The sequence below is a fragment of the Amblyraja radiata genome, chromosome 5, assembly GCF_010909765.2.
Source record: "Amblyraja radiata isolate CabotCenter1 chromosome 5, sAmbRad1.1.pri, whole genome shotgun sequence".
In the NCBI taxonomy this organism is placed as follows: Eukaryota; Metazoa; Chordata; class Chondrichthyes; order Rajiformes; family Rajidae; genus Amblyraja; species Amblyraja radiata.
Genome location: NC_045960.1, coordinates 42,035,501 through 42,246,596, shown reverse-complemented (window position 1 = coordinate 42,246,596; position 211,096 = coordinate 42,035,501). Strand labels below are relative to the sequence as shown.

General features: G+C 42.8%; 1 protein-coding gene across 4 annotated transcripts; it reads right to left on the bottom strand.

The window, feature by feature from the left end:
• Positions 1-46,560: 46,560 nt before the first annotated feature.
• On the bottom strand, positions 46,561-153,532 carry map3k7 (mitogen-activated protein kinase kinase kinase 7). 4 transcript variants are annotated; one of them, XM_033021070.1, is made up of 17 exons: positions 153,205-153,532; positions 118,243-118,353; positions 111,834-111,899; positions 110,207-110,252; positions 93,944-94,082; positions 92,301-92,425; positions 90,040-90,168; positions 83,221-83,351; positions 82,679-82,760; positions 81,274-81,425; positions 79,735-79,891; positions 78,899-78,979; positions 67,914-67,981; positions 65,790-65,904; positions 55,312-55,373; positions 54,384-54,499; positions 46,561-49,996 (listed from the first exon to the last, which is right to left on the bottom strand). In XM_033021070.1, exons 1-17 carry the CDS (start codon positions 153,280-153,282, stop codon positions 49,816-49,818), a joined length of 1,839 nt encoding a protein of 612 aa, XP_032876961.1. In that variant the 5' UTR covers positions 153,283-153,532; the 3' UTR covers positions 46,561-49,815. The 4 variants fall into 4 exon arrangements, with proteins under 4 accessions (XP_032876961.1, XP_032876963.1, XP_032876964.1 ...); XM_033021071.1 differs by having other exon boundaries at positions 49,746-49,996; positions 67,914-67,978; XM_033021072.1 differs by lacking the exon at positions 78,899-78,979 and having other exon boundaries at positions 46,867-49,996; positions 153,205-153,378.
• Between the last annotated feature and the right edge of the window lie 57,564 nt (positions 153,533-211,096).

The window sequence follows — 211,096 nt, the reverse complement described above, 5'->3', positions numbered from 1 at the left end:
GCGTGGAGAGCTGCGGTGGCGCGCTGCTGCGACCCGACTCCGGTGGATGGTGACACCGGGAGCTCGCGGGTCCCCGGTGGGAGACTGCTTTGCGGGGCAACGGCGACTTCTCCCGCCCGAATTGCGGGGTTGAGGATGACCTGGAGCGGGGCCTTACATCACCCCGCGCGGCTTTAAATGGCCGCGGACTTGCTAGCGCCCGGCGGTGGCTCCAACATCAAGACCCGGAGCAGGGCCTTACATCGCCCGGCGCGGCTTTAAATGGCCGTGGGACTTGCTAGTGCCCGCCGGGGGCTTTGACTTTGACCGGGAAAAGAATGGAGAGCAGGGGAGAGACATGACATGAGGAGATTCACTGTGATGGATGATTGTGTAAATTGTGTTGGTGTGTGTCTTGGCTCTTTTCTTGTATGACTGCAGAAACCAAATTTCGTTTGAACTTCATGTGAGGTTCAAACGACAAATAAACGGTATTGTATTGTATTGTATTGTATGTACAATATAGAAGCCAATTAACCTCCAAACCTGCACGTCTTTGGAATGTGGGAGGAAACTGGAGCACCCAGAGAAAACCCACGTGGTCACAGGGAGACCGTACAAACTCTGTACAGACAGCACCCATAGTCAGGATCAAACCTGGGTCTTTCACACTGTGAGGCGATAAGTCTACTGCTGAGCCACCCTTTATGGATTAATATTGCAGACAACTGTTTTCTCAAATAAGTAGACAACATTTGATTTGGAACTATCAAATGACCTTATGTTTTACTTCAGATTTTATTCTACAGTGGCATTATGAGAATGCTGTATAGACATAAACCATTTTGGAAAGAAACAAGTAGTCAGGTGTGCTAATGTAATGTTACTGTTAAATTGTTCTTGTGTTACAACCATTTTACCCGTGGTCAATTTAATAGTGAAGTATAATAGTTTCAGACTCGATGGCAGCCTCGCCAACAGTCTGTCGGTCGTTTTGTATTTTTTGTGTGTTTTAAAAGTATGTGTTAATGTTCTCTGGTTTGTTTTATAGTTGGGAGGGTGGGGGAGGGGATCTGGGGAAACTTTTTTCAATCTCTTACCTGGCTAGAGATGTGATTGTTTTCCAGATCATAACTCCAGTCACTCTGCGACCGAACATTGTGGAGCTGGCGGCCTTGCTTGAGACCGACTTTGAACCCCACCGCGGGGCCGTGGACTTACCATTGGAGCCTGCGATCCATTGCCTGGGATCGACGCTCCAGCCACGGCCTGCGGATTTCACCATCGAGGAACTTGCTGTCTCGGGTAGAGACTGATGTCGGGAAGCTCCAAAGTCGCAGAATGTTCGACTAGCCCCGACCCAGGGTCCGATCGCCCGGCGTGGGGAACTGAGACCCCCCCCCCGATGCGTGAGCTAAGATCGTCCCGTCAATGGAAGGCTCAAGGCCCCAGACCGTGGGAGAACAAAGAAGGGATTGAACTTTTTTTTTCACCTTCCGTCACAGTGAGGAATGTGAAGGAGTCACTGTGGTGGATGTTTAGGTTAAAATGTATTTTGTGTGCTTTAATGCTCTTTATTGATATGACTGTATGGCAAATCAAATTCCTCATATGCTGCAAAACATACATGGCTAATAAAGTATGATTATGATGATTATGATTATCTTTGGTGTTGCTGTTTATAGAAAAACAACGAGGATAGAGTTACCAACAAAACATTCTCAACTAATAATATAACACCAATCAAAGATGAAATTGAATAGTTCTTAAAAGTTCACATTGTTATATACTCTGCAGAATATGGTTCCTAAATAACAACAGTTAGTTTAATTTAGAGATACAGCGTGAAAATAGGCAATTCGGCCCACCATGCTGACCGACGATCACTTATACACTAGTTCTATTCTACACACTAGGGACAATTTACTGAATTGTATGGGAGGAAACCAGAGCACCCGGAGTAAACCCACGAGGTCACAGGGAGAAGGAGCGCCCTTTGTCAGGATCGAACCTTGGTCTCTACCGTTATGTCACTGTGCCGCCCACATCAAATTGAATTCAACATCGTAAAATAGTCCCATGTACCAAGATGGTGCCCATTCTTTTTTTTTAACTGATCTTGACCTTTGCAGCACATGAATGTTTTAATACAAAGGCCGCATTTACTCCTGCAAAATGATGACGCTCATCTAAACTTTGGTCAAGAATCCAACGAGAAAGAAATGATCTCCAAACAAACCACTCTGCTATTGATATTCCTGTCAGCCAGAATAGAAGAGATAGCCCATGAGTTAAGTATTTCCACAATTTACTGTCCAATTTGTGTCACTCTACCAGTTCCCTCTCAGAAACAGCGTCTTTGATGAAACCACTCCGTGATTTTGCTGAAATTATGCCATTTGAATAGGTAGCTTCTAATTGTTAATAACTGCCAAACCAACCAGTTGGCCCTGAGAATGAATACTTAAAAGTATTGGCGCTTCATTTGTGAATGTTGTGAACAATAATTGTAGTTTAGTTTCGTTTTTAGTTTAGAGCTACATCTCGGAAACAGGCCCTTTGACCCAGCGAGTCTGCACCGACCAGAGATCCCCACAGACTAACACTATCCTACACCCACTAGGGACAATTGTTACATTTACCTCATCAATTAACCCACAAACCTGCACTTCTTTGGAGTGTGGGAGGAAACCGAAGATCTCGGAGAAAACCGACGCAGGTCACGGAGAGAATGTACAAACGCCGTACAGACCAGGGCCCGTATTCGGGATCAAACTCGGGTCTCTGGTGCTGCAAGGCAGCAACTCTACTGCTGCGCCACAGTGCCACCAATGTAGAATTTTTTTAAATTACACTTTAATATTATGATGTACTGGACTAAGTGGTACCCGTTTGGGTCCCTGTCTCACGGGAGGCATGGTCCCCCAATGCAACCTGTTCCCTAATGCAAGATTCCACCACTCACCCGTTCCCCCAATGCAACCCGTACCCCCAACGCAATATTGCACCACTCATGCATAGCCACCAACTGCGCAGGCGCAACTCATTTCCCCTCATCCCCCAGCACTTTCCCCCTCTCCCCTTCATCCTCCCTCTTCTTTCCCCTCTCCAATCCCTCCATCGCCTCTCCTTTCCCCATACCCTCAGTCATTCCCTTCCTCCATAACTCCTCTCCCCTCCTACCCCTCTATCCCCCACTCCTCACCCCTATCCCCCCCACTATCGCATCTGACTTCTCCCACTCCCCTTCTCTCCCTCTATTCCCCCTCCTCCCCTCTCCTCACCTCCTCCACTTTCCCCCTCTCCACCCCTTCCTCTCTCTCAATCCCCCCCACTCTCCTTCCTCATCTCCCCAGGATCTTTTCCCTCTCCTCCTCCCCTCCCCCAATCCCTCCCTCACCTCTTCCTCCCTCTCCTTTCTCCTACCTTCAGTCACTCCCTCCCCCCACAAAAAGCAGCATCTGCAGTTCCTTCCTCCACAGGTCATTCATTGTTAGCTATGGTTTAGATCCCGTTGACTTAACGATTGGACCAGTTTGCTCTGTGAGTATGTGTGTGAGTTACTCAAACTCCATACAAACTGCTCGGCCACCCTGGAACCTGACTCTCCCTACCACCCTCTGCTCAATCCGGCTCAGCCGCCGTCTGAATTATCTGAATGGTGGCCAATTAGGAAAAGGGGAGATGCAACGAGACCTGGGTGTCATGGTACACCAGTCATTGAAAGTAGGCATGCAGGTGCAGCAGGCAGTGAAGTAAGCGAATGGTATGTTAGCATTCATAGCAAAAGGATTTGAGTATAGGAGCAGGGAGGTTCTACTGCAGTTGTACAGGGTCTTGGTGAGACCACACCTGGAGTATTGCGTACAGTTTTGGTCTCCTAATCTGAGGAAAGACATTCTTGCCATAGAGGGAGTACAGAGAAGGTTCACCAGACTGATTCCTGGGATGTCAGGACTTTCATATGAAGAAAGACTGGATAGACTCGGCTTGTACTCGCTAGAATTTCTTATAGAAACGTACAAAATTCTTAAGGGGTTGGACAGGCTAGATGCAGGAAGATTGTTCCCGATGTTGGGGAAGTCCAGAACAAGGGGTCACAGTTTAAGGATAAGGGGGAAATCATTTAGGACCGAGATGAGGAAAACATTTTTCACACAGAGAGTGGTGAATCTCTGGAATTCTCTGCCACAGAAGGTAGTTGAGGCCAGTTCATTGGCTATATTTAAGAGGGAGTTAGATGTGGTCCTTGTGGCTAAAGGGATCAGGGGGTATGGAGAGAAGGCAGGTACAGGATACTGAGTTGGATGATCAGCCATGATCATATTGAATGGCGGTGCAGGCTCGAAGGGCCGAATGGCCTACTCCTGCACCTATTTTCTATGTTTCTATGTCCCCGTCCTGTCCGACCTCCCGCTGCTGCTGCTTGGCCCATCCCCCCTATGCCTGCCCGCCCGCTCACTGCTGCTGTGGCTCGGCCCGTCCCCGCCTGCCCACCCGCCTACCTGCCTCGCTGCCTTTCATGGTGGGCTAGAGGGCCTGTTCATGTGCTGTACTTTCCTAAAAGTTATAAGCACATGGGGATTGTAAATGCCCAGTAAGCAAGACCAAGTGGCAGTGAAATTAAAATCGGGACTCATCAGATCCACTGATTGATATTTTCAGCAGTCCTGGTTCAATTTTCTGGAGATTTTTCAGAATCTGCTTTTAAAAAAAAAAATGATTCTTTATTATTCTCTTCTTCTCACTCTCAAAGTCAACTTGAAATAAAAATGAAAATATAACATTAATTAAATGGTTCCTGGCAAGAAAAATAGAAATTAAAAAGACATGCCTCTGTATTTATTCTGCTGTGTTTGTAGCATTATCATATCCAAAATAAGTGGAAAAATAATAATGTTTTGCCTTATTAAATAAAATGGAAGCTTGCTGTAAGCACAGTCTAATCTAAAAGAGCAGTTGAATTGTGCTATGGGAAATAATTTATTGTTATGAATATTTGTTTGATTTTCTTGACCCGAATTGTCCATCCCACACCATTTCCAACAAACATATGGGGTGGAAAATCTCCTTTATTTTGTCCAAGTTATACACACCAGTGTGAAGGTGGAAAATGTGCCTGAGGCTGCCAAAATGTCACGGAGGAAGCCAAGGCAGATCCTCAAGTTGATAAGTTAGCTACAGAGAAATATTCAGACAAAGAAGACTTGGCTACCCCTCAGTCCAAAAACCTAACAGGATAAAAAGCCAAACTCCCAAAGCTGCAGCCAGTGAAACTTTGTGGAATGTACTGTAAAGAGGAATTGGAGTCAACTGGAGTCAGAGAGGCAAAACAATTAGCAGTGCTGAAGGTAAGAGGCAATGTGCCCGGCACCCAAACTTTACAGAATTCACTGCGGAAAAGCTCCAAGCAACAAGAGGTGCATTTTGCTATCGTACAAATTGTAGAGTGATGCTGATATAGATGTAACAGCAAACACAGCAACATCTAAATGAAGGATTCCCATGGCACAGTCTCAGTGCATGAAGGAACGATTAGGATGAAACACAATCATCAAAGTAGTTCCAGGTTACAGTGACCATGGCTTTAGATAACCCCACGAGGGGATGGTGGGGATAATTAGGCAGGTGTGCTGACTACAGGACTATTTAATGTTTACTCCATCAAAATCAATGGGAAACATTTTGATTTGTGTGTGTATAGCGCATGACTAACAGTGATCGCATAAAGGAGTACTTGGTTCCAGTTCACATTGGGTGGGACAGGTGCAGCGTACATTCAGTCTATATATGAATCAAGTAGCCATGTTAGTAGGACCCAAGTTTGGCCGGTTAAGAGGCGCTTTCCATACAAGTGCTGCCTTCGCCCCTAAAGGCAGCTCTGTTTAAAATGCCAGCTCCAGATGTCCAGTGCTATTCAAATGCTAAATCCACCAATCCTTTTCGAGGCTCCTGAAAAAGCAGCTCATACATTTCACCGAGATAAATCTAACCCATTTGTGTACACAATGCATAGGTCTTCCACAAGCCTCCTGCACTCTGACTCATTGGACGGGACTTTAACATCACGGAGTCAGAAGGAAGCCTCCGACCGCCGGCCTGCTGACTTTAACATCGCAAAGCCGCGGTCTGCGGAGCTTCTAGCAGCAGGCGTGGAGCGGACGTTACCATCCCGGAGCCAGGGACCCCTTGCTGGGGATCACCAGAGAAGAGTTCCGACCGCTGGCGTGCCTGCGGCCTATAACATCGAGAAGCTGCGGTCTCCGGTAAGAAATTGTCCGATTCGGGCATTCCAAGCGGCGGATTGTGTTCCATCCGTCCCGACGTCAGAGCTTCAATCATCCTGACGAGAGGGCCTGTACGTCGGGCCGTCCGTAGCAGTGACTGCGGCGGGTTAAGGCCCCAAACAAAGGAGGAAGACTGACGGAACGTTATTGCCTTCCATCACGGTGATCACTGTGATGGGTGTTTATGTTAAGTTCTATCATGTGTTGTGTTCTTATAATTGTATGGCTGCATGGTAACTCAAATATCACTGTACCTTACTTGGTGCATGTGACAAAAAAAAAAAAAATTTAAAAAAAATGTGAATTTGAACTTGTCATCTGTAATTCGTCCAACAACAGTGGTGTTGTTGGCAAACTTGTGGATGGAGTTCGAACTGTGTCTGATAGGGGTAGAGCAGGGGCTGGGCATGCAGCCTTGCGGTGCTCCCGTATTGATGGTTATCGAGGAGAAAGTGTTGCTGCCAATTCGTACAGGTTGTGGTCTGTTGATGAGGAAGTCAAGGATCCAGTTGCAGAGGGATGCACAGAGACCCATTCCGTGAGCTTGGTAACCAGCTTTTTTTTGGGTCAAAAAATAATTTATTTAAATTCCAACATGATACAAAAACCAAAAAATACCCACCACCGTATTACAGAATCAGCAAACTATTCAGATATTAAATTACAAACAACTATGTTACAAATAACACCACCCTCTCCAACACTACCCGGGCGCAGATGTAACCCCAGTAACGGGGCAAACATCTGGCTCGGTAAAGCCCTCTGGCGCCGTGACTCGCGGATGACCAGCTTGGCTTCAGCAACATTTATTGGCTTCAGTAAAATTGTAAATTGTCCCTAGTCTGTGCAGGATAGTGCTGGTGTATGGGGTGATCACTAATCGGTGAGTCGAAGGGCCTGTTTCAACGCTGTATCTCAAGTCTAATAGTGATTTACTTACACTAAAATGTTACAGGTTGCTGTATTAAACTTACATCTGAGTTTCTGACAAAATGTTGGACTCTAACACTTCTTCTTCTTGCGTATGGCGAGCACAGCCTAAAGTTGTAGGACAACTTGTTCTATTTGATCTTATTTGATTGTGCATGCTGGGTTGATTGCATTCGTCGAAACAGGGCGGACCACGTGAAGGTTGCAATCTCCCACCCCACTCTAACACTCACTACCAAATATATCCTTAATTCCATGTCACCCTGCACCTTCTGTGTCTCAGACTTCATATGTGAACCAAAGTTTCATATTCTAACTTCCTGTCCAAGCCAAACAGCCATACAATTCCAGCTGGATACGAACGGCATTTTGGATCAGACTCTCAGTCCTTTGGCTTTTCAAATCACTCACAGACTCCAAATGAAGAAGTCATTTTTGGTTCTGGTGGACATTTTAATGCATTCCTGGGAGAGCAGAGACACATTTGTTTAAAATCTCTGCCAGTATTGGCTCATCAGTTCTTTGGCTGAGATTTCCTCTGACCGCAATTACTAAATAGTTTCATTCTGAATCACAGTCTCAGCAATCTAATTCCTTGACCATTCTGTAGTGATACCAAGTTGGCAGTCTTCACATCTAGTAACATGACTCATTTCAGCATTGCTGAAACATTATTTTCCAATTCTCGGCATCAACCCCTGTACCAATCCCTGCAATCTACAGCATTAAACACAAGGAGAAAAATCAGAGGAACCAAACTCACACGTTTATACTGATGCCATAATTCTTTTGGCAGAAGATGCAGTGAATTCTGTGAAACCTCAGCATTTTACCTACATGACTCAGAACCTCCTGGACTGAAATAATTGTGTCAAACCACAAATGTATCGCCTCTTACGGTGTCTAAACAATTTATAGTCGGAGCACATTTGATCTTATAATACAATTACTCAATTAATTGTTAGTCACTAAATAATTAGATATGTGCATAACTAACTTTTTAAAAAGACTTTTAGAGATACAGCGCACAAACAGATGCTTTGGCACCAGCCAGCAATCACCCCGTGCACTGGCATAAACTAGGGACAATTTTACAATTTTATCGAAGCCAATTAACCTACAAATCTGCAGGTCTTTGGAGTGTGGGAGGAAACCGGAACACCCAGAGAAAATCCATGCAGTCACAGGGAGAACGTACAAACATGGCATGCTGCTATTTTATTGCTCATTTAATATTTTAATTTTATAATAATATATTGTTATAATATAATATATTATAATAATATTTTAAATAATAATATTTTAGCTGCTCATTTATCTCCTACAGGTAACTGCAAATAAATATGTTCAGAAGGCTTTATTTGCTCTTCCTATACCCAAATTAATCCCAAATGATGTTGATTCCAATGTGCTGTTTGCCCACAAATCATGATCAAGCTGTCAAACTATCTAAATGTAATAACATTTGCTGAAAATTAAGATAAGGAAGCGTTTAAAAAGTGCCAGTGGTTCTGGTGCAGTACTGCTCCCTGTAGTTTGAAGCAGGAAATCCGGCAATCTATCTGCATTACAGGCACCACAGTGAGTTGGCTGCCGAGCATATCTCTTTCCCGAGCTCCTGCATTTCGATACTAAGCCAACAGAATTGAAGTGAATTGGTACACTTACCCATCTCCTATCTCTTCCATTTTCTCATTTTATGTTGAAAAACAAACCTTCTGAAGGAGGGTTGTACAATAAGAGAGAACAGCATTAACTGTAGGCCAGCATTAACTATAGGGGTGAAGAGGGATGGCTTTGAAGCAGATGCATCCATCATGGCCAGCCTTAAGGGGCTGTCCCACTGCGGCGACCTAATCTGCGAGTTTAGAAGAGTTTGCCCTCGACTCAAACTCGCAGCATGGTCGACACGTGGTCCTAGGAGGTTCTATGAGGTCACTGGAACTCTCCTTCATGCTCAAGGGAGGTTCCCGCATAGTCACGGCCTCAGCTAGGTCGCGGAAGATTTTTCAGCATGTTGAAAAGTTTTCTGTGAGTAAAAACTGGTCGGCATGGTTCTTTTGAACTCGCAGTGTAGTGGAGTGGGGTCGCTATGTAGTTACAGGCAGTCGAGGGCAGCCGTAGGCAAGCTCCTTCACTGAGCGGGCATTTTAATTGGCTCATTGGAGTTTTCAGGACCAAGGAAAACCGACCGGTAGGTTAAATGCCCGCTAAACTTTATTATACTTCATGACAGCGTCTCCACTCCTTCTCCCCCCTTTTCTCTCCTTCTCTCTCTCTCCCCCCCCCCCCCCCGTGCTCTCTAAAGGACTTACCGTAACTGTGCTAGCCGTCTTTTACCTTCCTCTTCATCGCGGGTATGAATTTCAGACAGCGCTCCCCCGCTTTCGCTAGCCCCTGCCTTTGCTGTGTCTGTGTCTGTGGTCGGTTGATCCAGCTCGTGGTTTTATCGCTGTCGGTCGATCCAGCTGGAGGTTTTTCAGGCGAGTGCCCTCGATCTTGAAGGTCAAAGACACTCTTCTGAACTCGTGGATTAGGTCGCCGCACTGGGACAGCCCCTTTAGGGCTCTCGTCCTTTGGGACAAGTTCCAGAGCGCAGGAACCCGTGAAGAGCTCCACACCAGTCTGCTCTGTTTGATTAGGCTATCCTTGATCAGACTTTGTTGGCTTTACCTTGCACTAAATGTTAGTCCCTTATGTACCTATACACTGTAAATGGACCGATTGTGATCGAGAAGGGTCTCGACCTGAAACGTCACCCATTCCTCTCTCCAGAGATGCTGCCTGTCCCGCTGAGTTACTCCAGTTTTTTGAGTCTATCTTCGATTGTAATCATGTATTGTCTTTCTGCTGACTGGTTAGCATGCAACAAAAGCTTTGCACTATACCTTGTTACACGAGACAATAAAGTAAACTGATATCCATGTTACAACTGTGCTGTAACATGGATGTGGAACATGGAGTGTGAGTACAGGGAGCTCTCTGTATCATGGCAGGAGCAGTCATAGAGTCATACAGTGTGGAAACAGGCCCTTCAGCCCAACTTGCCCACACCAACCAACATGCCCCATCTACACTAGTCCCACCTGCCTGCATTTGGCCCATATCCCTGTAAACCTGTCCTATGCATGTACCTATCTCATTATTTCTTCTACGTTGCAATAATCCCAGCCTCAACTACCTCCTCTGGCAGCTCATACCAAACACCCACCACCCTTTGTGTGGAAAAAGTTACCCCTCAGATCTTTCCCCTTCACTTAAACCCGGGGTCAGCAACCTGCGGCCCATAACCCGAAATCATCCGGCCCGCAAGAGTGTTTTTTTCCCGCTTAATTATCCAGCCCGCAGACTTCCAATATCTCCAGTACCTCCTGGGCCCGAGGCCGCGGTGCCCAGGCGCGGTGACGCAAGGAGGCTTGTGCGGCGGCTGCAATGTGAGCGCGATGAGCGCCAAGCTCTGGCTGTACCGCATCCTGCGCAAAGGCCGCCGGCACGGCCGTGCACCTTCTGTGTCTGTGCTTCACTGTCAGGATCGGTGTTGTCAATAGGCCGGAGACTAGCGAGTATGAGTGGCGGCCTCGAAGGGGCGGGATCCATGTGTTCTAGCCCCTATGCAGAACAAGGTTGCTGACCCCTGACTTGAACCAATGTCCTCTGGTTCTCGATTCCCCTACTCTGGGCAAGAGACTCTGCGTCTACCCAATCTACTCCTCTCATGATTTTATACACCTCTATAAGATCACCCCATCCACCTGCGCTCCAAGGAATAGAGTCCCAGTCTGCTCAACCTCACCCTATAGCTCAGGCCCTTGAGTCCAGGCAACATTCTTGTAAATCTTCTCTGTACCCATTCCAACCTTTCAGTGACCAGGACATAGGGTTTTTGTTTTTATGTTTTTAAAAAATATATATAAATTATGATGTTTTTATGTGATATACCATGATTTTATATGTATTTATATTTGATATGCAATGCATTTTTAATGTAATGTAGCCCCTTGTCTGGACCTTGAGTCCGTAATAAAGTTTATTATATTATTATAGGTTGCAATGCACAAGTACCATTGCCGATGGAATTTGACAACATCTGATATGAAGCTTGCAATGTAATGAGTGCTAAATGTAAAACGTCCTAGGAAGTAGTGGGTGAGTAGAGTAGAAAGCTCATGAGGTTGTGGTTAAATAACTGGGGAGTGAATGGAAACATGATATTTCCAGAAATGAGTTTGGTACAAGAGTGGATAATGTGAAAATAGGATTTGCCATCAGAAATATAGCGAAGTAATAAGCCAGATAATATATGTGAAGGGAAAAACAGAGTTAATGATTCATCAAACAACTTTTATTGTTGACTTCTTTATAAGGGAACTCGTGTCATCTCTGTCGCATGGAAACTGAAGGGACAACATTTTCCGCTTAGGTAACATACAGCCCAACACTATGAATATTGAATTTGCCAATGTTAAGTAACTGCAAAACCCTCTCTAGCTCCTTCTCCCTTCTTCTCCCCTCCCCTTCCTCCACCCCTTCCTCTAGCTTCACAATTTGGAATTTGTCAATCCTTTTGTCTCACGCATTCTGTCTTTTCAACTCTGACCTTGTCCACCATCTACCTATCAAAACACCTCTTCCTCACCTGTATCAAGCTTTGCCCTGCCCCTCCTCTCTTCCAGCCTTCTTTCCCCCCCCCCCCCCAACACGAAACATCACCGAATGATTTTCTACAGAGGTGCTGCCTGGCCCATTGAGTAATGAGAATTTGATGTCTATCTCTTGTCTTAACTTAATCTGAACACACCGTTATTCATATTCAAAATGAATCTTTGTACATTAAATACTTTTAAATCTATGTCTAGCTCTTACATACCATGAAAAAGTCAAAGGAACTGGAGGACAAAATATGCTCTCATCAGAGAGGTAGCAGAAAGGTGTTCTTTATTTGTGATTTATTTTGCTTTTATGGTCCCTGGAGGAAAAAAGATGAAATATTTTTAATAATAGGCAATGCCACAGATTAAAGAAAGGCATTTGTCAGCTAATTTTGAAATCTATTGCATTAAAAGCAGTATTTTTGTTCACATCCTAGTGAAAATACTTTTTCCATCAACAAAGGCATGATTTCTTAAAGGTAATTGCAAATGCTGGATTTGATCAATGAGGGTTGGAGGCAACTAAACCATCCTACCAACAACTAAAACTCAGTCCTGAACTGCTATCTACTTCATTAGTCAGATCAAACAATATTTGATCGGACTTTACTGGCTTTATCGTGCACAAAATATTATTCACGTTATTCCCTTTATCATTATTCATCAATATTTCCTATATCCTCAGCCATGTAATTAATGATAAAATCATTTTATTTACACAAAAGCTCATGTGTATATGGAACAAGCAGCCAGAGGAAGTAGTTGAGACAGGTATTATCACAACATTTAACATCATCACAACATAGGACAGGTTTAGGATATAGGTAAAATGCAGGCAGGTGGGATGAGGGTAGATGGGGCATGTTGGTCGGCATGGGTAAGTTGGGCTGGGAGGCCTGTTTTCAATCTGCATGACGATGTGTAAACACAGAACACATAAAAGCTAAAACTGAACATTATTTATCGAAGGCAACAACTCTCAATTGAGAGTGAGTAGTACAACAACTTATCAAGGTTATACCAATGCTATGGTCTGTTAAATATTCGGTTACATTTTTTTATACCCTATACACAACATTTCTAAAGGTGCATGTGTTTGCAATATGATTCAACAACATGTAAAAACAATAACCGAAAGTGTACAGCAGGAGATTTCTGAAGGACCTAATCATACAATGTTAGCTAACCACAAGTTATTTGTCTTTATCTAACCAACAAAGAGTTCAACTTTGTTTTTAAGAGAATGACAAGTAGTGACTAAGCTACTGTACATTCTTTTCTTGGGGACTATGTGTTGTCAACCACCATAACTAAGGTTGGCCAACAGAAAAACATATGGTCACTTTCTTCTGTAAGCAAAGATATTTTATTTTTACAGGACAGCAGTCAACCATTTTATTAAGGGCACATTGTCTTGACAAAACAAGCTTATTTTCTGTCAGATTAATTATGTTGAAATGACCTCTTACGACTTGATTGGTAGCTTATTTGGCATATTGCACACAACACCATGGCTTGTCAAGGTGGCATTTCAGAAGAATGGTGTCAAAAATGATGCACAAAATGTTGTATGGAAACAATTAACAGCACAATGACATTAGTGGGAGTTATATTGTTTTAGGATTGGATTAAAAACCCATGATAAACAAGTTGTGTGATTCACTTGCTGACTTGTAATGGAAAAAACGAGTTGTTCTTTAAATATCAACAGTGGTGACACTGAAATCCAAGGTGGGTGGTACTTATCTCGATACTAGCCCACCTTTTGGGTCAGAATAATAAGTTAGATGATTTCTTAATTTCTCATCATAATTTGTGTTTTTCTAGCCTCAAGCATTTGCTCTGTTTCTCAAACACGCATACATACCCACACACACTGTCTACGAGTTAAAAATAAACGTAGTCCCAGATTGAGATTTAGTTATGAAGATTTGGTATGTTAGTTGTCATTCATATTCCTTTGAAAATTGGCTCATTGACACAGGACACTTAGAGACTGAACTAGACTGCCATCAAGTTTAGGAAGGAACTGCAGATGCTGGCTTATGCTGAAGATATGGATGAAATGGCACATCAATGGTGCTGAAATGAAAATGTTTTCTTTCCATTGGGCTTATGAGATCATATTCCAACTGCCTTTTGAACACAAAACATTTTAGATGTGATAAAGGCTCATTTGAATGATAAAAATTCCCTCCTCAATTCTAAATTAGGATCCATCCCACAAGAAAAATCATAATTAGAAATCAGAATCAGATTTTATTCGGCAAGTATGTTTTGCAACGTATGAGGAATTTCTAAAGATAACCATATATAAGTTTTCTGTTGATTTGGTTGAACTATAAACAATGGGTCACTTTGGAAGTAATAGATGATGTAAAGGCAGACTGTTAAAATGAATCTTACCAGTTATATAACACTCATATTTCATAACAACCCAGGAAGTCACTCAGCTCATCAAGTCTATGCCAGCCCTCAAATGAATCCCATCAATCCCATTCCCCCACTGACATCCTGAGAATCTATTGTCTCTCTCATGCTCACTCCTTATCCAGGTACCCACTTACAACAGGCATAATGTACATAGGCAATTAGTCCAACAAATCTTTGAGGCGTAGCAGGAAACCAGAGCACATCGCAAAAACCCACTCTGTTCCAGGAGAATGTGCAAAGTCCACACAGATGGCACCAGCTGTTGAATCAAACCTTGATTGTAGGGTTATGAAGCAACTGCACTACCTGAGACAGCACCACCTTTCCCTTCAAGTTCATTTGGCTGGAAAAGGAAACCGATCTTCCCATCCAGCACATGGAAAAAAGGCAGTGCAGCTCTGGGGCAATAATGAACCAGTAATAAGCGTTTGCAAAGGTTGATGGCCAGAAAAAGATACCACTTGCCACTGACAAGTCCTACTTATAATCAACATCTGGGATAGCTTGCAAATTGCTTGTTTATGGGCAGCCCTTGAGGTTTTTTTTTTTCAGTTTCAACTGACAAAAATAATTACCTCCCCGCCCCCATTAAATTCCCCCAAAGGTCTATTGGAAAAAGTTTTTTTCCACATTTAAAATTCCATGTTGCAATAAATGACAATGAAGCCGAATTTAGTGTTTAGTTTCAAGATGACTCACTGGACAGGAGTGAGATAGGAGAGAATAACTTATTTTGCAAAAAAAATAATAATGTAAATGGAAAATGAGCAAAAAAACAGACATGTGCAATTATATGAAAGGGAATGAGGAATTTATTGAAGAAATTATGGAAAAAGTCTGAAATATTCTTTAATCATTGCAGTTGTTATCTGTGGTTAATGGCAAAAACCACCCATCCGATTTCAGAGCACCTACGCAAAGCATCACACGTAATATATTAAAAAATCCAATCTCAACTTCCGCAACGGTACAGATAGCATTAATCAAATCTAATATTGAAAAGTAAAGAAAGAATGGGGAAGAGAAAGATCATCGTGAAATAGCTTGAGCTACCCACCGTAGCTCAGGCCATGTTCCCACATGGCCACACATGCACCAGTGTTGCAGGACACATTTACCAGAGGTGTATGAAGATGACTTGAAACAATGGTGAGTACTAAAAAAAAATGTACTATCCTTGATGGAAATCGATGAGGCTGCAAGTGACTTGAATTATATGCAAGTTATTATTCAGTGACTTGAATAATTCTTGTTATTGTGATTTTGTCATCCTTGCAGAAACAGAAGCCTGATTTAAGTTTGTTAAGTGTTTAATAGTCCAGATTGGCCAATTTTGCTGAACATTATCAATCAAAGAGAACACACCCGTACCAAAGGATCCTTTAAAAAGAATTTTCAAACATTGTTAATTGGCCATCTAATGGAGAAAACATAAACTGAAATGTGTAAGAAATGAAAAAAAAGAAATGGATGATATAAAATCTGAATGCTGAGCTAATCAACATGGGTGCCTTTAATCTACATATAGATTGGGTTAATCAAATTAGAAATGGTGACATGCAAATTAATTCATGAGGTGTATTGGATTGGTTTCCTGAACCATTATCTTTTGGGGCAACTGGGGACGATGCTAGTTTGAGTCTGGTAATACGTAATGAAACAGATTTAGTAAATGGTCTCAGCATAAAAGATCCCCAAGGACCCCCACAGTATGACTGCATTTAGCATTCATTTTGGGAGTGAGAAAATTTGGTCTGAATCAACTATGTTAATTTTAAATAAAAGGTGTTACAAAGGAATGAGCATAGATTTGGTAAAAGTGGCCTGAGCAAATAAATTAGCAGGTAAAGGGGCTGTCCCACTGTGGCGATCTAATCTGCGAGTTTAGAAGAGTTTGGCATCGACTCAAACACGCAAAATGGTCGACACGTGGTCCTAGGAGGTCACTGTAACTCTCCTTTATGCTCGAGGGAAGTTCCCGCATACTCACGGCCTCAGTTTGGTCGAGGAAACTTTTTCAGCGAGTAAAAATTGGTAGGCATGGTTCTTTTAAACTCGTAGTGCAGTGGAGTGGGGTCGCTATGTAGTTATAGGCAGTCGAGGGCAGCCATAGGCAATCTCCTTCGCTGACCGGGCATTTTAATTGGCTCATTGGAGTTTTCAGGACCAAGGAAAACCGACCGATAATTTAAATGCCCGCTAAACTTTATTATAAGTTGTCTGGCTTCTTAATAGTGTCTCCACTCCTTCTCCCCCCCCTTCTCTCTCTCCTCCGCCCCCCCCTTCTCTCTCCCCTACGCCCCCCCCCCCCCCACGCTCTCTAAAGGACTTACCGTACACTGTGCAGCCGTCTTTTACCTTCCTGTTCATCACGGGGGTGAATTTCAGACAGCGCTCCCCCGCTTTCCCTGGCCCCTGCCTTTGCAATGTGTGCGTGCGCGCGCGCGTGCGTGTGCGGTCAGTCGATCCAGCTTGCGGTTTCATCGCTGACGGTCGGTCCAGCTCGAGGTTTTCCAGGCAAGTGCCCTCGCGCTTGAAGGCCGAAGACAGTCGCTGTCAGGTCGCGTCAGTGGGACAGGCCCTTAAGACAATAAACAGACATTGGAAGACTTTTAAAGAAATTATGCATGACTCAGCAAAAACTATTGTAATGGGGAGAAAAGATCGTGGGGTGTGGAGGGTGATGAACCAACTGTGGCTAACAAAGAGAAATGCAAATTTAGAAGGTCGTATGTGATAGAGTGATACAGTGTGGAAACAGCCGTTCAGCCCAACTTGCCCACACCGGCCAAAATGTCCCAGCTACGCTAGTCCCACCTGCCTGTGCTTGGTCCATATCCCTCCAAACCTGTCTATCCATGTACCTGTCTAACTGTTTCTTAAACAATGGGATAGTCCCAGCCTCAACTACCTCATCTGGCAGCTTGTTCCGCACACCCACCACCCTTTGTGTGAAAAAGTTACCCCTCAGATTCCTATTAAATCTTTTCCCCTTCACCTTGAACCTATGTCCTCTGATCCTCGATTCCCCTACTCTGAGCAAGACTCTGTGCATCTACCCGATTTATTTCTCTCATGATTTTGTACACCTCTACAAGGTCACCCCTCATCCTCCTGCGCTCCAAGGAAGAGATCCAGCCAACTCAACCTCTCTCACTAGTCCTGGCAACATCCTCATGATAGGAGCAGAATTAGGCCATTCGGCCCATCAAGCCTACTCCGCCATTCAATAATGGCTAATCTATTCAATAATGGCAGGAACAAGGTACTGATTGGGGATGTTCAGCCATGATCACATTGAATGGCGGTGCTGGCTCGAAGGGCCGAATGGCCTACTCCTGCACCTGTCTATTGTCTATCTCTCCTAACCCAATTCTCCTTCCTTCTCCACATAACCCCTGACAAAGTGTATTAAATTGAGAAGAAAACGTATAAGCTGCTAGGTCTGAAAAAGGGGATAGATTCAGAATTAACCAAATGACCAAGAAAATAACAAAGAGAAAATAAATTTGAAGGCAAACTGGCAGGAAATATAAAAACTGTCAAATGCATCTTTAAGTATATCAAAACGAAAGGAGGTCAGGAACATTGGTGCCTGCGATAACATGGGTAGAGAAATAGTGGGAACAAAGAAATGCCAGAGTTAAAAACATCTTTTGCAAATCTTTACAGAATAAAAATTGAACATCCCATTAATAGTAAAATATATGAAGCAGGAAATTATCTTATGAAATCTAAAGGGAATAGATAAGGTGAAAGAGTCTTTTACCTGTGTTAGGGGAAATTAAAAACCAGGGGAGATATGTTTAAGGTGAGAGGGACATGATTTAATATTAAACTGAGGGGCAACTTTTTTCCACTCAGAAGGTGATGGATATATGGAATGAGCTGCCAGAGGGGGCAGTTGAGGCAGATACTACAACAGCATTTAAAAGACACCTGGGCAAGTACCGGAATAGGAAACGGTTAGAAGGATATGGGCAAAATTATGGCAAGGGGGCTAACTTTGATGAGGCATCTTGGACAAGTCGGACATTTCCGTGTCGCATGACACTATATCACCAGCACCATCACTGGAGAATAACTATTGCGTACATTAATGGGGCTGGGGGTTTGCAAACGTTAATTCATGGGAGGGTGTTTTTAATCATGGGAAAGACAAGATGAGGAGCCACATAGTCTCAGAGTAAAGGGGTGCCGATGTAAGACTGTGATGAGGAAGAACTTTGGAATACAGATGCTGAAATCTTGTGTGCATAAAGTATTGGAGTAACTCAGCAGGTCAGGCAGCTTTTCTGGAGGTCATGGGTTGGCAACATTTTGGGTCAGGACCCTTCCATAGAATGATTGTAATGGGGGGGGGGGGGGGGGGGGGGGATAAAGCTGGACAAGGAGTGGGGGTGAGACAGAGCCGGACAAGTGGCATGTGGATATAGGTGAGGGTGGGAGCGAGGGTGATTGGTAGATGAGTGGACAAAAGCTAGAGATAGAAAAGACACAAAAAGGTGTCCAATAAGGAGAGCAGTGTGAAATGAGCAAGGGATGTAGGTATAATAAAAATGAACTGCAGATGCTGGTTTATATTATAGACACAAAATGCTGGAGTAACTCAGCGGGTCAGTTAGCATCTCTGGAAAAAATGGTTAGGTGGCATTATTGGTCTGGACCCTTCTTCAGACTGATTGTAGGGGGGAGGAATTGGAAGCAATTTTCTTGCCACCAGTTACTCCTCCTATAATCAGTCTGAAGGGCACCTTCCCCAAAATGTCACCTATCCATCTTCTCCAGATATGCCGCCTGACCCGCTGAGTTGTACAGAAAAGTGGGAAGAGGGTTCTTATCCAAAATTGGAAAATTCAATGTTCATATGGGGTTGGGTTGTAAGCTACCCAATTCCTTGTTACAGATAGAAAGCTGTGGAAGCTCAATCCTTGAATATATTCGGAGCTTAGATAAATAGATTTTTAATCAGTAGGGGAGAGAATGGGAAAATGGATTTATGAATTAATGATTTTATTGAATTGCAAAACAAACTTGAGAGACCAAATGGTATTTCCTTGTTCATATTTTTTATGATCTGAATCATTATTGTCTCTAAAGAATAAGGCGTCCTGGAGAACACAGAAATTATTCACAAGAAATGTCAGCATGAGACATTGCCATCTACTGGTTGCTAGTTGAATTAGTTTTCACCAATGCCCAAAAATTGCAAATTAGGATGAAAGAGAAGCATTGAATGGCCTGCAAATTATATTTTTCCCTTGAATTCAGATAATTTTATAAACGCATTGAATTATATATTCGTTAAAATTAGGATTTGTGGACCCCCATTTAAGGCTGCTTCTTTCGTTTCAGGATTGTCAATATATCTGGCATTTTGTGTAGGAAGGAACTGCAGATGCTGGTTTACACCAAAGATAGACATATTATGCCGGAGTAACTCAGCGGGTCAGGCAACATCTCTGGAAAAAGGGGTTTGAGTCAAAAAGAAGGGTTTCAACCCGAAACGTCACCTATTCATTTTCTCCAGACACTGCTTGATCCGTTGAGTTACTCCAGTATTTTGTGTCTATATCTGGCACTTTTCTCTGTTTCTTCCTTCACTATTTCAGTAAAAAGTTGTTCCTTGATCTGATAGAAAAACAACGGATTGCCAAAAGCATAAGATGCGTCTGTTATTGAGGACTAGCATTCAGGAACTTTTGTTGATACAAACACTTAAACTAAGCAAAAAATCATGAGGGCATATGTTTAAAAGGTAAACAATTATTCAGATTAGGGTTAAATGAATAAGTTTGGAACTGTGGCTGTAAATAGAGCCCTTTATAGTGATGTCTGATTTTTTTCTGGATTCATGGGAACCATAATAAAAAATTTAAAAAAATCTTCAGATGCTGGAAAATCTAACACAAAAACCAGAAATGCTGGGAACTTTCAGCAGGTCAGGCTGCATCTGAGAGAAGAGAAATAGAGTCAATGTTCCAGTCTGAAAACCTTTGTCAGAATTCAGTTTTGAGCTTTTTCTCCACTTTCAGTTATTTCATGTGTTAGAGCTAGTCTGTTGTACCAACATGCCATCTGCTTTAATGTACAATTGTTATCCTATTTTAGCCACATTATTTTGTTCTAACACTTACCCTTTGGTTCCTTTAAACTCTTAGCATCACACACTCGGCTCTGGTGTGAATATTTGCCAGTGGTACTTTTCAACTCAAACTTAGTGTGGCCAAGATGCCTGCTTCTCTACTGTGCGACTCTGTGCCCAACTCATCAGAAGGCAACAAAATACTAGTGTAACCACAGATACATACCCAGCTACACTCCGTTGCATAATAGACGGGCCCTAAAGTAATAGATTAATCATAATAAAAATCCATCAGCCTGAAATCTTAGGATGGAATTGAAATTTCTGTGGACTTCTCCTTGGTCCAAAAGTGATTTTATACTTTCTTTTAAGATATTGCAGCTCCAGTCAGTTTGCTGGAGGTGCTAATGCCTCCACTGAGTACTTACTTTGTCTGGTCTTCCAGCTGCCGGACTTCAATAACTTGCAATCACACTTTGGATTTCTACTGACGAGCCAAAGATCACATGAGAAGAGTCAGTGGTGGACCATTGCACTGAATCGAACAGAGTAGTTTGGAACACTGTATAGAACAGCAGGATAGTTTGTAACAAGCAGATACATTTATCAATAAGCTGTGTGTAGGTAACCAGATATCCATTCAGCTTCTTTCTAATGGTATCAGCTGACATAATATTCCCCCTTTCCTCAATGTAACATGAGTTTGTATGCTGTTAGGATCGATGGGGCTGATGGAATTTGTCATTTGAAAAACACAAAAGACTTTAGTTACAATGCAAATATCCTCGCCAGCTTGAAAACTGAGATTCCAGAAGCTTCAATTCAGTAATTATTCTGAGTTCAGTGTGCAAATGTTCCGTGATGTGGAACACTCAGCCACATACACCAGAAAGCTCCCTCATTTGAACAGCTCAGTCCTGAGTGTTAACTTTATCTCATACAAAAGCGGAGCACGATATTTAACTCCACTTCCTACAGCTAAACAGGAAAATAAAGTTAGAGTTTTCCTCTTTGATCAGATCACTATACGTCATGAAAAAAACTAGTCCGTACAAGAGTCAGGTATTGGCATATGTACTGAAAATGAAACAATAAAATTCTTAATTGCAGCAGCATAACAGTTCTGTAAACATAATACTCATACAATGCCCTCCATAATGTTTGGGACAAAAACCCATCATTTATTCATTTGCCTCTGTACTCCACAATTTGAGATTTGTAATAGAAAAAAATTACATGTGGCTAAAGTGCACAATGTCAAATTTTAATAAAAGCCATTTTTATACATTTTGGTTTCACCATGTAGAAATTACAGCAGTGTTTATACATAGTCCCCCCCCATTTCTGGGCACCATAATGTTTGGGACACAGCAATGTCATGTAAATGAAAGTAGTCATGGATGGTATTTTGTTGCATATCCTTTGCATGCAATGACTGCTTGAACTCTGCGATTCATGGACATCACCAGTTGCTGGGTGTCTTCTCTGGTGATGCTCTGCCAGACCTGTATTGCAGCCATCTTTAGCTTATGCTTGTTTTGGGGGCTAGTCCCCTTCAGTTTTCTCTTCAGCATATAAAAGTCATGCTCAATTGGGTTCAGATCGGGTGATTGACTTGGCCACTGAAAAATTGACCATTTTTTTAGCTTTGAAAAACTCCTTTGTTGCTTTAGCAGTATGTTTGGGATCATTGTCTAGTAGAATGAACCGTTGGTCAATGAGTTTTGAGGCATTTGTTTGAACTTGAGCAGATGGGATGTGTCTATACACTTCAGAATTCATTATGCTAACACCATCAACAGTTGTATCATCAATGAAGATAAGTGAGTCAGTACCTTCAACAGCCATACATACCCCACCACCGTGTTTCACAGATGAGGTGGCATGCTTTGGATCTTGGGCAGTTCCTCCTCTCCACCATATTTTGCTCTTGCCATCACTCCAATATAAGTTAATCTTCGTCTCATCTGTCCACAAGACCATTTTCCAGAACTATGGTTGCTCTTTTAAGTACTTCTTGGCAAACTAATCTGGCCATCTATTTTTGCGGCTAACCAGTGGTTTGCATATTGCAGTGTAGCCTCTGTATTTCTGTTCATGAGATCTTCTGCAGACAGTGGTCATTGACAAATCCATACCTGACTCCTGAAGTTCGTTTAAGAAGGAACTGTAGATGCTGGAAAATCGAAGGTAGACAAAAGTACTGGAGAAACTCAGCTGGTGCGTCAGCATCTATGGAGCAAAGGAACTAGGCAACGTTTCGGGCCGAAACCCTTCTTCAGACTTCAGACCTGACTCCTGAAGAGTGCTTTTGATCTGTCGGACAGGTGTTTGGGGATTTTCCTTTATTATAGAGAGAATTCTTCTGTCATCAGCTGTGGAGGTCTTCCTCGGCCTGCCAATCCCTTTGCGATTAGTAAGCTGACCAGCACTCTCTTTCTTCTTAATGATGTTGTAAGGCAGTTGATTTTGGTAAGCTTAAGCTTTTGCTGATGTCTTTAACAGTTGTATTCTTGTTTCTCAGTCTCATATTGGCTTTGATCGGCACAACTTTGGTACTCATGTTGATAAACAGCAATAAAAGTTTCCAAAAGTGATGGAAAGACTGGAGGAAAGACTAGGTGCTGAGAGCTCTTATACCTGCATTAAGGAGACAATTAAACACACCTGAGCAATTACAAACACCTGTGAAGCCATGTGCCCCAAACATTATGGTACCCTGAAATGGGGGGACCACCATGTATAAACACAGCTGTAATTTCTACATGGTGAAACCAAAATGTATACAAATGGCCTTTAATACAATCTGACAATGTGCAGTTCAACCACATGTGATTTTTCCTTTTACAAATCTCAAATTGTGGAGTACAGAGGCAAATAAATAAATGATGGATCTTTGTCCGAAAAATTATGGAGGGCACTGTCAAGAAAATAATTTTAAAACGATCAATAAATTAATAAAAACAATGTTAGCGGGGAAAAAAGACCAAAGTCCCTAGAGCAATCAAGAGAGTTTATAGTTGGTAGTGTTCAAGAGCCTGATGGTTGCTGGGAAGAAGTTAGATCAGTTTTCAGACTTCTATACATCTGCATACATTAAGGGAAGCCAACCTTTGTTTGTGTATCGTATCACTTCTAACAGAACAATAGATTTGGCAATGTGCCCTTTATAAAAGGGCATGTTCTCATTTGACCTACCAAAAACATCTGACATTCATAGAAGAGGGGGGAAAAAAAGAGACCAGAATAAAAGCTCAGTGGCAACTAATTTCAAAAGGAAGCTTTGTCTTCTCGTAAAGTAATTCTTAAAATTACCAGAACTTGCATATGCTTGCTCAGGTTTAATCTGTAATATTCACTTACCATAACTTTGCGACAACTATCTTGGAGAAGGCATTCAAACTTATGATCACAATCTAGCAACATAGTTGAAATTAGTTTACAGCGATCCCCTCACATTAACACTACCCTACACACACTAGGGACAATTTTACATTTATACCAAGCCAATTAACCTACAAACCTGTATGTCTTTAGAGTGTGGGAGGAAACCGAAGATCTCGGAGAAAACCCACACAGGTCACAGATCGTACAAACTCTGTACAGACAAGCAACCATAGTCAGGATCAAACCCGGATCTCTGGCGCTGTAAGGCAGTAGCTCTACCACTGTGCTGCCATGCCGCCCTTAGGTCAATAAATCTTGGAGATAAACTTTAATAACAAATAATATAAGAAATAGAGAATACTTGAGTTGCAATATAATTGTTTTTGCCAGCTAGATTTTTTGTCATTAAGAACAGACTGGTCGTGTGCAGCTTAATTTTATTCATGCTCTTTGTACATATGCATCAAGACTGGTTCAGAATTCTCATTACAGGCTTGATTTCACATCATTAAAGCTGATTTATGTTTCTATCCTGAAGCACATTTATTAAGTACTGTTGAATGCTAGACATCCAGAAATAACCCACATTCATTCTATTCTCTATTCATTCTTGGATTAGTGGATAAGTAGCCAAGCTCAGTGTCCTGAAAATACAGTCAAATTCACAATTAATGTTCAAACTGTTTGCATTATCATTTGAGTATGATGAATGCATCATAGGAATAACTTAACCTCAAAATAACTAATGATGGTCTAAACCTGAAATGCAACTTAGCTAAACTGGAATCAATACAATAAGATATATTTCATTTCAGACACCTTCAGTAAATTAACATTTTAGCTTATAGCTTCATGCATCTCTCTCCCTCAAAAACAGATGTCTTCATCAGACTCGTGCACGTAAACTGCAGGACAGCTTTCCCAAACCAAATTCTGGAAGATTATAATCCTTGATGTGCCTGACTAAATAATATCAATGCATAAGATGCTGGTCAGGCATCATCTCTGGATAGAAGGAATGGGTGACATTTCGGGTAGAGTCCCTTCTTCCGAATGAGCGTCAAGAGAGAGGGAGTTACAGAGATAAGGAAGTGGAAGAGATCAAGGAAAATGTATAGACCATTGTTAGTTAGAAGAAGATGACTACAAAGCAAACAGAGATAGAATGTAATCAGGGGTACAGTCAGACTGGCCAGAGAACTGGAAAGTGGGAGGGATGGAGAGGGAAAGCAAGGGTTACTTGAAGATAGAAAAGTCAATATTCATCCCGCTGGGGTGTAAGCTGCCCAAGCAAAATATGAGGTGCTGTTCCTCCAATTTGCACTGGGCCTCACTCTGACAAAGGAAGAGGCCCAGGACAGAAAGGTCAGTGTGGAAATGGGAGGGGGAGTTAGTGTTTAGCAATCGAGAGGTCAGGTAGGTTTAGGCGGACTGAGCGGATGTGTTCTGATGGTCAGGCAGCATCTCCGGAGAAAAGGAGAAAAGGAATAGGTGACATTTCAGGTCGAGACCCTTCTTAAGACCAATGCAGAATCTATCCCGCAAGCCTCTGCTAGGTAATAGAAAATCAAAACTATGAAGATGTATAAGAGTACTTTTTCAGTTATTACATAGAAACATAGAAAATAGGAGGCCATTCAGCCCTTCGAGCCAGCACCGCCATTCATTGTGATCATGGCTGATCATCCCCAATCAATAACCCATGCCCTCCTTCTCCCCATATCCCTTGATTCCACTAGCCCCTAGAGCTCTATCTAACTCTCTCTTAAATCCATCCAGTGATTTGGCTTCCACTGCCCTCTGTGGCAGGGAATTCCACAAATTCACAATTCTCTGGGTGAAAAAGTTTTTTCTCACCTCAGTCCTAAATGGCCTCCCCTTTATTCGAAGACTGTGGCACCTGGTTCTGGACTCGCCCAACATTGGGAACATTTTTCCTGCATCTAGCCTATGCAGTCCTATTATAATTTTATATGTTTCTATAAGATCCCCCTCATCCTTCTAAACTCCAGTGAATACAAGCCTAGTCTTTTCAATCTTTCCTCATATGACAGTCCCACCATCCCAGGGATCAATCTCGTGAACCTACGCTGCACTGCCGCAGTCACAAGGATGTCCTTCTGCAAATTAGGAGACCAAAACTGTACACAATACTCCAGATGTGGTCTTACCAGAGCCCAATACAACTACAGAAGAACATCTCTACTCCTATACTGAAATCATCTTGTTATGAAGGCCAACATTCCATTAGCTTTCTTCACTGCCTGCTGTACCTGCACGCCAACTTTCAGTGACCGGTGTACAAGGACACCCAGATCTCGCTGTACCTCCCCCTTACCTAACCTAACCCCATTGAGATAATAATCTGCCCCCTTGTTTTTGCCACCAAACATAACCTCACATTTATCTATATACACTGCATCTGCCACGCATCTGCCCACTCACTCAACCGGTCCATGTCACCCTGCAACCTCCTAACATCCTCTTCACAGTTCACACTGCCACCCAGATTTGTGTCATCCGCAAACTTGCTAGTGTTGCTCCTAATTCCCTCTTCCAAATCATTAATATATATGGTAAACAGTTGCGGCCCCAACACCGAGCCTTGCGGCACTCCACTCGACACTGCCTGCCATTCTGAAAAGAACCCGTTCACTCCTACTCTTCACTCCTATTGTGAAAGATTGACATAATTTTCTTTTGACATTTACATCTAAAGTGCAAGAGGGAAACAAATCACTTCACCTGCGAGTTTTCCCATTGTTCATCTTCCATACAAGCAGTAATTTTAATCGCATATACCAGAACCTTTTAAATATCCATTTGTCCATCTATCAAGCAGAAGTCTGGTTTAATTATGTAACATTCACCAATACATGCCACCTTTGGACCATTCTAATAATGATGCCTTATTGCAATTACCTATCTGTATGCTTTTTTGCAGAGAAAATTTAACAAAGATTTCTTTAAAGTGGTGCCATACAGATACTGCTCGGTTTTAAATAATATTATAAATAAAAAGGTACACCTTATAAATAACCTGGAGAGTCACGTCAGACCCTACTTTGAGACATTGATGGCTCAGCGTTGGCTCAACATGGCAGATGATTGGTGCTGCAATGTAAACAATATTTAAAAAGGGGCACTGACATCAGAGAATGTTTTTTCAGTTGATTATGGATGCAAGAATAGAGCCGTCAGTTGGCAATTCAATTAAAATGAAATGGAACAGGCTATGAATACGAGTCCCTTTTATACATTACTGAGAAACCTATCATGCATTGATGGTCTATTTGTAATTAGATTTGGTTCCATTAGCAACATTTTTGAAGTGCATTCCTCCTCATTCACATTAAGGTATTAAGACAAATCTCTTTTACCAGATTGTTAAAATGCCACCCTCAATATACAGTGTTTTTTTAGCAAATGGCTGTATATACCGTTGCAGGAGGAAAATATGCTAATGAGTAGAGTAATTAATAAGAAAGAGCAAAATAAAGACAATTGCAGCACTTGGTGGTAGGAAATATACTAAATTCCTTATGGAAGATCTGACAACCCCAACAGTGGCAGTGATGTAGAAATGAAACCTTAATTTCTAAGATTGCTGACTTTTAATCAAATTTATTAAATTCTTTCAACAGGTGTGTACAACGCCATGTGGTTAAGTCATATGTGTGATTAATGATTAGGAGTCATAAGTTCCATTCCCAGAAATAGTCTGAGTTTAAATTTAAGATTGAAAAGATAGTCAGTAATGATGCCCAGGTAGCCATTAGAGGTGCTCGTAGGTGTTCTGGGTTGACTGCGGTAGGTGTTCCAGGGCAGCGAGGTTGAGTAATGGCCGGAGGTGAAGGATAAAGGATTTACAGACCAAAATCATGGAGGCACCAGTGTGGACGAGTCGGTGGAATGGGGCACTGGAGGCCCCGAAGCAACCTAGCGCTCCATTAGATTGGGCGCCACACCGTGGCCAAGTGCATGAAACACCCATTGTCTACAGCGGCACTGAACAGCAGAGAAGCAGTAAAGGACATTGACATAACGCCTTGCCAGGATGACCCATGCAACTCTGACCCAGTGCTGCCACAAGGACAATAGGCCATTATGGCAAAGTTCAGACTCTTTTGAAACTTTAAAAAAGTCTCAAGTATGAAAAGTGTCATACTTGAAGGGTACAAAATGGCATCTAAAACATGGTGACGTTTGTGTACTGACCCAGTGTGGTCTACTATCTTACATTCTTGCACATTGTATGATAGTGTCTAATGTATAGTAGGATTGTCACCGAACTGTATGCAAATAAAAACTGTACTTAAGCATACGTGACAATAAAGTACCATTGAACGATTGAATACATTTGTAGGTGCCATTGATGTTTAAGTTAATTATTGTTAGTATATTATGGTATTTTGTATAGAGACTTCTCGCTGTATCTTTTTTGTATGCTTGTGGGTGGGATTTGATAAGTAAAAGGCGTGTTTACATCTGAGGAGGCTAGCGTAGCCACAGAGAGTGGGCAGTCAGTTTAGCAACAGTTTTGACATTTTCAAAAGTTGGACATTGGAAAGTTAAGAAATTTCCATTTCTAAAGAAGATAACTAGTTGGTTAGTAGAAATTGAAATCTGCCATGCATGCACATTGATTCCAGATCCACCATTTGATTTTTAAATAGCTTAGCAAGCCATTCATGTCAGGAGGCAATTAGGGATGTACGTAAATATTGGCCTTGCCAGATATATGCACACCCCGCCAACAAGTAAAAGTTTAGAAGTAGCAATAGAAAAGGAAATCAAAAGTAATGTGTAAGAAGGAACTGCAGATGCTGGTTTAAACCGAAGATAGACACAAAAAAGGGTCTCGACCTGAAACATCACTCTTTCTTTCACTCCGGAGATGCTGCTTGTCCCACTGAGTTACTCCAGCTTTTTGTGCCCATCTTCAAATCAAAAGTAATGTTGTTTATGTGGTTGAAATGGGATTTTAGTCGATACTTGACAGGTCGTGCACAAGTCTTTTTAGGACACGTCAACTAATGGTTGTAATAGAAAAAAACCCAGCAAATAGTAATAGTTTCTTGGATTAATAGAAAGTGATGCCCCTTAGATATCTCAACAGTCATTCACCTTATACATACATTATCAGGCTTCAAAGTCAATAAATGGTGCCAACATTTGCTTAAACCAAATTGAAGTCTTAAAGGTAATGACAAGGTGGACCTAATGTGTACACAAATAGGCTTGCAAGTTAAGGACGAGTGTAAATGAATTTCAATACAAGGAAATGTGTGCTCATAATTGGGAGGTGATTGAGTCCTTGAATAGCAAGGTACAAAGTGGAAAAGAGAAACCAAAAGGTGTGAATGTTATAATTTCACAGTGATAAGGCCGTATAAAAATGGGAAGGCATTGCTAAAATTAGATAAATACTGATTAGACATATTTGGAGTACTGTCAGCTGTTCTAAAAAGGAGATACAAGAGTCTGCAGATGCTAGAATGTTGAGCAAAAAATAAAATACAGGAGGAACTCAGCAAGTCAGGCAGCATGTGGGAAATGGACAGTCAACATTTCGGGTTGGGACCCTTCTTTATTCTGTCTGGCCTGCCTAATTCCTCCACCATTTTGCTTTTTGTTTTAGGACTTTAGGAAGAAAATATAGAAACATTTCAAAGAAAATCACGTGGACGAAACTGTCAGAAAAATTTGAGACAATTTTTCACTCAAGAGAAATACATCTCGGGGAAATCTGACTGCTTTCTGTAGGGTGGATGTGAAGAAAGTGTTTCAATTTCTGTGCCAGGTCAAGAAGACATTGGTAGCAAAATCAAAGAAATTAATAAACCACACACACATATTGGATAGGAATGATGAACCTCAAGCATGCTGTGAAGCACAACAAATCAAGGCTTGAATTACACCACAGTACCCTGCAATTTACTGAGATTCCAGCAGATTGGTGGGATTAATACTAGGAGCAACTGAAGAATAACAAAGAGAGGCCAAGCCAATATAGGGAAACATTCAATGTTTCATGGAAAGTCATCTGGTGTTGAATGTACTTGTACTTAGATTTTCGTTATGACTCAAGCAAAGAAAAATGTGCGCAAAATTCAAAGGGTTTTTTCTTCTAAATGCATATTTCGCAATCAAACAACGTTGAGCACCAATGTAAAAACGAAACTTCACTGTTAGTATCATGTGGCTTTCGCTTTATTATATAAAAGAAATCACTCGGGCGGATCTTTATCAGATGATTACCTTTTTTTAAATCATTTTCAGGGATTATGGTATTGATAAACCCATAAAAAGGTCATTCGTTGGTTGTTATGGTGCAATTACTTTCACTATGATCACTGATACCTAGCATCAATTTCGTGAAGATTGATAACTTCCTACTATTAAACCACAAAGTATTTTTCGATAAAATGAACTGCAACAATTACTAACCTTTCAATAGAACCAGCCTCTATTAACCACTAATGCAAGTTCACACAACAAAACAATTCATTAACAGTGAATTAGCAACCACAGGTTGTGAGTCAAATTCTATCATTACAAACTGTGAAACGTAATTTCTGACCAAGTATACAAAATAAACATATACAACATCCAACATAGAACGGTACAGCACAGGAACAAGGCCTCTGGTCCGCAAAGTCCTTGCCGAACACAATGGCAAGTTAAACTAACCTCCTCTGCCTGCACAAGATCCACACCCTTCCATTCTCAGCATATCCATGTGCCTATCCAAAATGTCACAATCGTATCTATATCAACCATCATCCCTGGCAGTGTGTTCCAAGCACCTACGACTCTCTGTATAAAAATAACTCCCCCCCCCCCCCCCTCATCACTTTTAAACTTTGCCCTTCTCACCTTAAAGCTATTCCCCCTAAACTTCGAAATTTCCATGGTAGAAAAATAGCTATTGACTGTTTACCTTATGTATCTCATAAATTGATATACCGGTACTTCCATCAGGCCTTAACACCAGAGAAAACTACACAGAAAACAATCAAAGTTTGTCCAATATATAGCTAATACTCTCTAATCCAGGCAGCGTTTGAGTAAACCTCTACTGCACCTCTCTGGTAAAAATTCGGGACTGTTATTAGGTATGTTGCAAAACTTACCTTCAGCGGTGCTGCAGTTCTGTCACTGTCCGTGTGCGCGACCTTGGCGCCTTTGAGATGGGGGCGGGTTTAAAATGCCGTTTCCTCCAGGCTGTTTAAATCGATGTTCATTAGCCCGTTTAATTGCTCAAGAAAAATCGCTGCGACTGCCGTTCTCTGCCCTTAATTTTAAGCTAAGTTAGATAATTTATTTGTTATAGTAAATTTAAAATCATCTTCTAAAGCCGTGAACGCCGACAACGGGACGGATCTCACGTAGGGGACAAGGCAAGGTAGGCTGTTTATTTTTACATTAAAAGTGCTTCTTAAGTTCCCTTTAATCAAAATTTTAAGTTGCGAGAAGGTGACGGAGCCCCTCCGAACCGGCAGTATTTTTCCTGCCGATATGGAGCTCAAAATCACTGCAACTGCAACGTTCCAAATGATCGCGTTCCAGAAAAACCCAACCGCAAGATGATTTAAATGGACATTAATTTGCAGGTATTAAACACTAAATTCCTTCCATTTGGCCTATAAATCCATGACAATGAGATTTAAAAATCATGTTATATTGTGAATTCATGTGTGTATGTTATTTGGACACTTAGGCTATTTAAAAATGTTGATCTTTTCTTAAGAAATGGATAGATGTTTAGATCTAGTAATTGAATTATGTAATTAGCTACAATTGGGTAGCTAACTAATTATATGCTTTAATTTAGGTTATCCAAGTAAGATTGTTTCATATTTGTTTCAGAATGCTTTAATCTATAATAACTGAACATTTCTTTCAGTTTTCTTAATTTTTAATAAAGTTATGGGCTTGTGACTGTCCTCGATCACAGCTTTTGTGTTAAGTCAATGGAAAAGCAATAGGGAACAAGATGCTAATTTCTGAGTATGAAAATGGCCTTAACATTTTTAATACTGAAGATATGAAAGTGAATTAGGTGTCAAATTAAACTTATTTTTATGCTTTATCTGATGGGATAAATTGCACTTGATTTTTTAAATCTCAAAATTTTGTAACATTGCTACTGTTATTAAAAATTAAGGCACGGAGTCAAAGGGTTATGGGGAGAAGGCAGGCACGGGGTACTGATTGGGGATGATCTGCCATGACCACAGTGAATGGCGGTGCTGGCGCGAGGGGCCGAATGGCCTACTACACCTATTGTCTTTTTAATTGGTATTCCTGGTCCAATCTAGCCTATGTGGAATGCCAATCCTGTACCAAGCCAGGTTCCTAAAACCTTCAGAAATATGATTTAATAAAAAATTAGACAGACTTATGCACATTGACCAAGCAATGTATCAATTTAAGTCAATAATAGTAAGATTAAACGAGAACTTACCAGTTTGAAGTTTGATCTTTATTTTATGAGGAGTTACGATAAGGGACTACGTGAAGAACCCCGTCCAGCCGCACGTGCGTCAATCTTCAAAGCGGCGGTGTGAAATCACAGATAATAGTGACTGAAGTATAATAGTAAGATGAGAGAAGCCTAGAACTACCAGATGAGATTCATGAGGGTTGGGAGCGGAGGGCACGTAGTCCCTCATCGTAACTCCTCATAAAATAAAGATCAAACTTCAAACTGGTAAGTTCTCGTTTAATCTTACTATTTTATGAGGAGTCACATGAGTGACTAATCCCGGCCTCTCACTGCATTGATTGACTCAATCATAATTAAAATAATCAATAATGCATCAACATTGCTTTAACCAATAAATGGTTTATCTAAACAAAACAACAATAGTAACCCCTCTATCCCAGGGGGAAACTATACAACTGAACTTAAAACAGAATCGGCAAAACCCCCCAGCCTTGTAATTGGCTTATGATAAAACCTTTGGAACATCAGTTCACTTGACCATCCTGCGGCCACGAGGATATGGTCTATAGGAACGTCCATCGCCCTGGCTGCTGAAGTTGCTGCCGCCCTGGTGGAATGAGATTTAAAATTATCAGTGTCAATCCCAGCGCTTACCAGAACCTGCATTAGCCACCTTGAGATAGTTTGCACCGACACTTTACTGTGCGTTTTTTTGTGGCTTATGAACAATGCTGACTCTGTTCCCCTCAAGGTTCAGGTAGCCTCAATATAATGGGACAAATATGACACTTCACACAGGCGGGAATCCTTGGGGTATGCCGAAAAGACAACCTTACACCCTGTCACACCAATTCTACTCTGCTTGAGCAGATCATAAACATAAAAAGTGATGGCATCTGCTGATACATCCATCCTGTCTAGCCGCAGCATATGTAATGTCTGCACACGTTGGGCTGAAACCAACGCCATAGCATGACCACCTTCATGGTGAGTTTGGCTATAGATAGTACTGTGACAGGAGCCCACTGACGAAGCAGCATAAGAACTTTGTTCACATTCCAGATAACCGAGTACCTGGGCTTGGGAGGATTGGAATTAAACACTCCCTTCATGAATCCAGAGACTAATGGGTGAGTCCCCACTGAATGTAATTATGACACCATGGGTAAATATGAGGACAGAGCACTTCTGGCTGTGTTAATCGCACTATAGCTTAACTTTTGATCGAAATAGAGAGTTGACAAAAACTCTAGCACATCTGGGATGCCTGCATTTTGATATGAAACATTCTGCCTTAAACAGAACACCTCCCACTTTCTTATCGAAGAGATGTACTGTTTTTGGGTACTATCCCTCCAGGCCGCAGTGATAACATTCACGGTGCGCTCAGATAGTCCTCTCCCCAGGTATGGTCTCCTTAGAATCTGCAAATCAATACGATCATGTAACGGATGCTGATCGCCAGTTACTGGATTCACCAGTAGATTTTTGTGTTTGGGAACAATCATGTTAGGCTCAGTAGCCATCTCCAGAACATGAGCATACCATGTCTGAGTAGGCCAGTCGGGTACCACCAATACTCCTGAAGCGGAGTCTTGCTTGATTTTTTGCAGGCATCGACTGACGAGGCAGAATGGGGGAAATACATATATAAACATTCCACCCCAGTGCCACGAGAACGCATCAACAGCTGCTGCCCCTGGATCTGGTTCCCATGAAACATATTTAGGCAACTGGTGGTTTAGTCTGGATGCAAACAAATCGATGTCTGGCATCCCAAATGTAGCAACAACATTTTCAAATATCTCATGGCTCAACATCCACTCTATGTTGTCATTGAATTGTCGTGACCTTGTGTCTGCGACTATGTTGAACCTCCCAGGCAAATGAATTGCTGAAATCCAAATGTTTCTGTCAATACACCAGCTCCAGATCCGATTAGCCATGCTATCACAAGCTTTCGACTTGACTCCACCCATATGATTCAGATACGCTACTGCTGTAGTGTTGTCAATTTGCATCTGCACACGTACATGACTTTTGGTAAGACAATAAGCTTTAAGCCCATAGAATGTTCCCAGCAGCTCTAAATAATTGATCCCTCGCAATTGCAGAAGGGATGCCTCATCATTATTCCATCTGCCTCCACAGCTGGAACCCATATCAGTAGCACCCCAACCTTGGCCACTGACATCAGTCTGTAAAACTATAGAAGGTGGATCAACCAATACCTTCCCTGAGCTAGTTGCAATATTCATAATCCACCATTGTATCTCAGAAATGGCTTCTGTTGGGAACTTCATAGGCCTATCAAAATGGCCTGCATGTGCTCTTAATACTTGTTCTTTTGCTCGTTACTGTATGCACGTAAATATATTTATTTATTGCTCATATTCTATGTTGCTCTTCTAGGGAGATGCTAACTGCATTTCATTGTCTCTGTACTGTGCACTGCACAATGACAATAAAGTTTGAATCTGAATATGAATCTGATACTGCAGAGGCCCAAACTGCACAGCTGGAAAAGCAGCCACGAGCTTACCAATCAACTTGGCCACTTGTCTAATTGCGGGTAGTTGTTCCTCAATAAGCTTGACACACTCTTCAATTAACTGCTGCCTTTTTTCACTTGGCAGTCACTAACATGTGATCTGAGTTAATGGTGAAGCCCAAGTAATCAATAACTTTAACTGGTGTTAATTTGGACTTACCTGGGTGGATAATGAGCCCCAACTGCTCAAAAGTGAATTTAACAGCTGACACAGATGATTCAGCTGCCTCCCGAGTGTTTCCTACAATAGAAATATCATCCAAATAGGCCATTACCACATGACCCTGAGTTCGGAGTAAGACAAGAATTGGTTTTAACAATTTGGTAAACAATCTCGGAGCTGAAGTTAGCCCATTAGGCAGTGCTTTGAACTGCCACTATTGACTCTTGCAGCTAAATTTCAAATATCTCCTATCAGCACAATGAACAGACACTGAGTAATAAGCATCCTTGAGATCTATGTTTGCCATATGGAAACCAGCTGTTTAGCAATAGAAAAAGTTTCCATTTTGAAATGTCTATACTGCACAAAAGGGTTGAGGCTCGTTAGGACCAGAATGATTCTACACCCCCCATCTTTTTTAGATCTAGGAAAGATACTTGACAAACTGATGGGATTGATGAACCGATTTCTCAATAACCCCTTTTTTGCACAATATCTCAAGCTCTGCCTGTATCTGTATATTCTCTTTGTGTGAAAACACGAGTGTCTGACATGGGACATGCTGAGTGGGCGGACACACAGTAGGGTAGAATTCAATCCGAAACCCCTCTATACTGCCCAGCACAAATAAATCTGATGCTATCTCTTGCCATTCTTTGAGAAACAAGTGTAACCTGCCCCCAACTTGAACATCTTCCCCACTTAACTTATTTCCTTGAGGAGCAAAGTCTCTTACCTGCACATTTGCTGACTGGGCTTGTTGCCCCCGGCCCCTCGTAGGGAAATTCATCTTTTAGTGCCTGTGGCAGGATACCAGGGTCGTGAGTTGGAGAATAAACGGCTCGTTCCCTCACCAGTCCCTGTGAGAGCACCCCGTCGATAGGGGATAAACCTCTTGCCCATTCGGCTACTTGATGGCACTTTGATGAGGCCCACAGTTTTAGCCTCTTCGTCCAGTTCCTTGACTTGCTTAGCGAGGTTCTCCCTGAACAATAGATTAGGCAACTGGACATTATTTGGTTTGCAGAGTGCTGCAAATTTCGGGTGTATGGCAGGACGTATGGCACTCTTTCTGAGGCCGTTCATTTCAAACTGTGCACTGCACAAAAGCCCCAGAACATCCTGGTGCACTTCAGTCATTTGCCCCTCTTCCAATGTTCTGGCAAACGCAGTGATACATGCTGCTAATAATTTGAGCACCCTCTGGAGCTTCAACTCTTGTGTTCTCACTGCAACCCCCATTTGGCCCCATATCACATGGTTGACCACTGGCACCTTTAACAACCCACAGTTGACCGGGGTCTCATACTTTCTCGCAGTATCATCCATAGTTAGCTCCTCGAGCTGATGGGAGAGCATATAATTGATTGTGGTTGCCAGTTCTTCCTCCAATGGCTCCCCTGCTTCTTTGGGCACTGCAAATTTAGCAGCCAGATTAGGCACAAAGACCTCTTGTCCTTCACCCTTATGGCTGTACACAGCCATTACCTTGGCATCAGCATCCTCCTGACCCGGCACACCCTCCTCCTCCATAAGGGGACGATTCTGCTTGATTGCTTGCTTTCTGCATCATTCCTGGAGCACAACCACCGACACAGAAAGCGGCCTCAAGAATAAGTTTTTCCACTTACCTTGAGTTTTAAACTTACCCGCTGGAGGAGCTCTGCTGCTCCAACCGGCCGCCTGCACAAATGAGTCTGACATAATGACGCACGTGCGGCTGGACGGGGTTCTTCACGTAGTCACTCACGTGACTCCGAAGTAAAATAGATCATGCAAAATCCTTCAATTGCTGGGAATAGACTCAAGTTAAAAATCTATTGAAACATAACTGACATACTTGCCCAAGGAGTAATTCCACAATCCATTGTCATTGCTGTCTTGCCTTCCACCAGAATGCTCAATCAGATGATGGAGCAAAATGCTCCATGCTTTCAGATTAAAAATACTGTTGTTATTCATTATTTACCATTAACTAGAAAGAAATCAATTGCGCTCAGTGTGGTGAACTTCAATGCTCAGTGGTTTGGAAATATTAATGGCCAAATACGAGCCTTGGATGACATGGCTGCCAAATTGACTTAAACAAGTAACAATACAGTACAGGAAAAGACCCTCTGGCCACCATATCGTGCCAACCATGACACCAATTTAAACTGCACATCTGCCTGCATATGATCTATAGCCATCAATGCCTGTCCATGTCTGTCTAATCTATATAATATTAAAACTGTGTGTGTGTGTGTTTCTGCCTGACTTGTGGGTGCCAGCCTTTGATTCGTTGCTACGCCAACACCAGACCCACAAACGCCCAGATTTTTTCCATTTCAGTAGAGATTTCACTTTTCATTCCAAGTATCCACTCCTGATTAAATTTCGTCGTGTTTATGTACACATTTTTAATAAAATCCTTCTCCCCTCCCCCCCCCCCCACTCACTCTGTCGCCTCCTGCTGGCCAGCGACCAGAACGGCTGCTGGCGCCCGCCTCTCGCCTCAAAGACGCCATTTAAAAACAGCCGCTCTGCTGAGTGCTGGAATCTTATGTTCGGGAACGGCTTGAGTTGGAGGACCACGTCTCCCGTGGGGGTTACGGGTAGGGAATGGCTGCGTTGGGGGAGCAGACCCAACGGGTCTGCACTTGGTCTAGTATATCAATAAAACTCTCTTGTCTGTTTCTATGTCTGCGTGTGAGGGGTGAGGGCTGTGCTTCTGAAATTACGCCAAAATGGTACACGATAGCACTACAATTTTTGGCCTACCTTACTCACCCCTAGTTATTCACATTTTCAACTTTACAAAACCTTACTTTGAGAAAAATCACTTGAAGTTGCAGTGGCAGTTACAGGTATGACGTTACTACGGTATCTCATTTACATAAACTGCCCGTCAGCAGTGCTCCACCCGACAATGACAATGGGATCTCATTTACATAAAATAAAAGGCAGCAGTGGGGGAGGGGACGAGGAGAGAATTATTGTTTCATGTTATTTGAACAGAGAGGGAGTTAGGGGGGTAGGGAGGGGAAATGGGTTATGGAGAGAGGGAGTGACAGAGTAGGGGAAAGGAGAGGGAGAGAGAGGGGAGGGAGGGAGTGGAGGAGGAGAGGGGAGAGAAGAGGGAGGGTGAAGGAGGGGGTGGGAGTGTTGGGGAATGAGGGGAAATGAGTCATGCCTGCGCAGTTGGGGTGAGTGGTGGAATATTGCGTTGGGAGAACGGGTTGCGTTGGGGGAACGGGTGTGGTGGAAACGGGTTGTGTTGAGGGGACGCGCGAGTGTTGGAATATTGCGTTGGGGCCCAACGAGTCCCACTTGGTCTAGCGCCTCTTAAAAGTTGCTATTGCAAATGCTACCACCACTTCCCCAGAGAGCGCATTCTGAGCACTCAGCACACTTTGTGTAAAAAAAAACTTTCCACAAGTCATCTTTAACCGTACCACATTACACATTAAAAGTTATGCCCTCTCGTATTTGAAATTTCCATATTGAGAAAAAGACCCTGATCATCTACTCTGTTTATGCCTCTAAATTGTATATACTTCTATTAGGTCACTCCTCAGCCTCCGTCACTCCAGAAAAAACAATCCAAGATTGTCCTAACTTTCAAATGTAAGTATCTAATCCAGCCAACATCCCAGTGAACTTCTGCACTCTCTCCAAAGTATCTACATTCTTCCTGTAATGCAGTGAGCTGAACTACACACAATACTCCGTGTGGCCCAACCAAAGTTTTGTACATGACTGCCTGACTTGTATACTCAGCATCATGACCAATGAAGGAAACAATACTTTATGCTTTCTTTGTGATTCTATCTACTTGCGTTGCGACTTTCAGGATGCACTTGCACCCCAAGATCCCTCTGTACATCAATCTGAAACTATGTGGTAAGAAAATAGACTTGATTTAACCACCCAGACTGCTCATGTCTGGGGTAAAGACAAACAATTGTGAGGACATCATTATGTTGACAGATTCTATCACGCTTGCTTCATCATTCGTTGAGATCATGATGAATCTTCCATCTAAAATTCACTTTCTTATCCTTACCCCCCCAATAAATATCAAACTTCAGCACATAAAGAGACAAAATTCAACGATAACCAGCCTGTGTCCCCAATAACTCAGCAGAAAATTATACAGCGTGGAAACAAGCCCTTCACCCAAATCATCCATGCCGATCAATATGCATCATCTAAGCTCATCCCATTGGCCCACGTTTGTCTCTCTAAACCGTTCCTATCCATGTACCTATCCAAGTGTCTTCTAAATGCTGTTATAGGACTTTCCTCAACTACCTCCTTTAGCAGCTCGTTCCATATATCCACCACCCTCTGAGTGAAAATGTTGCCCCTCAGGTTTGTATCAAATCTTTCCTCTCTCAGGTTAAACACGTCCTCTTGTTTTTGATTTTCTTACCTTGGATAAAAGACTCTGTGCACCCTATCTATAGCCCTCATGATTTTATACACTTCCCTAAGATTATCCCCCAGCCTCGGAATATCCTTTCCAATTATCTCTGTTCATTATCGTTTTATAACCTATACCTTCTGCTCTAATGCACTAAACTGCTGCTGGTAGTGAGCAGTGGTTCGAAAATAAACTGTCAGGATTTAGTTACTGAGACAGATTAAGGACATATGGATCCCCTATTGTGCCCAACATCAGAGACTGGCCTTTTTGGGCAATCACCTCTAGGATATCTACTTCAAAGACCTGAGGAATGTGGAAAGGATTTATCTTACTCTTTTAATGGGTTTTAAAGATATTTGATGATTAATTAAAAAATAATTCTGAACGTTTTAAATTATTTATAGACCAAGTGGGACCCGTTGGGCCTGTCACACGGGAGGCCTGGTCCCACAACACAACCCATTCCTCAATGCAATTCCACCACTCACCCATTCAACGCAAGCCGTTCCCCCAACGCAATATTCCACCACTCACTAGTTCCCCCATATTCCAGTACTTACCCATAGCTCCCAACTGTGCAGGGGCGTATTCCCCAGCACTGCCTCCCCTTCCTCTTGCTTCGAGGACTTGAAGGGCAAGAATGTAATTGTTCCCTCCCCCTCCTGTTCAACTAAGAACTTGCTAGAAGGACTGAGTGTTCCTCGATTGCAACTTTGTTGCAAGCTGAGCCAGCAAGGAATTGGATCCCAATAGCTGCTAATTTTTTCTTAAACTTGAATTTGTAAATTTTTAAATGTGTATAACTAGTGAAATATAACATCAATCTGAACGAAACTTGACACAAACGACCACAGGACAATGGTGCGTAATGCGAGTCAAAATTTGTTTTGCGCCTACATGTACCGTTTTTGAGTAGTTCCGGGATCACTCGAACAGACAGACACACACACACACACACATAGAAACAAACATGACGAGTTTTAGTAATATGTAATATATATATATATATATATATATATATTACATATTATTAAAACTCGTCATGTTTGTTTCTATGTGTGTGTGTGTGTGTGTCTGTCTGTTCGAGTGATCCCGGAACTACTCAAAAACGGTTATTGCATATATATATAGTCATAATTTTAAACTGCTTTGAAATGTCACTGCCTGGACATTGCTATGCAACTCACTGTTACGAAGGGTTAGTGAGATTGATCCTTTGCTCTGGTTCAAATGGAATTCATAGAAACATTGAAAGTAGGTGCAGAAGTAGGCCATTTGCCCTTCAAGCCAGCACCGCCATTTTATATGATCTTGGTTGATCATCCAGAATCAGTGCCCCGTTCCTGCTTTCTCCCCATATCCCTTGATTCTGTTAGTACCATGGACCACGTCTTTGGATGGGGGCATCCAAGATCTGACCCAATATTCGCCTATTAGCTTGGTGCAAAATTTTGCTTATTCTGAACGAGCACTTCGTGATGTTTTACTTTTTAGAGATGCCACATGAATACAAGTTGGCAGCTGTAGATTACCTTGAGGGGCTCGAAAGTTATTTCCAGATAAATCAATTTCCTGCAAAAATAATTAAGAACAAATTAATGGATTTTGTTCAGCAGTGGCATTAAGGAACTGATTGCATAATGCTTGCTTTAATCAATTGTCTCATTGAAGGATGTGTAGGAAGGAACTGCAGATGCTGGTTTAAACCAAAGATAGACACAAAAAGCTGGAGTAACAGCAGGACAGGCAGCATCTCTGGAGAGATGACTGAAGAAGGGTCTCGATCCGAAACGTCACCCATTCCTTCTCTTTGCCAGAGTTGCTGCCTGTCCTGCTGAGTTACTCCAGCTTTTTGTGTCTATCTCCTGGTGGCCAAAGTACATATTAGCTGCAGTTTTTGCATATTAAAAGTACCTGTTGGTTGAAATACTGATATTTCACTGGTAGATCTCTTGAGATGTTGCCATCAGTTTTAATGAGGCTTCCCAGCAATCAAGCTCATTTTACAACTGTAGCAGGGGCATCAACACAGGACAAAACAAGTTAAAACCAACTTCACTGCTTCTGAAACTTAGTCTTCTATTACTGAAAGGAGTGCAAATTGTTGACAGAACATATTAATGTAAGGTGCGTAAGAAGGAACCACAGCTGCTGGTTTACACCGATGATAGACATAAAATGCTGGAGTAACTCAGCAGGTCAGGCAGCATCTCTGGCAAAACGGAACACGTGAGGTTTCAGGTCGAGACCCTTCATCAGAGTTAGTACTGTAAAACCCCATCTGACCATTCTGAAATCCTGATGGTTTAATTTCTGGCTCACCAGATAACGCTTATCATATTCCCTGTCCATTCACCGAGGCCCAAGTTTCCTGTCCACTCACCTGGTTGTTGGATATTCTGTTTAAACTTACCAGTTTGACTGAAATGTGCAACATTTAAAAAAATGAATGAAAATATCATCCAATCGTCTGGAAAATCTGCCAGTTCAGCATCACCAAAGTCTCAAGTGGCCTCATTTGGCACCTTATCAAAGGCCTTCTAAAAATCTAAGTAAACTACATCCACTGACTCTCCTTTGTCCATCCTGCTTGTTACCATCTCAAAATAAAACTCCAATTGATTTGTCAGGCAAAATCTCCCTTAACAAAACCATACAGCCCATTTTATCATGTGCTTCCAAGTACTCCACAATCCCCTCCTTAATAATGTACCCTAAAATTATACCAACCACGACCACAGTTAAAATGCTGATGTATCTTACCTGGTGTATCTATTCCAAACAAAGATTTATTTTCCTTCATAAAATAGTAAAATAACAATTCAATAAATGGAAATTATAGCAGATCAATCGGTTCCAGGCTTTCATTGCTAGGTTTACACATGATCAAAGGAATAATTTGGCATACATCCATTTATCTCCTCTCCTTAATGTACTCTATTGTTTTCAATGGAAGACTGGAGCAACTTAACCTGTGGACATCTCTAAATACTTGGAACAGCTGCACACTCTAGTACAATATCTGTTTTCATTGTTGAATGTGTAGCATCACTGAGCATTCTCTAGAGTAGGACTGAACTTGATCATACCCCTTAGCATGATAAATTTCAATTCTACATTAGGGGCATACACGTTGACAATACTACCAGTGTATTATATAATTTTCCAGTCACAATTACATACCGACCAAACTTGTCAGAGATCACATTATGTGGCTCAAAGGAAATATTCTGGCTGATAAGGATTGAAACTCCTCTGGCTTTAGCCTGAAAGGAAGTGGAACCCCTGCCCCACCCAACCTGACAAGAGACGGCCATTGTCTGAGCAACGGATATGAGTTTCTTGCACAAAGGCTATTTCTGTTTTGAGTTGTTTAAGATGCGAAAAAAACCTTTCTTCTTTTAACAGGATGGTTTAAACCTTTGACATTCCAGCTTACTAGCTTTATGTGTCTATCCATGCATAATAAAGAAAAACGTTAAGTTGTAATGTAAATACAATGAACCAAATGACAGGCTGATAACGAAGCAACGGGTCAGTGCAGGTTGAAAATGACTAGTGTGTAATGATGTGTTTATATAAATTGCTAAAATGTTACTGGCAGTGACATAACCCCCCCCCTCACCCAAGAAAGCTGTTATAGAAAGAAGCAACAAGCTCTTCCAAACAAACATTTTACAAATCGAATCTTCATGTCTAACGTTAAACTATTTCTCCAGTATTATGTACTAAAAAATACATTTAAGCACCTCTATAATAACATTTTGGCTTATCCAAATAGCCACCCCCCCAAAAAAAAATATGGCTATGAAGACTGAATATCAATTTTGGAATAACTGAACAGAGCAAACACTGAACTGTGTCAACAGTGAACTAAACGGTTATATGTAACCGAAAACTCACATGGGTTAACATGTCCTTAAAAATATGATTGCAGCTTGAAAGTTACTTACTGGCCCATAAAAGCTTTTAAAGAGCCGAAGTTAGAACACAACAGCACGCAGATATAGGGCCAGGCCATATGTGGTAACAGCACACAAAAATCCAACTGGAAATCGTTTCTAATTTACAGTGTACATATAGTGATATTTGGCTGTAGCCATTTTGTATAAGTATCTTAGTAAATAAGCAGCACACCCAGATGAATAAGCACGTTCAGCCATGTAAACAAACCACATGTTAGCTGACATGCTGCACGTCGTGCCAATAGGTAGAGCTATACAGTATTACCTCTCATCCAGTGGGTTCAAAGTCCCTAAACAGGATCTTTATGAGGGTTTAGGTGACATAGGGAGGCTGTCGATGTATTTCTGCGCCTCCTCGGCTGAGTTTATCCACTTTCTGGCTCCACTGGACAACGTGAGATGGAGTCGAGCTGGATATAGCAGAGCAGGCTTTAGTCCCAGTTTGTAAAGTTCTGCCATGACGTCTCTGTACTCTGCCCGCTGGCTCTGATCTTCAGGGCTGTAATCCTCCACAATCCGAATTGGTTTGCCGCGAAATTCGAGTTTCCCTCTCCGCCGTGCCTCTCTGATGAAGAGATCCTTCGTCTGGTACCGATGCAGGCAGAGAATGACTGGCTGCGGTCTCTGGCCGGGGGCCGGTTTAGCGTTTAGGGAGTGATGGGCTCTGTCGACTTCTGGAGGGGATGTCAAAGTCTCGCTCCCGAAAACCTCTCGCAGCAAACTTGAGAAAAACTCAGTGGGCCGTCCGCTTTCAGTGGATTCCGGTAGACCGAGGATGCGTATGTTTTATCGCCGACTTCGGCCATCCAAGTCGGCCACTTTAGCCTTTAGCTTAGTATTGTCACCACTCAGAGTGGAACAAATGTTCTCAAGGTTGACGACTTGCTGGTTAAGGTCCTCTGCAGAAAGTTCCAGGGACAAGACACGTTGATCATGGTCCTCCACTGTAAGCTTAATTTGGTCTAGTTTTGAGTCGAGCCGACCAAACAAAGTTCTAAACTCGGTGGCTAGTGCCTCTCGTGTTGCTAGTGTTGCTCGAGCAGCGTGGTAATAGCCTCAAAGCTAACATCAGCATCCTCCTTTTTGCTCGACCTTGTACCCTTCGAAGCCATTTAGAGACGGTCACACTTACTTCGTTCTGGTGTAAAAGTTAGAGGGCGGAATGTTGTGAAAATGTCAAGTTTACCGGAACACTCGCTTAGTGCGTCTACTCCATCTACCTCTTAAACCGGAAGTCTAAATTTCAATTCTTACAAAAAAGTCACAACTTCAAAACAAAACACTTAATCTGACACAGCAGAATATTTTCAGGCAGTGGAAAAATAGCACCAGCATGAAGCTTTGCACTCTGGATCTGTTACAGTATTTTAAAATGAGCCATAAATGACTAAAATGGTTTATTGCAAAATCAGATTGAAAATTTATTATCTGAAATAGCTGGCAAACATTTCATATTTGGAGTCTTAATCACTGGATACATAATTTATTTTTTGCACTGAAAATGGTTCATTTAAATAATTTCTCCATGGTAACGAGGAAGTGAAAACTCCATATCACGAACAAACTGGAGGACTACTACAGATTGGAACAAAATAAAAAGTAGGAAAGGGTGAGTGCAAGTTTCAGAATGTGGCTCAAGAAAAGGACAAGCAACATATGCACATCCATGTATACAAAAATATCACAAAGCTGGAGAGTATGTAAGATGTAGCACATGACTGGAGCCAGAATAAGGTGTGCATGCCTTGGTGATAGGATAGAAAAACATACAGGGTATTTGGAGTCAAATGTAACATGTTTAACATTTCTTTATGACTTTGATCACACTCTTCCAGTGCAAAGCTGTAGCTAAAGTGCAAGTCCAAAATAAGTAGATTATTGGATTGTAGTTATGACCAATTTTTTTGGGCAATTTGTTGGAAAATGATCAACCACGTTGCACACTAACAAAAAAAAAAAAATCAGCTCAAATGCTCCATTAGTTCCAGAACAGAATTATCGATCAAGTATAATAATCTTGCATAAATTGATAATGAAATCTAATTTCTTGAAGTCTACTGTACCTGGGCAATGCTTGTAAGCTGTAGTGTGGAAGATAAAAGATACAGAACAACACTGGCTGAAATTTTCATTAAGGTTTAGTTCTTAAAGGGACAGAATTTCTTTGCTCCATTGCAAATCATAGAAATCATAGCAGTTTTTCAAGAAGCCATCCCATATGCTCCCAATGCTTAACAAGGTAATGTTCACAATTGACACATACCCTGCTTCATGTGAGAATTAGATTAATTAGAGGCTTTAAAAAAAATGTCTGAAAACTTTGTATTAACATAGCAACCCACATAATTCTCCTAGAATTTTGCAAACACTGGATTTAATTAATTTGGACATATCAACTCATCAGTGCTTGTTCTATTATTGGAGTCAGCCTAGAAATTTGACCATGCAGTGGGCTGTTTTAGGCACTATGCATCAAAGTACAGAACTAGAAAGTGCAATCTTAATATAAACCAGAAATGTGTCATTCACATATTGATAGAAGTCCTCCACGCAATACCTGAAGGAGGCAAGCCTCTTAATCACCTGTTTCATGTTGTGACCTTCTCTGCAGAGTAGGTTTGATGAGGTAGTTGGCTACATTCAATTAAACTAGGTCTACTTCTTGATTCAAGTGCTCCTTACTTACCCGAGCGGTGCTATGAAATAAGTAGTTGTCCAAGCATCCACTGTGCTTCATCAGCGAGTTGACTTTTGATCTTCACAGCTTGCCAGCTCAATGGAAATGAACCCAAGGCCCAATTTCAGCAGTGCATCAAGTCTCCTTATCTGTGTGCAGAGATGTCTAAAGAAAGCTACTTAATGTTGCTCAAATTACAGTCGGAGTCCTCATGTCAGTAGATTTGTGGTAAGTGTTGTGGGCATTCAGCAACTGGTAGTCAGTGAGACTAAATAATTTTTACCAATAGGGCTGCTAGTAATGGCAGAAAGCTTTGATGTTTTATCTATACAAAATAAAATGTACCAAATATTGAAAATTATTCAAGCAATCAATAATCAAGTTATTGGATGCACCAAAAATACAAATATCTACAGTATATACATCTATTTTGGTAAATTATTAAATTTGTTATCTCAGTCCTTTCAAATGGAGTATAGAGCTGAATTATGTAGGTTGCAATTATACCTAACACTGTAAGCTACTATGCAAAAGGCATAGCAAATTTTTATTCAGAATTCCTTAAACTTACTCAAGAAACATGGGAGACTTTTGTTGTTCAGAGATTTTTTTTGGCGGGTGGGCCTTTATTAATCTGATATGCAAGACTTCAGAATTTTGCAAAAGCCGGGGTATTGTGAATTAGTGAAGTAACATGATTCGTATTCTCTTTTATATCACTTAACAAACTTATCTCCTCATAATACTTTTAGACAAAAATATTTGAAGTGCTATTTGGACCCTTCTTTTAAAAAAGATGTAGTCCAATACTTGAAGCTGAAATTGGATCTTAGCTGTAAAAATAGTTTACCCTTAATTAAATCTAAGGCACAACATCAGATTTCTAAACTGACATTGAAGTAAGTGAAAAACTTCTAGACTTTATTTTTCTTTGTAAATGCTATTGCAGTCCTCCAAGGACTCACCTTTTAGATTCAATAACAGCATGTCTCAAAACACAACCCTCATCCCTAAATGCATACACAACCCACATTTCAAACAAAACCATTTTCTAAAGAAGTCCCTCTCACTTTGCCTCCCATATTCATTCCCCTCCCATATACCAATCTTATTTTTCTGGTAACATTATATTAATGTTGGTATACAGCTCTAGAAATGCCAACAGTCCATAACATAGTAACCTGAATTGGCATTCTTCATGTCAGAGCTTAGGCTGCGAGTTAGCAATCCAAATGTGGGAAGGCAGCATTGTTGATCAGAATCCCATTCGCACTCAATACCCACACACTCTATTTCTTCCTGCACAGGCTGCAGGAATATGATTTCTCTCCTTTGCCTCAGATCAAGAAGGCCAATTATAGCATCCCCAGTGCAACCCTGAACGTCAGGGAAATAAGACCAAAGGTTTCAGGTCTTTTCAGCATGGTACCATGCTATCCTGGATAATCTTTCCACAAATGAAGTGCTTTTAGTTTAAAAAGGTGGCAAGAATGTGTCTGTAAAAATAAACAACCAGGTGGAAGGATATACAAGGAGAAAAATCATCATTTCTAAAGACTCTGGGAAAGGACCTAATCCAGCAATTAAAAAGCATGCTAAAGTGTACATAAGTTAACACAAGATTGGTTATTGTTTTGGATTTTAACAGATGGCTGCAGAAATAGCCTAAAAACAGACTCCACTGTAATTCCGTTGAGGTATTTCAACTGTCTATGACAGTTGGTATCCCCCAATCAGTTGACCAATGAACATTACAATTTAACCTAAACCTCCTAGGAAAAAGAAGTTTAACCTACAAAAAAACATTCAAAATAAGCCACTCTTTCAAATAAATATATATGTATATACAGTTGTTGTTTTACAGAATCTGTTGGGTTTTTTTCATATAAAATCAGCAAACACTAATTTCTCGCATTAATGAAAATTTAGTGAGATATAGAAATAGAGAGAACCACAGACTTTTGTTTGTTCACAGCATATCGGAATAACTGAACTTGAGAAAACATCCTCATATTTTGATGCAGATATGTTTCTGCAGTCCTCAAAACAGTCCAATGGCTTAAAGTTTTATTCAACTGTTGAACAAGACAGCTGACTATAACTGAATGACTATACTTTCACTGGAGTGAATACGTTTAAACAAAAAGACATGAGCTCTCTTTTGATCCAAACAAGTAAAACAGACTGCTCAAAGGAGTTCTTATCCGATTGTTTTAATCCAGCTTATGTACATCCTTCAAAAAGGATACCATCTCTAACAAAAATACTTGCTTTGAAATTGTGGTTGCCTCTTCCAGAATTATTATGACCTATCTCCCATAAGAATGAGCAAATATCTGGCTGAGCAGTTAATCGCAAGATTCTGCTCAGGTTGAATTTACCAAAGCAACCAACATTTCACATATGTCACATTAATAAATCCTTTCTGGATCCTCTGCCAATGCTAATTTAGAGAATGTAAACAATTACAGTACTGTTAACTCCACCTGGCCCAGCTGCATGTCTCACAAGCTCATCCATGCTCCATGCTAAGAAAAAAATAAAGTGCAATTTGTCCATCTTGGTGTCTTCAATCAAGGTCCATTATGTTATGTGGACATACTTTCAAAGCTGATTATCAAAAGAAAATACCACTCTGCTAAAATTCAGAGGTATTATTTTGTGGAAGCTAATTATACCATAAAATAAAGCTTTAGAACAGCTTATTTAGAGCAATGCACAAATCTGTAATCATCTCATGGACGAATCTGTAATTCTGCTGCAGATAAATGTTAGAGCTTAACTTTGGAGTAGGATAAAATAAAAACATACAAGGATGGTTCTGTGATCCAGTATTCCCAGGAAACACATCACAGAAAATAAAAGATTATTGGTTTGAGTGCATTGTGAATACTGTTCCCTGTGTTCTGGATGAGCCGATTTGTTCTTAAATGACTTTTAGTTATTTCAGATTTATATCTCTAATATAACTGTTATGTCCAAGTTAATTTTCGATATATAATTATTTAAAATTTAAAACACAAGGCTGTTTAACACATACCATCCATGTCAGAAAAAAAAAGTTACTGCAGTGGCATCAGTATTGAAGATTCCTATCAAGTTGCTCCTTTGTAAAAACTTCTGGAATTTCTTTTTAAAAATAGTGTTTCTCCTTTGACAAACTGTGCAATATGAGTTTGGAATATGTATGCTCAATGCACTCTATTTGATTTCACATTACAGATGCCTCCGAGATTAATACTGCTGGATGGTATCCGAACTTTCCAAAACATCCAGCCATAGGATCTTTTTTTTTAATTAGCATAGAGCTGTGGACAGCTACCATTACTGCAGATCTGTCCCAATTAAAGAACATTATAGTTAATATACGGTGACCAAAGGAAAATACTGCTGGCCTCCAAGGCACATTAGCATCCAGCATTATGAGCAATAAAGTCCATAACATGCAAGAATGATCAGTGGGGCCTAACAATCAGTTTGTTTTGGTTTAGATATTCCCTTCCCTTCTTGTAACATCTGAACTGAATTGCAGTTTCTTACAAATAATTTATTGCCACAATTTTATCTAAAACATCTCATATCTAACTGGTGATTGATCTAAAATATGCATGGAATGAAATTAAATACTAACCTATTTAAAAAAAAAATCAACTAAAGACAACGTTTGTCTGATGTACAAGGCTGCAATGGAGATGCACAGAAATCCACTTCCAGAACACAACAGAGAGGCCCGAACACTGAATGAAATTATCCATAACAGGTCATCTCCCAAAAAAATCAGTCTTTGTGTGACTAAGCAATAGTCCCGGGCATGTAGCATAGGTACAAACGCCCACATATTCCATTGCCTCAGGACGTGCCCTGTCGCTTTTGTTGTTGGGCTCTTATGTATTCTAGCCGCTTCTTACATTCTTGATAGTACGTAGATAAACTTTTGTTTTCTTCCAAAAGCTTCTTATGTTCTTGAACCAGTCGGGAGGTATTCTGTTGATCTTTTTCGTCCTGGTCCAGTTCTGCTATTAATTCTTGCCTATAATTTAGAATCAATTTAAAAAAAAGTTACTAAACCTTGCGTGTGTCAACAACACAATACAAAATATGATTCTGAATAAATAAGAGGATGCAGATGAAATTTACTCAAAATAACAGCAGGGTGAAAGTTCTAAAGTTTAAGGTCTTAGCATCAGAGAGAGCAATCAGAATTGCAGGTAGACGCAGCAAAATATAGTAGTACCCACACAGGAGTGAGGCAAGGTCAATCTGATTTATTTGAATAGTATGAAAATCAAATATTTTCACTGTACCTCGGTACACATGACAGTCATAAACCTAAAGCACGGAGGTATTCAAAACCTATGACAAGAATTTCAAAATTGAGAAAAATTGAGAATTGGAATTTAATACAGAGAAATGTGAGATATTGCATTTTGGGAAGTCTAACGGACAGTGAATGGTATGGCTCTGGGGAGTGCTGTGGAGCAGAGGGATCTAGGAATGCAGGTGCATGGTTCCTTGAAGATGGAGTCGCAGGTATACCAGGTGGTCAAAAAGGCTTTTGACACACTTCGGGCGTCATCAGTCAGACTATTGAGTATGGAAGTTGGGAGGTCATGTTGTAGTTATACAAGACACTCGTGAGGCCCCAGAACAGAATATTGTGTTCAGTTCTGGGCTCCATGTTATAGGAAAGACGTTGTCAAGCTGGAAAGGGTACAGAGAAGATATACGAGGATGTTGCCAGGACTAGAGGGTCTGAGCTAAACGGAGAGGTTGAGTAGGCTGGGATTCTATTCCATGGAGCACATGAGGATGAGGGCAGTTTTTTAGATTTTTTGGAGTATGCCATATTTATGTTCTCTTTCTTATTTTCTTGGTCCTTATTTGGTTCATTCTGAATGTATCCCCCTTTTCAGACCTAACAGCTTATGTTTTCTTCTTCAATTTAATACAATTTATCTGGGGCTATGGGGAGAAGGAAGGAGAATTGGGTTAGGAGGATTGGGTTAGAGTAGACTTGATGGGCCGAATGGCCGAATTCTGCTCCTATCACAAGGTTGTTGCCAGGACGAGAGGGTGTGAGCTATGGGGAGAGGTTTAGTAGACTGGATCTCAATTCCTTGGAGCGCAGGAGGATGAGGGGTGAACTTAGAGGCGTACAAAATCATGAGAGGAACAGATTGGGTAAATGCACAGTCTCTTGCCCAGAGTAGGTGAATTGAGGACCAGAGGACATAGGTTGAAGGTGAAGGGGAAAAGATTTAGACAATAGACAATAGGTGCAGGAGTAGGCCATTCGGCACTTCAAACCAGCATCGCCATTCAATGTGATCATGGCTGATCATCCCCGGTCCTGCCTTCTCCCCATATCCCCTGACTCCACTATCTTTTAGAGCCCTATCTTGCTCTCTCTTGAAAGTATCCAGAGAACCGGCCTCTACCTCCCTCTGAGGCAGAGAATTCCACAGACTTGCAACTCTCTGTGTGAAAAAGTGTTTCCCCCTCTCCGTTCTAAATGGCTTACCCCTTATTCTTAAACTGTGGCTCATGGTTCTGGACTCCCCCAACCTCGGGAACATGTTTCCTGCCTCTAGCGTGTCCAAACCCTTGACAATCTTATATGTTTCAATAAGAACCCCCTCATCTATACAAGCCTAGCCGCTCCATTCTATCAACATATGACCGTCCCACCATCCGGGAATTAACCTGTAAACCTCCGTTGCACTCCCTCAATAGCAAGAATGTCCTTCCTCAAATTAGGGGACCAAAACTGCACACAATACTCCAGGTGTGGTCTCACTAGGGCCCTGTACAACTGCAGAAGGACCTCCTTACTCCAGTACTCAACTCCTCTTGTTATGAAGGCCAACATGCCATTCGCTTTCTTCACTGCTTGCTGTACCTGCATGCTTACCTTAATTGACTGATGAATAAGGACCTCCAAATCCCATTGTACTTCCCCTTTTCCCAACTTGACACCATTTAGATAATAATCTGCCTACCTGTTTTTTCCACCAAAGTGGTAACCTCACATTAAAGTGCATCTGCCATGCATCTGCCCACTCACCCAAGTCACCTTGCATTCTCATAGCATCCTCCTCACAGTTCACACTGCCACCCAGCTTTGTGTCATCTGCAGATTTGCTAAGGTTTATTGTTAATAAGAATCTGAGGGGTAACTTTCTCACACAAAGGGTGGTGGGTATGTGGAACAAGCTGCCAGATGAGGAAGTTGAGGCTGGGACTAACCTAACGTTTAAGAAACAGTAGTCCATATCCCTGGGGAAACAGCTGTGTGAGCAGCATCACTATAGGCGAGGTGAAGGCTTAAAGGACGGATGATGGTTTTCTTTTCAAAATTGCTATTTTTGGCATTGGTGAGAAGTCATGTACAGCTGAATTATAGAAACATAGAAAATAGGTGCAGGAGTAGGCCATTCGGCCCTTCGAGCCTGCACCGCCATTCAATATGATCATGGCTGATCATCCAACTCAGTATCCTGTACCTGCCTTCTCTCCATACCCCCTGATCCCTTTAGCCACAAGGGCCACATCTAACTCCCTCTTAAATAAAGCCAATGAACTGGCCTCAACTACCTTCTGTGGCAGAGAGTTCCAGAGATTCACCACTCTCTGTGTGAAAAATGTTTTTCTCATCTCGGTCCTAAAGGATTTCCCCTTTATCCTTAAACTGTGACCCCTTGTCCTGGACTTCCCCAACATCTGAAACAATCTTCCTGCATCTAGCCTGTTCAACCCCTTTAAGAATTTTGTAAGTTTCTATAAGATCCCCCCTCAATCTTCTATCTTTCAAGAACTCTGGAAATACAACCTGTGGATAATGGATATGCATTCAGAGTTCATGGAATAACACTAGGATGGATGTTCAATCTGGTATTTAAAATTGCAATCAAATTCTCTGTACAGATCTGGACGACGTCAAAATTTCTTAGTTTTGTCAAGCCTACAGCTGTGAGAATATTTCTCAGTGGATGGCTTGATTGTAATCACGTGTAGTCTTTCCGCTGACTGGATAGCAGGCAACAAAAAATATTTTCACTGTACCTCAGTACACGTGACAATAAACTAAACATGCATTTGAACCTACTAGATAATAGTGAGGATAGACACAAAATACTGGAGTAACTCAGCGGGACAGGCAGCATCTCTGAAAAGAAGCAATGGGTGACATTTTGGGTCGAGACAGGGGGGAGTGAGATACATAGATAAGGAGGTATGAAGATGTGAAAACATGGTAAAGGGAATGGAGATCGAGAAAAATGTGGAATAGATCATTTGCTAGCTAGGAGAAGTTAACACCAATGCAATCGGGGATAAAATGTAGTAGGAGACAGTAAGACTGGTTGGAGAACTGGGAAGGGATGGGGATAGAGAGAAAGCAAGGGTAACTTGAAGTTAGAGAAGTCAATGTTCATATCGCTGGGGTGTAAGCTGCCCAAGCAAAATAGGTGGTGCTGTTCTTCGAATTTGCACTGGGCCTCACTCTGATAATGGAGGAGGCCCATGACAGAAAGGTCAGTGTGGGAATGGGAGGGGGAGTTAAAATGTTTAGCAACCATGAGATCAGGGAGGTTAAGGCGGACTGAGCGAAGGTGTTCAGCTAAACAATTGCCGAGCCTGGGCTTGGTCTTGCCGATATATAGGAGTCCACCCCTGGATCAGCGGACACAGTAGATGAGGTTGGAGGAGTTGCAAGTGAACCTCTGCCTCACTGGAAAAGGCTGTCAGGGTCCTTGGACGGAGCCGAGAGTGGAGGCATAGGGACAGGTGTTGCATCTCTTGCGGTTGCAGGGGAAAGTACCTGGGGAAGGGGTGGTTTGGGTGGGAAGGAACGAGTTGACCAGAGAGTTTCAGAGGGAACGGTCTCTGCAAAAAGCAGTTGAGTTGGGAAGATGTAGCTAGTGGTGGGATCCCGTTGGAGGTGGTGAAAATGTTGGAGGATTATGTGCTGCATGCGACAGCTGATGGGGTGTAAAGTGAGGACTAGGGGACCCTGTCCCTGTTGACTGGGGGGGAGGGGGACAGAGCAAGAGCAGAGCTGCGGAATATAGAGAAGACCCTAGTGAGGGCCTCATTTATGATGGAATGATAATAGTGAGGCTTTGAAGGGTCAAGAAGCTTGCTCCCGTTTGGAATATTTAATCTCCCACTTGCTCTTGTTACTTGTACATTATGGTTTGTTTGCCATCTCCTTCTCATTGGCCTCAATGGTACCATTCCAAGATGAAAAGAATAAACTGATACACACATGTATTAGTAATTTTCCCACTCTCTTAGAGATGCTTTGTTATAATGCAGGATTTTCAGATCTTGCAACAATAAAAGTTGCATGTTTGTTAGATGCTATTTTAATTTAAACTCCACATACAAGAAAGGAAATGTAAATAACCATCACTTACTTTCTCTGTAGTAATAATGCTATTTCAGTTTGAACTTTCAGGTATTCCTGAGCCATTTTACAATGCTGCTCAAATACAGACATGGATTCTTTGGAGTTTGGGCATGGAGCTAGTGGCTGTGGAGAAATGCAAATGTCACAAATGAAATGGTCACAAAGCATACTTTTACAAGCTGATCTAAAAATCACTGTTGGAAAACTAATTGCGCAGCTGTATCAGGAAACAATGGACTTTCACGTATGTAGGGGAGTTATATTCAAAGCTCATGGTGGGAGAATGGATAAGAACAGGGTCAAACTTAATTACGTTTTCACTTTCTTAATACCACATGCAATTCTTAATGACATTAGTACACAGGCAAAGATGTTGAAAAGACACTAGGTCATATTGTGAAATGAGAAAGATAATCTCACGTATTTTGGAAGCTTGTTCCCACTGGATCCACAAATATATAATCCTGTTCCCAGTATCATGCATTTCCATTGAAACAAACACAATTGACTCGATTCCTTTCATCACTGATAATGCCTGACTATATGAGCACTTCCAGCGTTTTCTGTTCTTATTGCCAATATGATAACTGAAACAAATGCTAAAGGAATTTCCCTTTATCTTCAGTCACCTATAACTTAAAGTGATCATGGACCACTTACAGAGTGTAATGCTGTATATTCATGGAATTAGAACATTTATCTAACTGCAGTGGCTGTAGAGTTTCGATTTCAGTTTAAAGCAGCATCTGCAGTTCCTTCCTACACATTTATCTAACTGCATATTCACGGCATGAATTAGTGGAAATTATTTGCTTGAGAAAATCATTCTGAAAATGAGCACAAGCCACCCATATATTAAGCTTCACAATGAATTAGTGCTCAGAATTAAAAATAATCAACCAAAACTATTCGAGGTACCTACTGACAATTCTTACCTGTAACTGGTGATCCAGTGTAAGATATGCCATTGGGATAGAGTTATCAGAACCATTGGTATCTGGAAAATAATTGTCAAAGCATTAACTCAAATTATTAGGTTGCATATATTTTGTCGTGTTTATTTATGGGAACTGACTTCAAACCTTGTCAAAGTCCAGTTGTCTGAGGCAGCTGGTTGCTTAGTCTGGTGAAGAACATCATTTATAAAACAAGTTCAACAGACCAGCTGTTTGTTCAAGTGGATTTCTGCTATCAATAGCTCCTGAAAGGGAGAGTGTATTTTTCCTGATATTCTTTCTCAATTATTTTAGTTTGCCTTAGAACTTCATAATTGAGAAGAGAGGCACATATCACGGTGGTACAACAGGAGGTCACGATTCACAACCTTTGCAACGAGATGGGGAATCAAGATTTACTATCACGGAGATTTAAGGTGGCATTTCAGGAGTAATGATGAATTGTAGGGCAGGGAATGGGAATTTAAGTGAAGGTGATCAAAATATCGGGCCATCACCTTATACTCTGTACACCCACTCTAACTCGCCTTAGATCATAATTGTTCACATTGTTTCCTTTAAGCAGTTCATTACATTATGGACTTTAGAAAGAAAATAATTGAGAACATTTACAGTGTGTAAAAATATCTGTTAGCAACCTTTGATGATTTCTTAAATTATTTCCACATTTGGTTTGTGCCAGTTCTTTTTTAAACTGCCTCAATTCAATGCCACTTTTTTTGGTCTTATTAACTATCTTGGCCACAGTATGGAAGTCAAAGTTATGCTACATTATTATTAAGGAATTATTTGAATTGATTCCCACACAATTATCTTGGCGGTGCAATTCAATATTCTCTTCATTTTCTTAAACATATTCCAAAAGTCAAACATGGTCAACCAAGAACAAATGATGTAATCAGTATCTGAACTACAGAAACAAAGATCTACATTCACACAAGAACAAGGCGGCAGATTATTATCTGAATGGTGTCAGATTAGGAAAAGGAGAGGTGTAACAAGAACCTGGGCGTCCTTGTACATCGGTCATTGAAAGTAGGCATGCAGGTTATGCAGGCTTATATTCACTGGAATTTAGAATGCGAAGTGATCTTATGGAAACATATACAATTCTTAAGGGATTGGACAGGCTAGATGCAGGAAAAATGTTTCCGATGTTTGGGGAGTCCAGAACCAGGGGGTCACAGTTTAAGAATAAGGGGTAGGCCATTTAGGACTGAGATGAGGAAAAACCTTTTTACCCACAGTTGTGAATCTGTGGAATTCTCTGCCACAGAAGGAAGTGGAGGCCAATTCACTGGATGTATTCAAAAAAGAGTTAGATATAGCTCTCAGGGCTAACGGAATCAATGGATATGTGGAGAAAACAGGAACAGGGTACTAATAATAATAATAATAATAATAATAATAATAATATCTTTTATTGTCATTGCACGTCAGTGCAACGAGATTTAGTGTGATTTTGGATGATCAACCATGATCATATTGAATGGCAGTGCTGGCACGAAGGGCCGAATGGCCTGCTCCTGCACCTATTTTCTGTTTCTATGTTTCAGCTTCTGGATTGTATACAAATTATTATTTATATTTTTCATTCACTTTTCAGAACCTGGGTCTCGCATGAAAGATCAGTTCATAATAGTCCCAATAGTCTTTGGACTGAGAGTTTTGCTAGGCCATTAAAAAATCAAGTATCTTTGTGAATATGGAGTCTAATACAGGCAAGGCAAGGATGGCTGATTCCCACCCCAGCTGAAGGACAACAGTGGCGAACTGTTCGAATAATTCATTCTGTTTTGGTTATCATGGTTTTATTGAATGGCCTATGCCTGCTCCTAATTCACATGTATGCATCATCACTCATGGATAATATAGTTTTGTAAATGCCAAATTATTAAGAAAATTTAAATTTCACAGTTTCCATGGTGAGATGTGAACTTTGATTATTGGTCTTGTAATTTAATTGCTGCACCATTGTATCAACGGGGGCCTAATTAAACAAAAAACAAACTGGCACATAATTATTTAGCAGCATATCTATTACACTTCACAAAGATTTCCTCAAATGTTTTCTAAATTGAAACCAATTATGAAATTGAAATGGATAGATGAGAAAGACACAAATTGTTTAAGTAACTCTCCGGCACGGTGGCGCAGCGGTAGAGTTGCTTCTGGAGACTCGGGTTCGATCCTGACTACAGGTGCTGTCTGTACGGAGTATGTAGGTTCTCCGCATGACCTGCGTGGGGTTTCTCCGAGATCTTTGGTTTCCTCCCACACTCCAAAGACGTACAGGTTTGTAGGTTAATTGGCGTAAATGGTTAAATGTAACGATTGTCCTTAGTGGGTGTAGGATAGTGTTAGTCTGCGGGGATCTCTGGTTGGCGGAGACTCGGTGGGCCGAACAGCCTATTTCCGCGCTGCATCTCTAAAATAAACTAAACTCTGGGTGAAGCAACATCTCAGGTAAACATGGATAGGTGATGTTTTGGGTCGGGACTCTTCTTCAGACTGATTGTTTATAGGGGAGGAGAAAGCTGCAAGAGAGAAGGGGCAGGATTCAAGCCTGGCGAGCAATAGGTAGATACAAGTGAGGAGGGGGTTTGACAGAAACACAATGGGATAGCTGATGTTTTAAAAACCCAGCAGGCCCACTCGCAACTAGTTAACTGGTGTTTAATGATAAATCTTTCCAGTGCACATACAGCAGGGATTACTGCATCAGTTCTAGTTGCAATTATTAGTTTAATCAAGTAACCAGCTAAATCCTTCTGAAGTATCTCACCCTCCCACACATGATAGCCTTGCAGCTCAATTGGCAGTATCAATATCAAAATGTACTACAGATTCGAACTTTTGATTCAACTTCACAATCGTCAGAAATATATAATATATACTAAAGAACCTACAAAAACAATTAATCACGGACTACTGATACTCAGCTACTTGCAGTTTTTTTAAACTAGTCCAAAAGTAAAAGCAGTGCCATTGTGATATCATCAGCTCGTTAACTTCAAAAATGATTTCAGATTTGTGAACAATTTTAATTAAAAACTCACAAAAAACATCCACATCCAAGATCAGAGTATACCAGACCAAGTGCAGACCCGTTGGGTCTGTTCCCCCAACGTGTGGTTGCGGGGGGTGGCATGCGGCTTCACACACACTAACTACCACCCCCCCCCCCCACACGCAAACTATCCCCCTTGATATTATATTAATATTATTAATTTGCTCCTCCTTTTAACCCATAACCGCCTTATCCACTGACGCATAGCCCCCAACTCGCAGGCGCGTCTAGAGGGGGGGGGGGGGGTAGAGAGTGAGGACAGAGAGAGAATGGGGAGAGACGGAGAGTGAGGCAGAGACAGAAAGGCAAGAGAGAGGGGGGGGGGTGCAGGGGAGGAGGAGAGGGAGGATGAGTGAGGGTGGGGGAGGAGGGGAGCGAGAGATAGGAGAGAGAGAGGGGGGAAAGGGGGCTGAGAGGGGGGGAAGGGAAGGGGAGAGGTGGGGGGAAGGGAAGGGGAGAGGTGGGGGGAAGGGAAGGGGAGAGGAGAGGTGGGGAGAAAGGAGGAGGGTGGTGGAGGGAAGGGGGTAGAGCTTCTGACTCTAGAAACCCACATCTGGAATGAGCGCGCAGGGGATGGGAGGGGCAGGGCTTCATGAGCTGCGCCGACAGTGAGGAGAACGTCGTTCAGCGCGTGAACAACTGCAGAACAAAGAACCTATAGCTGAGCACAACTCTAGGATCTTTGCTGCAGAACATTCTCGTTCTTTCTGCGCCTTTTGAAGAACGGGGGTGGGGGTGGGTGGAGTAACGTACCTCGTGGAAAACTGCGCATGTGCGTTGACAGCAGCTGCATTAATCCAGAGCGGCGGGGGGGGGGGGGGGGGTTGTCAGGAGGCAGGTGGGCCTTGATTGGTGGGCATGTGGGCATTGTGACGTCAGCAGCTGGCAAGCGGTGATTTTTTTTTTTTTTAAGTGAGTTTTGCTATTAAACCTGGCTCGGACAAAACTCTGAACATTAATAACCCATAATCTGTTATTTGCACTTCATCAGTTTATTTATTCATGTGTTTTGTAGTCAATGCCTACTATGTTCTGTTGTGCTGAAGCAAAGCAAGAATTTCATTGTCCTGTCAGGGACACATGACAATAAACTCAATTGACTTGACTTGACTTGAACAATTTTATTCAAATCTGGGGAAATAATTGAGCAAATCGAGAGAGGAGTGGTTTTCTGAAATCATAAGTTAAATCCCTACCGAAATATGTAAAGATCTCCGCGTTTTTGCGCCTGGTTGCGAGGAATTTCAAAGGCAAAATGACGCCCACCCTCCCACACACACAGTTTTAAAAGTATACTAGACCAAGTGCAGACCCGTTGGGTCTGCTCCCCCAACGCAGCCGTTCCCTACTCGTAGCCCCCATGGGAGACGTGGTCCTCCAACTCAAGTGGCTCAGGAATCAGCAGTGCGGCTGTTTTTAAATGGCGTCTTTGAGGCGAGATGCGGGCGGCAGCAGCCGTTATGGTCGCTGGCCAGCAGGAGGCGACAAAATGAGTGAATATGGGGGGGGGGGGGGGGGAGAAGGATTTTATTAAAAACGTGTACATAAACATGACAGAATTTAATGAGGAGTGGATACTTGGAATGAAAAGTGAAATCTCTACCGAAATGGAAAAAAACTCGGCGTTTCTGGGTCTGACGTTGGCATAACGAATCAAAGGCTGGCAGCCACAAGTCAGAAACATACACAGCCAGCCAGCCAGAGAGTTTTAATATTACACTAGACTAAGTGGGACCCGTTGGGTCCCAGCATCACACGGGAGGGCTGGTCACCAACGCAATATTCTAGCTCTCCACCAATTCCAATACTGCTCGCCAGTGGGGGGGGCTGTCTGTTGCGCTAGTATGGATGTTGCGGGCTGAAGGTACTGGTTTCCAGAGGGCTAGTATAGACATTGTAGGCCGTATGGATGCTTGGGCAGGCATCCAACTGTTGCAACGATTTTAAAAGCCAAGCCAAGGCAAACAATTGGGCTACAGACACCCGACAACCAAAATTCATTTTGTGAACACAAACTTGTTAAAAAGGCGAGGCAAACAATAGGGCTGCAGACACCCGACAACCAAAATTCATTTTGTGAACACAAACTTGTTAAAAAAAGGCGAGGCAAACAATTGGGCAGCAGACACCCGACAACCAAAATTCAATTTGTGAACACAAACTTGTTAAAAAAGGCGAGGCAAACAATTGGGCTGTAGACACCCGACAACCAAAATTCATTTTGTGAACACAAACTTGTTAAAAAAAGGCGAGGCAAACAATTGGGCTGCAGACACCCGACAACCAAAATTCATTTTGTGAACACAAACTTGTTAAAAAGGGCTGCAGCCACTTTACAGGGGACTCACCGTGGAGTAGACGTGCGTTCAGTGTTATTCGCAGCTCAGAGAGCCGTGACCTTCTCGCTTCCTGGTCAGGCAGAGACTGAATGAGGCACGACACTTCCTGGTTTTATAGTCCCTCCCCCTGCCGCCAGCGGGGGCAGCAGAGAGAATGGGGAATTTTGTAAAAACGTTAATATCTCTCTCATTTTTCATCGACGGAAAAAGTCCTCCACATTCATACGGCGGAGGGGGGCTCTGAGCGAGGTGGCCAAAAATGACGGCCGTAGGTGGCGGCGTTCTCTCGGAAATCGCAGCACAGTCGGCCAAAAGCGGTCAAGATCAGAGATTTAGTAATATAGATATAGATAGATATATGATATGATGATAGATGAATGCAACTGCATAACACTGTACACTTGTTAAGTGTAGATGTATTGGCAGTAAAATGCCATGCCTTGATAATTTTCTTACTTTCTCATGCAGCATTTCTTTCTTAGTATTTGTACTGGAAACAATTTGACTGATTTATTTGTGTTCGCTCCAGATATTCTCTTGGATTCACTGTCACTCATTTAAAATGGAATGCAGTGCTCCTATTGCTAGTAAATAGCTAGTAATGTAGTAAGATGAATTAAGGTTGGAAACACAAAAATCCCTTGTTTTATAACATGAATATGACTGGAGTCATATTTTATGAATATAATTGTGAGTGTGTATGTTGAGTGAGACTGCCGCAGAGGTCCCGGGTTTCACTGGCTCCTTAACCCGCATAATTAATGGTTGATGGCAGATCCTGTGCGTTCCCCCATTTACAGAATCCCACTGACTGCCAGTGGGCAGAGTGGGGGTCACGGCCATAGTGGGACTTGGGCAGTGCCAGGCTGGGGGAAGGCCAAGGCATCTTCCACTGAGAGGAAAATACCTAACCCTAACTCGCCCCCCTTCCAGAACTGCCCACGGCTGGAGCTGGAGCCACTTTGGGACCGGCTGCGGGCTCCGTAAGTGTGGCCGCTCAGCGCGTCCACATTGGCCAGCATGCCCTTCTGGATCATCATGGTGATGATGGTGGGGAGCAGCACTGCCCTGCACGCCCTATCCCAAGTTACTTCACAGCAGTGCTATCAAACAAAAATTGTGGCATTAGAATACAGATGTATTCTTAACTAAATGGAACAGGGAAATATACAGCATACAAACAGGCCCTTGGGCCCACATCAGCACCGACCATAATGCCAATCTAATCTAATCCCACCTGCCTGCACATGGTCGATATCCCTCTATTCACTGCCTGTTGACATAACTACCTAAATGCCTCGTAAGCATGGAGGTTGTATCTGCTTTACCTTGCATGGCAGTGCGTCCAAGGCACCTACCACTGTAGAAAAACTTGTCACATAAATCTTATTTGATCTTTTCCCCTCTTACTTTAAACTATGTCCTCTGGTATTTTGCCCTGGGGAAAAAGAATCATACTAACTACTGTTTTCATACCTCTCATTGTCTCACACTTCTAGCAGGTTGCTCTCAGCCTTCAACACCCCAGAGAAAACCAACCCAAGATTGTCCAACCTCTCAAAGCTAATTAGCCACACAACACCCAGGTGAACCTCTTCTCTACTCTCTCCAAAACCTCCATATCCTTCCTGCATTGTGGTGACCAGAGTTGCACACAATATTCCAAATGCTCTAACCAAAGTTTTATACAAGGCTTACTGACTTTTACAAGCATCACCCTGAACAATGAAGGCAAGCATGTTATATTTCTTCTTTGCCACCCAATGTACTTGTGTTGCCATTTTTGGGAAGCTATGGGTTTGTACCCCAAGATATAACAGTATATCAGTGCCTCTGACGGTCCTGTATTCTTTCATTTGACTTCTCCAAAGCGCAATATGTCACACATTTCCGGATTAAACTCCATCTGTCATTTTCCCGCCCATATTTCCATCTGGTCTATAACCAGAAGGATTATTTGACAATCTTCCTCATATCCACAACTCAGCCAATGTGATCAGTCTGAAGAAGGGCCATGACCTGAAACATTGACTGTTCATTTCCTTCACAGATACCACCTGACCTGCTGAATTCTTCAGGCACTTCATGTTTTGAACAACTTTGACTATTCTCCAGCCTCTTGGACCCCTATCGGTGGCTAATCAGGTACAAAGATCTTCTTTCTTGCCTCTCAATAAACTAGGATAGATTTCACTAGCGGCTTATTCTCCATCATGTCTTTCAACCACCTTCTACTTGATATCAACGTAACCTGTAATATCAGTACACCACTCCCTCGTCTTGTTGTCCTACATATTTTTCTTGATGAATACCGATTTAAATTACATGATTAGTATCCCATTCACTTCTGGCATCAGTCACAAATTATCCTGGCGTGGTCCTACCCACTCCCCATTTATAGCCTTGTTTTTAAAATTACAAAAAACTTTGGAATTTTCTTGAATCCTATTTGTCAGGAATATTTCTCAAGCCCTTTTACCCCACCTGAGTCCCTGTTTAAGTTCTCTCCAGTTTCATTCATATTCTTCAAGGACACTGTCTGATTTCAGCTTCATGAGCCTTACATACTTCTTTTGTGTCTTTTATTTTACACCAACTTTGTGTCCTTTTTTACAAGCTTCCTTTTAGTTTTTGATTTTACAACATCTATCATCATTAAATTTACAACATCTATCATCATCCAGGGTTACTGAACTTTACCATCCTTCTCTTTATTCTACTTAGGAAGATGTTGGTCCTGAATTGTGACCAGCTGCCCTTTTAATGACTCACAACATCAAATATGGACTTATCCAATAACAGCTGCTCCCAATCTGTGCTCTTCACCCCTGCCTTTCATTAATTTAACACCATTTCCGAGTCCGCACTGACCAGCGATCCCTGCACATTAACACTATCCTACACACACTAGGGACAATTTATACATACAGCAAGCCAAATAACCTACATACCTGTACGTCTTTGGAGTGTGGGAGGAAACCGAAGATCTCGGAGAAAACCCACGCGGTCACAGGTAGAATGTACAAACTCCAAACGGACAGCACCCGTAGTTGGGATCAAACCCAGATCACCGGCGCTGCAAGCACTACAAGGCAGCAACTCTACCGCTGCACCACCGTACCGTCCTTGCGCCACCGTGGCTGCCTAGAATCTGTCTTATCCATATCCATGATTATCAGAAAATGTTTGAAGTAATTATCACTGTTCCGAAAATTGTGAAAATAAAGTCACTCACTTGCGCTATGGAGGTGAGTGAGTTTACAAAGGATTTTTGCCAAGCACATGCAAATCCTGCTTAGGTGCATGGAAATTTTATGCAGAAGATAATGAAAATTTAACTAACCTGCATTTATTAGAGAACGTATAATAGAGTGATTGAAGCACACTAGTAAAGTCAATAAAATCAAGACACATTTCTTAATGACTAGCTATTTTCACAATCAACACAAGAACAAAGGTACAGGTGGAAATGAGAGGGCACCATTTTCCATCGAGTATGTTGGGTACATGGAACAAGCTGACAGATGAAGTAATTGAGGCAAGTATAATTATAACATTCAACACATTTTTGAACAATGCATGGATCGGAAAGGTTAAGTGGGATATGGGCCAGGTGGGGGCACACAGACTAGCTTGAATGGTGCATCTTGGTTGGCATGGACAACTTGGACTGAAGGGCCTGTTTTGTACTGTATGACTATTTAATTCTTTGACCACCTCCCTCAAAATGAGAAAACAGAGGAAAGAAAGGTGGAAGGGATATGGAGGAAGGGGATAGGGAGAAATGCATGCACATTCAGGTGGGGCATTGGGAAGAGAGGGAGGAAAAAAAGGGAGGGGGAAGAGAGAGGTTGTTTGTCAGCAGAGGGATCTACGAGCTCAGGTATATAGTTCCTTTCAAGTGGCACCACACGTAGATAGGGCGATTTCCACGTTAATGACACATTTAGAGTATTGTATTCAGTTTTTGTCGCCACTCTATAGAAAGGATGTCGTTAAGCTGGAAAGACGAGGGTGAAGATTTACGGGAATGTTGCCAGGACTTGAGGGCCTTAGCAGTAGGGAGAGTCATGGAGTCATGGAAATAGGCTCTTCTGCCCCGCTTGCCTTTGCCAATCAAGCTGCCCCATCTACACCTATTCCCCCCACCAGCCCAAGTTTGGCTCATATCCCACTAAATCTTTCCTATCCGTGTACCTGTCCAAATGTATTTTAAATGTTGTTATAGTTTCTCTCTCAACTACCTCCTCCAACAGCTCTTCCATATACCTACCACTCTCTGTGAAAAAGTTGCTCCCCCAGATTCCTGTTAAATCATTACCCTTTCACCTTAAACTGTGGATGGCTTGATTGTAATTATGTATTTTCTTTTAATGACTGGATAGCATGCAACAAAAAGCTTTTCACTGTACCTTGGTAGATGTGACAGTAATAAATTAAACTAAACTGAAAATATGTCCTCTGGTTCTTAATTCCCCTCCTCTGGGTGAAAGTGTGCACCTACCCTATCTATTTCCCTCGTGATCTTATACACCTCTATAAGATCACCTTCCATCCTCCTAAGCTCCAAGGAACACAGTTGTAGCCTGCCCAAACTCTCCCTTTAGCTCAGCCCCTCAAGTCCTGGCATCGGGAGAGGTTGGGCAGGTTCGGACTTTATTTCTTTGGAAGGTTGAGAGGTAATCTTATAGACGTGTACAAGATCATGAGGGCAAATGGACAGAGTATTTTACCCAGAGTGGGAGACATTTGGACAGGTACATAGATAGGAAAGATTTAGAGGGATATGGGCCAAATGTTGGCAGTTGAGACTAATGTAGATGTGACATCTTGGTTGGCATGGGCAAATTGATCCAAAGGGTCTGTTTCCATGCTGTATGACTTTGTAGATAAGAATTTGCCTTTTGATTGCTCTTACTGAAGTGCATGATCTCACACTTTCCCACGTTAAACTCTAATTGCCAGTTGTTTGCCCGGCAACTCAATCAATCACTCAGGAGAATTCATTCCCATCAATTGAACTGTTTAAAACAAAAGCCATAACAAACCTGTTAATTCATCTGGTGTCCATGGATAGTTGCGAGTCGTTTTCTCAGAAGGAGTTCCCGTGGCAGTGATCATCCTCACACTCGGACTAGACGAACGGCTGCTATTTCTGCTGCCCTGAATATGTGAACAAAAGAAATCGGCTTAAAATGCTTTATGATAATTTTGTTTGAATGACTATTTTCTATAATTTTTACAGCATAAAATGGAGAAGCAATGACTGGCATCAGATAATCAAATTGTTACATTGACATATTGCCTTTCTTTAAATGATTGTCCAATAGAATTGAATTTGAATTGTTTTACAAACATGTTTTAGCTATTCCGAAAGATGCAGATAAAAATAAATTCTGAATTGATTAACTATTTTATTTAAAAACTACAATTAGTTTTGAATTCAAATATTTAAATTCACTCTGCCACAGATTACACAGGGACAAATAACAAATTGAGCAAAATAATAACACCGTTTACATTTCACAACTTTTCAGCAATTAATTCTAAGTAATTTTCTATATATTTGCGCTGAGAAAATTAATTTAAAATTATTTAAATTTAAACACGGCAAAAAGGCCGTAACTCAATATTCCTATTAAATGCTTTTTCCTCCTTTGGACAGACGATGGAGTGGAGGAAGGAAAAATGCAACAATTAACCACAATACCTCAATAATAAATAAATTTAGCAAGGTCTTTTGTTTCGAATAGCTATTGAGTGACCTCTGCTGGATGCAGATATGTCAGCAGCAGAGGACGACAACATTTGGTCTGGTTATTTTTGTCCAATACTAAATGTCTATTAACTCCTTGGAACACATGGATAATGCTCTAAGTAGATGTACAGCTTCATAGGAAAATGTGCAGAATCATGGAACACAATATTTAAATTGTGTTGAAATCTTGGCAGGTTTCTCAAATAAATTAAATCTAAATTCTTCAGTAAAGCAGTTAGTAATTTTGATAATGACTATTTACATATTGACCAATGACTAAGGCTGAATGGCCTCCTCCTGCACCTATTGTCTTTGTCATAAGTGCATCTTTTGCATGCGCAATGACTACTTTAAAAACAAAAAAATAATGGGATTGAAAAAAAAATTCTCGCTTTCCATGAACTTGAAATCCGTTTTTAATATTTATCAAAAATTTAAATTATTCGAGCAGTTTTCCAAGTAGTTTTGTGTTAGAAAAAAACAAGCGCAATATATAGGTATACATTGTGTCAACAAATATGTGGAGACAACTTTAAAAAGCACTGTTATAACAGATGTTGCGAAGGATATCATCTGATTCAATCTTTTTTTTTGCGTCTCTCTCCGCTACATTAGTTTATGACGTTTCCTGAAAGTCTAAACATGCATTTGCTATCGGAGAAGAAGAATCAAAGCACATTAAAAGTACAGAACAGTGTAAAGGTAAAACTGTAAAATAACAAATGAAACCAGCAGCATTTAAGTGAAAGCTAAATGTCAAAATAAATGCGTGGAAAAAACTAGACGAGGAATGATAAATGCAATATGGAAAAATAGAATTAAAATTTTAAATTGTTAAGTCTTCAAGGCTTGATTTAGAATAATGAAGGGTAGAACTGAAAACTCCAATGGGGGCAATGAGGAACTGGATTGATGAGAAACTGCCATTGGTCCATTGTCATACATCCTCCTCTGCTTAAAAAAACATTCACTATTTCTCTCCTGATGCCAAGATCTCCATCTCATGGTCCTACTGAATGAAAGTATGAAATATGAAGTATGGAAGTATAAAGTATTGGAGTATGAAAGCGGTAGGTCTTAATAATTTGATGCCAATCGAACTATTGAAAATGCAGATAATAACCAAGTTAACATTTTTCTACCGTGCTCCTTTTTAATACACAAAATAACATTTTTTAATCCATTATCTGACTTTTCAAAAAGTTCTTAATAGTTTAATGTAATTTAACAATTTTACTAGAAGGTAGACTCAAAATGCTGGAGTAACTCGGCGGGATAGGCAGCATCTCTGGAGAGAAGGAATGGGTGACATTTCGGGTCGAGACCCTTTTTCAGACTTAACAATTTTACTGTCTTGTTGGCATTAGAGATGCTGTTGGATGGACTTTTAAAAAAAAAAATGAACAAGCCTTACCTGATTAGATTCCGTTCCAACAATTGTCAAGTCTTGAATCGACCTGCGTCTTTGCTGTTCACTGCCTGCTGAGCAAAAAAAGATGATTATAGTCCCAACAGCAAAATAATACAAGCACAGCAGTTGCAGGTGGATTTCAGAATGTCTTCATAAAAAGAGAAAGAGAAAGAGTGAGAGGAGAGAGTGAGAGGAGAATTAGATATGAGAGAGAGAGAGAGAGAGAGAGAGAGAGAGAGAGAGAGAGAGAGAGAGAGAGAGAGAGAGAGAGAGAGAGAGAGAGAGAGAGAGAGAAAGAGAGAGAGAGAAAGAGAGAGAGAGAAAGAGAAAGAGAAAGCGGGAGAGAAGCAGCAGCTGCAATGATCTAACTAGGAACACACAGTCTCGTCAACATAACAAAAACTTAATCCAGTGACCACTCCTACCACATGAATAGCAACTTCAGTCTTTTGGTCATTTTCTGGTCACATGTTCCAAGAGACCATATGTAGGAGACGAGAGCTGATGACGGCAACTATTTAAGGACTCTTACGTGACGGTGTGCAAGAACAGGACTGCTGACCCTTGCTGTGTTAAGGTTTGCTTCTTAACGCTGCGATCTTCTCCCATAGCCTTCCGACCTTGTTATATTTTCCCACAGTGGAAAGGCGAGACCAATATAATTCTTCTGCAGATTGACTAGCAAATATTATCCAACAAAAATCCCCCAGTCTTTAAGCAGAATACTTCTATTCATGTTATATCCCTAAAAAAATGACGTCTTATCTTAACGTCAATTAATGGAACCAAATACCACATTTTTCTTGTAAATCAAGTAGCTGCAAACATCAAATGCAATTTCATGTTAATCTTGTGTAATTATTGTTTTTTAAAGAATCGATCATCTTATAAACAACCAATAGTTCTAACTGAAACTAAATCTTGCATGCCAGAGTATTTAATACAATTCATGGACTAAAACAAAAGCCACAAAGTTATTTCCATATGCTTGGTCAGGTCACAATAGCTTCTGAACGATAAGCAGGTGAAAGCAGGTGGCCAAAATACTAGACTCTCTCGTAGTATATGAATATCAGAAATCATCTCAGGACTTCAAGGTTTAAATTGATAAACAAACTTATCAAAGTGCCAGATGGGTGTCAACTTGGTTCACTAGAAGACTTTTTTTGGGAAGTTGTGAGTGAAGTTGAGACATGATCAACAAAGCCCTAAAGTTCTTGAATCCATCATGGATTTCAGCAAATTTATAAATGACTCAATGAGATTTAGAGGAGGGAGGTGCATTTAACATTTTTCCATGGTTTGAAATTCTGTATTTTAAATTTTTTTTTTTTTAAATCATACTGATTTAAAAAGGCACCATGCAATACAAAATAATGATATTTCGTATGAACACCAGTAACAGCGAACTCATAACCAAGGCATTAACACCTATCAGTAAAGTAAGCTGCTCATGTATAATAAATACTCAGCCATTCAGGCCAGCTAGAATTTGTACCCACACAAAATACATTGTACTCACTTCTACATCTTGAAGTATTAAAATGTTTTTCTCAATACTGACCACAGGCTGTGATGAATGGACCACAACCCAGTGTACAACATCATCCATTTCAAACTTATCATCAAACTCAGACAATTGGATCTCTTCTCATCCTTATGTAATTGGAACCTTGAAGTTCTCATCGGCAGACCACAATCAGTACAAATTGGCAACAACATTTCCTCCTCAATAACCATCAACGAAGGCACACCTTAAGGCAGCGTGCTCAGTTCTCTGCACTACTCTTTCTATATTCATGACCCACACCATCAAGGTAATGCTCGCATTTCACTCTAGCCTTGGGAAGAAGGTATAGAAATCTGAAGAACAGCTTCTTCCGAGCAATCATCAGGTTCTCGAAGACTGCACAACACAACCATAGCAACTATGATACGCTGTGGGGTTTGTTTTTGGTTGCACTGGGTTCTTTGAATTTGCACTATTATAGTCTATAGTCACCTTGTGTTATTAATATTTATTGATTATGTTATTATTGTATATTGAATTAATGGGCCATTTTAGCTGTAGCAAGTAAGAATTTCATTCTTCTGCTAATGGTACATATGTCAATCACATGTTGAAATATATTTAATTCTCTGCTATACTTTCAGTATAGTACTGGTGATCAGCTATTCTGGGAGTTGTCGTACAGCATGGAAACAGGCCCTTTGGCCCAACTCGTTAATACCGCCCATCTAAGCTGGTCCAATTTGTCTGTGTTTCACCCATATCCAATATAAAACTTTCCTACCCATGTACCTGTCCAAATGTTTTTAAATGCTTTTATTGCAACTGCCTCAACCACTTTCTCTGGCAGTAAAACGTGTGATGATGAGGCAATGGTATTTTGGTTCTCATTACAAATATATCCATTGGCAGTTAAAATGCTAATCAAATTTAGACACAGCTAACATGGTGATGAGAAGAACGGAAAAAAATACATAGCAACTAGATGTAAAAAGGAGAGTTGAAATTAGTTCACTCTCTCATCTTTATGGACAATATGTTCAATAAATAAAGAGATTGTGCCTTTCCCGTTTAATGTGACTGCATATTAATAGTATTGCATTTCAGATAATGTTGATATTATTTAATTCCTTACAGGTTTAAAAAGTGGTACTATTTCTACCTCTAAGCAGCACCATCACCACCATATCAAATAGACTCTATTAATGTAGGTCCCAAGGGCAGTAGGCTGATTGGGTAGTGGATGGAAGTTCTTCTGCAACATTTAAAAAGTATCCAGATCAGCACTAGGCATGGAAGGCGGCATGTGGTGGTAAATGGGATGAGCACAGATGGGCAGTTGATGGACAGCATGGACATAACTGGCCAATTGGCCCGTTTCCCTGCTTTACGATTTAAAATTTCAACCGCATATCTTTCATGCTATAGAGCACATATAAATATCTGCAATATACCTGTAACACTTCACACCCAATGATTTTCATTTTCAAGTATTATCATTATTCTTGCGTAGATTAAATATGTAAGCTGAATCCTGTAAATAGCAATGAGATAAATGACTAATGACTGGCATTTGCTAGTTGTGTTCATTTGCTTAACATATTAATATTGATTTGTAATTTAACATTTCTATCTACACTGCTTACAATGTTACGTGCTTTTGACTGAACAACAATGTGTGCATATGATTATCTACTCCACTGTTCAAACAAGTTATAAATATGAATATTATTAGTGGGCTACAGATTCCAAAAGAACAGTTATTCCATCCAGTGGATTTGTATGATGGTTGCCTTTTACACACTGATTTCAACAGAATGAATAATTTGTCCCCAGTTCCTTAAGAGATGGTTAGTCAGTTATTAAATGTCTTCTGCATTTCCACTGCTGTACCTTTTATTTTAGCCACCTTCCCAAGATATCACGGAGGCTTGACAGTACATTCCCTTTCCTATGCTGGCTTTCTATTTGAGTAGCAGAAAAGTTTAAACATTTTCACACTCTTCTTCATTATGTTCTCTTATTAATTAGTAATTAATCTTCCCAACAAAAAAATACAAAGGAAACAAACGTATATTTCATCAGTTTCCTTTTGGAAATAAACAACACGATCAATTTTTCTAATCCAAGGGATCTGTTCTGAATCAAGAGTACCGTGGAAGGTTCTAATTAGCCCATCCACAAATTTCTCAATTAATTATTTTAACATTATGAGATGGAGCTGGAATTGGTAATGCTTTAATATTTATTTTTCCTCTTAGTTTGATATCTTCATGATTCATAACGTTCCTCTCATTGTACCTAAATGACTGCAAACATTCTCAAAGGGCTGCATGACCTATTCATATCATATGCTAATATATTCAAGAGAATATATCTTCTACTATAGATTTACACTTGTGTAACACCGGTGAATTGCTGCAAGATAAACTTAAAGTCCAAGAGGTACATGGTTAAAAAAAGGCTACCAAAGGCTCATTGCAATCAATTAAATGTAACCAGTGTAGGCTAGTGCTAGGTGGAGATTTGCATTAGTATAAACAATAAATCATGTTGATATGTAGCCGCTTGGGTATCTCCCTTTCCACCATTGAGAATGGCTGCTTTAATCTATAGTACAATTATAACTTGGAGATGTCAGGGCTATTCCAATTATATATTCAGCAAATGTTTTAAAAGCAAAAACATAAATCTGAATACGGACACAAAAAGCTGGAGTAACAGCGGGATAAGCAGCATCTCTGGAGAGAAGGAATGAGCAACGTGTTGGGTCGAGACCCTTCTTCAGACTAGTCAGGGGAAAGGGAAACGAGAAATATAGACGATGATGTGGAGAGATAAAGAACTATGAATGAACTATATGCAAAAAAGTAATGATGATAAAGGTAACAGGCCAATGTTAGCTGTTTGTTGGGTGAAAATGAGAAGCCGGTGTGACTTAAGTGGGGGAGGGATGAAGAGAGAGGGAATGCCTCTCTCTCTCTCTCCATCTGTCTCAATGCGACTAGGGGAGGGGGGCAAGGGCTGGGCTGTGGGGTACCAGGGACCCCAGCAGTCATTTAGCTCATTGTACCAAATGTACTTTATTTTTCTTCATACTTCCCAGCGACACCCTATTCATTATGCCAAAGTATTTTGCAAAACCAAGCCCTTCAATTTTAGATTGCATACCATTGCGAGGGAGTTAGAACAGTACATCACTTGAAAGGGTAATCCACAGCATCTTTGAATAAATTACTCTCAACACTAAAAGTACATTATGTTCTTTGTAGGTAGATAGAAAAGGGAAATTAAAAACTGTAGCTATAGTACACATGCTAATAATTTTCTGAAAAGTGATCGCATCAATAAAATCCAATTACAATTGTATTCTGTAGATAATCAATTAAAAAATATCCATAGTCTACTCAGAAATATTAACTCATCAGTCTGGGTTTAAACATAGAAATCAAGTATGCGGAATCTGAGTAATATACCTAGACAGTGATCACTGTTCACACACAAAATAATTCTGTGTCCTCAAAGCCAGTATTGCACAATTATCTCAGTAATTAGTTAGCTTCACAAACAGGATGGTCATCTTTTTTTTTTGAAAGGCAGCATTTTGTTATACAAAAATTTAAACATAGGCACTTTATACGTTTGTCATATGTATCTTGCAAAATTTGTTAAAAAGCAAAAAACAAAACGTCTTTGGATAACTATAGAAATGCTATTGTAGTATTCAAGCCAGCTCAACCATTTAACATTTCTGTGAATACATATCTTGGTTTCTATGCAAAAAACCTCAACGTAATTCACAATATAGCACAAAAAGCACAAAAGATAAAACAAAAGTCATGCAATTAGAACAATCACACACACACACATAAAATAATTTGATTATTCAAGCAAGCAGAAGCAGAGGTAGTATCTCACTGGGCCTCTGGATCCTGGACATGTCCAGTGAAGCTGTAGTGTTGACTAGGAAACAAGCTCTGACAGAAAGCAAAGGCTCAATTATCAAATGTCAAAGAGCATAATTAAGGTGATGGAAAATACTTCTTGCTCCAGAATATCACAGAATAGAATAATTCATGGGATCAATACTTTAAAGTTAGAACTGACATACTTTGTTTGAATCAGATATTTCTTATTTTTAATGAGATCGGAGTGTCAATGCCAAGACCAGTATTTAATGCTCATTCATTCTGAGAAAGTAGTGGCGAGTCACCTTCTTGAATTACTTAAAGCATTCCAGGATTTACATCCAGCAACACTGAAGGAATGGTGATACATTTCCAATTGAGGATGATGTGATATTTGTTAGGACTTCTCCATGTGTAGGTTATCCCATAAACCAGCTACAGTCATCCTCATTAGTAGTAAAGACAATATGTTTGGGAGGTGGGTAGTTTTGAGCGGCATGGTATTGTAGCGGTAGAGCTACTGTCTTAGAGCGCCAGAGACCCAGGTTCAATGACTATGGGTGCTTGTCTGTATTGTCTTCCTTAGTGAAGATATTATCTGTATTGTCTCATTCGTAATAAGGTGGATGAATTGAATATGCAATTAGTAGTTAATGAATATGATATAGTTGGAATTACAGAGACATGGCTCCAGGGTGACCAAGGCTGGCAGCTAAACATGCAGGGGCATTCAATATTCAGGAAGGATAGACAGAAAGGAAGAGGAGGTGAGATGGCATTGTTGGTTAAAGAGGACATTAATGCAATAGTACAGAGAGAAATTAGCTTGCATGCTGTAGAATCGGTATGAAACATCTAATATTGTTAAGGGCTTGGACACACTAGAGGCAGGAAACATGTTCCCGATGTTGGGGGAGTACAGAACCAGGGGCCACAGTTTAAGAATAAGGAGTGGGCCATTTAGAACGGAGACAAGGAAACACTTTTTCTCACAGAGAGTGGTGAATCTGTGGAATTATCTGCCTCAGAGGGCGGTGGAGGCAGGTTCTCTGTATGCGTTCAAGAGAGAGCCAGATAGATCTCTTAAAAATAGCGGAGTCAGGGGGTATGGGGAAAAGGCAGGAACGGGTTACTGATTGGGGATGATCAGCCATGATCACATTGAATGGCTCGAGGGGCCAAATGGTCTACTCCTGCACCTATTGTCTATTGGTATGGGTAGAACTGCGAAATACCCAAGGGCGAGTTATATCCAGACCACCAAACAGTAGTAGGGAGGTTGGGGATGGCATCAAGCAGGAAATTAGGGATGCGTGTAGCAAAGGTACAGCAGTTATCATGGGTGACTTTAATTGACATACAGATTGGGCCAACCAAATTGGTTGAGGAGGATTTCCTGGAATGTACTGATTGTGGATGATCAGCCATGATCACATTGAATGGCCTACTTCTGCACCTATTTAAAGAAAATAAAAAAATATTGTGTGCAGTTTTGGTCTCCTAATTTGAGGAAGACCATTCTTGCTATTGAGGGAGTGCAACGTAGGATCACCAGGTTAATTCCAGGGATGGCGGGGCTGACATATGATGAAAGAATGGGTCGACTGGACGTATTCATTCGAATTTAGAAGGATGAGAGGCCAATCTTATAGAAACATATAAAATTCTTAAAGAATAGGACAGGCTAGATACAGCAAATATGTTCCCAGTTTAAGGATAAGGGGTCGGCCATTTAGGACAGATGCGGAAAAACGTTTTCACCCAGAGAGTTGTGAATCTGTAGACTTTTCTGCCACAGAAGGCAGTGGAGGCCAATTCACTGGATGTTTTCAAGAGTTAGATTTAGTTTATAGTGTTAAAGGAATCAAGGGATATGGGGGAAGAAGCAGGAATGGGGTACTGATTTTAGATGATCAGCCATGATCATATTGAATGGCGGTGCTGGCTCGAAGGGTCAAATGGCCTACTCCTGCACCTGTTTTTCTATGTACGGAGTTTTATTATGTGACGTGTGTGTGTTTTCTCTGAGATCTTCGGTATCCTCCCAATCTCCAAAGACATGCAGGTTTGTAGGTTAATTGGCTTGGTGTAAATGTAAAAACTGTCCCTAATGCCTTTAGGATAGTGTTAGTGTGCGGGGATCGCTGGTTGGCACGGACTTGGTGGGACGAAGTGCCTGTTTCCGCGCTGTATCTCTAAACTAAACAAAAGGTGCTGTCACATGCAAGTAAAAGCAGTGAATTCTGAAAAAAAGTGCACACCGCAACTAAGTGTCGGTGGTAGAGGGAACAAATGTCTTAGGTGGTAGATGTGGTAACAATTCGAGTGTTGGACCTGTACACATCCAGTTGAGTGAAATGTTTTCATTATGTTTGACTTGGGCCTTGTAGATTTTTATCTTGCAATGGGTTACATACATTGCCCTTCACAATGTTTGGGACAAAGACCCATCATTTATTTATTTGCCTCTGTACTCCACAATTTGAGATTTGTAATAGAAGAAAAATCACACGTGGTTAAAATGCACATTGTCAGATTTTAATAAAGGCCATTTTTATACATTTTGGTTTCACCATGTAGAAATTACTTATACATAGCCCCCCCATTTCAGGGCACCATAATGATTGGGACACATGGCTTCATAGCTGTTTGTAATTGCTCAGGTGTGTTTAAATGCGTCCTTAATGCAGGTATAAGAGAGCTTTCAGCACGTAGTCTTTCCTCCAGTCTTTCCATCACCTTTGGAAACTTGTATTGCTGTTTATCAACATGAGCACCAAAGTTGTGCCAATGAAAGTCAAAGAAGCCATTATGAGACTGAGAAACAAGAATAAACTGCCCAGGCCATAACACCCACACTACCATGTTTCACAGATGAGGTGGTATGCTTTGGATCTTGGGCAGTTCCTTCACTCCTCCATACTTTGCTCTTGCCATCACTCTGATACACGTTAATCTTCATCTCAGCTGTCCACAATACTTTTTTTCCAGAACTGTGGTTGCTCTTTTAAGTACTTCTTGGCAAGCTGTAACCTGGCCATCCTAATTTTGCTGCTAACCAGCGGTTTGCATCTTGCAGTGTAGCCTCTGTGTTTCTGTTCATGAAGTCTTCTGCGGACAGTGGTCATTGACAAATCCACACCTGACTCCTGAAGAGTGTTTCTGATCTGTCGGACAGATGTTTGGGGATTTTTCCTTTTTATAGAGAGAATTGTTCTGTGGTCAGCTGTGGAGGTCTTCCTTGGCCTGCCAGTCCCTTTGCGATTAGTGCTCTCTTTCTTCTTAATGATGTTCTAAACAGTTGATTTTAAGGTTAGGCTGATGTCTCTAACAGTTTTATTCTTGTTTCTCAGTCTCATAATAGCTACTTTGACTTTTATTGGCACAACTTTGGTCCTCATGTTGATAAATAGCAATAAAAGTTTCCAAAGGTGGTGGAAAGACTGGAGGAAAGACTAGGTGCTGAGAGCTCTCTTATACCTGCATTAAGGAGGCATTTAAACACACCTTCAGTAGGCCCTCCTCGGTTATGACTGACCATGGGTGATGCATCCTAGTTGTGGGCTGCTTGCTCCAACCTTGGCTGGAGCAGCGTCGCTTGTGGCTGAAGAAACCAATGCGTGAGTGTCAGTCTCTGCGGCATTAAACACACCTGAGCAATTACAAACACCTATGAAGCCATGTGTCCCAAACATTATGGTGCCCTGAAATGGGGGGCTATGTATACAGCTGTAATTTCTACATGGTGAAACAAAAATGTATAAAAATACCCTTTAATAAAATCTGACAAGGTGCACTTTAACCACGTGTGATTTTTTTTCTATTACAAATCTCAAATTGTGGAGTACAGAGACAAATAAATATATGATGGATCTTTGTCCCAAACATTATGGAGGGCACCGTAGCTATGAAAACTATGAAGAACATTAACAATTATAAGAAACTTGGAAGAGTATGATTCCATCTAAATTAATATGCAATTTATTCTATGCAGATCACCTATCCTGATGTTAAAGTTAGGATTTGTAGATTTTATTTTGCACTGCCTTAGGTTACATAGCTATGAAAACTAGCTATGAAAGCACATTAATAATTTTAGGAAAATCTTCTGGAAGAATATGATTCCATCTAAATTAGTTTGCAACAAATTTTATGCACATCATCCATCTTTAAGTTAAAGTTGCCCAAGGCTTTATATAGGAACTTAGAACCTAGTTAAAATGCTGATCAGGATAAGTGGCATGATGGCCACACTAATATTAAAGGACCTACTCAATTTCCTGTTTGCCATTTCCCCAATTGAATTCTAGTGGCACTAAAGGAGGTCTAATCAGGTTTGTTACAAACTTCTCAAGTATTCCCTCACTATAATGTTCAATATTGAAACTTTAAGGAGGTGTTGTTTTTTTCACATTTAATGTTAATGAAGTTGGATGGAACAGGCTGGAATCAACATATTTTGCCAAAGAATAAAAATGCAAGTTTCCTTTGTTGTAATTTTCATGCCTATCTCAAGCACATAACCATCATTCCAGTATATTCAGCAGTGGAAAGCAAGATTTCACTACTTTTATTTAGATTTGTGGCAAAGAAAGGAAACTTCAATTTGTGCATTGAACTAGGAAATGGCCTATAAATTATAATTTCTATTTCATTCTCACTGCACATATTCAAAATTGAATTGTTTATATATATCTAAGCTCTTTGCATCCTCCATAATGTGGCCACTTTCCAAGATCAGAGTCACCATCTGTCCATATTTACTTGATATGGATGCAGTGGTAGAATTTCTGGATCCTGGGCATGACCAACATGTGGCAAGGGCCAAGGGAATAAGCCGATAAGCTCCAAAATCTGGTTGGGGGGGGTGGGGGGGGAGGAGGAATGGGGTGGTGGTGAGAATGGGGGAGAGAATATTGTGGCGTCAGCTAATAAACGGGCCACTTATGGTCGGACCCTTGAGTAGGTACGAGGGCTGGCACGCGACGTCATGGGCTAGAGGGAGTGTCCTGCTACTTAAGGTTATCTCACTTCGAGACCTTGGCAGTCCACCGGTAGCTGAGCCCGAGAGAACAACCTCGCTCAGCTACAGCAGCAATGATAATATAGTTAGCGCACCAACCTAACGTGTAGAACCTGAATAAACGACTGTTTGAACCTGCCTGACGTCTGGCCTTATTCTCCACGTTTGGTGCCACTACAATATGGTACATCCACACACACGGATTTACCTCCTGTCTAAACTGTCAAGGGATTCAGCAAGTCTATCAATGTCTGACGATGAAAACATGCCAAAATGTAAAACAAAGTTAAAAGATTGAGATTTAAGGCCTAAACAAGTAAGTAAAACAAATAAGATGGGATTTCCCATTTCAGAGGCCGAATTATTGTTCAAATCTTTGGGTCTCCAATCTTATGCTGGTATTAAATCCAAGTGGCTACCCTCCATGAGTCATCTCAAAGTGGGTGTATGCAAACCCTAGACTTATGGAGCAAGAAGTAGTAATTGAACACCAATTTCATCAGCAGTTAGCTAGTTAGCTAGCCAGACCAGTAGTTAGAACTGGTACCTGATATGATGATCTGCGGAACATCCAGTATGTTACCAAATGAAGCAGTTTTACGATGGCCTCGTTTTGGCTTTGGACGGGCTGCAAAATACACACACACAGGTACGCATGCAACAAATAGCTAAAACAGTTATGAAGCACGTTACAACTTGGAACAATGCCATTCTCCTCACAGAAACAAAAGTTTTTACATGGGTCCACTTCATGCACAACATTAGGCACCATGCAAAAGCAAAAATGTTACCTTTTACCCAGACTTGTGGCACAAGAAAAGCACATTTAAAGCACAGAACAGCCAGTTTTGTAGTTTATAAAATGTTTTACTGAATAAACCTTTGAAAAGCAGAAGGCACATCATCATATATTCACGCAACTCTAAAATGCTGAATTCAAATAGCAAAGTTTAATCAGTAATTGTGCAGTGCAAAATTTAACTATTGATATGGCTAGGAATGGAATCAAATATGATGGAACAAGATTGCACAGAAAATGTTTCCTATGGTGTGAAGGGTTGCATCTCCCCGACACTTCTCCCAAAGGTTTTGTCGAGTTTTGGAGACACCATTTGGCTGCTGTCATGTATTATTTGTAAATTGCGTGCGATTTAAGTAAACATATTCCAGGTACATCAATAACTAATGTAAAAAAGGTATAACTGGTTGGCAACCAAAATTTAGCACACACAGGATTAATTAGTATTAGCCTGATGGCATGAAAATACTTAGGTTTAAAAATCAATAACTAAATGCTTTTTCCAATCAACCAGAATTTCTATAATTGAACTCTAAGTTTATGTTATTTTCTCCAACTCCAACACTTTATTGTAGACCATTTACCTGTAGTAGCATTCATGATTCTGGCCTCCAATTCAGAATAATTGCTGAGGTCAGCACTCAATCTCTTTCCCTCTTGAGTAGATTGTGTTCGCCCTCCAGAAAGGCTCTCCACACTGCTCCCTCGAGACAGCGGCAGATTTAATCTCGCAGAGTCGCCCTGTTAGAACAACTACATTAAAACTGGGTGCAAAAGTGCACTGTGTTTCTGCCCTTTACAGACTTCAAGAGTGGCACATCTTTACATTGACAGTGAGGAAGCCATTTGCAAAAACATTACAAGTGACATCCAATGCAAAACTACTATCACAGGTGTCCACATAAGAGGAGCTTCAGAAACTGAGCCAAGTTTCTTTCATTCTATATACAAACACTCCCTGACTTACACAGTAGGCAACTTGCGTAAACTCATACTTACATAACCAATTCTGTACTCAGTCCCAGGTGTAATCAAGGCAGTTTATAATTTCTACGATACTGTACAATCACTCAAGTTTACACTGGAAACAAGCTGGCAATTAATGTGATGCTTACCAGAAGGCTGTGTGCCGCAGAAAGTGCTCCCATGGCGAGATGGAACTCAAGCGGGCAATGGCGGCAGTGCGTACCATGAATTCCAAATGCCACAGAAAGTGCCCCGAACCCAGCTGAGACAGTTAATACTCAGTTATTTCGGGCAGGGGATAGGGATGGTGATTCTGACTTATGTAAAATGTGACTAACACAAGGGTTCATGGAACATAACCCTTATGTGAGTCAGGGATTGCCTGTACTCCCCTTTGTCAAATTTTCACGTTTTCTAATAGGTTACTGCTTCTCCACATGACTTTCCCCAGTTTGGAGGAGGATATCTATTAAATTTAAAGGAATGCAAATGTTTGATATAAAGAGACAAATCTTACTCATTTTAAGATTCTGTACAATGTAATAAAAATTGCACAAATTCTTTAGCATTCTTTTTAATCAGAGAAAGAAACTTAGACTTTTCTCTTGGAAAATGAAGCCTCAGTCAGTGTTCACCCAATAAGGTCTTTAACATGAAAGTTTTGACCAATTGGATATAAAGGACGTTTTCACCTGTGGTGAAGAACCGCCTGACTCAACATAAGATGGTAATGGAGAAACTTGACAGGGATTTCTGAATAATTAAAAGTAAAATCTGAGGGCCAGAGAGAATGCGGAACTCACAAATCAGACGGATTCAAATTGATGTATTTATGGGGAGACTTATCAAGCATACGGGGGAGAAGGAGCTGGACGGTTTACAATGATTTTTAACTGAGAAAAAAATTGGAGAAGACACAAGTTGAGACTATGCACCAGCATGGTCGAGATGAAAGGCTGATTTCCGTGCTATATACCCCAATTAATCTTACATTTTTGTTAAACTAAACTGTTAAAAACTGTACAATCGTATGACTCAAAGCTAATTAATGGCTCTATAACATATATTAAGATTTAAAAAAAAAGAAAGAAAATTATATTCAAACAAATGGGGACCATTCAATTTAGATGAAATCATGCAAAGGATAAGTTACTCACCGATTGCTTGGGCGTGAGTTTAAGTGACTGGGCCAGCTTTGTTTCTAAACGCTTGATTGTGTCATTGGTAGCATTTGCATGCAAGTCACTAGGTTCAACATTGGCATCACTCTTGTTACTGGTATTTGTTGAGGTAATTTCCAAGAAAGATCCTAGTAAATAGATAACATAGTTTACCTGTAGAATACATTTGATTTCATTGTATTGCTAATACATAATGAGTGGTCTTTTGACAGAATGGGGGCGGAGGCAAATAGCGAAGCCCATCAGTGACTTTAACAAGGGTGTGAGTTATTGCATTGACCATGAAAATAGTTATTTTGGAAGGAAAGTGGAAAAATATCAATGTTGTAACTATGTTTTAAGCAGGTTCAAATTGATTCAGCCTATCTCCATGAAAATAAACTATTTATGTAGAACCTTCTATGTTACAAATAACCTGAGGCAGTTCACAGGAGCAATTAAAAAAAATGAACATTGAATCCACCTTAGGTTTATTTGGGCAGATTTTGGGTATCTTCATGGAGAAGTGGTAGAGGAGCAGAGACACTGGGAGGGAATTCCAGAATCTTTAAAAACAAGATTGGGAATTACAAAATCAAGTCAACAACCTCTGGTTCAATGAGTCATTTGTAATTATTTCATTTAGGTGCAAATCCCTTTGATTCCTTCTACAGAGCTGCATGACCCTATATTTTCCTGTATGAAATTTTATTTTTCCCATTCACTCATCCCATCTGTATCTTGTTGCCGAGTCCAAATATCCTCATTGTAGCCATGTCTTTTCACCTCTGCACTGTCAGCAAACTTCGATATTTTACATCCTGCCCTTCCTCCAGCTCATTGATAGAAATAGCGAATAACAAGAAACAATCCTTAGGACACTCAAGTATTTAGGTCTTCCTGGTCTGAAAAAGACTTACTAATTGTGCTCTCTCTATTTTGTGATAACCAGTATTATCAATAGCCCCCATTACTGTTAGTTCTTATCGTGCACTAGCCCTTTCTGTTGCATCTTAATTGAATACCTTCTGGAAATCTAAGTACGCAAAATATCCAGGTTCCTCTCTATTGATTCTGCTTGTTAGATATCCTCGGAGAGCTATGGCAGATTTGTTAAGTGTGATTTTCCTTTCATAAAACCATGCTGACCAGGTTTGATATTAGAGCTACAAGTTCCATACCTAAAGCAAAGGAGTCTATTCTGTAGATTTACATATTTAAAAGACGCAATTTCATCACCTCTGATATTCCACCATGTCGTAAAAGATACTATTTAAATTATATTGTATAATTGCATACTGTAATTTTGTCAAAAACAACATCTTCAATATAACGTTATCCTTCATCTTCAGCTTAAAACTGATGATTCCCTTTAAGAAAAAATAACCACTATGATTCATACCTGTGCTTGTTGCAGAGTTGCTCTGGCTCACATCGGAGTAGTGGCATGGGTACTGAAGAGGTTCTTCAGCTCCAGGGAAATACTGAGCACAAGCAAAACAAACAGCTTTGGTTGAAAAGTTCATAACTCCATCATAATCTACACATTGCAATTGGACAAAATTACTCTTAATAAATCTTTGCACTGCAGGGTTGATGTGCCCCTTGATATCTTAATCCTGTCTGCAAATTCAGCACTGGGGATGTAACCAAAGCTGAGGAATGTTAATAATGAACCATCCAACTGCTCTTCTCAGAAATCCTATTCAAAGAGCACAATGGATCACTAAAGACACAATTTAGTTTTGTGGATTACATTTTTAGAATTAGTCATAGATTGTGGATTAATACTTCACTTTCAGGTGAGAAATCATGCTAATCCTGCTTCTGTGATGTATGTAACAATTGTTGTAACACGACTACATTAAAATAAAAACAAAACATCAGCTGTGTTTGAACGTCGGTTACTGGAAACTGATCTCGATGTTCAATGTAGCAACCTACCTTCATTAAATGAGTCATTATCCTCACTATCTCTTCCATTGAGGGACGCTGTGCAGGATCTTTGGACCAACAACGGGTCATTAAACTCTCAATTGGTTTGGGTAGGTTTTTGATTAAAGGTGGTCGAGTACCTAAAATAAATACAGAAAAGATAGATAGGAAATAAATCTAATGTCCTAACAGTCTTCAAATTCACCATTTCATCAATTTAAACATCACAATAATTAAACATCATAAAAATACTATTTTATAACAACGAGATGGATGTATTCTTCACTGTAACATTTCGAATGAGTTCAACATTAATCAGGATGGCTGAAGGATACAAAATGTACTTGCTATCAATTATGTGTTTTTGATCCCCCCCCCCGAAAAATTCCCTGTGAAACTACATAATTGAAAAAGGAGTCGCCATGAACTTGGAAAAAAACGTAGATTAATATAAGAACAAAACCACCGATGCAACTTTGACATAGTGATAGAGTGATACAGCGTGGAAACAGGCCCTTCGGTCCAACTTGCCCACACCAGCCAACATGTCCCAGCTACACTAGTCCCACCTTTTTTCCCCCTCTAAAATGTAAATACTGGTTCTGTTCTGTTCTGTTGTTGTTTTGCACAATCCGCAGGCATTGCCCCTTTCATTTCACTGCACATCTTGTATGTGTATATGACTAATAAAGTTGACTTGACTTGACCTGCCTGCGTTTGGTCCATATCCTTCCAAACATGTCCGACCCATGTACCTGTCTAACTTTTTCGTAAACGTTGGGATAATCCCAGCCTCAACGACCTCCTCTGGCAGCTTGTTCTATACACCCACCGCCCTTTGTGTGAAAAACGTTAACCTCAGATTCCTATTAAATCTTTTCCCCTTCATCTTGAACCTACATTCTCTGGTCCTCAATTCCCCTACTCTGGGCAAGAGATTCTGTGCATCTTACCCGATTTATTCCTCTCATGATTTTATACACCTTTATAAGATCACTCTTCATCCTCCTGCGCTCCAATAAATAGAGACTCAGCCTACTCAACCTCTCCCTATAGCTCAGACCCTCTAGTCCTGGCAACATCCTCGTAAATGGTTCAAAATTGGTTAGCTTCACAACGTTTATAAACAGTTGTCGGATACAAAAGGGTTGGACTAACTCCAGGGGAGAAGAGGTATCCAATTTCTAAATAAGATGTGTAAATACAGCTTAAAAAAAATGTTGAACATACTCAAATACAGGCAGATCCCAGTGTTCCGTTCCTGAGATTTGAGCGGAACCCGTTGTTGCAAGTCAGAAATGAACAAAAAGTGTTTGGGAGAGAGACCAACAGGGGGCGCTGACCTGTGCGCGGCTGCCCAGCCTGCAGCTGTCTGTCTTTTCATCTTTTTTTATTTTTAGTTAGTTAAAGTGTTTTTGTTTCTGAAGTTCTAGACTTTTTTATGTGGGGGGTGGGGGGGGGGGGGGAAAGGGGGAAACTACCTTTCAGGGTCCCTACCTGGTCGGAGAGGCAGCTTTTCTCCGGGCTGCAGCTTCGACCCGTCCTCGCGGCCTACCAGCGAGCCTGGAGCGGCGTTTCCTGTCGGGCACTGCCCAGAACCACGGCTTCGGCAGCGGCACAGCGCTGGAGCGCTATCGTGGAGCGGGCGATGCCTTGCCTGGGTCGCCGCGCTGGAGCTCCAGTGAGCTGAAGACCGCCGAGTAAAACATCGCGGAGCTGCGGGTTTGAGGAGCGGCCGGCTGCGGGCGGCGGCGCCGAACTGTACACCGGGAGCCTGGGATCTCTAGATGAGATCGCCAGTTGTGGAGCTCCAACCGGCGCGGCCTTGTTGGCTTCGGAAGCCGCGGCCTCCAGTACGGAAGCGGCCGTTCCAGGGTTCCCAAGCCGCTGCGAGGATTCTCTCGACGCCGGAGCAACATCACCCGGCGAGAACGGCCAGGAACATCGGGCCTCCGTAGAGGCAACTGTGGAGGCCTCAATGGGCCCGACTATGGGTGAACTGGGGTTGGGGACTGGACTTTGTGCCTTCCCTCATGGTGGGAGCCATTGTGGGGGGATGTTCTTTATGTTTAATCTCTTATTAATGTTATGTCTGTATTCTTTCTTTATGTGCTGCACTGGCAAGAAGCATTTCACTACACCTAGGTGTATGTGACTAATAAATAACCTTTGACCTTTGAGCTGTGATAGGAAATCGAGTTGGTGCTGGCCGAGCAGGAGTGAGTGAGCAATTGTTGTGGCTTGTGGGAAAGGGGGATGGCAGGGAGTATGGTGTGGTGGAATGTGTTGGGCATGGGGGTAATGAGAAGTTATGTGGAAATGCCCTGTGTGCCCAATAGAAGTCTGCAGCCCCTCAGAATCCAACAAACCCATCCCCATTTATCCCCTTACCTGGGGATGTTTGGCATTCTCCAAAATGCCTGGGGAAATACCCTGCTCGATCCTGACCCTGCAACTCCTACAGCAGCCAGCAAATCCATCTCCATATAGACCTCTGAACAGCTGGCACTGACTTGAACTAACACTTTGAGCTAGAAATATCACTTCCACCTCAGCAACATACAGCTGCACGGTCAAACTTCGATCATACAGGCCAACTCTAAATAACTTAATTTGCCACAAACACCATTTTGTTTTGTCTTTGGAGGGAAGAATCATGTTGTCAAGCCAGTCTCTATGTTACATTATAAATGGCCACTAGAAGGTGCAAGAGGGGTTTGTCAGAGCATGTCTCCAATTCTCGCTTTCCCTTTTCATCTGAACTGAATAGGTATCTTCTTCGAGTAAGAGAGCAAACAAAGCCTGACATTGTAGTTCTTACTTTCTATAGTCCTGATTTGTGGTTTACTTTAACCTTCCTTACGAAAATGCATCATTATTAATTTTGAGAAATGTTCAACAATCATTAATTTTCATTGAAGAAAAATGTTAATCTTTAAAATGTTCACATCTTTATCAATCAAAACTGGAATAGCAAAAATGTCTGCTTGAATGTTCAATGTCAGAGGACAATATTGCATGTCTTAGTCACTCGCATGGAAAAGATGGTTATAAATTTTAAATAAATGCTGAAAAGCCAACAGCTGTGGTATGTGGCAGACATAACAAACAAGAAAAAAAATCCTGCAATACTACCAAAATTAAAGCACTACTGCACTTATATAAAAAGTGATATGCTGTGACATATTAGATTTTCGGTTTTCATGTAACTGGAGTCCGCCTTTTTTCTCCATCTTTCAAAATTTAGTCTATTGGCCGTCACAACTGCTTCCCACTTTATATGAAAAGTATGACGTAAAGTATGACTGAACTTCTATGCCTATCTTAGATAGAGAATTCCAAACATTTACTGCCCTGAGTGAAAAATCAATGCTCCTTATCTCTGCTCTGATTTGCCACAATTTACTTTGTCACTTTGGTTCTACCACAGAAATCATTGTTCTTAGAATTTTGTTTATTTTTATGAGATCAGCTCTCATTCGTAAAATCTTGAGCAGAGGTCAAAACTACATAATCTCTCCTGACTGGGTAATCCCACCTTTCCCGACTCAGTCTGAAGAAGGATCTCGACCCGAAACATCACCTAGTCCTTTTCTCCAGAGATGTTGCCTTACCCGCTGAGTTACTCCAGGTTTTTGTGTCTATCTTTGGTTTAAACCAGCCTTTGCAGTTTCATCCTACACAACGTTTACTTACTTGTGCTCCTCGCACAAGTACACGGCTATGAATCATCAGCAACCATTGATGTATTATACTCCTCATCTCAATCAATTGTGGCGAGGCCTCAGAGCGATACTGTGGCATCTCAACAAACTCAATTTGTCGATCAGTACTAAATTCCTATCATCTGCTTTTTATTTGTTCTATATAACACCATATGTACACAGATACTCCATTACCACCTCTGCAACATACAAATTTAAAAAAAGCAAACCATTTTGCCAAACATGATTCCATTGCACAAATCCATGTTGACTCTTCCCAATCAGATAATTAATTTCCAAGTAGCCTCCTTAATGATAGATGCAAGTATTAAATTAGTAGTGATAACCAGGCAAAATGCATTATTATTATTGCTGTATTATACTGTTACATAAACCTCCATTTAAAAAAAATTATGCTTGATCATCAGCATTAAACGCTTTTTGCATGCCTCCAAACAGCAATGTTTCCTTCACCTTGTTGGTTCTTAGTTCCTGCCAAATTAATTCCACTTCTTTATTTTCAGAGACAAGATCGTTTCCCTGCAGCCTTTATCCTACCTTTAACATCTGAACTACCCCTCCTCCTAATCCATTCTGACTATCTTATTTAAAAAGTATCTTGAAATATTCAATTTCTAACCTTGGTCATCAGCAAAAATATTCTCATCCCCTTTTATTTCTATTTGTGTCATTAATTCGTCAGTCTGGTTATAAATGCTTTGTGCATTCACATATGGCCTGCTATTCTGTCTTTTTTCCCCCATTCTGACTGATTGGAAGTATTTTCTCAAGTGTATCCGTCTCCTCCAGTTCTGACGGACTCTTCTGGTTACCATTGTTCATTTAATTATCCTTTAGCACTGACTTACTCTTTCTCTTTAATATTTTAAATTTCAAAGCACCAGAACCCACCCACCAGGTATTTAGTTTGAAGCCTATAGCCAGATGATCTGATTAATATGTCATTGATCAATGCTTTCAGCGTAGCGTATCCATTAAGAACAGCACCGGCTATTCCCATGAAGGTGCGTTTGGCCCATAAATCAAAACTGACTGCTCTTGAACGAATCCTTCAGACATGCATTCAACTCTGAGATATTATTAATCCTATTTCAATTTACACATAGCTTAGGTACTGATAGAGGTGATTATCTTTGTGATTCTGCCATTAAATTTGGACTCGAGCTACTCACACTCCTCCTGCAGAATCTTCTCCCCAGTCCTATCTATGGCAATGATACACATAAAGACTACAACAACTGGTCTTTCCCATGACAGGGTCCTTTTCCAGCCTAAAAATGGCATTGGGCTGACAGCATATCCTTCAAGGCTCACATGCACAGCTGCACAGAACATTAAATATCCCTCAAACGATACCGTCACCCATCCCTACAACATTCTTCTTCACCCTTACCCTGCCAAATTTGCTCATCTTCCCTGTACTTTCCATTCTTGTCCATGCAGCATGAAATAAATTTGTATTGGTTGAGCCATCAGCAGTGGTACTTTCTGGATCCAGATAATTCACTCACCAATAGTTATATTCTTTCATACTGCTTGACTGATCAATTCTGCAGTACTGAATCATAGAAACATAGAAAATAGGTGCAGGAGTAGGCCATTCGGCCCTTCGAGCCAGCACCGCCATTCAATATGATCACGGCTGATCATCCAAAATCAGTACCCCGTTCCTACTTTCGCTCCATATTCCTTGATTCCGTTTGCCCTTAGAGCTAAATATCTCTCGTGAAAACATGCAGTGAATTGGCCTCCAATGCCTTCTGTGGTGGAGAATTCCACAAATTTTCAACTCTCTGGGTGAAAAGGCTTTCCTCATCTCAGTTGTAAATGGCCTACCCCTTATTCTTAAACCCCTGGTTCAGGACTCTTCCAACATCGGGAACATTATTTCTCCATCTAGCCTGCCCAATCCCATAAGAATTTTATTTTATGCTACACCAAGGGGGACGAGAGAGTCCGGGGGGGGAGGAAGAGAGCTTGGGGGGGGGGGGGGGGGGGGGGGGGGGGGTGGAGGGGAGAGAGGAGGCGACAGAGGAGCTGAGAGAAAGCTTGGGAGTTCTCAGGAAACCCGTACCGAGGACCTCGGGTGCGTTCAGGACCTCGGAAGCACTCGGGAGCTGCAGTACAGAGCCCACTTGCTTGTTCTTTCTGTGTCTTTTGAAGGACCAGTGGGGGGGGTGAAGGGGGAGCCCCGGGGGTAGGGAGGGAGGGGGGGGGGGGGGGGGAGGGTGGTGACGTTACTCGCTGCGCGTGGAACATAAGACAGCAGGCCACGAGGAGCAGAGCCATTGTGACGTCATCAGCGAGACCATCTCGTTTGTTTTCTAATTTACTTGACATTTTTGAACATTCATAAATAACTCGAGAAATAATGCATGACATTTTCAGACAAGGCGATTTTTTACATCACGGCGTAAATCTCTATCGGAATATCCGCCCTACCATACCCGTCTTCTTATTAACTAATTAAAGACAACTATCAATTAACTATTTATTCCTGTCGACTCCAATTTTGTTTAATCATCAATTCAGTTTCAAGACACCCCCGTTAAATATATGTAGCCAGATTAGTTTGGCGGGGACCCCTATAAAATGCAAACAAGAAATTTAAATCTCACCACAGAGATTAGGATGGATTCACCATCAGTTTAACTCATCATCAAACTAAAAATAAACAAAGATAATTTTAAGTTGTAGTGTTTTAATTCACAGTAAGCTGAAACTTTGGACTTGCTTCATGAGAGTTGTCAATCCTCTAGTGCATACTGTACACCATGATAAAACTGTTCCAGTATATGGCATTGGGTTATATTCACATTGTTACCAATTCTGGATCAGCTCATAGCAATCTCAGGCAATCAGTTCTACCCGAATGCTTAATTAACTTGCAACCTTCTCGCTTGCCACTGTAAATAAAACTACTGATTTAAGAAAATCTAACAGTAAAGCTATATTAAACAAATAATACGAAGCTAAATCAGCACTTACTCACTGTGGTCTAAAATCTGTAGACATTGCACTCAAGGGCACTGCATATGGTACGAAAGAAAGTTGAGTCATAATCCCCAAATTACTGTGAAGAGAATATTTTCCAAGAACTTACCATTATGGACAGCCCACATGATACGAAATGCAGGACCTCCAATCTCATCAAAAGGTTTTCGGCGAGTTATTACTTCCCATAGAATAATGCCCCAGCTGAACACATCGCACTTTTCACTATAATTACTTCCTGTGACACAAATGTGACAATCAAGTAAAGCCAAATACTTAGACTTTTAATTATTTATTAATCCAAGGAAAATCTTTGAATTAGTAATGCATTTACTGTACAATGCACCTGCTAACACTACACGCATGGCTCAATTTTTAAAGTTAAATTGGAGTTTCAAAAAAGTTCTACTTTAAAAAAAACTTATTTTAACAGGCATGTTGCCATCAATAAAAAAAAAATGAAAAAAATATCATCTTTGTACCAATCCAAACCGGGTGGCACCAACAATGGCTGCTTTGTCAACAGTCTGCCTGACCCTTCCTTCTTTTGTTGTTTGTATGTATATATTTTTTTTAGTGTTCTTTAGGTTGTTTTATGTGGGGCTTGGGTGGGGAGGGGGGGGAGAAGAGTTGGGGGAAACGTTTTCCAATCTCCAACCTCGACGGAGATGCAATTTTTTTTCCATATGGTATCTCCGTCCGCACTGCGGCCTAACATCGAGGAGTTGGCGGCCTTTGCTGGAGACTAACTTTGAGAGCTCCACCGTGGGAGCCTGCGGACTTACCACCGTGGAGCCCACAATCCCCGTCGGGAGACGACTTTGGGGCTCCAACCGCAGGAGCCTGCAGACTTTAACATCGCGGAGCTCGCCGTCGCTGGTTAGAGACCGAGTTTGGGACCAAGCCGCGGGGGCTTCGATCGCCCCGACGCGGGGACTTCGATCACCCCGACATCTGGGCTTCGATCGCCGGCTGCAGAAGCTTCGATCGCCGTGATTGTGGATGGTTCGACTGCCCCAATAAAAGAGGATGAAGATTGGACTTTATTGCCTTCCATCACAGTGACGAACGTGGGGAATCTGCTGTGGTGGATGTTTATGTTAACTTTTATGTAGTTGTGTGTACTGTTGTTTTTTTTTTAGTATGGCAATTCGAATTTCACTGTAGCTATTTGGTACATGTGACAATAAACTGACCTTGAAACCTTGTAACTCTTTCAAGCAGTCCAATAAAGGATCGAGATCTGATTTGCCTTGTTAAATATGGACGTGCATAGACAGCAGAATTGTAATCTATTTAAACATATTGCTATGACTGAAGTGGTGGTGTAGATCCAGAATCACTTGGATTAACGAATTAAATCTGAAGACTAACATGGTGAGATCGACTTTGCAAAAATCTCAAATTAAGTTTAAAAAACTGATCCGATCTATTAAATTGTAAGAAACACCGTGATCAGGTGGCATGTAGCATACTTTTCAACCCTATCCAACAAAGTTTGCTTTACCACAATTGCAGAATTCACTTCTGGCTGACTAGATCTATTTAGAGAGAATCCATGACAGCCTACTGCTAAACTAGTACTGCTTGGTTTTGATTTTCTTTCTTTCTCTCCTTATGGCAATACTCCATGTTGGATTGTTTACACATGAAAAGTGGCCAAAGATCTATCTGCACATGCAACAAATTTGAGGAAGGACATTCTTGCTATGGAGGGAGTGCAGCATAGGTTCACAAGGTTAATTCCCGGGATGGTGGGACTGTCATAATTCGATAGAATGGAACGGCTGGGCTTATGTAGTTCGGAATTTAGGATGAGAGGCGATCTTATTGAAACATATAAGATCATTAAGGGTTTGGACACACTAGAGGCAGGAAACTTGTTCCCGATGTTGGGAGAGTCCAGAACCAGGGGCCACAGTTTAAGAATTAGGGGTAAGCCATTTAGAATGGAGATGAGGAAATACTTTTTCACACTGAGAGTTGTGAGTCTGTGGCATTCTCTGCCTCAGAGGGCGGTGGAGGCCGGTTCTCTGGATACTTTCAAGAGAGACAGATAAAGCTCTTAAAGATAGCAGAGTCAAGGGATATGGGGAGAAGGCAGGAACGGGGTACTGATTGTGGATGATCAGCCATGATCACATTGAATGGTGTTGCTGGCTCGAAGGGCCAAATGGCCTACTCCTGCACCTATTGTCTATTGTCATGTCAGAAATCTCAGGATCCAGGCATTTGTGGATGAACAGATTGTTCATACTTTGAGGAGGTGAGGAATTTTTGCATGCCACACTACAACATGTTATGCTTTTACTCATTTGACCATATGGAGATATTAAAATGTCTCAGCAAATCTCAAACTCAATCGTTTACCTTCAAAAACTTCTGGAGCCATCCAAGCAGCACTTCCCTTGTTGTTGGTCATGTGAGTTTGAATATCACAGGCCGTGCCAAAGTCACAGATCTTCAGAACTGTCCCACCAGAAACCAGCAGTAAGCTACATCATGAAAAACAAAACTAAAACGTCAGCAATCTATTTTGAGGGATTCTTAACAGTCTTTTCAGTATTCAGCACATGCAAATTACACCATAAATATGATAGTCCATATCGTTAAAAAATACCCAAGTTCTCTCCATATGATGTCACATAGAAATCCAATCACAAGTTCACTGGTTTAGTTTAGAGATACAGTGTGGAAACTGGCCCTTCGGCCCACTGAGTCCATGCTGACTAAAGATTACACATGCACTAGTCCTATCTTACACACACTAGGGACAATTTACATAAGCTAAACAAACTACACGTCTTTGAAATATGGGAGGAAACCAGAACACCTCGAAAAACCGCACAGTTACAGGGAGAACGCACAAGCTCCACATAGACAGTACCCACTGTCAGGATAGAATCCCAGCATTTGGCACTATACGGCTGGAACTCTACCTCTGCACCAATGTGCCACATTAACCCTGTACAGGTGCATAATACGCATAAACAAAAGTGAGATGGATGATCAGCTGCTTTTTGACAGTGTAATCACTGGGAAAGTAGGATTTAAACTATCTTCAATCTTGGGTGACACCAGGTAGGTCGCAGTTGTTGCATGGCAGTATATCCACCAGCTGCACCACTGTGCCATATAATCTTACTCCAGTTAATTAAGAATCTTGTGAGACCATTGTGCATAGGTCTCGTCTTCCTATCGAAGCAAGGATACACGCAAAATAGGAGCATAAAGTAGACTCAGTAAATTTATTCTTGCAATGGTCGGGTTAGTCACATGACAGATTAAGTAGACTGGGTATATAATCTCCAGAGTTTACGAGAATAGGGTTAAAATAAGCAATGTATTTAAAGGAGCCAAGGAAGGTAGATTCGTGAATGATGTTCCCCTCAATGGGGTATCTGCATCCTAGGACCAGTCACAAAATAAACCGTGCCATTCAGGACAGAGCGGAGAGGGCATTTCTTCACTCAAAAGGTAGTACTGAATTTACTCTAGACAGAGACTGATAATTTTGTTTAGATACTAAGAGAGTCGAGGGATCTGGAATTGGGCAGGATAGCGAGTTCACTGTTTGGACTGAATTTTTCCCTAACTCCGATCATTCTTTACTTTCTACAAGGCGGCAAATAGACAAGGCGGCTGTCTATGCGGAGTTTGTTTGTTCTCCCCGTGACTGCGTGGGGTTTCACCAGCTGCTCTGGTTTCCTCCCACGATGTACATTAATTGGCTTCTGTAAAATTGTAAATTGTCCCTGGTGCGATGGATAGTGTGAGTAGGTTGCCGCAGACTCGGTTGACTGAAAGGCCTGTTTCCGCGGTGTATCTCTAAACTAAACTCAATTATTTTCACAAACGTGAATGATAAGTTAAACAGTGAATAAGGAGCTCTCTAATGTATATTAAGTTCAATCTTAAATTCAGTCAAAATTCACCTTATACAAAACATAATTTTTTATCATTGATAGATCTATATTAGCCGCTATTCTTTTATCTGCAAAAAAACAACCTACTTTGGTGGTTTGAGGTCCCTGTGGATTAAAGCCTTGGGTTTCATGCCGTGTAGGTAAGCCACTCCTTGTGCACACTGCAAACACCAATTCATTGCATGGGCAGCAGTGTAATACGGTAAAGGCTCAGCTCCATGTAGCACTGTATCAAAGGATCAACATTATCAAAAAATATTGTTTTAAACCATTAACTTCAATTCAATAATTGAAATGTATCATAATAGCATAAAGCAAGTCAAGAATACATTACTACATATTGAAATTGGTTCCTTTAGCTACACAGTTGCATCTAGACTTCAAAAGTAGTCTTTTATGTTCAGAACACTCAAACCACTACTCCGCCTGGAAGGAGGAGACACAAGGAACTGTACATGTTGGAGTCTTTAGGAACTCAGTCGTCTTGACGTTTTGGATCGAGACCCTTCAGAAGGGTCTCGACTTGAAATGTCACCCATTCCTTCGCTCCAGAGATGCTGCCTGGCCCGCTGAGTTACTCCAGCATTTTGTGTCTATCTTCATAATTTTCCATGGAATTTAATTCGGTCAAATATTACAAAAATTCAAGACATAATCAGGATGGTTTTGGAAAGGTTAGAAAGCTGAAATATCATGCGAAAGGGAGCATGCTTGTTACAGAAGAGTAGGATGAAAATCAGCTTTCCTCTATTTTCACATAGTTCCACAACATTTTCAGTTTCCTATCATGTTTCCCTGCAGCAAACATGTTTGCTAATCTGACATAACATAGAATACTTATTAACACCTAATTACCACAAAATATCCGCTCCTAGTTTCAAGTTACCAAAATTATTATTGTTACTCATTCTGATTCCTTATTCTATTTTAAAACATTGTTTTGAGTGGGAATAATCACTCATATTTTTGTAGCTCAAAATCAATGTTAAAAGTGGTTTATCTCCTCCTTCTTCCAACATGTTATAATGGAAATCTGCAGGGATATACATTGTCAGCACAAGGAGCTTGAGGAGACCAATAATGGACAGAAGTTTAAGATAATCCCAAAAGCAATACTAGAATATTAACATATTTTACAGCATTGATATTCTGGAGCAGGTTGACCAGGATACAAACAATGAGGCCAAAGTGTTTGGCAAAGATAAACTCAATTTAATGCCTTTATTTCCACCTGCCCTCCCATGGCAAATCCGCATCAAATCAATCAAATGCTTGGGTAGTTTTCACCCCAGCAATATGAACATTGACTTCTCCAATTTCAGATAGTCCTTGCTTTCTCCCTCCTTCCTCACCCCAGCTCTCCCACAAGCCTACTGTCTACGCCTCTTCCTTGCTTTTTCCTGCCCGCCCCCCCCAACCCCCGACATCAGTCTGAAGAATGGTCTCGGCCCGAAACGTCGCCTGTTCCTTCTCTCCATAGGTGCTGCCTCACCCACTGAGTTTTTCCAGCATTTTGTCAATCTTCGATTTTTCCAGCATCTGCAGTTCTTTCTTAAACAATCTATAAGCTGGTACAACTTTGATACATGTGAGGGGATGGAGCTTAGAGTGGCAGAGTAATGTGGCTAGTAGAACCACTGTCTCGCAGCGCCAGAGATCTGGGGTCAATCCCGCTTGTCTCCCTATGATTATGTGTGCATTTCCTCCAGATGTTAAATGTATGTCTTGACCCTAGTTTTTATTATTTTTTTAGCTGTGTATATTTGGGGGGTGGAGGGGGGGGGATATGGGGGAAATCTCTTCCCTGTACGAGGACCCGACTTTTTCCCTGTCGGGTCTCCGATGTCGTTGGACCTAACATTGCGGAGCCTCCAGCCGGGACTAACCCGAGGGCTCCAGTCGCAGTGCCTGCGGACCCGACATCGCTGAGCTGGCCGACTTCGTAGCGGAAGCAGCTGTGGTGGCGCGCGGCTGCGACTCGACCGGAGCTTCGGAGGCTCCGGCAGCAGGCCCGGTGGACAGGAACATTGGGGGCTCCAGGTCCCTGGGGGAGACCGCTTTTCGGAGCCCCCGCAACGGCAACTTCTCCCGCTGGAATCGCGGGGTTTAAAGGACACGGAGCCGGGGCCTAACATGGCCCGGCATGGCTTAATGGCCACAGGACTTACCATCGTCCGCTGGGGGCTTTAACATCGGAGCCTCAGTTCACCTAGACGCTGCAGTTGGACTGCTGGACCGTGAAGAACAAAGGGAAGAGACAAGACTTTGCCTTCCATCACAGTGAGGAGGTGTTGGAGACTCACTGTAATGGATGTTTATGTAAACTGTGTTAAGTGTGAGTCTTAGTTTTTTTTGTAATGTAAAAAACTGAAGAAAATGCAATTTTGTTCAAACCAAGTTGTTTGAATGACAATAAAAGACATTCTATTCTAAATAAAAGTGAGATTAAGGTAGAAGTGGTATATATAAAACAGTACAGTTAAGGAACAGTCTTTTTGGCCCACAATATTGAACATGGTATCTATTTAAACTAATCCCTTTTGCTTCATATCTTTCCATTCCATGCATATTCATATATCAATCTAGAAGCCTCTTAAACATCACTATCATATCAGCTTCACCACAACCAGTGGCAGCACTAATCCGGGCACCCAACAATCAGAGGTTATGGGGTGAATGGGGTTAGGAGAATGGGGTTAGGAGGGAAAGATAGATCAGCTATGATTGAATGGCAGAGTAGACTTGATGGGCCGTATGAATTGAATTGAATTGAATCCTTTATTTGTCATTCAGACCTTTCGGTCTGAACGAAATGTTGTTGCCTGCAGCCATACATGTAATAATAACAACACACAATAAACACAAATTAACATCCACCACAGTGAGTTCACCAAGCACCACCTCACTGTGATGGAGGCAAAAGACCTAGAGTAAAGCGGCCTTTTCACGGGGCGAGTTGACGCAAGATGTCACCAGAGTGAAGAGGTCGTGGTCCAGCACGAGTCTCGCACGATATAACGGCAGTAGATAAAGAGTTCCCACGGTACTCGGCATTTCTGCTATTTGTGCGAGTGACTTGTCCGTTTCCCGAGCATTCCCGTTAAATCTTGAATGAACATCGTGAACTACACGTGACACAAATGATGTAACTTTTTTTTTCACACACTATATATATCCTCCCTTGGTTGAATTGGCTCATTTGGAGACATATTTTACTGTGTATGTGGGAGACACAGATGGACTGAGCACGGTTTTAAGCCGATTTGACCGATTGCCCCCAATTGGGCCTCGCGCCTAATGGGGTCCCCGCACTAATGTTCCGTATTTCGTACGGAAATACGAATTCTCCTTGTTAAATAAAGATTATATTTTTTAATTCGCCATGCGGATTTTTTTTTTAAACGACAATGTATAACAACCGCTGCACGGCCATCAGACACAAACGATTTGTTAACTAGTACTGTTAGCACTTCTTAACATGAAGTTGTTAACAAGTTGTTATATCAATCTGCATCCATCCACATTCCTCAGTAAATGTTATTGTGTTTTGAATGAGTATTAATGACGCCGTGTTCCTTTTTATAAAATTCACGCGGCGTCATAAATACTTGTTTAAAACACAATTACATTTACTGAGGAATGTAGATCGATGACACATTGAGAATTTCTTTAAACTCACCATCATGAGTGAGGGCCCCGGACCGCGAGAAGGGGCTTCTTCCTGGTGGGCAGGTTAGTCATTCACCTACCGACCCACGTTGTGTCTCTCTGTGCTTTGCTCTCTCTCTCCCTCCTTCTCTCTCTCCCGCTCACCATCTCGTCTCTCTCTAGCTCTCCCACTCCCTCTCTATCACCCTGTCTCCTCAGCATTCCCGTAATCATTGACGTTTAGCGGTAGACAAAAATGCTGGAGAAACCCAGCGGGTGAGGCAGCCGCCTTGACCGCTGAGTTCCTCCAGCACTCTGTGTTTTTTGTTTGGCTCTGAAGTTGAAGGTGGCTCAGCGGGACGGGCATGGGCTCTGGGGAGAGGGTTGCGTTTCTGGTCGAGACCCGTCTTCAGACAATCACAAGTACTCTCACCGACGAGAGTTCAATTCAGTCTGAAGAAGTGTCTTCTCTCCAGAGTCGCCACGCTGCCTGTCCTGCTGAGTTACTCCAGCTTTATGTCTATCTTCAATTTCAGAGAAATACAATTTCTCACGGGGGGCTTATAACGTCTCTAAACCCCTCTGGGACCTTCTGAACACCTCTAAACCCCGTATATCCCCCCCCCCCCCCCCCCCCCTATTTCCCTCTACAACACTTCTGAACACTTCTAAACCTATCTGAAGCCCTCTAAACATCTCTAAACCGTTTAAACCCCTCTAAACTAGGAGGCTACAAGGTGACTTGTATAGGCTGGGTGAGTGGGCAAATGCATGGCAGATGCAGTATAATGTGGATAAATGTGAGGTTACCCACTTTGGTGGCAAAAACAGGAAAGTAGACTTTTATCTGAATGGTGGCCGATTAGGCAAAGGGGAGATGCAACGAGACCTGGGTGTCATGGTACACCAGTCATTGAAAGTAGGCATGCAGGTGCAGCAGGCAGTGAAGAAAGCGAATGGTATGTTAGCATTCATAGCAAAATGATTTGAGTATAGGAGCAGGGAGGTTCTACTGCAGTTGTACAGGGTCTTGGTGAGACCACACCAGGAGTATTGCGTACAGTTTTGGTCTCCTAATCTGAGGAAATACATTCTTGCCATAGAGGGAGTACAGAGAAGGTTCACCAGACTGATTCCTGGGATGTCAGGACTTTCATATGAAGAAAGACTGGATAGACTCGGCTTGCACTCGCTAAAATTTAGAAGATTGAGGGGGTATCTTATAGAAACTTACAAAATTCTTAAGGAGTTGGACAGGCTAGATGCAGGAAGATTGTTCCCGATGTTGGGGAAGTCCAGAACAAGGGGTCACAGTTTAAGGATAAAGGGGAAATCTTTTAGGACTGAGATGAGAAAAACATTTTTTACACAGAGAGTGGTGAATCTCTGGAATTCTCTGGCACAGAATGTAGTTGAGGCCAGTTCGTTGGCTATATTTAAGAGGGAGTTAGATGTGGCCCTTGTGGCTAAAGGAATCAGGGGGTACGGAGAGAAGGCAGGTACAGGATACTGAGTTGGATGATCAGCCATGATCATATTGAATGGCTGTGCAGGCTCGAAGGGCCAAATGGTCTACTCCCGCACCTATTGTCTATGGTTCTATGACTGCGTCCAACTGCTGTCTGGTTCGTTGATCGGTTTGCTAGATGTGAACTATTTTGGGAGAGAAAAATGCTCACGGCAGACCAAACGTGTTAAACAGAAATTGGTCAGATATTGAGCTTTACACAGTGAGAAATCATGTGAAATAATCACTGAATTTTAAATGAATGTACCTGCATGTTATACTGTTTAGTTTGGAGATACAACCAGATAGTCTGGTTGATACAACCAGATTAGTTTGGAGATACAACCAGATAGTCTGGTTGATACAACCAGATTAGTTTGGAGATACAACCAGATCCACTGAGTTCGCACCGACCCGCGATTTTTGTTACAGATTTGACAATTTTGTTTGGCGGCCAATCAATCGTTGTCTCTAAGGGGGTTGCATCCAATCACCAACCAGCTTGCTTTAAAATTCCCGTCCAATCACAAATAGATCTCCTCCCGTCCAATCAGCCGCTGTCTCCAAGGGCATTGTGTCCAATCACATAATGCAGTTTAATGGTAATTAGCTGCTACGGTAAAGGTTGGAAGCAGCGGAGCTACTGACAGTGAAACGGGAGGGAGCGGGAGAGATTCACACAGTGTAGAATCCATCACAACCTAGTGTACAATTTCATAATATATACTAAATAACTGGGCTGACACACCTTGGCTGGGAATCTGGGGTTCACCAAAATTGTTCCCAATTGGGCCCCGCACCCCCTAAGGCCGGCCCTGAGAGTAGGGGCCCCGCCATCAGTTTTCTAATTGGGCCCCGCAATTCCTAGCACCGGCCCTGAGCACAGTACCTCGGTCTTACTGTGTGTGGGAGAGGGGGAGAAAGAGACGTACACTCACAGAGTCTCTCAGCCTGTGTAAGAGGGAGGGAGAGAGAGAGAGAGGCACACACAAGGTGGATGTGAAATCTCACCTGCCTGTTTCAGTGACAGACACCCGCCGTCAGTAAATGAAGACACCCCCATCTGTCTCCCCCTCCTCTCCCTCGACTCCCCCACCTTTCTCTCCCAACTCCAGTCCCGTCCCGACCCCCTGGGAAACTGAATAGAGCAACAGTCAACTGCTGCCTGTGCGCTGATATGACAATAAAGGCTACTTTACTTTACTGAGTTAAAGAGTTCCCACGGTAGACTGTAAAACTGGGACCCTGGTTCTGGACTCCCCCAACACCGGAACCCTTCTTCAGACAGCCTAATCGGAATTGAGTCTGAAGATGTGTCTCGTCCCGAAACATCAGCTTTTTTTCTCCAGAGATGCTGCTTGACTCGCTGAGTTACTCCAGCTTTTTGTGTCTGTCTTCGGTTTAAACCAGCATGTACAGTTCACTCCTTACACGGGTCTCTGTACAACATTGATTGGTAGCGTTCCGGATCCCTGGACCCGAGGACTCCGACCTGTATCTCTCAAAGAAGTACATGTGAAAAATTTCTCACGGACCATAAAAATGCGTAACCTTTCAGTAAAGTCCCTTTTAAAGTCCCTTTTAAAGATTATAGTTATTTTCTTGAATCTCATTAACATAACTCATGAATAAGTTGATGTCCATATGCGGATGCAAATCTTTATTTTTATTTATTTTTTAAATTCAATCCCACATAAGATAATTTTTACTCACCTTCTGTCCCCTCTGTCCAGCTTCCGGGTTCACCGTTCGCAGGAGTTCCCACGGTACCCGCAAGAGTTATTACGGATATCGCACTGGCCACTACGTTCATATAATGTTGCAATACTCAACCACAAGTGTACAAGTCACTCTTGGAGAAATTCAAACTTTCTTGAATTTTCTCCCGAGTGACCAAGTTACACGATGACCTGCCGTTAGCGCTACGGTGGTCCACGGTGGTCCACGAATGCCGCACTGTTATCGCACGAGGTTCCCACGATGTTAAACTCCGGTTAACTCTTGCGTCAAATCGCCCCGTGAAAAGGCCGCTTTACTGTCTCTTCCCTCCTCTTCTCCCTCTGCGCTGAGGCGATACCCCACCGGGCGATGATAAGTCAGTCCCGCGGTTCAAGCTCCGCGGCCCGGGGGTGGTCGAAGCTGCCGCCCTCCAGTCCAGCGAACGCAGCTGTTGGCACGGGAGCTCCGGAAAACAGGCACCAGCCTGTGACCTGCGAGCTCCCGACGATGTCGTCCACTGGCCCGCGGCCGAGCCCCGGATTTAGGTCGCCGCCGCCATAACGCCACCTCAGCCACCGGAGCACCGTCTCCGCCCCGCACCGGGCTGCCCACACGAGAGCGTCTCAGCCCCGCACCGCGCTGCCCACACGGGAGCGCATTCTAGCCGAGAGCCGGGCCGCCCACACGGGAGCGCCTTCCAGCCGGGACCCAGGCCGCCCACACGGGAGCGCCTTCCAGCCGGTAGCCGGGCCGCCCACACAGGAGTGTCTCAGCCCCGCGCCGTCTGCCCTCACCGGAGCGCCGAGTTGTGCCGCTGCCGGAACGTTGCCGCAGTTCGAAGACGGCCAGCCTCGCGTTGGTAAGTCCTGGCTGGCTCTACCTCCGGAGCCTCGAGGTCGGTCGCAGGATGGAGGCCGCCAGCTCCGCCATTAGGCCTCAGCTCAGGCGGGGGAAGAGAAGGGGGATACGACAAAAAAGTCGCATTCCCCCGAAGGGAGACAGAAAGCCCTGTTTCAGCCCCCCCCCACACACATAACACCACCTAATAACCAAAAGTTTTAACCTAATTCTACATCTATCACTTATGAACACTGCAAAAAAACTTGTTTTTGCACATCTCCTTTAAAAATCCTCCCCCTGAACTTACAGATGTGCCCTCTATATTTTGAAATGTTATCCCGAGTATAATGAATCTGTCTACCCAACATTTGCCTCTCATAAATTTACAAACTTTATTGGGTTTCCTCTCAGCCTTCAATACTCCAGAGAAAACAATGCTAGTTTGTCCAACTTCTCCTCACAACGAAAATAGACAACATCCTGGAAAATATTTTCTGCAGTGGTTGATTTGTAGGCCGAAAAGACAGTTTCCGTGCCATATCACTCTGTGAATCTACGACTATTATTGAAACTCATGCATTCACTAAGAGAATGTGCAAACTCCATAAGGACAGCACCTGAAGTTTCATTAAAAATAACGTGGCTAAACCAGAAACAACAGAAATCTGTTATGCTCCAAAAACTATTAGCAAACAGAAGAAAATTGCCATTTCAACAGTATTCTATGGAATGTTAAAGAATGTTATTCTGAAGATAAGACTTTTATTTGAAAAGTGACAACATGTATCAGGACCTGGCAATAGGAGGTAAAACAACAAAAACAGACTTGGTTGGTAGTCCCCTTTCTGCGGAGTTTAATGTTATAATAGAGCGATTGTTCCTACTTTCTTTTTCTTTCTTTTCTAGGGTCTACTTTCTTACTTTACTTCCTTCTCTAACTTCTTTTCTAAGGGGCTTTCTTTTCCCAACACTCTCTTGCACTTCACGACTCTTGCGCACTTTCTTTACTTTCCTTACTTCTATCTTTTTCTTAAAGCTCAAAAAAATGAAGCGGTACAAAAAATGTATTAAGATATATGTGTTGTGTATTATTGTAATTTACCGTACTTCTAATAAAAAAAAAAAGAAATAAAAAAAAAAGAAAAGTGACAACATCTCATTTCATGGAAACATTTCCTTTACATTTGGTCCACCTAGTGGTGATTTAAATTATTGTCCTAATACATTTCAGTATTGCAGCTATTAGCTTAGCAGAATGGAAACAGGCCCTTGTTCCCACCTTGTCCATGCAGGCCACGTTGGCATTTGGCCCATATCCCCGTAACCCTTTTTATGCATATATCTGTCCAAATGTCTTTTAAACATTATAATTGTATTTGCTTCTTCCACTATTTCCAATATTCCTTCACCTTTAATGCGTCCATCAACACTATTTCAGTGTTTTAGAATTTTTCAACATAATGTTCAAACACAAAAAGAGTGAGGTCAGGTGGAATTGGAACTGGTGTGGGAGGGGAGGTGAATACCAAATTAAAAGTGTTATATATGAATGCACGGTATAAGAAATAAAGTGGATGAGCTTGAGGCTCAGTTAGAGATTGGCAAGTATGATGTTGTGAGAATTACAGAGGCATGGCTGCAAGAGGATCAGAGCTGGAAACTGAATATTCAGGGATATACGTCCCATCGAAAAGACAGACTGGTGGACAGAGGGGGTGGGGTAGCTATTGGAATGACTTAACTCACATACAGTGATTAAGATCCAAAGAGATTTATTAGCAATACAGCATATGTAACTTCATCTTAACACACAACTCAAGACGGGGAAGAAAGGGAAAAGGGTTTTCTATTAAACCAGCGGGTGGAGCCACAGTATGACTCATAGTATGAATGACACTGATCAACATCCTCCCTCTTAAAGAATTAAATGTCAGTACAAAACGAATGACTAAACAAGGCATGCACTGCAATTGATAATAGGCTGGAGGAAAGTCAAACATAGCCTGGGTACTTCACGGTGGGCTTGCATACACAACCAGCACGTGTGCGATATAAACCAGTTACGTTTTTCGCTACCGGGGACAGAATCAGTGGTATGACGGATGGCGGAGATTGAAACAGCATTCCCGGTGATGAAACAGGGGACTTTGGCACAGGCGGAGGAGGCTTCGCTATTGGCAGAGTAGTCATTTTAGAAGTAGGTTGTTGTGCTGGTACAGGCGGACCGATGCCGCTGGACGTGGATGGAAGTGCACTTGTCCGGTCCGGATAATACGGAGGTGGAGCCGGCTCATTCACAGGCAGGATTTGTCTGTTACGTCTGTAGGTGCCGCCATCAGCACTGACCAAATATGAGCGTGGCTCAGAGGCAGTTCCACAAATTACACCGATATGGTCATGACCTTTGTTAGTTTTTAAACGAGACACCTGCCCCTTGGTTAATGTTGGCAGCGGCCTGCTTGTTTTGTCATACCACTGTTTTTGAATGTCATGCTTTTGTTGCAGCCTGGACTGGACTTCCGATGGTGGGACCACCTGCGGGATCAATGCCTGGTCTGCCACAGGCACCGTGGCTCGGGTCTGCCTTGACAATAAACGTTGAGCAGGTGAACCCAAGATGGGGCCGCGGGAGATGTTGCGTAGGTTGAGCAGGTCCACGTCGGAATTAGCTCTGTGGGATTGTTCCATTAGCTGTTTTGCACTCTTGACAGCTCATTCAGCCAGTCCATTCGACTGTGGATATTCAGGGCTCTTTGAAGTGCTGCCTGGTAAATTGACTGCCGTTATCAGATAGCAGTATACAAAGAGCTCCGTGGTCCGCAAAATGGCGAACAAGTTTTAGAACTACCCTGTGAGAAGTGGGGCTGCTAAGAAAATCGATGTCAAACCAGCCGGAATACGAGTCAACAAGTACCAGGTAATGCTTGCCATGCCATTCAAATATGTCAGTTGAAACTGTAGACCACGGGAGGGCAGGAGCCCGGTGTGAGAGAAGTGGTTGCTTTTGTTGATGAGTTGCCAAGCTGTTGCACACTGCACAGGATGCCACATTCTCGAGAATATATTCAGCCATACCAGGCCAGTTTTTTGCTCGTAGGACAGTTGCTTCAGCGCATGGGTGCCCTGCATGGACAGCGTTAAAATACTTGCTGTTTTGATATGGTGTCAGAAAACCCAGACTCACTCCTTGCCTCACTCCTTGACTACAGCTCTGCCTTTAATACCATCCTTCCCCACAAACTGGTGGACAAACTGGGGGACTTGGGACTTCCACACTCCACCTGCATGTGGATAAATAGCTTCCTGTCGGGTCGCAGCCAGAGAGTCAGAGTGGGCCATCACACATCCACGGCCCTCAGCCTCAGTACCGGCTCTCCACAGGGCTGCGTGCTGAGCCCCCTGCTCTACACCATCTACACACATGACTGCATCCCCGCCCACCACAGAAACACCATTGTCAAATTTGCGGATGACACTACGGTGGTGGGACTCATCTCCGGGGGGGACGAGTACGCCTACCGGGATGAGGTGGAGCAGCTGACAGTGTGGTGTGGAGAAAATAACCTGCTCCTTAACACCTTAAAGACCAAGGAGATAATAATAGACTTCAGGAAGAATAAAACGGACATGGTACCATTAATTATCAGAGGGGACTGTGTGGAGAGGGTGGCGGATTTCCGCTTCCTGGGAATCCATATTGAGGAGGACCTGACGTGGAGCGTGAACACCTCTGCGCTGCTGAAAAAGGTCCAGCAGAGACTGTACTTCCTGAGGGTGCTCAGGAAGAATAACATCACTCAGAGACTGCTGCTGTCCTTTTATCGGTGCTCCATTGAGAGCCTCCTAACATACTGTGTATGCGTATGGCACACCAGCTGCACAGCGGCTCAGAGGAAAGCGCTCCAGAGGGCCATTGACAATGCCCAGAGGATTGTCGGATGCCCTCTCCTTACCTTGGAGGACTTACACAGTTCCCGCTGCATCAAAAAATCCCAGAGTATTATAAAGGACATTTCCCACCCCGGACACTCCCTGTTTGAACTGTTACCGTCAGGCAGACGGTACAGATCTACAAGGACAAGGACAAACAGACTTAAAAACAGTTTTTACCCCACTGCTATAAAGGCACTAAATGTAGCCGCCAAGGAACGCAGGGGCGATACATACATACATGAAATCGACAGAAGGATGTAGGGCTGGGTGTTTATGCGTGCTATTTTTATGATATTTATTTTAGTTGTTTATCTTTTTAAATATTTTACTTTGTATGTATCGTTAGCTTTTAGAAATGTTTGAATGGTGCACTGACTGGCTGACATTTTACAATTTCGTTGTACATGGTTCATGTTACAATGACAATAAAGAAACTATTCTATTCTATTCTTCTAATTCTATTGCTTTTATTTCAGTTTTTTTTTTTTTTCAGCATCTGTTTTACTATGGCTTCTGCTCTCAGAAAACCAGAGATCCTGGTGTTTGATGACGATCTAGCAGAACGGTGGCACATATTTGAAGAAGAGTTCACCATTTACATGGACGCGGCTCACCCGGCTGCTGCTCCAGGTGTTCGTGCCTCAATTATCCTCAACCTAGCAGGCACAGAAGCTGATCGGTGTGCCAGAAGATTTCATTATGAACCAGCAAGGTTTGACCTGGCTGGTGTCCAGATTACTCCCGCTGAATCCATCTGGGACCCAAACTGTTTCCTGAGCAAATTCCAACAGTTACGCGAGTTGCGTACTAACTTAGTCATGGAGAGGCACATATTTTTTTCATGAAGCCAGAGACATGTCGAACCTGTTGAAACGTATGTTAGTGCTTTGAAACACATTGCCAGTAGGTGCACTTTTGGTGATTTATGCGACAGCTTAAACCGTGACCGTCTGGTCAATGGTGTCCGCAATTATAAATTACAAGACGAATTACTACGTGATACTGAACTTACTCTAGAGACTGCTGAAAACCGCTGCCATGTTGCTGAAATGGCTGATGCTCATGCAAAAGTATTGGGACATAGCCCCCACTATGCTCATGATATTAATGTTACCTGTACATTTTATCAAGCCTCTCGCCGCTCTCCTCAAGTGCCCGACAGTACTGTCGCTAAACTCCTAGACAATTGTTTTAACTGTGGGGGTTCGCATGTTGCAGCTTGTGACCGTTGCCCTGTTTATGGGAAATGTTGCCATTTCTGTAAGAAAATGAACCACTTCTTCAAATACTGCCGCTCGTGTAGCAACAGAGTTCAAACAAGACAATCTGTCAATTCACTCGACCATGAGAACATGCTCTCGGAGCACTCCCACACAGCTCCCACGGACTTCCAGTCTGCTAACGAGCATCTTGATTTGGATGTACATTCCTTGTCTGACTTGCCTCATAAGCATCAAGATCCCAAGGTCATTTTGCTCGTTAATGGTAAGACATTTTTTCTGAAAGTTGATACAGGTGCAAGGTGTAATGCAAGGTGTTTATCTGAATTGGAAAAGATATGGAAAACATAGACCATCACTCCTACGGCTGCCTCCCTTCTTCCGTTTGCAGGAGGACCAGTGCACTCTATTGGTCAAGTCGAGTTACACTGCTGTCTTGACTCACGTGTCCACACCCTGAGCTTCTATGCTGTTTATAAAAATGTGCCATCCCTGCTGGGCGTTAAGCCCTGTCACGACCTGGGACTGGTCTCTTTCATTGCTTCTGTTTCTCATCTGACTACATCTTGTGACTTTACTCAACAAATCCTGGCACAATACAAAACTTTGTTTAATCTGCAATTTAAGAGGGAGAAGGTAAAATCGGACATGTCAGTATCATCGTGAGGAATCTGCTGTGGTGGATGTTTATGTTAACTTTTACGTAGCTGTGTGTCTTGTTGCTTTTTTAGTATGGCAGTATGGCAATATGAATATCACTGTACCTTTATTAGTACAAGTGACAATGAAAGACTTTTGAAATCTTTGATATTACCTATTTGCTCTTAATGCATTTACAAAACATCTTTCAATTTCCCTGTATTTGCCAATATTTTTTCACTCTTTGCTTTCTCGATTTCCTTTTAATGTCATCCCTGTATATTCTATACTAATTTTACTCTCTTGATACTCAAGGTTTTAAACTTTTGAGAACACGATGCCAAGACAACTGAATAGCTTGCTGATTCATTTCAAAAGTCAGCTCATCGCCCAAGAATTCACAAATAAATATAAACAGATAATAAACAAAGGGGAGTAGAAAGAGGAATAGGTCATTCACCCCCTCAAGCTAGTTTCTCCATTCATTAAGCTGATGGTTGAAATAGTACCTCAGCACAGTTTTCCTGCTTGTTATATCTTGCCAACATGAAAGAAACAAATGCATGCCAACTCTTTGTCCCAATTTGCCTGCAAATTCGCCATATCAATATATCAAATGAACTGTATTGTTAGCGTTTTGCCCTAAAACATTATGAAAAGCAGCATGACAAAGAGATAAATACAAAGAAGTATAAAGTGCAAAAGTGAGAAAGGGGCAGAATGATGCCTCCATGAGTTCCATTCTGGACACTTTAGAATGTCAGAACTTTGGAAGTCGGAGAGGATGTACAGTAAATGTTCAAGAATGAATCTGTTACAAGGAAATTAGAGACTTAATTACTAGGTAATTTATCTGACAGCTCTCCTGGAATTCATTCTGTGCAATTTGAAGAATTGGTGGCAAATCATTTTCATTTTTGTTCAGATGTAATAGAACCTGTTTATCTGTTAAAGCAGATTATATAATTTTATTTAATAAGAATTAGATAATTCTCTTAAAAGAAACAATGATTTTATTGGGAGTGGCACTACAGCATGGATAGCACAGGTTTGGAGGGATCTGGACTAAATGCTGGTAGGTGGAACTAGTGTAGCTGGGACAAGCTGGCTGGTGTGGGCAAGTTGGGCCTGTTTCCACACAGTATCACCCTATGACTCTATATAACAGTTTTGTTCTGTTAAAAAATAAGTGGACGAACAACACCTCGTAATTTACAACCCAACAGTATCAACATTGAGTTTTCCAAATTTTGGTAACTACAAAAACCCTCCCTCTTCTTCCCTACTCCCAACCTCCATCTCCCCTGTGCCCCTGCTGGACTCATCCATTTCTCTCCTCCCCTTCCTTTCTCTAGTTTCACAATTCACAATTCTTCAATTATTTGTTTGCACTGTCCGTTGTTTCATCTCTGGCCTTTGTCAAACCATCTGCTATTCAACTTTCTCCTCACCTGTATCAACCTATTACCTGCTGGGCTTTGCCCTGCTCCTCCTCTCTTCCAGTTGTATTCACCCCCCCCCCCCCACCAACCCCTACAATCAGTCTGAAGAAGATCCCTAACACAAAATGCAAGCTCTGTAGGTTCACTAGAGATGATGCCTGACCCGCTCAGCCACCTGAGCACTTTTTTTCCATAAACTAGCATCCAATATTGTTTTGTTGCCTCTCTGTTTACATTTAGTTGTTAAGGTGTGGGAAGCACCAGAAATCATGATTCTTGCCTGTAGGAGAGACATTTGACAGGTATTCCTTGTTCTTAACGGTAGAATTTAAAAAAATCAAATTGCTGGTCATAACCAAAATGAAAGTGATAGTTGCTTTAATAAATACAGTGCAGATGAAAGACAAAACTTAAAATTGGCTGAAGCACATTCATTCTATAACTTGGATAGCCTGACACAAAACATCACTTATATGAGCACATGAGTACAGCAATATGTCTCGAATATCTAACACTTGCTCATCCTTTTCATCCAAAAAGCAACCCGTAGAATGCCAATAAAGGATCAATCACAGCGATATTGATATAATTTGACTGAATATAATTAATAAGATTGAAGAACCATAAAGCTACCAGAAATCAAAAGGAATCTTTGCTCCAAATGAAGCAGAAATGCAAACCCAACTTCAATCATGTCGCTGTGAGGGAGTTTATTAACATTTATCTGGTTAAAAATGTTTCAATCAGAACTTTATCCATTAGAAAAGTCATTAATTACAATCAATATTACAAAGGTGGTTTGACCTCAATGCTGCAGTGCTGGAGGACCAGTGAGGAGAGAATCAAGTGGGAGAATTTAATTGATAGGAGTTTGAACAAATCTGGTTTGAACACTGAAGGTGAATGATGGGAAAGTTCACCTTTGAGTATCATATCAACATTTATACAGAACTTCAAAAGTTAAACCTTCACTACATAAATCAAAGATGTAGTCGATTCTATGAATAGGTGCATTATGAAAGGCTTACGGTATCAAGTAACCTCTTTTCCACTGATACCATTTTTATATGCCATCTCTACCTTGCATTGTCACACCAAAATGCAACAGCGATTATTTAACACATCAGATGCTAGAATCTGCGAGTGCCAAGCAACCTTTGGCACTTCATTCAACTGATCTGCTTTAACAGTATCACCCAGTTAATAACTGATCTGTATTATGATACCAACCTGATCTAGCCTTTATCTAACACTTAGAATTTTATTTGTATTCAATACTTTATAATTTTGTCAACACTTTTAATTTTAAAAGCCATCATAAACCATGGATGCTTATTTTTGTGATGCATGTGCAAATTTTGCACTCCTTTTGGGACACTCACAAACCGTAATTTTAACTTACCATTATAAAGAGAGCCTCCCTCTGCATATTCCATAACAAGGCATACCTGGAATTAAAGCATTAAAGTGAGGTTAAACAACATATTTACATCCTCCCACCATGATAATTTATTGGTATATCCAGATTGAGATTTTTTCTGACTTTGGACCTGCATTAAAGTGATGCCGCTATCGAGTTAATGCACCAAAAACACCAAAGGACAATTTTTAGGCACATGTGCACCACACTTTAGTCTATGTTTAAGAAAGAACTGCATATGCTGGAAAAATCGAAGGTAGACAAAGATGCTGGAAAAACTCAGCGGATAAGGCAGCATCTATGGAGCGAAGGAATAGGCGACGTCTCGGGTCGAGACCCTTCTTCAGACCCGAAACGTCGCCTATTCCTTCGCTCCATCGATGCTGTCTCACCCGCTGAATTTCTTCAGCATTTTTGTCTACCTACACTTTAGTTTATGAGCAGTCACTATTTCAATAATATTAGGTCTATGTATCAGTTTATGACAAAAAAAAGTACATTAAAAAATCAGAATTATTCTACCTGTTGCGATTTATCTACTTTAAAACTACTATATTCTTGTTCAGAATTTTGTTTTGGTCCAAATTATCACCTATCAGCTACACTAAGTAGAAATCTATGTTACAAGTAGAAAGCAGCTGTCCTAATTCTGTTGTTTTTCATGCCCACAATAAATTTCATCATCACACTAATCCTGCCATTGCAGCAAACCAAAACAATTTCCCTCTTTGTTTTCCTCTCTGCAAAGAAGGAAACCACGACCAAGAGTTTTAAAGCAGTTAAATACGCTATCAATATCTAAGCTGTTCCACTGTCCAACCTCTGGTACTTTATTCACCTGGTTCTGCATTTCAATGATGCAAGAACGTTTGCAGTATCTCTGGCAAACCATGTGGTTCCTCAAAATCTCTCCCAAGTGCCTCATTTTTATCTGCATGCTGGAGTCTGGCAAATGTTTCGAGAGATCTGGGATGCACTCTCCTTATGCATACTTAGAACCTTCTCAGGTTTGTCAATCCCTCTTCTGCCTCCATTCTGTCAAATTGCCGTCCAACATCCAATCATTCACGAAAGTCATCTCTGTTAGCACTCCTAATAGACTCTATTTTCTGTTATTGATGCCAAATTTTGTTTGTGGCCAAGATAAATGTACAATATAACCCAAGTCCTCTGCTTCTCTGACTATACAATTTATCATGCAAGAATAGTGATCTTAACCAGCAATTTAAGTGCAATATTCTGCTATATTTCCCTTTCTAAGCCTTATTGTTTCCTCTTTGAAGCCATGTTTAGAATCTTCTATCCTCTGTAGGGAAGCTTGAAACTTTTCAATGGTATATTTATTTTAATGGGTAGTAAATGTGAGCAAAACATGAGCAAAATAATTTATCTTTGCTTCCCAGAATAATCTTGCCAGACATTAAGTTAATGTAATGTTCTAAAAATTGGAGTACGTTGTTATGAGTTAACCCAGTTACGAGTTAAGTCCTCTTTATATGAAACAATACAATTTTTCAGAAATATTCAGCACCCTTACTTGATCAAACACCAGTAATGTACAATTAGGTTGCATAGCCTTAAATATTTCTACTAAAATCAATCTACATACTGGATTTAAACAGGCTCCATAGAGTTTCACAATATTCGGGTGCGTCACACGTGACAGTTGACGAAGCTGCAACAACAAAAAAAGAGAAAATCAGTTATAAAAATAATATTAACAAGTCCTGGATCAACCGCCTTAGTTTGGCTGCAGTTTGAGGAAACACTACCACAAGCTGGAAAAAAAAAATAGTAGATAAAAGCTCCTACAAAACAGGATCAGGTGCACGGTACAAATTATCTAAAGTTTTAAAATAGATGAGCAAAATACGTGTTGTACTAAATTCACTCTTCGTTGGTGTTTATGATTAAATTACAGCAAACAGAGCAGATTAGAGTAGGTGGGATATGCAGCAAGGCAAATGGGGGGGAAACACAGATCCCAACTGCTACTTTGGTTTTATGCCATTCTCAAAACAACAAATCTCCTCTATCACATTTACATGAATGACAGATTGTGAAAGCACACTGTTAAAAAACCCAATTCTGGAATCATTTCATATCTTAACAGAATTTTGTACACTGTAGAGCCATTTATAATTTACTTGTTTTCGTGTTATTATCGGAAATCCTAACATAGTTTACACTTATTTGAAGTTTGATTTGACCCCAAATCACTTGGACTTCAGGACAAATTAAAGCTACAGAGCCCTCCATAATTCCTTCTTAAAAACATTGTGAGCCCTCCATAATGTTTGGGATAAAGACCCATCATATATTTATTTGCCTTTGTACTCCACAATTTGAGATTTGTAATAGAAAAAAAAAACACATGCGGTTAAAGTGCACATTGTCAGATTTTAATAAAAGCCATTTTTATACATTTTGGTTATACATGTAGAAATTACAGCATTGTTTATACATAGTCCCCCCATTTCAGGGCACCATAATGTTTGGGGCACAGCAATGTCATGTAAATGAAAGTAGTTATGTTTCGTATTTTGTTGCATATCCTTTGCATGCAATGACTGCTTGAAGTCTGCGATTCATGGACATCACCATTTGCTGGGTGTCTTCTCTGATGATGCTCTGCCAGACCTGTATTGCAGCAATCTTTAGCTTATGCTTGTTTTGGGGGGTAGTCCTCTTCAGTTTTCTCTTCAGCATATAAAAGGCATGCTCAATTGGGTTCAGATCAGGTGATTGACTTGGCCACTCAAGAATTTACCATTTTTTAGCATTGAAAAACTCCTTTGTTGCTTTAGCAGTACGTTTGAGTTCATTGTCTTGCTGCAGAATGAACCGCCGGCCAATGTTTTAAGGCATTTGTTTGAATGAGCAGGTAGGATGTGTTTATACACTTCAGAATTCATTATGCTACTACAGGTGCACAACCTTTTATCCGAAGATCCAAATAACGAAAACCTCCGAATAGCGGCCATTTTTTCGGTTCTTGAAGAAAGGTCCTTGAAAACGTTCACCGAGGGCGGCCCGCAGAGGTGACAGCGGAACCTCCGGTCGGTCCTCGAAGAAAGGGGAACTAAATCCCCATTCATAAAAGAGAAGATGAGGGTATATTGCGCGGGAGGGTTAATTATTGACAATATGCTGCTGCCTGCCCGCTGAATTAAAAAGTTCCCACGGTGGACTCACGATATACAGTGTTTCGTGAGTCTTGCGTGGGAACTTTTTAATTCAGCGGGGCAGGCAGCAGCAGATTGTCGCTCGCTTCAGTATCACCCCACCTACACCCCTCTGCTTCCCGGCCATGTGTGTGATCCCTTCCCTCCCCTCTCCAGCTCCCCGCCCATTGCACCGGCGAGGGGGCTTTGCACTGTCTTCACAGCGGCGATTGCAGCAGGACCGTGTCAGGACCAATTAGACACCGACCACCAGTCCCACCGCAAGCACGGAGATCCCAGAGACCCACAGGCAACAGCAGCCCAGCCCAGCCCCACTCCAACTACAGAGGAACCTGGGTTGCGGATGACGGGGCGCAGCTCGGGGCGTCGTAGGGGCCCATCGGGGAGCGGCCACTCAAAGCCACGCCGGGAGATGTAGGGCCCTGCCCCGGTCTTGATGTTGGAGCCCCCGGCGGGCGCTAGCAAGTCCGCGGCAATTTACAGCCGCGCCGGGCGTTGTAAGCCCCCCCTCCAGGTCACTCTCAACCTCTATGATGTTTGCTCTCAACCCCGTAATTCGGGCAGGAGAAGTCGCCGCTGCCGGTGCCCCGCAAAGCAGTCTCCCACCGGGGACCCGCGAGCTCCCGGTGTCACCATCCACCGGAGTCGGGTCGCAGCAGCTCACCCCCGCAACTCTCCACGCTCCGAAGCTGGCTAGCTCCACGGAGGTAGGTCCGTAGGTCCACAGCTCCCACCGCCGCCCACCGACCCCCAGGCCCACTGCAAGCACGGAGATCCCAGAGACCCACAGCCAGCAGCAACTCCAGCCCAGCCCCGCTCCAACTCCAGAGGAACACGTAGGGGCAGAAGCTGATGGTGTGCAAGGTACGTCTTGTTCTTGGGGTGGCGGATGAGGGGGCGCAGCTCGGGCTGTGGGCGAACTGCCACTTGTCGCTGTAGCGGCCTGGCCCATCGGGGAGCGGATTCCTCTGGAGTTGGAGGGGGAGGGGGGTATTGTGCTGTTTGATCGCCCCCTGCTATCCCAGGGACAGGGAGACACAGCGGCTTTTTAGACTGGTGGGCAATCACTTCCAAAGTTCTGCCCACACAGTCAGTACACCTCTCCTACACTGTATTTCATACAAACATTTATTCTGCAAGAAAAAACGACATTGAAGACTCAAACTCGCGATCGAGTAACTGCCAGGATCAAGGCGCAAACTCGCGACCTTGCGGATATGAGCCGAGCACTCTACCACTGAGCCAGCCATTAAAATCTACGCTAAAAAAATTCCATTCCGAAGACCGACAAATTCTGAATTACGAAAAGTGTCTGGTCCCAAGGCTTTCGGATAAAAGGTTGTGCACCTGTACCATCAGCAGTTGTATCATCAATGAAGATAAGTGAGCCAGTACCTTCAGCAGCCATGCATGCCCAGGCCATAACACCCCCACCACTGTGTTTCACAGATGAGGTGGTTTGGATCTTGGGCAGTTCCTTCTCTCCTCCATACTTTGCTCTTGCCATCACAATGATATAATAAGTTAATCTTCGTTTTATCTGTCCACAATACTTTTTTCCAGAACTATGGTTGCTCTTTTAAGTACTTCTTGGCAAACTGTAACCTGGCCATCCTATTTTTGCAGTTAATCAGTGGTTTGCATCTTGCAGTGTAGCCTCTGTATTTCTGTTCATGAAGTCTTCTGCGGACATTGGCCATTGACAAATCCACACCTGACTCCTGAAGAGTGTTTCTGATCTGTCGGACAGGTGTTTGGGGATTTTTCTTTATTATAGGGTGAATTATTTTGTCATCAGCTGTGGAGGTCTTCCTTGGCCTGCCAGTCCCTTTGTGATTAGCAAGCTCACCAGTGCTTTCTTTCTTAATGATGTTCCAAACAGTAAGCCTAATGTTTGGCTGATGTCTCTAACAGTTTTATTCTTTTTGCTCAGTTTCATAATGGCTTCTTTGACTTTCATTGGAACAACCTTGGTCCTCATGTTGATAAACAGCAATAAACATTTCCAAAGGCGATGGAAAGACTGGAGAAAAGTCTGGGTGCTGAGAGCTATCTTATACCTGCATTAAGAAGGCAAATAAACACACATGAGCAATAGCAAACTCCTGTGAGGCCATGTGTCCCAAACATTATGGTGCCCTGAAATGGGGGGACTAAACACAGCTGTATTTTCTACATGGTGAAACCAAAATGTATACCAATTCCCTTTAATAACATCTAGTACAAATCTCAAATTGTGGAGTACAGAGGCAAATAAATAAAGGACGGGTCCCTGTCCCAAACATTATGGAGGGCACTGTAATTAGCAACCAACAGTTAGTCTTCCTATTTACATGGGTAAAAAGCAATGTCCGTACATGAATTGGAACTTCCAGCATCGCACAACCTTGCAAATCCTTCTCAATAAACATTTCCAGAGATTCTTCCAACGAAAGCAAAAATTAGAATACCAAGTTTCAAAGAAGACAGTCCTGGCACAAATCCAAAGATGATATTTTCTGCTTATTTGCAACTGTTAGCAAGCAAGCTTCTCTCTTCTTATGGCTCACAGCTAATAGAAGTTGCTTTAATCAACAAGGTATGTTGACATGGTTCCACAATAGACATAATTAGTTTTAAAAAAGTGCATTTTGAGATACAGGTGAGTATAAAGCAGGGATCGGCAACCTGTGGCCCACGGGCCATAACCCAAAATCATCTGGCCCGCACGCGTAACATAAAACACACATTTATCCGAGAGTAGTTCTCACACACAAACACACACACAGCCAAGTCCATATCACAACACCTGTCGACTTACTCTCTCTCTCCGACCCGACCCTCCCACCCTCCCGACCTCGTGAAAGCTCCTCCCACCTCGGTGCCGCGACTTAAGCGGGCTGAGAGAGGCTTCAGCGAGGCGGTGCTGGAGAGGCTTCCTCGGGAGCCCAGCGGCGGGCGGGCTGGAGGAAAGCGAAGCATCAGCTGGGTCGGTGATGAATTCTGCTCCGGCCACAGTGTGCACTTTAGTTGTAGTTTGTCGTGGGGGTAATTGTCATTATGTCACATTTTTGGTGAGATTTAAAAAAACTGATCATTAATTATTTATTAACTATGGCGATAGACGTAGCCCGCCATTTGCTCACAGACATGGGTCCTTGCTCCTTTGCAGAACAAGGTTGCCGACCCCTGGTATATAGAGTACATAAAACATACGGAACATAATTTTGAGATATACTTATTTTTTGTAGCCTGGCTGTTATTATAGGACGAGGCACTTTAGCTAAAACTAATAGACAGATATGTCAAATCTATTACCAACAAGTTGTATTATTAATTATGGGGAAAGAAACCAGTGTGGCCAATGTAAATATGTGATTGGTGATCAATGAAGATTCAGCACAAAAACATGCTAAATCCACATTGACCATCAACTACCCATTTACACTCATCTACATTAATCTCATATTTAATCTCAACACATTCTCACCACCAGCCACCAATTTCTACCAAGGGTTCGTTAGCATATATTTGGAGAGAACTAGAATATAAAAACAGGGATGTAATGCTGAAGCTTCATAAGGCACTAGTCAGACTGCATTTGTTGTGAGCAGTTGCGGGCCCCAGATCTGAAGAAGGATGTGTTGGCATTGGAGAGGGTCCAGAGGAGGTTTACGAGAATGATCCCTGGAATGATTGGGTTAACGTATGATGAGCATTTGATGGCACTGGGGAAGTACTCGGTGGTGTTTAGAAGGATGAGGGGAACCTCATTGAAACTTACCGAATATTAAAAGAGTGGATGTGGAGAGGATGTTTCCACTAGTGGGAGAGTCGAGAGTCAAAGGGAATAGGTTCAGAAAAAAAAGGATGTACATTTAGAAAGTAGATGCAGAAGAATTTCTTTAGTCAGAGGGTGGTGAATCCATGGTATTCATTGCCAGACGGCTGCAGAGGCCAAGTCATTAGGTGTTTTTAAATGTGGAGATTGACAGATACTTGATTGGTGAGGGTGGCAAGGGTTATAGGGGGAAGGCAGTAGAATGGGGTTGAGAGGGAAAGATGGATCAGCGATGATTGAATGGCGAAGTAGACTTGATGGGCCAATGACCTTTTTCTGCCCCCATGATTTATGAACTCACCGGTTCTCTGGATACTTTCAAGAGAGAGCTAGATAGGGCTCTTAAAGATGACGGAGTCAGGGGACATGGGAAGAAGGCAGAAATGGGGTACTGATGATCAGTCATGATCACATTGACTGGCGGTGCTGGCTCGAAGGGCCGAATGGCCTACTCCTGCACCTATTGTCTATTGAACTGGGAACAAGTTACCGCGGTCAATTATCGTACTAACCTTCATGTCTTTTGGATTTGGGAGGAAAATCAATAGTCAGTCACAGTCAAACTTCCTGCAGACAGTACCAGACTGAATTGGACTGAACCAGAAGTCTGGATTGAAAGCATGTCTCCGGTACTTTGAGGGCAGTGGTTCTACTGGTACTTGTGCTACTGTGCCACCCTAGATTTGCGGCTTTGCAACCAGTTCTCAAAAAGACAGACATCCATATGTGTCTACATCTTTGCTATTTGCATGCAACTCTCCTTTAACCATTTACTGGCATAGAAAAGCAATTATTACCGTTATAACTAACGTGCAGCACAGAAACCGGCCCTTCGGTCCACCATGCCTCTGATGATCTTCCAGCATCAATCTACACTAATCCCATTTACCACACTTGGTATGTAGCCGTCTATGCCTTGGCAAAGTACATGCCCCAATGTGCCAGACTGCACGTAGTAGTCAGAGAAATTATTGTTCTAAAAATCTGTGATTAGTTCCAAGATAAGGAATTACCTCCACAATGAATGCTTTTCTCTCCGATTCACTTTCAATTTGCTTTATAGCTATATCTTTTCCACGCCATTTTGCTTTGCAAACAACTCCAAAGGCTCCTCTCCCAACAACCTGCAGGATACAACAAAGAGAAAAAAAAATGTAAGATAGCACGAGTTTTCTTAATCGATCTTCATTGTTTTTTGTTTGGCATTTAATTTATCAAAGGTTTCAAAGGTCTTTTACTGTCACATGTACCAATTAAGGTATAATGATATGCAAATTATCATACAGCCATACTTTAAAAAAAAGCAACAAGACACACAACTGCCTAAAAGTTAACATAAACATCCATAGAACACAACACAGGAAGAGGCCCTTTAGGCCACAATGTCTTGTGCCGAACACGATGCCAAGCTTAACTAATCTCATCTGCCTGGACACATGACCCATACCACTCCATGCCCACCATATCCACAGCCTATCAAAAAAAACTCTTAAATGCACTACCATATCTGCCTCAACCATCACCCCTGGCAATGCGTTCCAGACATCCACCATTCTCCGTTAAAAAAAAAACTTCCCCCGAACATCTACTTCAAAATTCACTCCCCTCAACGTCAAACTGGGCCCCGTATAGTCTATAGGGCAAGATAGAATATCTGTACTTTCAATGCCTCTGATAACTGTAAACACTTCAATTAGTTCTCTCCTTAGCCTTTGTCAAAACTCTCCTTTTAGCTGGACAGCTTGCCGAAGATTTCCCAACGTTAAATCTCTCATGGATCCGGTAAAGGTCATTCTTCTTAGATAGCGTCTTGGTGATAACCTGGCAACTCCCAGCTAACAGGAGCCACAAAACACCCCCAACAACTGGATTGTCCTGAAGACCACCATAATTAACATTTGTATAGAAACCGTTGCCTCTACCACAACTGGTGATGAGGATTACTCAGAAACCCAAAGCTAATTAACTACTTTTTTTTTAAAAACAGGGTAACATCAGAAATAACTTGACAGATGAAATTCACCATTGTTTTCAGTGCACCAGAGCATGATCTGGCCACCTGAGCTAAACTGTTGGTGCAGGTTTGCAAGATTATAGAGATCATTGAATCTATTAGGGTGAAAGATGAGGACAACAGCAACCCATTTGTGGTTCCGAGATAACAGATGTGTGGGAAATAAAATAGCTACAGGTTACAACACTGTCAACTATATTGGTACTTATGCACGAGGAGCAATTGAAATGAATAACCTTGCAATTTTTATGATACTCAAATTTCTAACTATTTTAGTAAATGTCAACGTACTGAAAAGATACACATAATTCAGTTATATTTGCTATGTTCAAAAGAAAAAAGGCTACATTTGTCATATGGCATCATAATTTATGCCTAGCCACTCTGTGATGCTGGGAAGACACAGAACAATTATAGACCAGACATTAGAGCTATAGCGTGTAAACAGGTCTCTCGACCCACCGAGTCCACGCCGACCAGCGATCAACCCGCACTTCTGAATGAGTAAACAAACCATCTTAATTCATGCTCATCAGCACTTTCTATCCCAGGATATGGAAAGATATAGCTTTTAATCAACTATCGTCAAATTTAAAACACCACCTTTAATTATTAATATTGTCAAACGAAGAAATGTACATCACATTTAAAAAAAAAATAACTACTTTAGTTATTTTAAAAATATTTTATACACCCATATTCTTCACAAAACAAATTGCTGAATATTGGGGTTATGGAAATTATTTTAACAGATGTGTACGTGTACCAAAATCTCTTTAAAAGGATTTGTGCCTGCTCAATTGCTTAATTCGAGTCTTAATTTAAATGACAAGAGTTCATTTCATGATTTTTGTCAAATAATTTAATGAATGAAACATCATAAAAATAATTGACATATTTTACAATGCCCTTTTACCTGCTTGAAGGTATAGTCTTTAAGGTCCTCTATTAGAACATTCAAATTCATGATAATTTTACAAGATATTTTGCAGCTAAATGCCATCTGCTATTTCTGTATGAAAATTTCAGCAATAAAAAGATTAAATGGGCTGAATCTATAAGCCAAGTACCTTTATTGTATGTTGAGAGAGGCAAAGGTTTTACCTCACATTATATCTCCAAGTGATTGGTACCTGTGATCATTTGAACTCCATCACTATATCCAATTTAACATCCTGCAAGAACACCCCATATTCCTAAATTAGAGAGCAAAGATACACTTAATTTAAATAGCTCATCTGAAAGCAGCCTCGCCACTCCCACAAAAAAGTTGTTTATTTAGTCTATTGTCACGTGTACCAAGGTGCAATGAAAACTTTTTTTGTTGCTTGCTATCCAGTCATCTGAAAGACAATGCATAATTACATTCAAACCGTCCACAACATACAAGATAAAGGGAATAACGCTTAGTGCATGATAGTTAAGTTAAATTAAAGATAGTCTGAGGGTCTCCAATGATATGATAGGTAGGACCGTTCTCAAATTAGTGATAGGATGGTTCAGTTGCCTGATAACAGCCGGGGCCGGGGCAGGGGGATGGCTTCAGGCGGGGGCTGTCGGGTGCCGGTGGGGGTATCCTGCAGCCGGGGGAGAGGGGACAGCTTCGGGCAGGGGCTGTCAGGGAACGGTGGGGAGGAGGGAGCCTACGGCAGCTGGGGAGGGGGATGGCTTCAGGCGGGGGCCGTCGGGGCTGGTGGCGAGCGTTTTGCAGCTGGGGGGAAGGGACGGCTTCAGACAGGGCCTGTTGGGGGATGGGGAAAGAGGGCGACGGCCTCAGGTAGCTGCCTGTGCGGGGGGGGGGGAGCGCAACCGTGGCCTACCGCTGGGGGAGTGTGCGAGGGGAGGGGGGTGTGGGCGGGAGGGGATGTGTGGGCGCGAGGGGATGTGTGGGCGGGAGGGGATGTGTGGGCGGGAGGGGATGTGCTCTGCCAACGCAAAGCCCCGCCAGTCCCCGGCCCCGCCAGGCTCCCTCAATTCCCCCACACTCACTCACTTCCCCAGGATCTCGAGGTTGCAGGAGTTGGCCTCGCAGTCAGCCACACTCCAGGCCACTCCGCACTCTAGCCTCCCTAACTCGGCGCCGCTTTCAGGGCTGACGTACTCGGGGCAGCTTCGGTACTCGGGGCAGCTTCAGTACTCGGGACAGCTTCGGTACTCGGGACAGCTTCGGTACTCGGGGCAGCTTCTGGACTCACTGACTCTGGACGGCTTCGGGACTCAGCCTGGCCTCCGGGGCTTTATTCCTCTCGCCCCGGTGATTGACAGCAGGTGCGGGAAGGGTCATTACCATCACGGTGACAGACAGGAGAGAAGACCAATCTGCTGATCTTACGATTTTTAAACCTCCATAACTTTTGTAATATTCCACCGATCGGGACAAAACTTGATGCGCTTCTAACACAGGGGAACAGTAAGATGGCGAAAAATTGCAGAGCTATCGGGTACCGTTTTAGCGCAAATGTAAAAACAACACAAACCGGAAGAGGACAAGATGAGAGTTTTAGTTAAACGTGGGGAGGGGGGAGGGGGGAGGGGAGGGGTGTGAGTGTGTGGGGGAGGGGGGTGTGTGTGGGGGAGGAGGAGGGTGTGTGTGGGGGAGGGTGTGTATGTGGTAGGAGGGGTGTGTGTGTGTGGTAGGGGGGTGAGTAGGGAAGGGGGTGTGTGGGCTCAACAGCTCCCGGGTCCGACCGCACTCACCGGCTCCAGGGCCTAGATCTGGACTCACTCAGTGGCTCCCGTCCCAGAGCCTGTCGCACTCAACAGCTCCCATCCCCGGCTGCACTCATCGGCACCCGGCTCGTCATGGTGGCCGCCGCCAGCAAACAACAGCCCCTACCCGCACTCTGCTCACCCCGCTCCTTCAGCTTTATTCTCGCCGCTGGTGATTGACAGCGAGTGCCGGAAAGGGCGTTGCTGTCCAGGCAAATGACAGACGACTATCTTTTGTAATATTTCACCGATCGCAATAAAACTTGATGCACTTGCAGCACAGGAGAATGGCGAGTAAGGTGGCAAAAAAACGTATCGCTATCGGGTACCGTTTTTGTGCAAATTTAAAAACAACGCAAACCAGAAGAGGACAATATGAGAATTTTATAAGTATACTAGACCAAGTGCAGACCCGTTGGGTCTGTTTCCCCAACGGCGTTTGCGGAGGGGGGGGGGGCTGAGGCATCACACTCACATTAACCACCCCCCAAACACACAGGTGGGGGGAGGGGGGTGTGAGAAGAGGGGAGGGAGGGGTGCGGAGGAGGAGGAAACGGGACAGATTTGGGAGGGAAAGGAGAGCGGGGCAGGGGGTGAGAGAGGGGGATGGGGAGAGAGATGTGGGTGAGGGGGGGGGGGTTGGGGAGGGAGGGGAGGAGGGAGGGAAGGGGAGAGGGGTGGGTGGAGAGAGGGGAAAGAGTGGGGAGGGAGAGTGGAGGGGGAAGGGGGGAGAGGTGAAGTGGAAGAGAGGGAGGAGAGAGGGATGGGGAAGGGGAGGGGAGAGAGATGTGGGGGGGAGGGATGGGGACGGAGAGGAGGAGGGAGGGGTAAGAGTGTGGAGGGCAGGGGGAAGAGTGTGGAGGGAGGGGGGAGAGGTGGGGGGACAGGGGGGAAAGAGTGGGGAGGGATAGTGGGAGGGGGGAGAGGTGGAAGAGTGGGGAGGGTCAGAGGGGTAGTGGTGGACGGAAAGGGGTGGGGTGAGGGAGAGAAGTGGAAGAGTGGGGAGGGAGGGTGGAAGAGGGACAGAGGGGTAGGGGGAAGGGGGCGGGGGGAGAGAGGGAAGGGGATAGGATAGAGAGTGAAGGGGGGTTGGGGAGAGAGGGATGGGTGGGTGAGGGAGAGGGGTGAGAAGAGGGAAACTTAGAAACATAGAAATTAGGTGCAGGAGTAGGCCATTCGGCCCTTCGAGCCTGCATCTCCAGTCAATATGATCATGGCTGATCATCCAACTCAGTATCCTGTACCTGCCTTCTCTCCACACCCCCTGATCCCTTTAGCCACAAGGGCCACATCTAACTCCCTCTTAAATATAGCCAATGAACAGGCCTCAACTACCTTCTGTGGCAGTGAATTCCAGAGATTCACTACTCTGTGTGAAAAATGTTTTTCTCATCTCGGTCCTAGAAGATTTCCCCCTTATCCTTAAACTGTGACCCCTTGTTCTGGACTTCCCCAACATCGGTTTCTATAAGATCCCCCCTCAATCTTCTAAAATCTAGCGAGTACAAGCCGAGTCTATCCAGTCTTTCTTCATATGAAAGTTCTGACATCTCAGGAATCAGTCTGGTGAACCTTCTCTGTACTCCCTCTATGGCAAGAATGTCTTTGAGCATTGGGCATTGTGACATCACACAATGGAATGTTCACCATGGGCTGGGGCTCCTGCAAAGGCATATCCATTCCGATTGGACATATGTGAACATTGGGCATTGTGACATCACACGATGGAACGAATCAAAAGGAAGAAAGGCAGCCTGCAGCAGGACGGACGGACGGCAGGCGGCAGCCACAGACTTTTATATAATAACTAGACCAATGGCAGACCCGTTGGGTCTGCTCCCCCAACGCAGCCGTTCCCTACCTGTAGCCCCCACGGGAGAGGTGGTCCTCGAAGTCGGGTCGGTTTCCCCAACGTGCGATTGTGGGGGGGGGGGGGGGGGCGGCATCACACACACCAAGCACCCCCACACACAGAGTTTTTAAAAGTATAATCCCCCAACGCAGCCGTTCCCTACCCGTAGCCCCCACGGGAGACGTGGTCCTCGAAGTAAAGCCGTTCCCGAAAGGCCGTTTTTAAATGGCGTCACTCGAGGTTGAGATGCGGGCGCCAGCAGCCTTTATGGTCGCTGACCAGCAGGAGGCGGCAACATGAGTGAGTGGGGGGGGGGGGGGGAAGAAGGAATCAATGAAAAACGGGTACTTAAAGACGACGAAATGTAATGAGGAGCGGACACTTAGAAAGAAAAGCGAAATCTCTACCGAAATGGAAATGATGTCGGAGATTGAGTGTCTGGATTCGGCGCGGCAATGAATCAAAGGAAGAAATGCAGCCGGCAGATTCCGATTGGACGCCTGCGAGCATCGGCCATTCCGATTGGACATCTGCGAGCATCGGCCATTCCGATTGGACATCCGCGAGTACTGGGAACGTATCAAAAGGCAGAAAGGCAGCCAGACGGCAGAGATAGATAGCTAGCTAGCTAGCTAGCTAGCTAGCTAGATAGCTAGATAGCTAGATAGCTAGATAGCTAGATAGCTAGATAGCTAGATAGATAGAATAGTAAACCAATTATTCCAATAATTTAGCTATTTATGAGGCTGGTTTAATGTCATGTATTAGGAACATAAGGAATAGATGCAGGAGTTACCCATTCAGTGCCACATGACTGCTTCATCGTTCAATAAGTGAATGGCTGAACTCCTAAGACAAAAACGCTACAAATAATCTGATCATCAGGTAGCATCTACAGGAAGAGAATTAACATTTCAGGTCCAGGAGTGCCAACAGTTCTTCAGGGGAAAGAATTCAAAAGAATTTCACTACACTTTGCACAAATACATTTATTCTCATTGCAATCCTGAATGGCTAACTCATTATTCTGAGACTGTGTTCACTGGTTTTAGACACCCCAGCCGGAGGAAACAATATTTCTCCATGTAGTTTGTCATTCCTGACATAAGGGGCATCAACCCAAAATGTTACCTATTCCATTTCTCCAGAGATGCTGCCTGTTCCGCCGAATTATTCCAACTTTATGTTAAAAAAATCTTTAACACAATTTTCTAAACTCCACAGAACAAAGGCCTAGCCGTTCTCATATAGGCTGTGGGCCGAGGAGCTTTATTCTGCAGTTTCGTGACCCAAGTCACCAAACTACATGAAATTTTCACATATTGTGTAAAAATATTTATATAAATCACCCCTGAAACTCGATATGAAGATGACTTGCACATTTTAATTAAATTAGAGAAAAACCGGAAAAATGTCGGGAATTTTTTAGTCCAATCAAAGCACGTTTAACATTGAGTTGTCTGCCAGTTGGCCAATCACGCGCTTTGTTTCAGGCTAGCACACAAAATGGCTGAGGGGGCTTCACAGATTCCTGTTTTACTGGAGATTCCGATTTGTTGTTCTGTGGAATAAATGTCGTGGAAACTTGCAGCAGGTTAATTGTATTTAGTGGGAAAAGCATTAAAAAGGCTGAAGAAAGTGCTGCGAAGTGGATTAAAGTGCAAGAAAGCCTTCAAAGTCCCTGCTGATGTGCTGGAACACAAAGAAGGCCCCCATGAATCAACTCTAACTGAAAGGTAAGACTAAAGTCTGAATTTATGAAAATCTATCTGTATGGACTTTAATTAATTTAATTGCACCCTTTTATAATGTGAATAAATTAATTAATTCATTCATTCATTCCTTATTCATTCATTCACTCACTCACTTACTCATTCATTCATTCATTCATTCATGAAATTGAGGGCCTAAACTATAACATAGTCAATTAAACATTGTCACTAATGCCAGCCTGTTGTAGAGTAATAAGTCTTTAACAGCTAATCTCAGAGCTGCCTGCGAAAACCTACCGGGAAAAAGTGCTCCGATCGCGGGGCCTAGGTACTCGCAGTAAAGTGAAGCCGCGGTCTCAATTAATAAGCGGCCGATTCGCGAACTCGGAGCCGCGGATCATCTCCGCGGGCGGGGGCGGGGAGGCTGTACATAGTGCCGTCTGTAGCGGTCGTTTTCAGACCCCGATAACGGGAGAAAAACGGAGGGATATCGATCATTATTTACCGCGAGTACCTAGGTCCCGAGATTAGTTGTTAAAGACTTATTACTCTACAACAGGCTGGCATTAGTGACAATGTTTAATTGACTATGTTATAGTTTAGGCCCTCAATTTCATGAATGAATGAATGAATAAGTGAGTCAGTGAATGAATGAATAAGGAATGAATGAATGAATTTATTCACATTATAAAAGGGTGCAATTAAATTAATTAAAGTCCATACCGATCGATTTTCATAAATTCAGACTTTAGTCTTACCTTTCAGCTAGAGTTGATTCATGGGGGCCTTCTTTGTGTTCCAGCACATCAGCAGGGACTTTGAAGGCTTTCTTGCACTTTAATCCACCGCAGCACTTTCTTCAGCCTTTTTAATGCTTTTCCCACTAAATACAATTAACCTGCTGCAAGTTTCCACGACATTTATTCCACAGAACAACAAATCGGAATCTCCAGTAAAACAGGCATCTGTGAAGCCCCCTCAGCCATTTTGTGTGCTAGCCTGAAACAAAGCGCGTGATTGGCCAACTGGCAGACAACTCGATGTTAAACGTGCTTTGATTGGACTAAAAAATTCCCGACATTTTTCCGGTTTTTCTCTAATTTAATAAAAATGTGCAAATCTTCTTCATATCGAGTTTCAGGGGTGATTTATATAAATATTTTTACACAATATGTGAAAATTTCATGTAGTTTGGTGACGGGTCACAAAATCCTATTTCTAGACACATTTTTGATGCTCGGCCCACAGCCTAATAGGATAATTCAATCATCCTCCTCTACCCATCATTTCAGACATGGTAAACTGCTGCACTTCCTTTTTCCTCCTTTATAGTAGTAATCTTCACAGAATATATGCATACTGTTTACTAGTGAAAAAAGAGCTGACTAGAGCTGGAATACAATAACAAGAACTCTCTTTTGCTTCAGAGTTCCGATTTTGAAGCAGAAAGATCTATAGTAATTTCGTCCAATAATTTTCCAGTGACTTTGCTATGAAAATGTGTGCGGCGTTTAGTTTCAAAATCATCTCACATTTCAATCCCTTGCTAATATCTAATGGATCAAAAATTAACATAAGCGTGTGTCTCATGGAAAGCCTTAAAACCATAAAGACTGCAAGTGTAAATACCTCCAGTTATGGAAAATCCCAGTACAAATTTCATAAGACTTTCTTAAATGTTAATATCTAAATTACACTCACATGCTCTTCAATAGAAAAAAAATAAAAAGAGGAAGTTCACACATCCAGTGTGTGTATGAATAGAATGCCTGGAACAGTTGCAGTGATGCAGAAAATACTGTTAGACAGCCTACCTGTGCAAGGGGAATGGAGTACAAGAGTGATCTTTGACACTTTCCTGCTTGATCCCTTGATACCCCTGTGGTCCAAAAGAAAACTCTCTCAGCATTGCATGTGCTTAATGGCTCAATATGCATATCAATAGCTGGGGCAGAGAATTCTGCAGGTTTCAACACCCAGGAGATGAAATTCCACGTTCTCCGAGCAAGAAATACCTAGCATCCATCTTGTCAACCTGCCACAGAATATAATATCATTCTGATACGATCTCAGAATACCTCAGATTTCAGAAAAGATTGTTGAGAAAAGAAAGCCCATCATCTCACAAATCAATTTAGTAAACCTGAGCTATATTCCCATTAAAGGAAAATATATTTTCGTTAAAAAACGATGAAACAGCACAAAGTTCTTGAATGTGGTTTCTGTAATGCAGTATCAAGACTTATTTTCGCTTGGACTCTCTCCTTTACACGGGCAATAATTGAAAAGAAGAATGCTGCTGATGATCAAAGTTCTGATAAAAACGTACAAATTTGTAGCATTTGGATAAGAAGAATGCCTACGGAGAGGCAACTTTTTCCATGTCGCCTCCCTCGCAGCCTAACATCATGGATTGGAGCGGCCTTTCCTGGAGTGGGGCCCGGAGCATCGGCAGCAGGCACAGCGTGGACTTTCCATTGCGGAGTGGGCGCACCCTTGCTGGGGGTCGCCAGAGAGGAGTGCTCTGATCGCTGGCTTTGTGACTTTGGCACCGTGGGGACTGTGAACTTATCACCCAGAGCCTGGGATCTCTTGCTGGGGATCGCCGAGAAGAGCTCCAACCGCCGGCCGCGGTCTGCAGAGCTTCTAGCCGCGGGCGGGACGTGGACTCCGGTAGGAAAGTGCCGATTCGGGACCTCCAAGCCGTGGAGTGTGTTCCACCGCCTGTACATCAGGCCTTCTGCAGCGGCGATTACGGAGGGTCCCGCCCACGGGGGAATGAAGGAGGACTGGCTGAACTTTGTTGCCTTCCACCACAGTGAAGAATGCTGTAGTGGATGTTTGTGTTAAATTTCTATTGTGCATTGTGTGTTCTTTTTAAGTGTATTGCTGCTGGCAAATTTATTTCATTGCATGTGATGATGTGCATGTGACAAATAAAATTTACTTCATCACCACGGGCATTAGTGCCACCGGTCGATAGTCGTTGAGGCACGTCACCTTACTCTTCTTGGGTATCAGTATTATTGATGCCCTCTTAAAGCAGGTGTGAACCTCAGACCTCAGTAATGAGAGGTTGAAAATGCAGGCAAAAACTCCTGCCAGTTGGTCTGCACAGTATTGGAGAACTCGACCGGGTATATCAGGTCCAGACGCTTTCCGAGGGTTCACACCCCTGAAGGATCTTCTGATATCAGCCTCTGTAACTGTGACTGTAATACCATCAGGGCATATGGGGGCTCGGGAAGACACATCCATGTTCTCCCTATCAAAGCGTGCATTGAGCTCGTCAGGGAGTGATGCTTCGCTGTCACTTGAGCTGCCTCCTGATTTTACCTTGTCGGAAGTGATGGCATTCAAGCCCTGCCACGGTTGCCAAACATCCGCCTCATTTTCCAGCTTAGAGCGAAAGTCCCTTTTGGCCTTTTAAATGGCCTTATCAAGGTCATATCTGGACTTCTATTTCACCTCTGAGAAGTCAGACCTGAATGCCCGGGATCTGGTCCTCAGAAAAATATGGATCTCCTGGTTTATCCAAGGCTTCTGGTTAGGACTCACTCGGATGTTTTTGTAACAACACAGTCCTCCACACATTTCCTCAGGAAGTCAGTAACAACTGTGGCGTATTCATTCAGGTCAGTTGCCGAGTCCTTGAACATTGCTGTCTACTGACACCAAGCAATCCCCTGGTTGCTTCTCTGACCAGCTCGGTGCAGTCCTCACTGCTGGGGGCACGCTCTTACATCCTCTGTTTAATCCTCTGGTACTGTAGGAGACATGTTGGTGGTAGTTCGGGAGTGATTTTTTCAGGTTGGCTTTGTTGAAATCCCCGACTATGATGGTGAAGGCTTCGGGATACGCTGAATGGTGCTTGTTGACCACGGCGTGCAGCTCCTCCAGTGCTAGGCAGACATCTGCCTGGGGTGGGATGTAGACCGTGGTCAGGATGAGGGAGGTGAATACCCTCAGGAGGTAGAAGGAGCAACACTTCACCATCAGATGTTCCAGGTGTGCTTCATCCACAATTCTCTCCAATTTCTTGCGGTCAGAGGTATTCCCAAACCAAGCTGCGATGCAAGCCAACAGTATTTTTTACTCTTTCTTGATACACATGACAAAAATAAACCAATACCAAGTTTTAGCTATTCCTCTCAATGTACTCTGAGACCAGCGTTGTAATGCACATCCTTCACATTGGTACAGATGAACTTCAAATCTTTTCCTGATGACACCAGGAATGACCACTTTGCCAAGAACTTCACCTTGCAACTGCTGACCAGGAAGCTATCTTGAATGGTAGCTTCTGAAGACCAAGCCCCATCCTCTCCCTCTCCTCACCCCCCCTCTATTTTGCATCTATCCATTTCAAAAGTTAGCCATTTTATAAAGGGAGCTTAATATTTAATATCTATTTGCACCAGGTTGCATATAATAAATATTAATACACAAAATAATCGTGCAATAAAAATGGCCTTTAAGGTAAATAAAGCAAAGAATGGAAAAAAAAACAGCTGTCACTTTATGCTGTCAATAACTTGCCTTCTAATTGATAAAAATGCTATTTGGGAAGACTAAGCAATTAAAATTAAACATCTGATACATTGTTTTCTGATACATCTGAAAACATTGTTTTCGAAGAAGATAGGGTTCAATAATGGTAACATTCAAACACTCTCCAGAGATGCTGTCTGTCCCGCTGAGTTACGCCAACATTGTGTGTATACCTTCATGGTGACATTCAAAGTTCTACATGGGTAGAATAAGGAAATTTTTCAGCAACATTAAGCCCTCTCTATCCACGAGGGAGAAGGGGCATGGATGGACCTTCCGTGGATGACAAATATTATCCATTTAATTCCATTAAAGACCTCTACTTTGTTCCTAGTACACCCTCACTCACCATTCTCCTGTGCTGCAAGTGCAACAAGTTTTGTTCCGATCAATGGTATATCTTAAAAGTTATTAAGGTTTAAAAATCTTAAAAACCGCGCATGAGGTGACTGGTCTCCTCTCCTGTCAGTCAACGCCACGGCCGGGACAGCGACGCCCCTACCTGCACCACGGCCTCACCCGATTCACACAAACTCCTCTCTCCCCTCTTCACAGTAACTTGTCTACCAGTAACAATTTGATACCAGTTAATAATTTAGCAGCGGGCGGTGTGGGCAGAGGGAGAGTAGGGTTGCAGCAAAGATTATAGAGGAGCAAGATAAACCACTCCTCGAAAAACGCGTAGTATGACGTGTGTGATTGTCGACGCCATTTTATTGAGCATTTTATTGGGCTGTCATGGCGTCCTCATCTAAATCTTCATCTTACTGCTCCGCTATCAATTGTTCTAATCGTAAATCTAAACGACCAGACCTGTCATTCTTTAGGTTCCCCGATAAAAAAGAAAGGTTAGAAAATATTATTATTATTTTTTGTCGATATTCTGTCGTGAAAATGTTATTTTCTGTTCTCCCATCAACGGCCATTGTGAAACTAGGTTTGTCGGTACATTAGAAAGTTAGTAGACTTATTTTTAATAGATCTTTACTTACCCCTATAATAAAGACAATTTTAACACTTCTGTACGTTTTTGGTTTTGTTCTTGTAAGGGATTGGTCTCCAAAATATGGCCCGCGGGACACATTAGGCCCAGTGACCACGAGATTTTTCGAGCTCAGATTCAAGTCCGAGAACGCGGCGGCTGTTACCCGTTATAGCCCTCGAATTGTCGAGACATCACAAGCAAAGATCACAAGCCCGCCGTGAAGAAGGGTGCAATCAAAGATTATACAACTCTGCTCTATCATCTTTGGGTGCAATGGTGGGCTGGGGGGTTCGGCGGCGGCGGTTGCAATCAAAAATACTAGAGGAGCTCTGCTCTATAATCTTTGGTCGGAATGGGACGGCTGAACGTTATAACATGCTATCGTTCCACCCTCCCTCTCCCTCTCCCTCTTCCCCTTCTCCCTCTTCCCCCTTCTCCCCTTCTCCCTCTCGATCCCTCTCCCCTCTCGATCCCTCTCTCCCCGCGTGTCGCTTAAAGAAATGGCGGCCGTGACGTTCCGTCACGTACTACACGTCAGTCCATTGGATTTCGGAGGAGTGGTCTATCTTGCTCTGCTATAAGATCTTTGGGTTGCAGGGTGGCCGAGCAGTTTACATGCACGCACACAATCACGATGAAACTGGTCTAATCGTCGTCAATGGGATCTAAACCACAGCTAACAATGAATGACCTGTGGGGGAAGGAACTGCATATGCTGCTTTTTATGGAGGGAGGGAGAGAGAGACTGAGGGTAGGGAAAAGGAGAGGTAGAGGTGAGGAAGGGATTGGGGGGGGGGGGAAGGGGAGGAGAGGGGAAAGATCCTGGGGAGGTGAGGAGGGAGAGTGGGGGGGGGGGTCAAGGGAAAGGAGGGGGTAGGGATGGAGAGGGGGGGAAGTAGGGAGGTGAGGAGGGAGAGTGGGGGAGGACGGGGAATAGAGGGAGAGGAAGGCAGTGGGAGAGGTCAGGAGGGATAGTGGGGGGGATAGGGGGAGGTGAAGTGTGGGAGATAGAGGGATAGGAGGGGGTAAGGAGGGGAGGGGTGAGGAGTTATGGAGGGAGGGAGTGGGGGAAAGGAGATGGAGGGAGAGGTGAGGGATTGAGGAGGGGAGGAGAAAGAAGAGGGAGGGTGAAGAGGAAGGGGAGGGAGTGCAGGGGGATGAGGGGAAATGAGCCGCGCCTGTGCAGTTGGGAGCTATGCGTGAGTGGTGGAATATTGCGTTGGTGGAACAGGTTGCTTTAGGGGAACGGGTGAGCGGTGGAATATTGCCTGGGGAATATTGCACTTAGTCTAGTATGTTCTAAAATCATTTAACAAAACACACTAAATATTAAAATACCTAGAAGCAAATGATACCAGTTAACAATTCAACTGAATGTCTTGATGCTAACAGCTACAGGTTTGGAAATCGCAAGGGATAGCTGCCTAAACAAATTGGAGCAGCCAGCAACAGGACGCCTCTTGACACAAGGAGTCTGCTAACAGTCTGAAGAAGGGTCTCGACCCGAAACGTCGCCCATTTCTTCTCTCTAGAGCTACTGCCTCACCCGCTGAGTTACTCCAGCATTTTGTGTCTACCCAGGAGTCTGGATAATGAATATTGAGACCATGATTATATATAATGTATATAAATGCATATAATGAGACTCAAATGCATGTGTAAGTAGATGAATTTGTTCAAAAAGTTTCAACATGGGGACTGAGGGTGGGTGACCAGGCAAGAATGTCAGTCCAGAGAGAGCAATTCAGCTAATGTCATGGATGGAGTGTAACCATTAAATATTACAATTGTCACATATAAACAGATAAAGATTATAAATGTATTTACATCTTTGGACGTGGTAAACTTCATTTTGATGAGTGGATTAAGGGTTTATAACAAAGTCAGTTGACATAACTCAGCGGGATAGGCAGCATCTCTGTAGAGAAGGAATGGATGACAATTTGGTTGACGAGCGACTATTCTGCACCTGAAAGAGGGAGGTCAGAGGAGATGGTGAAAACACAACACAGGGTGAAAGCTAGGGTCGGAGGGGAAATCGTATGTAGATCTGTCTGTAGTCACCCAAGATTTTATTCTTGGTCTATTCTTATTGCTGAGGGATATCATTTAACAGATAAATTGGGGAGGCAGGAAACATGTTCCCAATGTTGGGAGAGTCCAGAACCAGACAGAGTCCACACTTTTTCACATAGAGTTGTGAGTCTGTGGAATACTCTGCCTCAGAGGGTGGTGGAGGCCGATTATCTGGAAACTTTCAGGAGAGCTAGATAAGTCTCTTGAAAATAGCGGAGTCAGGGAATATGGGGAGAAGGCTGAAACGGGGTACTGATTATGGCTGATCAGCCATGATTATATTGACTGGCTTGAAGGGCCATAAGGACTACTGCACCTATTGTCTATTGTCTCTAGCCTCTCATCTGATCACAAACTTTTAACAAGCTTAATTTTCTATCTGATCTTAAACTGTTTCCAACTTCATCTTGATTCCTTATGTGTCCTAGCTTTTGTTCTATTGAACTGAAGAAAACAACTAGGTGGCCTGATAGGAGGGGAAAAACTTCCAATCTTTGACATTTGCTAGGATCTGATGGTTTGCATCAAAGGTTTTAAAGGAAGTGGCTGCAGACAATAAAGCCATTGGCTGAAGCTTTGCAAAACTCACCGAGTTCCATGAGCATTGCAACGGATGGGAAAACTGTAAACACGGTTCCCTTCTTCAAAAAGAGAGGGAGGCAAAAAGGAAGACAAAAAAAGGAAACTATTAGCCAGTTAAGCTTAATATTTGTTGTTAAAAAAATCTGGAGTACATAATCCAGGAAGAAATTGCTAATTATTTAGAAATGCTTACCACAATCAAATTAAGTGAAAGGAAAATAAAAATTGACAAATTTGCTTAAAGTCTTTGAGGATTTTGAGAAAATAAGAATTTGACGAGTTGGCTCACAATAAAAAGCTGTTGCATTAGCTAAAAGGTCATGATGTTGGGTAGTGTGTTAACATGGATTGAAGACTAGTTATCGCATAAAGCTTGGTAATCTGAAAAAAATATTATCAATGAAGTGGCCCAAGAATTAATTCTTGGCCCTTAATTATTTACTATCTATTATTATCTATATTAATACTTAAAGGTTAAGTGCTCCCAATTTTCTTATTCTATGTTTCCATCTATGTCATTAATATATAGTGAGGTTCTGAGAATTGATCTTTGGTTTCTCAGTAGGTCAAAATTAAAAACTTGTGTTTATTTGTACTTTTGTGTGATCTTCAACCAGTCCATTATCAATGCTAATCTGTCATTCCCCATCTCCATTGGCTCTTACATACAAGTACTTTAATCGAATACCATAAAATATACACAAACAAGTTTGTCCTAAGCCACTTCTGCCTACTCCCAAGTCTTCAAAGCAAGTACATGTGCAGGATTGTCTTCCCCATTCAAAAACACCACACAAATACAAAATAACAGCAGGGAACTATTTTTGGAAAATTCCCATTCCAATTAAAATTAGACTTGAAATTCTGCACAAAAGACATTCATATTTTCCCTTTTTTATAATGCATGCATGGTCACATACAAGTTTGAACAATACCAAACTTACTGAAACTTGATTCAAAATAAATAGAATTGTTTGTGGAGCTCATTTGCTTTGTGGAGCTCATTTGAAATCAGCATGAAGGACTGATCATAATGCATTGTGATAGCAAAATATTCCAATTCAAACGTACGATAAGTCGAAAGATTAGCTTTCTTTTCCCATCGTTGTTGAACAGCATCATAGATTACAACAGTAATGAGGAAAGGGATTTTGTTCATTAGGTTTTACTTAAAGCAACTTTAAATTACCTCAGTAATTTTTTCTCATTTATTTCCTGTGTCAGTAATATGAACTGGTATAAAAAGCCCAACACGAAACAGGACCCATGTCAGTTTGTTTTTACAGTACAGAGCAATTTTCAGTTTAGCTTTTGAATGACTTAGCATAACCTACTCATTTGTATATGAATCATTCTAAAAACAACATATCCTACAGAGTAAAATGAAGTACTCAAAAATAAATCCAGACTGAAAAAAGTCAACTATTAGCACAAGGCAGACAACATTCAACCGATTCTGGAGGAATATGGCTAACAAATTACGAGACTACGCAGCACTAAAAACAGGACTTGTCCATGAATAATGTGCAAGAATTATACAATTACTGAGTTAAATACTCTTTCATGACAGCTGATCACGATAGCTGTTTGAATTATTTGTTGTGAAATTGATCTATTTGAACGTTTGAATTAAATATTTGTCCACTGATTTACTAATATTAACAAGTACATCTACTTTAAATAGGTTAATGCCTCCATTACATTGCCAGATGAATATTTAACCTCGCTTCACTTTGTTCAAGTAGCTCAGTCTAGTAGCATAGTCTATTTCATCCAAGTGGAGAAGCCACATCAAAGAAAGTTTGGCAACAATGAGAGTGAAGAAAATACAACCCTACAAACAAAATTCTCAGGTCAGAAACAGGATTGGGCTTTAGGCACAGCTGGTATGGTGCTGTCTCACATCTCCAGAGACCCGGGTTTTGTCGCAACCTTGGGTGCTGTATGTGTGGAGTTTGCACGTGGTCTCTGTTACTCTGTGGGTTTCATCGTGGTGCTGTGGTTTCCTTTCACATCCCAAAGACTTGCGAGTTTGTAGGTCAATTGGCCTCTGCAAATTGCCCGCATGGGGTTCAGTATTGATGTGGATAGAGAAACTGGCTGGCAAACAGGAAGCAAAGAGTAGGAGTAAACGGGTCCTTTTCACAATGGCAGGCAGACCTACATAGAAACATAGAAACATAGAAAATAGGTGCAGGAGTAGCCCATTCGGCCCTTCGAGCCTGCACTGCCATTCAATATGATCATGGCTGATCATCCAACTCAGTATCCTGTACCTGCCTTCTCTCCATACCCCCTGATCCCTTTAGCCACAAGGGCCACATCTAACTCCCTCTTAAATATAGCGAAGGGCCTGCTATATCTCTAAACTCTAAAGTTTATTCCTCGACAACACCCTACTTCTTCTCACTCTTATCACCACAATCCCCCTCGTTATTTTAAAATTATGCTTGTATCAGACGCAAGTGCTGACATAACTTGCTTGACAGGGACAATGAGCTGTGGCAATGGATGAATGAAATACAAACAAAATATAGAGCCTCAAATATATCTTAGAAATATTACTTACATGCGATAGAGATTAGCTACACCATGTTGACACTGATTTGATGGCTGAAATGGTTTTGATATTATTGTAGAAAACAGAAAAAAATCCTTTCACGATTTGAATTTTAAGAAATTATACACTGGGATCTGAAAGAATATTGCTATTTACAATGCTTCAGGTACTAAAAACAACGGTGATGGTGTGTCACATATCAAATTAAAGTCTGCTCAGAAAATGCTCGGCAATGACCAATGTGATTGTGACCATTTACTTTTGACATTCAACAGTTTGATCAATACTAAGTTAACAAGGCTGGCTAAAAATCTAAAAGAGCAAGTAGAGGCCAAATACTTTGCAGTAAGTGACTAATCTCATTGCACAAAGCCTTTCCATTGTGCACAGATTAGGAATGTAATGGAATACTTACTACTTGCTTGGAAAAGTGCAGCTCCAAATACAACTCAAAGCTTCACATCACAAAGAATGAGACAGCCCATTCAACTGGTGCCCGACACATCTTAATTACTTACTCCCTCTGCCCCAAGATATTGTGGGTGCTCCCCAGAGTGACTAAAAACATGCTGCTACAACTTGCTCTGCCTTCTTCAATAGCATCTCCAAATGACTTATGAAATCAAAGAGCATGGAAGCACCAGGAATCACAGACCTCAGATGAAGGCACCTGGAGATGTAGCACCATCTCTCCTGCGCTATCACCTTCTGTACCCATCACCATTGTGGATAGAAACAAATACAAATACATTTACACGCACTGAATGTGCAAGGATAGAGAGAAGAAATGGGACAGGTGCGCAATGGACATGGTGGACTGAAGGGTTCATTTCAGCATTGTACAACTCTATAGCCACTAGACTGTGGTATTTCTAGAAGACAAACCAAAATCATCAAGGATAATTAGGGAGGGAATTAAGTCCTGGCCTTGCCAATGACACCTACATCATGTAAATAAAAATAAAGCCCAGCAACATTTAATTCATTCTGATTACCACAGTTTCCCAATTTATTGAATGTTGCCCCAAAACATCCACAGATTTATAGATTAACTAATAGATAGAATTAGTTGACAAGATTAGTTCACAAAATTAGTTCAGAGGTGTTTAGGAGAGTTTTCTACAGCAATATGTAGAGGGCCCCACGCGAAAGAGGGCAACACTTGATCTAGTCTTGGGTAATGGGAAAGGTAAGTGAATGAAGTGTTCATGGAGGAGCCTTTTGAGACCAATGATCACCATTCAATTAGGTTTTAGTTATAGTTAAGGACAGAGAGGGCCCATGTGTTAAAATGCTAAATTGGGGTAAGGCCAACTTTGAGGGTATAACAGAAAGTTTCACTCAAGTTGATTGGGGAAGATAGTTTTACGGGAAAGGTGGATCAGCCAAGTGGGGTGTTTTTAAAAGTTTGCGGACAAAAGCTCAGGATATGCATGTCCCTTTTAGAGTAAAGGGCAAGGCAGGGAAACGCAAGGAAGCTTGGCTGACGAGAGAAATTGAGACATTGGTAGGACGCATGGGATGCGTAGGACGCATGGGACAGATATAGGCAGCTGGGATCAAGTGTATCCCTGGAGGAGTTTTGGGAACTAAGGAGCAAAGTAAAAAAATAAATCAGAAGGGCAAAAAGGAGCCAGGAGATAGCTCTGGCAGATAGCATTAAGGGCAATCCCAAGAAATTTTATAAATACATAAGGGGGGAAAAGGTAACTAGAGAATGAGGAATCAAAGTGGTCAATTAAATGCAGAGCCACAAGAGATGGGCAAGGTCCTCAATGAGTATTTCTTCTCTGAGAAGGAGAAAGACAGGAGAGCAGAGGAACATGGGGCAGTCAATGGAAGTGTCTTGAGATCAGTCAGTGTTACGGTTGAAGGGGTGCTGAAGGTGCTATTGTGCATGAGGGTGGGAAACCAGAGAGGAAATTGCAGGAGCCCTGGTTGAAATTTACGATTCGTCTTTAAATACAGGAGAGGTGACGGAAGTCTGGAGGGTGGCAAATGTTGTGCCACTTTTCAAGAAGGGCTGCAGGGAAAATGCTGGGAACTATAGGCCAGTGAGCTTAACATCTATAGTTTGAAAGTTACTCAAGAGTATTGTGGGAGATAGAATATACAGGCATTCAGATGGACAAGGGCTGATTAGGGATAGTCAGCATGGGTTTGTCCGTGAGAGGTTGTGTCTTACAGATCCGATTGAGTTTTTTGAAGACGTGACCAAAAAGGTCGATGAGGGCAGAGCTGTAGATGTTGCATATATAAACTTCAACAAAGCATTCGACAAAGTTTCGTATGGTAGGCTGCTCTGGAAGGTAAGATCGCATGGGATCCAAGGATATATAGCTGAATGGATCGAAAATTGGCTTCATCGAAGGAAGCATAGAGGAAGTTTGCTTCTCGGACTTAAGGCCTGCGTCTAGTGGTGTGCCTCAGGGCTCAGTGCTGGCCCACTGTTTGTCATCTCTATTAATGATCTGGATGAGAAAAATTGCAGCAGGATCTTGATCGATTAGCCAGGTGGGCTGTGGAATGGTTGATGGAATTTAATACAGAGAAATCTGAGGTGATGCATTTTGGGAAGTCTAAAAAGGGCAGGACCTATGCAGTGAATGGAGGGCTCTGGCGAATGTTATGGAGCAAAGGGATCTAGGAGTGCAGGTGCATGGTTCCTTGAAGGTGGAGTCGCAGGTAGATAGGGTGGTCAAAAAGGCATTTGGCACATTGGCCTTCATCGGTCAGAGTATTGTGTATAGAAGTTGGGAGGTCATGTTGCAGTTGCATCAGACGTTGGTGAGGTGCATTTAGAGTATCGTATTCAGTTATGGGCACCATGTTATAGGAAAGATGTTATCAAGCTCGAAAGGGCACAGAGACGATTTACAAGGATTTTGCCTGGGTTAGAGGATCTGAGCTATAGGGAGACATTGAATAGGCTAGGACATTATTCCTTGGAGTGTTGGAGGATAAGGGGCGATCTTATTTAAGTGTACAAAAATCATGAGGAATAGATCGGGTAGAAAGATAGTCTCTTGCACAGAGTAAGTGGATCAAGGACCAGAGGACATAGGTTTAAGGTGAAGGGGAATAGATTTGAGGAATCTCAGGAGTAACATTTTCACACAAAGGGCGATGGGTGTATGGAACAAGCTGCCCGAGGAGGTGGTTGACGCAGGGACTGCCAACATTTAAGAAGCAGTTAGACAGGTACACGGATAGGACAGGTTTGGAGGGATATGGACCCAGCGCAGGCAGGTGGGACTAATGTAGCTGGGACATGTTGGCCTGTGTGGGCAAGTTGGGCCGAAGGGCCTGTTTCCACACTGTATCACTCCATGACTCGATAAGATCAGAAACCAATGGACATCAAGAGTTTGACGAAGATTTGCAAACATTTGAATCACAGAGGAGATTATGTTGGGAAAGAAGTTACATTTTACATTTATGGAAACCAAAACACAAAGACACCAATGCTTTTACTGCAGTATGTTAGTCTACTTTTAAATTCTTGGATACTTTCAAAAAGGTATGAAAACTTGACAAGAAATGTTGCTATAAAACAACTGCATCTTTCCTTCTTTCCAAATTTAAAAGCTAGAGTTGCTCCAGCATTTTGTGTTTATCCTCGGTGTAAACCAGCATCTGCAGTTCCTTCACACAAGGCGGAACAGTGGCATAGTAGTAGAGCTACTGCCTTACAGTGCCAAAGACCCTGACTATGGATGCTATTTGTACGTTCTCGCCGAGACCTGCGTTGGCCTGTTTCCGCACTGTATCTCTAAACTAAACTAGAGCTTCTAAACTGTGTTTTTCTAAACAATACCTAAACAAGTCATCTTCCTTTTTTTAATCCAGAAAAGCCAATTTTTAAACGCTGGGTAAATTTCAATATCTTAAGACAATGTACAATGATCAAAATTAATGCATAAAGTGTTATGAGCTTAAAAATGATTTTTGCTATGCTGATTTTCCAATCAACAACATACTTGAATGTCACACTACAACAAACCACAAGGCGGTGTACAAAAGATACATAGATACAGAGACAATAGATGCAAGAGTAGGCCATTCGAGCCAGCACTGCCATTCAAAGTGATCATGGCTGATCATCCACAATCGGTACCCCCGTTCCTGTCTTTTTCCCCCATACCCCTTGAGTACCCAGGGATGCAGACCATCAGGCCCTGGGAATTTATCAGCCTTCAGTCCCAATCAGTCTACCCAACACAATTTCCTGACTAATGTGAATTTCCTTCAACTTTATGTTCAACTTCGCTAAGATGCAGCATATTTGAGAACCAACATTCCAAAGCTAATTTGATTAAAAGCCAGAGAAAAATGGAAAAAAAAACAAGTATACGTTTTAGACATTATGCACAATGTTTTAAAAATTGACAGAGCTGCTCAAGAAAGATAAAAAATAAAACAGGGCAAGAATAAAATTATATTTGAACAAATACCAACACAAGTGTCATAATATTGAAGAATGATTGAAAGTCACTTTTCGATTACTGTACATTGGAATTGGACTTCAATAACATATCATAAGAAAGTGGCTTAAGGGTCACTTTAGTTTAGTTTATTGTCATGTGTACCGAGGTTTTGAAAAGCTTTTGTTGCATGCTAATCAGTCAGCAGTAAGATAAAACATGATTACAATCGAGACATTTACAATGTATAAATACATGATAAGGTAATAACGTTTAGTGCAAGGTACAGTGCCCTCCATAAAGTTTGGGACAAAGATCCATCATTTATTTATGTGCCTGTACTCCACAATTTGAGATTTATAATAGAAAAAAATCACGTGGTTAAAGTGCACATTGCCAGATTTTAATAAATGCCAATTTTATACATTTTGGTTTCACCATGTAAAAATTATAGCAGTGTTTATACATAGTCCCCCCCCCCCCCCCCCCCCTTTTCAGGGCACCATAATGTTTGGGACACAGCAACGTCATGTAAATGAAAGTAGTCATGTTTATTATTTTGTTGCATATCCTTTGCATGCAATGACTGCTTGAAGTCTGCGATTCAAGGACATCACCAGTTGCTGGGTGTCTTCTCTGGTGATGCTCTGCCAGACCTGTATTGCAGCCATATTTAGCTTATGCTTGTTTTGGGGGCTAAGCCCCTTCAGTTTTCTCTTCAGCATATAAAAGTCATGCTCAATTGGGTTCAGATCGGGTGATTGACTTGGCCACTCAAGAATTGACCATCAGCAGTTGTATCATCAATGAAGATAAGTGAGCCAGTACCTTCAGCAGCCATACATGCCCAGGCCAGAACACCTCCACCAACGTGTTTCACCATGAGGTGGTATGCTTTGGATCTTGGATCCTTCTCTCCTCCATCCTTTGCTCTTGCCATCACTCTGTTAATCAAAGATGTTAATCTTTGACATCTGTCCACAAGACCTTTTTCCAGAACTGTGGTTGCTCTTTTAAGGACTTCTTGGCAAACTGTAACCTGGACATCCTATTTTTGCAGCTAACCAGTGGTTTTAATCTTGCAGTGTAGCCTCTGTATTTCTGTTCATGGTCTTCTGCGGACAGTGATCATTGACAAATCCACACTTGAATTATTTTGTGATTAGTAAGCTCACCAGTGCTCTCTTTCTTCTAAACAGTTGATTTTGGTAAGCCTAAGGTTTGGCTGATGTCTCTAACAGTTTTATTCTTGTTCCTCAGTCTCATAATGGCTTCTTTGACTTTCATTGGCACAACTTTGGTTCTCGTGTTGATAAACTGGAGGAAAGACTAGGTGTTGAGGGCTCTCTTATACCTGCATTAGGGTGCTTCTGGAGCCCTCATAGGAAGCAATTAACTTCTACCTAGTCCCAAAATGTTCCATTAGTGAAAATAATAACCTCTGTGGTATTTAAATTAAATCGGGGGTCCACTGGTAGCCTGAAGTTGGAGGGCTATTTCCTCTACTATGTGCATACGGCAGCTATTCGAATTGGATCCATTAATGAATGCTGCCTTTAGTGTGTATTGTACATATCAGTGCTATGTTCTAGTGTCCTTTTTGTTCAGATAATATGTTTAAAACAACATAAGGCAGCTTGTTTTGGCATTTACCCAGTTTGATCTTTCCCACTTCAGTGAAGACATTAAGAAGATGATGGAAGGATGTTGAGCTAGTGTGCTGAATACAGTTAGATCTTCACATAGATGATTATCATGAGTTTGTAGAGCTGTGTCTTGTGTTTTTGGGTGGTAAAGACACAATATAGTAAGCGACCTGAAGCTCTTCACAAAGCCCAATGGATGGCAAAGCTGTTGTAATCCACCAAGATTTGTCTGTTGGAAGCTGAAATTAACCAACTCCCCCCAGGAACAATTACAACAAAACACGAGCTGCCAAAAGTGAAGGACCTTGTGACTTTTGCTCCCATTGTCTACTGCTCCTGGTGGATTACATTTAATTCTGCTGTTGATGCACCTTGGAATGACTTAAAGCTATATCACACTCTGCTAATGTGTGAAGCTGTTAAGCCCAAGGTTTCCAGAAGTGCAGTCAGAGTTTCAACACCATCTCTGATACCTCACTGCAGAGATGGTACCTCTTGCATTCTTCAGTAACAAAGTACCACAAGAGTAGAAATGGGCACCAGCTGATAAGACTCTTGACTGTTAAACCTCCAGAGGTTATACACACGCCATTTGACCATTTTGGCACAGGGTTTGGTAAGCCCAAGTTCCCTACAGGTATCAATCAGTCCACTAGTCGTGGGAGGAATGAGCGACCGCAAGTTAAGAGCCGAATTGCTGCGGAACGCTGATCTGACTTTGGAGCAAGCAATTCATGCTTGTCGGATGGCTGAGACTGTGGCACCACCCGCAAACTTTGATAGTGGTAACCCTAATCAACAACTTAATGTGAATCTGGCTAGCTATTCTCCACAAAGATTTCTCAATGCGTCCCGCAAAGATCAGATGTGCCTGCTATGAGGTGCCCTAACTAACTATTTCCACCTCAGGGGGCGCCAGTTTTGTGTAGCTCATGGGAAAATATGTCATAAGTGCAAGAAACTCAACCACTTTGCTAATTGTTGCGATCTAGTGGGAGTACAGCTTCAAGGACGAAGCTGCACCTGATTTAATAAGACCTGTCCGATTCTGATTCCCATGAACAGGACGAATCTTCCCACGGGAACGACTCTGATAACTCAGACGCTGAGTCTACCGTACTTTCCCTAAACCTGCGCACCTCAAACATAGTAACTGATCCTGCTGTGACCATGATAATCAATAACAAACCTTTGATCGCCAAAGTCAATACCGGCGTCTGGGTGATCGTCATGTCACTCAAAGCGTTCAACAAGACAAGAACCACTGAGCGCATGGAAAAGGACTCCTCCACCTTACATGCCTACGAAGGGAAATTCACATGCCTACGGAGGGAATTTGGCAAAACTTTCACTGTGGAGACTGATCACCAACCACTTGTCACCATCCTGAGCAAACCGATTCATGCTGCCCCAGCCAGGCTTCAACGCATGATGATGCAGCTGCAACGGTTCGACTTTCGCATCGTCTACAAAAAAGGTAAAAACATGCACATCGCGGACATGCACCACCAGCGAACAACACCCATTTGAATAGGGCAAATTCTCCGTTCTGAAAGTCTCGTTTGTTCCCACTGACCGCTTGCGCCGCCTCGCCGAACACACCGCCGCAGATAAAACTTCCCAACTGCTGACTTCCATCATCAAAGGCGGGTGGCCAAACAAACAATCTAACACGCCTGCTGAATTACGACCTTACTTCATGGTGCGTGACAAACTAGTACGACAGGATGGAGTGATTGTTAAAGGTCACAAGACGGTCATCCCGTGCAGGCTACCTTACAGCGTGCGAATGATATGATTTATTGGCCCGGAATGACCAAGTACATTCGGGAGAAAACAGAATCATGCACGATCTGTAATAGACAGGCACCACACCAGCAAAAACAGCCCCAACTGTCTCTACCCTGGTCATCGATGGCTGCCGATATCTTTGACTGGCACGGGAAGCATTATCTTGTGTTAGTGGACTCGTACTCTAACTGGTTTGAAATTGACTTTCTGCCAACCATCTCCTCAGAGATAGTTGTCCAAAAGCTTAGGATCCATCTCGCTGCACCTTGAATTCCAGCTTGTCTCCAGACTGACAACGGGACCCAGTTCACCAGTCAAAAGTTCAAAGACTTTGCTAAGCGGTGGAACTTGCAACATGTCACCAGCAGCCCAGAATATCCACAGTCCAATGGACTTGCAGAGCGTGCTGTCTGGAGCACCAAACAACTCATGGAGCGTTCCTATCTAGCTAAATCTGATGTTAACCGGGACCTGTTAAACCTGCAAAATATTGCTAGAGATAACATTCCAGGATCTCCAGTCCAGCGCCTGATGTCCCGCAGAACGAGACCTCCTCTACCCATCGTTCACGATCAACTAAAACCTAAAGTTGTCAACCCCGCTGCAGTACAAGAACGCGTACAGTTTAAACGCGACGTGCCGAAACTAAGTTACGACAAGACCAGCAGACCACTTAAGGTACACAAAAATGCACAAGTAGCCCGATTACAAACAGATAAAGGACATACCAAACTGGGGTACATTTATGCAGGGCTCGAAATTAACGGTTGCCCGGGTACCATTGACCACTCAAAGCGCTGCCGGATACCTAAACACCGAGTCATTTTGCCCGGCTTGGCAACCAGATACTGGTTTGTACCGAAGATAGACACAAAAAACTGGAGTAACTCCGCGGGTCAGGCAGCATCTTAGGAGAAAAGGAACGCAACGTTTTGTGTCGGCGGTGACGGCTGTATTGCGCGGGAAAGATACTAGGTGCGGGGTGACGAAGGGTCGCAGCGAATGACGGCCTCCGAACAGCGGCTCCATCTCCTCCTCCTCCCGCACCCCGCTCACCCTGATAAGGGCCGCTGCTTGCAAACCCGCTAACGGCGCTTTAAAAAAAACCCTCCCGCACGCTGAGACCGAGAGGGAGGGGCCTCGGCGTGCGGGAGGGTTTGTTTTTAAAGTGGTTATCGCCGTTAGCGGGTTTGCAAGCAGCGGCCGCTATCAGGGAGGAGGAGGAGATGGAGCTGCTGCCGCGGCCGCTGCTGTTCGGGGCCCGTCATTCGCTCCGACACTTCTGAAGCAGCTGCACCATAGATCCTATAGCTTTAGGATCTTTGAGCTGCACCGCTCGGCCCCGCACCTTGCTTGTGGCTGGCGGAGGAGGGAGGCGGAGGCGAGGAGTTCCCAACAGCCAAGGCAGCAGGGCGATGTTGTCCGAGGAGCGCTGACCTTCCTTCCTCCATACCTCGCCCCCCTTCTCTCTCTCTCTTGTACGCCCCCTCCACCCCCCCCCCCCCTTATCCTGGGACCCTCCTGTCCATCCCGCACTGATCCCCATTCCCGCCTCTATTCAGTCCTCACTGACATCCCCTGTGCTCCCCTCCCCATCTCCCCCCCCCCCACCCCATCTCTTCATCCTACGCTGATCACCCTATCCACCTCGCATTGATTCTCCTGCCCCCCCCCCCCCCCCCATCCATCCTACACTGGTTCCCCAATTCACCCTGTAGTTACCCCTTTCCCATCCATCCTGCACTTCTCCTCCATCCATCCTGTATTGATCCCCCATCCATCCATCCTGTACTAATCCACGCATTCATCCCGTACTGACCCACCTTCAATTTACCCTGCACCTTCCCCTCATTCATCCTGTAGTGATCCTCCATTCATCCTGCACAGACCCTCCGATCCACACTGTACTGACCCCTCCCATTCATCCTGCACTGATCTCCCCCCCCCCATCCATCCTGTACTGATCCTCCCATTCAAGAAGAATGTGGGGAACAGTCTGAAGAAGGGTCTCGACCCAAAACGTTGTCTATTTCCTTCGCTCCATAGATGCTGCCTCAGCCGCTGAATTTCTCAAGCACTTTTGTCTACCCCCATCCATCCCAACTGAACCCCCCCATTCAACACCACTGACATCCCCCGTGCTCTCCCCTCACAATTTTACTTACTCCAACCAACACGTACGAATTCACCTGCCTCAATCCATCCATTCTGCACCGACTGCCTTCTAACCCCCCCCCATCCCCCACCCCTGCCATCTATTCACCCCGCACTGATTCACACCCCCCCCCCCCCCCGACCCTATTGTCCTGGAAATGTCTTCAGAGCAAACATTGACTATGTTTGATAACGGAATGCAATCAAATGTGTTTTAATTCCCAATGTTAATATTTGTTTTAATCTATAAAGATGGATTAATTATATTGTGAACACGTGAAACATTAAAACTGCAGTGTTCGATTGTCACTGCTACCGTTGATACGTTATTACAGAATTCATTTTAACGGCAAATCAATGCTCTTAATATGGAGTATCAGTACTGTAGTTATTTAATGAGAAACATTCACAACTATACATACGCATATATGTTACCATGGTCCAGGATTTATTGTGACACAGGTTGATCATACGCTGAATAATCCATCCACATTTTTGTTTGGAAGTGGAAAGAACTAATAGAAATTGCATTCATTGCAATGTGTAAAAAGAGTTGAGATACTGTCTTATAATTTTGCTGCATGTCATTGTGGGACATATCATTTCTTGATTGGTGAATGTTTAGTTTGTGACTTTATTTGAAGCAGAAATAATATGCGAATGCTTCTTTGAGCATAATTCCGACTGGTAACTATGCACTTTGTCCGAGCACATTATCGCACGCGTCATGCAAGCCATCTTAAATGACCAACTAAACTGTCATTTGGCAACCTTAAAAGCTGCCAAGGTTGCCCGGCTGGCAACAGGGAAAAAAAGGTTAAGCGAGAGCCCGGTTTATGGCCCCTCAAAGGAACCGCGTTCCCACCTGGTCGATGTCGGCGGCACTATCTATAGACGCAACCGTCAACACCTCCTTCCTGTGAAGGAACGGCGTCCGGCGCTCCAGGGTCCTGATGCCCCACCACTCAACTTTAAAGTGATTGCTGTTCCAGTTGTTCCAGCATCTGCCGCCGCCAGTCCAAATCACTCCCAGTGTCGGTCTGCCCCCACCTCCCCTGTTGTATCCGGTTCCCCGGTTTCCCCGCGACGGTCTTCCTTGGGTTCCCCTACGGTGCCCCCCCCAGAGCCAGCTGGGCTCACCAAACCGCGTCCTCACCTTTTCGGAGGAAAAGGTTGATGAGGCAGCTCCATACCGTAAGAGGAACGGGCAGGTTAGCAAGCCACCTGTTAGATATGGTGATTATGTTTAAGCCCATTATTATTAGATGTGGCGATTTGCGTTTAACATTTTATTTACTCGTTGCAGTAGTAATGCTTTATTTGTTTCTCATTTATACAAGATGAGATGTAGATTGGCTATTGCATGTTAGCCAACTAGAATGCTTATTAATTATAACTCCGCCTAATTATAACATTCATAGTGTAGACTCCTCCACTGACTGCCAGTAACAGCAGCAGTGTGAAAGTGATATGACCTGCTTGCAAGATCATGGCCTGAATAATAAAGATGCTTGTGCTTCAACCTGTGCGAGTTTGAGCTCTTTACAGTAACCTTAAATAGGGCAAATATGCTGAATGATTATCCAGGAGCTATTATTTTTCAGAGTAACTCATTGCATAAATATCTGCCTTTTGCATAAAATGATAAACTTGCGATACAATTTTGATTGGCTCTTGGACCCCCTAGACAATAATTGATTTCAACCAAATTTTGTTTGAGTGGTCCAATTAGGAAGTGGAACAAACTGAGGGTAGGTTGAAGTTCAATGCAAACATTTTAAAAATCATGGGGGTCCAGAAGCTCCCTAACCTGCATTAAGGAGGCAATTAAACACACTTGACCAATTACAAACACATGTGAAGCCATGTGTCCCAAACATTATGGTGCCCTGAAATGGGGGACTATGTATAAACACAGCTGTATTTTCTACATGGTGAAACCAAAATGTATAAAAATACCCTTTAATAAAATCTGACAATGTGCACTTTAACCACATTTTCTATTACAAATCTCTAATTGTGGAGTACAGAGGCAAATAAATAAATGATGGGCCTTTGTCCCAAACATTATGGAGGGCACTGTAAAGCCAGCAAAGTCCGATCAAGGATAGTCCAAGAGTCACCAATGAGGTAGATAATAGTTCAGCACTGCTCTCTGGTTGTCGTAAGATGATTCAATTGCCTGATAATAGCTGGGAAGAAACTGTCCCTGAATCTGGAGGGGCACATTATCACACTTTTATACCTTTTGCCTGATGGGAGAACGTAGAAGAATGAGTGGCCAGTGTGCGACTCATCCTTGATTACGCTGCTGGCCTTGCCGAGGCAGCGCGAGGTATAAATGGAATCAATAGAAGGGAAACACAAAATGCTGGAGTAACTCAGCGGGTCAGGCAGCATCTCTGGAGAGAAGGAATGGGTGACATATCAGGTCGAGATCTTCATCAATAGAGGGGAGTTTTCTTGTGGTCTTGGATGCAGCTGTTCCCAAACTAAGCTATGATGCATCCTGATAAAAGTTTTGTTTTTTTCTAAAAAATATACTTTCTTAAAGGGGACAGAGGTTTTAAAAACATGTTTTTTTGGTTTATATTTTTTGGTTAATATTTGGCTTTGGTTAAATATGTAAATGCAAAGATAAATTTCTTCAATTGAAAATTTTAATTTTCCATGTAAACAGATGACTGTTCTTTATGTATCTTAACCTGTCCATTGATTTTAATAAATCGCAATTTTGGAATGACCGCAAAGACAATCTGAACACATTGGAAAAAAAGATTATGAATTGGCACTGGTAGAAATTAATGGCTTTTAGCTAAAAGTACAAAGTGGAGTCACAAATACGATACTTTTTGTAATCAATTAGCAATATTATGAATAAAAAGTACCCCATCCCCGACTTCTTCTCGCATTCAAATTGTGTAATTTTAAAAGAACAATGTCAATATGGTAACAGAATCTACCACATGGTTTAAATGGTATTGAACAGAGAAAGTCAACAGACATGGAAGAAAAGGAACAGCAGATGCTGGAATCTTCAGCAAAGCACAAAACACTGAAAGAACTCCATTCACAGATGCTGCCTGATCTGCTGAATTCCAGGAGCACTTTGCATTTTAGTCACAAAAAAGACAAGTGTTAAATCTTACTAAGATCTATTCTACTTCAAATTAGTCGCGTTTTACTTTAGGAAATTATACTTAAACAGCCTCTGTTCTGGAACTTTATTATCATCTAAAATGACACAATATAAACATGGAAATTCTACTGGCTGTCTTAAACTCATTTATTCATCCAGGTTATTTTGCACCTCTTTTGTTCTACTGCAAATTTTAACCTCTAGATGGACAAAAGTACATGGGAATCAACATTACGTCTTCTGCCGTAGTCGACCATGTTTTTCTGACATTGGACTATTTGTGTATTTTGTATATATTTAATCAACATAAACTCTATAAACATACTAATTTGTTATATAAATTTACTATAGAATTAAGGAATTAGATAATTACTTTCTTGAACCAATTCATACTTCATTTTGCTCTGAGATACAGGACACTTCTGAAATTAATGATGAGATTGTATTCTTGTATATTGCAGTTCCTCATACTTAAAGTAGTATCAATATTGGTTAATATATATTTTGTATACTGAGAATACAGTTTGTGTAACATTGCACAATCTCTACCCTTCAATTCTATGCAGTCAGTTTGAAGAATAAAGTATCATATAACAATAACACAATGATGAGGCCATATTGCCCCTCAAACTGACTCATCACTCAAAAGACAGACTCAAATTCAGTTCCTTGTCCAATCCCTCTAATTTTCAATTCCCTTGTAATTAAAATTTACATCAACCTTGAATATGCATAATTATTCAGCATTCATGATCCTCTAGGTAGAGCACGGGAAACATTCAGAACCCTCAGTGAATTGCCTCCCGATCTCAGTATTGGTTAGGTAACTTTTTAATCCTGTGACTATATCCCTCAATTCTAACTTTTCCCTCCAAAGGAAACATCCTCGCTGCACCTACAACCCCAGTAAGTTTTCAATTAAATCCTCACTCACTCTTCCAAACTACAGAAACGATGGTCACAATCCCTTTCATCTTTCCTCATAGGACAATGTGTGGGATATCCCTCCCTCTGTCTCTACATCACACTCTTCTTCTTTCTTTCTCCCATCTTTTTGTCTCCTTTTCTCATCTACTCTTCGTCACTATCTCGACATGCTACGAACACCCCACCTCCCCTGCATCAGAAGAGATTTTGAAGATTATAGACCAAACGCACGCAAATGGGATTAGCTTACAGCCAAAGGGCCCATTTCCATGCTGCAGATCTTTATGACTATGAATCACTTGGCAGGCTTTGCACAACCTCTAAATCTTGTTTCCAGCTTTCTCCTTCTACGCCATCATCTGAGGAAATGTTCCAATCCAAAATATAATCTGCCCGTTCCACCTCAAATACTGCATGACCTGAGGAATTATTTCAGCGTTTTGTTTTTTGCTTAAGTTTCCAGCATCTGCAGCTCTTGTGTTTCAAGAAAGGTTCTCCATTTATGTCATTATCATATCAGAATGTTAGGATGATGCTAGAAAGGGAACGTTATATAAAAAGTCTACTTTGGCCAAACAATTATGAGACATTAATGAGGTGCGACTCTTCTAAAAATCTCTTGGTGAATATTAATGATTATATGTTAACTCAGCCAAATACAAAAAGGGAAAATTGGCTTTTCAAATAAGTACAGTTTTATGGGACATCAAGCCATTAAAATGCATTCAAAAAATGAATACCTGTGTATAAAAAGACCAAATGTTTAATCTTACCAGATGTTTGATTGAGAGTCAATGTTTCAGAATCAACTAGGATAATGGATTAGGGATAGGAAGTGAAACAGTCCAGGGCTCCTTTTCCCGATTGCAGTGCAGAGACCTCTACTGGAAGTCCTTATCAGATAAGCATTGGATTAGCCTTTGTAATATATTGCAGCAATACTAATTTTTAGATTAAGGCACCTCACCTCAGATTTGAAACTGTTGGAATCTTCAGATGTTTATTTGGCTCTCATATTTTTACTGGGTCAATTATATGTTAAGTTTTATCTAGGTGTTATAACATAAAAATATAGAACATAGAACTTTGTAGCACAGGAACAGACTATTTGGCACAACATGATGCCAATTAAACTAAACTCCTCAGTCTACACGCGATCCATTCCCTGTATATCCAAATTTCTATCTACAAGCCTCGCAAATGTCACAATCATATTTGCCTCCACCACCACCTTTGGTAGTGTATTCCAGGCACCTACCATATCTCGTGTGAAATAAACTTGTCCTGCACTTCTCGTTCAAGGTTTGCCCTCTGAACTTGCCCTCTAGTCTTTGACATTCCCACCGTGGGAAAATTGTTTTGACTGTCTATGGACTTGGACCCCAAGATCCTTATGTACATCAATGTTGGCGTTTCAGGGAAAACAATCGAAGTTTATCCAATCTCTCCCGATAACAACCTCTAATCCAGGCAGTTTTCTGATAAACCTCTTCTATATTCTCTCCAAAGTTGCCACATCCTTCCTTCACTATTATTTTCACTAGGTCACAATAGACAGTTCTCTGCAAAAAACTGAAGCATAGTTCAAAATTTGGTATTGATCGTTACACCCAAATGATAAAGTACCACGATTCAGTTAGATGCCTCCTTTATTTTATTTAACCCAATTAATAAATGTAGTGCCTGAGGCGCATGCTGATACATTCTAAATATACAATAAAGGTGCAATTTACAGAGGCTAAGTGCACTTGATGCTCTCATTACCCTAGAAGGAATTAAACTAGGGTTCATTTACAAGTACCAAACTTAATCATAACAATAATACATTTCTAACTACACATTCAATATACTATACTGCATTCCAAATACAGGTATAATAACATCACATGAAAAGGACAACTTTAAAGCATTAAAAATAAATAAACTTGCAGCTGCTAAAAACCTCAAATAAAAACAGAGAGGAGGAGATGCTCAACAGGTCAGATGTTATCCAAGGATCGAGATTCTAAGTAAATGCCTTAGCTTGATGACTTATTGCTCAACTTGTTCTGGCCCTAAACATTGACACTGGTTGTCACAATAGATGCTGCTTGACCTCAGTAAGTCAAGGCTTCTTGGGCTTTATTTCATACAATTTAGATATTTACATATCACTTCTTCAATTATTTAAACAAGGTAAAAATGTTAATAAGATGATTTGATTTAACAGTTGATACTGAACATTTTTGGATACCTCTAAGTTATTAGAATGTATCCAACTTTAAAACTAAAGTTTACGACTTCTTGACAAGTCTTTTGTCTTGCATACAGCTTAATGACAACGCACATAAAACACATCATTACTATATAAACTTTTGGCTTGGACAACCAATAGTTACAAAATAGTTTTGAAATCATATTGGAAACACTTGAACATAATGATAATTATTCCCGTGATAAAAAGCGTGGAAGAAAATACAGCAAAATAAAGTGTGCCCCACCAGGCCAGTTCCAACTTTAAAGATACTTATATACCTTATTAATGACGTGGGGATGAAAACAACCATTAAAACAAAAACACTGCTTAAAACAACGGCCATACAATGAAACTCTTCCAACTATTGCAGTGCACTGTAATGGAATGAGATGACCAGATCAAGCAACACAAAATTACACAAGGACAGGATGTACCTTTCCAACCTGTTTACAAACTGATTAAAATGTTCATCGCTGGACTTTACCCGTTTCCTTATTCTCCTCAAAAGGACAGGCCAGGGGCTGGGACGGGCGTGCAGCAGGGGTTGCCCTGGCCTGCCCACCTCCGTTGCCTGCCTGCCTGTCTGTGGCCCTCACTGTGTCCCCGGACTCTCTTACCTCCTCCACATCGATCTCGTTGTAGTCGATCTCCTCGAAATGCAACGCCTGCGGGGCATCGATGATCTCGGCCGACATCCCTGCTTGGGGAGACGGGGATCGGGTCGGGGCGCAGGCCGCCCGCCAGCCCGGCCGCCCTCCCACCTGCCCTGCCTGCCTGCCCCTGGTGCTGCCGCACTCAGCTGCGCGGGCCCGGCGCCGCTGCGAGTGGCGGTGGTTGTCGACACCGGATGGCGGTTGCTGCGGTTGCTGCAGCGCTCCGGTCGCTCCCACCGGCTTCACCCGGCATTTCCGGGGTTAATCCGGCTCGCAAACATCCGGGCACCGCCGCCGGCTGCCGGAACTGACGTACTTCGCTCGGGCACAGGTCGAACCAGTCAGAGCGAGGGAGATGCGCCTGCGCCGGGTTGCCGACCGATGGAGGGAGGTGCGCACGCGCCGGAGTTAGTCGCCGGCAGGTGGAGGGAGGCGCGCACGCGCCGGATGCCGGCAGGGGTTGTTGGTGCGCGTGCGCCGGCTCGGTGCGTGTGGAGTCTGAGTGAGTGAGGCGTGTCTGCGCCTGCGCCGGGTGCGCTTGCGCCTGCGCCGGGCGCCGGCAGGCGGAATAAGGTGCGCCTGCGCCAGTGCGGTTTGAATTTTGCGCGGCAACTGAACGGGAGCCGGCGGAATCCGGGAGCTGCTCGCTGGTAATTTGATGGTGGAAACATTCTGCAGGTCGGGCAGCGTCTGGGGCATCGAACGGACCGATACGTTTTGGATTGGGACCGTTTAGATTTATTATTATCCCTGTACTGAGATACTGTGAAAAGCTTTGTTTTGTGTACTACCCAACCAGATGTACAATAAAGTCAAACTCAAACAATGTAGCACATCGTTTTCCAAAGACAAAGTCCAACGTGGAAGGACCATTGTGAAACTGTTCCTGAGTCTGGTGGTATGCGTTTCCATGCTTCTATATTTTGTGCCGGATGGGAGCAGGGATAAGAAAGAATGACTATTTCTGGCAGCCTTGGGAAGAGCTGCTTCCAAACCAAGTTCTCATGCAACCCAACAGTATGCTTTCTATGACACAGAGATTTGTAAAACAAACTGGATACATGACAAATTTCCTCAGTCTCCTCAACAAGTTGCATCAACGTGGTTGGTCCACAACAGATCGGTGGTAATAATGCGAAGGAACTTGAAGTTCTCAACGATTTTCACTTTGACACCATTGATGCTGAATGAATGAATGAATACGTTTATTGGCCAAGTATATTCACGTACAAGGAATTTGCCTTCGTGCTCTGCCCGCAAGTGACAACATGACATACAGTGACTGTTAGGAATGACACATAAAACATGAAACATTAATAATAAAACATCGATTAAGCATGTGAATTAAATAAAATACCAGAGCAAAAGGAGGCTACAGATTTTTTGTTATTGAATAGAGCTACTACTCGTGGCAAAACGCTCTTTTTATGCCTGGCTGTGGCAGCTTTGACAGTCCGGAATTGCCTTCCAAAGGGAAGATTCAAAGAGTTTGGGGCCAGGGTGAGAGGGGACAGAGATGATCTTACCCGCTCGCTTCCTGGCCCTTGCAGTGTACAGTTTGTCAATGGAGGGAAGGTTGCAGCCAATAACCTCAGCTGCTCGGACAATTTGCTTGGATGTCGTGCTTGGTGGCTGAGCCAAACCAGACCATGATGGAGAAGGTGAGGACAGACTCTATAATGGCCTTATAGAAATGGACCATCATTGCCTGTGGTAGATTGTGCTTCCTCAGTTGCCGCAGGAAGTACATCCAAATAATGCATTTACAACACCTTGGTGTTTCTCTGCAGAGTCTAGCAATGTAACAAAATTTTGAGATTTTAAAAATCAAGTCTGCAATTTATCCCATCAGATAAAGCATAAAAAGAAGTTTAATTTGACACCTAATTCACTTTCATATCTTCAGTATTAAAAAAGTTATGTCCATTTTCATACTCGGAAATTAGCATCTTGTTCCCTATTGATTTTCCATTGACAACACAAAAGCTGTGATCGAGGACAGTCTAAAGCCCATAACTTTATTAAATATTAAGAGAACTGAAAGAAATTTTCAGTTATTATAGATTGAAGCATTCTGAGACAAATATTAAACAATCTTACTTGGATGACCTGAAATTAAAGCATATAATTAGTTAGTTACCCAATTGTAGCTAATTCCAAAATTCAATTACTAGATCTAAACATCTATCCATTTCTTAAGGAAAGATTAACATTTTTATATAGCCTAAGTGTCCAAAGAACATTCAGACAAGAATTCACAATAAAACATGATTTTTAAATCTCATTGACATTAATTTATAGGCCAAATGGAAGGAATTTAGTGTTCAATTGCTGTAAATTAATGGCCATTTAAATCAGCTTTCGAGTGGGCTCGTGTGGAACGCGATGGTTTGGAATGTTCCCATTGCGGTGAATTTGTACCCCATATGCCCAGAAAAATACTGCAGGATTTAATGGGCCCCCAAATCAGCTACTCGCAACATAAAATGTTGTATAAAGGGATCTTAAGAAGCGCTTTTTAACGTAAAAATAAACAGCCTACCTTGCATTGTCCCCTACAAGAGATCCGGCCCGTTGGCGGCGGTCGCGGGTTTAGAGGATGATTTTTAACCTACTATAACAATTAAATAAACCAATATAGTTTAAAAATAGCTGCAGCGAACTAATGTCGCAGCGATTTTTCGTCAGCAACTAAGTAGGCTGAACAACCTCGATTTGAATAGCCGAGAGAAAATCGCGTTTTAAACCCGCCCCCCTCTCAAAGGCGCCAAAATCGCTCACACGGGCAGCGACAGACCTGCAGCGACGCTGAAGGTATGTTTTGCAACATACCTACAGAGTCCCCATACATTTTATCAATTGGGAGGACATCTGGACCTCACCTTATCTGATGTATTGATCTGGGACCTAGACTTCCTGTCACCAGCTCGCAGCTTGGGGCTTCTTACAGAAAAAGGCTAACAGGCCTTGTAGATGCATAAATCCTTTACTTTATTGTAACTCTGTTTTGGCCAAGATTTACATTCCCCCCTTTTATCATATGATAATCCATCATCAATGATAATCAAAGTACAATAGTGACTGTTTCATTCTAACAAATATCTTAACAAAAAGATGCTGATGTATTTCCCAGAATCTCATCAAGCTTCCCGCGTTTTCGTGGGCATAGCTTCATGATTTCCGTCGGATGAGTTTTCATGGGCGCAAATCCCCTCCATTCATATTGATGTAATCTGTGCTTGATCCAAAGCAGGGCTCTCGCTTAAATTTTTTTCCCTGTTGCCAGCCGGGCAACCTTGGCAGCTTTTTAGGTTGCCAAATGACAGTTTAGGTGGTCATTTAAGATGGCTTCCATGACGCGTGCTCGGACGAAGTGCGTAGTTACCAGTCGGAATTATGCTCAATGAAGCATTCACATATTATTTCTGCTTCAAATAAAGTCACAAACTAACATATTCACCAATCAAGACATGATATATACCACAATGACATGCAGCAAAATTATAATACAGTATCGCAACTCTTTATATACATTGCAATTAATGCAATTTTTATTATTTCTTTCCACTTCCAAACAAAAATGTGGTTGGATTATTCAGCGTATGATTAACCTGTGTCAATAAATCCTGGACCTTGATAATATATATGCTTAACCATGCACACTACAGATTGATGCAAACATGTTTTCTGTGAAGGACCAAATATTATCATAACATGGCCATAGCATGGATCGTTATTGCTTATGGTACAGAAACACTCTCGCTTCCCACATACAATACAATACAATACAATACAATACCGTTTATTTGTCATTTGAACCTCACATGAAGTTCAAACAAAATTTGGTTTCTGCAGTCATACAACAAGAAAAGAACCAAGATACACACTAACACAATTTGCACAAACATCCATCACAGTGAATCTCCTCCTCACTGTGATGGAAGGCAAAGTCTTGTCTCTCCCCTGCTCTCCATTCTTCTCCCGATGTCAAAGTCAAATTCAAAGCACCCGGCGGGCGCTAGCAAGTCCCGCGGCCATTTAAAGCCGCGCCGGGCGATGTAAGGCCCTGCTCCGGGTCTTGATGTTGGAGCCCCTGGTGGGCGCTAGCAAGTCCCACGGCTGTTTAAGCCGCGCCGGGCGATGTATGGCCCCGCTCCAGGTCACTTTCAACCCCGCAATTCAGGCGGGAGAAGTTGCTGTTGCTGGTGTTCCGCAAAGTGGTCTCCCACCAGGGACCCGCGAGCTCCCGGTGTCACCATCCACCGGAGTCAGGTCGCAGCAGCGCGCCACCACAGCTCTCCACGCTCCAAAGCCGGCCAGCTCCACGATGGTAGGTCCGCAGCTCCGCCGGCTCCGTGACTTGAGCCCCCAGGTCGTTCCGGTTGGAGGCCGCTCCACGGTGCTAGGCCCCAACGGCAACGGAGACCCGACAGGGAAAAGGTCGGGTCCACGTACTGGGAAGAGATTTAAAAGTTTCTCCCACCCACCCCCCCGCCCCCCACACATACACAGTTAAAAACCCACTACAGACTATACCCTCAACGGGACAAAAAAATAAATAAAATACAGACGGACTGCAGAGGCCGCTGCGACGTCGGTCGCGCCGCCCACTATGGTGTAGAGATAGTTAACCAGAATGGTTTAAAAACAATGAACTGCACATACTTGTTTACAAAAAAGGACACAAAGTGCTGGAGTTATTCAGTGGGACAGGCAGCATCTCATGGAGAAGGAATGGGTGACGTTTCGCGTCGAGACTGAAGAAGGGTCTCGACCTGAAACGTTACCCATTCCTTCCATGTCTACTTCTCCATGTCGCAGCCTTGCCACAGGACGGGCAGGGGAAGGGACGCTCACCGTTGTGGGTACGCCGGTGCTGCCACAGGCTGGACATGCGGGCGAAACCCTTGCCACACTCAGCGCACACAAAGGGTCTCTCTCTCGTGTGTATCTGCTGGTGCTCCTGCAGCCCCCGTGCGCTCTAGAAACGCTTGCCGCAGTGGGAGCAGCTGATCACCCGCGTGGATCCGCCGGTGCTGCCGCAACCCCCGCGAGCTGTCAAACGCCTCACCGCAGTACGGGCAGTCGTAGGGCTGGCCACTAGTGTGCACGTGCTCGTGAGACAGGGCGTGGGAGGCCATTGCAAATTGCTCTTCACACACCAGGCTGGGGACAGGATGGTCGTCGGCGTGCCACCGCTGGTGGGACAGCAGCCTGGAGGAGCGGGTGACGCCCTTGCCGCACTGGTCTCAGGTGAAGGGGCGCTCACTGATGTGAGTGTGCTGGTGCTCCACTAGCCTGTCGGAGCGGGCGAAGCCCTTGCCGCCGTCGCTGCAGATGTAGGGCAGCTCCCCGGTGTGCAGGCGCCTGTGCACATTCAGTTCCGTGAACGACTTGAAGCCTTTGCCGCAGTCCGAGCAGGTGAAGGGCCGCTCACTGCTGTGCACCCGCCGGTGGTTCTTCAGCTCATGCGTCGTCTTGAAGCTCTTGCCGCAGTCGGAGCAGGTGAAGGGTCGCTCATCGCTGTGCACCCACCGGTGGTTCTTCAGCTGGTCTGCCCTCTTGAAGTCCTTGCCGCAGTCAGAGCAACCGAAGGGCCTGTGGAAAGGACGGTCGCCAGTATGCACCCGCTGGTGGGACAGCAGAAAGGTGGAGCAGGTAAAGCCCTTGCCGCACTGGGCGCAAGTGTAGGGGCGCTCGTTGGTGTGGGTGAGCTGGTGCGCCTGCAGATTGTTGGAGCGGGTGAAGCCCTTGCCGCAGTCGCTGCAGGTGTAGGGCCGCTCCCCGGTGTGCAGGCGCCTGTGCATCAACAAGTCCAGCGACGACTTGAAGCCTTTGCCGCAGTCGGAGCAGGTGAAGGGCCGCTCACTGCTGTGCACCCGCTGGTGCCGCTGTAGCCCCGACAAGCAGGCAAAGCCCTTGCCGCAGGTGGAGCAGACATAGGGCTTCTCGCCCGTGTGCACCCGCCGGTGCTGCCGTAGCCCAGACAACCAGGCAAAGTTCTTGCCACAGGTGGAGCAGCCATAGGGCTTCTCGCCCGTGTGCACGCGCCGGTGGCTCTTCACCTCATGCGCCGTCGTGAAGTTCTTGCCGCAGTCGGAGCAGTCCACAATTTATCCACAACTAAATATACAGGTTGCAAGGAATTTTCTAAAGGCATTTTATGATAATAGCTGCCGCATCCTGAACGCTGATCATTTCTCCAGCTTTGAACATCAACTAATTATAGTTGGTCTAATCTGTCCACTTTTGATTGTTCTTGTGTATCGCCCACCAAAAATGTATAAGGACTTTATCACACAATTTGCTGATCTTATCGCTAGCTTGTTGCCCAAATTTGACCAGGTCCTGATTCTTGGTGATTTTAACATTCATGTCTGCTCTCTCACTAAGCCTCTTGTGAGTGAATTAATAAACCTGGTTGAGTCCTTCAATCTGACTCTACTTACCACTGGACGCACGCACAAGCTTGGCCATACACTCGACCTGGTGCTATCGTCTGGTCTCACAATTTGTAACATAAAAATTATTGATGCCTGTCTATCAGATCATAGTGCAATTATATTCGATGCATCTCTCCCTTTCTCTCTCAAAATCCCATCTCCCTGCACGCAACTCCCGCTACGTAAACTCTTTGACTGTCAGTAAGTTCTCTGATAGCCAGCATCCTCTCTATCATCAACAGTTCTCTGGCCACTAACACTGTTCCAACCTGCTTCAAGCACGCGGTGGTCCAGCCCCTCCTGAAAAAACCTAACCTAGACCCCACCTTGTCTAGCAACTACAGACCTATTTCCAAACTGCCTTTCCTTTCAAAAGTCCTTGAAAAGGTAATTTTAAATCAACTAATGCCTTACCTACACCAAAATACCATCCAGGAAATTTTCCAATCAGGTTTCAGGGCCCACCACAGCACAGAGTCTGCCTTGTTGAAGGCACATAACGGCCTGCTTCTCGCCATTGACTCCGGCCACTGTGCAATCCTGCTCCTTCTCGACCTCAGCGCAGCATTTAATACAGTGGACCACACCATCCTAATTGACCATCTCCGGTACGGGGTTGGTATTGATGGCACTGCCCTGAGCTGGTTCGTCTCCTACCCCAAAGATAGGAGTTTCTCTAAACATAGGCAACTCTTTCTCCTCCCCAGCTAGCCTTTGCTGCGGGGTTCCTCAAGGCTCCATCCTAGGCCCCATTCTCTTCTCCCTGTATATGTTCCCCTAAGGCCAAGTCATTCAAAGACACGGCATTTCCTTCCACTACTATGCAGATGATACACAGCTCTATCTCCCCCTGAAACCCAACAACCGATCAAACCCTACTCGGCCCCTCGGACTCCATCAAAACGATAGCAGGCAGCCTTGGAAGCCTTACCCCCTTACTCAAACCTCACGTCAAAAACCTTGGCGTGGTATTTGACTCCGCATTGAAGTTTGACAAACAAGTCAATGCCGTGGTAAATGCTAGCTTCTTCCAGCTTTGCACGATAGCGAAAATAAAACCATTCCTCTAATTTGATGACCTTGAAAAGATCATTCACTCATTTATCTCCTCCCGCCTTGATTACTGCAACTCCCTCTACACTGGCATCAGCAAATCATCCCTGTCCTGCCTGCAATTGGTCCAAAACGCCGCAGCGAGACTTCTGACGGGCACCCGAAAAAGGGACCACATCACCCTGATTCTGGCCTCTCTCCACTGGCTCCCTGTGCGGTTCAGAATCAATTTCAAGCTCCCCCTTTATGTATACAAAGCCCTTAACGGGCTTGCCCCCACCTACATCAAAAATCTACTAACCCACCATACTACCTCCAGGTCCCTCAGGTCGGCCGACTTGGTATAAGCTCAGGGACAACCGCGCTTTTGCGGTTGCAGCACCTGGACTATGGAACAGCATCCCTCTTCCCATCAGAACTGCCCCCTCCATCAACTCTTTTAAGTCTAGACTTAAAACTTATTTCTACTCACAAGCGTTTCTTGAGGTCCTCTGAGGGAGCGCTGTATGTATGTATTTATGTATGTATTGTTAGATCTATGTACGTACCACGTTAGTACCTGCACTGATGTAAAACACTTTGGTCAACAAAAGTTGTTTTTAAATGTGCTATAGAAATAAAATTGACTTGACTTGACTTATTCTTAAACAGTGGCCCCTGGTTCGGGACTCCCCCAACATCGTGAACATTTATTACACTTTTATAGATCATCGGGAGAAGGGATGTGATTGGAGTGTCGCTGGTCAAGTCGAGGAAGGGATGTTCATTTTGGAGATAGTGACCATAACTATATTTAAGTGGCTAAGGAAAAGGAAACGCAATGGAGGTAAAATGGGGAAGGCCAATGTAATGAGAGTGTTGGCAAAGGAATGTTGGAAGCATCTATCTGCACTGTAGGAAACATTCAAAGGAGAATAACAGGATCAGAGAATAATGCAGTACAAGGAAAGGCCCTTTGGTCCACCATGTCTGTGCCAACTATGATACCAAACTAAAGTAATCCCATCTGTCCGCACATGATATATATCCCTGAAACCCCGCATACTCATGTGCCTGCGTAAGGCCTTATTAATATCACTACGATATCTGCTTCTACCAATCTCACCAGTGCACACCAACCACTCTCTGTAAAAAGAAACGAAAGTTGCCTCATAGATATCCTTTAAGCCTTCCTCCGCTCACTCTAAAGCTATGGCCCTTGGTATGTGGTATTTTCATCGTCGGGAGAAAGACTCTGACCATCTACCATATCTGTCTGTTGACCATCCAGATCGGTGATGTCAGTTGTGCAATCGTCGTTGGTAAGGATGTGCAATCCATCCTCTCCGTCCCAGGGCTCAAAGTCCAATGACACAAAACATTATGACTCATACCTCTGTCTGCAGCAGATGGCCAGGTCTTTCATGCATTGCTGAACTGCCCACATTGCACTGCTGAACTGCCTTAATGGTCACCGTATCACCCTGTTATTTTCCTTTTCCCAGTCTTCCAGAGCTGGTCAAAGTCACAGGGTGTGGCTGCTTTTGGGTGCAAATGGCTTTTTGAGCCACCCTATATATAAATCTACCCAATCCATGCCTCTCACTTTCTAAACTTCTATCAAATATAATCAGAAAACTAATAAACCTACAATATCATGAAGGCAGGGTCTCAAAGAACAAAGGGACCTTGGATTACAAGTCAATAGATCCTTAAATGTAGCAAGCCAGGTAAATAATGTGGTTTAGAAGGCATATTGGATTCTGACCTTCATTAGTCATGGCATTGATACAGAAATAGAAAGTGTTATGTTCCAAGTTTATAAAACCTATTCAAACTTCCAACTAAAGTATTGCATGCAGTCCTGGTCAACAAGGTACAGGATGGGTTTGATGTTATTGGAGAGGGTACAAAGGAGATATACAAGGTCGTTGCTTGAGATGGTGCAGTTCAATTCTGAAGAGATTTTGGAGAAGCTAGTGTCTGTCTTCCTTGGAGTGAGGAGGTTAAAAGGGGGCGTGTATGAGGTATATAAAATTGAAGGCTATAAATATGGTACACTGCAAGAAACAATTCCTTATGTCAGAGATAGGTAAAATTAGCGGACATGGTTATAAGGTAAAAGTGAAGCTTAGAGTTCTGACCTTCATCACCCATAAAGTGGTAAGTACCTGTATTGCCCTGCCTGAAAGTGTGATTAAAGCTGGATTAATGACTGCAATTACGTATCAAGATGAGCACATGAACTGCCTAGGCATAGAGGGCTATGGACCAAGTATTGGGAGTTGGGATTTATATGAAGGGTGCCCACTGATCAGTGTGGACAAATTGGGCTGTATAATTCTAACTAGTAAAGTGGCAAAATTGGATAAATTGGGACAAGCAGAAAGATCACATTGCTTTCTTGCAACTCTCATCTCAAAGTTACACATAGTGCGTCGGTCATTGGGGTTATCTTGATTTTCTTTCTCCAAACCAAAATGGCTGTAACTTAAGAGAGAACTTATACATATTTCTGTTATGAAATATTTAGTTGCATATTTACCAGTTGCAAGCTGCTACCCTGGCTGATTTTATTCGGGATGCTTTGGTGGAAAATAATGCTTTGTGATGGTCTTCTCATTGTCCATCATCAAAAGGCATGGTTCCTTCCACTGGTGGTTATACTGCTATTGGTTTACTTGGTGAATAACAAAAAGGAGGATCAAAAGTCAGATTGCTAGCCTCCAGCTGTCCCTCCCATCCATTCTCTCATCATTGATAAACTGACAATCTGTACTTCCTTCAGCCTGATCCAAACCACAATCAGTGAAGGATTATCTCCAGAACCTCTCAATGTCGACCAATATAGATTTTATGGCAGACAGACTTAACTCAGCCATCACAGAGTAGAAGGGTGGACAGTGTATATTTCTTTAACAGACATTTGGAAGTTCCCAAATACAAAGATGGTTAATGTTCTGTTAAATTCTGAGAATGAGCAAGAAGATTGATAGTGCCTAAATTGAAAGAGTCAATCTCCAAGTCACAGGATTCTTAAATCAAGAGTTGTTTTGAGAAGCCACAGGTGGAAATTCAGGTTCTGTGAAATACACATAACTGCATAGTAGAATGACACTGGCATGAGATAAGGGACAAATCTGTATTATAAATTGCATGCATTACAATCAATAATGTGGTGCTAGTGGAAGGAGTGAATTATTAAGATGAAAGGTATTGGGGCTGATTGAGCAGGGAGTTTTGGGCTGTATGGTGTTACGCTTTGAATGTTGTTGGCGCTCTGGTCATCCAGGCATTTGGAGGGCCTTGCATCATATTCCTGACTTGGATTTGCATATCTTAAAAAGGCTTGGTGTAATTAGAATTAGAAGATAGGTTATTTGCCGAAAGTTGTGGAGTCTCTGATCACCTTTTGTCGTCATACAACTTTGTGTCTATTCTAGTTAAGTTGCTTGTCAGTATTGATCTTCAGGATGTTGACGTTTGAAAACTTGTCATTCACTGGCATTACTGCAAGCCAAGTCCATGTGGTTAGACTGTCTCATTGGAGTTGGTAATTTCAAAACTTGTTACTTGGCACATAAATGTCCAAATCATAATATTGCCCAGGTCATACAGTCATAGAGTGATACAGTGTGGAAACAGGCCCTTCGCCCCAACTTGCCCACACCAGCCAACGATGTCCCAGCTTCACTAGTCCCACTAGCCTGCACTTGGTCCATATCCCTCCAAACCTGTCCTATCCGTGTACCTGTCTAACAGTTTCTTAAACTATGGGATAGTCACAGCCTCAACTACCTCCTCTGGCAGCTTGTTCCATACACCCACCACCCTTTGTGTGGAAATGTTACCCCTTGGATTCCTACTAAATCTTTTCCCCTTCACCTTGAACCTATGTCCTCTGGTCCTCGATTCCCCTACTCTGGGCAAGAAAATCTGCATCTACCCGATCTATTCCTCTCATGATTTTGCACACCTCTATAAGAATCCCGCTCGTCCTCCTGCGCTCCATAGAATAGAGACCTAGCCGACATAACCTTTCCCTATAGCTCACACCCTCTAGTCCTGGCAACATCCTCATAAATCTTTTCTAAACCCTTTCAAACTTGACAATATCTTTCTTATAACATGGTGCCCAGAACTGAACCCAATATTCTAAATGCGGTCTCACCAACGTCGTATACAACTGCAACATGACCTCCCAACCTCTAGCCTCTCATGTGCCTCTGTCTTGTACGAGATCCCACCCCCTTGCCAATCTAGTTTAAACCTTCCTGTGTAGCATTAGCAAACCTGCCCGCTAGGATGATGGTCCTCCACCAGTTAAGGTGCCACCCGTCCCTTTTGTACAGGTCATCTCTGCCCCAGAAGAGATCCCAATGATCCAGAAATCAAAATCCCTGCCCCATCTCCTCAGCCACACATTAATTTCACCAATCTTCCTGTTCTTACCTTCACTAGCACGAGGTACTGGAAGCAATCCTGAGATCACTACTTATTTATAGATATTGTTTATGACACTTTATAAATATTTGTGTTTTGTTTTTTGTATGCTGTTTCACATTTGCTTTTTATTCTTTTATTCTGTCCGAAATAAATAACTAATAAATAAATAAATAAATAAATAAACTACCCTGAAGGTCCTGCTTTTCATTCTTTTACCCAATGCTGTAAACTCGTGTTGCAGAACCTCCTTCCTCTTCAGACCTATATCGTTTGTGCCAACATGCACAACAACCTCCGGCTGCTCCCCCTCATTCTTGAGGATGCCGTGCAGCCAGTCCGAGACGTCCTGGACCCTGGCACCAGGGAGGCAACACACCATCCTGAAGTCTCTGACTATTGAGTCCCCCACCACTACGGCTCTGCCTGCCGTCACTCTTCCTCGTTGAGCCTCAGCACTAGGGTTGGAGTCACAGCCCTGGCTGCCACTCAAACATGTCGTGTCTTCCGCTGCGACAGCTCCCTAGAAGGCGCACCTGTTTTCAATAGGTATAGCCACCGGGGGTTCATACACTCCGTGTTTACTTCTTTTCCTCGTTGTCCACCACCTTTTGCTCTTCCTGTATCCTTGGTGTGACAACCTCCCTGTAGGTCCAATCCAGGAAACTCGGTTTCGCGGATGGTCCCAAGGTCATCCAGCTGCTACTCCAGTTCCCTAACATGGTCCTTCAGGAGCTGTACCTGGACACAATTTCTGCAGGTGTAGTTTCAGAAGCACCTGACTTCCCACATCCTGCAGGAGAGACACTGTAACAACTTGCCTGCCATTACTTCCGTGGACCAAATCACAAAATACAAATGAAACACACTCAGGGTTGAGTGAAACCTATTCCCTTCTCTGTTGGCGATAGCCTCCTTCTGCACTGCAATATGTCACAAGTTTAAATATCGGACATGCAGAACTGATTCAAGTGTAGCCAAAGACTCACACTTTACCTCAACAAGGCTGCTCCCCTAGAGCGAACCCTACTTTTATTTGCTGATCAACTAACTGATTTACTAATTAACTAACTTACCAAGTCAAGTCAAGTCACATTTATTTATATAGCACATTTAAAAAACAACTCTCGTTGGCCAAAGTGCTTTACATTTGTTATAAGAATAGCACAACAAAACAAACGACATACATATGTGTTATGCCGTGAAGAGAGAGTGGACGCTGGCACGATTTGGTTGCCGCTGCTCCCTCTTCACACTGTGTTTTTGATTTTCTGTTTTTGGATTGAATCCTGTTTTTAATTTGTGTCTCTGTGATGTCTTTATTACTTGTTATATTCCGATTATATGTTATTCCGATATACTATGTAAGGTGTCCTTGAGATGTTTGAAAGGCGCCCATTAAATAAAATTTATTATTATTATTATTATACATATATACATGTAGCCCTCACTCAGAGGACGTCAGGAAAGGCTTGGGAGTATAGATAAGTCTTTAGTCTTGACTTAAAAGAGTCGATGGAGGGGGCAGTTCTGATGGGAAAGGGGATGCTGTTCCACAGTCTAGGGGCTGCAACCGCAAAGGCACGGTCGCCCCTGAGCTTATGCCTAGACCGTGGGATATTCAGCAACCCTAAGTCGGCCGATCTGAGGGGCCTGGAGGTGGAGTGGTGGGTGAGAAGACTTTTTATGTAGGTGGGGGCAAGCCCTTTGTAGGAGTATTTTGAAGTTTATACGGATCCGCACAGGGAGCCAGTGGAGAGAGGCCAGGATCGGGGTGATGTGGTCCCTTTTTCGGGTGCCCGTCAGGAGTCTCGCTGCGGCGTTTTGGACCAGTTGCAGGCGGGACAGGGAAGATTGGCTGATGCCAGTGTAAATGGAGTTGCAGTAATCTAGGCGGGAGGAGATGAATGTGTGGATGATCTTTTCCGGGTCATCAAACTGGAGGAATTGTTTTATTTTAGCTATCATCCGAAGCTGAAAGAAGCTAGCTTTTACCACGGCATTGATTTGTTTGTCAAATTTCAGTGCTAAGTCAAATATCACGCCAAGGTTTTTGACGTGAGGTTTGAGTAGTGGGGTAAGGCTTCCAAGGCTGCCTGCTATCATTTTGATTGAGTCCGAGGGGCCGAGCAGGATGACCTCAGACTTACTCTCGTTTAGTTGGAGGAAGTTCTGGGCCATCCAACACTTTATATCCTCGAGGCAGTGGGTAAGGTTAAACAAATTAGATTGGTTTTTGGGCTTCAGGGGGAGATAGAGATGGGTATCGTCTGCGTAGCAATGGAAGGAAATGCCATGCCTTTGAATGACTTGGCCTAAGGGGAGCATATACAGGGAGAAGAGAATGGGGCCAAGGATAGAACCTTGTGGAACCCCACAGCAGAGATTAGCTGGGGAGGAGAATGAGTTGCCTATGTTAGTCGAGAAACTCCTACCTTTGAGGTAGGAGATGAACCAGCTCAGGGCAGTGCCATCAATACCAACCCCATACCGGAGACGGTCAATTAGGATGGTGTGGTCGACAGTATCAAATGCTGTACTGAGGTCAAGAAGGAGCAGGATTGCACAGTCGCCGGAGTCAACGGTGAGGAGTAGGTCATTGTGTACCTTCAACAAGGCAGACTGCTATGGTGAGCCCTGAAACCTGATTGGAAAGTTTCCAAGATAGTGTTTTGGTGAAGGTAAGGTATGTTGACTTAAAATTACCTCTTCAAGGGCTTTTGAGAGGAAAGGCAGTTTAGAAATGGGTCTGTAGTTACCTGGCAAGGTGGGGTCGAGGTTAGGTTTTTTCAGGAGTGGTTGGACCACCGCATGCTTGAAGCAGGTAGGTACAGTGCCAGTGGCCAGAGAGCTGTTGAAGATGGCGAGGATGCTGGGACCAGCTGTTGTAATGACGTCCTTTAGGACCAATTAACAAATTTAGATTTGGCAGCCAATTCCCACACTCGCTCCTTCAACTGCCTTGAAGGTAAGTGTTGCAGGCTGGCCCTGACTGGTTTTTAAATGTCCTGCACTGAAAAACAGTGAAAAAAATCACCAAGGGCTTACATTTCTGCAGCCAATCCTTGCACTCGCTCCTTCAACTGCCGCTCCTCTGCCGACCTTGAAGGTATTGCTACATGTAGGCACACACTGTTTCATTGCCTGAAGAGTTTCAAATGGAATTGAACATTTTTCAGTCAGAAATGAACATCTGCATTTTTGATCTGATGGAGGGAAGGTCATTGACAAGCCATCTTAAATAATTGGACCCACAATACGTGTGAAGATTTTTTGCAAATATATCCTGAGGCTGAAATGATTGGACTTGAGCAGTTGCAACCATATTCCTTTGAGATATGTGTGATGCAAGGAGGATTTTCCTCTATTCTAAGTTTAACCACAGTTCATTAATAGGTTTTTTGTGTACCTTCGATTTTCCAGCATCTGCAGTTCCTTCTTAAATACAGTTCATTAATGTTGCTTTGTTGTTAAGGACATTGGCGTCACTCTCAGCTCAGATGCAGAAATCAGCTTTTTTGTCTATGTTAGCTTAAGCTCCGAATCGCCTTGACAATCCAAATCAAGCATCAGTAAGAATTTATTGGTGAGAGAATGCTACATGATAGCACCATCAATTGCATTTTGATATTCATATGCTGACTATGGAAGGAGTGCTACATTGAACACCACAATGTAAACTAAATATATCTATTTCAAAATTCAAAGTACTGTATATGTGAAATGAGAAGGCTAGTGAAAATTAATGATACACGATAATGTATCTTCAGTCTTGAACATCAAGGCTACCAAAAAAATGTTTTCTGTTTTTGACAGTGGATTATACAGAGCAGCATATTATTAAAAATGCATTTTTTTCAATTTTTTGGGTCATTAAAATATGAAAGGCCATGGAAAAGATAAATTAAATTGTTGATGTGTTCCATATTAACACGCAAAGCAATGTTGGACTTGAAGAAGACTTCAGGTAAAGCCCAGTTCAGCAATTCAACCTTTCCTTTGCTTTGTAGGAAGGACAGGTTTAGAGGGATATGGACCAAACGTGGCCAGTTAGGACTAGTGTAGATGGGGGATCTTGGTTGGCATGGGCAACTTGGCCTGTTTCATGCTGTATGACTCTATGACTTAAAAAAATGTGTGTAACACGGGTTCACTTTGCGAACAAGGTTTCCAATTAAAAGATTTGAGAAATTAGCGCTTTCATTTATCAGTTGAGAAGATCAGTGGTGTCCTGATACAAGTCTTCAAACATGTGATGAATTATTTACAGTGGTAATAAATTATTTGCAAAATGCAGCAATATAGTAAACCAAAGAAAAGGAATATAAATAATCACAAAAATAAAATAAATGAGAGAGTTTGTTAAAACAAAAGTGTTAGACATTGTGGAATTCTGTTATAAACCACTCTGGCTACAAAGTCTATAAATTCTTTCAAAAGTTAGCCAAGTAGTTGTTTGAGAGTGAGAATGAGAAATAGGAAGGATAGACTAATTCAGATGAACAGATTATACAAAGAAACATTTACCCTGGCTTAATAAAACGACTGATCACCTTCTGTGCTGCTGCTGTGATCTTACCAAAAGATATTCAGCGTCCCAGCTGAATATTGTGCTGAGAAGCATGCAGTAGTGTCAGATAACAATAGAATTTGGAATGGCCCAACCTTAATATACTGGATTGCTGCTATCTTTTCAGATATGCTTGACACAAAAAAAAGAACAATTTCACCAGTTTGTCAACTGCCAGCCCACCAGCCGTGAGTGGGTGAGCTGCCAGCACAACAGGCTTGAGTGACTGAGCCGCCAACCCAAGAATCCATTTGGCCCACAATGTCCATACTAGCCCTCTGGAAACCAGTCCCTTCAGCCCGCAACACCCATACTAGCGCTCCAGAACGCCCCCCCCCCCCAATTGGCCACCAATATTGGAATTGGTGGAGAGGTGGAATATTGCGTTGGGGGTCCAGCCCTCCCGTGTGATGCTGGGATCCAACGGTTCCCACTTAGTCTAGTTTATTTGTATATGTTACAGGGCAAAGTCATGCGCATTTGTGCAGTTTTGGGCTGTGGGCGCAGCACGTATCACCTGAATAAGTGGATGCAGAATGTATGTGACAGCCATAACTGTAAATTTTCAACGGGAAACTGTTTCTGCCCACCTCCCTTCAAACTCTACCCATTTCCGATAGAGAAGAGGGATGGAGCAGCCCAGTTGCGTTGGACCAAACTGGTCAACCGAACGGACAAGAATTGGCAGCCTGACCCCAAAGGCAGACCCCATGTGCTCTAAGCATTTTGTGGCCAGTGGGCCAACAATGCTCAATCCAGACCCGGTCCTGAATCTTGGTTATTTGTTATCGAACTCCCCAAGGTCCCCACGTGCTCTCCCTCGCAGAGATGGAAAACCTTCAAGTAAAAGGAGAAAGTCGGTGACAGCAACGCAAACCAATGTTGACCAACATGTTGACGATGGACCAGACAACAAGTGTTTACGAGTGTACACAAAATTGCTGGGGAAACTCAGCGGGTGCAGCAGCATCTATGGAGCGAAGGAAATAGGCGACGTTTCGGGCCGAAACCCTTCTTCAGACTGATGGGGGGTGGGGGGGGGAGAAGGAAGGGAAAGGGGAGGAGGAGGAGGAGCCCGAGGGCGGGCTGATGGGAGGGTGGGAGGAGACAGCTAGAGGGTTGAGGAAGGGGAGGAGACAGCAAGGGCTAGCAAAATTGGGAGAATTCAATGTTAATGCCATCCGGACGCAAGGTCCCCAGACGGAATATGAGGTGCTGTTCCTCCAATTTCCGCTGTTGCTCACTCTGGCAATGGAGGAGACCCAGGACAGAGAGGTCGGATTGGGAATGGGAGGGGGAGTTGAAGTGCTGAGCCACCGGGAGTTCAGGTAGGTTATTGCGGACTGAGCGGAGGTGTTCGGCGAAACGATCGCCCAACCTACGCTTGCCGAAACGTCGCCTATTTCCTTCGCTCCATAGATGCTGCTGCACCCGCTGAGTTTCCCCAGCAATTTTGTGTACCTTCGATATTCCAGCATCTGCAGTTCCTTTTTGAACACAAGTGTTTACGAGTGTTTGCTGTAGATCATGCTTACGTGTACAAATGCAGCTGTAATTGCACGGGATGCATCTAAAAACAGAAGGACATCTGTACAAGTATTCGATAAATGAAAACATTACAAATATTGCTCATTTCACAAACGAGTATTACCAGTACTAGTACTAGCTGTTATTACCACTCGTGTTAAATCGCAAGTTATCCTATTTTATTTGAGAATTTAGTGATCAATAGACACATTTAGATATGCTACGACAAATAAAACTGTATGACACTACCACCAGTGAATGAAAACGTAAGTTTAGCAATTTACCCGGCAAGACAGCTGCAGTAAGCAGAATGAATAATCCCAGATGACTTCTTGATGCACACCCATGGCTTATGGGGGGTTTACCGTACTTTCAGAAGGTGTACAGTCTGCTTTCAAAATACACATTGCCGAATCATCAGATATGGGATGAAAGAAGACTTCATTCGGCCATCTAGCATCAAAATGCCCCCCACATTGGATCCCTATCAGTTTGACTACCGCAAGAATAGGAGTACGGAGGATGCCATCTCAACGGCACTTCACTCCGCCCTCTCCCACCTCGACAACAGAGACACTTACGTAAGAATGCTGTTCATCGATTACAGCTCAACATTCAACACCATTATACCCTCTAAACTGATCACCAAACTCGGTAACCTGGGCATCGACCCCTCCCTCTGCAACTGGATACTGGACTTTCTAACCAACAGACCCCAGTCTGTTAGGTTAGACAAGCACACCTCTTCAACCCTCACCCTGAACACCGGCGTTCCACAGGGCTGTGTGCTGAGCCCCCTCCTCTACTCCCTCTTCACCTACGACTGCACACCTGTACATGGTACTAACACCATCATCAAGTATGCAGATGATACAACGGTGATTGGCCTCATCAGCAACAACGATGAGTCGGCCTATAGGGAGGAGGTCCAGCTCCTAGCAGCATGGTGCGCTGACAACAACCTGGCCCTTAACTCCAAGAAGACCAAGGAGCTCATTGTAGACTTCAGGAAGTCTAGGGGCGGCACGCACACCCCCATCCACATCAACGGGACGGAGGTGGAACGTGTTTCCAGCTTCAGGTTCCTGGGGGGTCAACATCTCCGATGACCTCTCTTGGACCCACAATACCTCAACTCTTGTCAAGAAGGCTCACCAGCGTCTCTTCTTCCTGAGGTGACTGAAGAAGGTCCATCTGTCTCCTCAGATTCTGGTGAACTTCTACCGCTGCCCTATCGAGAGCATCCTTACCAACTGTATCACAGTATGGTATGGCAACTGCTCTGTCTCCGACTGGAAAGCACTGCAGAGGGTGGTGAAAATTGCCCAACGCATCACCGGTTCCTCGCTCCCCTCCATTGAGTCTGTCAAAAGCAAGTGTTGTCTGCGGAGGGCGCTCAGCATCGCCAAGGACTGCTCTCACCCCAACCCTGGACTGTTTACCCTCCTACCATCCGGGAGGCGCTACAGGTCTCTCCGTTGCCGGACCAGCAGGTCCAGGAACAGCTTCTTCCCTACGGCTGTCACACTACTCAACAATGTACCTCGGTGACTGCCAATCACCCCCCCCCCCCCCCCGGACACTCCTCTCACAGGAAAAGTCTGTATACATGTAAATAGTTTTATTTATTGAAACCATATTCTATGTCGCTCTTCCAGGGAGATGCTAACTGCATTTCGTTGTCTCTGTATTGTACACTGACAATGACAATTAAAGTTGAATCTAAATCTGAAAATAGCTATAGGCCTTACCTTCTTTGTAGTCACCAAGCAGGCGAGACTTCAGTGAAGGAGCTGGCTGGTTAGTGTCATCACAGCTGGCAAGATGAATTGACAGCTCAACGATGGATGTGGAAGGCGAGAAGTTTAATCCTTTCGATTCTCCAAGCCACCCATCTTTCAGTTCGCTCATCGGATCGGGAATACTTTTTTCTGCACATTTCCAGAGTATTGATCAGCATGACGACATTTTTCTTCACTGGCAGTCGGTAGCACGTGCTTCTTCATGTACGATGCAGCGTAAGCAAGAGCAACGAGTTCGTCTTTTATACTGTCTTTTTCAACCCCCTGTCCGCTAAAAAATGCTTCAAAGCTTCGACTTTCCATCGCAGAAAATCATTCATTGTCATATCATCATCATTTGGGTCAGCCATATCCAATATAATATACAAAGATGAAGAAAAATCGGACCGAAAATGTTATTTTTACACAGAGTTCCTACGTACACACAGTTTACACAGCGCTGCATCCGCAATCACTAGCTACACTCTTTGTTTATCACAAATGACCTTTGACAAATCCCATGATTCATTGCGCGTGCGAGATACCAAACTCGCTTATTATGTGAGTGGTTCCATTACATTATTACATCCTTGTAACAAAATCCCCACTTGCACGTACAAATGGGGTTTCTGTGGCAAACTGAGGGGGAGAGGGAGCATAAAATAGGGAAGATCAAAGGCTTTTTATAGAGAAATATACTGGAACTTGCAACAATGCAAGGGTGGAACTGAAAATAAGGCATTTGCATTGTTCTGATGGCTTTGGAAAGGTCATTACAAAAGGAGAATAGCTTCCTTTTGACAGTTGAGAATCTTACATAGTTGTGAAATCAGTTGTGAGCAAATTTAATGTTCATGCTATGTGGGCTAACTGCAATAATAGTTTGCATGTTATAGAAGCAGCTGGCAGGTGGTATTTCTACACTTATAAAACAGTGATGGAAATGCTGTGCATAGTTGGCATAAAACAGGAGGTCAGAAGCCCAGAGCCAGGTAGTTTGCCAAGAGGTACCACTGTGCACTGACGTAGACCAAATGAGTCACAAAACCAATTTTATCTCTACCAGAAATTTTCATTGGGCCCAGGAGCTGAACAGAGAATTGTTGAATTAGTCCCAAGTCAGTAAAATATGATCCCTGGATCAGAATTTTTTTTTCTGTTGACGTTGAAGCTGCTCAGCAAGCACATGGTTTCTTCCTCATGAGTGAAACAGACTTTAACAGGTTTGTAATTGATAGTGTGAATCATGTGCCGCTATGAGAATAAGCCAGACTGGCAGTTCTTATTTATCTAAAACTTTTATATTATTGGCCCAATGTTTTCAGAATCAAACCAATTCTTGCTTCCCTCTAACAAAAAATGGGCAATATTAGAATTAGCATTTAATCTGTGGAGAGAGAATTGTAGCTTTACATTGATTGCTTACAGTATATCTCTCTGTAGAAATTAGCAATGTGACCTGCATACCTTTCTGTTTGTCCATCAATAATATACAGTGTAAAGATACTGGAAGACAATCTGGTTTCTCAGTCACATCCAATGAGAGCTCACTGCAGCTATGTGACTGAAAGTTGGTGTCAGTTTTCCCAAACGTTCCTTGAAAAAGACTAGAAACAACTCAGTTTTTCCCTTGAAGAAGAATTTGGAGATGAAATCTAGATATTCACATCAAAATTAAGTGGCAGTCATTGATCAATAAGAAGGACATGCATTACCTCTTTTGCTGGAATAAACACTTTAAAGCTGGTTCTGTTTGGGTCTTGCTAAAATCTGCATAAAAGAATGCAGTTGAAATGCTTGGCATACCATTATGGTACATGTCTTTTATTTAGTGTTTTATTAGCTTCTAATCTTATTTCAGCATTTATAATTCTTCTGATAAAGTTTAACAAAGACAGAAAGGCACCGGTATGATTATTGTAATACTGGTTCATAAAAATATTTATGTGGTACAATCTATTTAAAGTTCAATTTAGCCAGCATGCTTTTTAAAAGCAAGTCTGGTGTCCAGGCATAGAATTGTGATGGTTGAAGCATGTGCAACCCTCACATTACAGCCATTCAGATTATGGCAATTCACCTTTATGGAAATTTCGCAAATCAGTACTCAAAAATCCAAGATATGAAATAAAATTTGTATTTACAGAACTTTTGGGGAAAAACAATTTAAAAAACCCCCAAAAGAAATGCAAATTGTCATTTATTTTATTCAACTCGTATTTCTTGGCACATGGACAGCTAATATGGCTGTTTGTTTTAAGAGTCATATGTTCCTTTTGCTGTCTAGCAGTTTTTTTAACCTTCCCCTTCCCCGAAAGCCTTTTCCATATTATTTACTCTCAATATGTCTGAAACAAGGCCACCAAGTTTAAGTGTATGTTGTAAACTTCAATTTCAATGGGAAATAGGGTCACATGAAATCACAATACGGACGGTTTTCCAGAAACACAATCCCTTCTAATGCGGGGGCGCCTGCATACAAAGCCGTGACTCAGTTACAGCACAGGACCAAGGCCATAATATCTATGGCCCGCAATGATGCCAAGTTAAACTAATCTCTGCCTACATGTGATCCATAACCCTCCATTCCTTGCATATCTATATGCCTATCTAAAAAGCTTATTAAATGCCACTATCATATCTGCCTCCGTCACCTGTGTACTAGATCAGATGGCCGGCTCTTCAACCTCACCCACCTCAGAGCAAAGACAAAAGTACGCAAAGCTCTCATCAGGGACATGTTGTTTGCTGACGACGCCGCAGTTGTGTCCCACACCCAGCAGTAACTACAGTCACTGATGGACCACTTCTATCGGGCATGTAAGGACTTCGGGCTGACCGTCAGCCTAAAGAAGACGAACATCTTGGGGCAGGATACAGAGGCGCTGCCTGTCATCACCATCGACGACTACGAACTTGATGCCATCCATCAGTTCATGTACCTCGGCTCCACCATCACCGACAACCTCTCCTTGGAAACAGAGATTGATAGGAGGATCGGGAAGGCAGCTACAACTCTCACTCGCCTCATAACTCGAGTGTGGTCCAACCCAAAGCTGACAGTGAAGACAAAGATAGCAGTCTACAACGCCTGTGTCATCAGCACGCCGCTATACGGCAGTGAGACATGGACTACATATGCCAGGCAGGAGAGAAGGCTCAACACCATCCACCTGAGAAGCATCCGCCGTATCCTGGGCATATCCTGGCAAGACAGAGTGTCCAAGGCCGAGATCCTGTCTCGCGCTGGCGTTCCCAGTATGTACACTCTACTGCGGTGGCTGGGCCTTGTCCACCACATGGAGGATGGCCGTATTCCAAAAGACACCCTCTTTGGAGAACTGACATCTGGGAGGAGAACCATCGGCCGCCCCCAGCTACGTTACAAGGATGTCTGCAAGAGAGATATGAAGGCGCTCGACATCGATGTAGAGTCCTGGGAGAGCCTTGTAGCTGACCGCACGAGGTGGAGAGGTACCCTGAACCAACATCTCAAAACGGAGGAAGAGAATCTGAGGAATGCAGCGGCAGACAAGTGGGCACGCAGAAAGGAGCGCAGCAACTTCAACAAACCAGAGACCACACACAAATGTGACCTTTGCCACAGAGACCGTCACTCCCGCATTGGTCTCTTCAGCCACAAGCGACGCTGCTCCAGCCGAGGTTTGGAGCAAGCATCCCACAACTAGGATGCATCACCCATGGTCAGTCATCATGACTGAGGGGAGCCTACGATACTATACACCACCCTTGGCAGTGCGTTCCAGGCACCCATCTGACTCGGAGTAAAAAAATGTGCCTACACATCCCCCTTAAACCTTGCCCACATTGACTTTAAAGCTATGCCCTCTAGGCTTTGATAATACCGTCCTTTGACAATCCTTTCCTTATTGTCTACCCTATGTGTGCCTCTCATTATTTTATGTTCTCCATCAGGTTGCTCCTCAACCTTCGGCACTCCAGAAAAACAATCCAGGTTTATCCAACCTCCTTATAATGAATACCCTCTCGGCAACAATTTGGTTAATCTCTTCTTCGCCACCTCATCGTTCGTCGGGGCCTCTGTTGAAGGCCTGTCGGTCGGCGCAACAGTGGACCCGTCCAAAGGCCCGTCAGTCGTCAGGACTGGGAGGGAGCTGGAGATGTAGAATGCGAGGATCAGGCTGCAAGGAGGATGAACCGGGGTAATTCTTCTAGCCGTAGGAGATGCCCCTGGGATACAAGGATGGCCGGTGAGTTTGTTAATCCTATTGGCCTCTGCAGCCTTCGCCCTGCTGCCCCAGCACACGGCAGCGAAGAAGATGGCACCAATGGAGCACAGGAGGATGAGAGGTGATCTTACAGAGGTGTACAAAATCATGAGAGGAATAGATTGGGTAGATGCACAGAGTCTCTTGCCCAGAGTAGGGGAATCGAGGACTGGAGGATATAGGTTCAAGGTGAAGGGGAGAAGATTTAATAGGAATCCGAGGGGTAACTTTTTCACACAAAGGGTGGTGGGTGTATGGAACAAGCGCTGCAGGAGGTAGTTGAGGCTGGGACTATCACATTCTTTAAGAAACAGACAGGTACATGGAAAGGACAGGTTTGGAGGGATATGGACCAAGCGCAGGCAGGTGGGACTAGTGTAGCTGGGATATGTTGGCCGGTGTGGGCAAGTTTTGCTGAAGGGCCTGTTTTCACACTATCACTCTATGACTATGACTCTAATTGCAGAGTCATCTGAAAACTTCTGCAGGTGGCAGGAGACGGAGTTATATTTGAAGTCCGAGATGTAGATGGTAATCAGGAAGGAGAGAGGACCGTCCCCTGTGGGGCCCCTGTGTTGCTCAGCACCATGTACGAGACACAATTCTATAACCTGACATATTGTGGTCGTCTAGTCAGATAGTTTGTGATCCAGGAAACTAACGGAGCATCCACCCGCATTTTCGTCAGTTTGCTCCGAAGCAGTGCGGGCCGGATCATGTTAAAAGCACTGGGGAAGTGAAAAAACATGACTCTCACAATGCTTCCCGGCTTGTCCAGGTGAGCATAAGAATGATGGAGCAGGTGGATGAAGACCTCCATCTTTGTTTGGTAAGCGAACTGCAGGGGGTCCAGGTAGGGTTTAACCAGGTGAGTCCAGGCACTTCAGGGTGTGTGAATCAGCGCCAAAGTCTGTAATCATTGGAGGAGCTGGGGCGCATCCTCTGGTACAGGAACCAGGCAGGATGCCTTCCACATCACTGGAACCCTCTCCAGGTTCAGGTTGAAGATATGGCAGATTACTCCACACAAGTGGCTGGCACATGCCTTGAGTATCCTAGGACTGACACTATCGGGACCCGTGGCTTTGCCTGGGCAGAGTCTGCTCAGCTCCTTCCTCACCTGCTCAGCGTTGATGGTTAAGCGCGACACAGAAAGGGCAGATGAAGTGGACCGGGGGGATTGAGGCGGAAAATCTGTCGGGGAGCAGGGGTGAGGGTGGGCAGAGGCCCCGCCACCTCTGGAAGTTTAAATCACATGGGATCCTGGAAGAGGTAAATAACAATACATATTTGGCCTGATGATAGAGTGCAATGGTGGAAAGTTGTTTCTCAGACTGCAGATTGCGATGAGAGGTGTGGCTCAGGAGTCAGCGCTGAGTGCGTTGTTATTTCTCAACTAAAGCCACGATTTTGGATGAAGATGTAAAAGGCATGGTAAGTAAGTTTGCAGATGACACTAAAATATGTGATAGTGAAGAAGCTTATCAAAAATTACAGTACAGTATATTGGCCAAAAGTGAGCAAATGAGACCAGCTTGGATGGGGTATCTTTGACAGCATGGGAGTTGGGCTGAAGAGCCTTTCCCCACACAGTATGATTCTATGACTGTGCTTTATTTTTATTTTCCCTTTGTAACTTTTATTTTAATTGATTGTTAATAGCTTTGTAATGTTTCTGAATGCCAGGGACATTCATAATCTTAACAGAAGGCAGCCTGAGAGTTTAGTCATTTTTGATTAGTCAAAATGTTTTTCAGCTACTTCAAGGATCGAGCTTGTTCTGACACATGCACATGTCACTGCCTCACACCCATTTAAGGTTAGGACAACTTTGTAAACAGCACTCATTCTAGAAAAGTGAAGTCTGATTCACGTTGTGTTTCAATAGTGAGCGAATGCAGCTTGTTGGCAGTTGTTTCCTCCACAAAAAGATAGAACATGGTAATCCTTCCCACAAGGTGGCGCCGTCTTGCTGCTGCAATATCTCTCTTTATCCAGATCTAGAACACTAACATCCTGGACAACAATATCAAAAGACATTAGAGCAGAAATTATACTAATTCTGACCTATTGCTTCTTCAAAGGGAAGACAATAATCCAGGTCTTTCTCTTGATATCATCACACATGCCAGTAATTAACAATTTTTCTCCCATCAGGAAGATCCAATTGATTTTCCCAGTATAAGGTTTACATTTTGCTGCTCTCTTTTACCATTAACACAACCTTTTGTGATTTTATTTATTCTGGATAGTACAGGCTCTCATTTATAATAGAAATGCTCAAAATTTAGATGGTTATTTTATACACATTTGGAAATATTTACATCCATATTGAAACAGAAAATAGGTGCAGGAGTGGGCCATTCGGCCCTTCGAGCCTGCCATTCAATATGATCATGGCTGATCATCCAACTCAGTATCCCATACCTGCCTTCTCTCCATACGCCCTGATCCCTTTAGCCACAAGGGCCACATCTAACTCCCTCTTAAATATAGCCAATGAACTGGCCTCAACTACCATCTGTGGCAGAGAATTCCACAGATTCACCACTCTCTGTCTAAAAAATGATTTTCTCATCTCGGTCCTAAAAGACTTCCCTTTTATCCTTAAGTGGCCTTTTCACGGGGTGACTTGACGCAAGAGTGAACCAGAGTTTAACATCGTGGGAACCTCGTGCGATAACAGTACGGCATTCGTGGACCACCGTGGATCACCGTGGCGCTAACGGCAGGTAATCGTGTAACTTGGTCACTCGGGAGAAAATTAAAGAAAGTTTGAATTTCTCCAAGAGTGACTTGTACACTTGTGGTTGAGCATTGCAACATTGTATGAACAAGTGGCCAGTGCGATTTCCGTGCGATATCCGTAATAACTCTTGCGGGTACCGTGGGAACTCCTGCGAATGGTGAGTAACTGAGCAGTTTGATTGTCAGTGCTTGTTTTACCTCATTGTTAAATAAATATATTTTTTACTATCAGATTGATGTCTGCAATTCTTCATTAACACATCACTACAAGATGAATGTTTCTAATGTTATAATCCCTCTCATGCTGAAACACAAAATAGTTGAAGGGAGGTGAAATAATCACATTTTCATTCTTTTTCATTTTTGAGTGTTCAGGTACCTCACTTGCTGAGCTATTTTACTCCAGCAGTTTGTGTCTCTTTTTGTCTAAAGCAGTTTCTAAGACTGTAGGAACTCCGCGGGCCAGGCAGCATCTACGGAGGGAAATGGACAGGCGACCCTTTCTTCAGGCTGCCTTATCTCTCTCCCCCCCCACCCCCTCCCCCCTACTCCCACCCACACACACAAATGCTGGAGAAACTCAGCGGGTGCAGCAGCATCTATGGAACGAAGGAAATAGGCAACGTTGCCTACTACCCTCTGTGTAAAGAAGCTGCTCCTCAGCTTTCTATTAAATCTTGCCCTCTCACCTTAAACCCGTGTTCTCTACTTTTTGATGCCCCGACCCTGAGTAAAAGTCTGTGCATTTCCCCTCGGTTATACACCTCCATTAGATCACCCTTCAGCCTCCTGCACTCCAAGTAACATAATCCTCGCCTGCCCAACCTCAGCGGGAGAAACTCAGCGGGCGCAGCAGCATCTATGGAACGAAGGAAATAGGCATGGACGGATAGGCATTATCCTGCATGGATAACAGGAGTCCCAGCCAACACGACAATCGCCCGCTGCAGTCTCGGAGCTTCCACTGCGAAAACGGTGCCTACATTTGAGCACTTATGTAACTGAACCATCCTAACACCAACCACAGACCATTCCTGAACTACTACCTACCTCATTCGAGACCCTCGGACTATCTTAGATCGTATACTCACTGGCGTTATCGAGTTACAGTGTGGAAACCGGCCCTTCGGCTCAACTTGCCCATACCGGCCAAAATGTCCCATCGAAACTAGTCCCATCTGCCTGCGTCTGGTCCATATCCCTCCCAACCTGTCTTATCCATGTACCTGTCTAAATGTTTCTTAAATGTATGGATGGACCCAGCCTCAACTACCTCCTCTGGCAGCTTGTTCCATACACACACCACCCTTTGTGCGAAAATGTTACCCCTCACTCAGATTTCTATTAGATCTTCCCCCCTCACCTTGAACCTATGCCCTCTGGTCCTCGAATCCCCTCTGTGGGCAAAGGACATATATTACCCTGGACTCTGTCTATTTCCCTGCCTGTTCGTCTCATGGTTTTGTACACCTCTCAGCCTCTGTCCCCAGTGTGGAGTTAAGGGCTTGTTTATGGGCGCCCTGGGCTGAGAACTCTGGAGGATGGGTTTTAGACTTTATCGGGAATCGAGATAGACCCCGTAATGCAGGAGCAAAGAATCGCAGACGCTAATCTGCATTGGAAAGACACAATATGCAGGAGTAACTCAGCGCTGAAGAAGAGTCCCGACCCGAAACATCATCTATCCATGTTGTCTAGCGATGCTGGCTGACCCGCTGAGTTGCTCCAGCGCTTTGTGTCTTTCCACTAGACCTGTAATAAGTCTCGGCTGGGTGTTTACTGGGATCTCTGGTGTTTAATAGACGTCCTGATGTTGTTTTTGATCGGGTTTACTACTGACAGTATTTAATCAGATCCATATTAAATCATTTCCCCTTCACCTTAAACCTATGTAATCTGGTCCTCGATTCGCCTACTCCGGGCAAGAGATTGTGCATCTACCCGATCGATTCCTCGCATGATTTTAAACATTATCTTGCACACAGCGTTGTTCCCTTCACCATGTATACACCATTTATGGCTCGATTGTTACTATTTATTGTCTGTCTACTGACTGGTTAAACGTTTGAAAGTTTCACCTCTCAGTAGATAATAAAATAAGACAACCATCACGGTCAATGTGAGACAAAGTCTTTATTCCTATTTGACAAAATAAAAAGACGACTTCTTGCACATATTGAGAGAAGGTGCATCACACCTAACAACATTTGTCTAAAAAAAACAGATTATTCTTCAGCTCATTAAAGAGCTCGGGTGAAATTCTGACAAAGTTTGTGAATGCACTTTTATCCTCTTCGCACAGCACATTAAGCAGCTGATCATATTGTCCAAATTGAGGTCTCCGTTGAAAGATGGGCTTCACCCAGTGAGACTTCCTCTTAATTCTCTTTTTAATTAATCTCACCCTTCTGCCTTCACGCAAGCGTTCTCGATGCACATAGTTAGTATAGGCATGTCTCCAAATGAGCCAATTCAACCAAGGGAGGAATATAGTGTGTGAAAAAAACCAATATAGTGTGTGAAAACAAAGTAACATCATTTGTGCCACGTGATTAACAACACTACAGTTCACGATGTTCATTCAAGATTAACGGGAAAGCTCGGGAGACGGACAAGTCACTCGCACAAATAACAGAAATGCCGAGTACCGTGGGAACTCTTTATCTACCCCCCGTTATATCATGCGAAACTCGTGCTGGACCACGACCACTTCACTCTGGTGACATCTTGCGTCAACTCGCCCCGTGAAAAAGCCCCATTAAACTGTGACCCCTTGTCCTGGACTTCCCCAACATCGGGAATAATCTTCCTGCATCTAGCCTGTCCAACCCCTTAAGAATTTTGTAAGTTTTTGAAAGAAAAATACATTTCAAATACTGAGTCAAGATATCTGGAACTGTGAGCATTAGAGCTACAGTAACACTAGAAGGTTTGATTGTTCAAAAATACCAATAAAGAAGCATCTGGCAAACTCTAGAATGTGACCTGTAAATCCAGAGTGTTTAGTCTAGATTGGAGATATAGCATGGATATAGCCCACTGCGTCTGCGCAGACCAGTGAGAATCCGCACACTTGTTCCATGTTATTCCAGTTTCGTATCCCACACACTTGTGGCGATTTACAGAAGCCAGTTAACGTACAAACCTGTGTAAAAAGGAACCACAAATGCTGCTATATACCAAAGATGGACGGACACAAAGTCTTGGAGTAACTCAGCGGGTCAGGCAGCATTTCTGGAGGAAAAGGATGGGTGACGTTCTGGGTCAGGCCGTTTCGTGTCTAAAGAAGGGTTGAGAACTGAAACGTCACCCACCCTTTTTCTCCAGAGATACTGCCTGATCCATTGTAACACCAACACCTTGTATATAACCTGCACTTCTTGGAATATGTGAGGAAACTGGAGCACACGAAGAAAACCCATGCGGTCGCAGGAAGAACGTACAAACTCCGTACAGACAGTACTCATAGTCGGGAACAGACTGTAAGGTGGCAACTCTACAGCTGCAACACTCTGCAAGCTGGGATTGTTCTGAACTGTGGGCCAGGTGTAAGGCTGGAACCAGGAATTTTGGAACATCAAGTGTTAGGAACATGGGCAGGTTTGTGGCTGGAGCTGTAGTTCATAGTGCTTATATATTGCTTGCTCCCTTCAAAACTCATTGAGTCAAACGAAAAAAAGATTTCACTGCTGTGAACTCTTATAAAAACATAGTGAAATAGAATATGGAACATAGAACAGTACTGCACAGAAACAGGGCACGGCCCACTCTTAGCAAAGTCCACCCCAAATGCATTAGTTTTCTGGTTGTAGTTATGTTTTTATCTGTTTTTGACAATGTGGGTATCACTGGCAAAGCCAACATCTATTGCCTGTCACTAAATGCATTTGAGAATATGATGGTGAGCAGCATTCTTCACCTGCTGCAGTCCTTCTGTTGAAAGTGCTCCAAAGGTACTATTAAGTAGGGAATTCAAGGATTTAGACCCACACATGTTGATGCTGTACGATTTTGAAGAGAAAGTGGAGGTGGTGATGTTCCTCTGCACCTGCTTCCCTTATCTCTGGTTTTAGAAGTTGCTGGTTTGCATAATGCTGTTAGAGTAATCTAGGTAAGTAACCCCAATCTGTTTTATAGATGGAACACTGCAGTCGTGGGGTGTCTGTGAAGAAGGGAATAATAATTACTAGACTAAGTGGGACCCGTTGGGTCCCAGCATCAAACGGGAGGTCCAAGCCAAGGCAAACAATTTGGCTGCAGCCACCCAACAACCAAAATTCATTTTGTGAACACAAGCTTGTTAAAAAGGCGAGGCAAACAATTGGGCAGCAGCCACCTCAAGTCAAGTCAAGTCAAGTTTATTCGTCACATACACATACGAGATGTGCAGTGAAATGAAAGTGGCAATGCTCGCGGACTTTGTGCAAAAAGACAAACAAACAAACAACCAAACAAACTATAAACACAATCATAAACACACACATATTCTTTTACATATTAAATATTGGAAGGAAAAACGTAGTAAAGTTAGTCCCTGGTGAGATGGGAGTTTACAGTCCGAATGGCCTCTGGGAAGAAACTCCTTCTCAACCTCTCCGTTCTCACAGCATGGCAACGGAGGCGTTTGCCTGACCGTAGCAGCTGGAACAGTCCGTTGCATGGGTGGAAGGGGTCTCCCATGATTTTATTTGCTCTGGAGTTGCACCTCCTGTTGTATAGTTCCTGCAGGGGGGCGAGTGAAGTTCCCATAGTGCGTTCAGCTGAACGTACTACTCTCTGCAGAGCCTTCTTGTCCTGGGCAGAGCAATTCCCAAACCAGATGGTAATATTTCCGGACAAGATGCTTTCCACAGCCGCAGAGTAGAAGCACTCGAGGATCCTCGGACACTCTGAATTTCCTCAATTGCCTGAGGTGGTAAAGGCGCTGCCTTGCCTTACTCACGAGTGCTGCGGCGTGTGATGTCCGTGTCATATCTTCAGAGATGTGGACTCCCAGATATTTAAAACAGCTCACCCTATCCACAGTATCCCCATTTATCCTCAATGGAGTGTACGTCCTCGGATGATGTGCCCTCCTAAAGTCCACGATCAGCTCCTTAGTTTTTTTGATGTTCAAGAGGAGGCTGTTGTCCTGACACCAGAGTGCTCCCGGTAGGCCTTCTCATCGTTGTCTGAGATCAGGCCCACCACCACAGTGTCATCAGCAAACTTAATTATTGAGTTGGAGCTGAACCTAGCCACACAGTCATATGTGTACAGGGAGTACAATAGGGGGCTGAGGACGCAACCCTGGGGCGATCCTGTGCTCAGGATGAGGGACTTTGATGTATTCCCTCCCATCTTGACTACCTGGGGCCTGGCGGTGAGAAAGTCCAGGGCCCAGGCACACAGGGGGGTGTTGAGCCCTAATTCCAGTAGCTTCCCGGCCAGTCTGGTTGGGACTATCGTGTTGAAGGCTGAACTGAAGTCTATGAACAGCATCCTCACGTAGCCCCCCTTCTGGCTGTCAAGATGAGAGAGAGCGGTGTGCAAAACCTGGGAGACCGCATCGTCCATGGATCTGTTCGGACGGTATGCGAACTGCAACGGGTCCATGTTGCGAGGGAGGAAGGCGCAGATGTGTTTCTTCACCAGTCTCTCAAAGCATTTCATAACTACCGAGGTAAGGGCCACCAGACGGTAGTCATTCAGACAGGCTGGGGAGGCATTTTTTTTGGTACCGGTACAATGATGGATTTTTTGAAGCAGGCAGGGACTACGGACTTGTCCAGGGAGAGGTTGAATATTGTAGTGAGCGCCGGAGCTAGCTGCGTAGCACAGGACTTGAGTACTCGCCCCGAGATGCCATCGGGGCCTGCAGCTTTCCTCGTGTTCGCCCGTGTCAGAGCCCTCCTCACGTCGTGCTCGGACAGTGAGAATGTGTGCACATTCCTCCCTTCAGCTTCGGTAGCCAGCCCGCTGGCGGTATTGTCGATAGCCGGCAGACCTGGGGTGGTGTTGCCCATCTCGAAACGAGCATAAAAGGTCTTCAGGTCATCAGCTATGGAGGTGCCGGCACTTGCGGATGAGGGTGGATGCTCCGGTAGTTGGTTACAGTCCGTAGCCCCTGCCACATGCTTCTGGTGTCCTGCTGCTCCATCTGTAACTCCATCTTGTCTCTGTACCTCCTCTTTGCGTCCTTCACCGCCCTTCGCAGTAGGTAGGACTCTACCTTGTAGACGTCCATGTTTCCTGATGCCAGGCCCGAGTTGTAGGCAGCGGTGCGAGCATTCAAGGCAACACGAACGGACCTGTCCACCCAGGGTTTTTGATTCGGAAAGGTGCTTACCCTTACCGTGGGGTCAATGTTATCGGTTATTGTTGCGATGAAGTCCGTGACTGCTTCTGCGAACTCACTGACGTCACTGGAACTTGCTTGGAACATATTCCAGTCGACATCGCACAGTGTATCTTGCAGCATGGCCTCTGACTGGTCTGATCACCGCTTTACGTCCCTCGTCTCTACCGCTTCCCGAACTATCCTCTGTTTATACTCCGGTAGCAGGAAAACCTGACAACCAAAATTCATTTTGTGAACACAAACTTTTTTAAAAGGCGAGGCAAACAATTGAGCAGCAGCCACCTGACAACCAAAATTCATTTTGTGAACACAAACTTTTAAAAAAGGCGAGGCAAACAATTGGGCAGCAGCCACTTTAGAGCCGCATCGAGGGGACTCACCGTGGAGTGAGCGTGCGTTCAGTGTTATTCACAGCTAAGAGAGCCGTGACCCTCTCGCTTCCTGGGTCTGGCAGAGACTGAGCGAGGGACTACACTTCAGGGTTTTATAGTCCCTCCCCCCTGCCGCCAGCGGGGGCAGCAGAGAGAATGGGGATTTTAAAAAACCCATTAATATCTCTGATTCTTCATCGATGGGAAAAATCCTCCGGTCCCGGAAGGCAGAGGGGGACTCTGAGCGAGGTGGCCAAAAATGACGGCCGTAGGTGGCGGCGTTCTCTCGGAAATCGCAGCACAGTGGGCCAAAAGCGGTCAAGATCAGACTTTTAGTAATATAGATTGTGGTAGATTGGCTACCAATCAAGTGATATGTTTTGTCTTGGATAATATTGCGTTTCTTCAGTGTTGTTGGTTTGGTACTTATCTGAGCTTGTTCTTCACATTTATTCTGTCAATGATAATAAAGCTTTGAGGTGTCAGGTGGTGAATCACTTGTTGAAAAATAAAATATGCCCCTAAGCGAGGTGTCTAAAGCAGAGGGCATCATTTTAAAGTAAGGGATCGGAGGAGTAGAAGGGATGTGCATGTTGTTTGGAACTTGGAACAGACTACCTGAGGGGTTGATGGAGCCAGGGACTCTCAGCCAGTCTTTGAATCATCAAGACAAATTTTTTTTTTCAATCTTTGGTTCAGGATGAGTTGTCCATTCATGCTGAGGGCACAATTGATGACAGCTCTTCAGTAACAAAAACACTAGTCAACTATTACCCATTATTTCAAAAATAATTGCAGGTGCTGGAAATATTAAAAAAATAATGGATGTAATTTCTGAAAATATTCATCAGAAGATTTCACTCACTTTTAGATGTCTGCCTTTAACCTCTTATACTGTTTGAACAAAGTCCAATGAAGCTCCAGGAATGGTATTTCATCTTTAAACTTGCCACATTGCTGTCATTGGGAGTCGAAGTTCATCAAATTCAACAGTGTCAAGGGCCTGTCCCACTTGGCCAACCTAATCCACCAGTTTAGAAGACCCTAGACGAAATGTCAATGTCGTGTTGACTCGCCGAAGTAAAAGACCTCCTACGACTATGTCTACGACCTCCTACGACTATGTCTATGACCTCCTACGACCCCCTCGACCTCAGCCTTCCACACCTAAGACCAACTACGACTAGCTACGAGTGGAAAATTATCACATGATAAAATGATGTCATGTTTGCATTTTTTTTCTCGGGCCAGTTACCGACATACGACTACCCATGACTATCTACGACTACCTACGACTACCATCACGACCTACTACGACCTACCTACGAGTAAAAAGTATCAATTTTTACCATGCCAACCTTTTTTTTTACTCGTGGACATTTTTTATCAGGCTGGAAAAAACGCCGCCACCTACTTGAGGCCACGAGTACGCGGGCACCACTCATGAGCATGAGGAAGAATTACGAAGACCTCCTATGACCTCGTGGCGACAATGCTGCGAGTATGAATCAAGGGCAAACTCGGCAGAAGTCGCCAATTAGGTCGTGAAAGTGGGACAGGGTCTAAGTAAAAATGTTTATTTGGCCCATAAACTAAAAAGGACTTTGATGAATTGGGTTCCTAGTTTGTTGAATATGACATCTGGTTCTAATGCTCTGAGTTATTTTGTACAGTGGGTTCCTGTTAATCTTTCTAAACTCCCTTCCTGGATTAAATAGTACAAATAACGAGCAAGATTGAATTGCAGTGTTAAAATGTGTGATCCCTCTCAACTTAGAACAGTGCATTGTGGAACATATTTGATGTGGAAAGAGACCATTGAGTCCATCAGTTCTGTACCAGTAAAAAAAAAGAGCTGCCCAGATCATTCCATCTCCCAGCAGAAAATCTTCTGGCACTGGTAAACCTCTCTGAATATGTTAATTCTGGAGGAAAAACATTAAGTTTTCAGATTGTGCTCCTTACGAGAACTGCAGATTAATTTACAATATGCAACTGTCTTCTATTGTGCGTTATTCCTTAACAATTGTCTTGACCAATATTTAGAAGATTAAAAACTATGGATTTTTTTGTCTTCTCTGACTATCCATTTTTCTGTTTACAATGATAAGCAGCAGTGATTTATCATCAACCTGACATGTGTGAACAGCCTAATAAAGAAGAATTTTTTTCCATGAATTTGTTTGTGTGGCTAATAGAAATCTGATCGAACACGGTGCAATAAAAACATTTATCATTTGAGAAGCCGTTGAATGATGGCACCAGGGAAAATGTTATTGATTTGGCTGGTCATTGCAAAACCTCCAGAGAATCTGCACATGCCTTTTCTCTCAAAGCCAAGTGATGGCGCCAGAAGACAAACCTTTTGTCGTGAGCAAGTATTCATTCAGTTAGTGAAGACATAATAGATACTAAATGACAACTAAGGTTGGGTGAGAGACATTTCAAAGAATAGAGCTGCAGACACAGAAAAAAATAAAATGCATGACTGAAACATTCATTGTCTCAATTAGCTAGCAAGAATTACAAGAAGCGTCAGAAAACATACTATCATCAATTTCAGAATATTCTGCTTGTCAATCAGCAAAATATGTTTTACCCCTTCTATACAGCTCCTTTAATGTTAAAAAAAAATGTGAGGGAACATGAGAATTATGGACACAGATCCAAAGAGTGAAAATGAAGCAAAAAACCCTAAAACCTGATCAAGTGGACACATTATTGTGAGCACCTTAAATGCGGAGGAATTGGTAAAGATTTTCTGGGAGTGGATTGTTAATGACCAAATGTTCAGATATTAAATTTGGGGTGAAGTGAAGGCATTAAAGAAGGCTGTGGGATATTAAAAAGGCAAGATTTTATTTATTTATGAGGTGGGCATCACTTACAAGGTACGAATTAATTGCCTAGTTAATTGAAAGATCATGACATGCCAACCTCTTAAACCATTGCAGGCCTTTGGTGAAGATGTTTTTCTAAAGAAAGTTGGGAAGGAGGGTTAGAAGTTCCAGGATTTAGCATGAAGGAATATGAAGGTACGACAATATATTTCTATATCTAAATGGAAGAGAACTTTCAGATATATCTGCTGATCGTTTTCTTTGTTATAGAGGCTACAGGTTTTGGAAGCAATACTGAAGAAGCCTTGGTAAGTAACTGCCATTTAATGTGAATTACGATGGGGGGGGGGGATAAATAATTAGGATAGTGACTGGCCTCTCAGTCTATTGGGTTATTTTATGCTGGAGTGTGTTGAACCTTTACAAATCAGTGGAGTTGTACTCATCCAGGCAATTGGAAATGTTTCCACGACTCTCCTGTTTAATGGCCTATGGATGGTAGAAAGACGTGTGGATTAAGTCGTGGAATCACTTGCCATAGGATACAATAGTAGAGAAGATATGACACTTAGGGATTTAAGCAGAATAAAATCTTTCAAAATGGTGGTCGGGGATGAAGTATTTGAAAGGAGAATAAAGAAGACAGGGACATAAATAGTACTGAGGTAAAGAAGAATTTGGAAACCAGCTTGGATGGACAGGTGAAATATATGGTTGTCAAAGATGGATTTGGAATACATGTGTAAATGATAACAAAGAGAAATGAACCACAGGCATATCACCATATTGCTCCACGATATATCTCAATTACGGAGGCTTGACTCAAGAAAGGGAATTTAATGTTTCTGGCTACCAAGTACTCTGAAAGAAAAGGTTAAAGGAAGGAAAGGTTTGACAGCATTGATCAACCTATCACAGCACTGGAAAGATTGATGCGACTTATGGGTTATTGACAGAAATATATAAATTTATCATTGTTCTTGCAAGAATATTGGCTGCCGGTTGTACCTAGCTCAATATATTCAATTCAATTGACTTATTGCGTGTGTCATATAAGACAGGTGTTTGTAGTGGAAGGGTGTTATTCTGGCTGGAGGTTTGTGACCAGCGGAGTTCCACAGGGATCTGTGCTGAGACCCCTGTTGTTTGCGATATATATAAATGTCGGACATAATTGTAGATGGGTTCATTAGTAAGTTTGCGAATGATGCCAAAATTGGTGGAGTTGCAGACAGCGAGGAAGGTTGTCAATGTTTACAGTGAGATATGTCACCTACATAAATGAGTGGAGAAATGGAGTTTAATCCAAACAAGTGTGAGAAGGTACACAAAATTGCTGTGAGAGGTTGAAGTTTGGGAGGTTGATTGTAAAGCAAAAGTACATATTTAATGGCAAGAACCTAAACATCTTTGATGTAAAGAGGGCTCATGTGGTCCTACTCCATGGCTGCCTGAAAGTGACAACACAAGTAGATATAGTAGGAAAGAAGGTGTATGGTACACATGCCTTCATAATTCGAGGCATTGAGCATGAGTTAGCCGCAGTCATATTGCAGCTTTACAGGACTTGGTATACGACAACCGTAGATTATTTTCTCTGGAGCTTTGGTGTTTGAGGTGTGACCTGATAGAAGCATATAAAATTATGAGAGGGTAGATATCCAGAACATTTTTCACAAGGTAGAAATGTCAAAGGTTAGAGGGCATAGCTTTAAGTTGAGAGGCAATGTTTAGAGGAGATGTATGGGACAAGATGTTTTACACAAAGAGTGGTGCTGCCTGAAACACATTGTGAAGGGTGGTGGTGGAGGCAGATAGAGTCTGCAGGCAGAGAATCAGAGATATGGATCATCTGCAGGCAGAGGAGATTAGTTTAACAACATCATCTTCAGCACAGACATTGTTGGCTGAAGGACCTGTTCCTGTGCTGTATTGATTTATGTTTTATGTTTAGGACCAGCCGTCAAAGACTAATTTGTCCTGTCAAATCTATTGGAACAGAATTGACCAAACTGTCTGACATTATGAAGACAATTGAGAGAAATTGGAGAGAGGATGTTCTGAGGGTCTTCAGTATTTGTATGTAAGGTGACATCATAGCTACAAATGAAATTTAAAAAATATATAGGCCCTTGACTCACTATCTTGACATAGTGTCAATATATATATGAAAGAACCAAAGTACCCAAAAATATGACTCATGGTGCAGAAATTGTTTATCATTGACCCTGAAAATTTGTTCACTGAAATGTTGGTTTTATTCATTAAAATTATGACATTTGGACCTCTAGGCAGTGCGTGACTAACTGCAGTACCACACTAATATTGGGTCAGACAAGGAAACAGCTATTTATTTGATGGCGGTAACATGAGAATATTAGTCAGCTTCAACAAAAACATCAGAATGGGTGATATGTGACTGGACACTCAGGCACTCGAGGAAAGAAAATATGTCCCAGTGCCAAAACCTTCAAAACAGTAACAACGTATATTTTACTAAGAATTCTGGGAACAGTTGTTCACGTAAAAGCAATAAATTAGCTGCACTAGGAAGGTAGTACTGTGCTTGGGTAATATTGATTTTTTTTTTTACAAAATCAATATATTCTTAACAGAATTACAGCTACCTGTCAAAACAAAAAGAACATATAGTACATGTGAATGTGGCAAAGGGCAAGTCAATCAAATACTGTTTCCTGGGGCCTACTGTCAGGGTTCTTCCTATAGTCATGCCCTTTCTGGGATGTGAACAGATTTGCCAAAGTAAATATGTGAGAGCTGAAGCAGTTATTTTCATTTCTCAGACTGGCCTCATAATGACTCAATAGTTTTCAGCAAAAGCTAGTACGCTGATTTTTAATTATGCTGCAGACAGTATACATTTGTCCAGCATTTGTAGTGGAATCATCAATTCTCTGCTTTAGTGAACATTATATGACAATCAAAACAGAATTCCTATTTTCAAGGGTTTGGTAGGCTGTTAAAATTGTAACTTTCAAATGTTTATGTCCTGAACAGGAAAGTGTTGGACAAAGTGTCACACCTTTGAATGCCAGTGATTCTTCATCACTTACTTATTGATTTTGCTTGTGCTCCACGAAGGAGGGAAATTATTGAGGAAGATTCTTAGGGAATAGGATTTACCTATATTTGGAAAAGCATGGACTTATTAAGGATAGTCAGCATGGTTTTGTGCAGCATTGGTCATATCTCACAAATGTAATTGTGTTTTTTGAGGAAGTGATGAAGATTATTGATGATGATAGGGTGGTAGATCTTGCTGCATATACTGTAGCTATACATGCTTCCATGTATTACTAGTCACATTCTGTATATTATTGCAGGGTATACATGCACAACATAAAGAAATTCTAATTGAAAAAAAACATTATTTAAACCTAGATCAGGACAAGTCCTTCACGGTGAATGGTAGAGCCATGGGGAGTGTTGGAGAGCAGAGGGAACTAGGTGTACAGGTGCATAGTTCCTTGAAAGTGGCTTTCTGGTTGATCGGTGCTAAAGAAGGCTTCTGATACACAGGCCTTCACCAGTCAGGGTATTGAGTATAGAGGTTGGGACGTTATGTTACAGATTGTACAAGATGTTGCTGAGGTTACATTGCAGTATTGTGTTCAGTTTTTATCACCCTGCTATAGGAAATATATCATTAAGTTGGAAAGATTACAGAGAAGATTTACAAGGATGTTGCCAGGACTCAAAGGCCTCAGTTGTAGGGAGAGATTGGGACTTTATTTCTTATAATATCAGAGTCTGAGTGGTGATCTTACAGAGGTGTATATATCATGAGGGGAATAAATAGGATGAATGCACAGTCTCTTACCCAGACTAGGGGAATCCAGAGGACGTAGCTTTAACGTGAGAGGAGAAAAATTGTAATAGGAAACTGAGGAGCAACTTTTTCCACTCAGGGGAGGTTGGTATATGGAACAAGCTGCCAGAGGCAGGTACTATAACAGCCTATAAAAGGCATTTGGACATTTACATGGGAAGGGAAGGTTCAGACTGATATGGGCCAATTGCAGGCAAATGGGACCAGGTTAGATGGGGCATTCAGGTCAGCATGGGCTAGTTGGGCCGAAGGGCCTGATTCTGTACTCGATGACTGCATGATTCCAACATTATTTTTTTAACACAAAATGTTTGAAGGTGGCATATTTTTTCTCTGATATTCTATTGACTTTCAATCCTCTACAAAACACCTCTCTTCTCCTAGGTAGACAAAAATGCTGGAGAAACTCAGCGGGTGAGACAGCATCTATGGAGCAAAGGAAATAGGCAACGTTTCGGGTCGAAGCCCTTTCCTTTTTCCTATCTGGCTAGTTTATCAGATCATTAACCCTACAATGTAAAGTATATAATAAAAATACAATGAGAAAAGACCATTTATTTAATCAAGCTTCATAGATGCATGGCAGAATAGGCCTCTCTTGATTTATCACCATGTAGTCAACCAAAAGTTCATATGTCACAGGAGCAGAATTAGGCCATTCAGCCCATTGAGCCCATTGGCTGATCTATCTTTCCCTCTCAATCCTATTCTCCTGTCTTCTTCTGTAAACTTTGGCACCTTTACTAATCAAGAACCTATCAATGCACCTTTACTAATCAAGAACCTATCAATCTCCGCTTTAAAGACATGGCCTCCACAGCCATCTGTGGCAATGAATTCCACAGATACTTCAGCCTCTGGCTGAAAAATTCCTCCTCATCTCCATTCTAAAGGTATGTCCCTTTATTGTACTAGCGATTCAACCTGCAAATTATTTATTTGGGAATCCTACAGCAGCACTCCCAAGTCCCTTTGCACCTGTGATTTCTGAATCCTCTCCCCATTTAGAAAATAGTCTACACCTATATTCCCATTAACAAAGTACATGACTGCACACTTTGCTCTGCTGTATTCCATCTGCCACTTCTTTGCACACCCTACCAACCTGTCCAAATCCATCTGCAGTCTCCCTGTTTCCACTATACTTACTGCTCTCCATCTATTTTCATATCATCTGCCAGCTAGGCCACAAAGCCATCAATTCCATCATCCAAATCATTAATATACAATGTTTACTTTAGTTCTTATTATTATCATGTATACTGAGGTACAGTGAAAAGCTGCATTACGATCAAGAAAAGCTGTATTACAATTATAAATATTAAAATCAAGCTGTATAAAGTGGACAGATGTGATAAAGGGAATAATGTTTAGTGCAAGGTAAAGTCTAATTAAATATAGTCCGAGAGTCTCCCATGAGATAGATGGTCGATGATAGGAGGTGGATCCAACACCAACCCCTGCCAAACCCCACAAGCCACTGGCAGCCAACCAGAAAAAGCCCCCTTCATTCACATTCTTTGCCCTCTGCCATTCAGCCAACCTTCTAACCATTCTAGTATCTTCCCTCGAAGACCATGGGATTTCATATCCAGTTAACTTCTGAAAATATAAAACTGTGTGAAGAGTTTAGCAAAATGTTATCAAGTTACATTTTTAAATGCAGGTCAATCTAGATATTTCTTACAGATGGCATTGCTTTTCTCCTCACAGTAGGACATTAGTAATCCATGCGGGAAGTACATCTGTTCCCCAAGTGGAAAAGCCAGAAGTGCATCTGTTCCCTCAGTGGTTAAAGCTGAATATCTATCATTGAGGAAATAAGTCAAGTCGAGTTTACTGTCATATGTACTAGTGTGGAAGGGTACAGATCCAATGAAAATCGTGTTTGTAGCAACAACATGACACATAAGGGTCTCGACCCGAATTGTCACCCTTTCCTTCTCTCTCAGCCTGTCCCGCTGAGTTACTCCAGCTTTTTGTGTCTATCTTAGATTTTAATGGTAGTGGGCTTCGCAGTTTTGCAAGAAACCCAGACAGCACAGTGGCACAGCTGGTAGAGCCGGTGCTTCATATCGCCAGAGACCCGGGTTCCATCCTGACCTTGGATGCTGTCTGGGTGGAGTCATTACTTTAACAGCATTAGAGCGAGAATGGAGGAGGGGTGATCGGGAAAGAGATGGAAGGAAAAACTGATGAGGGAGAACGCCCTCTCACTGAGCATTAAGGGACTGGCAGATAAAATAGTGTGTTCAATGATGGGATCCCTGAATCTAATTCATTTAATGAAGTTAATGAAATCTAATTAAGTTAATGAAGCAGAATGTTTTTGTATGTAGGAATATCTGGAAAATTTCCAGGTTTTAGTTGATAAAGGCAAAGTAGCATTTGCACCACACCAATGCAAGTTAATGATCACTTGCAACTGGGGAGTCTGTTCATCTCTTCTTGACATTCAATGACTTCACCTTTGCTGAATCCTCCACTATCAATATCCTAGGGAATATCTTTGCCCAGAAACTTAATGGGACGAGCCATGTAAATACTCTAGCTTTAAGAACAGATTGAAGAGTAGGTATTATGCAGTGAATACTTCCTAGCATTTGTTGTTATTTGTTCTTATTAGCGATTTTACCACTTTGTTGACCAATGCTTACAGAACTTCCTCTTGAAACTGTGATGACCACTCTCCAGGTTTTTGAATAAGCTACTGAGTGACTTTCATTACTACTTGCATCATAAAACACTTCACTTTTACGAAGTTTACTTACGGTTTTAATGACTGTGAACAACTGTTGGCCAATCCTGGAATTAATTTCTGTGATTGTGCTTTTAGACCAGTAATATCATGGTTAACACTGGGTGAGTGCTGAAATGATGTGGTTGATTGATACTTTATTGTCTTTTAGTCTAGTTTAGAGATACAGCGTGGAAACAGGCCCTTCGGCCCACCGAGTGCGCTGACCAGCGATCCCCGCACATTAACACTATTCTACACACACTAGGGACAATTTATACATACACCAAGCCAATTAACCTACATACCTGTACATCTTTGGAGTGTGGGAGGAAACCGAAGATCTCGGAGAAAACCCACGCGGTCACGGGGAGAGCGTACAAACTCCGTACAGACAGCATCCGTATTCGGATTGAACCCGAGTTTCCGGCGCTGCAAGTACTGTAAGACAGCAACTCTATCATTGCGCCACCGTGCTACCCTTTAAAATCCACGCAGATCACGGGGAGAACGTACGAATTCCGTACAGACAGCACCCATAGTCAGGATCAAACCGGGTCTGGCGATACACAGTATGCAAAGAGTGGCTGCATATAGGGTGCCCCTGAGAGGATGTTAATCAGCTTTACATATAATCTGCATTATGTCACAGAATATGCATCCTGATTTCCACACTCATTTTCAACATCCATTTCTATGAACCCCCACGACGAAAATGTTTTTAGCTTGTGATGGCCTTACAAATATGTCCATTCTTAATGTTTTTTGAACAGGTAATGGCAGATAGGAACCTCGATAGAGAAAAATAGGTGCAGGAGTAGGCCATTCGGCCCATCGAGCCAGCACCGCCATTCAATATGATCATAGCTGATCATCCAAAATCAGTACCCAGTTCCTGCTTTTTCCCCACATCCCTTGATTCTTTTAGCCCTAAGAGCTAAATCGAACTCAATTTTTGAGGGATCATTGTGATGAGTGATGCATGTTGAGAAATATATGTGCGATGAGGAGTTTTGCAATTTCACTTCTGTGTTAATTAAGGCTACGTTTAGAGATAAAGTGCGAAAACAGGCCCTTCGGCCCACCGAGTCTACTTCGACCAACAATCACCCATACGCTAGTTTTAACTTACAGGGACAATTTATAGAAGCCAATTAACCTACAAACCTGCACATCTTTGGGATGTGTGAGGAAACCGGAAACCAGATAAAATCCACATGGCCCAGGGAGAACGTACAAGCTCCAAATGTAGACCGCACCTGTAGTCAGGATGGAATCCGGATCTCTGGCACTGTAAGGCAGCAACTCTACCATTGCGCCACTGTTTTTTTCGCAAGTTCGCAGATGAAACCACCATTGTGGGCCGGATATCAAATAATGATGAGATGGAGCTTAGGAAGGAGATTGAGAACCTCGTGTCCTGGTGTAGAGACAACAACCGTTCTCTCCATGTCAACAAGACAAAGACGATAGTGATCGACTTCAGGAAGTGAAGCAGTGCACATATCCCAGTTTGCATTGACCATGCCGAAGTAGAGATGGTTAAAAACTTCAAATTCCCAGGAGTCAATATCACCAACAATTTCTCCTGGACCACCCATATTGAAGCAATGACCAAGAAAGTACAAACGTCTCTACTTTCTTAGAAGGCTTAGGAAGTTTGGAATGTTCCCTACAACTCTCACCAACTTCTACAGATGCACCATAGAAAGCATTTTATTAGGATGCATCACAGCTTGGTTTGGGAACAGCTCCATCTAAGACCGTCAGAAATTGTAGCGAATTGTGGATGCAGCCCAGAACATCACACCAACCTCCCTTTTGTTGACTCAATTTATACCTCACGCTGCCTCTGCAAGGCCAGCAGTCACAGTGGCACAGCGGTAGAGTTGCTTCCTTACAGTGAATGCAGCCCCGGAGACCCGGGTTCGATCCCGACTACGGGTGTTGTCTGTACATAATTTGTCCCCGTGACCTGCGTGGGTTTCCTCTTAGATCTTCGGTTTTCTCCCTCATTCTAAAGATGTACAAGTTTGTGGGTTAATTGGCTTGGTAAATGTAAAAATTGTCCCTAGTGTGTGTAGGATAGTGTTAATGTGCGGGGATCGCTGGTCGGCGCGGACCTGGTGGGCCGAAGGGCCTATTTCCGTGCTGTATCTCTAAACTAAAGGATAATCAAGGACGAGTCACATTCTGGCCACTCCTCCCCTCTCCCATCAGGCAAAATATATAGAAGTGTGAAAATGCACACCACCAGATTCGGGGCCAGTTTCTTTCCAGCAGTTTCTTCCCAGCTGCTATCAGGCAACTGAATCATCTTACCACAACCAGAGAGCAGTGCTGAACTACTATTACCTCTTTGGTGATCCTCAGACTATCCTTAATCGGACTTTGATGGTTTTTAATTTTACATTGCACTGTCTACATTGGTCAATAGATGTAACTTGAGTACCATCTGTTATGCCTTCTGTTATGAGGCAAATGAAAAATTCTAATTTACTTAAACTTTATTTAAGCTTCAAGCAACTCATTTCTGTAATACACATCTTCAAAGCGCCTGGAAATTATCGCTGATTCCGCAGGCCTCGCCGGACCGAGACCCTGCACATGCGCACACTTCACCTTCATTTAAATCTGGCTTGAACCAATTCTGAGTAGTTCTATAGCCAAGTTATGACTAGTTTTGATACAAAACTTGAGACATCAGTCCTCAATGTCAACAGATAATTCCTGTTCTTAATTTTTTCTCCTATTTTTATTCTTGCTCAAGGAATCCCTTTTGAATATTCAGCAAAATTCAATTAATCTCCTATGGCAGGTCTACACACTTAAATTCTCATTTTCTCTCTCATACACATTATATTAACTTAACTAACACTAAGCTGTTAATGTCTTAAATGTTATGTTGATTTATCTGGAAACGAAGATTATTACAATGCAGGTAAGGCTTAAAATGTAAAAATTGATGATTGTTCTTGTATTGAATCATCCATTATTGCAGAATATGTTAATAATCTGTGAATCTGCAGAGTCACGGGTGGCTTCTTGTGTGAGGTTTTGACATTTGTCAGAACCATCTAAAACATACACTAGGTAGACACAAAATGCTGGAGTATCTCAGCGGGTGAGGCAGCATCCATGGAGAGAAGGAATGGTGATGTAGCAGTAGATCTACTGCCTTACAGCGCCAGAGACCCGAGTTTGGTCCTGACAACCGGTGCTTGTCTGCTCGGAGTTTGTATGTTCTCCCCATGACCTACGTGGGTTTTCTCCGAGGTCGGTAAGTTGATCAAGAAGCAATTTTTAAAAATCATAAGAGGGGAGAGTGGGATTAAAGATGTCTGTATGAGGCAGTGAAAATCTTGTTGTCATATGTCGAAAACAGGAAACAAACTTTTCTGCCTCACCGCGCCAAAGACCCAGACTACGGTGAGTCTGTATGGCATTTGTCTGTTCTCTCCGAGACCACATGGGTTTTCTCCGGGTGCTCTGGTTCCTCATATGTTCAAAGACGTACAGGTTTGTAGGTTCAATGGCTTGGTATAAGGGTAAAATTGTCCCTAGTGTGTGTAGGGTAGTGTTAATGTGTGGGGATCGCTGGTCGGCACGGACTCAGTGAGTCGAAGGGCCTGTTTCTGCGCTGTATCTCTAAACTAATCTAACACCCTGCTTCCTGTGAGGACTCTATCCCCCTACTCCCAATTCCTCTACTATGACGCATCTGCACCCATGATGAGGTGTTCCAGACCAGGGCATCGGAGATGTCCTCATTCTTTAGGAAACGTGGGTTCCCCTCTTCTATTATAGATGAGGCTCTCACCATGATCTCCTCTATATCCCACAGCTCTGCTCTCACTCCCCATCCGCCTACTCGTAACAAGGACAGAGTCCCCCTTGTCCTCACCTTCCACCCCATCAGCCGGCGCATACAATATATAATGCTCCGACATTTTCCCCACCTCCATCGAGATCCCACCATTGGCCACATCTTCCCATCTCCTCCCCTTTCTGCTTTCTGTAGAGACCGTTCCCTCCGTAACTCCCTGGTTAATTCGTCCCTTCCCACCCAGACCACCACCTCCCCTGATACTTTCCCATGCAACCACAGGAAATGCTACACTTGTCGCTTTACCTCCCCCCTCAACTCCATCCAAGGACCCAACCAGTCTTTCCAGGTGAGGCAGAGGTTCGCCTGCACCTCCTCCAACCTCATCTACTGCATCCGCTGTTGTAGGTGTCACCTTTTCTACATCAGCGAGACCAAGCGTAGGCCGACAACCGCTTCGCCCAACACCTCCGCTCAGTTCGTACTAACCAACGTGATCTCCCAGTTGCCCAGCACTTCAATCCCCCCTACAGATAATTTCCCCTATCTGAACTTTCTGTCCTGGGCCTCCTCCATGGCCAGAGTGAGGCCCAGTGCAAATTGGAGGAACAGCACCTCATATTTCAGCAGTATGAACATTGACTTCTCTAATTTCAGGTAGTCCTTGCTTTCTCCCTCCTTCCTCTCCCCCTTCCCAGCTCTCCCACATAGCCTACTGTCTCCGCTTCTTCCTTTCTTCCCCCCCCCCCCCACGACATCAGTCTGAAGAAGGGTCTCGACCCGAAACGTCGCCCACTCCTTTTCTCCATTGATGCTGCCTCACCCGCTGGGTTTCTCCAGCATTTTTGTCTACTTTCGATTTTTCCAGCATCTGCAGTTCCTTCTTAGTGGGATTGCACTATAGGTCCTCTAATAGCCAGCAGGAGATAAAGGCACAGATATGTAGATAGGTTTTGGAGAGATGTAAAAGCAACAGGATTATTGTAGAGAGTGGCTTTAACTTTCTCAATATTGACTGGGACGTACTTAGATTTAAGGGTGAGATGAGGAAGAGTATGTGAGGTGTTGTGAAGAGGGCCTCCTAAAGGGAACTGGAGGAGGGACTATACAGGACCTGGTACTGGGAAACAAGACTTGCCAGGTGACTGGTGTTTCAGTGGAAGAGCCTCGTGCCGGAGGTTGCGGGGAAACTTGATAGAAGAATATAAAATTACGAAAAGCAGAGATAGGGTAGACAGTCAGAACCCTTTTTTTCCAAGGTGGAAATGTCAAAGACTAGAGGGCTCAGCTCAAAGAAGATGTGCGGGGCAAGTTTTTTTGCACAGAGAGCAGTGGGTGCCTGGAAGAGATTGTCAGGTGGCGGCAGATGTGATAGTGGCATTTAACAGGCTTTTGCGTAGATAGGCATGTGGTTAGGCAGGGAATGGATGGGTATGAATCATATGTAGGCAGGTAGTTCGTTTATCTTTACATTATGGAGCAAAGGGTCTGTTCCTGTACTGTATGCTATGGAATGGTATTTCTATGTTCTATGATGGCAGGACTGGAGAACTAGAGCTAGGATGAAATTATGAATAGGTGGCATTATTTTCTCTAGAACAGAGAAGGGTGATTTAATAGAGGTGTATAAAGTTATGAGACACCTAAATTGGCTGAATAAAAAGGATAGTTTCCTTCAATGGAAAGGACTGCAATAAGCGTATAAAGTGATGGAAGGACGAAAGGGGATAGAGATATTTTTACCATCCAAGGATCAGCATTGCTAGGAAACGGAAACCTATCATATTTCAAAGAGTACTTGGATGAGCACTTGATGTGCTGTAGCTGTCAAGGGTGTCGATTGAGAGCTGGGAAATGTGATTAGTGTGAATAGCTTTTTTGGACTGTGTGGATATTATGGCTATAATTGCTTCATGTACCATAAATTTCTAATATTCTATAATATCAATTAATATTCACATTAGTACTAACGAGGCTGTTGTGTGGCTGTATTCCTAGGAGAGGCCCAATTGTAGGTATGATTTAGCTCAGCTCTTCAATTACGCCATGTTCTCTATGAAGGGGAAGATTCTTTAAGGGATTATTCTTTAATGGCCTCTGCTGCAATGCAGTTAAAGTTTGCATGTTAAACAGGCCAAGGTTGGTCTTGAATTTCTGTCATCTATCATTAAATTATGTGCACTATTTAAAGCTAATACACACTGAAAGCCAAACTGCATGTCAAAGTTAAGTTGCATTGTCTTCAATAGATACTGTCAGGCATTCAATAAGTGAACCTGAGTTGGGAAATTCTGAAGAATGGCACACAATGGTAAGGGATAGGTTGCAAGGTTTTCAGATTTTGTAGTGAAAGCTTCAGTAGAGGAAGTAAAACGTAGGAGTAGTGTGGTGTATAGTGTGTAGTATGGTGTCTGCAAAATCTGAAAACCTTTCAACCTCTTCCATATCATTTTGTGCCATTCTTCAGAAGCAAAAATAGGAATAAGGTATGGTGTCTGCAGTAGCCCAGAGCAGGCCATTTAAACCGGTGTGGGGGGACTGCCATGAGGGAGGGGGGAGAACAATGGACAGTGGGGGAAATGGGGAGAGAACAAATGAGGTGCTGGCTCCTTTGTAACTTTGTCAGCGCCGTTTATGTGGCGACTATTTGCACACCTTGGGTATGCAAGCAAAGAGTTTCACTGTGCGTCGTCACATGTGACAATAAAGTATCCATTCCATTACAACCTGTAAATTTCGAGTCTAGACCCTTCTTCAGACTGAGAGTCGGGAGAGGGAAACGTCACCCATTCCTTCTATCCAGAGATGCTGCACGTCCCGTTGAGTTACTCTAGCATTTTGCGTCTATCTTCCGTGTGAACCAGCATCTGCAGTTCCTTCCTACACACTTTTAAACATATATACAGGAGGCATTCACATGACCACAGCTGCAATTTCTATCATCATCCAGGATTGCTTACTCTTGCCTGTCTTGCCTTCACACAAACAGGAACATGCGTATCTTGAGCTCTCATTGTCACATTTTTAAATGCATTTCACTTTTTAGATGTTCCTTTGCCTCAAATTTTGCAAGTTCCTGTCTAATACTATCAATTATCCAAATTTTGAACTTTAATTTGTGGACCAGCCTCGACTTTACGCATTTCGTTGTCTCTGTATTGTACACTGACAATGACAATTAAAATTAAAATTGAATCTGAATCTGAACTATTTTAAAGCTAATAGAACTGTGGTCACTGGTTCACCCACTGACACCTCAGTTACTCACCATGCCAACTTCCTTGGTAGGTCAAGATCTGCCCTCTCCCTTGTAGGACCCTACATGTATTGCCTGAGGAAACCTTCTTGAACACACTTGACAAATTCCATGGAGACAGAAAGCTTAGTAACATGGTGCAAGACACCAACCTCTCCCTCAACATCATCAAGAAGAAGGAGCTTGTTATTGACTTTGGGAAACGAGGTAGTTTACAATCCCGTCAGTATCGATGGTACCAAAGCGGAGATGACCAAGAGCCTCGCTTTCAGAGGCATAAATATTACTGACAGTTTGTCCTGGACCAACCACAGTGAAGCATTTGGTCAAGAAAGCACACCAATGTCTCTACTTCCTCAGAAGACTATGGAAGTTCAGTATGTCTTGAATACCACCATCGTCAGATGCACCTTAGAAAGCATCTTTGTTGGGATGTATTACAGGTTGGTTTGGTACGGGTCTGCCCAAGACTGCAAGAAATTTAAGTTGATCATATAAACCACCTAACCCCTCCTCCTCCTCTGCCTCCAACCCAATCCATCTACACCATCTGTATTTCACCCTGCCAAGGGAAAGCAGCCAACATAATCAAGAACTATTTATACCCTCGATAGATGCAAAATGCTAGAGTAACTCAGCGGGTCAGGCAGCATCTCTGGAGAAAAAGGATGGGTGACGTTTCGAGTCTGGACCCTTCTTCAGACTGAAGAAGGGTCCCGACCTAAATCATCACCCATCCTTTTTCTCCAGAGATGCTGCCTGACCCGCTGAGTTACTCTAGTATTTTGTGTCTATCTAGGGTATAAACCAGCATCTTTGTTTCTGCCATTGATACCCTGATCAATTCGTCTTCTCCCCTCTCTCATTGGACAGAAAATATAAAAATGTGATAGGTTCTACACCCAGATTCAGGAATAGCTTCTCTCCTGCTCCTATTAGACTATTGACGGTTCTCTCATAAGCTAAGGGTGTTGTCCCAGTTTCTCCACATCCCTCATTGTGGTCCTTACACTTTTTTTAAAATCTGCATTTCTCTGCAACTGCAACACTATGATGCTGTAACACTAAAGTCTCCACTCTGGTACTACCTGTTGTACTTGAGTAATGGCTCGATTGTACTCACGTATAGTATGATTTGACTGCATAGCACACAAAGTTTTTCACTGTATCTCAGTACATAGGATAATGATAAACCAATACCAATTCCTGGTATTAAATCCAGATAGATCAGATTGCTGATGAAGTCAATGACAAGAGTGCAGCTGATGCCAGAATTCAATACGGACGTTTACATTGAAGTGTAGTGCATCAAAGATTACTGCTTGCTGCGGCTGAAGAATGAATATTCCCTGAACACCCTGATAAGATGCAACCTCCTCCTGAGGGCCCAGGTCCCTGTCATTCTCCTCCCACTTCTTACAACTTGTTCTGCACTGGTTGTACTTCAAAGGCATGCCCACTAACACAGCCATGAATAGAAACAGCATTTGTACAGCAGCCATGCCAAAATCCAGCAACAGCTGCAATCTCACATCCTGAACATTCTTTAAACAACTCTAGACAATTTCAAACACTGGAAATATGTATCAACTCACAATCCACTAACTACTAAACAGAAAGTAGTTGATTTCCCCTTTAAATTAGACTAACGGCAGGGTCTTTCATGTTGTTGAATGTGTGTTGAGATATTTAATTTAAAAGAGGGTTATGCTGAGGGATGAGCTACATAATAGCAGTGCTGGCATTAAATCACGATTACATCCTAGCTACCCTACCAACACCCTCCTCAAGGGGGGAAGGGTGGTGGTTGGTTGTGCAACTTGTACTATAAGCATGCATGAGTGTGTTGCACATCATTCTAGAATCAAAATGGCAGCAATACTCCCCAAATGCAGCATACTAAAATTACATTTTTTTTAGCTGGTATCTTCTGGAAACAAGGAAAGAATTTGGAAGAAGTTATTTACAAGTAAATGCTGAGTGCTAATGTCTGGGTGTAGCATGGGCAGTGTGTGGGAAGCCAGCTGTTTGTCGACTCAATGAAATCAAATAACTTCTGTGATTTTTTCATTCTGGAATAAAATTGTAATGCAAATGAAATATAAAATACAGAAAGACTGCCACCTAAAACAATTCATAATTAAACATGTAAAATAATCCCAGTTTTAATGTCTGTGATCAAAGACCTGAATTCTACTTGAATTCTGCAGCTGTTTCTATGGAGTGAGTCTGACTTTACAACATGTACTTAAACGGTTCCTTTCATATTCTCAGTACATCCCAAAACACTTCACAGTTAAGGAATTGTTTTGAAAACTGGAGCCTTATATCTATAAATTATCACACCTGAGTAATTAAAGACTATAATTTATCAACATAACATTTGAAAATCCTGATAATTTGACAATGTTGTCCAATTATACATGCTGGGAATAGGCAAAAATATTTATCCAATTAATAATTTAAATTTAACTGACTTATTATGTTCTTGATCCCTTAGTACTGAATGTTTATCTATATTACTAAAACTCTGTTCTTGACTGGTTTTGGCTTTCTGTGCTGTGGTTTCCGAGAGTACGCCGCTACCTACGGCCGTCATTTTTGGCCACCTCGCTCAGAGCCCCCCTCCGCCGCATGTGTGCCGAGGATTTTTCCCGTCGATGAAAATTGACAGAGATATTAATGTTTTTACAACATTCCCCATTCTCTCTGCTGCCCCTGCTGGAGGGATGGGGAGGGACTATAAAACCAGGAAGTGGTGTGCCTCAATCAGTCTCTGCAAGTGGTGTGCCTCAATCAGTCTCTGCAAGTGGTGTGCCTCAATCAGAGCTTTGAATGACACTGACAAATGTCTACAGCACTGTGAGTACCCTTAATTTGGTTTGAAAATGAAAATATGGTTAGAGGTAAAAAAGCACTGCCTGCAAATGGTTGTTTGGGTTTGGGTTGAAGTAAAAAGGCACTCTCTCTCCCCCCCCCCCTCCCTCTCCTCCCCCCCCCCCTCCCTCTCCCCCCCTCCCTCTCCTCTCCCCCCTCCTCCATCTCCTCTCCCCCCTCCTCTCCTCTCCTCCCTCCCTCACCTCTCCCCCCTCTCCTCCTCTCCTCTCCCCCCCTCCTCTCCCCCCCTCTCTTTCCCCCCCCTCTCCTCCCCCCCTCTCCTTCCCCCCCTCTCCCCCCCCTCTCATCTCCCCCCCTCTCTTCCCCCCCCTCTCTTCCCCCCCCTCTCCTCCCCCCCCCCTCTCCTCTCCCCCCCTCTCCTCTCCCCCCCTCTCCTCTCCCCCCTCTCCTCTCCCCCCTCTCCTCTCCCCCCTCTCCTCTCCCCCCTCTACTCGCACCCCTCTCCTCTCCCCCCTCTCCTCTCCCCCCCTCTCCTCTCCCCCACTCTCCTCTCCCCCCCCTCTCCTCCCCGCCCCTCCCTCTCCTCTCCCCTCCCTCTCCTCTCCCCCCTCCCCCCTCCCTCTCCTCTCCCCTCCCCTCTCCTCTCCCCCCTCTCCTCCTCTCCTCATCTCCTCTCCCCCTCTCCTCTCCTCTCCTCCCCTCCTCTCCTCTCCTCCCCTCCTCTCCTCCCCCTCCTCTCCTCCCCCTCCTCTCCTCCCCCTCCTCCCCCCCTCCTCCCCCCCATCCTCCCTCCCTCCTCCCCCCCTCCTCCCTCCCTCTCCTCTCCCCCCTCTCCTCTCCCCCCCTCTCTCCCCCCTTCTCTCCCCCCCTCTCTCCCCCTCTCTCCCCCCCTCTCTCCCCCGCTCTCTCCTCCACCCACCTCTCTCTCTCTCTCTCTCTCCCCCCTCCTCCCCTCCATTAGCGTGAGTGCGGGAGGGGGAGGGTAGTTAGTGTGTGATGCTGCATGCCGCCTCCCCCCCCCCCATAACTGCACGTTGGGGGAACAGACCCTACGGGTCTTCACTTGGTCTAGTATCCTTTATAGACTTAAGCTATGGTAAGCCGAAGGAGGAGTATGTAGATAACAAAGTTAGTGAATCAATTAAACCAATTATTTTGTTGCTATTGGAGTGTAGCTTCTTGACTTTTGTTGTACGTGAATCTACTGGAAAATATTTAATTGCACCCTGACTTGCAACCTTTGGAGATGAGTCCAACTTGGTTTATTATTGTATAATAGTTCAGTGTAAAACTCTGTTTACATGCTAACCAAACAAATCATACCACACATAAGTACTGCAAGGTAGTGCAACTGAGAAAAAAAACAACACAATTATGTTGTTACAGCTACAGAAAAATTGCAGATCAAAAAATCAAAAGAGTCACAGTGAGGTTGATTGTTTGAATAGGAAATCAGGAATTCATCCTGAGCATATGAGTCTGAAGAACGGTCTCGACCCGAAACATCACCCATTCCTTCTCCTCAGAGATGCTGCCTGACCCACTGAGATACCCCAGCATTTTGTGTCCATCTTTGTGTAAATCAGCATCTGCCGTTTCTTCCTACACTTAGCATTTGAGAGGTCCGTTAAAGAATCAAATAACAGCAGGAAGAAACTGTTCCTGAATCTTGTGATATGTGCTTTGTAGCTTTGCATCTTCTGCCCTCGGAAGAAGGGAGTAAAGAGATTGTCTGGGGTGTATGTGGTCCTCGACATGTTGGCTGCTTTCCTAAAACAGTGAAGTGTAAAGGGAGTTGATTAGGGTTGGGGTATACTGGTTTGCATGATGGGCTGAATTGCATTCACAACTTTCTGCAATTTCTTGCTGTCTTGTGGATACTGTGCAGATAATGCTGCATTTTCTTCCCGAAACAGATCTACAAGCAAGGGTTAAAGTACTTGCCAAGGTTTAGGTAAAAATACAGGGTCTGAATAGACAGCTCCTATATCAACAATTGGGAATATGGAAAACAATGAGTGCTACTGGAAAGCTGCCCCTCTGGTTCCTATTAAATCTTTCCCCTCTCACCTCAACTCTGTTGATGTTAAAAGTTAACAGCAGTAAAAAGTCCAACGTTAGTTGTCTGAGAAAATTGGATTTTGATGACTTAGAAATGACTAATTTAATCACACCATCATATCATATAATATCTATATACTATTAAAACTCTGTGTGTGTGTGTGTTTATTTGTGGATGTCAGATTCGGCCTTTGATTCCTTGGTCCGCCAAAACCACACGCTGAAAGTCCGTGATTTTTTCCATTTCGCTAGCTCATTCGCTTTTACATTCACTCATGCACTCCTCAAAACATTTGGACATTTTTGTGTACACATTTTTTAATAAAATCCTCCCCCCCTCACTCACTCATTTTGTCGCCGCCTGCTGGCCACCCACGATAACTCAGTACTCGGGGTCTGAAGCATTTTGTCGCCTCCTGCTGGCCAGCGACCATAACGGCTGCTGACGCCCGGCTCTGCTCGAAAAACGTAAACAGTTTTCCCAACCGCTGGTGCCCAGACCGGCTCTATCACGCTGCCTCAAGCCAAACATCGGATGTTCAACCGCTGCTTTTCGCCCTTGGGTGAAAAGCAGCGGGGGAACAGCCAGCATGACAGAGCCGGCATGTCAGAAGTGCCGAGGATGCGAGGCCTCACAGTCTCTGATGGGGCCGCTTTCACAGACTTTACCATCAGCGGCAGGGACAACTTTGGATCCAGCAGCAGGCTCCGTTAATGCATTCATTCCACAGTGAGTTCATGATATCAATGCAAAGGCAAAAGAGGATATGTTTTATGTTTATTTCTTCATTGAGTGTAATGTGCCGAGGAATCTTTCCATTTTCCACAAACAGGCAACCTTAAAATAGCTCCAAATAGCACTTTATTGATGTCAATCATTACCCAGAGTTAGCATAATTAGCTGACTTTCTAGAGCGTGGAGTACTGTACATCACATGTGTAAAGTAAAGCAATAAAAAGCAGCAAAGGGAGAGAAAAACTAATGGTTATTAAATCATGTTACAACTTACAACAGAAGTGAAGCTACCTGTCACCTGGACACAACAGCTCAAATTATTGCCATGGTCGTGAACTGAACTGGCTAGAAGTGCAGGAGGAGTTTGAATAATATCTTCTGGAGGGTAAAAAGATAAAAAAGAAATAAAAATAAACTCACTCAGTGTACTAAAATAAAAATAAATAGAAATGCATGCATGGCATTAAAAAGCACAAAATACATAATCTAAAGACGTGTAGATGGCTTATGCTTCTTTGAAAAGGGCAGCTCATTTGGCCTTCCTTTTTGCAAGATTTCTCTGCATTTCATAACATTCATTTTTACATTCCACTAATTTATTTGACAAATATATGCTTAATTGGCTAGTACTTTGCTGCCATGAGTTACCAACAATAGCAATGAGAACATACCTTCTTCAGAGGAATTGGGGTAGGTGAAAAGCAAAACAAAAGGATTGCATGCCCTATATTTTTGAAATGTTTTTTATGAGTCAACAATCAGCACTTTTTAAGCTTGTAAGTTTACTAATTGGGAGCATAACTTCATATTGTGAGACCTTTAAAGATCATGATTTAGCAAAATGTTGTTAATGATACTATTTTTGGCTCCTGTGATGCGTAATGATTTTTTTCTAGAAAAGATGGAGGAGGATGGGAATATAAGGCACGATATTCCTTATTTTGTGCTATATTCCGTTGGCCGAGTAAAGTTAATACTGGATAGTCAATGCGTTGATATATTTGCTTGCATGACTGTAGTGATGATACTTTGAACGTTCAGAGGTGGTTATTGTCTTATTTCCAGAGCTAGACCTATCTCTTTGGAAAAATAACCCAATCGCAGGATGCCTGACAGCCAGCAGGGATTCTAAGATAACTTTTTACTGGGTATTGCAAGAATCAGCTCTCTCATTAACAGAATTCTCATAGACAACGTCTGAAATTCTCTCTCCAATAAATACTGGTGCCTTCCCAACCTTCACAATCCATTATACCACGTTTACTCCATTGGTAGCTCAGAAGGCATAAGAAACAAATATTCTGAAGTATATTTGGTAAATTTGCTGCTTGAACAATCGAATTCTTGACAAAGATAGACACAAAATGCTGGAGTAATTCAGCGGGTCAGGCAGCATCATTGGAGAAAGGAATAAGTGACTTTTCAGGTCGGAACCCTGGTTCAGACTGAAAGATAGAGAAGACCTTGACCGCTAATTCGACTACTTTCAGTGGGATAACTTTGATAACTTTGGGATTTCTGATCCAATACTTTACATTTGCATTGATCTCATTGTTATACACGTGGCAAGTGGAACAGAAGTCTTGAGACTGATGGAGGCCATAAAAAGGCAAATCTGGAATTTGATAACTAATAATAAACCTCAGCGGGTAGATGACTGGAAAGTGAGCTATTGAACACCAGCGCAATGGCCATTCAGGCTACAGCAATTCAACCTAACCAAATTCACAAATTATTACCCAGAAATTTGAAATATAGTATAAAAGTACCTCTCACAGAAATTGTATAAATAAATATATACAAACATTTTTTTTTAAATTCACAATTCTTGATGCCTACACTGATGACACCAATTCAACTTACAGAAAATCATGCTATGGCCCAGGTACTATGGATGCCACCCACCCAGCCCCCCTTTCCCCCCATTATAATTTAGGGGGCGATACATTGGTAGGCAAAACAATGGCCCAGAATTGCAGTCAACAGTGAACCAACAGCACTTGCTTTCATCAAGATCAACAATTCCTCCTCAAAGATTTAGTGTTTTCTTGTGAAAGCTTTTCTATTTCCAACTTCTATTACTGTCTCAGGTCAATCCAAAGGAATCTTGGGTCCTATCTGTGGTACACATACTTAGATGTCTAAAATTAATCACTTAAATTAGTTAAAGTGATTCTTCTGATTATGGTTAGTGTTGAATATCCCAT

Bases quoted from the DNA above. Each gene is read 5' to 3' on its own strand.
- map3k7 (XM_033021070.1), bottom strand. From the start codon at position 153,282: ATGTCGGCCGAGATCATCGATGCCCCGCAGGCGTTGCATTTCGAGGAG. The intron at 81,426-82,678 runs GTATGAATCATA...TCTATTTACTAG, and splicing joins CAACTCTGCAACAAGCACAG to GATCTTTCTTGGAAATTACC. The intron at 65,905-67,913 runs GTAAGGCTTGTT...TCACATATTCAG, and splicing joins TTGGAACGGAATCTAATCAG to GGCAGCAGAAATAGCAGCCG.